Below are 214034 nucleotides of genomic sequence, written 5' to 3'. Positions count from 1 at the left end.
AATCATCGACGTAAGTCAAGAACCTTCTGTGTTCATTTCATTCACTTATTGGACGCTATCCAATTCTTGCGAAGTCCCGTTCGCTGCATACTTCTTCCCCATCTGGATAGGTAGTCTTCCAACTCTCTGTGCTGCATCTTTCATCGCTGCTTTGGATTGGCTACAGTTTAATTCCAATCAATGTGAAGTTCAAGAGATTCCTTAAAGCATATTCGTCTTAGTCATCCCCCTTGTAGGAAAAAAATGTTTTGACTTCGGGAGGAACTTGTTTTTCCGTTATGATATCGTTATCATTTTCACGAATACAACTTCATATTTCTTCATTCCTTCGATAACACTGGGAAAACTTCCTTGCAACATGTTCGAGGAAAATCGCAGCAAGGCTCTTCTTTTACCGTAGAGTACGGGAGTTGGTCCTAAAAATACCTAAATGATATCCGAACTTTATTAAGTGGAGGCCCCGCAGTTTTTAAGAGCTCTAAAAAAGCGGACCTCGTCGCTCGCTAACTCGAAAGGGTTCTCAAAAACTCGTGTGACAAAGCTGGTCTAGATACACATTCCGTAACGTCTTGAAGTGCATTGATATATTCAACAACACAAATTTTCCTCAAGCTCTGCGCAACGCAAACTGCTACACGAATTACTCTTTTCTGATATCATTCCATATCATTGTTCCCTAAAAAAATACTATGAATCTAACTTCCTTATCGTGCCTTCTCACAGTTTTCTATCGCACAAATTTTTAAAAATCAGAAGGTGTAAAGTTTGTTCGACCTGTTTGCAAGAAAGGTGCTGAAACTTGGAAACTCCAAACCAATACGTGCAACTTTTTCAGTAATTAAGGTAGTGGAACTACAAGTTCTTTCCTTTTGCAAATAAATTTGTTTTCGACTTCTACTTTCGATTTGTCTAATCCTCTGGATAGCTGTTTCATGTTAACGAAACAGTGCAGGCCTTGTAGAAATTTGTTTACAACTGGCAGAAAAAAAACGACCAAAGAAATATTTGAGTAAATCACGTTGATTTTTATAAAACTATCCATCAGTTTTCGTGCTTTATTGGACGCTAAAAGAATTAGAAGCTGGAACTAGTGAGCTGATTGCTTCTTTCTCTAGTTGGTAGCCTAAAGAATACAATTTTCCATTGCTAAAAAGTTCAAATCTCTCGTATATCACTCCACCACTGGACATCAAAACTATCCCTGCTGTTCATCCTGTAAACAGGAATGATCTTTCCGAATCATTTACACTCGGAGCGTTTTTCTCTATCACACCGGCAGTGCAGAGTTTTACACCAAACCATTAAAAGGCAGAGTATCACGATTTTGACGTAGTGCGGAGTCCACAGCGAAAGAGTTCTGATAGTAGATTGCTGTGGCTCCGCTCATCTCTCCCTAATCGTCGCAGAAAACGGTGTGGGAACCATTTTAGTTCCTACGACGTATGTTAGAACGCTCCTCCATGTACACGTTCCGGTCCTCTCAGCAGCCTATTCACTGCTTTTACTTGAATGGGGTGCTGAGGGGATCTCATTGATTTTCGACCGCTCGAGGTTGGATGCGGCGCGTGCACAAGGGTGAAGCGTTGCAACTGAAATCGCCTCAAAAGGGCATCTTCGATTCCGTTTTTTACGACGGTTAGAGAGAGATGAGTGAAACCACCTCGGATCCACAATCTACTCCCCGAACTGTTTCGCTGTAGGCTACGCACCACGTCAAACTCGTGACACGCTGTCTTCAAACCTCACTTATCCAGAAGTAATTTGAACTTTTTCCCCTATTTTCTTTTGACATCCTTGCTGAGTGGTCGTCAGAGTAGGGCCTCGTGTTTTTGATGAAATCATCTCTGGTGACTCTGAGGAATAATTATTCTAACATAAAAATTCTGGCAAAATTTCCGCCGCGCTCCTACATTTCACGAGTTTGATTGATCTCCATCAATAAAATTCAATTTTGCAGCTGCATTGGTGATCCACAAGAACCCAGTATGGGCGCGTCCTACTCTCTTGAATATCTTAGAACATTGAATCACTAAATGTTTTTCGTACGGAGCAACGCTATCGTATTGCGGGCCTGTATGGGTGAAGTAGAAATGAAATCATCTTACGAACTTCGGTCGTTTTAAAAGCTTACAGCTGAACAACATAAGCGAGGATCATATATCAAAACTCGCTTAGAAAATGCAAGCATAAGTACTTTTGAACATTCCTTCCTTTACAGAACTTGAATATCTTGGAGGGGCGGGTGTAGCGCAATCGGTAAGAGGTCCGCTGTGGCTCCACGATCGATAGTTCGGAACTCTTCAGGGCCAACTAAGGATTTATCTATCCGGGGCCGACAAATTGGTGTCAGACATGTCTGGAAGAAAAAAAGCACTGACTTGATCATTGTCGGGCAACCACAAGTCATTGTATAAGCCAACACACTTTCCAAAATCTCAACGATTACGATTTGCAGTAAAAAAAAAAACGTTGCGCGTCCCGAGTGGATTGATACGCCAGTGATGTTGTCCGCTATCCTTTATTCTTTAAGATCTTGGAAAAGGATGATAATGACGTACTTAGGTGCAGTAGGGCATGAATTTCAAGCCTAGGGTGATTCAATACCTTAAGGGCATCATCCCACGAATCTGGGGTGGTACGGGATTCAGGCGGGTTGTGCCTACACGATGTCGTAGATTGTGGCGAAGAGGGTGATTCCGTCCATCTCTGCCTATATCAGTGGAAACGGACGACCCAGGAACGCTATTTCTTACGACGGCTTCTGTTGCAATGCGCAACCGTTGCACCCCGTTATCGCCTGCGATTAGTCGAAAACCCATTTGGACGAATCGCAGTGGGGAGGGGTGCGCAAGGGTTGCAACAGAAACAGTCGTAAGAAACAGCGTTGCGGGGTCGTCCATACAGGGGTGATACAGGGAGAGATGGACGGAATCAGCCCTTCCCCACAATCTACAACCTCGTATAGGCATTACCAGCCTGAAACCCGTACCACTCCAGATTTATGATGTGATACCTTTGAATCCGATTTTGTTCCACAGATCTCTGTAAACTTTACAGTCTTTTCTAGAACATGGTGGTCTCATAACATTCCGCGGATTGGGCCAACTTGTGATATATCCTATTTTTGAGCTTAAACGAGTTGCAGCTCGTCCTATAGGAGTGCGCCGATACGTTGAAATGCTAGAACAGGCAGGTCTTCTTCTTTTTACCCCCTGTATAACTTCTTTTCTCTCAAACATCATTCATGGTCTAACTTACTATTGAGAATCTTGTTCAGGTTATAATAGATTGCGCAACTGATGATTTTGATGATGAAGCCATAAATTCCTATTTATTTCTCAATTTAGAATATTCTTATATCTTAATCTTATTATATTTTGTTTTATTAAGACTTTATGAGTGGTTCATGGTAGTTTCAGCATTTTCTTTTCTATTTTTTCTCTTTGTTTCGCACAAATCGTCACACATTACTGAAGCAATTAATTTCTATCACTGTTATGCTATTTACCAAATAAAACGCACAAGTAAGTCCCGTTGGATTTGTTCATTTTCTTCAAACGTGGAACTTTCCTGCCTGATGCAGTTCATGGAGGGCAAACATGATATTTTTCTCGTCATTATTATTTTCTTTTAAGTGATTCTGTTGCAACTCTGCACTTCATCGAAACAATTCATTTTAAAATTGACAAAACAAATGCGTAAATTAGACATTGGCAATGTTCTCAATACTGTTCCTGAACATTTTGTGCTGAGTGACGTTCACCACGGATATTGAATAAATGGGGGGAACACGGTTTTTCGAATTGGTTCTCAAGAATACTTAGGATTCTCTTTAGGAGAATGGAGGGACATACGAAAACACAGAGTGTAGGATCGGGTACCACCGTCTCATTGAGTTCAGCAACACGAAGAAGGGAGCTACGTGATCTGTTATGTTCCGATTTTCCAACAACCTACCACGATTTCAAGTAATCAAAGAGTCTGGAAAGTGCTCCTTGGACAGACATGGGGCTGCGAGTCAAAAGCATGAGAAATCTCAACATGATCCGGCTTGTGTTCGGAAAACGTAAGCATTTGGCTGGGATTGATCACATTGATCATAAAGGTCGGTCGACTATCATTAGAGGCACGAAACGTCCTGTATCTTACACGTTAAGATCTTCATGATACTCCTTCCGTACGGTATATATCTTTTTCCGTAGAAGAAATACTGAAAATTTGCACCAATAAGGCACTTCCCACCAACGATTCATCTTGTGTTTACACACAAGATGAATCGTTGGTGGGAAGGGAATGTTACATGTGGCGGGTGATCACGGGCTATCAATAACAAAATCGACAGCAATCATGCTGTTACTATTATTTTCTCTTATGGACATTAACCACTTTGGAAACTCAACAACTTGCCGAAATTTGGGGGATATCCGTCAAGCAACAGTCAACGCTTCTTATCGTAAAATCGAATAATGTCGCATTTCTAAAGAAAAGTGATGTTTTTTCTCTCTAACGCAGCTACTTTTGCCAAGAGGAGCGAAGCAGGCCGAAGCGAAAAAGGGTTCAACTTTCAGGGCAGATCAAATAAGAATTTTTCTAGGCCAGCGGTTGAAAAGACGTTCTTATAAGATATAGTGGTAATTTAGAAAATCAGTTGACCGTTGGGAACGTTGGTGAGCGAGGAAAGCGAACGGTGGTCCGACTGCAATATTGGCGGGAACGAATACACGAATACGAACGCGAGTGAATAAAAAATTCTGGTCAAAACGTCGTGCAATTGCACAGGCGGTTGCGCTCGAGGTGGGACGCTCGCCAGTTCCAATCGCATGGCAAAAATGAGTAAAGGTCCCACCTTGTCTTCTAGAGCGCAATAACTTATGCAACTGTATTAAGCTTTATATCGACTGTGGCTGATAATGGCTCTAATCATTTGATGTTTTTCGGATCTTCTTTGAGTGCCCATTCAGGACCACATAAATGAGTCACGAAATTTCCAAAAAAAAGGCCTTTTTGCCATGGAAATCCCCTGAATATTGTCTTCAAAACGGCTTTTTCTAAAACCATTTCTTTTCGGCCTTATTTTTTCTTTGGTTATTTTCACGGACCACCATGTTCATACGGTTCTACACATCTATCGAACCGGTACAACAGCATTTTTGGGGTGAGATCTTCCAGATAACAGAACGATTTTCTAGCACTTTTCACTATTGATTGAACTTTTTTTTTCGTCCAAGAACAGAGATAAAGGAAAGTTAAGTCAATCAAAACCAATTAATTAAAATTAGAAAATAAATTTCGCGGAGATAATCCCCCGTGCATATCCTCAGCGGTTGAGATATCCGAAGGAAGGGAAATCACCCATTAATCCAATCGCAACACCTTCGTCACCATGGCAAAAGAAAATACCTTGAATACTCTTACATCCGCACAAATAACCCCACATTATTGCAAGCAGACTAACGTTCCAACGTATTTTCGTAACGTGAAATCCGTCATGAATTCAATGGCAGTAAGTCCTCGCTGAGTCCTCGCCTTACATTGACTAGAGGAAGCATACCACAACATTGACGATGTTCGAATCTCTGCAGATCAGGGTAGGGTATGAGTACAGATTACGGATACGAACACGAACACGGTCAATTCCTAATAAATATCTTGAAAACCAGCGTAGGAAACCGCCTTGCTACCTTGATTTTTCCTACGAGACACCTTGACGGGCCACCACTGTGCACACGTCATATCCACGAGCAAGCAGTAGAAGATCAATGAGATCATCTCAGCACCCCATTCTAAGTAGAACCAGTGAATAGACTGCTGGGGGACCGGGACGTGTACAAGGGTGGCGCATTCTAACGTACCTTGTAGGAACTAAAGCGGTTCCCACACCGTTTTCTTAAACGACGATTAGGAAGAGAAGAGCTAAACCACGCTGGGTTCCGCAATCTACTGACCGAACTGTTTCGCTGTGGGCTCCGCACCACCTCAAAATTGTGATACGTTGTCTGTTCGGTGTAAACTTCTCGATTCGTAGCATTTATAGAGAAAAGCGTTTCCCATATAAATGATTCAGAAAGATTATTTATATTTGCAAGAGAAACGGCATTTAATGTTCCTCGTAGGAAAAATTGTAGCCCGAAGGCCATTTCCCATGCCGTATTCAGGGTAGGGAAACGTCTAAACCTACCGTACCGTCCAACCCCATCCTTTCTTGTAGAGATCCCGACATCGTCAATTTGTGGTCCTTAAGTCACAAGCGTGTATAGGAAAAGAAGATGAGGGGGATAAATTTCTTCTTGAATTTTTGGAAAAAAAAACTCTTTTTGGAGAAAAAAAAGGAGAAAAATTAATAGATAGGATCGGAAATTAGTATACGCACAAAATTAATCGAAATCTGCATTATCAGCCAATTTTATGGTAGTGCGAAGTTTTCCTCTGAAAAAAAAAGATCTCCGATTCTGTCAACCTTAAGGTACTTGAGGAATACCAAAGAATCTATCATTTCAATAGAGAAAAGCGGATACTACATCCGAAAACCTTCGCGAGCGAAGTATTTTAATACATAGTATTTCAATACAAGGTCGGGCATTTTAGGAAAAATTAAGAAGAGAAAGAACAGTACCATTCTTCAAGCAAATGAGAACAAAGAACCAAGAGCGTCGACAGTTGTGGAACACTTTTAGAAAATGTTTTTTTTTTTCTCTGAGAAGCGAGCAGCAGCTTTGGGAAGATCAAACGTAGCGTCGGGAAGTTTCTTTACTCGACAAGATCATTAGTTTTGCGCGTCGGAATCGATTTGTTGCTGGAACTATGCCTGACATAAGCCATGAGAATAATCTGATTAATGTTTTCTGGCACTTCCTACTAACCGATGCAGCAAATTTCGTTGGTTTTCAATCAATTCTCTATTCGTGACGTTATTAAGCCCAGTTCACCGTCGCTGCGATGTATTTGCCATCGTTGGAGTAGTGGTTGACATGAGAGTGGCGGAGGATGGATCCAAGTTGCGTGAGACCAAAGAGAACTGACCATTTCGTGTCCGGAAGCAGCCTTGAGAAAGAACATTTTCCTCCTATCACTTTGCTTACGATGAATTTTACTTTATGGCTATTTTACTAGTAAGAGTCTAAGGTAGACACTCCTAAATCAAGTTTGGATCACTTCCTCTGAGGATTTCGAATTTCATGAGACAAACTTAAAGATAACTAACTTAAAGATAACTTAAAGATATAAATAAAAAAGAAAAAGGCAAAATGAAATATAAGTAACTTCGGTTAGCCGAGAAAATTCAGAAAAATCCCGCATTTGTTAGTGTTAGCATAGTGGATGTTAAATCATCATCTTATCCTAGAGTTCAACACTGTCACATGTACTGTGAGAGTAGGAAAGGAAGTAAAGGATAAGGTGTTAGGGGTTCATCAGTTAGCATCGGATGAGTCAAAGGATTCGACTTCAATTCAGAATAGGTTGAGGTTTTATGAACGCGTGTCTGGCCTAAATGATGATTTGCGGACGCCAGCTGATATATCAGGGTAGCGTTTTCATCCTTCCAGACAACTCTGGTACTAATTTGATAAATCGCTTGCTTAGCCTCGGGCGGTTTTGAACCATCGACCGTGCAACCGCAGCAGAACCTCTTAACCACTACGCTGCACCCTTTTCCATATCTGTAACAGAATACTAGCGATTCTCTACTCTTCTATTACTGACAATAGGAGGGTAGGGCAACTTAACCGAACTGTAGAGTAGTTAGACAGATATGAGTCCTGTAGCGTTTCTAGTGATTCATTTCTATGTAGCATTTGCAGTTCATCAGTGATCTTGTCTCCTGCTTCCATTTCGGCAACTCACAAAATCTGTTCCTTCTTCTTCACCACAAGGTCCAAAATAAACAATTACAAGTGTAATTCACTGGAAAATTGAAGTGGGCGATAGGAAACATGTAGATAGTGAAATTTACTCGCCAAAGGGACGTATTTGGTTTGGAAATATCTTCTGTGCTCCTTTTGAGCTGGTGCAAGAAATCGTTCCAGTCATTTTCTGTCCATAATCCTTCACTTCACTATCCTGAATTGATCTGAGCTGAAAAACGGCCTCGTTTTTCCATGACTCGAAGTTCATCCTCATGGAAATACTTGTATATCTCTAGGTCCTTTCAGAAGTGAATAATGCTATCTCAGCGTCGAGCTCTCCTCAAATAACTGAGTAAACAAAACTAATTGGGACCCAATGTTTGGCATTTGCTGATCTGCTCGACACAGGAATCATATAAAATTAATATGGGAAAAGGATCTCGCGTGAGGATTTCTCACCCTCTGTAGCAGGAGAATGACCTGCCAACCCACCACTCCTCATGCTTTAAAGGGCCAGCCTTGTTGTGTAAAATTCAAGCGAAATTCTAGTGAACTCTGTTCCATCTTGTTCTTTTTTTCTCTGTTTTGTGGCACACTTGCAGGTGTTTGAATAAATAAATAAATATAATATTGCGCTACAGCATAACGTAAAGTGTAGAAAAAATTGGAGCGCCCAAAAAGCTCACAACCTCCTACGATAAAAAAAAAACTTTTTTTTTCTATTTTCCAACTGAAATAGTTTATTTCTCAGAAGGTATTGCATTGATGTCTCATTGTTTAGAACTTTACCGGAATATTGATCTGTGATCCGTGAAGAATCAGTCGATGGACTGAAAATGACATGGTTATTGAACTCTTTTTGTACGTTTATTTGCATTCGCTCTCTGTTTACATTCTCCTGTGAGGCTTTCGTCAACGATCATGTACTTCTGTACTTCGTCTGTGGAGTTATGACCTGCCTGTCTTCCAGTGCTCATGGAATCAAGGGCTTTGCAGAGCATACAGTATACTAAAAGTCTGGGAAAAGTTTCTTCTCTAGGGTGACCCTTTCCAAAATTTCTATCTGATCTTATCTGTGATCTCATCCGATCTGATCTTATCTTTTTATCTGTGCACTGATTCCTACTGCTGAAGTCATGTGTTGTTCGGCAGCATTCCATTTTGGGTTTGAATAGGGCTAGAAAAAAGAGTGTGGGATGTAAATTGGAACCAGATTTCGAGGGTGGTAAGAGAAAACGAAAGTTGGAATGTTTGAAGGCAAAAATTAGGTTGTGGTTGTGGTCCAGTAGACTTCACTTCCGCGATGATTTCCTCCAGAGAAAAAAGTGAAGAGGAATGCCATATGCGGACCGGGGCACTGGTTTCGTGCCACCTGCCCGCCGTGTTCAATGACCTCGTCTCCGACATTGAGGCCACGCCCATCCAACAATTTCACTTCAAGCGATGTTCCGTCCTGCTACTGCCGTCCTTCTATTGTTGGCCGCGTCCAGCACATTTGCTGGATTTTTCGATGATGTTGGAGGTGAGTAGGTCATGTTTTTTCCCGATCCTCGGCAAATAGGGTCACCCACCTATGGACTATGGAAAATGTGGAAAGTATGCTTTTTTATCAGGAACTCTATTCTGTTGAATTTAGCGTTGGTGGGGAAGACTTTTTAAAGCTTTTTTCCTCGACTGTTCTCATAATGGGGCTGCATACGGACTGAAGGGAATCAGTGGAACTCATTCCAGTGATTGCGTGACCTGCTGTAGTCAGCCCGGCAATCGCTGGAATGGGTTCCATTGATTTTTCGAACCATTAGCGAGAAAATTGGCAATGTTCACGTAACTGTTGCACTTTCCCCATCCTCTAGTGGTTACCTATGCTGGAACTTTAGATCGACACGTTCCATACACACTGATTTCTCCTGGAGATAATTTTGGGTCCCCCTCATCAAAGAGAGACTTAACATTGTACGTCATCGAAACTATCGGTTGGAAAAGAACCGATCTGATTATCCGCTGTCCTCATTTGTTTATTGCTGCCAAAGACTTTGTAGATTTTGATGCTTCAGTTACGTATATTTTTAAGGTAGTTCATAAACCGATTTCTTTGCTCTTCGGCTGCTGGAATGGTATTGAAATAAAAACAAAGTGACTGGCGCCTCATGTCCCAATATTTCCATACGAGTCAATTTAAATATAAGCTATACAAGGACGAAATGAATGTGTCACCAGTATAAACATTAAGAATTAATGTCGTCTACCTTATAAATATTCTCTTCACCGTGATGCTCCTATTTTAAAGGAAAGAAAAAATTGTCCAAGAAAAAAATGCGTTCCTATGAAGAGTTCAGATAATACTTTTGACGCTTAAGGGTATTTATAGGTGCTTTTAATGAAAATGTTATGAGTTCATTTTGCATCTATTCTGTATATTGTATATTCTGTATTATATCTATTATTATGCATTATTTTCCATCTATTCTATTGAATTAGGACAGAAAGGAAAGTAGAACGATTTATGTCTGCTAGACTTGTTACAGACCGAAGAGCATGAAGAGCGTCTCGCAATGTCAACGAAACATTTGGGGATTGAAACTGCTAACGAACATTGGAAATAAGAGGAAAAAATATGTGTTTTACAGTATTTAGATTCTAATTCCTGTACGAAATATGAGATACTGTGCCATACACTGACTTGGACTCAGGTATATTTCATAAGAACGTAAACTCCAGTAATGGTTGAAGAAGTTTTGAAAACCCGTGGAGGACGTTTAGAAAATGGGAGAATATAGAGGCACATGCACTTCGTTTTTACGACTGTTTTCGGTTTCGCAAAATTTCTTGAACCTCTACTACTCTTCGCCAATACTTTTTTTGCTAAATGATTCGTTAGCATAAGCGACCTCTCTCTATTTCTACCTCTATCTCCATCTGTACTTCCATTTCTCCTTTTCTATCTCTCTCTATCTTCGCCCCTGCCTCTCTATCTTTATTTCCTCCGCTATGTCCCTCTTTGACTCCGTAAGGGTCCCTCTGATGTTTTCCGATCCTCTCTAAAGAAAATCGCTCGCATTTCCTTTCTAACCCATCATCACCTCAATACCCTTAATTGACAGGAACGTAAACACCTCATTTTTAGTCGCTCACAGCAAAGTATAAAGCGAAAATACTATCTGAAGTGAATTTTTCTCATAAGAATACGTGTTAGAATCAAAAAACAGAAAGCATCAAAAGAAACATTATTTTCCCAACAATCTAATAATTATCATCAGTTGACACTCTTATCCTTTTCTTCTCTTACTCTTCTCAGTAATTCGGAAGAAATCTATCGATTAAAAGTTCCCTGACAGATCAGTTACCAGTCAGTAGGATTGCGCGACCTCATGGGAGACGATCCTTGGCTCGCTACGTGGATGCGTCTCCTACAGTAAAAAAAAACTCGGATAAATTGTCGTAATTTGGATGAAACCACTCATCCATACATGCGATAGTCGGACGCGGTGCTCCGACCCCCTTCACTTTTGTACGGTTGGCAAAGGGACCCTCTTCACTTTTGTATGGCTGCCGAAGGGACCCTCTTCACTTTTGGTCGATTAGCGAAGGGATCCTCACCAATTAAGCTGCACCCCATGAGCAGGACCCCCCTCACCTGAGGTGGGTTCGGCTCCTACCTATCGCACCTACGCACTCACCCTCGTTGCACATAAGTCTGTTAATTCTATAATTTGGCGTTCGGCTCAAACAGACGGTGTTCGCCCCATCCTGTTACGTATATGCTCAAAAGAAACTTGCATTTCTGATGTTTGCCGCCACAGAACCGACTTCCATATATAAGAAATGATTTTATAGCAAACATAAACACATTCCACCAAGTTGACCGAAACCACTCCATAAAATGAGAAAATGGTGAGGAAGAAAATGTATTATCCATAGCGATGACATACACTGCACTCGTATTTGCAGTAGCTCTAATTAGAGCGAAATTTGAATTGCAGTAGTGTGAAAAAAACCAACAGTCCTTAGCGATAGGATCTATAGAAGTGTACGGTAAAAGTAGCATGAAAGGAAATCACGGCCAGTTTATTTAGCTTAGCCACTGTTACTCAACTTTTGTGCGGTTGAGAAGCTCGTAGCCGGATCTGGGTGAAACGTGGTGCTTCGCCATTGGCGCCGATCGCGACATTTGCTGGTTCACTCCACCACTTGTGTATGGTATGCATGTATGTTTGTATGGATGTGCGAATAATTGAATTTAAAACTATTGACCCCTAAAATTCCCTTTCTTCGGCAAATGATAACGCTCCATCAACATTTTCTGTTTCGAATAACCTTAGTCGAACGAAATTGCTGTTGGAATCGAAATTGCGTATCAAGTTGACAGCTGAACAGAATTGCATGGAGAAGAACTTCACGGATGTTTCTGCGACTGTATGTCCACTATAAAACACCTATCCCCTTGAGTGGGCCAAGCCAGGGTTTCGATAAGTAGTTTGCTTCCAGCTCGGAGGCGTGCGTGGAGTTTCGAATCTGTTCGTTGACATTTTTGTGTTCAGTAGTGAGAACAGCTGCATGGGTGAGTCCTGATGCAGCGGGGATGGGATCGAGATCGCTCGATGGCTCGATCGTTTCGTGTGCCGACACCAAAAAGTGTACCTTCCATGAATATGTTATGCGTCCCCATCGATAGCACTCCCCAAAAATTTAATATAATGTCAAAATCTGAAGAAAGTCGAGCTTGTCCACCTATGCTTCAGGATCCTAAAACTAAAAGGAAGTAGAACTCAGAACAGAGCGAACGGTCAAAAATCAGTACCAAAAGAGAAATACGTAATACTATGAAAATATTCTCGAGTCCACTCCGACTGCACTATTTTTAACCTTATTTATTTGTCCACCTAAAACAACCGTAAGTGTGTCATAGAACCCAAATTATCTCCTAATTTCTCTTACTACCTGAAGTGTGTGCGTATCTTTTTCGATTAATAAAAGAAACAAAAACCTAATTTGCAAAAAAAAACCTAATTCACTATGTTACCAAGGATCAGAGATCTACGTGTGTGTGTTCTTTAAAATCCAACCTCTTATGAATGGAGATCATTACACTAGAAAACACCAAGACCTAGGTAACATAATCTTCGTCTGTGTTGACTGACAGCGGAGGGGAAGCCCTCAGAAATTTTGGAGTGGTCCACTAGTATCATTCATTGGTTCTTTTTTTCAGGCTTAGCCAGTGGTGTGGGAGATTTTTTCACAAAGCAATTCAACAATGTGAAGGATCTTTTTGCTAAAGATCAAGATGTAGGTTTTTACCAGGCTGTCATCAATATGTGGCCGATCTAACAGTCAAAAGACGCATTCACAAATAATATCTCCAATAAGATAGTTTAAAGCAAATTTTAAAGAAATGGAAATAAAGAGAAATGAAATGAAAAGCAAAATTTAAGTTTCGAGTGTGTGTACTTTCGGTGCGCAGTTCTTAATCGCAGATCAATCGTTTCGGATCAAATTTTGAGCAAACTTTGAACCTCGATCACATAGGCTACTTCATCTGTCCCGAATTATCGATCCGTTTCCCGGCATCGCTGACTTTTCTCTCTTTTTTTTGCTACTAAACGCAGCACGGATTTACCTGCAGCGGTATCCTCGTAGCGCCGAACGATGATCGCTTTGCAAAGAATTATCGATTGTATTGATCTACTGTCTTCAATGTCTTTTTTCTAACACCAATAGGTACTAAGCGAGGAGTTTCTAAAAAATTGAACAAGTTTAGTTAATAATCAAATTAATTAGTGTTCAACTCCAATTTCATTTATTTGCCAATTAAATTAATATTAATCACTATTTATTATGAACATATTATAAAAATAATTATTGTATTATTATGTAGAACAACATAACCCATGTGTTTGTGAATGTGATAGTCACCTATATTCAACTGTCCTGCTGTGGAGGAGGATATTGGACTGGTGAAATGAAATCATACATCAATCAATTATTTATTAATTATTTCAAGGTTTTAAAGCTTTAAAGCGCTATAAACTTCTGTAAAAGAACCCACCATTTCAGACTCTTGAGAAGAATATCAATCTGGTAAAGGATCTATTGATTGCCATTAAGGAGAAGGCTAAGGTATGACGTGTTGCATCTACGTGTTCTGCATTCTGTGCTTATTGATTGATTTATTGGTATGTATTTGGAGTCGTGATCCTAGGATTTGCTCTTTAGTGTTTGAATTGCTAAAATTTGTAATCTTTAATGGTCCTCTTAATTCTTTTTGAGCAATTGGATTTCGAAACTTAATAGTCTAAATATGGATCTCAGATGCTGGAACCGATGGCCAACGAGGCTCAGAAGAAGACATTAGGGCAGGTGGACAACTATCTCAATGAAGTTCAACAGTTCGGCGATCAGGTACAAATCACTGGGCTTTTTTCGAAGTTGTTTTTTAAACTTGTTTTAGAGGCTCTGTCCTCAGATAAGGAAAACTATGAAAACGATTTATTTTAACAAGGCTCCAATGTTACGTCCGAATTTCGAACTTTTGTATGTTTCCGCCGCAAAAGTTAAAAAAGCTCCTCTTGTGACTTTTCGCTGCTCAATAGTTGCAAATAAACTCACTGCGACATAGATTTACTGGTAGAAATCCCTACACGCCGTATTCAGATTGATGAAAAGTGGATTTCTTGGTGCCTCAAACATCCCGAGTGTTCTTATGTACCTCTTCCTGGCGAGAACGAAAACATGTTTTTACTCTTCGGGAAAGTTCTACAGCGACGTAGATAAAATCTCCGAAACGCGATAGCAGTGAAATTTTACCTGGCTAACTTGAAGGTCTTGACAAGGAGAAAACATTTGAAACTACGTATGCGCATAGATTGCAATAGTGAGAATATTAGCGAGTAAGAGGTAACAAAAAGTTTTAATGCGATGCGTCTAGGCTTCATAGCCTAAACATAACTTTAGACAATCATAATGACTAAGTTCCAACGGCTAATTTGAAATATAATGAAACAAAAACTATACAAGAAACAAAAACTGCAACTATAAAGACTGTATAATGAGACAAAAGCGACACACAACAACCAGCATAAGCAATGAAGTCCACCTGGAAAATTACGGAGCGCTGAGCAGTGAAAATCGTCCATTATTCTGCACCAACCTAGTATTTCCACCTCATAGCATCGCTTGGAGTACTTCCACAAACTGGCTGGTTTTAGCGACGACTGTACGACCGCTAATAATAGCCTCAACTGTAGCATCTCACCTTAGTCATCCTTGCTTGCATGTTTTCGATTTTCCATTTCCTGGGCAAGGTCATCTCGTTTTCGCCGCACATTTTCGAAACACTGTCCTCCCAGTTGTCTCACGTGCAGCCAAGGTCGTCGAGGCAAAGTGACGCTGCTGTCGTAAAACCTCTCAAATTTCAACTCACAGCGGGGCACATTTTTTCCTGAACAAGTACCTCCATAGAAGGGTTAGACGACGTCAGGTGGTAACAGAGTGCAGATTCCGGATTTCTTTAGATCATTTGCTTTTGTTTAGAGAAATGACTTTGTCTTAAGCCTGGAATAAGTAGTTCACTTTGCAGCCTACCGTTCTAAATTTCTTTACAACTGCTGTACCACGATGACAAGTCTGGATTTGCTGTTCTATGGTAAATTTAACTTCGAAAACAAGTAGTGATTTCTCAGTGTAATGATTGAGGTGTTATGTGGTGGTAGCATCGCAGTCTAATCACATGCGCGAGTGACCCAGAAGCCTCTTTCAGACTAGAGAGAATTTATGCGCATTAGTATTTGCTTGGCTATAAATTCTTCTCTGGGCATTTTTTTACAATACGTTCAAGCACGGTATTTTTGATGTAGAACAGTCTCATGTGACTATTTATTCATACTGTTGCTTAAGTAAAAGATCGAAATTATTGACGTGATTAATTAAGCAATGATCTAGCGCATATGTTCACCCTGACGACCGCAACGTGTCCCCAGGAACTGGAAGCTCTTCCGCTGCTTCTTTTCTGAAACACTTAGTGCATGTAATAGAATCGCCGGGAGAATGTTCCATGTCTCATTTGTTCGGATAAGAACAGCGTAGTCATAGACAGCCTGCATGCTAGTAGTAAGAAAATTACCGGAAACATTTATCGCTATTGAACTACGGGGCAACAAAACAACTTGCTCCGTCGTGGCAAATACCCAGATGACACAGAAACTGGTTACCTGTGACAGCGGCGGCGAAGTCACGAAGTCACCTGCACCACAAATCGATGCGCGGCAGGGCAAGAAGATGTTCGCCAAACAAACAAAGGAAGTTGGAAGAAATTTGCGGCCGTTCCCTTATGTGGATCGACTCCTCGGTAGAGGGGAAGAAGAAGAAATGGAAACAGGAATTCGTCACATTCTCCTATTAGAAATGATAGTGCGTGCGAATTAAATTGGATATGGAGTTATAATGTGTGCTAAGTGATGCGTGAGCTGATGTGCTGAAGAAGTAGTTGCATCCGTTCAAATCTTACTGGAAATATAAAGTTTTCGTATGTCATTGCAGCACGCTATATCGCAGCATATCCACGTGATCAGTTCACTTGCACGTGGTTCTGGATGTGCAAAAACGAAGGCAAATGCTGTGAACTCGTCCACACAGCTGGAAATTGAGAGATTTGATCCGATTTCGCTAGTTTCGTCCTTGCTTGGTATTTTTTAACGGATTTGTCATGGGCCCATCAACCTAGTGGGGTATTTGAAGGTTCCAGAATTTTTGTTCCTTATGGGTGCTACAAATGGGTCAAAACGATCTGAATTTCGCTACGGTTGCGTGAACGGCTGCGCTTGAAGCGGTGCTGTGGAGCGTAGCGGTTGGGATCGCAGGAAGACCCCAGGTAACACCATTCTTCGCTGCAGTTCGCGATGGTCCCACCTCGACCCGTTCTGTTCATCCGCTCCCACACAAAAACGCTCCTTCATTCGCTGATAGTGTGAACCTAAAAAACTAAAAAGAACCAAACCAACTTAAACCTTTCTTTCAAACCAGCTTATAAAGTAAAATATTGATTGCAACCATTTGTCAGCATCTATTTTCACCATAGTACTCTAGTTGTTTCCAGCTAACACTTTAAATTCTAGGTGGTGGTTTTGCTGTGGTTCTTGTTATTTTATACACATTCATTATTTTCGAAATGTGATTTAACATTTGGAAATTGAACATGGAGAGTTTTCTTACGGTTACAATATGTTTACCGTTGAGAACTGTTTAGCGCTTACTAGCTGCGTCTTCGCCGATACTTTTGTTGTCGCGGGCGACCGCGACGCGTTCGCCGCAACTCGCTTTCTCGACAGACGCTCGCCCTCCTCAAGACCTTTATTCAACAGTCGCTTGAACAGAGCAAATATAAGCGGGCATTTGCTCCCAATAACCAGAATATGTTAATTTTATAGAGACTGTCATTGAACATTTATTTGTTGTCTAACAGCACATTGCTCAACGTCATGATCTTCAGGTAGCCAAGGAGGGTTCTACGAAATTTGAGGAGAACAAAGGGAAATGGCAGCAAATGTTGAACGATATCTTCGAGAAAGGTGGACTGGACAGCGTGATGAAGTTGCTCAATCTGAAGTCCGGCGGTCGCTGCACGTTAGCCGCTGCACTCGTCGCTCCCGTTGTGCTCGCGTTCATCCGCTAATTCACTTCTACCGCCGCCGACTACTGTAGTTTGCCCTGTGCCTGTGTGTGATATGTGGATTTGTGCATGATGTGTATCTATGATTTGTGATTTATTTTTCTCTTGTACTTCCATGAATTCAGCTCTGGTATTCTGAGACGGACCAACATCTCCGCAGTACTTTTTTGTATTGTTATCATCACCGTAATCCTGTGACTGGCGTAAAATGTTTAGTTTTCCGATAAAATACATTTCGAAAGCTTTGTTCATAAACACTCTTTCTTGATGGATGATTTTGACTTCCAAGACGGATCACACATAGTTCGACTAGTTGCTTCTGGTTCGGAAGTCCTTTCTTCACAGCTCCGCCTATATTTTTTCTGAGACGTAATTGGAAGGCTAAAAAGAGCGAATTTGCCTCCGAACACTTGCTGCGGCCGCGTGGCGGTCGTCAGTGTGCAGATAAGCACCGATGCTTGTGGGTAGAAGCTGTTTAGCAAATTGCAGAGGTATTTCTCGAATAGATTATAGGTAATGCCACGGGTATACATGAGCCGAGCATCCTGCTTAGAGCGGATCAGTATGAGAGATTAACGGAGATTATTTCGCGTGTATGAGGAATGTTCGAGTGAGTTTCTAATGGCAGCAAGAAAGGAGGAAGCAGTTTTTTGATGAAGAAAAACGGGGGCTGTATTACCTAGCACTATGTAGTTTTTTTATTGAAGTTTCAGTACCATTCTTTTATTGTAAGAAATTATCTGCATTTTTATTCAAAAACTATTTGTTTTTATTAGCTGGGACTCAATTTTTGACAACATGCTCTCTGTGCTTCCTACCTCCCTCCTCCATTTTCCTCTCTTAATCGTATAGATTAAACCTCTGTCAACACTTGTATTAAAGGCATCACTCCACGAATCTGAGGTGGTACGGATTTCAGGTGGAGTATTCGTATACGGGATGGGAGACTATGGAGAGGGGGGTGATTCCGTTCATTTCTTCTCCAATTTCCGTAAAAAACGGCCCGGAAGGTACGGCTTCAGGCGTTTTGGCGCATTATTTTCTACAAGGAGTTCGACTGGACCGCGCCAGCCTTGTGCGGCGCCGCATCTTCTGGGGCGTTTTTTACGGCAATTAGGAAGAAAAGGACGGAGTCATCCCCTTCTCCATAGTCTCCCATCCCGTATACGAATACTCCACCTGAAATCTGCACCACCTCAGATTCGTAGGGTGATGCCTTTAAAATTACAAATTTTAAGATTGGTTTCATTTATTTTTCCATCCATTGATATAAAAGTACAAAAAAGGAAAAGAAAAAGAGAACAGGACCACAAAACTATCCTATAGAGCATATTGCTGGTATTATGTATGTTTTCGATTACAGATATGTACTTTCCTGCGTTTCTTTCTTTGCAATTTAGTTTTCGGTTAATAGGCAAAGGCATAAAAATATTACACCTATCCTAGATCGATGTGATGTGATTTTCATAAAAAAAGACCAACCTCCATAAGAGAATCGCTGCCGAATTTCATTACCGTTCGGTTCCCATCAAAACATCATAGGCGGAATTTTTGGCTTTTGATTAAAGTAATGAAAAATTAGGGTTATAATGTTAATTGGATGCACAAAGTATGACTTTTTCACTTTTCTTCAAATTCCGAGCCATTTGAGACTAATGCTGGGGTTATTTCATACGCTGAGAATCAACACGACTTCTACTCAACATATAAAGCACAACGGTGAGCGGTTCACGCTACGAAAAAAAAGTGGAAATCAGCCAAAACTGTCACCTTAGCACAAGGATTTGAATGTGGGAGATAATAACCATTGCGGAAGAAACATTACGGAATCACAAACTTCCTCCTAAACCGAACACAACTCTTCTTTTGTGTTTTTCGAATGAACTTAACTTTGAGTGGATGACACAAACAATGTAAATTGGATCCCACGAACATCTTCTGGATATGTCATGTTCTCAAAATGCAACTCATAAGGGTAACACGAAGTGAACGACACAAAACACATCAGGGCAACGTAAAAAAAAAAACGTAGAAAAAAATCCCCGCTATGTCGAGTATGTTCAATCGCCTTTGTTTACCTTCTATATTGCTAATATCGAAAATCTTATGAACGTACAGGAGACGATTTCTGGTGCAAGGGACAAAAATCCTGGCCCATGGTGCAATAACACGCGAACTACTGTATGCAAAGTGGCGCGGTTTTTGATGGCACGAAGGCACGCGGACCTCGGGGAGAACATAGTGGGGAGAGCTGGGAGACACTCAGTGTCGCCCTTACTTCTGGACGGTCTATCTTACTCTTTCTTTAGCTTACGTGTCCTAGATCCTCTAAGGCTGCCCGCAGAGTTCAGAGCAGCGGGGGCCTGCGGTTTGGCGGCTCTGCGGTTTTGGTGCTTATTGAGCGTTTTGTTGTGAATAGCCACCAAAACCGCAAATCCGCCAAATCGCGCCCGTGCAGCTCTTAACTCTGGGAGCAGTCAAACATTAATATTATGGGAGCTTGGGTCTTAGGACCCCCAACTACATTTTACTTCGGACGTCTACCGTAGAAACATAGAAAAACCACATAAGGAGTGTAAAATTACGTAAGACTGTAAAATGTAAAGGATTGTAAAATTACGTAAGACCGTTTGCAGAGTCCCATCAGCGCTGGTAACTACGGTAGAACTGATGACTTCTGATTGGGTGTGCAGTGGAGCTCTGGGCACAGTTTCCAACACTTCGAGTTCTGGACGTAAAGTTAATGCATGTTGTTCGGGAGTGTGTCCCGTGAGTGGGGGCTCTATGGTCGTAACATCGCTACAAGAGGAAAGGGAACAACGAGTGTTCGTCTCGTGAAACCTGTTTGTGTATGATGTTTGGGTAGGTAGAAATAATTGCTGTAAGTTGTACAGAAATAGAATCGATATGTCTGTGAATGTGAAATCTTTGGGACTTGGTTTTGCAGACCCTTCACCACATTGTCGAATCTTTCGTGGATTCAAGTGTTGGAGTCACACGCCAGAATTCTAGAATCACCAACCTGTGGAAAGCAAAGGAGAACATTCAGTTGTAGTTACCAGTCTTGTGAATTGTAGTTTCTTTCTTCAGCTCCAATTCTTAGAAGTTTGTTAATGGAGGAAATGTAGTTGGGAAGGCGGAGGACTCAACCGCGCTCTTACTGCTGAAACACTATCTCTTTTCTCTTAGTAACTTTAGCTTACAGGTCATAAATCCTCTAAGACTAATGCTTAGGTCTTAGAGCCCACTCTGATTTGATGATTCGATCATTCACTTCCAAAAATAAGAGCGGTTGAGTACACCTTTTCCCGATTATAATTTACCGATATCAATTACCTGGGAAAAACTATAATTATTCTCATACATTGTATTTTCGTCTGCACTTATGTCCGCTCAGATGTTCGCATTCGATCGTAGAGAGCATATTATAGAGAAATATTTTCTTGTAGAGGTATTTTACGGAGAATGAGCAGTGAAACTGCGTGAGTTGCTTTTGAAACGTCGTGGTAGCCCAGTGGAATAAAAGTGCCGATGACTACACACTGCAGCAGTTAGAACATGCGTCCAATAGAAAAAATACTTGTGTGAACTATCAATAGCATTTATTTTTTTATTCTTTAGGATTTTAGCTTTTAAAATCACTTTACACAAAAATAACCTATCCTGAATTCTCAAAGCCTTCTAGTTAGTTGAGATCAAATTCAAAGCATCATATAAAAATAATAACGAGAGGAAAGAATGCCCGTGTAAGTGATCAAGGGATCGAATTAATCATGTACTGATATGTTGTATGTTGTACTGATTCTGATCTGTGCAACCTACTTCACAACACTCGCGTTCACTATTTCTCCATCTTGACAATCATGCGCGTGTACATATCATATGGATCTGTCGGAGTCATTCAGCATTTGCAAAGTTGTACAGTTAATCCGGCGTGTTTTTGCAACGATATCCACCAAAATGGAGCTGTTTTCGTGTGTCACCGTTTTATGATCGCGTACTGTGCGCCACATCGCACCATAGTGAATCTATTGAATGACAACAAACATGCACGCTATTTCTGGCCTGGTAAAACATCTAGAACTAATTAGATCCTCCCAGTAACCAGTTCTAAAGAGCACTAACCTGAATATTCGTCGTTTGGAAGAGAACTAAACAAGCTCTTCCCACAAGATGAGAGGAAAAGTTGCAGAAATCACTACTGTTTCATGACATTCGCACTCTTGTCATTACGCATGAGTCATTTTCCTGCTCCACACACAGTCGTTATCGTCGCGTAAAATAGCAGTAGAAAAAAAAACAAGTAGAAGGGTTCCTATGGACCAGCAGTTGCACAGTGATCCAGAAAATTACAAAAATGACTAGGGGAAAGAAGCTTCATTGAGAACTGAGGGATTCATTTGCTAAATCCGCATCTGTTATTCGTGCGCTATTGTTTGTACAACCAAAGGAGTGTACTGCCGTAAACTAGACCACGAAATAAAACCTTGTAAAATTCATCCTGTTTTCACAATCATTCTTTGCCCCATGACTACTCAAGGATTTACAGTTTGTGTATTTATTAAGCTGTAAAGCTTCATTAAATCTCATAATGCGTCACTTCAGATGACGTTGCCTTTGAAGGTTCTTTCTACTATGGAGTGTGAGGTTCTTTTTACCATCAAGTATGATAGGCAAATATTTCACTTTCGGAAGTGAAGAGCAAAGACTAGAAGGGGAACAAAAGACCGAGTCAGCTTGAGTGATATAACCTTCCGCTTCAGCCTCAGAGGAAAAGTTAGTGACAGCTGGTGGTAAACAGCTACACTTCCCTTCTACGGCTGTGCACCCTAACTCCACTCCAATAAAAAAGCAGCATTCATAACTGCTAGGATATAAAGCGTACGAAATAAAGTTCTTTGTTTTTTAACTGCGCTTCAAAAGCAGTTTATCGTCCCAGTCTCTATCTATATGCTTTATTTCAAAGCATATAAATAGAGACTGGGACGACAAACTGCTTATTACTTGCTTACTATTTATTTTATTTTTTTTATTTCATTTTTTTTTGCATTTCTGTTATTGTCACCTCCTTCAGCTGGAAGAACATACATGTGACTTCTGATAAATCTTCAATAACTTTCACAACAACAGTCTACGAACAATGACAACATAACAATAGCGCCTTCTAGAAAAATAAAAACGAGTTCGAATATTAACTAGCAATTGTGGGTCTATGAACAGCATCACATGAGAATGAAAAGCTAACAATACAAGTAGATCGTAGCTTAGATCATATCTTGTGAACACAAAGTAAATCGTACAAATATCCTGGCAATTATTCTAACTCACTAGGATCTTAGCATAAGTACCAAAGGTTAATCGAACTGCCAAAAACGACCTTGCTTTAGCTGGCTAGCAAATCAGATACGCCGTTACAATATAACTTCGCATCCGAACGTTCTCGAAAACTGAGCAACGATTTTTGGTAGTGTTTCGTGGATGGATACGTCTCGTTGGCATTCTCGGCTCAAAGAAGTCGCTTCAACTCCTTCAATACCGCAGCCAACAACCTAAAAAAACTTCTTCAAGAGGAAGAAAACGATACATTAGATAAGGGTAGTTCTTAGGGAGAAACACACCACAATTTTAATTTAATTCATGGGAATTGAGCGGAACATCTTCAGAAAATTAGCTTTTATCTCTGTCGACTGAACTCACTAGTAGTGAGTTGTTCTAAAGTATTATTTTATAACTGAGTATATATATATATATATATATATATATAAGTATATATATTGAGTTGACTTATCAGTGAGTATAAGGTCATTTGTGGTCAAATATCGTGGAAAAATATATATAAACCAGGCTTTTCTCCAGGCTCTGACGAAGGCGAAAACGCCGAAAGGCTAGCTGTTAATAAATACCAATAGCAATCTTGGCCATAACTCAAGCAAAGCGCAACGCGAGCAGAAAATTCAGAGGGTCAAATTTAATATTCCAACAAATGATTTGTTAACTCACATGCTCGAACCATGTCAGATCGGTGTTACAATTCAGCGCTAAGCCATGATAGGAAACTCCATGGGATACAGCAATGCCGAGAGCGGCTAGTTTTCGATCAGGTCTGACCCAAACACCTAGGAAAATACACAAGTATAAGTAATAACACAATTACTATCTGTAATTGTATTGTATAAACATTACACAACACGATACAGCCGTAGAGAGAGATGGAGAGAAAAAAATTATAAAGGGACTCATCATCATAAGCTAAAGAAAAAATACCGGTATGTTTGGTTCGTCCGACGTTTGGGATGTTAAAGTCATCTGTTGCGCAATCTATGATAACCTGAACAAGATCCTCAATAGCAAGTTAGACCATGAATGATGTTTGAGAGAAAAGAAGTTATACAGGGGGTAAAAAGAAAAAGACCTGCCTGTTCTAGCATTTCAACGTATCGGCGCACTCCTATAGGACGAGCTGCAACTCGTTTAAGCTCAAAAATAGGATATATCACAAGTTGGCCCAATCCGTGGAATGTGATGAGACCACCACGTGACGTTCTAGAAAAGACTGTAAAGTTTACAGAGATCTGGTGAACAAAATCGGATTCAAAGGTATCACATCATAAATCTGGAGTGGTACAGGTTTCAGGCAGGAAATGCCTATACGAGGTCGTAAATTGTAGGGAAGGGGTGATTCCGTCCATCTCTCCCTATATCAGTGGAAACGGACACCCCAGGAACGCTATTTCTTACGACGGCTTCTGTTGCAATGCGCAACCCTTGCACCCCGTTATCGCCTGCGATTAGTCAAAAACCCATTTGGGCGAATCGCAGTGGGAAGGGGTACGCAAGGGTTGCAACATAAACAGTCGAGATAAACGGAATCACCCTCTTCCCCACAATCTACGACCCCGTATAGGCATTAGCCGCCTGAATCCCGTAACACCCCAGATTCGTGGGGTGATGCATTTAACCTAAATGCTTTGACAGTTAGAATCCTAAACAGGTAGAAAACACAAATCTTATCCACAGGTATGAGCTTACTTAGATACTTATATGGCCCGCCTTCACCGGACGTGCAGCCCCAGCATCTTTTCCACTCGTTTCGATCCCTCGCCATTGTCATACAAGGTGTTCTCAAGTTTCGTGAGTGACGTTGACGAGGTCCTTGAGCCGTATCCAGCTGAGCTCTCAGCTGGTCCATCCGTGTAGCGAACGCGTCACCCCATCTCGTTGGCGGTCTCCCTCGAGGGCGTTTAGCATCTCTTGGGATCCACTCTAGCGTTCTTTTAGTCCATCTATCGTCGATTCTTCTCATAATGTGACCGGCCCACCTATGCTTTGCTTTCGATATATATTCCACTGGGTAGCGAAGACGGGACATTCCTCTTAGCTCGGAGCTGCGAAGACCGGTTAGGTGTTGTGTGCACCGGTTAAACTTCAGGAGACATCTCTCAAGGGCTCTGTGGGTGGTAAGTAGCTTCCTAGACGTGGCCGCGGTGTCTGCCCACGTCTCCGCTGCGTAACAGAGCGCTGGAAGGACTGTCGAGTCGAACAGATGGGCACGAACATCTTGGTCCGTCAGTTGGTCCGTAGCTTCCCTGACGGCTGCGAATGCTGCCCATGCTGCTCTCATTCTTCTATTCAGTTCTTCCTTCAAGTTGTTTTCCATGTTCACGGAACGTCCGAGGTATACGTATGACGGAGTTTCCACGATTTGGGAGCCTTCAAGTTGTACTCCTCCGTCCTCGCAGTGGGCGTTCTTCATGAACTGTCTTCTTTCTGTTTATTCGTAGTCCTATTCTCTTCCCTGCTTCGTTCAATTCGTTGAGCATCGTTTCTGCTTCATTAGTACTGCTCGAGAAGAGAACGATGTCGTCCGCAAAAAGAAGGTTCGAGAGAAATCTTCCATCAACACGTATGACCCTTTCTTCCCAAGAAAGTGATTTCATTATCCATTAAAATGCAGCCGTGCACAGCTTCGGTAATATAGTATCGCCTTGTCGCACCCCTTTCCAATGGGTATAGTGAGGGGACGGTGAAAAAGCTGTATCTTAGTGGTGCATCGATCGTAGTAATTGGCTAATGTCCTCACATACAACGCGTCCACACCTTGATCGACCAACTCTGAAATATTCGTTTCTACGCTGTCGAAGGCTTTCTCATAGTCGACGGTTAGAGGTTAGAACAAGAGGAAGGTGGTATTCCCGGCAAACCTCTATGACCCTCGACACGGTCTGTGTGTGGTCCAAGCAGCAAGCAGCTGAACCCCTGACGGAATCCAGCTTCTTCTTGAGGCTGGGCTTCATCCAGCGTCTCAGATATGCGCGTGGAGATGATCTTGGTGAATACTTTGTATAATATGCTCAGCAAGCATATCGGACGGTAGTTTCGAAAAGCGAGGTTTTCCACTGGTCTGGGATCCTTTCTTTCTGAAGGTAGGATGTCATATGTGCTGCTAAGATTACATGAAGTGGATGGCCACCTGCCCAAAGAAAGTCTGCTGATATGAAATCAGGTCCGGGGGCTGTGCCAGGTTTCATGCTCTTGATAGCGACTCGTACTTCCGAAGGGAGAATCCGTGGTGGAGCTTCACCAGTGGGGATGATCGGGGTTGACACAGGAGTTGATGAACAGAAAAGGTTTGAGTAGAACCTCTCCGTAATGATTTCCATCTCACGACGAGAAGACGTGCGAGTCCCGTCTTCGCTCAGCAAGGCTGCAGGCGGAATATTATATTCGCGGAGATCTCTGCGGCACTTCTTTAGACTCGTTCTTCTTTGTGCTACTTCCTGTATTTCGAAGAATCCTCCTGCAACGCTTTTCTGCAGCTAGTGTTTGCTACTAACCGCTCAACGTGCGATGCATTCGGATCAAGCCTCAAAGTCCTTCTTCTTTCGAACAATTCCTTGGTGGTCTTCGATATTCGACCCAAGTTTGCCGCACGCGGCTTCGAGGAATACGCTCAGCGCAGGCTCGTAATCCTCTGAGCAGCATCCCATAGTCCACGTTTGGGTCCTCACCAATTTGCCAGTCACCCTGGGACAAGGAGTCCTCGAGTACGCAATCGTCGTAGACGACTTCTCTCCTTCGTTGCCGACAGCAGATGTTCTTTTCCATCGTGTGGCTAAGTCGTATTTTCGCACGAAGGAGACGGTGATCAGAACCACTACAAAAGGATGGTAGTACTGAGACGTCGAGTAGACACCACCTCCGGTTTGTGAGTATGTGGTCGATCTCAGCACGAGTCGCGCCATTGGGCGATTCCCATGTCCACCAACGATGATCTTTCTTCATGAAAAGAGAATTTTTATGAGAGGCTAGCGGCGGACAACAGCCCGGCGAGACGATTGCCATTTTCATTCCGGTCCCCTAGTCCAAATCTTCCTATCCTGTATTCCTCTTCTGCAGCCTTCCCTAGTTTTGCGTCAAAGTCTCCGACAACGAATCTGTAGAAGGACTTCTCGTTACGGATCACTTCCTCCAGCTCCTCGTAAAACGCGTCCATTTCGGATTCATCAGCTGCTGATGTTGGTGAGTAGCAGTTGATGATACTGATGGGTTTTTGGCGCAGAGGGCGGAGGCGAAGAATGGAAAGACGAGGCGAAAGAATCTCGTGAGAACAATATGGACGACAGATGGGTGCACAACAAAGCCATCACCGCCTACATTTCGCGACGGAACCTTCTCTCCACGAATGACGAGTGTACCGTCATTCATCTGTCTTACATCGCCCCTTCTGCACTTGGTCTCCTGCAGAGCAATCACATGAAATTTGATACGCTCTGCAGCTCCGAGAAGGGCAGGTCAGCGTCTGTGGAAACTGTTCTCGCGTTGTAAATACACAATCTGACACAGTCTCCATGGCGAATCGTGCGTGTGTCGCTTTGGTCGAAAATCAAAGACGTCTTGAGCAACTTGAGATTTCATCGCCTCCCACCGGTCGCCATACCATCCGACGTTTGAGACGACACGCCCAGTGTGCAAGGTACTGAGGCAGTGAATATGCTGGAGTGGCAAAAAGACTTTTCCCCAAACTCAGCAGCCCTGCCACGGCGAAGTTAGCTTTCATCACAGGTCGTCGCCCAACCTATATGGATCAGGGAGCCACCTTGCGACATTTTGCCAAGACGGCGGTGAAACATAGCAGTGGTTTACTCTTATCTAGGCTTCCGATTCCGAGAAGTCGGAATGTCGGAAGTGTCAAACTTCTTCTCAGCTTGGGAGACCCTGCCGGAGGACGAGCCTCCGCTGTGCATTGCAGTTCGACGCCTAGAGTCACCTCCACGCCACTATGGTAAACCGTTGTGGAGGGGTATGAGCTTGGGATGTCTGATTAAAAATAATTAAAACCTAGAAACCTCAATAGTTGCTAATGAAAGTGATTGATCAGTTATTGAAAATAGTCAGTCGTAATAAGGAATTCCTTCATACCTGTGGAAATCTGCGCCTAACGCTCTTAACCTTAATTCTTCTTTTTTAGAATATAGTTTCGATCGAATGCCTACGGTATAAACGGGAGTATGTTCCACAGCCAGAAGAAAATTCCTGAAAAAGACCAAACCCTACCACCATGTTACATCGTTCATTGTATTGAAATTTTAAAAACGTTCTGTCATCTCTCTCTGCACCATCAAAAAAGGAACAGCTTTTCTTCATCTCTTTCGGTTTCCAAATACAACTTCCTGCTCACCACTTAAATGTATTCTTTTTTTCGCATCTTTAACATGCTTGCAGATAATCTACACTGCTGTGGCACACCGGATCCAACATGGATACATGTCCTTTCTCAGAACCACGCATATTATCTCTCGAAAATTAAAAACTGCGCAACGACAACAACAGTAACAACCACAAGAAACCCACAAATTCGTTTCTTGATCCCTTCCTTTCTTTACGATGTCAACAAATTTCTTTTGCTGCTGCAATCCTTCGACATATGACAATTTACCAAGATTTACTACTTTGAACGATCGATAGAATAATGAAGACAATCGCATAATTGGAATTCAGGTGTGATATGGATGAGTTATTTCCGGCGTGGAACCGGAGCTGCTACGCTTCGTAGGCGCTCTTCTCGCGTCCTGAAATATGCATAGCTCAGTAAGAAATGTCGCGAGGATCTACTAGCAAATTTTTCTGTCTGATCGCTCCGACACTTTAGAAGGTAGGAGGTCCACAAATGCTTTAAAAAGGGAATAGAAGAAGTTTGTTTCCTAACTAAAAACAACAATTCATTTTAGCTTTCCGACAACTCTACTCTGATCGAAACTTTTCTAAGGTGTGTAAAACAACAAGATCAACGGCTAAGCTCAAGTAAATAAATATAAGTTTGTTTCAACTTTTCATAACACCAGCAGAAGAGTGGGAAGCAGCAGGAGAGTTAGCAAATTTTCAAAATCCAATTAAGTGAACAAGACAGAACAGAATTCTGAAATTTTGTAGCAAAGCAAATAAAAACATTCACCTGGTATACCACTCGTGTTTCGTTGTATAAAATATGTCCTTTAGCTGCGGGATATTGGGACCGTCCTTCCACCGATTGTGCTGTTTCGCTGCAGATGATAGAAGTGTCTGAAACAGTAACAACTACTTTCTTCCGTACTGTTACTATCTTGTTTTGTAAGTAAGTGAATAAATAGATAAAATTGCACAAGTTTCTGTGGTCTGGTCGTCACTACGACACACGGGAGGATCGCAGCACAAGAAAGTGTACAGATGAAGACAAGATGGTGAGAGACTGCGAGCTGGCAAAAGCACGTACTCCACTAAAGCAAATCCATTTTTCCAAAGATATGCGCTGCATAATCGCTTTCTCGTGTTTTAAAACTAGCTTAGATCAGATCTAATCAAAATTACTAAAGCCAACATCGAATGGAGCGAGTTGGAAAGTACACTATGACGCAGTAAATATGCAAATTGTGTGTAACTATGGTTGGTTTTATGCTGATGTTATGCTCGCCTCAGGGCAAATGTAGTTGGGGGGAGGGCCACTCAGTAGCGCCCTTAATTCTCGACGTTCTAACTTACGTTCTTCTCTTAGTAACTTTTGTTTACATGTCATAGATTCTCGAAGACTAATTCTTAGGGATTAGCACCCCGATCGATTTAATTATTTACTTCGGGAAATAAAGGCGCCACTGAGCGCAGTCCTCCCCCTCCCAACTACATTTACCCCCTCATCTGGCAACTCAAATAACTTTTAACAACAAAGTCTGAATAAATTCTGAGGAGCAGTATAGAAGACATGGCAAATACAGTACAAGTACCGCACTGTAACTGAACTTTTATGGTTTCTATCGCGTTTTCATGACTACTTACACAGAATTGCTCTATTTAAAGGTAACGACACTTTTACGTTAGGAACTAAGCAACCTTTACGAATATCTCTTTACTTCTAACAAGGAAGAATTCGCGAAGCACCTCGAAAGTATTCAAGCTTCTCAAGAAACCGGTCGATGAAAGCCAGAACAACAAGCGTAGCGGTACCAAAATTTGCATTTTGGAGTTAGACGTCGGTTGTAAATATTTAAAAATGAAGACAGAAATCTAGAGAACGGAATCTATAGCCTAGTTCATCACGCCATACCTTCTCCACACTCTCCTTGTCAGGCAGGGGTCTCGAGAACTCGTAGGGGAATTTCGTCTCTGGATGCCAGGCTGCTACAGCACCGTTTGCGAGCACTACAATTTTCCTAAATGAGTAGAGCTTCATAGTAGATTGGTGCGAGGAAGTCGAATTCCATTGTCACACTAACGCAGTCGGAACCTACAAAGCAAAAAAATTCAGGAACTCAGGAACCCACTTAGCCGAATCACTGGAAGATGCTCTTCGTCTGATTAGCACCGACAAAGGTGCTGCAAGCATCCTCGAGAGGAGTCGAGCGAGGAGGAGGAAGAACGTGGAGGGCTGGTAACGTGACGACGCAACGCAACGATATCTAGCGAGCGAACGCATTCGTAGGGCGTACATACGTACGGGAACACGTGTCTCGGGGGAGAAGAACCGGGTCGCAGGTCGATTTATGTGGATAGTTTGAACCTTTGGTTCTTGTACTGTTGTATTGTATGTGCCTTTGTAAAGCATAATAACTCATCTTCTATCAATACTACTAATCCAGGATGCCTTCTGAGAAGAGCGCCAGAGGAGGTTTGTTGTTGGTGTTGCGGTAATTGCACGAGGGAGTTCTAAGTGAATACTTTCCTTGAGCTTAGTTGAATTTTGTATTTGCATGCCGGGGCTTTTCGCTTACTCGTTGGTCATCTGTTTTAATTCTGTCTTCCTTTCCCAAGTACCTTTTTTCTGTGGTTTCTTCGGTTCCTTGGGGTTCGCGCCATGGATGCGATAGTCGGAGCTGGTGCTCTGACCCCCTTCACTTTTGAACGGTTGGGGAAGGGATCTCCTTCACTTTTAAACGGTTGGCTAAATTACCCCCTTCACTTTTGGACGGTTGGCGAAAGGACTCCCTTCACTTGAGCTGCACCCCATCAGCTACACCCCTTCACCTGAGGAGGGTCCGGCTTCTCCCTATCGCACCTATGGTTCGCGCCTTGTGATTGTGTATCGTGGTTCGACCGATTCTTTATGTCAAATGATTGCTTTGATTAGTGCTTGAAGCTGCGTCATCACTGCTTCCAACACGAGCCATGAAGAGGGATAAGAAAGACGAGGAAACCGGCGGAAATCCGTTCGCACATCTCGACAAAACATCAGTGCTTCAGGAAGTTCGTGATTTGCTGCTCCTTTTTCTTTTACTTCTTATTTCTTATGTATTCAATATTCTAATCTTCTTTAAGGAATTATTCATTCTCTAAGGATTAAAAAACCTGTATGCGGAAGCCAATTCTAACCTTAATGTTGGCAAATTTTCCAAAAAAAAATTGTTAGAATTGAGCACTCGGCATGAATATGTGCAGAATATGTTGCAAAAAATAAGTCGAGAAGAGATTTGCAGCGACTGCTCTTAAGAGCACAGCGGTCTCTTAAGAGCATGACAGATAGCAGCCATCATGCTATATAATAACGCGCTTAGACCGTGTGTGTATGTGTGTTTGTCTGTGTGTCACGAAAATACTCCACAATGATGCAAAACTCTACATACAGCGGTGAGGTGCCGAACCATCGTCATGCACCTGACAGGCGAGCACTCTACCTTTTCACCATTGTCTAAAGCTATATAGCTATGTATGTTGCCCTTGATAAGGCAAGTTGGTTTCTCTCATATGTTAGTGAGAGTAAATAAACTTTCATGTGAATGTATATTTCCAGATTTGCAAACTGTCATGCTATATAATAACGGGCTTAGTCACTTGTGTACGTCTGTGTATGTGTGTGTCTCAGTCAAGAAGTTCCAAAAAGACAGGGAATATTATGGCGTCGGTTTGGTACGCTGGACCCCCAAGGCTGTAAAATTGGGTGAGATGGGTATTGTGGCGTCGAATTCGTGCCCCGGAGCCAGATAGCTGTGCCCCAACGCAGTGTGGAGATTTGAGAGGAACATAGATGTTGAATCAAGTTCTATTCTTCTCCAAATATAAAACCGACGCGTTTAGGAAAAAACCATAAAATCTTTCATCCATGCTTATACTTTCGGGTAAAAAAATTGAAAAAAGCGTTGATAGAAAAAAGCAATTCTAATTTCCAAAGAATTTCGCTACTGTTATTTCTTACTGATCGGTGAAGGCGAGCGAAGCGAACACCAAAATAAGCGTGAAGTCCGGTCCGGCTCGATTGAAGCGCGCCAGTTTTGTGCACGCACCGCATCTTTGGGATCTTTCATCTTTGGGTTTTTTTACGGCAATTAGGAAGAAATGGACGGAATCACCTCCTCTCCATAATCTACTATGCCGTATACGAATACTCCACCTGAAAACCGTACTGCTTCAGATTCGTCGGGTGATGCCTTTAATTCTACTAAAAATTGACTTTAGGCACGAGCCTTCAACGAAACTCCAATAAATGCGAGGAAATGTAGCATCATCCTTACCAAGCTTCTCTACATGATTCAACAAGGTGAGGCATACCGTGGCGTTTTTTCTTCTTCCTCATTTTTCACCATTTATTTCGTATTGTAGGCGAAACTATCGGCCGCACAGAAGCTACCGAAGCGTTTTTCGCAGTGACAAAACTTTGGCAGAGCAAGGATGCAAATCTGAGACGTCTCGTTTACGTGGCTGTAAAAGATCTCTCAAGCCTCGCTGACGACGTCATTATTGTGACTAGCAGTCTTACAAAGGTAGATTACATCAGTATTTAAAGGCATCACCCCGCGAATCTGAGGTGGTGCAGATTTCAGGTGGAGTATTCGTATACAGGATGGGAGACTACGGAGAGGAAGGTTACTCCGTTCATTTCTTCCTAATTGCCGTAAAAAACGGCCCGAAAGATACGGCTTCATTCGTTTTGGCGCACCATTTTGTACAAGAGGTTCAATTTGAGCGCGCCAGTCTTGTGCGGCGCCGCATCTTCCGGGCCGTTTTTTACGGCAATTAGTAAGAAATGGACGGAATCACCTCCCTCTCCATAGTCTCCCATCCCGTATACGAATACTCCACCTGAAATCTGCACCACCTCAGATTCGTGGGGTGATGCCTTTAAACTGTTTCGTTATTTTAGTATATGTTGTTGCTTTGAAAGTTGCACCATAAAACTCAGCCCTTTGCTTTTCTTTTTTTCTATCACCAAATTAATAGAAGGTTCACCAGTTCAGTTCGGAATATCCTTCCACTTCTTTCAACTGCTCCATTTTCTTCCATTCATCTCCCAGGGTCTGTCGCGATGTCTTTTTTATTTATAACCATAGGTGCGATAGGGAGGAACCGGACTCTTCTCAGTTGAAGGGGGTCTAACTCATGGGGCGCAGCTCAAGTGATGAAGATCCCTTCGCCAACCGTCCAAAAGTGAATGGGTCCTTTTTCAGCAACCCTTAAAAACAGTGGCCTTACTCATACTGATGCCCCTCCTTGCGCTTTTAGTAGGTAATTCCTTTGGGATATGAAGAGGTACTTGTCAGTTGAACATAGATTTTGAGAATTACGTAAGTATTTCAAAGGACATGACTGGCCGAGAAGATGTCTATCGAGCTGCTGCCATCCGAGCCTTGTGCAGAATTACAGACACAGGAATGCTCCAGACCATTGAGCGATACATGAAACAGGTTTGTTCACATGTGATTTCCATTGAACAAGTTCGCAAAGAAAATAGTCTGTCGGAAATAAGCGTTCATTGTTATATTGTTTCTATTTATAGGCAATAGTGGATAAAAACGGTGCAGTTTCATCGGCTGCTTTGGTTTCGGCAAAACATTTGATGAAGAAGAACGCCGAGGCGAGACTTTTCTGTTTGCTCATTTTTTTCTTTGTTTTAAAGAGAAATTTAAAGCACTTCTGCTTTTTATTTTACTTTTCTAGTTTTCCTTTTCTTCTTTAAATCTTCAACTGATTTGTTTAGGTGGTCAGACGGTGGGCGAACGAAGTCCAAGAAGCGGTGTCGTCAGACAATAATATGGTACAGTACCATGCTCTTGGAGTACTGTATCACATACGAAGTAATGACAGACTAGCAGTGAACAAGCTGGTGCAGAAATTCAGCAAGAGCGGTTTGAGGTAAACACTGTTTGTGTGAGAAACGCTGGTGTTAGAAGTTTTTGGAAATTCTATTTGTTTTCAGATCTCCTCATGCTGTTTGTTACCTAATTCGTATTGCTGCAAAACTCATTGAGGAAGATGAACAGTAATTGTTTTCTCGATCTCTATACCTCTACTTAGTTGATGGGTCTTCCAATAAAATGTTTTTTTTTTCAGAGCGGACTCCTCAATTTTCTCGTTTATTGAGGCATGTCTCCGTCATAAAAGTGAGATGGTAGTATATGAAGCCGCGAGCGCAATTGTTGCGTTGCCGAATACTACCCCGTGATTTTTACTTTAAATATATACGTCATATACATATATATTACATATATTCACTCGTTTATTTGTACAATTTACAAAGTAAAATTGCTAAAATGTTAAGGTAACTGCACGCATTTGCAAGTATTTTTCAGAGGTGAACTGGCTCCGGCTATTTCGGTACTTCAGTTGTTCTGCTCATCACCGAAGGCAGCTCTCCGATTCGCTGCTGTGCGAACACTCAACAAGGTGATTCTACAGCTTATACGGATCTGAATATGTCTGAAAACATGAGATGGGGGCGGCCGTGCCAACTATTTCACCTTAATTTCAAAGAAAATGAATGAAAACTGTTAAGAAGTAGAAGTGGTAACTTGCATGATGTAGAAAATACCTCGAATAGGTTTAAGTAGTCTATGGTGAAAGGATTGTGCTGAATTTCTGGAAAAGTTGAATTCTTCGGTGTTCTACTGTTAGAAAAATATAGTTTCATTGTTGTTTTTTTTAGCAGTTTAATTATTATTGCTTACTTAGCATTCTAAATTCAGGTTTCCATGAAGCATCCTAATGCAGTGATGAGCTGCAACGTGGATCTAGAGAAGCTGATAACGGATTCGAATAGGTGGGATTGAAAGATCTAAATGTTTATCGACAGCAAATGATTGTTCGTCGTCGTTTAATAAGCAGCAGTTCCTAATTTTCAAGGATATTTTTCCCTCCTGTTACAATGTTTCTGCTCCTTTTTCACCATAGTGGTCGGATTTTTATAAAACATATATATTAGCAAAGTGGTTTTACCTGTTTATTCTACGTAAAAACTAATTTTTCGACGTTTCTAGATCGATTGCTACTCTTGCGATTACCACTCTTTTGAAAACAGGCGCCGAGAGCAGCGTCGAAAGATTGATGAAACAGATTAGCTCATTCGTGTCTGAAATCAGTGATGAGTTCAAGGTGAGGGATTCCTTTTTTTGATTAGAACAGAGCCTGAAATTGAAGTACTAGAGTCAGTACTAGAGTGAACTATTCAGATTGTTGTCGTCGATGCTATTCGCTCCTTATGTGCACGTTACCCGAGAAAACATGCTGTAATGATGCCTTTCCTCGCCAGTATGCTGAGGTTTGGAATCTATTAATTCTTAGCTAAACGTTGAAAAAGATTATTTGCATAATCTTTCAGAAATGATGGAGGATTTGAGTATAAAAAGGCGATCGTTGAGACAATAATCGCTATTGTGGAAGAAAATCCGGATGCGAAGACAGCAGGTATGATTCGTTCAGAATCAACGCATTGCTGAAGTTCTGAATTTGTCAGAGCTTGAGATACAAAAGTGGTAGAATCCTTGTTTAAGTATTTTCTCTCATTTCTGCTTGCAGGTCTCGCTCATTTATGCGAATTCATCGAAGATTGTGAACATGACAGTTTGGCTACACGAGTACTGCACCTTCTAGGCAGAGAAGCTCCGAAAACTGCGAATCCATCAAGCTACATTAGATTCATTTACAATCGTGTCATCTTGGAAAGCACGAAGGTTTCTGATTTTGTGCTAAGATCTAATAATTGACTATTAAAAGTCCACACTCATTCAGGTTCGTGCTGCTGCCGTCACTGCACTTGCGAAGTTTGGTGCCCAGTGTGCTGAGCTTCGTCCTTCGATTCAAGTACTATTAAAAAGATGTCTGTTGGACAACGATGATGAGGTGAAAAAGAGTTACTTCCCTGCTAGTATCAATCTCACTTGAAATAGTCTAGGTTCGTGATCGTGCTACTTTCTACCTCACATTGCTGGGTGATGCTACAGCATCTGTGATCAACAGTTTTGTTTTGGATGGCTTGCAGGTGTGTTATTGTAAAACTTATTTGCTATTATGAGAACTCCTTCCTACCAAGAAGAAAATCCATTAAAGGTGCTTCCGTCGAGTCTTGAACATTGTCTGTTTGACTATGTGAAAGGTGATTCATTCAACACGCCATTTGATCTTCGTGTGGTGCCAGTAACCAGCCAACCACTTTCGCAGCCTGAGAAGCGCGCTCCAGTGCTTGCTGATGTTCCTGTGGAGAAGCCCGCCGTGGTAAAGAAGGATCCGTATGCAGGTGAGGTATTTTGGTTCTTCATACGATTCTTTTTACGCATAGTTCTATTCGAATGCACAGAAAGGTGATCAGTATACTCCTGTATCTACATATTGTTAATGAGGAAATGGTGTAAGGAGACCGATGGTGTATGACGGAGTTTTTAAGAATTTGTTGAGGATCTGTACTTGTCTCTTTCTTAATCTTCTACACCCTAACAGGTTTTTTAGAACCTCTATTTCACAGTTTTAAAGCCATTTTCCCTTGTCGTGAACAGCGTGCAGGTTGTTTCTTATTGAATTTTCTGAAATAATCGGAAACGTCCCAAAGGTTGGATTTAAATATCGTGTCTCCGATGCTACTATCAGTACTGTACTACTTCTATACGATGCTAAGCTACCGTTCAATATCGACATTCACCAAATCGATGCAGTGGGACATGACCTTGCATGAGAATGTTAAATGTTCATTTTAAACGTAAAACTGCACTATTGATTGTGATCGTTCCCTTCCAGATCAACTCGCCCAAGTTCCGGAGTTCACTCAGTTGGGGCCGCTCTTTCATTCATCTGCTCGTGCTGCTCTTACCGATGATGTCACGGAGTACACTGTTCACGCTGTCAAACATATATTTACCAATCACGTCGTTATCCAGGTAAATTCCTCTGGGGAAGTTTTTTGCCCAGGATTTGCGAGTATCGGTTTACCGTCCCCAATGTTTGCAGTTCGACTGCAAGAACACGCTGAGTGATCAGCTCCTTGAAGATGTATTCGTGGAACTTGAAGATGCAGAGGGAGAATGGTCTGTTGCAAATGCGATCCCGATTAAAAGCTTGCCGTACAATGAGACAAAGTCCACTTATGTGCTAATGGAGTTCCCAGAAAGTGGTGAGTTTCAGATTACTTTCACTAGGTTCATTTTGTGAAAAGAAAAATTCTAAAGGCTCTGTAACTGGGACATTTGGGGCAACTCTGAAGTTCAATGTCAAAGATGTTGATCCAGCAACGGGAGAGCCGGAATCAGACGATACTTACGAGGATAGTTATGTAGTAAGTTTATTTCGCTGTGGTTTGTGATTTTCTTAATGAATTATCTTTCCGAGTTTGGTAGTGAAAGATCCACAACTGTTGTGGACTCCCGAATGCTGAAGTATGTCTTAATATTGGCAGTACTACCGTATCCCAGCTTCGAGTAGAAAGTATTAAAGAGTTGAACTTTTAGCATTGTATCAATTCTGTAACGGTTCGTTTTTGCTGTTCAGAATAGTTGTGGCTTTTACAGTTGGAAATTGTCTAGTGATTTTAAAGATCTAGAATGGTACTTCTTTCGAAGATCCTGAAGTCGAAGTAACTGTGTTCCTACCAAGCTGTGGTTCAATTCTACTCAGTTTAGTTGGAAGAACTGGAGCTATCCATTGGAGACCTGGTAGCCCCTGTAGCCAAACAAAACTTTGCTGCTTCATGGGAAGCTATGGGAGGAGTTACCACGGTGGACGAGACTTTCACTCTGACTACAGTTGGCACTTTGGCAGAAGCTATAAAAAAGGTGCCTATTGTTCTTCCGATTATTGTTAATTTAGTTTATGAATCCTACGGAAATACTCGTGTTAAGATCTTAATGTATTCATTGTAAGTCGATTTCCCTTATATTGCGCTTTGACTGTGACTAAACAGAACAAGAAGTATTGCATTCGGCAGCCATTCTTGGTTACATCGAACCAGAACTAGTGTAACTAAACTACGAACGCTCGCATACGGCTTCGCACTTGTGCGTTCGCATATTGTGCGCAAGATTTTCATAGTTGATCGTCAACTTGCACAACCGCATGTATATTTTTTAAAGAAAAGAAAAAAATCCAGGTGGCTGAACTTCTTGGAATGGCACCCTGTGAGCGTAGCGATCGTGTACCAGAAGGAAAGACTCAACATACCACAATGCTGGCGGGAGTATTCCGCGGAGGATTTGAGGTTATTTCTGTTCCTCATTAAATAGATCCTCTGTTTCTGAAACACAGTAAAAACAACGTTTGCTATTCGCAAGTTCTCTTCGGACTCTAAAGTTCTCTTTTTTGTGTTGATTGAGTTGTCACTCCTGTCCTTGGACCGATAGTATTGACATTCTCTTTAATGCTAGGGTTGTTTCCTCTTTTCGAATTTTTGACTCCTAAAAGAACTTTGAGGATCACTGCTGTATTACCGAGGACTTCAAATTGTAAGAAGAAAGTCATATTATCAAGGACAAAGATGATACTTTTTGTTGAGGGACTCATAAGTGCTCTCTGATGAGTAATTTGAAACAACTTTTGAGGTCGACGCATGACATTTGAAAAATTTAAAAAAAATCTTAAAATTTTAAAAGAAATTCAAAAAGAAAATTAAAAAAATCACCTTTCGAAAAACTGTTGCTGTGACGTTTTCTGCTGTCTGTGATGTAAAGAAGAAATGCAAATATAGATAAGTACAGGTATCATTAGTGGAAACTTTTTAGACGATGCTGACGGGTGCTTGATGGGGGTGTTAACAAAGTCTAATTAACCTGACAACTAATTAGCGTCTTAGTACATTTGAAGTAATTGCGAGCATTACTCTTTAGACACCTCTAAAATCAGTCTTCTTTGCAACATCCTTTAACATCCTTTGAGCAGTATAGCAGGATTTCCCCATCTTCCTCATTCGCTTTTCTTCCAGTTTCCATCTGTGTGTTTGTTTTTAAAGCTTGTATAGCTTTTTCAAACTTACATAACCTACTCTTCTCTCTCGGCTTGCTCGGTCTTTTGGACTGCAGATTTTAAGCTGCTTGTAATCGCAGATAGTGTTGGTTTTCTATCTATTACTTTGCAATTTTTAAGGTTCTTGCTCGACTAAATGTGGCGATTGATCCTGCTGACAAATCTGTGAACATGAACATTCTAGTGCGGTTAGTGAAGTTTCAGTTTTTTATTTGTTGTTCATGGAAGTTTTTCACATTGTTTTATTTTTCGCCTCTCATTTCTTCCTTCATCGATTTTTTCGTTTCGTAGCCATTGTTTTTCAAGTTCTTGCGCACCATCATTATAAGACAATCCCTTTAACACGAAGTCAAACAGTTGCGCGTTCTCGCGCCCGCAGTTCGTCGTAGTTTATTTCAGTTCATTCTGCTCCCCCTCCATACTTTTGCAGTCTTAGATTACTTCCACTAGCTTCTTAAACGTAAATTTGCAGGCAAGTTAGGTAACAGTATCACTTCCATCATGTGCTCAACAGAAAATTAGTATTGTTACGGTTTTCAACAAATTGCTATTGAATAATAATGGCACGTGTCAGCAAAGTTTCGGATTCTCGCATTTTTCCTCACTAATAAATCTTTTTTGCAAATCAAATCAGTAGGAAAATTGGTAATTCTTTCTCTCATCCAACTATAGGTCTACCTGTCTGAAAATCTGCGTTTTTGCTTATGTTAACATTATAGTTCTGCTCAAACAGTTTCTTAATCTGAAATCCTCCTTAGTACGCAAGATTAATTTCATAAGAAATTCTGTGTTTCTATTGTTTGTTTCAATTGTACGGCGATTGCTTTCGAACGCTACACCTATTGATTGAAGTATGATAAACTTCCGAAGAGTGGAGTCAAAATTGTATACAATTTTCTCCACGTGTATTGTATGTGGCATTGTTGTCTCTGTCTTGTTGTAGCTTTATGTACATTTTTCTTTGGGATTGCTCATCTTAACATTTTAACTATAGTCTTTTCAGCTGCGAACAACCGGATGTGGCTGAATTGTTGGCTAGTGCCATTGCCTGAACTGTTACGGAACCAGTTATATCTGTCTTATATTTATTTTCACGACTGTAAGAGTAGCGATCCTACCTAATTGGGGTTCAAGTAAAGCAGTGCTCGATATAACAGAAGTTGTCCATTTTTAAGAGTATGATTCTGTGATGAACTTTGTTTTGTAATAATAGCGGTTATATCTTTTTTTCAATTCCTACGAAGTTTGTTTATTGATCCGATTCTTTTCATTTGTTTTAATTTTATGTGCACTTTCCTGAATAAATATTCTATTTTTTGTTTGTGGCTTTGATAAGATCCGTGATAACGACTCTGTTTCCTGTTGAAATTTGCGTTAAAATTTTGTCCAGTTGTTTATTGATTACTTGAATAGATGTTGACCATATCAATGATCTGTATAGTCGGTGTTGTGGCAGCGAATTCGGAATGTATTTGGGCGGTTGGTCGACTGATCTGTAATAAGGATCAGAAACGAGTTCTGAACGCTGTGGTTGAGGTATGGGACAAGGATGGACCCCAAAATGTGAGTTTGAATGGCCTCTTCGCGTGTTTCATTATGATCACGCAAAAATTCACTTTTTAGTACAGGAAGCTGGTTTATGCAAAATAACACTATTCATAATCTTTTATATGGAGTGTTGCATCGCTGACGCAATGGAGGTGCATTGAGATCAATATTATCTACAATAGGACAGTTTACATAACTAATAATAGTATAAGTTGGCATAAGGAATTTGTAATCAAGTCACTCTGTAAACACCCTGTGTACAGCTGGCTTGTAGTTAACTAGCAATTCGAACTGCAGAGCAGAAATTAGGCAATAGCAATACTTTTGACGGAGCATCTTTCGATTTTATGTTTATTCTTCTTTGTCCTTTGCGGCCCAACAACAAGAATTCTGTATTCCACAGATTCACGTTATCGATGTCATTGACCCGGATGATAAAGCCGGCCTAACGGTGGTTGATGCAGAGGATGGAATGTTCAAAGTGGAAGGTATGAACATGATTTCGCTGATATGAATTAGGGGGTACTACAGTTTTTGGTGCAATTGTTCGTTAAAATTTAATAGTACGAAGCAACTTAAATAACAAAAATATTAAATTTGATTTGTGGAACTTCTCTGTCAGGACTTCTTCTGTTGACGGTAATTGTAGTGCTAAACACGGACACGCCTTAGTTTCGCATCATAATGATTTTTCTGTAGTAATAGTATCCGTGCTAAGAAGAGTGTTTGTCCGAGAATCCGTTTTCTATTATTATTTTCGGTTCATTGCAGGTTGTGCAGCGGATATTGATTGGCTTGGGCCAATCCACTTGAATAGACCGGAGTTCTACTTCAAAATCCGACACAAATGTAACTCGGACGAGTAAGTTCTTTTTTGATCATAAAAAACAGAAATTGCTACGGTTTCGAAACCAAGGGCAGAGAGAAGGATCTTATTTGTGAACAGCGAGTCAATTGAACATCGCAATTTATTTCCGCATCTCAAAATGTCATGCTGGTTATGTTTCATTTACAAATCATCCTGCTCATAGTCTCCTGCTCTCATGTTCACTCAGATAACTGCGTTGCTTCCGCCGCCACTTGCACACCTTCCCTTCTTGAGTCCCTCGTATTCTCTCTAATTTCTACTCTGCTCCAATCCAAGATCGTCCGAGAGTACTGGTGTCTTTATGTCAATGGGTGTGTGTCGCAACTATTCTGAGTCCGGTAACGAACCGTGCCATAACAGTTACAAAAGAGACAGTGCGCTCTCTGTTTAAGTACATTTTTCCATTACCTTTCTCGAGTCTAGAGGCTGTGAAGTAGCGTGCCGCTAACACAGAAATAAAGCATTTTTCACTTTGAATAGGTGAAACACTCAATTGCTCCTTGTACAGATACTCATTTACTCGATGTATTGTATTCGACTGTGATTTTGGTTTTTCTTCAGGATAGAGGAAGTGACCGTATACCCTCCGCAGATGAAGGTGTTCGCACCAAATACAATGGACTATTTCGTCGAAAATCCGATTGTTCTGGATAGGTCTTGATTGGATTTTGATTTGTCCTTCGACTTTGATCTTGGTTTAGAATTGTGCTTTCAACGCTTCAATCAATGCCGTTCTTTTATGTATATAGATACTCACAGCCGCACTCTCCATCACATTGCTTGCATGAATGAAAATAAATCACGTTTTTATGTATAGATATCAATGAATCCGGTGCCTTCGAGAATCACTTTGAAAGCAAAGAAATGGTATTACACCGAGCAGTAGTATTTGGAATTTATCAGTTGATTTAATATCGATTTCGATGATGATTTGCACCAGTCCTGCGTGATAGAATAACAGAAGCAGTGAAAACCTAACTGGTTCCTTTTTCTTGCCTATTAATGGCTTGCTTTCGTTTGGGAACTGTGTTCTATTTCCATAGTTATTGAGTCATTGGTCACAAGGGTGAATTGCTAAAAAGCCTGTGTTTACCATTTGACCGCTGTTAGTTTGACTTTTTGTGAATTTCGGGGTGATAATATATATATATATATATATATATATTCTTTTGAGTCAAAGCTAAATGATATTGGTAGACGTTATTTCGGGACGGGCTAACCTTTTTTGAGTTAGCCTTCTAGAAAGATAAGATAACGAGTGTGCTCTACACAAATAAAGTTTTCAATTTTCGGTTATTTCGAGGAGCTGTTCACTTTCTGAACATTAACGGGTGATTTTCTGCTTGTTATTTTTGTTGTTTGTTGATCTCTCCTATTTTGCTCTTTCGCTAGCTGGCATTTACATCAATAAGTCATAGGAAGAAGAAAAAACTATAGTATTGAATGTATATATATATATATATATATATTATATAATATAATATTGATGCAGTTAATCTGTAGTTTGTTTGCTAGCTACTGTGTAAACAGACCTGAAATGAGACGATCTCTACATAATTAGACACGTCTAAAAGGAATTAAGGTGGAGATCGAACGATTTTATTTCATACTCCAAGGTGGTTATGTTACTTCAGTATACCTAGTACCTATCGCGAACTGCAGCGATGAGTGGTGGTGACAAGGGCCCTCTCGATCCTAATGGCACCACTCCTCCGAACCCGACTATAAAAATTATTCTGTTTATTTATTTACTTCTTAACCGCGTGTTCTGCATTTGAATTATGCATAATACTTTTTGCTGTAGGGCAGGGTCATGGGAAGGGTTGTCTGCTTGTGTATAGTATTAGAAATTGCCACTCAATAGAAAAGAAAACTTGCATTGCAGACATTGGTCCTTTATTGTTATAAATGAACAAATCTCGCCTATATTTTTGTTAAATATGGCGGACAACAAAGGCGATCAGCGAACATTGTAATCGCATAAAAAATAAGCCACCTATGGTCTCCCAACAAAAGACTGCACTTATATAGTCAGATCAAAACGACATGAAGCACGATGCAGTTGCGTAAGCGGTTGTGCTCGAAGCGACGCGGAGGAGATAGCGGTTGGAATCGAGATGGGACAATGCGAACTGCGAAATCCTAGTCGCTGCGCTCCATCGCACCGCTTCGACTGCAACCACTTACGCAACTGTACCGTGTTTCATGCTGTTTTGACTCTACTATAAATGTAAATATAGTCAGGTCAAAACGACATGAAACACGCACGCAGTTACGTACGCAGCTTCCCTTGAGGCGCTTGGGTGGAGCGTAGTGGAAATCTTTGCTGGCACCACCCTTCGCTGCAGTTTGCGACTGTCCCACCTCGGTTCCAAGTGCTACCTCCGTCGCGCCATTTGGAGCGCTTACGCAAATGCACCGCAACTACTCTCGTGATTGACGTCGTTTTGACCTGACTATAGTTACGTGAACGGTCGCGAGAGGGTAGGCAAAAAAAAACAAAAACGTTCAATAACATAGAAATGAATAGAATTTTGAACCAAATTTCAGAAACAGATACAGCATAGATCTATATAGCAAAAGCAAATACAGCAGGTATAACAAAAATACGAAAAAAAAAGCATAAAATGGGAAGAAATCAGAAAGAAAAGCAAAAAGATTAAAGGCAGCATACCACCAATCTGTGGTGGTACGGATTTAACGTGGAGTATTCGTATACTGCATAATGGATTATGGAGAGGGGGTGATTCTGTCCATTTCTTCCTAATTGCCGTTAAAAAAACAGCTCGGACGATGCGACGTGTGCACAAGGCTGGCGCGCTCCAATCGAACTCCTTGTAGAAAATAGCGCGCCAGAACACCCGAAGCCGTATCGTCCGGGCCGTTTTTTACGGCAATTAGGAAGAAATGGACGGGACCACTTTTCTCTCCGTAATCTACGATCCCGTTTACGAATAATCCACCTGAAATCCGTACCACCTCGGATTCGTGGGGCGATGCCTTTAAAAACCAACAAGAATTACGGCCAATATCGATCCGGATGACGTCACTTGGCGAAATTCAGCAAATTGCCAAGTGAATCGGAGTAAAATGTAGTTGGAGTCCACCTAGTGGCGCCCTTATTTCTCGAAGTAAACAATTAAATCAGTCGGTGCCCTAAGGCCTAAGGATTAGTCTTATCTATGACATGTAAGCTAAAGTTACTAGGAGGAAAAAAGTAAGTTAGAGCGTCGAGAAATAAAGGCGCCAGTGAGTACCCACCCTCACCAACTACATTTTCCCCACAATCCACTCACAGGCCTCCTGAGAGGTGTCAAAAACTGCGTTGCTGCACCGCAACGGCTCGTGTAACTACACCGTGTTCATGTCGTTTTGAAACGGCTATAGATCACCACACAAGACTTCTTTCTCGCCAAAAAGATCGCGGAATTTTCTCTTCTTTACGGGAATTTTCAGGAATTCAGTTGATTCACGCATAGAGTGAGTAACAGGTTCCACCACACAGCTGACTGTTCTAGCCAAACATCTTCCCGGTTCACGCTGTCTGTTTGAGGCTAGAGAATCTCAGTTATTTGGTTCTAGTAGCGTTCATCATTTATCCAGTTACGGAGTAAACATTTTCACAATAACAGTGCATCGTTCTTTCAAAAAGCGTTACATGGCTCCCATTAAGAGCATGGCGATAATGTGAGACTCCTAATGCTTCCAATCTACTGGAACGACAGTGATATGAAATCCAAATTCGACGCTCTGATTGAATAGTTGTTCATACGACTTGTATCTTGTCAACAATTCTTTTTACTGGTAGTCCCAAATGCTTTGAAAAGGTTGTACCAAACGATCTCATGGTACTCAAGAAAACGCTGACGAGCAAGGGCGGTGCTGTCGTATTGTCACACTGAAGGCAAATACAGCCGAACGTTTTTTTAAAAAGAGTTTCCATACGTATGAGTTAGGTGAGTTGTGTCATTTCTGTACTCTGAGTATGATTCAAAGTTGGCGACTGCGGCGTAATCACACGCAATCACAATCCTTTAGTCACTATTTGATTCCGTCACAAGTGGCAAGCGCTTTTTAATGCATTTCCCATTTCTTCCTATAATTTCTAGAGAACGGTCCTGAATGTTTTCGAATTGAGGTGGCTATTTGGACAGTCTATTTACTCTTTCGCTTCGACTGCAAACTATGATGAAGAATGGAGTGGTCTAAGAAGTTTAGAAATTTATGAGTTGGAATGCTTTCAATTTTTCAAATCTTAAATTTAATTCCTTCTAAAAATTTGATTCTAATCAGTCTTACAGTCCAGAAGCAGATTTTCTGGTGAAAATGAGTGAGAATGGCAGATCACATTTGGTATCTTTTATATCCACAGAATTCACCTGTTGAGCAAAAAAAGGTTAACTTGTAGGAAAGTGGCCTTCGTAGAACCATGATAAGAAAGATAGCTATTTTCGGAGAGAGATCTTAGCAAACGACTGTCGTGAAATAGGAGCGCACAAATCAGATCGGGGGCATCAGTCCAATCGATCTGTATTTGGACGTGATTCACATTTTATTTGTATTTGATCACTTGGTACGGTATACATGTACGTTAGAAAACCTCCAAATTTCTTGGGATTGCCACAAGATAAGAACTAGTAGATTTGCTCTAAGCTAAACCCAGAAATGTAGAAGAATTCAACCTGCGTAAATCACACGTCAATTCCACTCCCGTATCGTCCACTTTGCAAATCTTGTCTGTTTCGATCCATCAAATCTAAAGGTAGAAGGTGTAGGCATTGTCATATTGGAAGAATCTCTACTGTTGTCCACATTATTGATCGGCAGATCAGTGGCCGACACTTGGCCACATTTAAGCCATTCCTGTTCATTCCTTCAATTTTTTCTTGTGTTGTTAACCTTGTTTGCTCTTTATTTTTACTTTCATTGGTCTTCCCACTGTAGCAAGGAAGTGGCACTGGTACTCGAACGAGATGATTCGGAATTTTGGCAGCTCGAGTGTTCGAGTCATTCAAAGAGCGAAGAGAGCTCGCGTTTTGCTTTGCTGTTCAGTTACAGACGTCCACCGCTACTTACAGTGCCACTTCCTTGAATTACTACTGATTCTGAGACTGGAACACGACACAACGTGTTGCTTAAGAACTTCATTTTTCGCACGGAAACAATTATAAGGAAGATGACAAGTTAGTAATACTCGAGTATTATTACTTTGTCTGTATTAACTCCGACTTTGACGGCGTTGGAATGCGTGCGTGTATCGCATTAAAACTGGAATACTTGCATGATTCATTCCGCCGCGTCATGGGGGTTCATGTTGACTTCGCCGATATCGTTGGGATCATCTGTAACGCACAGCTGTCGTTGTCCAGTCCTTTTTCCTTCTTTTTGTGTGCTCTGGTTATCTTTTTACAGGGAGCTTATTCATAAGTGTTTTCGCATAACATACGAGGAAAGAGTAGGTACAAACCTGTCAATGTGAATCGGAAAATTTTATTTGTTTATAGTGTGGTGGCATTTCTCCTGGAGCTTTTGCATATTGCGAGTAATTCCATTAAAGAATCAAAAATAGCTGGTAATCAGTCAGAAGGGGCGAATGGACAGCAACATTCACCTGCTGAGCCAATAACATGAATTGAGTGTCAGGTGTGAGATTATTCCACAGCGAAAGCGTTTAGTTCAGAAATAAGAAGAAAATTACCCGTAGACGAACTATACGAAGAACGCAAGCGAAGTAGGTGTGCACTAGAGAATTAAGAAAAAGAAGACCGATTCGACTTCTGGGCGGACCGCGAGTCACTTGGCAAAAGAGCGGGCGTACTCCATTCTGTCAGCCTGGCGGTGAATCTTGATTTTCCACATATTTCAATTGTAATTTTATTTCTACGATTCTACCCTAGTCACCATCTTTTCCATTTCTGTTGTCGATTTCTTCCAATATGAATCCTACAGTTCCAGCTAAGTAACACGAACCATCTGACAATTTAATTGCAACTTGTTTTAAGAAAAATCGGTGTTTTGAGAATTCTTCTAAGCAAGATCGTTGACACAGCAAACTCATTAATGAGTTTTTATATATCAGTTCAATCAATCAGCATTTGAGTATTTCAGGAAGTTTTAGCCCACGAATATCTGGGAAATAAGCAACGATCAACAAAACGGATAGTTCTGTTGGAGAAGTATAGTAGAATCAAAACAAAATGAATCCCGCTTCAGTTGCGCACGCGTCTGCATTCGGAGCTGTGCGGTGGGGCGTAGCGGTTAGGATCGCAGGAGGACCCTTGTTAGCACCATCCATCGCTGCAGTTCGTCCCACGTCGATTCTTACTGCCACCTCCACCGCGTCTCTTCGAGCGCAGCTGCTTGCGCTGCACCATTCTTCATGTTTTGCCCCGACTGTACACACATAGATTGGTATATATTATTATTATTATATTTCGAAGGGAAAAGTTATGTGGTAGCAAATCGCATGACTTGAGCGCCCTTTCTTTTCGACATTGAGTGTGACACTAAACTCGCAAAAATGACTTAGCCAAGATTTTTTTTTGCAGTAAATTTAGGTGTTTCCGATACAGTGTAACAGATTGCGCCGCGCTGTTGGAACTAATTCGTTTACACCAAAGGAACAATAATATCGAGTGATTCAAATGGTATTGCACTTGTTTGTTTGCTTATTTGGTCGTTGCAAAGCTTTTTCTTTACGTTTCTAGAATCTTCTGCTGTAAAATTTTTGATATTTGATAGAAGATTCCAAAAATGTTAATTTGTTGATTTCTATAATACGTGATTAAGCAATTTTAAAAGTGCTTGAGTAATAACAGTCATTAATGGCACACGCTATGAGCTTCTTCATGCCGATCTTGCAGTCTTAAAATTTATTTATTTTTTCCTGAGAAAAACTCTAAGACTACAATTTTTGGATTCTTATTGTGTGTATATTGTTGCTGTTCACTCCATATTGTTTTGCTTTCACAGTCTTGACCACATGTCTCACATAAGTGACGATAATACTCCATGTTTTCATGCTTACATGTGATTGTGAAGAATATAGTGCTTAAGTGCATCATTTGTTGTCTCTAATTCTTCAGCCATCCCGAGGAACAAAAGAGAAATTTGTCAGGACATCTCGACAGCGCCTAACCCTTCGTAAACCATAAAAAACCTGTTAAACATTTCGTTATTTCAGTATAACTTTTTTCTTCTAGTAATTGTATACTCATGCATCGGCACGATATTACTTACAGTAGTCGAAAAATCGTAAAGTCTGCCCTTTTTCAAGCTGACGTCTGAAGACGTCTCTCTCAGTGGGCAACTAACTGCCACACGCATTTCCGGGTGAAAGTGACCTATGATAGGTTTACATGCTATGTTTGCCAAACGACTTTGTTAAACAATGAGGACCGGTTCTTGTGTGTTTCGAGTGTGGTGACAGCGAGGTGACAGCTTTCACTTCTTTGGAAGCTCAAGGGTCAACTATCCGCGGAAACTGCTTTGCCTAAGTGTTAGTGCGTTAAAAGACAACTGAGATGACACCATGCGAGGTGGGAAAGTGCTGTGGGTGTTTTCGTTCGAAGGAACAAGTCAAGGTAAGTGGAGGCGTGGTCTAAAACATAGGGTGCAGAAACGGTTAGTGACACTCGCAAATCTTCCAATGGCCTATCTGGAAATACTAATGGTTTCCTGCTTCAAAGATGTTTCCTTATAAAAATGTTGTGCAGGCTGTCCATGTAGAAGTTTCACGACAACCAAGTATAGATAGCGCATTGAGATCAAATCTCCACGTTGTAGTACGAATCCTTCCTGAGATAAAACATAAAAATTAAATGTAGTGGTCGTGAAGTTTGCTGCTCGTTTCGACCTCATTACTAGTGCATTTGCGGACCAATTGTGTAAAGTTAATGAAGTATATGTTCCATGGGGTCATTTAAACGTATATCACTTAGATTTCATTTATGGTGTAACGTGTGACTATTATAGCCTTCTCTCTTTTCATAAACCTTTGGGGACCCTTAAGTAGCTTAAAATCGCCTGCAAATTCTTCGAGAAAGAGTGCAGTGGGATGGTACGGTTTTTGGGTGAAGTCTTCTGTCTTCTACAGCTTCTGAACTTGTGTATTTATTTGAATTTAAACGAGTGAGTACAGCAACTACAACTGTAGTTCTAAGTGTGTTTTTCTCACTTTGATTAGACCTGCACACGCCATCATTTACAATGTATTGGCTTTTTCCTTGCTTTTTTTTATGTGATCTGATTACCTCAAATAATTTTCTCGCTTTCCTCATTTTGTCTTTTTTTGTCGCAGCAAAAGTAGAATAAGTCTACAAGCATTTTTCTTTTCAGATATGATCTCAATTTTTCTTGTTGCGTTGTTCATCCCTCTTTGTCTAGCTGGAAAAGATTGTGTTTGGATCTTAGGACGTGTGCAGTGCGAAAAAGATCCCACTAAAAATCTTAATGTTGAGGTTCGTTCCACATCTAAACATTTAATAGAGTTTCAACCTTTTATGCGCAGAACTTTGTTGCACATCCAAGGTTGAAACTCTATTAAATGAAGTGCAATGCAACACAATTTTTCCGAGTATTCGCTCGGTGGTAAACTCTGGTACTAATTTGATAAATGGCTTGCTTAGCCTCGGGCGGTTTTGAACCATCGACCGTGCAACCGCAGCAGAACCTCTTAACCACTACGCTGCACCCTTTCCCATATCTATAGCAGAATACTAGCAATTCTCTACTCTTCTATTACTGACAATAGGACGGTAGGGCAACTTAACCGAACTGTAGAGTAGTTAGACAGATGTGAGTCCTGTAGCATTTCTAGTGACGATTTGCAGTTCATCAATGATCTTGTCTCCTGCTTCCATTTCGGCAACTCACAAAATCTGTTCCTTCTTCTTCACCACAAGGTCCAAAATAAACAATTACAAGTGTAATTCACTGGAAAATTGAAGTGGGCGATAGGAAACATGTAGATAGTGAAATTTACTCGCCACAGGGACGTATTTGGTTTGGAAATATCTTCTGTGCTCCTTTTGAGCTGGTGTAAGAAATCGTTCCAGTCATTTTTTGTCCATAATCCTTCACTTCACTATCCTGAATTGATCTGAGCTGAAAAACGGCCTCGTTTTTTCATGACTCGAAGTTCATCCTCATGGAAATACTTGTATATCTCTAGGTCCTTTCAGAAGTGAATAATGCTATCTCAGCGTCGAGCTCTCCTCAAATAACTGAGTAAACAAAACTAATTGGGACCCAATGTTTGGCATTTGCTGATCTGCTCGACACAGGAATCATATAAAATTAGCGTAAAATGCTTAAAGAAAATTGAAACGCCCAAAAAGCTCAGAATTATACCTACGATGAAGAAACCTTTTTTCCACTTTAAACCTGAAATAGTTAATTTTTCAGAACCTAGATGTCTCATTATTTAGAACTCTTCCGAAATATTGATCCGTGATCGGTGAAGAATCAGTCGATAGACTGAAATAAACATGGTTATTCAACCCTATTTGTACGTTTATTTGCATCGCAGGGGCGGGTGTAGTGTAGCGGTTAGAGGTTCCGCTGTCAACACGATTGTTCGAATGTTCGAATCCACTGTAGTGCTCACCAAGCCTTTCATCCCTCCGGGGTCGATAAATTGGTACCAGACTTGTCTGGGAGGATAAAAGGACTGACTTGACACATCGGCTAGCCATCGCGGGTCATTATATAGGCCAGTTACACGTTCGAGAACCTCAAACGATTCTGAATTGAAGTGAACGTAGGGGCGCATCCCAAAGCGGATTGATTAACGTCAGACACTTTATCCTTTATTCATTCGCAATTTGGATAAACTTGTTTCTTCAAAATGATGATGTGAATAAAGAACTCAGACTTTCGAATCGGTGCTAGTTGAGGTCCTTCTTCCCAGTGATAAACACATGTCGAAATTTGAAGATGTTTGAAATCATTGAAGTAAACGTCAAATTTTCGTTAAAGTGAAAGCAACCGAAATGAAGAAAATTTGAAAACGCGTTGGTGAGCCGAGATTTTTTTTAGAAAGTCAAACGTAGCCATTATTTTGCTTTTCTCTGTGCTTACCAAGTTATGAAAGGGAGGAGTTTATGGCTTACGGCATTTCTTCGAAGAAAACTGGTCCAAATTTTCTCTTAGCGGAGCATATGACCTTCTATGGGATTTCCAGCCGTGTTGTTGGTCCTTGTTCTTAGCTAAATTGCAAATTAGCGAAACAGAAATATCGCTGCAGCACAGCGTCTATTTTAGCGACGGAACTGGGTTAGCAATCAACTATTTTTGAAGTTGTGGGGTCAAATTCCAGATTATATTGGTTTTGTCCCTGGTTCGTGTTGCTGTCGTGTAGCTGAGCAACTTCTCCTTTTTACGTCCACACTAACTGAGGGGATGGGTTCTAGCTACAATTGACATCACTAGTCAGTTGCATTAGTTCCTATCACCAGTATTTGATTTTCCTCGATTCGTTATTGAAAAAAATACTTCATTGATCTATTGAGATTTAGGTGCGCGTATGGGACCGTGATTCATTTGGGCCCTTTAAACTCATTGATCCAGACGACCTTATGGGGTGAGTGCAATCTTTTTGTAAGGATTTGCTAGCAGAATTTTTTGTGATTTTGTGATCCGCTGTTTCTATTTTTTGATAACATGAAAGTTAATTATATAATTAATAGAAGATATAAAGTAATAGATAGACGCCAAAAACCTATACAAATGGGAATGATGCTGCAACAATTAACAAAATCGAGTTTGAAAACAAAAGGAACACGATGGAAGTACCACCCACATAAAATGATACTATAGAAGTAAAGTTAGATGGGACATGCTGAAAATGTCGCGCTCTGTGATAGAGAACTGCGACGCGAACGTGCGCAAGGCGGTCGATACCTAACATCGCAGTTTCCGTTAGATGAAGGTTAGTTTTTTTTTCGACTATTTTCAGACAATAGTTATTTTATCGGAAATGAACTTTGAAGTCCGCTATATTGGCTGAGCTGGAGCAAGTGAGGAGATCATTTAATGTTTTAGCGCTTTAGTTGCTCGCATTTTCGTTTTCTTTAGATTAGCATCATTGTGTTTCATGCAGCTCCTCTCAGAAGTTTTGTTTTAGAGTGACTTTCACGAATGAAGACGGTCGATTCCAGCTGGATGGCTGCGGTGACGATTTTGACTGGATTCCCGGTCTGAACAACAAGCCTGAACCTTACGTCGAGGTAGGACTCCACTTGCACAATACTTTTTATCATGTTGTTTTGCGACGCCAAGTAAATGTAACCCCTATGCTCACTGTAGTATATCGGACCCATGACAGTCAGCAATCTACCTGTCTTGTAGAATATTCATTCTTCACTTCTGGGGAAAGTCTTCAATTCAACTTTCAGCTTACTCGGATTTTATTTGTAAGATTCCGTTGGGTATCAGTTTTATATGTAATTAGTTACTGAATTGAACAAGTATGGTGAAGCTTTCGCTCAGACGATCTAAAACTGAGGTTGCAACAAATTTTGAGGAATAATGGTTTGTCAGGGGTTTTTTTTACTGTGACGCTTAATCTACTCAGGAGTGGTCCTGTTTTTTTTTTCAGACACTTTGAGCGTGATGTAGTTCACGATTTATGAATTTCTTGTTTGATTTCTTTTATGTAATACAGATCCGTCACTATTGTAACAACGATGAAGGTGAAATAATCACATTGCCGGAATTCAAGGTGTTCGTCCCGGAAACACACGATTTAGGGACAATTGTTCTTGATAAACCAAAGCAGTGACGTGCTTCTGCATGAGATAATTGCAGTAACATTTCTATAATTTCTCTTAAGCCAATTTTTTTTTTTCGGCTGTTCTATTCTTTCTTTCTTAGTATAGTGTAGTATCTCAATGGATGTACTTATAGCTATGATGGTGCTGATTTTATCACTTCAATCTGTATCTTGTCACGAAGAAAAGTCTTTTTTTCTGAAATTGTAATCATAATTTTCTATTGATTCATCTTTGCATTGTATTTTAGAGTACTTCTATTTTCTAAAGCCATAAAAATATAATCCGTTTCTGTCATATAGCACAAGCAAATATATATATATATATATATATATATATATTCAATTTATAGACATTTTTGCTGCGCTAGCGACCGACCGACTCTAATTTTCTGTGAAGAATGTATAGCCTACTTTTCTTTTGAACAAAATAAACTATGATTATTGACCAGCGTTTCTATCTTTCACTGGTATTCTCCTGATTCGGCAATATCTTCCTGATATAGATTGTCTTGTAAATCTGGATAATATGCTAGTGAAAGCAATTGAAGTGAAGTTTCTAATCTGTATGTGTGCTCCGTCCACGATAAAAGATGACGATTCGTCAGACATCGCCGTGGTCTATTTATTAGTCGCTGGAATGCTTATTAATTCTCAAAACATAGACTCTTTTTTTTGTAGAAGGACTGCTGAGTGATTTTTGATATCTATAGGGTCTATTATTATTGAATGTAACTAGTTCTTTCCGATATCTTTGTATGCTGTTTACGGTGTTTACGTTTAGCGAAAAAAAAATCGCATTATGTTTTTCATGAGAGCACTGCAACGTCCCTTTCCAGTGCACTGAGTAATGATATATAATGATAATCGCAGAGCGCACTTATTACGAAAGCTCAACAAAGTAGTTTCTAGAGTACCAAGAATATTGTAATCTTCAAAAGTAACGGAATTATGCTAATAATAGTTTGTAATTAAGTGTCTACCAGAACTCTTGTTGAATGCATTGTTTTTGGAGATTTGTCGGAAGTGACAGTTCGAAAGTTATCACAAACTTGCATTTTCTTTGTCAGTCACGATGACTCATCGCACAAATAGATGTACCTCTGGTTAGTTCGATATCCTAAGATTTTGTGCATTACTAATTCACGCCACATTCGTCTCGCCAGGAGTATAATCGGTCAAAATGACCAGAAACCGAGCAGTCACATATATAGCTCCGATCGAAGTAGGGTTAGCTATTTCGATCGAGGCGGAATCATCGCTTGCTGCAATCGGACTGCAAATATGAGTAGAATCTTACAGTCGGGTCAAAACGACATGAAGCACTTGCATAAGCGGTTGTGCTCGAAGCGACGCGAAGGAGATAGCGATTGGAAACATGAGACCATTGCGAACAGCAGTTATGAACGGTGATAGCAGGGATCCTCACTCGATTCCAACCACTGCGCTCCACCGCGGCACTTCGAGGGCAGCCGCTTACGAAACTGCGTCGAGCTCCATGTCGTTTTGACCCAACTATATGTTCCTTCCTGTCTCAGAAGACATCGAATGCCATATTACTCTATAGTTTGAACTTATTTTAGTCCGACTAGGAGGTCCCATAGAATATTAGTCCCAAGTTATTTATTACTGTTAACTTCAGTTTTTAGTGGTCGAAACCATGTAATATTGCGTTAGCTCCTTTTTAGGTGCACTACTATGTTTTTTCTCCGCAAAAGTTTCGATCTTGTAAGGGACCGAACCTTCAAAGCCTTATTATCGTCTTAGTGAAACATGTGCTCCGTTCTCCGTTTTCTGCTTTAAAATAATGTATCAATATCGACGTTCATTCTTTTTCTTCTCACTTCCTTTCCCGATATCTCATCTCCCATTCCCAGTTGGGAAAATCCTAATATGCGCTTGACACGGGACCAATCACGTAAATTAAGAGCGTGAAAACTAGCTTTATTTGTGAGAAATAAAACAAGAATGAGGAAAGTGGACTGAAAAGAAATAGAGCAAAAAGAACGTATTTTGGAGAATAGCTCCTCAATGAAGAACTATGAACAAAAAACACGATCGATCGCTCAGCGCGATCGTATATTGTTAATGTCATCTTTCCGCCACTGCCACTGTCATTACCTCCCTGTGTCGTGAATTGAGTGTCAAATTATTACCTAAATGGTCGTACCGTGCCTACGTTTACTAAGACCACGAATTAGAAGGAATAATTGGCTCTGTCTATCATCTGTAATTTCATCTATAGTAACTAGGTATGGATTTTGATGCACTTTTATCACACAGGTGCTCCTTAACAACCGATAGAAATATTCGCATGATCCTCTCTGTTGTGTACTAGAATGGTTTCAGGCCTTGTCGGAAGTAATTCAATGTTTTCGTGAATTGTAGGAGAAAATGTCTACCTTCTTATGTAAGCACAAGCCTTTTTTGGTGATGATGCTTCAAGACATAAGGAGAACATAGGAGGGCCTAATCGAGAAAGTTGGCTATTTTGACGAGAAGCTACTGAAGAGGTGGCTTTCTTTCTTTTCCCTCTCGTCGCTTCGCGCCCCTCACTTCTGGTTGGTTGCCGAAATGACCCACGGCACCTTAACAGTTAAACGATTAAAATAAAAGTCTTGATACGCCTGCGCTCGATCAGTGATCCTCTTCTTTTCGCGCTGTCTAAGATGGAGTAGACCCCCTCACCTAGGAAAGGTCCGGCTCAGACCTGTCGCACCTGTAGTCGAATCTTTTGTATTTTCGCTTACTCCGCCTGGCCATTAAGAACATTAGAAGGGAGAAAAAAAGGTAAATAATCAGCTTGGAAGAATATATCACCATGGCCAGTACGCATTGTCTGCCCTTCGATTTGATTGCTTCTCTTGGTTCTTGATCTTCGCGCAATTCCCGTACATATCTTACACAATGGTGAACGCTGTGTTGAAGGTGTGCTTGCCGTTTCGCTGTAACGGATCGGCGAATTGTAAATCTTTGGGCTTTCTGAAAAACATCAAAACAGTCAGATTTGTACGGTTACTTTTATTGGTGCGTTTGGTTGTCTTTATATCCTTTCTTCTGAACAGTGCACGATTTATTGTGCGCATAATGATAGGTCTTCAATTAAAGGCATCACCCCACGAATTTGAGGTGGTACGGATTTCAGGTGGAGTATTCGTATACGAGATCGTAGGTTATGGAGAGAAGGGTGATTCCCTCCATTTCTCCCTAATTGCCGTAATGAACGGCCCGGAAGATACGGCTTCGAGCGTTCCGGCGCGCTACTCTCTACAACGAGTTCGATTGGAGCGCGCCAACCTTGTGCACGCGCCGCATCTTCGGAGCCGTTTTTTACGGCAATTAGGAAGAAATGGACGGAATCATCCCCCTCTCCATAATCTACTATGCCGTATACAAATACTCCCCCTGAAATCGGTCAGATTTGTAGGGTGATGCCTTTAAGTCAGTTTCTGTTATTAGGAATTCCCGCTGTATTGTAAACGAAATTATCTAGATTTCCAAAAACCAGCTTCACTTCTGAAATTTGTTGCCTGTGTCGATTATTATGTTGGATTCATGTTTTTTAAAAGATATTCAGAAGGGAGTGTTTTTGCTTGTATGTAATTTAACTTAAAACAAGGTATTGTGAATAAATGAGATTTCTTGACAACATATTGCGGCTCGAGATAATTCTATTCAGTTTCAAAATTAAAAATTTGTTTTGAAAGATCTTAAAGGCAGCATATCGCGAATCTGAGGTGGTGCGGATTTCAGGTGGAGTATCCGTATACGGCCGCCTCCGCCCTACGATTCGTCGAAAATTAATTCGGACTACCCTGATAGGCAGTGAAGGACGCTACGTGTGCAAGGGTGGCGCGCTGCAATGGAAGGCATCGCAAAAAACAGCATCCAGGGGCCGGCTGCTTGCAGTGATTCAGGGAGAGATGAGCGGAATCACCCCAGTCTCCATAATCTACGACCCCCATACGGATACCCCACCTGAAATCCGTACCATCCCAGATTCGTGGAAGGCTGCCCTTAAGTACTTGAGAATTGTCAAAAATTATGTTCTTAAGACTAAAAAAAAAAACAAATATCTAAGTATGTTTCAAAGAAGAACTTTAAGAATGGTGTTCGAAAATTGGTGGGATGAGATGATATGATTTTGCTTGAGTTATCAACTACTTAATATAATAATATCAATCAAATAGGGTCTTTGTATCACCTGTGCTTCTGTTGTTAATCGATTTGCTCGAGCAGGCACCACTAATACTTCCATTTGTCCCGATCGCGCGCAAGTGTTGCCCAGTGGCAATTCTTCTCGCAAGGAACTCGAAGTGTGTCGTACTTTTTTTTGAAGGACTTCGTGAAGAGGTCTGACCATCGGGTCGGCGGTTTTACTGCGGTGCGTTTGATGTCGCGTGGTATCCAGTCGCTTACGGCTTTGGTCCAACGATTGTCGTTGAAACGCATCACGTGTCCGGCCCACCTAATTTTGCTTTCCTTGGCATATGCGGCAGCGTCTCTGATCTTCGGTCGGTGACGTAGGAGTGAACTTCGAATCTTTTCTTTCTTTTCCGTAAAGCGGGTTACTCGTAGCATCACCCTTTCAATTCCGCGTTATATGACGCTCACTGCGTTTTCTTCCTGCTTGCGAAACGTCCACGTTTCTGAAGCGTAGGTCAAAGCAGGAAGAACGGTGGCGTTGAACAGGTGAGCACGGAGCCGAATGTTCTTGGTCCTCTTCACTAAATCGATGCTCTTGAATGCTCCCCAATCCGCTCTGTCCTTCTGCCCAGCTCTTAGGTCAAGTCATTCATCATGATGATTTCCCGACATAGATATACATAGCTGGAGCATGTTCATACCGCTGAGCGTGAATGGGGCTTTAGAAACCCATCCGTTCCTCATAAACACCGTCTTGTCTAGATTCAGCTGAAGACCGATCCTTTTACACGTTTCATCAAATTCGGCCAGCATCCGTTCCTCCTGATTGATGTTTGATGTTATATGAACGATGTCATCAGCGAAACGAAGATGGTGTAAATGCCGGCCGTCAAAATTCAACACTTAACTTCACTCCCATGTTATCCCATTCCAATCTTCGCATCGTCTTCTCGAGAGTGGCACTGAATATTTTGGGTGAAATTGTGTCGCCCTGACGAACCCCTCTCTTCACGTCGACTATGACATCATTGTAGAGCGGAGAAATTTTGGTCGTGAAGTTGCTATATAACTCACGAAGTATCTTTATATATGGAGTAAGGACGCCTTGGTTGTCCAAGGCCTCCATGACCGCTTCGGTCTCAACTGTATCAAAGGCTTTCTTCAAATCGATGAAAGTGAGACGCAGCGGCATCTTGTACTCTAGCGATACTTCTATGAGTTGCGAAATCGTAGTCGTACTTAACCTTTTTTCGAAACTCTGCTTGCTCCCATGGTTGTCCTTCATCTAATGTTTTTTTTTCTATCCTGTTTAGCATTACTCTTGTGAAGAGCTTGTAGATGACAGACGGTAAGCAGATTGGACGATAGTTGCCGATGTCTTGTGGGTCTCCCTTCCTGTACAACAGCACGGTCTTGCTAGTTTTTCATTGCTTAGGAGCTTTAAATTCCGACAGATAACGAGTGAAGAGCCTCTCCAGCGTCTTCATGGGGACTGGCGGTAGGTACTTTAGATGTTCAGGCTTGATTCTGTGGAGACCGGGTCCTTCTTCCTTCTTCCTTCTTCTTCCTTCTTCCTTCTTCTTCCTTCTTCTTCCTTCTTCCTTCTTCTTCCTTCTTCCTTCTTCTTCCTTCTTCTTCCTTCTTCTTCCTTCTTCCTTCTTCCTTCTTCTTCCTTCTTCCTTCTTCTTCCTTCTTCCTTCTTCCTTCTTCCTTCTTCTTCTTCTTCCTTCTTCCTTCTTCCTTCTTCTTCCTTCTTCCTTCTTCCTTCTTCTTCCTTCTTCCTTCTTCCTTCTTCCTTCCTTCTTCCTTCTTCCTTCTTCTTCCTTCTTCTTCCTTCTTCCTTCTTCTTCCTTCTTCTTCCTTCTTCTTCCTTCTTCCTTCTTCTTCCTTCTTCCTTCTTCTTCCTTCTTCCTTCTTCCTTCTTCCTTCCTTCTTCCTTCTTCCTTCTTCTTCCTTCTTCCTTCTTCTTCCTTCTTCTTCCTTCTTCTTCCTTCTTCCTTCTTCTTCTTCCTTCTTCCTTCTTCCTTCTTCTTCCTTCTTCTTCCTTCTTCCTCCTTCTTCTTCTTCTTCTTCTTCTTCTTCTTCTTCCTTCTTCCTTCTTCCTTCTTCTTCCTTCTTCCTTCTTCTTCCTTCTTCCTTCTTCTTCCTTCTTCCTTCTTCCTTCCTTCTTCCTTCTTCCTTCTTCCTTCTTCCTTCTTCTTCTTCTTCCTTCTTCCTTCTTCTTCCTTCTTCCTTCTTCTTCCTCTTCTTCCTTCTTCTTCCTTCTTCCTTCTTCTTCCTTCTTCCTTCTTCTTCCTTCTTCTTCTTCTTCCTTCTTCTTCCTTCTTCCTTCTTCCTTCTTCCTTCTTCTTCCTTCTTCCTTCTTCTTCCTTCTTCCTTCTTCTTCCTTCTTCTTCCTTCCTTCTTCTTCCTTCTTCCTTCTTCCTTCTTCCTTCTTCTTCCTTCTTCCTTCTTCCCTCTTCCTTCTTAGCGTTTGTGCCGCCTTGTTACAGGGTCCGCCTTTCTCCTTCTTGTCTTCCATTTGGTTCTATCCATTGCATCAGCCGTACACAAATACGCATCCATCATATCCAGCTTCACACGGTCCAACCAGCGAATCTTTGGCCTCCCGACCTCACGCCTGAAACGTCGAGCTTCAGAGCGGTTTTGGCAACAGAATCTTCCTCTCGCCGCAAGACGTGACCAAATCATCTCAGTCGCGCCTTCTTCATCTTCTCAGTTATCGGGACGACGCCGAAAATGGAGCGTACAGGTTCGCTGGATCCTTTGTCTTTTAGCGTTACACCTATCGTCCACCTCAACACCTGCATCCCCATATTTCGTAGATACTGTCTGTCAGTTCACGACGTCTTCCAATAAACGTCCCAACGTCAATTGTTGCCAAGCACACTGGATGTTGTTGGCGATGGCGGACTAACTTCTTTGGCCGGTTTGGTCCTGTAGTCGGTAGCCCTCGCATATTTGTCACATTGTCCAGGCGAGGACAATGCGTGTCGCTCTTTGGGACTTCCTAGCTTCTGAAGAACACATAGTAGACATTAACAGTATGACGCCACGGAGGTGTTGTCCTCGGTCGGCTTGTCGCACTAGCAAGCTAGCAGCCTTGCACCGGAATCGTCGTACTATCTCCTCACGTAGCTAGCCTGTAGCCTTTGCACAAGGACCGAGCTACTAGGCGGACACCTTTGTGGTATGGTTGAACCTGCCGAGACGAAGTCTCGCCACCATAGCTGCCCGACGGTCGGGGCCACCGCTGCGCCGCTTTGAGGCGTGAGGTAGGATTTGAAGCAGATGTTTACAATGCTCCAACTGGAAATAATTTAGAAATAAAAGAAAAGCGGAAAACTATTTCCACTTTGCAGTTTTGACATTTAAAGAACGATTCGATGCGGAATAATTGCACATTTTTCTAAAAAAAAAACTCCAGTAATGAATTTTCATGTGGAGCTATACGAGCTTTGTGTCAGTGTGAATGTTTCGCAGGGAAAAAAAGATGTTTTTGGTGAAAAACCGTAGCTTTCTCAAAGGACGATCGATTTTGTCGCTCTTCTTATATTTTGGGTTATAGAGGCTCTTGTTGTCATAACCTCGTATCTTCTTCCTACGTTATGCAGTGCCGCAACATTTGTACTGTCCATAGTTCTCGATGTTGTCGTTTCCTTAGCTGTTCTAAGAAATCATGGAGTTTTGAATTGTTCTACCACTTTTTTTTTCAAAATGTTCTGTAGCTTCTTCTGAATCACATATCGTAATCACGTTGCAATATTCCAAGCATGTCATACTTCTATTTTTAATTGGAATTAGTTTAAGTCGACGAATCCTACAGAAACTTTCTAATTACTTGCGGGAAGTTGCAATTTAGTGGAAACGGTGGAACAGTGTTACTACATGAGTTCTACCGGTAAAGGGCATATAATGGATGCGCAGCGATATTACAACGTTTTGATGCAGTTGCTGTAAAAACGTTTGTCACTAACGCAGTGAACAACCTCATTCATATACGTATTATAATTTCGATAAAGAAATGGTTATAATGGTTTTGTTATTCTCTTAGCTCTTCTCTATTCTCTCATTGAAATTGGGATTCTTACCAATTTCTTCGTTGCTTCCCTCTATAAATTAACGAGAGGGATTTCAAAGCCTTTGGTGTACTAAATTAATTTCTTTGTTAGAACGTAACAACCACATTCTTTATAGACCGGCTCATAGCCCTCTATCGAGACAGTCAATGTCTTAGATTCTGCGGGGGATTTTGGCAACATTTTGGAGAATAACATATACCACACAGAAGGATGTATTCTTAGATGAACTGCTGTAGAAATCTTGTATCAAATGAGCAGAGGCGAGAACGTTATGAATATTACTGGAGTACACAGTCATCCATTTCAGAAGGACGGTAGGCGAACCTGCAGACGTGTAGTGCTGTATTACTTCGAGTGAAGCACAGAACTGATGTGGGATTACTATGATGTGCACATATGCAACGAATGCAAATTAGGAAGTGGAAGTGAGTGATTATGTGAGTAAAGTTCGGATCAGAAATCTGCTTGTTACCTTATCTCTAATCAATCTTCCAATTATTATTGTATTCCTGTTAATCTGCAAGGCGCTGTTTTGGCTTGTTCTACTAACAATACCTGTCAGTCTGTTTGTTTGTACTTTCGTTAATTTGCTCGTTAGATGTTTGCGCTTCGTTGTACTTGAACAGCATTTCTTTGTCAAATTTGAAAAACTATAATTTTTGCAAGGTATTTTTTTTTAGTAAAGAAATATATCCACGCCGCTCTTGGATGTTTATGCTTTCGGTGAAGGAACCCAGTTTTTTTTGCCACTTATCTATATACCATCTCTGAACTTCTTTCTCGCTTTGACGCCTTTTCACTCTTCTATCCTCCTTAATTTATAATACTTTTCCTTCAAGACAAAGCGGTGGGCAGTGCAATGTATTGTAGTCGTCGCATTTTGGTGTTTTTTTTTCGGAAGTAGTATATTTTGTCTACAACGAAAATTTATCCTGCATTCATTCTTATCCTACACCTAGTCAATATACTGTGGTTACAGTAAAAGCAGTGATAGGTGCATATCTCTAAGTACCCGAAGTTTTTTGGGGATATAGATCTCAGAAGCGTAATATTTAAGAAAATTCACGTCCTCTTCTCAAACCTGTAATCTGAGCTTATTATTATTCGCTTTTCTACTCGGAGCTGTCATTTAGACATTGCAAAATCCATCTTTAGTTCTCCTAGTGAAAACAATATAGGAACGAAATTGTAGCCTGTAACATGCGTTCTTGCACATGTAATTCCTTTGAAAAATATTTTCTTTGGAAATGACAATGATGTCTTAGTAGGAAGTGTTTTCTTTTAGTTCAGAAATATCTTTTCGGAGCGATGTGTTTGTGGACGGTTTCGTGTTTCAAATTCAAATTCTTCCGATGCATTCTCGATTATTCTATACTGCATAGCGAGCAAAATTCCAACTTGTCCTTAACATGCTGCCTTCAATATGTTCACATTTCAGCTATTTACTGATTATATTATTGATTTATGTTGGAGAAGAGAAAAAGTAGACAAAAACTGTGATTCTCATATCATCTTCAAAAATTGTGCCTTTTTCGGATGTTTCAAAAAGGCATGTATATTTAGCCGAATTGAGTAGTGCGTCGTTGTCATACGCTGTCTCACGCGGATGTGCGCGGATGCGATAAGCAGCGGCTGCTGGTCAATTCTCGTCTTTTGAAAGCATCCACGCTGATCGCTGTCAGATCCAGTATTCCAGGTGTGCGCTACGTTTGTGCTTTTGCATTTGTGTCTGTGTCACGCCCGTCGTCGTTCGCCTGAGTGCTGTCTCAACCCAGTGTCTGTTCGTTCAACAACCGATCGGCGATTGCTGCTGATCCACACCGTAACTAACGTGTCACTCTGCCAAATCGTCGCCGCCCCTCCCTTCCCGCGATAATCGTCGAAGTTAACGAAGTGCACTAGTGCAGTGCTGGAAATGGCCGAGACAATGGAACCGCTGCATGAACACGAGAATGTTGAAGATTATCCGCGAAAAAGGATTAAGGCAGCGGTGAGTACATCTACTTTTCCCTTTATCTGTTACGTCTTCTGCGAGTATCTAGTATTTTTATCACCAATTTCTGAAACCCCAGTACTGAAAAAAGCTGAAACTAGCGATCCTCAAAATAGTGCTAAGTGTCCCACGTTCAATCTTTTTTCATCTGTAACACAACCATAACGAGTTGTTTCGGAATAATACAGGATACTCACCAATAACTCTCCTAATACTCTGTGGATAAGCTCTTTGGAATTTCATGCGATGTTTCAAGGGCGCTGATTACGAACATGATACTTCTTAACGTAAAACAATTTTGTGCAGCTTCGTTGCTCTTGCTACTGTACACTTCAGAGTGAGAGTTTTGTTCGAACTCTAAATCCGAATAAGTAAATGTTAATCGGATTTTCAGATCATTAGAAATTCGATAGGTGCTCCACAGATGAGCTCTTCCTTTCATTATCACCGATCTTATCGAATTTTATTCATTTTGTGCTTCAAGTTGTGGTTATAGTCAGGCCGAAACGACATAAAGCAAGGTGCAGCTAGGCGGCTGTACTCGAGGTGACGCGTTGGAGACAGCGGCTAGAATGGACGTGGTTCATCGCGAGCTACAGCAGGGAAAGATGTCAGGAAGGGTCCATCCTACATTCTAACCTCTACGCTCTCTAACCTCTACGCTCCACCGCATCGTTTCGAGTGCAACCGCTCAGGCAACTGCACCGTGCTTCATGTCGTTTTGAAACCACAATAAATTATATTGAGAAGTTCGGCACACCGTATCACCGGAGTAATGTTTAACAATGAAAATCTACTTCATACTGCTAATAGATATATAAAGTAATTTTCCTACGTAGTGTTTAAGGGAATTTCGAAAAGGAAACAGTTACCTCAGTGCACATTCCCATAATTATCCGCTTTCATGAAAAATCGATGTCACAATAGATGTTGAGAAAAAAAAAACTCATTTAGTTTTCTGTGGCAGGAAACGATATATCAGACAAAGTCGTTAACCTTCCACCATTCACGGCTTTGGACCTAAGCAAGAGTTTTGAATTTATTCGTTACATAAGAAGCAAAACGGTCTTTTCTCAGTTGAAATAAACCAAGCATACTTCATTACTCTTAAGCAGGCGATGTGATCCGCTCTTAGAGTACGGAACCAAAACTTTCTACTCACAATTGGGGTTGAACTACCATTGACCTATGCAAGCATTCAAAATAAGCAGCAAGAAACCCGTAAATCTTGCTCATCCATGGAATCCCCCTCTCGACGTGCCATTAAACGTCAAGAAAGGGGCCGTATTTTAAAAACGTATTTGAGATGGTTGTCATGTACATAGATTTTTTACATTATAGTGATGCGAAATGTAATTTAATACAATAATCTCCGTGCAGTTTCATACAGTCGTAAGTCCGTATGGTGTGTTTTAAGAATTCCTCAAATTTGCTCCATCTGAGATTGCTGATCAGGAACGTTGTTTGCGGCTATTGTTACAAGGATACAAATTCGATGTTATATTTGCGATAAGAAACCGAAGTAACCCTCAGACGAAGTCTAATGGAATTCTAAGCACTTGGGTCCTAACTAAGACGTGGGTACGGTAACATTTTAGCTTGGCACTTGAAAATTCCTAGAAATTTTGCATTTTTAGTCACGTAACTCTGAAGAAATATTTTATGTTTCGGTCCTCCGCATTATCATAATTTTCTGTTGTGTGCTAAGAAAATGGTACATTTTCATCAACATCATACTTGTTATCGTATAAGTGCAAATTCAGAATCCTTCTAATAAGCACCCGGATTGTCTATATTGATTGCAGATTATAATGATGTAGAGGCTAAACCTGTGATTAATGACGAATGATGAGTTGGCTGTAACTTTATAAAAATAAAATTTACAGAACTCGAGATTATTCAAGTTTGAAAACAATAAATAATTTGAAATTTAAATAGTGTAGCGTAGTGACCCCGTCGTGCATGTTCCCATTTTCCTGTAATAGGATTCTTGGATGTTGGATTTCTTGCACTACTAAAGGTTGGAACATAGTTTAAAAGTATCACAACAGAAATGCAAAGCAGTCTCTAATACTCTAGGAAGCAGATGAATCATGGGAGCAGGTCTCAAATCACCTGACAAAGCTACTTTTTGCACACGTAGAAGTGAAACGAAATCACTTGCGGAAGTGTAAAGAGTGCTTCGTCGTGTAACAATATTTTATTCCCATGCAAGTACTTGCGTCTATCTTAAGGGATTCAAAATAGATTTAGTCACTACGGGAGCAAAGTGTTGTTTCGTAGGCTAAACCAATCAGTCAGATTGCTGGTGATCGGTTTTTTTTCAAATCTGTAGTGGACATTTTGTGTGTTTGCTGTGATATGCGCAAGTTATAAACGGAACCTACTTCTTTTAAGGAAAGAAAGCGACATCTTCAAATTTCACTGTGAATATTGACATTAAGTTTTTTTTCTGCAGCGGCCTTTTTGCTTACCCGTCAACTGAGTCTTTATTTCATTTTTTTTAGACATTGAAGAAGAAGACACAATTTGATTGCATGATAGCAGCGCGATGATTACACAGCTCTAGATTGTGAAAGTAGCAGTTCGGTGAAATTACAATCATTATCGCCCACGTCCCTTCATATGATTATGGAGTCGGTGAAGGCGAGGCGCAATACTCAGCTGATTTTACATACAGTAGTTTTGAGTAGCTCCGACGTGATGACGCCCATGCGCCCGAAACTCTGCCTCACCGCTTGTATTAGTTGTGGGTCGTATGTAGGTTTTTTTTGTCTTATGTGCAAGCTTTTAGTCAGGTCAAGGTTTTCTCGGGAAAGATACTTTCATTTTTCCACAGATCAGGTACAGGACAGACCCGCCTAATGGTTCTTTTTTGTAATGATCCCAGGGTTTTCTATCGTTTTTGAGGTTTAACCTCGACATTTACTTAGAAATTTCTAGCAGTGTCTAGGAGTGTTCAACAGTATCGGTTTAAGAGTAACGATGGACATGTTGGTACAAACCTCATGATATCCTCTTGTCTATTTATTTGATTTTTTATTTGCTCGTCGACTTCACTGTTAATTAACATTCAAATACGATTTCGCGGCAACACGACGCGTGGAAATTCCGATTCAATCTTCAGCTTACTTTTTATTTTTCCCTTTGAAACTCATAGACCATCCGACCCACCCACATTTTATCTTCTCCCGTTCAACTTCTTCTATTGTGAGTACAGTCTCGAAAGCCTTTTTTCTCCTGGCTGAATTGCAAAACTTCGGCCTTCCTCAGATTCCTGCTCTCTCTTTTAAAAGAGGGTGTGTTATGATTATTCGGAACGAATATTGGTCCTGATCACCCTTTCTCCTGTTTTCATTTTCCCGTTTCTCATTTCGGTCGAATACGACGAGTTAAACCATGAACTGTTATCCGTGCTTGTGTCATTTGGTAACGAAATGTTAAACTAATTAACAGAGGAGAAAAAGCAGCACAAAGATTTGAACCGAGACGTCGCGTTATTACTAGAGGTGTTGGGAAGTAATTTCAGTTTTTTATATCTTATTATTTTTTATTTCTTGAATAAAACAAAACGTTTTTATTGTGTTCTCATTCTTAGTCAGCGATCTAATCGCTCTCATCGTTAATGAACCTCTGTCATCCTATAGTCCGATTTCGATCTCAATTACGAATCCGGGTGATCAATTTTCGGTGGAGTGCAGATGGTTTTCGATCAGAAAGTTTTGATATTGGCGCGCATAAAAACAACATTATTTTGTGTCATCCCTTATGAAATGGCTGCCCAATCCTACTTCTAGGCCAGTTAAGAGAACTTCAGAAAAAGAGTTGCTGTGAAGAGTCTCAATGGATCAATGAATGGACTTTTCAGATTTTCTAATTGCTAATTGCTGCTTTCCAGCACTTCTCCACTGGTGCCACCAACGTCACCTACCAGCAACATAAAACAGGACGTGAGGAACGTGCTTCAGTCTTGGGGAAATATGATGGTTTTCGTGGATGTACAATTTGGTTCACTGGCTTGTCTGGCGCAGGAAAAACCACAATCGCTTTCGCTGTTGAGAAACTTTTGACTCAGGTAAAGATATCCTCAAAAATTGCTGAAAAACAGTGCTTGGAGCCCTCGATATATTTCCGATGGTACGGACTTCACATGTTTATTTGTTCAGCCTCTTTAGTCGTTTAAGTATGAGGATCAATGCGCATAATGATTATTGACACTGTCCATATTTCAAGCGGAAATTTAGAACACATTTGGAGGAAGAAGCATAACAGTAAAATAATAATACGGTCAACACTGCATTGGAAAATTGTGTCAACAAAAAATAAAAAGTGAAAATGAACTTCAAAATCTTTTAGATGCATCATTTGACTAACATTTATTTCAAATATCACAGAAGAGAATTTTAAGTGCTACTTCAAATTGTTAATAGTACTAGTACTTAAAAGTGCTCTGCTTTGAGGCTTGATTTTTATTTTTCATTTTTGTCAGCTCTGAATGTTCAATTACCAATCCGCTAAATCCATCTGTCAATATTCAGATAGGAATTCCATGCTGTGGTTTGGATGGTGACAATGTACGCCATGGATTGTGCAAAAATCTTGGATTTTCTAAAGAGGAACGTAGTGAGAACATTAGAAGGTGGGTATAATTCGGATGCTCATGAAATCATGTTATCTACTGATACACCAGATATTTAGAATTGTTTCGTGCGTATTTGAAATAAAGAAGCGCAGTAGCACTTTCTTTTACAGAAAATATAAGTAGTATACCAAAATTTTGATCTTTCGATGCAAATACTATCATAAAAATTTATAATTGTGACTGATCTGATCCAGAAAATTGGTTTCTGCCAGAAAGAATCATTTTATCCAGAAGTTCACTTAATTACGTTTGTACGGGCAATACCAGTGAAAGATCGATCATTCCAGTCATCATCGGTCTACGATAGAGGCGGAGTGTGTGCGAGGTAGAGGTGCATGAGTGAAGTTGTCGCGGTCATTTATGCAAACATATGTTCCTGCTATCGTGGATATTGCAAGTGTCTTTTTAATGAATGCATATGTCCGTCTTACTGAAAGCAATTACAAAACAGGAAGAAGGAGCGGAAACTAGTTTTCAAGGCATTTTGTAACTGCAAAATAATCACTGTACTGCAGTTTGCCTGATTTTTTTAAGGGTAGCCGAAGTTTCCAAACTGTTTGCTGATCAAGGTTTAGTCAGCCTTGCGTCCTTTATCTCTCCATTCCGTGTGGATCGCGAAGAAGCCAGACGAATTCATGAGAAGGTAGTGACGCTGTCAAAATCTTAGCTGCAGTGTCGATTGACTTATCAATTTTTTTTTCAGGATAATCTTGATTTCTTCGAGGTTTACGTGAGTACTTCTTTGCAGGAGTGTGAAAAACGTGATCCGAAAAGTTAGTACTGTAGATAATTTTGCTTCATAGAGACTGGCGTATCTCGGAAAACAAATACTCGTCACGACATATCTAAGAGCCATGTAATTGTAACTTCTTCATACTGTAATTATTGAGTATGCTTACAGAGCTGTATGAAAAAGCTCGTGCTGGTGAAATATCTGGGTTCACTGGAATTGACAGCGCCTATGAGCCGCCTGAGGATGCTGAATTGGTAGGAAGATGATACTGATTAGTGGAACTGTTAAGAGTGATAAGAACGCTGACAATTGAAAAGAAAAGAAAACTTAATTGATTATCAATTGATTTTCTTGAGCTGTAGCCAGGATTGGTATTAATCGTCTTTATTAAACAACAGCTATCGTTTCGGCGAAAAGAAAACTGTTTGTCTTGTGCCCTGTGAAGATTTTCGTCTCATTTTTCCTTAGCTCGATGAGACGGTAAAATAGACATGAAGCACTGTGTACGTGTAAGCCTCTTTTTCTGCTTCTCTTTCACGGTTAAGAAATCTTTACTAAGTTTTTTTTAAAGCTATTTCTTTCCAAATGTTGTTCCCTAACAATTTGATCGATTTTATTCAAGGTAATCGATACGGAATCCGAAGGTCATGGTGTTGAGCGTTGTGTCGAGACAGTCATAGAGTTTCTACATGACAAAGGTATCATTCCTGACAAGGTGAGGTATGCATTATGCAAAAAAACACCACGTAATGAACGGAATTTGGCAGTTGTGTTGATAACATACACTCTCCTATACCGTTTTTGTGCGCGTACACGTCATCGAAACATTATTTGAGACCTCAGTGGAACTCTCGCAGAACTTTGGTGCCGTTATTTTATGGATATTGCCAATATCCGCCCTGGAAATGACTTTTTCTTTGGTTGTCTACAAGAGTAGACTATTTTTCCATCCGAAATTCTTAATTTCTAGGCTATGCGTAAAATGGCTGGATTTTCCATAAGAGAACTTTTCGTTGAAACTGAAGATGAGAAAAAGGCATTGCTGGAAGAGGCGAAGAACATGCCAAAAATCGAATTAGGAGCAGTTGAAGTGCAGTGGTTACAGGTCGATTTGATTTTTTTTACCTTTTTTTCGAATTATCACCCGTTCTGCTCGATTCAGGTACTCTCTGAGGGTTGGGCTACACCTCTACCAGGTTTCATGAGAGAACGGCAGTACCTACAAGCACTCCATTTTGGACAACTACTAGATCTAAAGAAAGCTACAGTATTTCCTGGAGAGAAGGTCTAAGCACTCATCAAAAATTAAGGACTGAAAGTGAAGTATTCAAACTCATCCAACACTAATATGTCTCAGGATGACGGAGCTGAAGATCCCTGGCCTATGGATGAACCAGTCAATCAAAGTATACCGATTGTTTTGCCTATTACAGATGAACAAAAGGCAAGCATAATTAAAGGTAGGACCAGCTTTTTGGAAAGTAATGTCTTCGATACAAAAGAAATGAAGCGATTCTTTAATGAAGAGTGTGTTATAGTTAATATCATGTTATCCATTTATGAAGGCACAGACCCTAGCTTCTTTTCTTTTTTCTTCGAAATTGACGATTGGAGAATTTGCTGCTTTTAGAAAGTGTACTTCTTTAGTACTGAATTTGCTATTCTTCTCTGGTCACCTTCCAAAGTTTGTACGAAGACTCTTAGTGCATTTTTGAATGAATAGAAAATTGTTTCAAATGCCATTCTTGAATTGAATGATAATTTTCCGGATTTTTAGGAGATAAAGTACAATCGCGAGTAGCACTTACTCAAAATGATGTTATACTTGCTATTCTCTGCGACGGCGAGATCTACGATCATAGAAGGGAGGAGCGAGTTGCTAGGCAGTTTGCTTTCTCGGATCCACGACATCCAGCCGTACAGCAGGTCCTATCCAGTGGACCATGGTGCTTAGGAGGCGATTTGAAGGTGCTGCTTTTTTCCGACTCCTTTGAATGCGCAGTTTTGAAACAACCTCGTACTGTGGTTTTCCAATTGTTATAGAGCTATAAAGAAACGTGATTAGTTGCGAATGAATTCCCTCATGTATCTGTTTTTTTTGGAACTTTGTTGCAATACGCTCTCACAAAGAAAATTTGTGTTTATATTTGCTCGGTGGTGATCATTTTTAACCGAGCGACCGCAGCGCGTTTGCAGCAACTCGCGCTCTCTTTATGGTACGCTCTTTCTCAGTTACTGTTTTGCTATCAGTGGAAGGCTCAATGCACTCGATTGTGGAAAATCAATTATTATTATTTTTATTCATGCTTAGTTATGCTTTTTTAGGTGCTACAACGGATTACCTTTGATGACGGCCTTAATGATTTTCGAAAAACGCCAAGCGAATTAAGACAGATATTCAAGGAGAAAGGTAAGCGCTTCTTCTCGGAATCTTAATCAAATTTATCAGAATAAGGTTAAGGATAAAACATAGTTGACATATAAACGCAGGAAGTAATGTTTGTCGGAACAACCGCGTAAATTTAAATGCAGCTGTTTTTATACTTTATCAGGAGCGGACGTTGTGTTTGTTTTCCAACTACGTAATCCTATTCACAATGGCCACGCGCTGTTAATGAGAGACACGAGAGAAAAACTGCTTGAGAAGTACCGTAATCCGATGCTTCTGTTACATCCGCTCGGTGAGTTCAAGATTTCGACCATCGTTTGCAAAATCTTGTATAACAACCAGCATAAAAGTTGGTTTCAGGATTTTATACATAAATGTTTCTCCCTGATTGCTCACTAAAGTTGTGCTTTCACACCTTTTTTTTATAATTTTTCATCTTCTCATTGGTATTAATTTTTCCGTCTTCGAAGGTGGCTGGACCAAAGACGACGACGTCCCACTATCCGTGAGAATTCGTCAGCATGAGGCAGTCATTGCTGAAGGTGTCCTGGATCCTTCATGGACTGTCCTGTCCATATTCCCTTCGCCAATGCTCTATGCAGGACCAACAGAAGTCCAGTGGCATGCTCGGTACCACTTTTTCAGAATTGCGATGAGAATTTGTTAATGAGTTGACGCGCTGTTAAATGTTTTCTTTGTTGGATCAGTCAATCATCAGCGAATTACAGTTTCGATTTTAGAGCTAGAATCGCTGCTGGAGTGCATACATATATCGTTGGAAGAGACCCAGCAGGCATTCAGCATCCAGATACTGGCGATTTTCTCTATGAACCTACACATGGTGCAAAGGTGGTGCTACTTTTGTTGGAAAAATCACGCATTGTTGCTTCTTTACATAAGCAACGTTTCGTTTAGGTGCTTTCAATGGCTCCAGGATTGAGTCAGCTACACGTTTTGCCATTTCGCGTGGCTGCGTATGATAAGAAGGTGACGAAATGATGCTATTTAAAGTCGATGTGTCGAATTTCATGTGGAAGCCTATTTTAGGCTGGCAAAATGGCATTTTTCGACGCTACTCGAAAAGAAGACTTCGATTTTATTAGTGGTACTCGAATGAGAGGATTGGCAAGGCTAGTTATTGTAATTCATATAGATATACCATTTTAAGTAATCTTCGTTTGTTTCAGATCTGGTGGCACACCACCTGATGGTTTCATGGCGCCAACGGCATGGAAAATCCTGGCCGATTACTATAAATCGAAAGCAAGCAAGTAAATCGTATAGAATACTGATTTTCTGCCCTTCTATCTGTAGCTCTCACTTTTCAAGATGCTTTCTTTTCTCACCTCTCCTCTAAATGGTCTCTCGGTGATTCTTCTCTTTCTTTGGGCGTTACTTCTCCTTTTCTTCAGCACAAACCTTACCTTGTTTAATTTCTTATCTTCGTACTGTGATTCCTTATTTATGAGGCTCAAAAGCACTATACTACGAAGTTGGCGACATCGGGATTTCTCTACGAAAAGATAATGTTAGTGGTGTAGATTCTGAGCATTGGCGTACCTACGTTCACTTCCCCCTGATCGTCCTGATAAACGGCGTCGGGAACGACCTTCCTGTGCGAATTTTCCTACGAGGCACCTTATAACGCCACTTTTGCACATGCACATGTGCACATCCCTCAGAAGTTCCTCACTGGTTTCTTTTTGGATAAGCCGCTGGGAAAATGTCAGTGGTTATCGTGGCTCGCTGGCAAACGCAGCGCGTTGCAGGAATTTAGCGTCAGCACGTTTATACTCGTAATCTACACTCCTAACTTGATCACTTCGTGGAAGGATCCCAACATCGTCAGTTTCGTACTACGCCGACTTTAACAACCCAGTAAATAATCTCTTCCTGCATATAGGATTGTGTTGTGAGTCATCAGAAGTGTTTCTTTACTGAAATTATTTAGGGCTAAGCACGTGATCATGATCATTGTAGAGTTTCTTGAAAGTGTTTGTGTAGTTATAAGTAGAACTGATTGCGTTAACTGCGAGCGCCGAGCAATAGGATTTGTGAGTCCTTCTGAGCGCAGTCATTTTTATGTGTCTCTTTCGAGATTTGCAATCCATATCCACTGTGATTTGTTTTCATTGTTTTTGTCTACTGATAAACGTTGCTCATATAGTTGCTATTAGTACTATTATGTTTATTAGTGGCGGTTGCAAATAAAAATGAAAAGATCCAACGAATAGGACAACGGATAGGAGAATGTTATACAACTTTCATACCATATCTTGCCCAGTAAGCTATCTGAAACGGAAAGCTCAAAAACGATGAGATCGATAGGCGAGATTGAGTCAGTCACAACAGGAGAGCTCACATTGAATATACTAAAAGCTGCCGGAAATACCAACTGGGCGATATTATCGATTCGTTGTATCGTTGGCCGATTTCCCTTAATCCTCATTAATAGTTAATCATTAATTAAAAAGAAATACTCCTGAGCAATCATCCATTAACCTGTGTACGTTCTTTAAATCCAACAATAGCTAACTCCACCAACGACAAAAAGACAAACATCATCGAGGATAACATCCAAACGTCTGGAATGCGAGTTCTCTCGATATCCGCCGTTATAATCAAAAACTGAGTAAACAACTACCGATAGCTTTTATGTACGAAACTCTCGGCAGGTTTCTCATTATCGATCCGAAATGAAAGATCATCGATAGGAGAGCGTTGACACCGATCATCGTTCGTGGAGTTATCGCCTGCGGTCCCAAAGAGAATGCCAGCCAGCTAAAATCAAATTTTAACTTAAACGCACCACTCGACGAATCTGAGGTGGTGCGGATTTCAGGTGGAGTATTCGTATGCAGGATCGTAGATTAAGGAGAGGGGGGTGATTCCGTCCATTTTTTGCTAATTGGCGTAAAATACGACTTCGGGCGTTCTGGCCCACTATTTTCCACAAAGTTTTCGATTGGAGCGCTCCAGCCTTGCTCACGCGCAGCACCTTCCGGCCCGTTTTTTACGGGAATTAAGAAGAAATGGACGGAATCACCTCCTCTCCTTAATCTACGATCCCGTATACAAATACTCCACCTGAAATCCGTACCACCTCAGGTTCGTGGGGTGATGCCTTTAAAGGACTCACACTTTCGGCGACGTTTAACAAATATTACAGGGACCGTGCACTCTTCAAGATATCAGTAAGATTCAGTGTACATTGTGTACCACTTTTTGAGCAGAACCAAGATCGTTATTGAACCTTATTCTGGCTAACGTTTCGGCGTCGTCGCCTTCTTCAGAGTCTGGAAAATCAAAGGCACGTGTAATCTATTTTCTCAAACGCCTCGTCATTCTACGAGATGTGACTTAGCAAACAGATTATTCAAAGACAACGTCAGAAAAGCAGACCACCATAGCGCTCACCTTGATAGCCACAAAATCGTGATGTTAGCGGACCACCAATTGTTAGAGTTCCGCCGCTAGTAGTAACTATGCCCCCGCCTCTGACTCCGTAGGTAAAAACCCGCAAAGGTCTTGATATGACGTCAGCTCGTTGGTCACAGCGATGCATTCTTCTTTACTATTCATGATTAGACTTTTGGCCGCGATATAAAACGCTTTCAATGTTTTTTTTTACGCCAGAACGTCCGATTTGCGTGCCAAAATCGTGACAGCTATCTCGGAAGGGGTGTTGTCATGACGCTGCTTGCAGTGAACACCTAAAGGAGTTGATGTTTTTGATTTTACGAGACCGTCTATGTGCTCCTTGACGCGGTTACATAGTGATCTCCCTGTTTCGCCAATGTACTCAGCCCCACATAACTGACAGGTGATTAGATAGATGACCCCTGATTCCACGCAATCACCCTGCCTCCCACACGGACAAACAGTGCAGTTAGATGTCTCAGAAAGTCTGTCATAGGCACGATTGTGGACCAGCTGTTGCTTCAGGTTTACAGGTGGTATGTCCACTACTCTGACTGAGTCTTGCAGACCCGCCTGTCGTAAGCTTGTTCGCACTGCATTGCTCATGTCATCCGACATAAAAGGAGGGCAGAAAGGGATCTTTGTTGTTTGTTCCACCCTGTGGCACCGCCGCTCAGTTGTATGGCTATGATTTGAATGAGAAAATTTTGCTGAGTGCCAATTGGACTGAGCAATGTGGTGAGCCATGTTTACGGAGGCAATGCGCCCTTGAGCCTCAGATGAAACCGTTGCAGCTGTCTTGAACATATTTTCAAGGACTGACTTTTTGGTTCGCCAGGGGTGCGCCGATTGGTAGTGAATCAGATTGTTCTTACAACTGGGTTTTCGCTACCATTTTGTTTTCCAATTTCCCGTTCACAAATGAATCTGGACATTGTGAAACGGCAGCCAATTGTCTTTAGGTTTTTCGCCCGTGACTTTTATGTACTGGGATTGCTTATTTAAGAGATCGAAGCAAGTGTCCATTCCAGCTTGCGTTGGACATGTAATGTAACAATCATCTATGTATCGGTATATGTAGAAAAGAAGTTTGCGTTCCATTGGGGGTTTCTACCTTAGACATGAAAGCAACGGCTAATGTAGGAGCAAGTCTTTGTCCCATCGCCAAGCCTCTAAAATGGCTATAGTATTGGCCAAAACCAGTGAAATACCGAACATCTCAGACATTTGCTTAACAGCATCATTATTCGCACTATCGCAAATCCATACAAGTTAAGAGTCTCCTGGTGTTCGAAAAGCAGCTCTGATGTTGCTTGCAGAGCAGAGGTGATGAGCAGTGTAGAGCGAAGTGACATCGAAGGATTCGATGACACATTCTCCATCAGGGCGCGTTTTGCGGAGGTGCTCTATGAACATTTTTGTGTTTGACAGATGAGCGGGGACGTATTGGAGTAGCTGGCTGAGAATAGTGTTAAGGAACCAGAATATTCTGTCGGTGGGACCCCCAATATTGCTAATGGTGGGCCTAACCTTGAAATCCCCTAGGTTTTTTGAACTAAATTCGGCAGCTGAGAGCTTGTGGGTCTCAATTCTGTGGTTATCAAGGTGAGCGCTATGCTGGTCTGCTTTCCTGACGTTGTCTTTGAATAGTCTGTTTGCTAAGTCATATCTTGTGGGATGACAAGGAGTTTGAGACGTGCCTTTAATTTTCCAGGCCCTGAAGAAGGCGACGACGCCGAAACGTTAGCCAGAATAAAGATCAATAACAATCTTGGTTCTGCTCAAAAAGTAGTACACAATTAAATTCGACGAAGCCAAGATTCAAAGAAGATCGAACTTGGGACTTAATCTACACATTGTTGCGGATTGATACATCAGATACCGCTCCTTTTGAGTTAATACAGTAACTTGCTAGAGGCATTTCAAACAACTGTGGCACTAATTTATCGAACCCTGAGGCATAAACGGCTTGCCTGGCTCGAGGGTGGTTTCTTACTATCGACCGCGCAGTCGCAGGCGGACCTCGTATCCGCTGCGCTAAATCCTGCACAGCAAGCTTTTCCTAGATATTTACTCACTGTTTTATATTTACTACCTGATAATGTGGTTTAATACTACTGCAATATTGTAAATTCTGACTGAACCGACAGTGCCGAGTAGAAACACGTTATAACTTGCGCCAAGATACGCGACTACGGTAAGATGAGGTCACTGGAACACATCCTGTGTCAAGGTTCGTCGAGCCGGGTGTTCTTCCGTAGTCCACACAGTACACCCTACTCTTTTCGGTCTGTTTATTATCTTATATTAAGCTAGTGCTGTGTCCAAACCATTGTTGCAATAAGTGTTAATTTCATCTGTTTTCTTTCAATTTCATGTGTTAATTTCTGGACTTTATATCAGTGAGCACTAGGATCTCTTACCTGATAAAAATTGTGAAGTATGTAGGCAAGTAAGCTTGCAAGAAGTACCACATATAACGTCTTTCGAAGACGAAAGTCACTATCAATTCGTCCCACATTCCAGCTGGATAATTCTGAAAAGAAAGACATAAACTGAAGCAAATGAGTTCTCACGCACATTTCGCTGAAGATAATAGATTGATTACCCTTCGAATTACTGCTGGCGTAATATCTTTCAAGGTAAAATCAGTAATATGTAGTTGTTTTAGTGCAAACACCGGTTTTCGTCGGCTATTCCACCGCATTCGAACTTCTTCATTATTATATGAAAAACTGAAGAGAAAGATTTACTTATATATTGATCACCGAGCGCGAGAGAGAGGAAGAAAGAAAGAAAAAAAGAGAACATTCGTTCTACTCGGAACAGTGAACAGTAAGCAATTTCTTGCGCACAGATAACATTTCAAAACTTCTAGAACACCTTTAGAATTAGGATCAAATCTTAAGGATCATCGCTTGGAAAGTTTATCGAAAAATATTCCAGTGCAATATTTCCTCCCAGGCGATACATCTGTACATATACATATTTGCATCCAGGAGGAAAGTGATCGGTCATACCTCTGATATTTCAAGCGACAAGATTGTGTATCCATAGGAAAATCCACTAGATCCATAGAACACGGTCCTCTCACTCGAACACGCTAAAATGATATTCACCCTACTATTTCCACATATTCCACGTTCATGGTTATATGGGTATTGATTTTTAGAATAATTTCTAAATTTTTCTCTAAGATTCCGCCTGTCTGTGAATATCGGACCTTACATGTCTTTCTTAGATATAAAATCGATTAACTAGAGTTCCCGACATGAATGTGTAGGTGACATAATGTTGATAAGAGTTAAATTTTATAAAAATGCTTGACAGAAAATAGGTACAGGAGAATATGGGAAGTCCTTGCTATTGGCAGTGAAAGAGTCTGACATCTCCCCAGCCACAATTTTTCTCTCTCACCAGCTGGAAAAGAACCACAGAAGCCATGCGAGACTCACATAGTTCACCCAAACTGTTCCATTTTCATACAGTGTCAGGAACACGTTCGAAAATGGTGACTCGTGAATTTCGGCTGTTTTTGAGTTCACAAAGCAACTGTTCGGCGTCCATACCCTAGAAATTTTGTTTAAGATTATATTTTGACTTCAACTACATGAATAATCTAATGACCTACCGAACCAATGTTGCCTGATCCAGAGATAAATTCGCTTTACATGCGTTCAGATGGTCGAACTTCAGTTTTGGATCGCTCCATAGCTCATTAATGTACATCTCCATCTCAAAATCATTAGTCATTTCGGAGATTGCTGTTATTTCCTGGATCCAGAACTCCACCTTTACTGAGACTCCCGTTTTGTCTACAAAATTGGACACATGATAATTACTTACTGAAGCTCATTGTGTTAAAACTTTGATGTCCACCAATGTGAAGTCTAATTTTCTAGGGGCAATTTTCTAAGGGGTTAGTTCGATTATTGATATTGATATGTTTAAAACATCCGAGAAATTTCTAGCGGTTCGTTATGAACTTGAAAAGAAACATATTACGTTACAGGTTCTAGCAAGTTTTTTTTTTAATTTGTTAGGAAAACATAAAAAATAGAGGATGAAGATATGTACTTGAGAACAACTAAAAAGAAACAAATAAGTAATAACAAAAGAAGGGCATTAAGGTGGGTCTAATATAGTTTTTTTAAGACACAATCTTTTTTCCTTTGATTTCGGTATAGTTTCAAGAGAGTCAAGAAGAATAAGAATCACAATTTGGTCTCAAATTGTCTTGGTTAATTTCCCTATCATTGAAGGTTGTGACAGAAGAGTATACAGATAGATTCCTGCTGCATTTCCCAGGGTCATAGGTCGAGGGTTTACCCAAAAAAAATTCCGAATCCTATTTCAAGAGCAGTTTTCCGTTGGTTAACTGAACCTGGTCACATTTTAAAGAGGAAATTTTTTCAATATTCGTATAAAAAAACGTACAAGGCAACTTATGCTTGCTGTAAGCGGCGGGCCGTAACAAATAGTTGACAATTTTTGCATCTGGAACGCAAGCAACAGGACCATAAGATACATCCCGTACATCTTTGAGGCGACTATCGATAGCGTAAATATTCTCCGCCCGAGGCATCTCTGCATTATCACATTCGCAAATATTTCCACTGAGGGATACCGCAGTTAAGCACAATGAAGGTAAGAATAGTCGATAGCAAGTCATAAGGTATGGAGAACGTTGGCCATCGGTAGAACAATTATGGCAGGCTAAGCCTGGCGTCGAAGCACTCGCCCCATCCGGAAACAAATCGCTTTGAGTCATTGAAAAACGTCAGCTATTGGATGCCTAGCAGCATACAGCAACCACGCGGAACCTCGCCACATTGCTGTTCTTTTCCTTCCATCAAATCATCAATCTCCTCTAGATTCTTCGGAGTATCAAAACTTATCTCGAATTTCGTCAGTCACATCCAATTAACAACCTCTACAAGTGATACATGTGCTTGAGTTTGCTGGGGATGACGGTAAGAAACAGCCCGAGAAGTAGTGTGCAGCACTTACAGTATGTCAGGCATTTTGCGGATCCGGTCCTACCTCTTTTTGCAAACACATACCATTTCCACTGACCAATCTGCAGAGACGGACACGAGTCAATTGGAAGAATAACTGGACAGGAACTGTAAGCGATGACTCAAAAAAACCTCGGAAACTAGAAAACTTCTCTTAAGCATCGATGTCGCTGTATTGCTGCACCTTCGAAGAATAACAAGGTTATGGGCTCTCTGAGTGCAGAAATGACGAAAAGGTGCTAACCGGGCCTCAATGACGCCGATGGCCGAAAAATAGTCTGATTGTTAGTGTAAATGGCCTTTATTGTGCATAAATAAACCTGACACAAGTGGCAAAAACTAGAACGGTTTAGGTCAGCACGGATGCACGTAGGAAGACGCGACACTGTTTTTGCGATGAGTAAGCCCTGCATTGCGAGATGGGAATCAGGGTCACTCGTATATTTGGGAAAAAGAACTCTCCTGAACCTCACCCCACCCCTTCCCAATAGAAGACACTCCATAAAACGATCTCCCTATCCCATTCTTTTCTAGCATAGTCGCTCATATGGCGATGAGAAATTAGTTTTAATAAACAGAATCAAAGAAGCAAATTGGACGCTTAATAAACATAATAAACATAATAAACTTAATAAACAAATCGAAATAATTTAATAAATATTAATAAATAGTACTATAGTGAACATTACTATAAAGTGCTGCAATTAAAATAAAAATTATAAACAAATGAAAATAAAGCTAAATAAATATAAAATATAATATGACATATATGACATAATATAAACGCCAATGATAGCTCACTGCAGGGATTAGAAATTTGTCAGGTTATATGTGGAAATATGAGTTGAAAAGATGAGGAAGCTATCTGCGTGTATTTGATGACACAATTCTTCTTTTGACAGTGCAAAAAAAAGGTCGTGAGTTCGATCATCACCGAAACCATTATTTTTGCAAAACGGAAAAAACAGCTAGAAACGAAAGAGAATTATTTTAAGACCATTTTCACACTATTTCCCAGTATCACTTGTATCACTTGTGCTCCCGTTGTCCATCGATTTGCTCCAGCGGACACCAACAATACTTCCATTTGTCCCGATCGCACGCAAGTATTGCCCAGTGGCATCTCTTCTAGCAAGGAACTCGAAAAGTGTCGTACTTTTCTTTGAAGGACTTCGTGAAGAGGTCCGACCATCGGGTCGGCGGTTTTACTGCGGTGCGTTTGATGTCGCGTGGTATCCAGTCGCTTACGGCTTTGGTCCAACGATTGTCGTTGAAACGCATCACGTGTCCGGCCCAAATAATTTTGCTTTCCTTAGCATATGCGGCAGCGTCTCTGATCTTCGGTCGGTGACGTAGAAGTGAACTTCGAATCCCTTCTTTCACTTGTGTAAAGCGGGTTATTCCTAGCATCATCCTTTCAATTCCGGTTCTATGACGTTGATCGCATTTTCCTCCTGCTTGCGAAACCCCCGTTTCTGAAGCGTAATTCAAAGCAGGAAGAACGGTGGTGTTGAATAGGTGAGCATGGAACCGGATGTTCTTGGTCCTCTTCACTACATCCTCGATGCTTTTGAATGCTCCCCAAGCCTCTCGTGTCCTTCTGCCCAGGTCAGGTCTGTTCATCACGTTGACTTCCCGAGTTAGATGTACATAGTTGGAGTATCGGATATGTTCGTTCAGTTGAGCGTGAATGGAGCATCAGAGACCCATCTGCACCTCATAAACGTATTGTCTAGGTTCAGCTGAAGACTGATCTTTCTACACGTTTCAATATTCGGCCAGCATCCGTTCCTCCTGATTGATATTTGACGTTATAAGAACAATGTCATCAGCGAAATGAAGATGGTGTAAATGCCGGCCGTCAACTTTTACCTCCATGTTATACCATTGCAATCCTCGCATCGTGTTCTCGGGAGTGCCACTGAATATTTTAGGTGAAATTGTGTCACCTTGACAAACGCCTCTCTTCACCTCGATGATGACATCACTGTAGAATGGGGAAATGTGAGTTGTGAAATGTGAAATGTCTATGAGTTAAATTGTGTGCAAACAGTTCCCCCGTCTCCTACTATTTGCACACAATTTAGCTCATAGACAATAAAAACGGTTAAGAATTCTATCTCCGCTGGAATTTTTCCATTTTCGCAAAGGGGGAAAAACTGCTAATATCGAAGCAGAACGCATTCTAAATATATTTTCTCACTACTTTCTTCTTCGTACACAGTTTTGCTGATTGACAGTGATCACAAACGATAAATGGTCCGATCCTCGCCGAAATTTTCATTTAATTACAGAACAGAAGAAAATTACTGAAAAGAATTTTTGGCTGTCGTAGATTTTTTAAAGTTGTATTAAGAGTAATGTTTACCGCATAAAGCACCATTTTGGCGATTAGTCCAAGCCCTAATTGAAAATTACTGCTGAACTGGTCGGATTTCAGTAGCTTGAAATAAATATGAATAACAAACTGAAGAAGAAACGGAAGAGAGCAAGTGTGTCGGCTTGACACACTTGCTCTTTTCCGTTGCCGTTTCAGTTTGTTATTCTTCAGCAATGGAAATATTTGCGTTTTGAAATAGTTAAAATCTTTCGTAGGAACCCTCTAGCTTTTTTTGAAAGATAAATGAGGAAATTCGAAACTCATCGAGGTATCACGAGAGTACAAGATGCCGCTCTGTCTCACCTTCATCGACTTAAAGAAGGCCTTCGACTCAGTTGAGACGGAAGCGGTCGTGGAAGCCTTGGACAACCAAGGCGTCCCTACTCAGTACATAATGGTACTTCGAGAGTTGTACAATAACTTCACGACAAAAATTTCGCCATTCTACAAGAATGTCATCATTGGCGTGAAGAGGGGAGTCCGACAGTGTGATACAATCTCACCCAAAATATTCACAGCCACCTTCGAGAACGCAATGCGAAAGTTGCAATGCGAAAACAATGTGAATGTGGTCAATCGTGCTGGATCCTTTCCGAAATCCTGCTTACTGGCATTGCTGTCCTTCATCCAAGACGTTTTCAATCCTATTAAGGATCACTCTTGTAAAGAGCTTGTAAACGACGGACAGTAAGCAGATTGGGCGATAGTTGCCGATTTCATTCCCTTCTCCCTTTTTACATCGAATTTTTGTATATCCCTTTTTATACAACAACACGGTCTTGCTGATCTCCCACTGTTTAGAAACCTTACATTCCGACAGTGTAAAGAGCCTCGCCAAGGTGTTGATGCATACTGGCGGGAGGTTCTTCAGGTGTTCTGGTCTTATTCTGTCGGGACCGGGTGCCCTACGATTTCCTACCGACATGATAACATGTCGTATTTCGGACGGGAGAACCTCTGGAATGACATGTCCGTCTTCAATCAGATGGTAAGAAGGCAAGTGGACATGGCTGTCGAAGAGATCAGGGTAGAAGTCGTAGATGGTTTTCTCTATTCCCCTTCTCGATGCAATGGTTATTCCCTTCGAGTTCCGGAGAGCAGTCATCCTCGTCTTGCGACTGGCGAAGTCTCGACGGGTATAGCGGATGCTTCTCCCCGTCTCTGCTGCTTCAGCCAGCTTCACCATTCTCCTCTTCTCTTTTTAAGGTCTTCCTTTATCGCCTCTCTGCAAAGCCTTGCGAGCTTGGACGTGAGTTCTTGGTTTCCTGCAGATCGTGCTGCTCCACGTTGGCGTATCAGCTCAAGAGTTTCAAGAGGCAGGCGTCTCTTGGTGGTTTTAAAACTCAAAAACTCACTTCTTCGCGCAGTTGTGAAGGTGTTCAACGAGCCGGTCATATTCCTCGTCGATGTTGCCCATTGAGGAATCTTCCCAAAAGCCTGAGGCTAGCGTAGCGAAGAAATCCCAGTTGATGATAGTTCTCGGATTTCTCTCTCTGCACTTGGCGGCTTTCTCTTCTCTCCTTGTGAACGAAAATCTTCCCCGGGGAGGCGATGGTCCGACCCCGTATAGAACTTTGGTACAACAGCGACATCCGTCAGGCAGAACCTTTTACTGATGATGATGTAATCAATTTCATTATGATACCCTCCATCGGGTGACTCCCACATCCAGCGTAGAGGGGAGGGCTTCTGGAATTGCGAGTTCTCATGGATGGCCTTAGTCGTCATGAACTCTTAAAGCCTCTCTCCCTGCTCATTCCATTGAAGGCCGTGGGTTCCAATGTGAAATTCTCTAGGTATTCTTTTGGGGCCAATTTGTTCGCCTAAATCACCAATTGTGGCCTTGTAGAAGGCATTATCTTCTTGGTAGAACTTCTCCAGGTTCATATGGAAAGATTCGACTTCTTCTTCTAAGCTTGATGTTGGAGAAGATAGTTAAAGATGGTGTTGGACCGCATCTTCTCATCCGCAGACGTCCGATTCGGGTTGTAAGTTGTTCGAAAAAGTTGATGTTTACTGCCATACTCGTGTTGATGAGCACGCCAACTCCACCACATCTCTACTGTCGCATGTTCCTAAGAACAGTTCTTCTCAAATTTCATATACGGCGTTGAGAGGGTGATGTCGTCTCGTCTCGGTCAGTCCTTTGACGTCGTGCTTATCTTCTTGGCTTGCATCATCAGATATTCGATGGCCGCTTCCGATGCAAGCGTACGTGCGTTATAAGCACAGATCATCATCCTAGTCCTTTTGCGTTTCGATAGCGTAGATGACTCCTGCAACCCCGTCCTTCCTGGCGCTACCGCACCAGGGTTTCCTCCGGAATCAGGAGACTCTTTCTTATTACTGTAACATGCGTAAAATTTTAAAACCCATCGGCAGGTTGCAAACCTCTAGTCCCATGAGTTCTGGGAGAACGTTGCGCCCTCCCGGAGTGGACAGGCGGAGCTTGTTTGTTGGAGTAGACTCACCTCCCAGTCACTTGATTGCAGGCTTTTGGCCACACCGACGTGTGAGGTTCATGAATGTCATGAGTCAGTCCTGGCTCAGCAGAAACAGGGAGTCCATCCTCTGAATCCACTCGCGTCTCTGGGAAAGCATAAGGTCAATAATCACCCGCCAATAATGATCGATCCATAGTAGGACATCAATCTGTATCAGACCTTCCTCAATGGTTCGTTGTAATCTCTCAAGTGTGAGTAAGCGTCGCGCAGTGGAAGCAGCTCTCAACCCGTACAAGGAGAAGCCTTACCTCTAACAGATGATCTGGGCTTCGCCCCCATCGGGAGCATCCTCGAGAGGCTCAGGCTAGCGAAGCGGTCCTTGGTGTCATCGTCCCATGCGTCCCTGATCGGTCCTCGGTCTCCAGGTATCCAGTGGCTAGGGTGCTCCTCGTGTGCTCCGGGCGTGGGCTCTTATGAGCCCAGCCGCGAGACTGCTCCGCCTCTGTCAGGAACATTGTCAGGAGTTCCGAGAGATACTAGATCACTTTTGGAACCTGTGGCATAGAGAATATCTTGCACTGCTTGCAGAACGAAATGCTGTACGATCACAAAGCAGGCAGTGCGCAGGAAAAAGCCCGGAAATCGGGGATGTAGTGATAGCTCGCCAAGAAAATGTTTCGAGATCTAACTGTCCGTTACTTCTCATACTTCAATTGACGGAATGTCGAGATCAGCACGAATACGACAAGGAAAAAAGACGTTTGTGGAACGCTCGATCAAATATCTCATCCCCTTGGAAATGATCGCGGAGTGCGTCGATTCGACTAATCAACCTAAAAAACCATTGACACCTACGCGTGTTCAGCCGCCAAGGGCAGTTAAACGGTCATTATCAACTTAGCTATTGCGCATTAAATGCCACATTAGTGCAGTTATCCTCCTTAAGTAGTAACGGTGAGTTTCTCCTTTCATATTCCTTTTCACTTTGTTTGTCTTTCTCTATAGTTGTTGCGTTATGTTTGTGTCTTTTTTGTGCTCCACGGTTAAACTTTAAAGGTAACATCCTTGCGGATCCTACCCCGATATACCGTAGTATAGCCTGTTACCAGACTCGCCATTAGCAGTCAACGTCTAAAATTTCTATGGCGTCTCTAGACATTTCGTAATGCTATATTTTTTCTATGATTCATTCTTTATCTATGGAGCTGGGGAGCTGAAGAGCTACGTAGAAACTAGTAATCAACCTTCTACCTCTTTTGCACATACTGTGGTTCGCAGCCCAAAACAAACGTAAACGAAACGTTTCGTCCAAAGTTCCCAGTCTACATCTACCGCCTGCAAAATCTCGCTCTCCATCACAACATATTTATACTGTAACCAGGGTCAAGCGTATAGTTGAGAGAAATCCCTCCTAAAAACGACCCCCCCTCGCCGACCCTCCCAAAAACGACCCCCCTCATCTCGTTCCTACCAGTAACTGCCTACACAGCAATCAAAAGTTGGGTGAAATAAATAAGTAATAAATAATAAAATAAATGAATAATAAGAAATAAGTAATAATGAAAATAAATAATATAAAAGGAATTAAAAGACAAATAAACGCCTAATAAATAAATTAAATAATGCATAAATTACAATAATTTAATTAATTGATGAATTTAAATTTTTATTAATAAATTAATAGTATAATAGATTATTTTAAAAATAGTAATGCTAAAAGTAAAACAAAATATATATTGTAATGCAGCGATATTAATAGAACAAATAACTAGAAAGTATATGTTAATGTTAATTGTATGTTTCAGATGCCGCGTGACGTGTGCCAGGTGGAAGAAGATCAACAATAATAATCGAGGTAGAAAAGCATTTAACAACTCGATGGACTGATCTAGACACGGTTAGAATATTGTGTTTGATTTTCTGTAGAATTTCTAAAATAATGTGTGTTCCAGGTAGCACGCATGAAAATGTGGAACAGTGCACTGAGAAGACAACAGAAGAAGATGTTTATTGATTTTTACACATGCAAAAAAATTTAATAAACGATTTTAATCTTCTATTTCGAGCAGCAAAGTCCTCGAGCGGAGATCTTGCTCGAGTAGCTCTTGGTGTTCCAGAAGTTCGCGTTCCCGGTTCCTTTGCCGTTTCACAGCGCTTCGTTTTACGACCCAAGTCTGAGCAGAAATAATGATAATAGCAGAAAACATTTTGAAACGAATTCCAAAAAAAAATCACAGATAGACTGGAAGAAAATGTTTGCAAAAAAAAAACTCTTACCAGTAGCGCGATGATCGTGGCCAAAGCAAAAATTCCGAGTACAGCGAAGATAAATATGGAGGAGTGGTCAGGCGGTGTAGCTGTTGTCGTCGTAGTCTCAGGCTGAGAAGTGAGCCACGCTTTTCTCAACGCTTTCTTCTTTGCCAGCCACTCGGCTGAAGGCTTCGGTCCGGAATTACCTTCTCTAAGACGCTTAAAAGCCTCTTCAGGAGAAAGGCTGACAATATCTTGGTACATCTGTAAATACTGGAATTAGTGTATAAATAGATCCAATAAATGATTATAATTAGGCGAGGAGATTTAAAGAAGTGCTAATATAATAAAGGAGGACTCAAGATAATAAAGGAAGACTAACTAGAAGGCAGTCAGATTGCTATTATTATTTTATTTTATTATTATTTTGCTTTTATTATCCAAATGATGCTACCGGTAGGCCGCGACCCATTCCACATTGGCTATCCACCAAAATATCCTCCAGATATATTTGCTCGGATTAGCACGAAGTAGACGTTACTGCAAGAATTAGAAGTGAGTCAGTATGTGTGTAGACATACAATTTAAAAAGATAAGTGAGCTCTAAATGTGTATTCGGTAACATTATTGTAGTGTTTGGCACTGATGAAGAGATGGTCGAAAGTTCGATCCCCGCCGGGGCCACTTTTTTTGCAAAACGAAAAAAACAGCTGGAAAAGAAGGAGAACACCTTTCAAAACAATTTTTACACTTTTTCCAATTATTAACAAAAGATTTTACTCATCGACAATGGAACTGAACGGATGAGAGTTCGATCCCCGCCGGAATCTAGACTTTTGCAAAACCTGAAAAAAATCACTGAGAAGAGCATTTCATAAGCAGATTCTTCTGGAATTGTATTCAGAGCACTGTTTTCCATATAAAAGTGTTATAAAGAGGTTATTTTAGCGATTAGAACGAGGCCTTAATTGGAAATTACCGCTGGACTGGTCGGATTTTGTTACCTTGAAATAAACATGAATAACTCACTAACAAAAAGGCGCAGGAGGATAAGGCTGGCATCTTTCTGTAGAGGAAGATTTGCGCTACAAAATGGTTAAAAAATCTTTTTTAGGGACCCTCTGGTCTTTTTGAAACCTAGTTGAGAAAAAGTTGAGAAATTTACCGTTTTTCTCAACTTTTTCTCAACTAGCTTTTTTAGAGATAAGAACCATTTGCAAAAAACCAAAAACGGATTATAGTGGCAAAAATCTTCCTCTACAACATACTTTAAACCGATTTTGTTTTTATAAACTATGAGCTGAGTTATGGAAGTTTTTTTGAAATCACACAGATTTTGACGCGTTGCCGAAAATCTGAGATTTCGCTCTTTTCCTCGTTGCGAGGATGCTGTAGCGCCGTTCAAAAACTCGATTCCATATTTGGATACAGCATCAGGGAAAACCCCTAAATGCAAGTTTTGGCCTTTGTAGGTCTTCTGGTTCTCTCAAAAGCTAGTTGAGAAAAACTCAAAAATTCGAGGCAAAAATTGGGATTTTTCTCAACTAGGTTTCAAAAAGACTAGGAAGGCTAGAGGCGCCAAACTTTGTAGAAATATAGAAGAAATCTCCCTCTACACAAAGTTGCCAGCTTTATTGCACGAGAGTCACTTTGAGCCTAGATATTGAGAATCTAGTGGAGCCTACTTTGTACTAATTTTAACCCTAATTGCGTCTGTAGATGTCTTTTTTCCGTTTAGTAGGAGCATCAGAATTGCTTTTTCGACTGAAAGTAAGAAAGCCGTTGCTGTCAGAAGAGAAATCTGCTCTTTAAATTCTTTTACGTTAAGTGCAAAAATAGGACCTCTGGCAGGGATTGATCCCTGACCGTCACAATAAAAACAGCGCGACATCGCGTTGATCCTTCAAGCCAGCCTGTCACCGTACTTGCCTTTCATGGTAGCTATGCTTCTACATTTACTTAGTGCTCTTACACTTCTGTTAGCTTCTGATATTGAATTGGCTGTGACGAAGAGTGCCAAAGCACTGTGCAAGCTATGAAGATTGCCTTTTATGGTACTCAATACGAAGTCACCTCTGGTTAGTTTCATTTCTTTCATATAAATTAGTAATAGACAATTTAGTTGTGTGGACTGTAATTTTGTAATTTTGTTTTGTAGAACTGTAATTTTGTAGTGCTTAAACTTGATGGGTTTGACAAGAAGTCGATGTTTTGAAAGAACAAAAACTTTCAGGTAGTTAATTGCATTTAAAATAAAGGGTTTCCTACTTTATCACATCAAAACATTATCACTTTATTTATTATGCATCACATTTATTCAAGATTTCAATTGTTTTGGTTTGTGCCACCGAAGCGACTCCGACGTCATCAAGCATCAGTTAGAGCAGCAAAAAATGCTAAGTCGTCCATTTTCAAGACTGGCTCAAAAAGCGCAGTAGTTTCATTACCAGAATTAGAAGAATAAATTTTTAAAAATCATTTTTTGGTTTGTGTACCCTCTTTTTATCCTAACTTTTTTGCTACAGTAGTCTTCCTCAACTGCAACCGCGAGTCTTCTTCAATCGTTTATTCGAATATAAAAAAAATTATTTATTCTATATCATTTATTTTTATATTAAACAGAACTCAAGGACTGAATATGCATCATTGACGTTTTTTCTTCTTTGAGACAACTCTTCCATTTTTTAGTCGCAGATATCGGGACCCGAAAAAAAGCCTTAGAATACGTTTCAGTTGCGAATATCTTCTCATATGCGATAAAAACATACCATTCACTGCTCATCATCCTTCAAGTTTCAGCACTACGTCTGAAAAGAAGCAGTTTTCACTCCTGTTTTTCTGCTGAATGTCGCATACCTAAATTACACTTCATTTTGTACACCTTAATATGTGTTTGTTTGAAAACGACAACCCCGTCTTCCTTTTCTCTTTGCTCCTTCCATTTTTTCTGATTTTCCAACCCCTACTTAAATTTTTTCTTAATTTTCCGACTCCCTCTTACGACCCCTCCCCTGATCCGACACCCCTCTTACGACCCCCTGTTGAGAAATTCTCAACACACGCTTGACCCTGACTGTAACACCGCCACCGCCATATTCGGTCACGGGAGTTGAAGGACACGGCAGACATGGAGGATCATATCAATGATCCCAATGTTCTTTCTACATCGCATTATGACTATCTCGATGATCCTATCGCTACTGACACGCCGGCGTCTGTTTCACCTATTGTTGTTATCTCTTCTACCTCTAACTCTCCTCTTTCACAGCTCGCGCATGTACTTATCCATCATCAGCACAGTCGAGTTCCATCTTAGATAGCACGCAGCGTACAGTGTCTGGAAGTGCGAACAGTGTCTGGATCGTCATCCCAAGTTACGCATAAGCAAATGACAGCGAAAACAACATCGTCAAGGTCCGCTTTTAAAGAACAATTTGCCATGTTATCGTCCGCGACAGATGCTGTGAAACAGATGATAACGTCGCTTTCGCCAATAGAAGGGCGTCGCAATGCAACTTTAGCCACTATCGAACTTGAGCTAAGAGAAATCATTGCGAAGATAGAACGCCAGCGAGGGTTGACACTCGAAAGGTCTACTGCCGAAGGGGAGAACACCCCCCTTAAGGCAAAACCTTATGCGCATCAATTTTTCCAACCTTGTCGGTCACAGAACACACTGTTTCGTACATTCTTCCGCATACTGTGCAAGAGTTAAGTGCGCATCAATTACACGAAGTTCATGAGTACATTCTGCGTAGCAATTCCATCCGCGCCAAATACCATTAATAGATAACCCTCGGGAAGCGGAAACGATTCCGGTAGCGGAACGAGAACAAGCTGGACGGATAGCACACTATGTGCGTCAGTTACATGACATCAGCGACACAGCTATTGTAACGTTTCAACAGGTAACTAGTAAGCCCGCGCATCGTCTTCGCTATACAATTCTCATGGCTTGGATTCATGAATTGCAAAGCGTCATCATTGCGATTGCAGTCCAGCGCGAACTGTTACAAGAACTACTACGGCAAGCTTTTCTAAGGCCGCGAGCGATGAAGATTATAGGCACGTTACGTTGGAAGTCTTTAGCATTACAGAAGACGTACCTCGAAAGGCACTGATGAATTCGACAGCCATTTTGGCATGCCACTCGATTGATACGGACACTGGAATTGTTCCAGTTGATGCACGAGCTATACCATCAGCACAGTAAAACCGCATCACTGAGCGAGGACTACTAACGCTCGCTCATACCACCACAAGTCCCTTATCCACAACACCTGAAGCGTACACACAAGCGTTGCATTCGTGGTGAACCAACTATGGCGAAGTCCTCCATACAAACGTGACCTCGGAATATCAATATTAATAAGGATTGTCACTTCCGGAAACTACTGCAGTATTTACTAGGTCATCCACTGTTCCATCACCAACATCTGTTGCTTCGAGATCTGCGCAGGCAGAAACATCGCACATAGTAGTTAGCGCAGCTTCTCAAAGAAGCAAGCGTTGCAAGCTTTGCAAGCGTTAAGCGTAGCATCTAAGGCACAAATGTCTACGGTTCCTTTATTAACATATGCTCAGAGTCCTAGTATTTCTCATCAGTTTCAGAAAGACCTCAGAGTAACGCCAAGAACAGGCAAGAAAGAACACGCCAAAATTACCATCGGCAAAGTCTACGAAGCCCTCTTTAAACCCATTTTCTAAACGAAGTTCATCTGTATCTCGAACCTCGCGCGCAAAACCATCTATGCCACCGTCCCCGTTGTGGCGGGAGGCTGGACTAGCGTCCAATCTTTCGCATTCAGGCGAAGGTGCTAGAAAGAGTGAATGAAGTGAGCGCAGGTTAAACAGAGGGGAACTTCAGACAGCATTAGGGTAAGTTCACGAGGTCCGCCTTCAGCTAAGTCTAGTAATGCGCATTCCGAACTCCATGCCTCTTCGCACCGAGTACCAGTAAGCAAACAATTGTGAGTATTTTGTTCCGGTCGTACGCATAGGAGAGCTTAGTGCCAAAATTATAGAAGTTTGCCTGGACGAGCGCAGGCGGCAGGGTTCAACCAATTTTGTTCTAACTGTCTTTGCGATCACTTTGGTGATTGCGTTTGGACCGATGGTTGTACCTACTGTCGCTTACCTGGTCATCACCCAGCTTTTGGGTTAGGAATCCGTATGTCGATTCGGATATTGGTATGCTTGCACCGCAGTTCTACCAAGAACATGTCAGAAGGACTTACCAAGCCCCGCCACAAGGACGGATCTGTAAAACATCATCGGATGTGGTAAAACGTCGAGGTTCTGAACGCTGTTCTCGTTCAACATCACCTTCCACCTTAACGGGAAGGCCCCTTATTAAGTCGAAGGTCGAGTAGAACGGAGACATTAATTAACTCTCGATTTAGACGAATCCGTACTTGAACGTTTAGCAAGTTCGACGAGCAATACGATCAGAATATGCATCAGTTGATTGACGAATGTGTTAACTCAGTAACCTTGTTCTGATTATTTGCCTAATCCGTACTTCGCTTATCTTTGTGTTGTAGCTCTAGAGATTGAAAGATTGGCGACGGTGTGAAAACAGTGGTGACCCGTCGGAATGGGTTGTCCGAGGGAATGGAGTTCCTACGTGTGTGTGAGAGGGTAACTTGAGGAGGATGCAAGTCCTTCTCGTCTTCTTGCACTTGCACATATTGTGTGTTATTAACTGCTTTATGTATATGCTTAATTACCTACTATCCTTTGAAGTTTTGCATGTTTACATAGTTTTATTCGCCATTTTGTTTGTAGTTATCTCTCTTTAGTTTATGCTTTACTACATTTATGTCAATCTATGTGTGTCTCTAAGTAGTTAGTTATTGCTCTTCGTGCGCCCATGCATAATCAGGAGTTACTCATTTAACCTCAGTAGTTGTAGAATTTGGTCAATAGTTATATCGCCTAATCCTGGTTACTTTATGGGAAAGCATATGGAACGTAGGCTAAAAGGATGCATGCCCTAGCCCTTCAATGCTACGCCGTTATCATCGGTGTTTGCCCATGCCATTCTTTCCCCTCGTGAGGAGTGTCGCGACTCGCATCGCTCCTCTCGATCAAAGGCCGACCGGGAGCATTACTTAACCGCGCCCGGTAGCCAAAAGCGCGCGCTATTACCAGCAAGCTGGCGCAATTGCTGCCTTCTACCGCAAAGCTCCGCCCACTCGAGCCCAGGCTCTATAAAGGACCCGTTTTACCAGCTTCTGTTCATTCTTTCGTATGATTTCGCAATTGGCTGGCTCGGTATCTCGGTATTAATATCGCCTTTGTATTCGTCTTCTGTGTATGCAGCGGTGTTACGTTGTGTATCGCGAATCGATGAATGTAATGCGCACGTGTGTAACACGTGCTGGGAAAGTACAGTATCTTGACAATGAAGAAGGTGGATCACAACGTAGCAGGGGGAACCACGCCGTCGCGTAACGCCTTGGTGGCATCCGGTTGACGCTAGTTGGCATGAACCACATTATACTGTCCCTCTGAGTAGTGTCTGTATGAATTCTCACCTCTTACAAGATAATGTAGTATGTCATAATAGGGAAGCCTCCACAACGGTTCACCGCCTCATAGTGGCGTGGAGGTGACACTGGGCGTCGAACTGCGATGCACAGCGGAGGTCCGTCCCCCGGCAAGGTCTCCCAAGCTGAGAAGGAGTTCGACACATCCGACATTCCGACTTCTCGGAATCGGAAGCCTAGCTAAGAGTAAACCACTGCCAAGATTCACCACCGTCTTGGCAGAATGTCGCAAGGTGGTTCTCTGATCCATATAGGTTGGGCGATGACCTGTGGTGAAACCTAAGCTCGCCGTGGTATGGCTGCTTAGTTTAGGGAAAAGTCTCTTTGCCACTCCAGCATATTCATTGCCTCAGTACCCTGCACACTGGGCCCTGCCGTCTCAGACGTCGGACGGTATGGCGACCAGTAAGAGGCGATCAAATCTCAGGTTGCTCAGGACGTCATTGATTCTGGACCAAGGCGACACACGCACGACTCGCCATGGAGACCGTCTCAGACTGTGTACTTACAACGCGAGAACAGTTTCCACAGACGCTGACCTGCCCTTCTCGGAGCTGCAGAGCGTATCAAATTGCTCTGCAGGAGACCAAGTGCAGAAGGGGCGACGTACTGTCGTACGTCGATGAATGACGGTACACTCGTCATTCGTGGAGGGAAGGTTCCGTCGCGAAATGTAGGCGGTGTTGGTTTTGTTGTGCACCCATCTGTCGTTCATCTCGTCGATTCTCACGAGATCCTGTCACCTCGTCTGGCCATTCTTCGCCTCCGCCCTCTGCACCAAAAATCCATCAGTATCATCAACTGCTACTCACCAACATCAGCAGCTGATGAATCCGAATTGGACGCGTTTTACGAGGAGCCGGAGGAAGTAGTCCGCAACAAGAAGTCCTTCTACAAATTCGTTGTCGGAGACTTCAACGCAAAACTAGGAAAGACCACAGAAGAGGAATACAGGATTGGAAGATTTGGACTAGGGGACCGGAATGAAAATGGCAATCGTCTCGCCGGGCTGTTGTCCGCCGCTCGCCTCTTTCATGGGAACTCTCTTTTCATGAAAAAAGATCGTCGTCGGTGGACATGGGAATCGCCCAATGGCGCGACTCGTGCGGAGATCGACCACATACTCACCAACCGGAGGTGGTGTCTACTTGACGTTTCAGTAGTACCATCCTTTTGTAGTGGTTCTGATCACCGTCTCCTTCGTGCGAAAATACGACTTAGCCACACGAAGGAAAAGAACATCTGCTGTCGGCAACGAAGGAGAGAAGTCGTCTACGACGATTGCGTACTCGAGGACTCCTTGTCCTAAGGTGACTGGCACATCGAGGAGGACCCAAACGTGGACTACGAGATGCTGCTCAGAGGATTACGACCCTGTGCTGAACGTGCATCGAAGCCGCGCACGACAAACTTGGATCGAATTTCGAAGACCACCAAGGAATTGTTGGAAAGAAGAAGGGCTTTGAGGCTTGATCCGAATGCATCGCACATTGAGCGGTTAGTAGCAAACTGCAGAAAGGCGTTGCAGGAGGATCTTTTGAAGTACAGGCAGAAGAAGATTCTGGAAGCGGCACAAAAAAGAACGAGTCTAAAGAAGTGCCGCAGGGATCTCCGCGAATGTAATATACCGCTAGCAACCTTGCTGAGCGAAGACGGGACTCGCACGTCTTCTCGTCGTGAGATGGAAATCATTACGGAGAGGTTCTACTTGAACCTTTTCCGTTCATCAACTCCTGTGTCAAGCCCAATCATCCCCACTGGCGAAGCTCCACCACGGATTCTCCCTTCAGAAGTACGAGTCGCTATCAAGAGCATGAAACCTGGCACAGTAGCTCCTGGACCTGATTTTATATCAGCAGACTTTCTTCGGGCTGGTGGCCTTCCTCTTCATGTAATCAGACCAGTGGAAGACCTCGCGAACCGTTCTTAACCATAAGAAAGGTGACCGAGAGGACCTTCGGAACTACTGTCCGATATGCTTGCTGAGCGTGTTATACAAAGTATTCACTAAGATCATCCTCACGCGCATATCTGGGACGCTGGATGAAGCCCAGCCTCAAGAAGAAGCTGGATTCCGTCAGGGGTTCAGCTGCTTGCTGCTTGGACCACACACAGACCGTGTCGAGGGTCATAGAGGTTTGCCGGGAATACCGCCTGCCCCTTGTTCTAACCTTCGTCGACTATGAGAAAGCTTTTGACAGCGTAGAAACGAATGCAATACTGTCAGCGCTGGTCGATCAAGGTGTGGACGCGTCGTATGTGAGGACATTAGCCCATTGCTACGATCGATGCACGACTAGGATACAGTTTTTCCACCGCCCTCTCACCATACCCATTTTAAAGGGTGGTACGTCAAGGCGATACTATATCGCCGAAGCTGTTCACGGCTGCATTGCAATGGATAATGAAATCACTATCCTGGGAAGAAAGAGGCATACGTGTTGATGGAAGATTTCTTTCGAACCTTCGTTTCGCGGACGACATCGTTCTCTTTTCGAGCAGTACCAATGAAGCAGAAACGATGCTCAACGAATTGAACGAAGCAGGGTTGAGAATAGGACTACAAATAAACAGAAAGAAGACAGTTCATGAAGAACGCCCACTGCGAGGACGGAGGAGTACAACTTGAAGGCTCCCAAATCGTGGAAACTCTGTCATACGTATACCTCGGACGTTCTATGAACATGAAAAACGACTTGAAGGAAGAACTGAATAGAAGAATGAAAGCAGCATGGGCAGCATTCGCACCCGTCAGGGAAACTACGGACCAACTGACGGACCAAGATCTTCGTGCCCATTTGTTCGACTCGACAGTCCTTCCAGCGTTCTGTTACGCAGCGGAGACGTGGGCAGACACCACGGCCACGTCTAGGAAGCTACTTACTACCCACAGAGCCCTTGAGAGATGTCTCCTGAAGTTTAACCGGCGCACACAACACCTAACCGGTCTTCGCAGCTCCGAGCTAAGAGTAATGTCCTGTCTTCGCTACCCATTGGAATATATATCGAAAGCAAAGCATAGGTGGGCCGGTCACATTATGAGAACAATCGACGATAGATGGACTAAAAGAACGCTAGAGTGGATCCCAAGAAATGCTAAACGCCCTCGAGGGAGACCGCCAACGAGATGGGGTGACGCGTTCGCTACACGGATGGACCAGCTGAGAGCTCAGCTGGATACGGCTCAAGGACCTCGTCAACGTCACTCACGAAGCTTGAGAACATCTTGGATGACAATGGCGAGGGAACGAAACGAGTGGAAGAGATGCTGGGGCCCGCACGTCCAGTGAAGACGGGCCATCTAAGTATCTAAGTAAGTATAATAGGGAAGATAATAAACATGCAGTGTTGCAATACTGGGCCAGGAAACACCTAGGTAGCATAGAGGGAGAGAGGGAGAGTGGGCGCGGGTACATTGACCAACGGAGAGAACCCCTTTAACTAGAGACAGAACTGCTTTAACTCTGGTACGCGATCGGGAAAAATGGAAGGACTACTGGCGCCTGCTCGACCAGTTCGAAGGACAACGGGAGCCAAAGTGATCAATGTGAACTTGACCATCAACGAAAATCGTTCATCCAGCAAATTTTGATCTCTGTAGGTGTTCTGGCTCTCTTAAAAGCTAACTGAGAAAAATCGCAGAATTTGAAGTTTAGAGATTTTCTTTAAAGGTTTCAAAAGAAAAATAAGGTAGAAGCACCAAACTTTGTACGAATATTGGAAAATCTCTCTCTACAATTCTGTTGAGTTTTTGTTGCATGAATTTTATTCTGAGCCGTTATTCAAAAACACGTGGAGCCTATTTTGTACAATTTTCATCGCTAATAGACGTCTTTTTTTCACTCAGCAACAGCATCGAAATTGCCTAATAAGAAAATTCATTTTCAATTCGTTATTTTTCTAGTCAAAACGTCTTTTTTCGTTAAAGAAAAAACGCGATACATCTCCTTCCGCCATCGACTAGCATTGGCTTAGTTCACTAACAGGCATTCAATAGAGTACGCTATATATTTAATTTGTTGTAATGAAGGAGTGCGAAGCAATTTCCAAGCTATGAAAGAAGTGAAGCGCTTCTCCAACGACCTCTCAGCACTCAACACGAAGTTACCTCTGGTTAGTTCCATTTCTTTTATATAAAATAATAATACCAAAATTTGTAATGCTTGTATTTGATGGTTATGCCAGCAAGTTAAATTCTTAGGAGGACAAAAATCTTTAATTAGCCACGTTATTTGATGGTTTATCCTCAAATTGTCAGGTGACTGTGGATATCGGATTCTCACTCGCTTTGATTCCTCCTCTCATAGTGAATATTTTCCAATTTCTTGGTGAGATTTTTCAAACAGCTCAGTTTAAAGGCATCACCCCACGAATCTGAGTTGGTACGGATTTCAGGTGGAGTATTCGTATACTGGATAGTAGATTGTGGAGAGGGGTGGGATTCGTCCATTCCTTCATAATCGCCGTAAAAACGGCCCGAAAATGCAGCGCCGTTCAGGGCTGGCGCGCTCCAATCGAATTTCCTGTGGGAAATAGTGCGCAGGAACGGTCGAAGCTGTATCTTCCGGGCCGTTTTCCACGGCAATTAGGAAGAAATGAACGGAATCACTACGACTCAATGTACGAATATTACACCGGAAATCCGTACCACTCCAGGTTCATGGGGTGATGCCTTTAAAGGAAGGCCACAACGCTTAGTTCAAGACGCATTGTATAATTTACACTCCTTTTCTTGCTTCCGTACTCATTACCACTCGAATTTATACTTTATTTACTTATTATTTATTTATTCTTTATTTTACTTTAACCTTCATTTGTTTAGTACTTTCCCAAACTAGCCCAGGAGTGTGAAATCATACCGAGAAAATCTTTAAAAACTACTCCACATGTGTGTTCATTTACATCGACTACCCTTCTTGTCTAGTTCTCCTTGCTCTCTTTGTTTTTTCTCCTCTTCTGACAAGCCATACGACCGCCTCCTGCTCTGACACCTCTTTTACGACTCCCTGTCGAAAAATTCTCAATGCACGTTAGACCTTGGATGTGAATCTGAGGTCCACATGGCGAAATTCTCTTCTAAATTTCTTCGCGACTCAAGGCAATCAGCATCCTAAGAGAAGATCAACGCTCTATTGGGAAGTAGACTAAAAACAAGTTTAGCGAGGTCAACCATAGAGTTACTACAAAAACTCGAGCACCTGTAAACCACTGATCTCTTATTTAAGAAAAAATAAAACCTCATGCAACCTGGTTGGTGTTTCTTCCATTAGATCTATTAACTCCATTAAATTACTGTTCGTGTAGCAACACTCGTTTGTTCTATGCCACCAGAAATTTATAACAATAGAAATCGCTATTATATTTCAACGATCATTGGTATTGGTACATACATTAATGGTATATATCTCTCAAACGTGAGCAAACGCTTAACGCGGGTAAAACGACTGTACAAGGCTGCTTAGTGATGATGATGATACCAACGGTAATGACGGTGAAATCAATTACACATAAGATAGATGTCGTGAAATAAAGGAAATAGCACAATCGAAACAAAATCTATAATCATAAAAACATTTAAAGAACGCTCAAAATTGCGCAAACAAACATATAATAAATATAAAACTACGATAGACTTTTTTCTTCTGTGAAAGAATTCGTAGCGGCATGGAGCTTGTATTAAAGGCAGCGTATCATAAAATGGACGATTTTGGGGTCTGAGAAGTTTGAGGTCTTGGAAAACATACAGTTCGGGTTCTAGATTACGAGTACTAGTGTGGCCACGCTCAATGCCCTCTAATCATCCTAAGGAATGACGTTTGCTCCTACGACGTACGTGAAAACGCACCTGCATGCTGTGAGCGCCACATCCAGGACCGACCGATCGAAAACCAATGACTCCCCAGCAAACTATTCAAGTAAAACTGATGAATACGCGATGAGGGGACCGGAGCGTGTACGACGGCAACGCGTTCTAGCGTTCACCATAGGAGTAAAGATCATTTCCACGCTGCTTTTCTGGATGACTAGAGGGGACTGAGTGAAGCACCCCCAAACTCGTGATCTGGAACCCGAACTCCATTTAGCGCCGCATAGATCCCAAAATCTTCAATTTCGTGATATTCTGCCTTTAAAGATGACGAGCAAGAAAAAACGACGTACATCAGATAACATGAACATGAACGAACGTTGTGGGTGATCATGGCAGTGAGCCCATACAATTCAAACAACCAAATGTAATTCATTACATAGCAAACAATAATAAATACATAGATATTGGTCACTACTAATGTTGTGCATATATAAGCGACAGTACCGGTCACATTTTGAGCAAATCAATTTCGATCAACCCGCATGTGGGGGCGTATGACCTGAGTCTGAGTGTGTGACGGGCGCGGAGCAACGACTTCATGGAAATTAAACAAAAAACTACACTTTGAGCTCAGTGGTCATGTTTGGCTTGACAGTAGTAGCCATATTAGGATTGACGATTTCAGTTTTTTTTAATAACAACAAGACAACATTTTCCGAGATGAATACAAGAAATCCTCTCTGAAAATGTTGCAAGTGATCAAACATTCAATGCAATACAGCTACACACTTTTTATCATTGTTTACAATTAAGCTTCCTACACAATCCCCCATTTGGAAACTTTTTTTTCCGATAAGCAACGTTTAATAACTTGTTACTGTTTACTTGTTACCCTCACCCATCACAACTCAGCAACTTCATTAACTAACCACAAAACGTAAACTTAATCTGCCATCTCATATGTCCGTTACTGCATTTGCACCTTTTTGCTGCAAATAAATATACATTTGCTATCATTGTTCGAATAACTGCCATAGTTCAGAAGCCCATGCAATCGTTTTTCATGGGTAGACACTCTTTTCTGCACCTCTACCCTTTTGAAAAGCGATAGAATGCTCCGTGCATATATCATAGGACGCTCTTGCTATTTACATTGGATAAACGAAAATGGAACGTAGACCGTAAATCTAAATTCAATATCAGCTACTTCAATGGTCATGGTAACAGTAGATGGTGAGAATGCGAGCGAGTAAGAAACTCCTCACTTACGATAGAATTCCTAATGCCAAAAGTATGAGGAAAAATTGTACAAAAAGAAACAAAATTGCATACAAATATACTTGTGTGTATACACATGAACATCACCGTGAAAAAAATGAGAAACCAATATTAAACCAATCCAAAAGCTTTCAAAAATAACAGTTTCTTATAAGCGGTTATGTGAATTGCAAGGCAGAGTAAAGTTGCACATCACGATCGAAGGAGCACGTCGCCGCTGAGAGCATCGTAACGAAAATCCGGGATGATATCTTGGATCTCAAAGAACCTACCGTCATCATGTTACTGATGCCAGCACCGGTGGCCAATACACGGAAGCCACGTTTAGGATCAATCGCAAGTCGGAGTGATCGCAATCTACGATGGAGCGGACGCGCTCCGGTGACAGTGGACTTTGAGATGATGGTGATCCCCGAGACACCGGAAATAAGGATGTTTTAGAAGAGATGGGTAAAAATGTAATAATGTAAAGGAAGACAAGTATTAATTAATACATGGGTCAACAAGTGTTTTTTTCTGAGACTGATAACTACCCAACAAAAGCAACCGCATTAACCAAACTAAGGTATATGGACCAAGTGATTTACATTCTAGATTAGAGATGTATACAAGCAACAAGATTACCTTCATATTAGCAGGAGAATGACCTGCCAACCCACCACTCCTCATGCTTTAAAGGGCCAGCCTTGTTGTGTAAAATTCAGGCTAAATTCTAGTGAACTCTGTTCCATCTTGTTCTTTTTTCTGTTTTATGGCACACCTTCAGGTGTTTGAATAAATAAATAAATAAATAAATATTAACGAGCATATTTTTCTTGGCCCGCTTATTTTCACAACCATGATAGCAGTGTTTCTAGACTACTTCTAAGTACAAGGCAAATTCATACTTGCTACTCACGCGATGTTGCGCGTGAAGTACTTATCGTTCACGTGAAAAAGAGAAGAAAAAGGTCTCCTTTAAACTAATATCTGAGATTTACACAAATTTGAAACTGAATACAACACTCACAATCTCGACAAGGCTAAGGCTTTTGCTAAGCACATCCGACAGCGAATCTTCCAGGTAGCTTATCAGCAATTTTGGTGCATAACCAACACGATAAAGATCGCAAAATTGTTCCAACATCGATACGACAGCTTCAGAAGGCGAGAAAACCTCACCCCACCCTTCATTTGATGCCACCTAAATAACACGATCTTTACAGCGAAAGGAATCCAATGAGGCAGAATACTATGTATATAAGATTTGCCTGTACACTCCACGTATGCGTGTCTGCTAAAATTATCACGTTATCTGGAAGTTGAACAGTATCATATACTGAAGATGACATAGAAGACGACAGGGATATCGCTGCAGCCCTATGACAAGCTGTATTTTCACAACGAACATCGTCGATCATCCTGAAAAGTTGAAAATGTCTTCAAATTGGGAAATTTCGTGGCTATGAACGCTTACTTTGCGAATGCTTCGTTTATATGATTAGGCGTGCCTATCAAACCGGACAGCACAAAGTGTGGCGAGTACTCGGAAGATGGACCGGCTAATAACGAACGACCCAGCCCATCTGCTTGTGTCATGGAAACTGACACGTCGTTACCAGCAGCTAAGGCGCGATGGTCACGGTTTCGACACCCTAATACTGAAGGCAACGACTCCAACGAGCAGGACGACACTGCATCATCTTCGACACCTAAAATAGCTAGATAAGAAGGTTGATTATGGGTGTGTCCTTCTCCACTTCCCTAGATAGAATATATTTGATAAATGAGGTTAATGCATTGGTAACTTCAACTAACTAACTCAGTCTGAATCAAAGAGATAAACTATTGTTAACAGTGCTAGAATGCGAACTAATAAAACTGAAGGTGAAAGCATATGTATCAGAAATAAATGATTTAGCTGAAGCACCCGGCTAACCAAGAAACCTAGGTGAAATTGTTGTTTTGAGATATTTGCTATGTAATCAAATTGCACAGTTCATAAGTTGTAACCTGGCTGTTACTCGTACTCGGTGTAATGGAAGAACAACTAAGTGTTAAGTAATATTACTCAATCTTGCGAATGGACCCATAATTACCCCTTACCCATAATTACAATGTCATCCCATGCTTTTATAGTCTAAGCTCTTTTTCGCAGTTCTACTACACCCCGTCATATGAGAAAGGATGAGAAGGCAACAACGAAAAAAAGATAGTTAAGTTCAAATACAAATGCGACACTTCCTTGCACACTATATGCTGCATGTTTTCGCGTTCTCTTTTGAATGTTTGTTGAATTTTTTTCAAGGTCTTTTAGTTCTTCTTTTCTTGTTGTCATACAATTTTCAGACAAATACTGTAGCTCAGAGAACGTACCTTTACTAGGACTAAATGTGCCATCAAGAGGACATTCCGAAGGAGGACTCGCTATTGATTCTGGCGTCGTTGCAGCACACGGCGAGAACGACTGCGCTATTGGTAGTTGCGAGCAGCGTTCGTCATCTGGAATGGAGTTTAAGCTTGCCTTTTTAAGATAAACTTTAAGATTATGATAAAACTATGTTCATCAATTTTCCTAAATGAACGGTCATGAAATGGACTAAAGAAAGCTAGACAGTCCGAAACCAGAACAGTGATCTGCGCTTTACATGAAACTGACTTATTTTGTATACTCATGAATTAATCAACAACCTTTAGAAACTTGTCACTTCATCAACAAGAAACTGGTCTTCATTTTATTGGGCATACTTTATTTGATAAAATATGTTCTTGCATCTTTCAGCATTTCACACTGCGTGTTTTTTTTTTCGTTTCAGAACGCCGCCTGTACTTGGTTCAACCTGTTTACTGTTGACTCAGAAAACTAGCGATTTAATAAAAAAGGATGACGAAGGAATGAAGAAAAGATGAGAAAAGATGCATGGAAATGAGAAAAGTGTACTATACTTTGCAAAGATCCCATCTATTTCCTAGCTAGTGCTTACCCGCGTTTTACTGTGGCAGAATGTTCAAGTTCCTGTCAGGGGAATTGGAAACTGATGTTCCGAATTCAGATCCTTGAAGAGAGCTTTTTGGAGTAGCAAAGAAAACGAAAGTTAATTGTAGAGTGTTGAATTTCAAACTTACTTGGAACATTCGAATATCCGATTATTGGAGGCCAACGAATAATCGGATAATATAGTATTCCTAACACTCAGAAGATTCAAAAATGGCCCGCATAGAAGTGTGCGGTTAGGATGACTACAGATTCTTTAAGATCACATAGAACATAGTAAAGAAAAACCATTTAACGCACAGTTGCTGCCAGAACACGTGAGCAAATCATGCGCATTTCTTCTACAGAGTGCAATTGTTCGTGGAATTTGTTAAAACTTCTAGCTGTATATAATGAGTACATCTTGATTTCACATCCAAAAAAGCACAATTTGCGAAAGAATTACCGTAAAAAAGTGAAACAAGAAGAAAAACGGTTTTTTAAATATTACGAAATAAACCTTTCTGGTGTATAGCCGAGCAACGTATGAAATATGACAGAACTTGTAGTATGGATGTGACCAGATCGCTATCGGCACCGCTCACAACAGTCTGAAATTGTTAGAAGATCGAATTCTGCTAGCTATGCTCGAATACATATAGGATAACAATAAGGCTGGCTAGTCTTTTATAAATAGTTCTTCAAAGGCATCACCCCATATTCGTGGGATGATGTCTTTAAATCATGATGTTTGAAAGTATTGCACGTTCACGTTCAGCACAACTAACTATCACTAAAGAACTGCAAATTAGTGAAATGCAGCAAAGAGGACCATATTGATTCGCGACTGTAGAAGTGTAGAGTTCACGGAAATATTACAGAGTAAGTCATCAGGTAGGTAGTTTGGTAGTTTACACAATCAGCGTGTAGTGTAGAAAAGAAACTACTAAGATTTTTTCAAACGTACTTTTGCCATTCGATGAGCACTTCCTACACTACCACTGATCTCCAAATACTGCGCAATCTGGACATTATATGGCATGCATGGAGCTTCATCGTTATAGATCTGGAAATAAATCACATGGGAAACTCCTTATCCGTAAAAAGAAAAGGATGGACATACCGATCCAACAAGAGGATTTTTGTCGTGATGTGTCGGTGCATGAAGCGGAGGTGCTACACTGGCTACCCACGACATATGATGCATCAGAACTGTCGATATTACATTCGACAAGAAACTAGAAACACTTGCGAATATATGGCTTCTTAAAGAATATAAAAATAAGGGACGAAAAACACACAATTTCGTATGTTTTGTGTCGAGCTTCTCTACCAATAGTGTCAACTGGCGACAGAAGTCTGCTATCACCACGCTTTCATTATGGTCACGCTCCAGCAAGCTTAACCAGACTGGATGACGAAGTCGTGGTGCGTTGTGAAGTTTGCATACCGATTCGCAAAAATCTTGCCACGCCTACAAACATGAATTAATTTTATACTTGTCATGCTAAATTTGATATCATATCCGTGAACTTCCCTTCACCATTGTTTCTCAATGCGGACAGCCCAGGAATCTTAACTTTTCCATTGGCAACATGAGAGCCCTTTATTTTTCTTATGAAGTGTAGGCTCTCTTGTGTAAAGATTAGAATCGAAAAAGTGACCACCGAGCAAATCAGTTAGTTTTGAAAAGAAAAGACTGCGTGAAGAAAAATTTCTTAGCACAATCACACAAATCCCAAAAACCAATGTTTTGTACAATTGTTAGTTCGAATGGAGAATTAGTCTAGTATTACATTTCACTAGATAATTAGACCAAGCCAGAAAATGTGGCAGGAGTGAAAGGTGGTTCTATCATTTGCTTCGTTTATAGCATAGCTGCATTCCCATCTCAAAAATGTGCTATGTTAAACGTCTCTCGAATACATGTTATATCAATATATCGCAAAGACAGAGGGTTTTCATTTTTGTTGAAGCAACTACCATTGAAATTACTCTTTTTTTTCGCAATAGTGAAACCTGAAACTGGCTTCATGTTAGACCATTTAATCCTCCAGGAGCACCCTTACGCCTGAACGAAAGACGCATAGAATGCGAAAGTCATCCATAACGAGAAAGTCACTAAATCTCGTTTTCTTGTATTTCTTCTCTAGCCAAAAAAGTAAATATTTGGGTGGAAAAATTCAAACAATGTCAAGGCAATATCATATCACCTTATTAACATTAATGAAGAAGGTTATCGAATTCATCGCCGCATTTATGATTCGTGCCTCAAGACGTGACATTTCGGCCTCAACGAGCGGAATGTGCTGAAAAAGTTGAATCCACCTACATCTAGACGCGAAACTTTGAATTCATTGAATGAAAAATCAGAGAAACATTGCAACTAAACATTTGAAGTATAGTACCTGGAACAAAAATCCCTTCTCTGCTTCGTTTAGCATGATGCCCAATCCAACTTGGCGAACATGCTCCTCATCTGTTTGTGAGCCACAGGAACTTAGCCTCGAGCGTGATTTCCAACGCATGGATGGTGCTACAAAGGTAAAACCTCAAATTTCAATCACAAAAACAAACGCTAGATATAGGTACCTAGAACGGTATCTGATACGGAGACAAGTATAAAAGAAATGGTGGAAAATGCCAGAGAAGAAGTGGAGATGAATTAAGCAACATAAAAATGCAAATTCGTAAAATCCACGAATTATATCAAGAGTGATTTCACTGTCTGACAGACAACTGGCCAAAAATTGTATCAATACTATCTTCAGTCTTATGTTTCTTTTTCAGAAGAAAATATTTTTTGTTAAAAGATACCAAGTAATCGCTAGTAATATATAACATCCAACACCTTTTTTAGAGAGCGCTTTATGCTTGATCAGACTTTCTAGTCAGCCTATGCTTGCTTGCTTTTGCTCAATAAAAAATCAAAGTCTGTCGTTTTGAATGAAGGTATTATTTCTAAGGAATAACTTACATTGTTCGCACAAACTTGTTTTATGCGACATCTGTATGCGACGATCGCGCGACAAACGTGAAGCAGTTGGTGGCGAAAATGGACGAATTTCTTCAGAATCGTCATCTAATTGTAGACTAGTGTTCCGGACCTGAGAAATATCATATTAGCATATCTTGCCATAGCAATTACGCCTTCATCGCCACCTTCTTAGCACTTCCACTTACTCGTTTGAATGCTTCTGGCGGCACTGTAGATGATATGCAACCAGGCCTACCGTGACCTCCGTTAATACTATCAGTAGATCGTACTGTAATGTAGTGGGCCTGTGACTCGGAGTCGGATGATTCTAGTGAATCACTTGCGATATGCATTTCCCTGAATCACCATCACAATTTCTACTCCCAACTATTCTAATAAAAAAAAACTCGAAATTATGAAAGTGTGCCGCTGCAAGAAGATTAGATATATCTCATAAAATTTTATTCTGATAGAGCTAGAAAATGAAGTTCGATGAGAAGACGTAAGAAAATATAAAAACCTCTTAACTGAAGACAAACCTTGAACTTATTCGGGGAATTCCGAAAACTCGACTGATTAGTAGACTTTGATCTTCACTGAAAACAAAACTCTTCCGAGCACAATAGTTGCTTTAGCATGATAGTCAAATTGAAGCTATAGAGAATTATTCCTCACGATATGGTGTGGATTTTGAATGAGTCGCTACCCACTGCCGTTGGCATGGCGCCAAACAGCATTTGTGATATTGTTGGTATATCGCGACGTCGTTTAAGGAACTGAAAAGAGTTCGCTTAGAAGGTTTGACAGTGTTTCGCAGCAACGAAGATGAGATATAGTAAGGTCAAAACGACATGAAGCACGTACGCAATTGCGTACGCGGCTTCTTTCGAGGCTCTTCGGTCGAGTGTAGTGGTTAGGAGTGTGGTTGAACCTTGTTGGCACCACCCGTCGCTGCAGTTAGGGACGACCTAACTCAGTCCCAACTGCTGTCTCCATTGCGCCGTTTCGAGTGCGTACGCAAATGCCCCGCAATTACACTCGTGGTTCATGTTTTGACCCTACTATATATCCCATAAAATATTATTTCGAGAAGTAGCCACATACAAAAAGAAATGAAATCTGCAGTTCATACTGTTACAAGAGGGATAGTCAGAAAAATTTAAATGGGAGATCGCGTATAATCACCTTCGGTAAACACGATCATTCTTCCAAATGTTAGAACTTCGTTGAACATCCTTAACACGTTGACGACAATGCCGCTCAATGGTGAGCGACAGCCATTCTGTCTTGTGGAACGGTCGTCACTCAATGCTGCACGACTGCATATTATTTTAATCAAAATGTGCGCGACTGTTTTGTTCTCTGTTCAAACAATCAGTTTAGACTTAGAAGCATTTCATTTTGTCATCGACCAATATCCATTGAATTTTAAGATTTCTTCATATTTATATTTATTTCATTTTTTAAGCAACAACTACAATTACCAGGAACCTTTACTACCAACAATCATGATTTGTTTGGAAACAATCTAAACAACTAAATTTGTTGCACTCACTGCATCCTGCCTTAGTTCTCTTAGTTCTCTCTCATGCTCCTAAACGTCGATCTGCCTGAAGTTGAGAGATAGATCTGTAGCAGTCAGAGCAAAACCTTTTGTTTTAACCTTTGCATCTAGATCAGACACTAACCTCCGCTTGCGAGATCTCGTGCTGCTGATCGAGATGTTGTTGAAGTTCTTGTAAAGCAAGTTGCCGACAATCAACTCTTTGAGGTAATTGATCCTGATTTTCTTGACCTTCTCGCAACACAAAAACCAACCGGTGACCAAGACAATCTGGTTTACGAGATGAAAAAACAGCCGAAATACCATTTGGTTGTTTTCTTCACAAAGGGAACATAAGCAGCCATCTGGACGCTGAGGTCAACGAATCCTTTCATCATGTTATATTCAGGAACAATCAAAGGCATGCTGTTTGGATGACAGCTGGCAGATATCACATATGAATGTCCTCCATCCTAGAACTAGCCCTCTTTTCAGGAATTTTCCCAAATGAACTCTCCTCCCTGCAGTTTTTTACTCTAACGACTTGAGGATGCCTTTACGATTTCTTCGGAGGATTGCCACCATGTCCATCTTCTTCTTGAGAAGACTGTGGGCAAGTGGGAAAATGGTGCGCCAGTTATCGGTACGTAGGCTACATCCTTGCACCGAAAAACCGTCCATCAACTCCAGCACACTACTACAGCCTCTGGCACACTGGTAGTCCGTTTTGAATTTTTTCCGGCACAAACCTTGACCTTTTGAAAGTAGCCAGACCGAGAGCAGACCTTAAAGAGCTTGATTCCAAATCGCTGACGCTCTCTTCCATTGTTTTGCAGAAACGAAACTCGACCTCTCAATGGCAAATTCGACCCGCCGATGCACAGCTCTCTCACGTCTACACATGGATTGAAATCGCTTATTTAGACAGGAATAGGGAATAGGCTGCTGCTTGCAATGCTTTTTCGCTTTTTTGGCAGCACCGTTGTACCACAGCACCAAAGTAAAGATACTTTTGGTTCTCTTCACATCGATCTCTGGTCATGAAATCCGGTAATCGAATATCCATTTCTGGTCAAGTTCCGTGGTTTTAACGACCAGTAATTCCGCTGATTAGCGAATAGACAACGGGACATCTGCAAAAACAGAGGCAAAAAGACCTCCTCAGTTCATCTGCGTCGGTGTGAGTCCAATTATGCTTATCTTGTCCGTAGACGTTGGTCTGATCAGCTACTATGACAAGAGAAAACCAAATTGAAGTTGCGTCTCACAGTTGGATTGGACCTCTGGATTAGCTCCAACAGGCTAGCTAAAGTAACATCGTTTTTCCAAGTGTTCTCTGCTTCTTCGTCGATGTCATCTTCTGAGATATCAGAATAAGATTCATCAGTGTCAGAAACAACAGAAGGAGCCAAGTCATCACCATCGACACCATCGGTAGCTTCAGCATCGCTGTCAAGCAATGATTTCGCTGGAGGGGAGGGGGGTCGATATCGGCATCAATAACGCTCATGGTAACAAGATTACTCACGAATAAAATGATACTCTCGGAGATCCTACTTTTACACCACGGACTCGAATTTATCCCGAGTGGTCAAAACTATTCGAGAAAATTCGAGCGTTGCTAGAGGGTTCAAGATCTGTTCTCTCGTATCTTGCATTTTTCTACATTTTAATCACAATCACTCATTTATTAAAAAAAAATAATTTTCAACGGAAGAAAATGTGTCGTTCCACGTGCGTGACATAAAAAAGTGGCTAGTCGTCAACTTGTTGAGGTGGCTTCTACTAGTGCAGATAAGTTACGAGAAAATACACGAGATGCTCACCTGAAACTTTTTGCAGGCCGACAATTGAGCGTTGGATGGCAGCACCCTGTTTGCAACAGGTACAATTGATGCTGTGTCGAACAGAACACGTTGTTCAGCTTCAATCAGTACCATCCGCAACATGTCAGCACGGAGTTCTCGTTCACTTGAAGTACTGGAACAAAACAAGTAGAAAAATCTAGTTTATAGCAAAATATGCCTGCAAAAATGAACTGAAAATGGATATAACCTCAGATAAACCTACCAAAACGAGTCGAATATCGGACTTTCCATCACCACTGGCGCAGTTTGCTCCCCCAATGAGCTAGGTAGTGTTGTGGATGTCACCCTATCTTGCTGCCCATTTCGTGATAATGGCGGTTGCGGCTGCACAAAAGTATTAGCACCCGTCTTGCGGCGTTTCGTTGCAGGGAAGATCGTCTTGATGAATGACATCTTCCTCAAACCATCCTTGATAATGCTTCGTGAGAATCAGAAAACCTTCTAAAGTTGACTAAAGGATAATCAGTTATCTTAATTTGGCCCAACCTCAAGTAGTACTAGCACAACCGCTCGTGAAATAGTTGCACATCACGTGCGACATTTCGCACGCGGCTCGACAGGAAACAAAACAGCGGCTGTGCAAACCAGCACTGCTATCACTTAACTGCTACAAAGCTGTCCGTGCAATGTTGTTTGTTCCTTTGCTCCGGACGCGTCCCTCCCTATGCGCGTAAAACATTAGATAAGCAGTTATGTTACTTTTGGTGACTGTGATACATTTGTCGCACATTAGAGATTTCAGAAGATAAACAGGTCTTTGAAAAAAAAATTAAAGAAGTCTACAGATGGAAATTATTACGATCTCTTTCCAACTTATATTTTGGTTGCCAGCAAATTTCTGAGAATGATCTCGCGCAAAAAAATATATGGCCGTAGTGGAATTCGACTTCCATTTTCATTCAAGTTTTCTGAAAAGACCCATAACTTGTTTTGTACCAGCAGTTACTCAGATGCTAAAAATCACATCAATACAGAGAACCTTGTGATGAGTGTATCATCAAAAAAAAAAAGTTAAAAGATCACAAATAATCAGAGGCTCCATTATACACCTCTTTACGCTGGTACAAGACTCACATACCGGAGGATCACAGAAAAGCTGCGACCATTTGATCAAATCGGCATTTTTAAAACTGAAGAACTAGCAACATACATATAATTACAGTACAAGTCATCAGGTTTTCGGTGAATGTGCGCTCTGGCCTCTCTGCAGAGAACAGGGAGTTCCTAAGCGCACATTTCTTCTTGGTTTCATTACTTTTTCGTATAAAAGTGCATGAATAAGATTACGTGGTGTTGGCAGTGTCTCACCACAACAATTTTATCGTTTAGAAGCGAAACGATTAATTCCCGCAAAAAAGACCTAGAGGCGTCGTAACAGTTTTGCTGTTAGAGCACCTCCTTCTCGTTACTATGTATGATTGGCTCTTTTGTGATCTTAAGCTTACTAAAATACCAAAACCCTGCTTAAAAAACGGCTAACGATGGATAATTACATGAAAAAGAACAGGAATTCCTATAATCGTGTCAGAGATCTGATGACTGCTGCAACTACATAAGCGGTTGCACTTGAAGCAGTGTGTTCATAGATGCGATAAGAGAGGAGCCGGAACCTTCTCCCCTTGAGGTGAAGGGGCTCACGGGTGCACCTCAAGTTATGAGGATTCCTTAGCCACCCATCAAAAAGTGAAGGCCGTCGGAACACCGGTTCCGATTATTGCATCTATGGGCGCAGTGGAATCATGTTGTGATCGAAGTTGGATCACTGCTGAGTCCATTCGGACCGCAGAGATGAGTTGACTCAGGGAGGCCCCCACCTTAAACAGAACCGCTAACTCCACCGCGCCGCTACAAAAGCAACCGCTTACAGAAGGGGGCGCTCAGGAGGTACCCAAGTGAATTGGGTGAGGCTTCAATTCGTTTTAACCCGACTATTAAAAATCATAAAGTTATTGGCGTATAAATCCACTTGGGATGCGCCAACGTTTTTCACTGGAATTCGTAATCGTTGAGGTTTTGGAACGCATATCGGCCTTTACAATGACTTGCGGGGGCCAGCCGAAGGTCAAGTCAGTGTTTTTATCCTCCCAGACAAGTTGGGTACCAATTTATCGACTCCGGAGAGATGAATGGCTTGGTTTGCACTAGGGCGGGTTCGAACCCTCGACCGTGTGGCTACAACGGACCTCTAGCCGACTACGCCACACCCGCCCTGCTGACCCGACTATTATGTGAGGACTGTGAGGGACCCACATCATCGACAATTACACAGAAGAACACAAGAACATTAAATCACTACAAATTAATACCATAGAAGCTCTCTATAAACGAAATAAACTCCAAAAAAGATTTTAAAGAATGACACAGAAGAAATCCCACATTATGTTCCTGTTACTTACCAACAAAGAAACCACCTTCACTAGCGATAGCAACGTCGCCGACGCATAAGAGCAGGAAGATCAAAATCTGAAAGCAAGATGGCTTAAAAAGAAACACTCAAATGATGCAAATGAAATGCTACTTGGGGAATACTGATATGCAAAACACAGACAAAAACGACAACAACAACTTCATAAATAATAAACAAACTGAATTCTATCTTATAGATGCGCTGTCGAAGATTGACATTGAAGATCACTTTGAATTCGACAACGAAAAATTCAGCTCAATTCAATAAGTGAGAAACAACAGTTTAAAAGATAAAGCACAGTGTAAACAATACAACTGTTGCTGCATGAATGATGTACAGTTGCTGAATGGAGACTTATCATTCTCCTGACTAAATCTGCAGGAAAACTACATTTGATCGGATTTCACAGGAAATATTGGTGGAATGAACAATGAACCGCCGTAGATTTCTTCCAGAATGCTCTAAATACTGCGAGTTTCGCATGCAATTTGCTGAAGTTTTTATGACCACAATCACTATAGTATGCAGTATATAGTACTAGCAACACACCTCAAAGAATAAATTTCAGCTTAAGAAAAGTGAACCTATAGCATAAACAATTCAATAACAGTGCTCATCCGATCAAACGAACAGAAATCTGATTAACAGCAGCGAAGTTGAACCGTATGAGAGCGAAATTACGCTCAAAGTATAAGAAACACTGAGCGAGACATTAAATGCATACAGATTTCTTATTTGAGGCAAAGGAAAGTACTGTTGGAATGTCCTTCCCGCAGCACATTCCTTCGCCAAAAAAGGTAAATAATTAGATGTCTTTTTATCCCTTCTATTCCATCTATATCATAGAGAAGGAAGAAAATTGAAATGGGAAAAAACGGATACTATACTTTTGCAACTATAGGCATTTTTTAATTGCTAGATTAGGAATCCGTAAGTGACCAAAGTAAGTACCACAAAGATGCCCTAGTTGTCACATACACGTCAAAAACATGGCAGATGAACGAAGATTGATGTAGAACAAAATGTATTTCTCAAACAATTGGAACAACAATGACCATCAAAGAACTGAATGAATGAACTGATTAAAGGCATCACCCCACGAAATTGACGTGATATGGAGTTCCGATGGTCGAAGACTATACGGGATCGTAGACTGCAAAAACGAGTGGGATCCCGCTCATTTCTTTCTAATCGCCACAAAAACGGCCCGGAAGAGGCAGCTTCGAGCGTTCCAGGCCGTTTTGCGGCGACTAGGGGCGGGAAGCTATTTTCTACAGCGAGTTCTATTGGAGCGCGCCAGAATTGTGCCCGCACCGCATGTTCAGGGCTATTTTTACGGCAATTAGGAAGAAATGAACGGAATCACCTTCTTCACCACAATCTACGACCCTGTATAGGCATAACCCACGTAGAACCTGTACTGCCCCAGATCCGTGGGGTGATGCCTTTAATCAGTTAACAATTGATAAAACGAAAGCAGACCAATGGCACAGTTTCAGCATAAAAGAGCACATGATAATAAATGCTGTAAGCGAAACGAAAGCCTTTTTTCTCTCGAAGACGTAATGCAAGGACCACAAAATGTCTTATTTTTTCTTATTTATTCCCACCACTAAGCTACAATTAAATGAGCTCCTTTTTTCTCCCAGATGTTCTCCTGAACGAAAAAAAAGGAGAAAAACAATAACATACGTGAAGAAGAATTCTCGATCGGACCGGGTATTCAGAGATGTCTGTTGTGCTGAAATTTCTGGATACTACAGATTCGATATTGCACATCATAACGTGAACTATAGGATTAAAAAAGTGACTTGAAATATCGTCGTGGTAGTGCATCCCAACGCTCTCAAATATATAGGACATTCCACAGATACTGTTCCATCATTTTTCGCATTTCAGTGTTTGCGCACGGATCCGTTGGTCAACCGCTACTTAGATAAGTAACTATCTTACGTATGTTACCGCATGAAGTAATGTGCAGTCTGTCGTTACTGTTCAAACCAACCCAGCATGCATCCGTCAGGCTCTCAACAAACATTTAAAATCATGCCAATATATCACCTTTAGTCGCACAATAAACAAAATGCTTATCGGATTCTTATCGGATATAGGATGCTTACCTTATGGTTCTGGGTGAGATGGCGACACACCTTTGCACAGTAACGCGCGGCTAGCGATCAACGATAAAGCACCCAGTACTTAGAGAAACTTGCAGGTTTTATTCAGGGAATATCATCGTAGCGATGCTTGAATGAAAGAAAAACCCCTTTATATTAGAAGGACTAGTGCTACAGGCAACTTGAAATTCCCCAAGCAGTGTAGAAAGCAGCTTTCATCTGGTCGAACAAACCGTAAGTTGAAGAACTCACCAACCAATTTCTTTGTTTGTACAGAAAGGAATTCTTTTGCTCTTCCAAAGTCCTTTATTTGTTGCATCAAATTACTGCATTTAAACAGTTTCTAAAGTTATCTCCTCTAACTCCGTTAGTATTCAGACGAACAGTTAGTAAGATTTCTCTGCACTGTTTAGATTCAGGTTAAAATAGTTAATCATTATTAAAAGATGCACTTTTCAATTAGTACCTTTCTATTTTAAGTATCAAGCAAGCAGATTCGGGTGAAATATAATTGGAGTGGTCACCCAATGGCACCCCTTAAGTAAATAACTAAACCAGTCGGAGCCCTACGAGCTAAGTATTAGTCTTAGGGGACCTATGCTACGCTGTGACTTACTAAGAGAAAAGGTAAGAAAGAACGTCCAGAAATAAGGGCACCACTGAGTGTCCCCCCCCCCCCCCCCCCCAAAAAAAAAAAAAAAAACCCAACTAATTTTCCCCCAAGATTCTCCATGCATCACGCCTCATACTTCCAATTCCGAAAAACAAGTATTATAAATACTGATGAATGTTGAGAGAGGAACTACCACAACTTATAACAAAGTGATAACTGAATCCTCATATTTTCCTGATTGGCAACGTACACAGTGAAGCCTATTTCCTTACAAAGTTTCTGTGCACAAAAAAGGAACAAATTTGGAAAGAATTTCAATATGAATCATAGTACAAATACTAGCTCAAGACATAGAAGAAAGAAACAGATCTAGAGACTGCCCACATCCAACATGTTTCAGCGGAAAAATTTTTAACAAAAAGAAGTGGTTGCTCCCTAAATAAAAGGTGGGCCAATATGCCACCACATGTGAAAAAAACCCTATGGGACATCTGAACATATCGAGACAAAGATATGGCTTATGTCTAATTTTTGCCCGACTTCAACAATTCCTATGACTTGGTAGAGGAGTGGCGCGCTCTAAAATGGCAAAGTTGAAACGCAGCCGCCGGAACAACAATTGCAATCATGCGACGATCAGCAACCTCGAAAATATTTCGAGTCCGCTGGAATTACGATGGGACGACGTCGCGGCGATGTCAAGGCATTGCGGCAAGCAGCGGTGCACGAGTTGACGCAGTTAATGCACACGACCTCCTCAGCAGTCTGACTTCTGTGAGCTATCATTTCGAAATCGCAGTTGAAATAACGGCCGCTCAAGCGTAATTGAAGCCTCGACATCCCGAAAATGAAGATTTGCAGAAGTAAGGTGTACGAGTTTGTAAGATTATGGAAAAGTCCCCCATAATTGAAAGTGCAAACTCGAAAAAAAAACTATGTTGCAAACAAGACGATTGATCCAGTAATATATAGGGTGGAGAACCACCAGTAGTTTAAAGGAGGGGAACGGTGGACGACTGCAAAGAGAACACCATCTCCGTCGCCTAAAATGGCAACGGGAAAGCACATACGAAAGAACGGCTTTGACATGGCAACGTGTCCAGAGCACCGACTCAACACAATTCCCTGCGTAAATCACGGAAACGAGACCAAAACGACAAGGATCAACACACCTTTCAAGGATGTAACAGCTAGACCCAAATTACGAGCGTAAACGAGTGCACCGTAACACGATCGATGAAATGCACTGAGGAGAAACGGGTTGGCTGCAAAGTCTTGGCGCTTTGCCAGAACCCCGCACGCTCAACGACGCCCAGCCAATAGCGCGAGCCGTCGGGGGTTGAGCGAGAAACCAGCGGCCAATTAGCCAGTTGGCAGTCCGCCAGCGTCACGCCCCGCCACGTGATGTAAATGGTGCGCGAAAATGTTCGGATGGCGCGTTGGTGCTCGTGTGGTTTTGCATGACGTGCGATTTCGTGGATACGCATTTGCAGGCGAGGTGAATTCGCATTCTACGTGTTTGTGTTGCCACAGTTCATTGAAGGAGGTTTTCCTTGCTGTCTAGACGTATGTTTGGTTCATGAAATGCAGTTATGTTGGTCGAGATATGTCTTTTTTGCTTATTTAAACCTACTGCTTGTACTTCGTAGGCGAAGGCTTCGCACCATAGACGAAAGGGAACTGCAGGATAGATAGACGATGGCAAGGGTTATACATGTATTATAAGTGGATTCAAGCTTTCTGCGCTTCACAAAACGGAACGAAGTGAGATAAGGGAGATGAGATTGGGATTTCTGGGTCTTGTCAGCTACGATATCTATGGAATAGAGCGAGATGAAGCTTGCTCAGTCGTAGAAGTCCGTTATATTGCTCCGGATTTTCTAGGTTCCCTTTCCTCAGCAACTCACGGTTCTCCATCATTGTCAGAAGGCAGTGACTGACCGTTCGAACACATTCGGAAATAAATACCTTGGAATGTTAGTTTTTGTTCGGCTCAGAGTCGATCAGCTCGTGGGGTTGATCGAGGATAACCATCTGATTCGATCCAAACACTTCGTATGCTCGTACTTCGAAGCATTGAACCACTAGGGGCTAAACCTGAAGATCTCCATCTTTCGATGGTTCTTCTTGATTGTAGTAGAGATAAGAATGACTTTTCTTTTTTTTTTGATTCTAATACTGGACTTCGTCTATTATTCTATGCTCTAGTAACCTGTTGGAATCGTTCACAGGTCTTGGTCAATCGAAATTTCCACGAGGCTACAAAATGGAATGGGAGCGAACAGAATTTGTGCGTTTTCTTTTTGAAGGAAATCACGGATGATACGAAGATTCTTAAGACTCAGCATAATTCAATCGAATAGTTTAACTGGTGGTGCGAATATCTGACTGTCCTTGAGTCTTGGTATTTTCAATACAGAGTTTTTTTTTATTGATTTCTAACTATAAGTCTTGAGTGTAACTGAATTCGATAAGATTTTCACCTATCAGTATCTTATCAACTAGATTCCCTTCCACATTTGATTTCTCTGCGAAGTTTGGACAGAGCAACCGAAGTCATTTTATTAAAAAGAGAGCATGCACGAATTCGTTGCATTCATAGATAAATACTACGGAACAGGTACTTAAGAAGAGAGACAGAATGGTGATGATGATCGATTAACATACTCATGTGAACCACAACTCTACTCTTAAGCAACACATATGCTGCCACACAACACTTCTCAGCGAACGGAGTATCAATGTATGCATATAGGTACAAAAAATAATGAATACGCTTCACAGAGTTCCGAATGGAGACCGCTAGGGCAAATGTAATTGTAAAAGTACACGTTATAAAATAGATTGTCGAGAAGTCTAAAAAAAAAGCACATGGGACCGGTGACATAGGTGAGCACGGATGTCGGATCGCACGAGCTCCTAGTCCCAAAATCTTCTCCGTTCAGTAGCCAGAGCGGTGCCGACTAGAAATTTTACGTTTAATGACTTGATATAGGTACTGAAAGAACGTTGACAGTTATTTTTGCTGCATATATCCATACAACCACACTACACAAAACCAGTCGATTAAATCAGTCCACAGAAAAGAAATGCAACACTTGCTGTCATCGTTGATGTTAAATAAAAGTAGAGGAAATCTCTATATTTGTTACATTGTAAAACTTTGAGCTTACTTTGTAAATGCTTACCTGTACGGATCATAACTGCTCGTTCCATAGTACGAGTGATCGTAGGTTCTTGGTCCGCCTGAACGAGAATATTTTATTTATTTATTATCATTTGTTATTATTATCCTTGTTATTTGTGTATATTTTGAACGTTTCAAATCTTTTTAAATTTCAGCCATGAACGAGAATTATTTTTTTTTGCTGTCAAAATCTAGACAATCACCGTATGGCGACCTCCCATAACCGTATCCACCTCTTCCACGTTGTTCATGTAGAGCCATTTCACTGCAAATAATATCTTTTTAATTGGACAAAGTTTTACTTCAGTAAGTGTCAACAAACTCTAGCATCTCCTGTCGTTTGAACATTCTTTCACGCATCTCCACCTCATAGCGAGAGCCATAAGGTGTTCTTACTCCATAACTGCGTTCATATTGATCAAAACGAGCACCTCGACCTGATCACATAACTTTATCTCGCATGAAAAAATGACATCGCAGAAGAACTCCACCAGAACCTCTGTAAGCACCTCTTCCACCACGCACGGGATATCCAACACGATAAGAGCCACGTGGGCCTCCACGGATCAATGCCCCACGTGGCTTCTTAGATGGAATACCATCCTTGGAATTTTCATGAGCAGCACGCTTAGCTATAAAATGTGGTTGTTGTAAGAGCAGCAAAGCAAAGTGAGTCACTCATTACACCACACTTACATCCCTTTCTGGGTCCGTCCATCGCCATTATTTTCTTCCTATCCCAGCGAGTAGTGAGGGATCCAAAATGAGCTTCTACTAGAAAGCAGAAAAATTATGATTCAAAAGATTAGAAGAAGGAGTTGCAGCTTGTAATCGAGTAAACATCTCAAAAATTTTTTGGTTCACCTAAGTTTGGTCGAAAGGAGGAAATGAAACAATAAAGTAGCGAACCTCCTCGTAGGAAAACATGACTTTTGTGTTCTTTTCCACTTTCATCCTTCACTGTCACAAAAGAAAACGAAGAATGCGCCTTTATGGTATCTTCAACAGTGCTCATGGTGACGATTGCGGAAGGCTGCCTAGATACAATGAAGTTTAGAATGAATACATAGGAGCCGTACATTAAAATAGTAAATAAGTGTTATTGATAAATAGATCTCGATAGTTATACTGTAATGCGCTGCGCGTGTGGTTGTTTAAGAAACTGGGAAAAAGGGAGTTTCTATTGTGGCTAGTTTGCCCCCATAGATTATATGAGATACATGGGTAGCACTGGGTAACTACCGTAATCAGACTATAGAACTGTGTTAACTGCAGCTGACACAGTTTAACCCTAGCAAACATAAACACGGGTTGAAAACAGTCCTGAAAAAATTTTCCTTTATTTGAAACACATGGTTTTGTCGCAATGAAATCTCAATCGATAATACAAATTTGATCATGGTCTATAACAAAAGCCCAACTACCCGGCATCCTTTTGACTCCCGTAGTCCAGAACTGTGGTGGCTGCGAGACGAAAGATATCGAGGTCAAGTAGATGTTCAGGACACGAAACAGGCGGTGGTCAGAAAGAGGCAAGTCAAAGAATAAGCAACATGAGGTCCCTCTTCCGAATTCGGCAATCTTCTGGGTCCACTTCGCAACATTAGATGTTGTTTGTCGTGAAGCAAACAGACTTCGCCGCAATTTGCGCGTTCCGAGCAAAGACCGTCATCTAACTTCTAGAGCTGACTAGCCTACACCTTAGCATCAACTGTGGATCTGACAGAAAGAAATTCGACGTAGAGCATTTCCTGGCAATCCCTCAACAACAAATCTGAATACTTTTTGCCGTGGGTCACCTTTGGGCTTTTCAGTCCTTCACAGCAGGGCAGCCGCTGGCGACGTATAGATGACATACAGAACCAAACTCTCGTCCTTATCTTTGAGGAAATCATTACTGCATGATCGAACAGACCACAAACGTTGGTAGAAGACAGTGATCTGCTGAAGAAATTCCTTGATCTTACTGAGGCTGACACAGTGCGAAAACTCAGATGCAACAAACCAACTTGATATGTTAGATTTGCCACTTCACAATGAATGGTAGCGAGCATCTACTGCCGTGGGAGGCCGCCAAATTACGCTAGAAGCAAAAGCACAACAAAAGGTACGCAGGTATCCCTGTGGTTTGGCGCAGGAAGTTCGCACTTGCCGTTTCTCTATCTTTCATAGTGTGGCGCAACACCAGCTGTGAAAACGGTTCAATCTGGTGAAAAGCGAACTATAAAGTACATTCTTTATTACACATCTTCTGTAAACTCTTTCTTGGCTTTGATTATGTCTTTGCTACTACCATTTTCTCCTCGTTTTTAAACTCACCCTAAATCGTCTTTGACATTTTCGACCTCAGTTGGGATATAAGGCGCAAACAACTCACGTGCCGTTTCCAACGTAAGCTTAACATATGTATAAAATTCATCATGACAAGACAATGCTTTCAACAATGATAGTAGAAAAAGCATCTTAATCGTAATGTGCCGATCAAAAATACCTCATAATTCTCAGGAAGAACTTTGATAACCAATTGATGCATTCTTCTAGTTGGCTGAATCACGCGTCCGAGTTTGCCCTCGAACTCTTCCTTTAGTTTCATGGCCGAAGGGGCTGAAACAGTTGTAATGGCTTCAGTAACAAAAAGAAGTAAACGAAATAATTTAGTACCTAACAAGGAAAATGTGATGAAATTAGTTGGAGCAATGCCGCTGAGAAGAAAGTCATTCAGGGCTTATTTTCCCGTCTATGTCTAGTACGAATCTATCGACCTTGAAGGTATTGAAGGTTTAGTTGATCTAGGGTGGTCTTGAACCCGCTAAAGTGCAGTCGCAGCGAAACTTCTCACTACTGACCTCAACAGGTCAAAATATAGAAATATCAACACGGATTAAGTAGTTTGAACATTCACAAAAATAGTAGGACTGGTAGTTCAACTATGCTATAATAATGGACCTTTTTTTTATTCAATTCAGTTTTTTTACACTACCTTTCCTTTACTTGGCGCCAACTATACCTTATCAATACAGTAAAGGACAAAGCATCTAGCGCTACTCAGTCCGCTTGGGATGCGCCACCACGTTCACTTCAATTCAGAATCGTGTGAGGTTCAAGAACGTGTAATTGGCCTATACAATAACTTGCGGTGGCTAGCCGATGTGTTAAGTCAGTGTTTTTATCCTCCCAGACAAGTCTGGCACCAATTTATCGACCCCGGAGGGATGAAGGGCTTGGTAGCACTAGGGCGGATTCGAATCTCCGATCGATTTAACCGCTACACTACACCCGCCCGAACCTAATCAGTAATTTAGAATAAACCTCACATTCCATGCTCTTCCACTAGCTAATTCTTCTTCAGTGCATCTGGTTCAAATCAGCTCTCAAATGGAGAAGAATCTATTAAAAATTTGTTAGAGGTTTCTCCAGCTAGCACATTTTTAGAGAGAGAGAGCTTTTAAAATCAAGGAGAACCGTTATTTGAAATTTGCCTGAGCGTTTTCATCTACTTGTATCTGAATCTTTAGGAAGAACTCACTCTGAGGGAGGAATATCTTGATTCGACGACCCTGGGGACAACGAACGTAGATAAGGTGACGCATAGCTTCATTCATAATTTGCATGCTCCATTGGAATGTCATTGTTATCTTGCTAAAATGCGTAATTATGCACGAATGTTTTAATAATCGACTCAAACACTAAGATAAAATGTTGGCTACGCACCCGTACATTTGTTTCGATCCTTCTATGTTAAAGCGCATGGGGAAGCTAATGTCCACTGTTTCAGCTCTCAGCATCACACGGTAGATGAACACGTTGTGAAGATCTGCCCAAAAGATGTTCTCAATTATCAAACGTCGGGTATCCGTCGCAGTAGGGCACACTGAAAATGAATTCTAAGATGAACACCAATAACTTATGCTAGACTTTGACTAGAGAACACTTACGCTTCCACTGAAACTCTGGCGCACCATCCCAAGAGATTTCGAAAGGAGCTTCTAGGTCTTCATCAACATACTCTTTTCGCTTGTACTTGGATTTTGATGACACGACTCCGTTCTCAGCTAAATACTATTCTAAGAACGAAAACTTCACCAACGATCTCCGAAAAATGCAGATTTAAAATTCACAATCATAATTATTCGTCGCAAATGCTATGACGAATCGCAAGTGTAAGGCATTTCCACGTATCCCAAAGGGAAATTCTTTCTTAGCTTCGACTCGTTAGAAGACGGGAATCGTCCTTTCATGTCTCTTTTAAGCATAGAAATAAACGAAAACTTCATTTAAATACCTCTGTGATATTCATCCGTTTCATCTTCATCGTGCTCGTCTGCATGATCTGTCTGATTAAGGGTCGAGGTAACCCTTCGTTTCTTAGGGTTAGCCTCTTCGCCATCATCTTGCTGTTCTGCGCATTCGTCATCTTCACCGACATCATCGGCAATTTCGAGATCTTCATCCACGTCAACGAATTCACGCGGTATACTGTCCAGTACATCCAATTTTATGGATGATTCTGCAGCCATATTCTTCTGCGCAAACACACGATGCTTATGCACGCGTGATTTGAACGAAATTATTGCACGAGCAGCCAAATCCTAAACTGATTCATTCGTCTACTGCCTCTTATCAACAATTATGCTAGTTTTTTCCAACTGCATCATACAAATAACACATGTGCCCGATGCTGAGGCTCAATGGACTCGTAAGTTTGTTCTTTGCTAGCAGTCCGAAGCGAACTGCTTCGAGATACAGTCGTTCTTTCTGAAATACGGTGAACTTTCAAGAAGGAAATCAAGCTCCTTTTTGTTCGCAATGCCTTTAAGGCACCAAGTATTCCACGAATAACGACTACCAGTCTAGCAGTATACCAGTAATGTGGTAATGCAAATATAGTGAGGTGTGCATTTCTTTCAAGTTCGGTTTTCGACCGGTAACGCAGAATCATTTTATTACAAAAGCGTTTCTTTTTTTCGAATTTCGTTTGTAATGGTGGTGTTGACTTCGCACTTCTTTTTCTAAAAGATATTTCATCAAGCTCTATGATGCGACACACATTACGCATCATTTTTTGTCCAAAAACTCTAACGTTGCACTTTCTTCAAATCTATGAAAAGGATCACCTCCCTTCTCTTATATAGCGTTGCTATTGTATAGCACAACAATCGCCTAATCGAGACAGAGAAGGTGTTCAAGGTTCTTGCAGTAAGTTGTTTATTTATACCGTCTTAATGATGGTGCACAGGATAAACATATCGAAACAAAAACTGTCGCTGAGCTGTTCTTACTGAGTGCATTTATTCACACCGATTTCATACCAGCACAAATGCATCTGCAACAGTCACAGCGCACGTGACAAACATTGCTGCTTGCGCTCATTAATAATAGTTTTAACTTTTAATTAATTTTACTTCAGTCTCTCTTGGATATCTCTTTTGAGGAAACGGATAATCTCAAGAATACGGTGGGTAACTCGATGCTCAGTGGACATATTACATTCTCTTTTGTTAAGAAATTGCTGGTATTGCCATGAAAACATTTCCATGATCACGATAACCTTACTCATAGCCAAGTAAACAACAACGACATGTGCCACCTCCGCGCTTTTTCGTGATCGAATACGACTGTATTAATGGAGCGGAAACTGAAATAGGTGTGAACATATCTCGCTAACGTTCACGTATTCTTAACCTCGACAACGGAAATTGTGCTTGTACGCCATGAAAAGAGTGCCCCCACCCTAGAGAGGTAGCTCTTTTCTTGCACCATCTCTTTTCGTAACATGCTTTGTTAATTACTGTGTGGGGACAGGAATTACTAGTGGTGCTTCCTTGTTTTAAAAGCAGTATTTTATCTAGAGACCTTGCTGACTCTTTTTTTTTTACTACTTGTGTTGTGTTTGATCTAATAACGCAGTTTCATATTTTCTTTAAAGCGATTGATCTTTATTTGAAACTAGTTTCTACGGTGATCGTTATCGGTTACGTGAAATACATTGACAAAATCCTATGTCTGTTTCGCTGAAGTGTCCAAAGCGTGACAAGAAAGACATAGTTTGCAAGAACATCTTTAGCATTTGGTTCTATCGTTAAAGAAAATGAACATCGACTCAGAAACTAGGAAAGAGTGTGCAAGAGTGATTATTCACTAAAAGGTCAAACTGAGCTGCTATAAGCTATGCGGGATCTATAGGATGTCAACATGGACACAGCCCTCCGAAGATAGAAACAAGTTAGTCAAAAGTGCCGCCGTTAGCTTTTTGACTCGTCGCCGGTACGAGTCACCTTCCTTGCATTCACGTGCTTTTTATCTTGAAAATTCTCTTCAACCATTGAAACAAGATCCTGTTTTTGTGACGAAGGCAAGACCAAGGAGTAATGCTCTCACTGCATAGAAGATTTTAGAGGCTACACTCCCCCTCAGTTGCACCGTTTTTCAGATTGCTTTTATTTACAAAGAGGAATCGAATACATCGAATTCAGTCATTTCTAAAGTATTTCAGAAGTAACTGTGCACAGGAAATCAAACAACTGAGAAAGCAAAACCGTATGCGAACTCTGTGCACCTGGAGTGCTGCACATTACAACTGGTGCGCTTTCGAAGCTTTGACGCGATGGCCAAAGCATCTTCTTCAACGCCTTTCCGTTTCTCATGCTGATCCGGCGTACATCTTTCAAATGCGTATATCAATCGACTTACAGATTATTTCAGCAGACAAACAAAAACAAGGAAACACGCTTCATAAATTCTGAAGTGCTTCATTTACGTTCTGCTACAAATTAAGGTTTGATAATTCCGGGAAATCCATAAACTTTTGCAGCTAAACATCATCAAGTTTTTCATGAAAATCAGATTAAACCCTTTAACGCGGGTCTCACATATAATTCATCAAAACTAGAAGGTTCCTGTCAACGTCTATTGGATTTTTTTTGACAAAAAAAAGTAGGATTCCCTGTGTTTTATCAACTAAAGCTATGACGAGATCCATTTCGTCACTTCTTTGGCGTGATGTATTTGGATTTGTCAATTTTCTGCAGATCATTCTATTAATGTGATTTCACTGGTTCGTTTGTGAGTGGAATACTTTTCGGGAAAGGGTATCCACTCCAGCAAATTCGGTTTTTGCCTGATATCCTCATAAAGACTTCGCTTTTATAACGGAGATTGTTGTGCATGGCTTTTGCTACCCTTTAAACCCTTCTATCGCCTCACGTTTTCTCATCAACCAACTAACATTCACTCTGAAGTTTCAAAATACTAACTGGAATGCTCATTTAGAAAGATTACGTCCCATTCCATTCCACAAAGAGTCAATTTTGGGTTTTACTTGATCATATCACTGGTTGGAAAAAAGTACCTTACTTATTCGGTTGGACATAGCCTATAACCCTTAGGTATCAATCACATTCAGTGATCTCGTTGAGAAGGTTACTTTCTAAGCAAAATGATTTCTAAAAAAGAGTAATCATACTCTCACAAAAAAAAACTAACCGGATTCTCCGCATCAGACTGGAGTTTCGGTATCCGAACAACCTTGAATACGGAATTGTATTGATATGAATCGATATTTGAGGCAAAAGCAAAATGTGAGGGAATTTGCTGTTGACGAAAATAACAACCTTCTCAATAGCATCACGAGCAATCTTAAAATCTTGAGAAATCCAATTCAAAATGCAGTCGTTGAATACATCATATGAGTCGCCCAAGAACGGAGATGGAATGCATGAAAGCAGAAGACATCTGAAAAATGAAGTCCTACACAAAGCTGAACTGAAGTAGAATTAATTACCCGAACTTTCATAATCAACTTTTCCTATAAACTTGGAAACAGGTACAACCTTGTCAGTTACACTGTAATTACTCTGAGATTGTTTCCAAAGACATGGAGCTCCAAAGTTGCAAACATGCGTTCCTCAGCTGATTATAGTTATATTTGCAGTGCCCTACGATCTATTTGTGCATCAACAAAATGCTTTTTGATACTGAATCAATACTAATTTAAAAAATATAGATGTTGATCGGGTGCAAAAACACTTAAAGTTTAGGGCAAGAAGAAAATATAGTTATGTTGGATCCAGATCTATAGCTTGGCACAGCTTTTATGTGCATGTTTGAGTGGTGCTACGTGCCCAAATAGAAAGGAAATCAATAAAATTTGAGCGAGCATATGCATCAGTACAATAGGTTCATATTGTCTCTGGGTTAATAGAGCAGTGAATGAACACAACTGCGAAGTTCACCAAAGATGCGAAGTGCACATTTGCAGAGGTGGAATCCAATCCACCTTTACATGGTCTCAATTTCGATCGGGTGTAATTTGCTGCCGCAAATCAAATTAGAAACGCATCTCACAGCAACTTTGTAAGAAAAGTGAAGCTTGAGAGTTCGAGTAAATAAGCTACTTACGAAGTCAGAGAAAGGCCTAAGCTTACGACTTTAAACCATCACAGATTGATATTTCGGAAGCCATTTTCGAAAAAAAGTGTACCGTACCTATTGAGATCTAGTTGACGTGGATCTCCTCCGTGACTAGTAAAGACATCCTCGGACTCTTGAGCAGGCTCTCCCTCTTGTTGATGGTCGTTATTTTCTACAGTCTCATCGTAGTCATCCATAGTTTCATCTTGCTGAAAGCATGAGGCAATAGAATATGTGGAAGACATCCCCTTCTAGATAACCGATCAATATATGTTTATGAGACACGCAATATCTTTCTTCACACTTCCTGAAAAAACAGTGGCAATGCAACAAACTGTCGCCAATATTAGCGACTCGTCGTCTATACCTAGCAACGACGGCTTTGGAGATATTAATTTCATTTAACGTTTCCTCACTGCTAACTCAATTAACGATACAACTATTTCCGTAAATAACGTTTTTTAAAAACATTTCGACTTGTTTGATTTGCTCATTTTACGAAGTTTGAGTCAAGATGTGGAATGGAATTGCTTTGTGTTAGAAGTCCGTTGAAGGAACATAGCATTCTTGTTTCCTTCTACGCTTTAGATTTCCCCTTCAAAAGTCGTTTCGTTCGAGATGGCAATGATTTCTTTAAAAAAGATTCGTTTCATTGATATTTTCGTCAAGTTCGACTAAACCAACTTTTATAAAAGAAATGATGCCATAAGATGTCAAGTCTAGAAAAACTGTTAAATATATATATATATATATATATATATATATACAAATAAGTCGAATCCGCGACGTATGAGCACTGTACTGCAGTTTTTGAGATGTAGCTGCAGTAAGTTCCAACAAAAAAGAATCCCTGTAAGTGAAAAAGCAGTGACTTGGAGCTGTTCAAGTCACTGCTTTTCTATCTATAACAAGCCAGCAGAGCCCATGGGGAGCTCAACTTTTTTTTAAGCAGAACGTTTAACTCTAAACAAATAATGTGACTATACTTACAAAATGGTCAACAATAGCTAGTTTTGGATTTAGCTGGATTGGGCTTTCCTTTGTAGCAAACTTCAACCACAATTTAATCAAAATTTCAGTTATTTCCATCCAATTTGATTTGCGCAGTATCAGTAACTCCGCAGGTAATTACCATATTGACTACTATACTAACCTAAACATTGCTAACAATTTTTTGTCACTTGATGACAAACAAAATGTCATGAATTCATCTCGTTGAGAGCACAATGCACCGTTGTGCAATTTTTCTTTCCTTTGGAAACAACGAACATGTCGAAAAACACGTCACTTACCTGTTCAGACTCCTTCTCCTCCTCGTCAATAACAAAATCATCCTCATCCGTCATTTTTGAAAAAGTCCTATCAAGTAGTCCTTTAGAGCAAAAAAAATATAAGAGAAATTCAAAATGTGCACGCGATACACAAAACAATGAACGACATCCAAGAATGCACCTTCACTCGGCGAAAAATCGATAATCTAATGAGCCCTCATGCACGAAAGCTGCCCTACTTCTCTGGGCAACGCACGACACAAGGACCCAACGGCGTTACAGTAACCTAGGCACAAATGGCATTCTTAATGTAGGGTGTGCATCCGCACAGCTCACATAATCACAAGACGGGACTTTTTGCTTTGTCTTTTATTTATTGTTTTCATTACTTTGCTTCCTATCATTATTTCACATGTTACTGCAGTTGCTATTGTATCCGGCGCCTGGGCTGCGGTGCTAAGGTAATTAGTTGGAGCCGCTCTGCCACGTTAGGGTCGACCTGTGCTCGCGTTGATGCGCTGTGCTTCTACGGCGCGCAAAATGACCATACAACAGAAAATCTTTGTTAAGTGACAAATGGCTCTCCCGTTTGAAAGCGATAGTTCATCAATCGACAGATCATTAATGGAAATGAATAGCTGAGTGAGTCGAGTGCTAGGACCTAAGCGTCATTCTTAGAGGATCCACGACATGTAGGCTAAAGCTAAACTGAGCAAAAAGGAAGAGAGCTGGAACTAATACTGTTTTAACTTTACTAATTGCTGCGTCGTAATGGTACAGTACGTTTCACTCCGGCTGTATATTCAGCGGCACACACATTGCATGTGTTAAAGGCATACAGTCGGGGGCTAACGGGTTCAACCTCCGATGCGCCTTCGATAGTTTCAAGATTTAGCTAAAGGAAGAGTGAGTGTGTTTATAGTAGAGAGAAAGAAAGAGAGCCAGAAGAGAACTCAGAGAGGGAGAGATGTCGAGGTGTTAGATTTTGTTTATAGTGGTAGGCGCAGTGAAATCCTGAAATCTACCTCAAAAAAAAAGCTAGCCATACACAAGCACAGCACAAGGGAGAGGAAATCTAACTTCTATGACTGAAATCATCTTTAAAAGGATGTTCTATCATCAGAAAAACTACTAAAGTAGTAATAAAAGTACTGTTTAGTATTGCAAGTATGAGGGATGCGGTGCTAAGGTAATTGGGTGGTACTTCTGCGACGCACAAAATGACCATAAAGCACAAACTGTTCTTGTGGTTGAATCGTTTCATTCGCATGTTGGCTTCTGCTGCCGATTTTTGTTTTTGCTTATGCGATCATCGACCCCGATGATCGTAAAAGGGCGTGGCATACGATCTGCTTCGCTGTTACGGTTATTTTGGTGGTGTAACAACTTGCATCGCCCTAGAGTGCGGCAGACAACGCTCTGCCCACTCATTCAGTCGTCCACTTGCACTGCACGTTCTGTCTGTACAATAAATAATTCCACTGGACCACCGTCTCGGTCTCCTCAAACAAGGTATTACAAACTCTAAGTCTCTAGCACCCACTATTTAGTTTGGTGCATCGGCGGGAACAAGCCAGAACTCCCACGTCAAAGAGTAACATCTTTGAAGCCAGGGGAAGAGACTCTCATTAATAAAGAGCACAAAGGTCAAACCAAAGACCTAGAATTAACTGATTCATCCCGCATTTGGGAAATCTCGCTCTCGTCAAAGTACCTGGAACCAAATCTCGGAAATAAATCAAAGTAATTTTCTTCAATTGTGAGTAATCTCCACGGATCCCCCTCACTAGAGGGATTACAGCCGGTTAGTCGCGAGGCTACGTGGCGTCGTCCCCGGGTGGCGGATAGGGAGCTAATCGCGGACCAAAAGCGACCTTGTGTTTGCCCAGAGATGCAGGTAGATTCAGGGGATGGACTCCCTGTTTCTGCTGAGCCAGGACTGACTCATGACATCCTTGTATCCCGCACGTCGGTCCGGCCAAAAGCCTGCAATCAAGTGACTGGGAGGTGCAAGGGAGGAGGTTTGGAGTCGCCTCCAACAAATAAGCTCCACATGTCCACACCGGGGGAACGAAAGTTCTTCCAGAAACTCATGGGACTAGAGGCTTGCAACCTGCCCATGGATTTTAAAATTTTTAAGCAAAACACAGTAATAGAAAAGAGTCTCCTGATTCCGGAGGAAAGCCTGGTACGGTAGCGCCAGGTAGGACGGGATTGCAGGAGTCATGTAGGCTACCAAAACGGAAAAGGACTAGGATGGCGATCTATACTTATAACGCACGTACGCTTGCATCGGAAGCGGCCATCGAAGATCTGATGATGCAAGCCAAGAAGATCAAGTACGACGTCATCGGACTGACCGAGACGAGACGACGTCACCCTCTCAACGCCGTATATGAAACTGGAGAACTGTTCTTAGGAGCATGCGACAGTAGAGGTGTTGGTGGAGTTGGCGTCCTCGTCAACACGAGTATGGCAAAGAAGATCGACTCTTTCGGACAACTTACGGCACGAATCGGACGTCTGCGGATGAAAAGATGTGGTCCAACACCAGCTTTGACTATCTTCGTCGCTTACGCTCCAACATCAAGCAACATCAAGCGAAGAAGAGATCGAAGCTTTCTATATGGACCTGGAGAAGTTCTACCGAGAATACCATGCCTTCTACAAGGTCATAATTGGCGATTTCAACGCCAAAGTTGGCCCAAGAAGAACACCGGAGGAACTTCACATCGGGACCCACGGCCTACAACGGAATGACCAGGGGGAGAGGCTCTCCGAGTTCATCCTGACGACTAAGACCATCCATGGGAACTCGCAATTCCAGAAGCCCTCCTCTCTACGCTGGACGTGGGAGTCACCCGGTGGAGGGCATAATGAAATAGACCACATCATCGTCAATGAAAGGTTTTGCCTGACAGACGTCGCTGTTGTACCAAAGTTCTATACGGGATCGGACCATCGCCTCCTCCGAGGAAGATTTTCCTTCACAAGGAGAGCAGAGAAAGCCGCCAAGTTCAGAGAGAGAAATCCCAGGACTATCATCAACTGGGATCTCTTCGCTACGCTAGCCGGCTTTTGGTAAGATTCCGCAATGGACAACATCGACGAGGGATATGACCGGCTTGTTGAACACCTTCACAACTGCGCGAAGAAGTGAGTTTTTGAGTTTTAAAACCACCAAGAGACGCCTGCCTCTTGAAACTCTTGAGCTGATACGCCAACGTGGAGCAGCACGAGCCGCAGGGAACCAAGAACTCACGTCCGAGTTCGCAAGGCTTTGCAGAGAGGCGATAAAGGAAGACCTTAAAGAGAGAAGAGCAGAAGTGCTGGCTGAAGCTGCAGAGGCGGGAAAGGCATCTGCTATGCCCGTCGAGACTTCGCCAGTCGCAAGACAAGGATGCTCTCCGGAACCCAAAAGGAACAGCCATTGCATCGAGAAGGGGGATGGAGAAAATCATCTACGGCTTCTACTCTGATCTCTTCGACAGCCATGTCCACTTGCCTCCTCACCATCTGAGGGAAGACGGACAAGTCATTCCAGAGGTTCTCCCGTCCGAAATACAACATGCTATCACGTCGGTAAGAAATCGTACGGACCCGGTTCCGACAGAATAAGACCAGAACACCTGAAGAGCCCTCCGCCAGTACTCATCATCAACGCTCTTTACACGTTATCTGTTGGAATGCAAGGTTCCTAAACAGTGGAAGACCAGCAAGACCGTGTTGTTGTATAAAAAGGGAGATCCACATGACATCGGCAACTATCGCCCAATCTGTTTACTGTCCGTCATCTACAAGCTCTTTACAAGAGTGGTCCTTGATAGGATTGAAAAAGTCTTGGATGAAGGACAGCCATGCGAGCAAGCAGGGTTTCGAAAAGGATTCAGCACGTTTGACCACATTCACACTGTTTCGAAACTCATCGAGGCATCACGAGAGTACAAGATGCCGCTCTGTCTCACCTTCATCGACTTGAAAAAGGCCTTCGACTCAGTTGAGATGGAAGAGGTCGTGGAAGCCTTGGACAACCAAGGCGTCCCTACTCAGTACATAAAGGTATTTCGAGAGTTGTACAGTAACTTCACGACCGGAATTTCGCCATTTTACAAGAACATCATCATTGACGTGAAGAGGAGGGTCCAGACAGGGTGATACAATTTCACCCAAAATATTCAAAGCCACCCTCGAGAACGCAATGCGAAAGTTGGAATGGGACGACATGGGAGTGAAGGTTGATGGTCGGCAGCTACACCATTTGCGCTTTGCTGATGACATCGTACTGATAACACCTAGCATCAGCCAAGCGGAACGAATGCTGACCGAATTCGACGAAACATGTGGATGCATCGGTCTTCAGCTGAATCTACAAAAGACGATGTTCATGCGGAACGGATGGGTCTCGGATGCTCCATTCACGCTCAACGGAACGAATATATCCGAATGCACCAGCTACGTTTATCTGGATCGGGAACTGAAATGATGAACGACCTGACCCCCGAGCTGGGCAGGAGGAGACGAGTGGCTTGGGGAGCGTACAAGAGCATCGAGGATGTAGTGAAGAAGACCAGGAACACCCGGCTCCGTGCTCACCTCTTCAACACCACCGTACTTCCTGCTTTGACCTGTGCTTCAGAAACGTGGGCATTTCGCAAGCGGGAAGAAAACGCGGTGAGCGTCATTGAAGGCGCAATTGAGAGAGTGATGCTAGGAGTATCCCGTTTCACGCAAGTGAGTGACGGGATTCGAAGTCCTCTCCTACGTCAACGACCGAAGATTAGAGACGCCGCCGCGTTTGCCAAGGAAAGTAAAATAAGGTGGGCCGGACACGTGATGCGCTTTAATGACAACGTTGGACCAGAGCCGTGAGCGACTGGGTTCCCTGCGATATTAAGCGCACTACAGGAAGACCGCCGACCCGATGATCAGATTTCTTCACGAAGTCCTTCAAAGAAAAGTATGATGATCTTCGTGTCCCATGCGAAAGGAGGAACCACTGGGCGATTGGGACAAATGGAAGAATTACTGGCGCCCGCTCGACCAGTTCGAAGATCAACGGGAGTCAAGGTGATCAAGGTGATCAAGGTGAGTAATCTCGCTCCCGTACATGGTACCTGCAACCAAATTTCTGTCTAATCATAGAAGAGTAAATTTCGGAGTCTTGCCAAAAAAGACTTCATTTCCGCAAAACACCAATTGTGTTGAGCACATCAACGCTCAAAAATCTAGTCTCCAGATATAAGGACTACACAGCAAAAACGTACTACACTGCAATAGACGAAGAGAGCTACGAAAAGTGTAGGTAAGCAATCACCCTCTCAAAGGCAGCATACCACGAATCTGGGGTGGTACGGATTTCAGGTGGAGTATCCGTATACGGGTCGTAGATTATGGAGACCGGGGTGATTCCGCTCATCCCTACCTGAATCACGGCAAGCAGCCGGCTTCTGAATACTGTTTTGTACGATGCCTTCTGTTGTAGCGCCACCCTTGCACGCGTAGCGTCCCTTACTGCCTATTGGGGCAGTCCGAATTGGTTTTCGACGAATCGCAGGGCGGAGGCGGTGCAAGGGGTGGAGTGTTGCAATAGATGGCGTTGTACAAAACAGCATTCTAGAGGCGGCTGTTTGCAATGATGCAGGGAGAGATGATCGAAACCATCCCCATCTCCATAATCTACGACCCCGTATACGGATACTCCTCCTGAAACAAAGAGCGGTATCAGGCAGATCAGAGAAGGCAGAGAAATTTTGCAGAAACTGTACAATGAAATAAGGGACGAGTACAAAAATAGTAAAAATAAATCTGACAAGAAAGATTTAATGCTTGAAATAGAGCGAACTGAAGATGAATCTCAGTTAAAAGTAGCGATTGCAGAGGCAAATGATCTCATATTTGTGCAAACTGCTTTATTAGACGAAAGCAGTTGCATTTTGGACAAAATGAGTGAGAAATTCGGATACACCACCCGTTGTCCAAGGGGCGAAAACCGAAATAAAGATGAAGTAGAGACCCAAATCACACAAAAATGATGACTGCGAACAAAAAAGGAACCTTACTGAGAGTGAACCGGGTACTTAACAGTCAAGTTTGCCAAACTCAGTCGATTTAGAACGGAATCAAGCAGAACAATTCCGCTGCTGATCGATAAAAGCTCCCAAGCATCTGTACCCGAAATTCCACGTAGATGCTAAAGTGTTCGCCGAATACTGGGAGATTTTTCGAGACGCTGGTTTACAAAAGCAAGGAGCTAGATGTTATAGAGAAAATCTTGTCACTCAAGGAAAGATTTGAGAGGCAGAGCTCAGACTACCAATAAAAGGCATAAAACTGATTTCAGAGATTTACAACTAGATCAGAGAAACATTGTAGGGAACATACTGCAATAAAAGTACAATTAGGTCTCAAATAGTGCAAAAACTGATAAATACAAGACCAGCAACTCAGCAAATAGTTGTTCAGCTGTTTTCGATCAAATCCAAGTCTTCGTCAACCAAATGATATCAGCAGGATATGATGTGCGAAACACCTGTGACCCCATATGTTGCGAAACCATCATAACAAAGTTCCCACAGGGCATCATAAAACCTGTTGTGGCTATATCTGGTTAAGCCCTCGAACAACAAACATTCGAGGACTCTCTGGCGCAGATAAAGAAAGAAGTTCCGCAGATGGATATGTCGAAAACAAGCTAGGTCACTCAATGAACAATAAAGTGTGTACTTGAAAAGAAAGGTATATCAGCCAGCGACCTCAATCTAGTGAGTGGTGCATATGTTGCTACAAAAATCATCATCCACCAATGGTGTGCAGAACAGTGACTGACCAGAACAACCGATGCAAAATAATTGAAGACAACAACAGATGTTGAAAATGCTACTCATTTAACCATAGCAGCTTTGATTGTCTGAAATCAGACTGTCTCCAATGCGGATAAAAGGACCATCTTTTTTCTTTGGAAGCAATGCATGACATGACTTAGCTATTCACTTTTGGTAAACTTGTTTGGAAGGTTTGGTAAAGTTAAAACAGTAGTAGTTCCAGCTCTGTCTTCCTTTTTTTTCTTAGTAGCTTTAGCCTACATGTCGTGGATCCTCTAAGACTGACGTTTAAGTTTTAGGAGCCGACTCAATCAGCTGTTCATTGTCATCAATGATCTGTCAATTGATGAACTATCGCTTTCAAAAATGTTTTTCAAACGGGAATGACATTTGTCACTCAAGAACGATTTTGTGTTGTATGGTCATTTTGCGCGCCGTAGAAGCACAGCGCGTCATCGCGAGCACAGGTCGATCCTACCGCGCAGAGCGGCTCCAACCTTAGCACCAGGGATGCTAAGTGTGTACAATAACACAACAGAAGAAAAACAGGACGGAAACCAAATTAGATCTCAGAGACGATATAAGAGCAAACCAATAAACTAACAAAGACTGGGGCTAGAGGATTTTGTTAGGACTTCGAAATCCTGTTCACATATTACTACTCGGAAAGGAAGAATGAAAAGCTACGAAAAGGACGAAGAAAAGAGCTCTCACGAGTTTTCGGTAGAGAAGGCACGCCTCTACAGAGGACGCGATGCGTCACCCAGATACAGCTCGTTCAACGTCGACTGCACCTCCAATGTAACTCATTGTCGAATTCCAGGCCGACTCACTTCCCAAACTCCCCGGTAGGGGAAGAAGGAGGCCCTAATTGTTTGATTCTGGAATAAATCAGCTTGGAAACCGAAATTTGGGAACGAGATATGTGCTTTGGTCGCTATCCAACCAGGTAGCGATAGGAGCACAAAAAAATTCGTCCAGAAAAAAGTTCTTAACTGTCAAACGGCTTCCTCATTTGAGGAGACAGGAAGCTCATCTAAAGTCTAGTTAAGGCTGCCCGCAGATTTCACAGCCGCGCGGGCAGCCTAAAATGACATGAATCACGAGTGTGTCACGTACGCTGCTTCTCTCGAGACGCTTCGGTGGAGCACAGCGGCCAGGAGTGTGGTGGAACCCCTGCACCAACCGTCGCTGCAGTTAGCGACGGTCCCAACTCAGTCCTAACTGCTGCCTCCACCGCGCCATTTCGAGCGCGTACGCAAATGCACCGCAACTACACTCATGTTTCATGTCGTATTGACCCGACTATATCTATGGTGTATCATCTAGTGGGTCAAGACATTAGACGCTCCTACGCTCCTATGCTCCTTGACGAATTGCGCTTTCAAATCAAAATATTAGCAATTAATTTGAAATAGATTATTGCTACTTTTCTTGCCGTATGCTTTCTCCTGTATTGCTGCTGTCTCTGTATTAATGAACATAAACAATAATAACGTCATCTTTATGACTGACGTCGGATCATTCACAAACTGATCTTTTTTCCCCAGATTTTCGATAGTTAGACCCTTTCCTCGTGAAACACATCAACCCTCTGACACCAGCAAGAAATATTTCTTAATACGTTCCCACACGAATACTGCAATGTTCTCGCTCAGACGTTTTTGTTCGCCTTTTCCATTATTAAGAAAAAAGGAAGATAGAGCTAGAATCACTAGTGCTTAAACTTTACTAAACTCTCCAAATAGACTTTCTGGAAGTGGACATCTAAGCCATGTCATGTGGTACTCCCAACGAAAAAAAAAAGACCGAAAATGGCCTCAGAGACGGCTCCTCTGCATTTGATAGATGAGAACGAATTTTGCATTCTAAGAACAGTTTTTGTGTGCTCTAATCGCTTAGCGATTACAGCAGTTTTTGAATGACCTCTTTAGCTCCACAGCTCCCTTTTCGCCACGATTATTAGCGGTAGTTAATCTCCTCATTCTAATTCTGTATCATTTTATTTACAGGTAAACGTTGAACATACAAAATACAAACAACAGTACATGTATTGGAAGTGAAATTAGCAAAATCTAGCACGATCATTCTATATCAATTCCTCGATTAATGCAAAACTTTCGCCGTACCCGCCATTTATAACGACCGCTATTTTTTCCGCTGTTATAACACAGAAGTATTTGTGACGTTATACAAAAGTATTTGTGACGGTATAATAATTTACACAGTATGTACGTAAGTGTTTTATTGCTTATAGGATGTTTGAGCAGCATTACGTCTCTTGAAGTCATCGTTCGAATCTGATCACTTTGCGATCTTCTACCGCGGAGAAATGGATAGTTCATACTGTTGCAACGTTGCTAGAAATGTTCGAGTGAATTACGAAATTCTAGAAAATCCAGGTTCTCGCTAAAGGTGCTTACCACGTTGATTCGGTGTTGGTGGCAGCGGTTTTGTCATATCTAAGCTGGATCCTCGATATTCACAAGAGGAAACGAAGGAGCTCGAACCTTAATTGAAACATAATCTTACTCGCAGAACACAAACAAAATATAGTCGTCGGGATGTATGACGGTCGAATTAAAATCATTTGATTTCCATTCTGTGTTCCGTTGTCTGTGACGTTTTCCATGTGGGACACACATTTGCAACGCTGCTGTAGCGATACAGAAGTCAGGTGATTCGGGCCCGACTGCATTTTCAAACCATGTCAGTGTGCACTTGATTGGGGCAGAAGAGAGAAGGAGAAAAAGAGAAGGACAGTGTTTGTGTAGTGGGGCCAAAGCATGAAGCACGGCGCAGCTGGGTAAGCGGCAGTGACGAAAGCTGTTGGAATGAGGTGGAACCATCACGAAACTGCATTGAGGAGTTGTGGTAGCAAAGGTCCTACTCGACCCTAAGCACTACGTCTCAGCGCACTTCGAGCGCAGTCGCTTTCGCAACTGCACCAAGCTTCATGTCGTTTTGACCCGACTATATGTGTATACAATCGGGCTGAGGTCTGGTGCGATTGGATAGGCGCTTGCTCTCCAAGTGGCGGTGGCCTCCTACTCATCTCTAGTGTCCCAAAGCGTGTCCGCTAGCGACCGTCGCATCAACTCGATCGCAATCGCCCGCGCGATTGCACTAGGCTTCTGGTTTTGACCCGATTATATGTATAGGTATGTGTATATATGAATGTATAGTCGGGTCAAAACGACATGAAGCACGGTGCATTTGCGTACGCGCTCGCAACGGCGTGCTGTAGGCAGGAGTTGGGACCGAGGTGGGGCCGCCGCAAAATCCAGCGATAGGTGGTGCCAACAAGGATTTCACCGCGCTCCTAGCCGCTACGCTTCACCGAAGCGCCTCGAGAGAAATTGCACTGTGCTTCATGTCGTTTTGACCCTATTTTAGGTATACATATATGCGTGAGGTGTATGTTGTGAGCTTAGGCTGCTGATGATGCGATGCTGTCGTCCATATACATGAGTGTTGCGGATACGCATGACTGGATTTCTTCAGGAGTATGTAATTCTTACTTGATGGATAGGAGCTGTTGCCCTGGAAGGACGTGTATCGATTGTGGAGACAGTTCAACAGCACGAACAATTGAGTAATGGATAACACACAAAATGCTACCAGTGCTGCTACAAGGTGTGGGCGCAAGATACAGTATCGATCGTCCGGCATTGAGGAGAATTCTGAAGGATGAAAATCTTTTTTTATACGTTTTCACGATAATCCCCAATTTCACATAACTGTTAGCGGTAATAAACTACAAGTGACACGTCCATCAAGAATAAAGAACACATTTTTTGCTTGTATCGTATTACAATGATCTATTCTACGGAGGTAATTTTATAGAATGAGGTTGTCCTACGTATTTGTAAACAAGCAACTTTTTAAAGGCATCACCCCACGAATCTGAGGTGGTGCAGATTTCAGGTGGAGTATTCGTATACAGGATAGGAGACTACGGAGAGGGGGGTGATTCCGTCCATTTCTTCCTAAATACCATAAAAAAACGGCCCGGAAGATACGGCTTCATTCGTTTTGGCGCACCATTTGTACAAGAGGTTCGATTGGAGCGCGCCAGTCTTGTGCGGCGCCGCATCTTCCGGGCCGTTTTTAGGCATTTAGCAAGAAATGGGCGGAATCACCTCCCTCTCCGTAGTCTCCCATCCCGTATACGAATACTCCACCTGAAATCTGCACCACCACAGATTCGTGAGGTGATGCCTTTAAGTCATGATCTACCACTACGTGCCATCGTCAACTAGCTGCATCGCAAACATCGCAGACAGAAGAAACCTCGAAATCCACCGTAGGAGGACTACATCTGTTCTCATTTTTTTTCTTACGCAACGCAGAATGCTCTCACGTGTCAGTCCACATCACGGCTTCGCTGTCCTTTGCAGGGCGTGGAACGACGAGGCAAAGCTACGAAAACACCTTGGGAGACCGAAGGCAAAGCAGTGGAGAGAACAGAAGAAGTTTATATGTACTTCTCATTTTACATTTTTTTAGTGTGGAGGACAGGTATGACCTTTTTTCTTGCTAAATAGCAGAAAAAGTAGGGGAAAATTCAGCCTACTATTGCAGGATGAGCAAAAATTGTAGCGAACAGGTGTTCAATTAAGCTAGAGCGAAAATCAAGAAATTTTGAGAAACCAACCATATATCAACACTCTCCTGTAGATCAAAAAGAAGACTAAATACAATTTTCGTGTTTATAGAAGCAGGCAGACACTGGAACATTTCGAGAAGAAATCGACTGTGGCACACAAGTAGTGTCGTGCTTTCTCGAGGATTTTCTTCAATGAATCCAGATTTCAAGCAGGCTTTTTGCTTTCTAGATCGACGATCGACGCGCAGTAGTCCATCGCATCCAAATCCGGAGAGTCAGTTCAACACTTGTCGAAGCTAATGAAGTCCGGGAAGTCGGCCTTGGACCATTCCGGCTTCTTACGCATTCTTACCGTAGCTGTGGCTTTGTCTTGCTGGTAGGTCCGAGGCTCGTAAGGGTCTTCTTGGTGGCTTCCAAAGTGAGTTCAATTAAAGGCATCACCCCACAAATCTGGGTGGTGCGAGTTTCAGGTGGGTAATGTCTATACGGGGTCGCAGATTATGGGGGAGGGTGATTCCGTCCATTTCTTCCTAATTGCCGTAAAAACAGCCCGGAAGATGCGGCGCTATTTTCTACAACGAGCTCGACTGGAGCGCACCAGCCTAGTGCACGTGCGGCATCCTCCGGGCTGTTTTTACGGCAATTAGGAAGAAATGGACGGAATCACCCTCCTCCATAATCTACGACCCCGTATAGACATAAACCTGAAACCCCCACCATCCCAGCTGGGGGGGGGGGGTGTGTGATACCTTCAGCCTAATGTCTGGTAATTTGTTCTCCAGAAGTTCCTCATAGTTCTGGCTGTTTATTTTCACTCCTTGAGGCACGAACCATAGCGGAGTTTCACCATCGAGCGTTATCTCAGCAAAGGCATTACAAGAGCGACTCACAGTAATATGAGGGATCGAAAAGAAGCAGACACGATCTTGTTTGCTTTTGCTTATTGGTCGCTTCTTCAACAGTGATGTGAAGAAGATGAAGTGAAGGTGAGAGAAAGTAGTTGGCATCTGAATCTTCTGAGGAGTTGCCCCGTTCGTCCTTCTAGATTCTCTGAGGATCAGTGGTTATTTGGTTTATATTCATCTTATACGCCTTTATTCAGACCCTGAAATTCTGGTTGATATTTATTTCTCGCGCAATTCAACAGAATGTGAGCACCTGGGTCTCTGAGAGTTCTTCCGAAAACTTTCCTGAGGCTGCTCGTGTTGGTCATAAATACATGTCCTCATCGTCCAGATCGAACATCTTCTGTTTCTCAGTTGACGATAGTGTTCAATTAATCTATGGATGACACTCTGATGTACTCCAATGCGCTGGTGATTTAAGTGCCCATGACATCCACAGTTTCGATGGCAACCGGATTTTTTAGGCGACCCCATTTCCGCAACCTTTATCTCTGCCGCTGGGCTTTATTTACTATTTGCATTCGAACTTATTCATGACCATTATCTTCGTGAGCATTGAGGACTTTCTTTAGAGATCCTCTTTTCTTTCCTTCTTTAGATGTTTTGTACTAAAGGAAACGTCAGCCATTAGTGTGAAAATCGATTGAAAAGGGCACAATAGACGCCACTACGTTATATCAGATCCCGCCGCTTAGCGATGAAAGTTTCGGATTCAGATGACATGTTTCTAATTCGCATTTGCCACGACCAATGAACCTTCTGCAAAATGGTATAGTAGCAGAAGTACCTTATAAGCGTGCAACATAACGAAAATCGCTTTTTTGCCCGTCAACGCGGCATATCTCGGATGACTGTCTGATTTGAATTCGATATCCGGATCGTTCGCCCTCGTGATCGATTTTCTTTTTGGGCTATTAGCGGTCATTACTAAGCTTTTGCGATCTTCAGGGAGCATTCGGCCCAATTGCTTCGTTTATAGTCGAGGAGTAGGTCTAAAGTTCCGTCCATCTAGTTGTGAAGATGAATGGCCTAAAATATGGATCGAACTGCCTACTTGAGGATCTGAAGCACGCGATTTGCCGAAAGTCAACCGAAAAATCATTCAACACTCTCATGCACATCCTATCGAAAATCAATGCGAAAAGTACACTTTTTCGATCTTTACACTATGGAGCATGTGATGACGATTAAACTGGACAAAACACACATGTTACCCTGTGATTCAACAGTGCGTTGCTCATTCCAATACTAAATGGGTTACACACATCGCATGAAAGTGAGCAAACACCCTAACAAGCGCATGGATTCAACTTTTAAATTCGATATGGTTTTTAAAATTGAATCCAGACTTTCGAGGCGGAAAAATTAAGTGATGACAAGGCGCTTTCGACTGTTCTGGATTGTTTAATAAGCGGAAATCCAGATTATTTTTTCTGAACGGTGTGGAAAGCTCAAGTAGTTGTCGTAGAGAACTTGTTCTATCAGTATCAAATCAGTTCAATTGATTGTGCCGAAAAACAAAATAACTGTTCGCTCTTAACACTATCTTTCAAGCATTGGGCGATTCAAATATCCAAAAGATCTGAAGAACTTTGCCATCATTTCTCATGAGTTAGTACATTTAAAGGCTCTGAGTGGAACTGGGAACGAGATTCTCTGGGAGATGACTCTTCAACACTTCAAAGTGCACCTGGAATTAGCCGTTCATTTCTCCTACGTCAGCAAAGCTTTCTTCGACGAAGTGGTATACTTAAGTCAGCGCTTACCTCACAAGTTTTCCTATTTTTTCGATCCCTCCAAGCTTTAACTCGAAAGTGTGGTTAGTTTGGGAGATGATAAATTGCACAAACAAATTCCAACGGGGTTTCAGGCGGGCAACGCGCTGACAGCTCGATCGTCACCAATCAACATGCGGCCGCAGCCGAAAACTCGTCCATAAAATCCCCACTTTTATCCTAGCATTTGGATCAGGTGCGTTTGATACGACTATGGAAATTCAATTATCGGACTAACCTGGTTTTGGCCGTTTCTGTTTCTTTTCCACTTCTGTGATGGTAATGGTCCCTGTGACGATTCGTTTGATCATTGGGATTCTCGGCTGGAAATGAAAACCACTGAGAATAGATATTCTAAGACTCCTATGATGGATTAGCGAGCTCGCCGTTTCCTGGAGTGGATTGAATTTCTTTCTTAGTACATAGGATGAAGCGAACAAATAGCGACGAATGAATTGGCGCATGCACTCTTCAAAGAGTCACATTTATCATAAGTTTTTCCATTACATTACACTAACATTTCATTCCCAATTTTTTCGGTTTGGAAGGAATATTTTCTCGATCAAGCTTCGTGAACATGAAACATTTCGGATGCAATCCAGCTACTTCATTTCAGAAAATTCGAAACTTTCAAGTGAAACAAATGACGATATACGCAGCACGTTAGTGTTGTAAAAACTGGAGGCTGGAGGAAATATTGCGTACTTGACGAAAAACCGGTTTTTTATCGCCTACTTCGCAGTAATGTGGATACGTTTATAGTGAACTCCAATTTGTAGTAAACATCTGAGAATCATGCACATCAAATTTTTACATTTTGCAACTTTTTTTGGTGTCTAGTGGGCAGCTTATATTGCGAATCGTTAGATGTAATGAAAAAAAGTATCAAGCTATGTAGTTAGTGTTGTAAATTAAGCATAATTAAGGATTGCCAGGCGTTCCAGGCGATATGAGCTCGACTATAATCCGAATACGGCAAAATGGTGGTGTATCATGGCCGACCATTCTTCCCCTTGCTACCCATCATGCATGAATTTTAATTTTATTCAAAGTTGATTTTTCTAGCTGTAGGAAATATTTGAAGTGAAAATTAGGAGAAGATTTGGGCAATTTTTTGTTCCTCGTAAAAAGGAACGGAATTCTGCCTTAGAGAAGAACCCACTCCAGTTTTAATGTTTTTTTTTTAAGAGGAACAATCACCAGAGAACAAAAACCTCCCAACATCATTTCCTCAAGCCAAATAGACGTGTATTAGTAATGCTGCTGTGTGCAAGTTTTTCGTCTCTGAGGCAATTTCCATCGTCCAACGGCTTTTCGCTTTGCACTGCTCTGTTTCCGTCGTACCACGCCGTAGCCCGTGGATCCACCACTTTGTGGAGCTTCTATATCGAACGGCTTTTTTTTGTGTTCCTGCTATTGAATAGAAACTCTTTCGGACCTTGAGAAGGACTGTTACATACACAAAATCCTTGTTTATTGAAGTTATTAGATTACTGTACAAGAAAAATCATCAAATATTTCTTTTCCAACATGTTAACGTCTCTCAGACGTTTCCACTTCTACTTACATCAATTAGCATGTCCCGTCCCAACAAACAAAATGTTTAATTAATTCGTAACATTTATTAACAGTCAATGGTCAATTATTAATTTAGTGATTAATAGCAATTAGGTTTATTATTCACCATTTAATTCTGAAGGTATCCGTTCACTCTATTTCTCTTCTCCTTCATGTCAAATTTCCGATTAGCATTTACTTAATTTTCCTTCGAAAAGTAAAAATTATTATAGAGAGTCTCGATATATATTATAAAATAATATATATCCAGACACTTTTCTGACAAAAAGGAGAAAATTTGGAGAAGTTGGATTTCTTTCTAGAAAAGTGGAATTCGTGCAGTATAAGAAATCCCTACAAAATCTGGACAATTGATTATTTAGATGTGATTTAGTGCTTTTAGGGAACCTTCATCATGTTAAGTACCAAAATTCAGTAAGAACGTGGTTGGGTTGACAGCAACCGATTTTAATTTTAACACCTTTCCTTTATTTGCTTCCATATTCTACCACTAACATTGAAAAATAATGGAAAAATGGTAAAGAGGAGGGTAAAAAGTCTCCTAGAGTGAACGGAGTCTCGCAAAGGATCACCTCATTTCCATTGCTCTCCTTGGAGACAGGTTTTGTTTTTTTAAATAGAATAAGTCAGTTTTTCTGTGAAAGGAAAATCGGAGGGAAGTAGAGCAATTAGGCACCTGATGGTAATTAACTCAAAGTGCCCATTTACTATGGGAACGCCTGAGTTCAAGAAGTTCAAGAAGTTTGAACTTATAAAATCTTTTTGATTTTTTTCCTGCTTATCAAGAATTTTTAGGTCGTTAATAAGAATAAGGAAAAATTGAAGCAACATCATTAGAAAATAAAAAGAAATACTTCAGCTGACTTTTAATACGTCAAGGGTGAAAAATGAATAAGTTTATGAGTAAATAAGAAAAAAACAACATAAACAAATTCCCGCATCAACATACGATAAAGTTTTTTTTTCCGAAGATAGAGAATTAGTGCGAAATTTCATCTATAATATTGACATGTGCCACAAGTGCCAATCCTCATGATATTTTGACATTTTGGCTTCTGGATCAAGTGACAGGATGTCAGTAGAAAGTGAAAACTCGAATGTGAATAGCATCACTCACACATATAGCGATGCTAGCAGTTCGACCATGTCAGCAACTCCGCATTAATCAAATTCTAAAGCTAGGGAGTTAAAGGTCTTCGAATGGTGACTTATAGTGGATCTTTAATGGGTCGCCATCACTCTACATAATGACCTTCTTTTCCTGCGTGGAAGTTCTCCGAAGGCTGCAGGCCCTAAAAGGAGCTCGCACAGAAGTTTCCAGCTTCGTCAACTCGCTGGTTATAAGTTCCCTTAGGATTTCCTGAATTTTCACGTAAATAAAAGCTCCTCGGCAAGCACACTAAATCGTATGAAATTATCTGCAGTCACCCCGAGTTGAGATGTTATTCTTTTTTTTCTTTACAAATTTCGAGTTTAAATAAACGAATTGCGTCTTGGATAAAAAGTGAAATTTTCAATTATCACATATTTTTTCATCTTTCTGGCCTGATTATCCTTGGCGCAATTTTTGGTTCTGATCTCAGTGTGACAGGGCCTAAAAAACTGATGCGCCTAGTGGAGGAAAAGGCTCAAAAATAAGATTTTCTCTGAGCCATATTCTTTGATTCTGATTTCTTATATTTTGTCTGAGGACACGCACTTCATGGAAGAGGCATTTAACTACATGAAAAACCTAAATATAATAAAGGACAACTCAAAGTCGGAATCTTGTGGACGCCTGTTGGCATTAATAAACCCTATCCAGGTCTTTGCTAGCTTGATAGCTAACATTTTGAAAAGTCGTAAACTTCGGAAAGAAATCATAAACTCCCACCTGTTTTGGCTGGTTAGTAGTGAAATTCGGCTTCGATCTCTTCAACAATGTCGTCAAATCCTTCATTGATTCACGTTTCCGTCGTCCAAAACTCTCCGTTCCAACCACATTGAGACCATCACAATTCACCTATGAATAGCAATTTCCAATACAACTCCCACAAGTTTTTTTTCCTCGGGAATTTACTGCCCCAAACGGCAGCAGTTAACCTTCAATAGCACGGCAATATTTCTTGCCAGGCGTGTATCTACGCCGAGAATCTTCCACAAACACTGCAGTCCCATTTCACGGTGTTTTATGTGCGTTCGCTCGGTTATCTCAGTGGTTATCGATCGATCTTGTGCAGATATTGATCTGTTTATGATCGTTGTACATGAATATACCCTATTTACATTCTAACAGCCTGTGATTTTTCTCGTAGAAACTTTTGGAGACAACTTTTTTAAAGTGATATTTCTTAACGGATCTTTTCCTATATTTTGTTTCTTATATTAAAGGACTGAAGAGATTATTTGCCACGACATATTGCACAGATAAAAAATAAAGGTCGTTGATACTTATGTTGGTTCCCTGTTCTGTAGATCCTGCTTGCTGGTACTGTGAAACAAAATCCTAAACAAGTATAGTACTGGCATTTATCACTTAAAAGCATGCTCTTCGCCCTGTCAAATGTTCCTCATAACTTTTTCTAATAATTAATTTCACTTCTCTTCAGACCATGCGTTACCTGTCCACCTTTTTCAGATCATCCTCTGATCTCTGATCCTCTTCAGAAATGATGTCATTCTTGGGAAAAACGATTCTACCCAGATACATCTGGCTTGACGGAAAAGTCGAAGAAAACGTTCCGATAACGATTGATAACGATGGTGTAATTGTTGAAATTGGCGGCATCATACCGTATGACGTCATTCGACTTGAAAATGAGGTAAATGCGAATGAGGTAATCGTCATTGCATTTATCCGCAATTGAGCACCGGTCAGAAATAAAACGAAAATCGCAATGTGATCAGACGATTACCGCAGCTTAGCTTTCACATATCAGTCGAATATTCGAGAAGAATAGTCGGCGAAATTCACAGCGATCTCATTTGTTATTAATCTAATCTAAAACCTTCAAAAAAACCTCTTCCAAGGTTTTCGTGGTTATTCTTTTCTAACTTGATTTTTCCTGTAATCTAGTCAGTCTGTTGTGAAAATAATATTCAACCTTTCGAATATTCAACCGATCCGCCCACGAATGTTCGCAGCCGATTCGAATTTTATGGTTCTGTTATGGTTCTATACTGTAATGGTTCTTTTTTGGTGATTAGTGCATCACAACGGCCCTTTAGATCGTACTACCCGGTTTCGTGAACGCACACTCGCACGCTTTCCATCGTCATCTACGCGGACGAAGCGAAATTGGCGGTAAAGCCGCGGATACGTTCTGGAAGTGGAGAGACAACATGTACGCGCTAGTGGACGGGATTACCGAGGACAAGCTCTACGAGGTGAGTATGACGCTCGGCTACTGAGTTATGGCTGGAAGCTAAGTAGAAGTTATTTCGTAGTACTGTCTGTCGACATTTCGAGAGATGCTCGCCGCTGGAATCACCAGCGTTGGCGAATTCCACTACGTACATCATGGAACCAGAAGATTTGACCTGGATAAGGCAGTACTGCGGGCAGCACAGGACGCCGGCATTAGGATCACTCTTATACAGGTGACAGACATACTTTGCTGAGTGAAGAGAAGCACACGAGCCAACAACGGGGGCGTTTTTCAGACTTTCTATGAAAATGCCGGTTTCGATAAGCCACCACTACATCCGGTACAGGAGCGATTTGTGTCCACTTATCAGGAGTTTGTGGAAAATTTCAACGACCTGTTGAAACGAAACGATAAAACAGTAACTATAGCAGTGGCCGGTGGGTTCTAACCAGAACAGGCGGAACGTTTCCACTGAAAACTAAAAGGAAAAAGAAGTCATGGAAGTTTTCAGAACCGCATAGAAAGAAATCAGCCAAAAAATAAATAGTTAATATTGAAATAATTAAAATAAATATTTGGTGGTGAAATAGCTATTAAACCTCATTTCCTACACTGTTTGAAACCTGTCCGATCAAACCCAACCACAATCTACATACATAATTTTTTTAGCAGTAATCAAATCTCAACTATAGACGATTATCGCGAAGCAGAAAAGACTGAAACCCGAATCCTTCTTTTTGCAGAAAAGCCGACGAAAAGTTTTGATGCAGATATAAATCTATGTCCAAGGAAAAGATTAACCGTTGCAGTAACTCATTCGTGGAAGTGGGAAAAAAGTTCTCTCAATTTTCTTCCCTCTCTTTTCCAATATTTCTGTCTTTCAGCCCACTCGGCAAGAGCTGTCAGCTTTGACAACATAAAAAAACTCTACGAAATGGCGCTAGAGAGAGGCATAGCATTTCATATCCATGTAGAGGAGCAGCCGAAAGAAATCGAAGACTGCATACGATTTCTTGGAGAGAAAAAGGTAAGTGGCGTTAAGCGGATTTTCTCCTTCAAAGGCAGGGTGCCACGAATCTGACGTGGTGAAGGAATTCACGGCAAAAGCTAGAGATGGAGTCGTAGATTGCTGGATCAGAGGTGGTTCTGCTTCCCTCTCCCTAATCTTCCTAAACAACGGCGTGGGAACCGCTTTATTCCCTACGAGGGACGTTAGAACGCTTATCTATGAATACGTACTGGTCCGCTCATTGGCTTCACCTGAATGGGCAGTCGAGGAGAACTCACTGGCTCTCAACTACTGCGTAGTTCAATGTGGCGCGCCTACGAAAATGGAGCGTTCCAACGGAAATCGTAATGAAAAAGGGTCTTTCACGCCGTTTTTTTAAAACTACGATTAGGGGGAGATGAGCGGAACCACGCCTGATCCCGCAATCTACGACCCCATATGGAGTTTGCCCATCCAAATTCCATATCACGTCAGATGCGTGGGGTGATGCCTTTAAAAAGGCTGCAGATTTTTTTCCAAAGAAAAGGCACACGATTTTTTTAGAGGAGTGTGTAAAAAGTGGAAAGGACTTCGCTTTTGAAAACTGTAGTGTCAAATTCTAAACAGAATAAGGTAACCCAAAGACCTCAATTAAATATAATTTTAGGAAGGCCTTTTCGATGGAAAAGATAAAAGAAAAGATTAGTGAAAGAAAAATAGTGTCAATAGAAATAAACGTGATTAAACAGAAATAAATATTTAGTGACAAGGAATCCAAAGCAAAAAAATACTAAATAACAAAGGTTAGGAATAAGTCCCGCAGTAGCTGAATGAAAAAAAATAACTGTCATCTGCTTAGCCATTTTTCAAATATTTCTAGAAAAAAGAAACTTTTTTTTCAGAGTCCTTCCGATTTTTTGCTCGAAAATCTTAACATAACAAAACTGTTCTCCGCCGTCCATGCTACCTACACGCAAGTGGAAAATATTAAAAAATTTACTCAAAATGGTGCAAATATCGTTGTTTGTCCTTGTACAGAAGGTGAGCAACTTAAACCAAGAATTTTCCCAAAATTTTTTTCAAAATCCAATCCAAGTCCAGTCATTATCAATCTATTATTTTAGAGTTACTACGTATGTTGTAGGTTACCTTGGTGACGGAATTCCGCATGTGATTGAAGGTGAACACATCAGCTATGGAACCGATTGTAATAATCGGATCGGTTTTCTGGAAGAGATGCGGTGGGCGTGTTATTCCCAACAGGTATTACGTTGTTCTCTGAGATGTGATTTTCAGGCACATCTCGAATCAGAATTTTCTAGAACAATCACATAAAATAACTGTCTTCCGATCCAATCATAACTTCTAAGAAAAGGTGGAAGTAGGTCAAATTATCCGACGACTGTTTGTTCGCTTATTATTTAACATTTTACTTTTGCCACCCATTTAAAAATCAATTCAATCACTTTTATTTTTTTAAATTTCGAATCTCCAATCAGGGTCAAGCGTGCGTTGAGAATTTCTCAACAAGGGGTCGTAAGAGGGGTGTCGGAGAAGGAGGAGGTCGTCAGGCTTGTCAGCAGAGGAGAAGAAAAAAGAAGAGAGCAAGGAGAAAAAGACGAGGGGAAAGTCGATTTCAGATAAGCTCATATTAAGGGATGCAAAAGGTTAGAGAAATAGATGACGTCAAGCATTCTTTTAAAGATTTTATTGGTATAATTTCATACCTTTTGATCCGGGACTAGTTCAGGAAATTACTCAATAAATGAAAGACATCCGGATTAGGATAAACGCGAGAGGTCAAAAGTAAAAAAAGTAAAAAAAAAGGCAAGAAAAAGAGTGTAAATTATGGATGCGTTCTGAACGAAGCCTTGCTGCCTTGCTTTTGAGTGAGTTGTTTGAAATTTTTTACCAAGAAAATGGAAAATCTTGAGTATGAGAGAAGGAATCAAAGAGTGAGTATCCGGTACCCACAGTTGGCTGAAGCTGACTGAGGCCACCGTCTTACAACAGCTGAAGGCGCAACGTGATGCGTCGCCGTATTCATTGCGAATGTCAGACATGGATTCCTGACAAAAGGGGAAATTTTGCATTCAGTGTGCGAGAATTAAAGGAGCTCACTTCTTATAACAATACATTCGTCACTTCGACAGTGACGAATGTATTTTAATCACTCGAAAAAGCAATTTCGATGCTGTTACTAAGCGAAAAAAAAAACATAAAAAGACATCTACAGGCGCAATTAGGGCCAAAATTAATATAAAGTAGGCTCCACGAGTTTCTGAATATCAACGCTCAAAGTGAATCTAATGGAGTAAAGCTGCCTGCGATTTGTAGAGAGGGATTTCCTCGGTATTTCCACCATGTTCGGTGCCGCTAGCCTCCCTAGTTTTTTTTTTTTGAAACCTAGTTGAGAAAAATTCCAAATTTTGCCTCAAATTTTCGACTTTTTCTCAACTAGCTCTGAGAGAACCATAACACATAAAGATACTAAAATTTGCAATTGAGGGTTTTCTTTGATGTTCTATCAAAAAATGGCATCGAATTTTCCATCCGCACCACCGCAATCTCGCAACGGAGAAAAGTTCGAGATCTCGGATTTTTGGCAAAGCGTCAAAATCTGTATGACTTCAAGCAAAGTCCAATAACTCAGCTCGTCTTTTGTAAAGAAGAATTCGGTTTAAAACATGTTGTAGAGGAAAATTTTTGCTATCACAATTTATTTTCAATTTCTTCCAGATAGTTTTCGTTCCCTCAGAAACTATTTTCTCAACTAGGTTTCAAAATACCAGAAACAAAATCCCTAAAAAAGATATTTTAACAATTTTATAGCGCAAACCTACCTTTACAAAAAGCAGCCACCTTTGCTTTTTTCCGTCTCTTCGGTAGTCCGTTATTCATATATATTTCAAACTACTGAAATACGATCCGTCCAGCAGTAATTTCCAATCAAGGCCTTGTTATAATCGCTAAAATGGTCTCTAAATAACCCCTATATGCGGATAACCGTGCTCTAAATACAATTTCAGAAAGACTGCTGAAATTGAAATTTTCGTCTCAGTTATTTTTTTTTCGGTTTTGCAAAAATCAAGATTCCGGCAGGGATCGAACTATTCACTGCCTGTAATCACTGTTAATGAGTAAAATTGTGTGCAGGAAGTAGAAAACAGTGAAAAAACTTTTTAGAATGTGTTCTGCCTTGATATTGTTTTTTTCCATTTTACAAAATGGGAAAATTCCGGTGTGGATCGATCTCTTAACCTTTCGTTTCCACTGTCGATGAGTAAAATTGTTTGTAACTAGTAGAAAATAGTGTGAAAGTGGTTTTTAAACGTGTTCTTCGTCGTTTTCAGGTGTTTTTTTCCATCCTGCAAAAATAATGGTTCTTCCGGGGATCGAACTTCAGACAGTTTGTAATCACTGTCAAAAGAAAAATTGTGTCGTTGGATATAAGCTGGGAGCTTCTTCATCTTTTCAACTCATATGTGGACATATGTACTGACTTACTTCTAATCGTTGCAGTGAGCTATCAGTGACGTCTATAATATTCATTATAGCACTATTTATTGATAACTTCTATATTATATAATTTTATTTATTTATTGAGCGTCCAATTTGTTTCTTCAATTCTCTTTATTATAGCTAATTTTTCATTGCTATATGAGCTGCTATACTAAAAAGAATGAGATGAGGGGGTCGTTTTCTGAAGGGTTTTTCCCAACTACACGCTTGACCTTGTCTCCAACTTCTCAGAGAAAATTCATAACTATGAAACTTCTTATTTTTGACTTTTGAAATTACAAAAGTTTTTTTATTAGATTTCCAACGATTTCTAGAGATTCAAATGTATAAACGAAAATAAAAGTTAACCGTGAAGTATTTAATAGAGTTATTGATCTGTCGCTCACATTTTTCATTTTCTTGAACCGTTTGTAAGGAGAAAATGACGATAGTTGCACTTTTTTTTCCAATTTCCACCATCTCACAACCCTAATACGAATGAGCTTTGCATAACTGTGATTATAATGTGTGATATGAACTGTTTCTATAATTACCAAAGGAAACTTAATTTTCGAACTGCAAAACAAAATCGTTTTAAGGTTTTTTTTTCCAAAAGAAACATCTTTTTCTTTTTAGATGCTACACAATTCACGTAGTGTGGCAGGTTTCTCTGCTGCTCGACTTCTTCACAATGCTACCCTGGGTGGAGCAAGAGCATTAGCCCTCGATGGTGTCATCGGCAGCTTTGAGGTGGGTCCTATGTGAAATTTTCGTGAAAAACCTTGTAGTTTGAGAAAAGAGTAAATTCTCGGCAGCAAGTCAGTTGAGGGTGAGCGGTTCTTTTCTATCGCGGTAGCTTTGACAGATATTACCATTTACTGTTTATGATTCACCTATCCCCACTATGTGGGGCGGGTGTGCTGTAGCGGTTAGAGGTTCCGCTTCTTGCACGATCGATCGGAGGTTCAAATCCGCACTGGTGCTCACCAAGCCTTTCATTCCTCCGGAGTCGATAAATTGGTACCAGACTTGTTTCGGAGGGTGAAAACACTGATTCGACACATCACCTAGCCACCGCAAGTCACTGTATAGGCCAGTTACGCGTTCGTAAACCTTAAATGATTCTGAATTGAAATGAACGCAGGGGCGCATCCCAAGCGGATTGATAACTGCCAGACATTTTATCCTTTATCCTTTATCACCACTATCCTTATACATTTTCTTCAGTTTACCATTTTTACCGATCAACGCTCTGTAGGGCAGGTGCGGTTCTGAATATCGAGTGTAAAAGATTACAAAAAATGACAGAATGAAAAAAATTTCATACCATTACGGTTTATCCTACGAATTGAGGCAAAAAACTGCTGGAAAAACCAGTATTTTTAAGGCAGACGACTGACAGATGGGTTAGAAGCTCCTACTGTCCAAAAATGTATGACCCACCGATTGACACATAGTCAATACGTAGAACAAATCAGAAAATTCGAAGAAGAAGAGACCAGGATTGAAGAAATATGACAATTGATTTTTCCAGATTGACAAACAACTGGATTTCGTCTCGTTTGATTTGCAATCAGCACTTCTGAATGGACTTACGCCGGATACCATCATCGACGGCATTGTCTTTAGTTGCGATAACCGAGAGATCAAAAGAACAGTGGTGGCCGGAATTACTCGCTATTCTCAATGAAAGTGGACAGACATTTTGATGGACCTGGCCATGAGTGGCTCCTCTCTCTGAACCGCTACGAGAACTCGCTTTGCCAAGCTGCTGTCGCTATTTTTGTTTGTTTTTTGTTCTAAATTTTCTATTTTCCATGCCATCACTTATCAAGCACAACTAAGTTTTGAACGGGTATCGTTCTTAGACACCGAATTCTATAGAAATACCTGAACAGATCTAAATGTATTAGGTTGACCGTGAGTTTATTTCCACTATCCTCAACAGTTTGATTCATAGCGATCTGAGTCGTTGGGCAAAAAAATCAACAATTTATCATATACATAGGTAGGCGGAGACGATAGCGTATCTTGCTGACTTTTTTTTTGTTGATTCGAATATTTCTGCTGTTGAATAAAAATAAAAATACTAGAAAAGTACGAAAGAAACATATGGGACAAACTACTATAATTTCTCTTATTCACTACTGATATTTTCCATAGAATTTTTGCAAATAAAATAAAGGTCATCAAATGCGATACCGTAGGACAATGATCCACACAAACATCGATGGTACAGCGAATTCGAACTCTACGTGATCCATCGAACCGAAATACCTGAATATACACTCAAAAATAGATTTCAATTGGATTGGCACAAATAACGGAAATAAAGAGTTCGAGTTTCTGAGTCTTAAAGTCTTCTTTAGAGGAAAATTGCTTGGAATGACAAAAAGAACTCCGCAGTAAATTAGATGGAAACACTACTCTTGGAAACGGCAATGCCGTTGAAAATTTTAAACTGCAATTTATTTAATTTATAAAAACGCATTCGTTAAGAACACCTAGACAAACACGTATCGCTGCTAATTTACAAGCAAAGAAACAGTTCTCAAAGAAAAAGGTCTATGAAATCAGAGATCGTAGGAAAAGAAAGTCCGATAGCAGCGAGAATTAGTGAATTTTAAACGTTCTTGCTACACCTTGAATATCAAACTTGTTGAATATCAGCTAATTAGCGGCAGGTGTGGTGCAGTCGGTTAGAGTTCCGATGTAGCCACCCGGACGAGGGTTCCAAACCGCCCTAGTGCAAACCAAGCATTTCACTCATCCATTCATACGCCAGTGACTTTATCCTTTTAATTAATTAACTGCAAACGTTTAAAACCACCCAGAAAAAAAATAAATTCCGGATTTTTTCCAAACCAAAAAGTCATAACCTTTCATTTCGATGAGAAATAAAATCCTAGTTCTTCTCTATGGTTTTTTTTTTTGAGACTTTTCTTAGTCTATTTCCAACTCTACCTTTCTGATATTTCCTAGGTTTTTTTTTTGTTTATTTTCATTCCTTAAGAATAGAAAACGATTAGAAACAAGAAACAGCCACAGTTTGCTCTTTCGCCTACCTTCATTTTTGTGGAAAATCCGTCGACTTCTCGAACAATCGGTGAGTTGATGAGACGATTGAGCACTTTTTCGTCCGGGCAGCTGAAAGACAGGTCCCGCGGTAATCTTATTGCTAACTTGACAGACAAACAATGATTACAAGTTCTGAAGAGTTCCTGGTAGTTGAACATTAACTGGATATCGACCTGATCTACTCAACCTTTTGCAAAACTCGAAACAGGTATCGGAATCTAATAAGAATGTATCTTTCTGGATTATGTAGTCATGTGTGAAGGTAATGGTAATGGTTAGCAAAAATTTTCGTTCTGTCTTCTCGTCCTAAAGGGACGAGGAGCTCATGTTAAAGAAACTCACAAAATTGTTCTCTTGGACGAACACCGTGGTAAATCTCACAGTAAACTGTGGGAGACAAAACAAAACCATGGCTCTGATGAAACTTAATCTATGGAACCGTCACATTTTTCAGCGTAAACCACACGTTTCTCTGGATAACTCCAGCTTTCGGGTAATGATCTTTATAAATTTTCCAGTTTCAAAGAAACCGTTAAAGAATAGAATAACAAAATCCACGCAGGGTCGTAGATTATGGAGAGCGGGGTAGTTCCGCTCATCTCTCCCTGCATCACTGCAAACAGCCGCCTCCAGATTGCTGTTTTGTACGAGGCCATCTATTGCGACGCTCCATCACTTGCGCCGCCCCCGCCCTGCCATTCGTCGAAAATCAATTCGGACTGCCCCGATAGGCAGAAAGGGACGCCACGCGTGCAAGGGTGGCGCGCTGCAATGGAAGGCATCGCACAAAACAGCATTCAGGGCCCGGCAGCTTGCAGTAATTCAACGAGAGATGAGCGGAATCACCCCGGTCTCCATAATCTACGACCTAGTATACGGATACTTCACCTGAAATCCGTACCACCCCAGATTCGTGGTATGCTGCCTCTAATAGTTAACTCGTTTTCTTCGAAATTATTGTGGGAATCCACCAGTGAAGTTAGAATCCACTAGGGCATGAAAGAAAATAACAAGTTGTGTTATAACAAGTGCTGTGAAGAACCATTTTTAAATTTCAAATAATATTTCATATTCACTTCAGTAATGTGAGTGTTACTGGTAGTAATTAGCTTAGGAAGTCAATTTTACCCGTGTTGTATAATCTTCAATGGTTCTGGATGCGGTGGAACACCACCGACCCTCTCAGCTACGCAATCGTCCACGAAATATCCAAGACCGCTTGTTGTGTCAATAACTAGAGAAAATGTAGGTACGCAAGATAGAAAGAAAACACAGGAACAGAATCTCCACCTCACTCAAACTCACTTGTCCATCTCAACTCGACTTCATCTCCCAGTGGTACTGTAGTTACAACTCGACCTTGTCTGAGTATCCGCATTTCGATCCGAGTCGACTTCACCTCGTCGTTGTCTTCTTCGACCTCCCCCGACGGAGTTCCGCTGTAATTTCATACAATAACACTTCTTGCTCCACTTTTATTTGTTTCATTCTTTTTTGTCTTTTTGTTGATTTTTATGTAAGCGGTGTAAGTTAGAATGTAAGCGGTTTTATTACATCGGATTTTAATCGTTTCATCCATCTGAGCCTGATACTGACAACGTCGCCACTCCTTAAAAATAGTTTGGATTGCAGATAGCTTCAGCGTTATCACAAAAAATCGTCCATTTTAAAAGAAAGTTCTATACAAACTAACCAGATAACATCGCTTTAATTTCCCTTTGCATTTTCTTTCAAATACAAGATTTTATGTGGTATTATTTTGAATTTTACTTCACTTTTAGAGGACAACAATCCGCATTATCCACTAGATGTGATATCTATCACATCCTTATATCCTTTCACCAAACGTCTTTGCTTAAGTTCGATTTTTTCCAAAACGTTTCCAAAAATTACTATTCAAGTACTTACTTCACACAACGTCTCCAGGCAGTGACGGGACCTCCAAAGTTCTCAAATATCAAATCAATCAAATATCAATCCACTGATATCTTCGAAATATGTGGCGTGCAATTGTATTGCCACAATATTTTTGAAAGTTAGCGACATCTTCAATGAAAGACCAAGTTATTCAGATTTCTTACCTCTTCTTTAGAGGAAACTCAGAAAAAAACTAGGCCAAATGGTTTAAAGGATAAAGGATAAAGTTTCTGGCGTTAATCAATCCGCTTGGGATGCGTCCCCACGTTCACTTCAATTCAGAATCATTTGAGGTTTACGAACGTGTATCTGGCCCATACACTGACTTGCGAGGGCTAGCCGATGAGTCAAGTCAGTGTTTTTATCCTCCCAGACAAGTAAGGTACCAATTTATCGACCGCGGAGACATGAAAGGCTTGGTGAGCACTAGGGCGGATTCGTACCTCCGATCGATCGTGCAGGAAGCGGAACCTCTAACCCGCTACACCACACACGCCAAATGGTTTATTTTAAAAGAATCCAGTGAGAAACCTTTTCTCTTTCTCGAGAAGTTCCGCGTAATCGCAGGAGACGTTGAATAATCTGTCCGTTGATGTGACCAATGAAGGAGAATTCATGTCATTCTTCTGCACAACAACAGAGAATGACCACATTGATGGAGTCTGAATGAACCATATGAATAAGTGAATGAATGAATGAATGAATGAATGAATGAATGAATGAATGAATGAATGAATGAATGAATGAATGAATGAATGAATGGAGGCGATAGTTGAAAGGAAAATGCAGGGAAAAATTTGAAGATGAAGGAGTTCAACTAACAATCTGCACTCCAGGACATCTAGGATTCGAGTCTTCGTTTTCTGGATACGGTATGTGCAAAGTGGAATGCGTCGAATTTGTGAACTCAGTACGACACGTCCCAAAATGGTCCTTAAAAAAAACCTCACCTTGAACAAAGAAACTTCCTTTATCACGATTACTTTTAATTGTTAGTTTATTCGTTCTATTTTTATTCCCTTCCATTTATAATCGTTTTTTACTTATTGTTTTTGTTCGTCTTATTTATATATTTTTTCATTTTATTTTCGTTTAATAATAATTGTGTTTTTTTATAACTTTTTTACACGGTTAAAAGCAGTCGTGAAATGTTAAGTTATTAATATATGTAGTTGGCGTTGAAAGTGCCAAGATTTGGTCAGATCTCGAGTTTTTTCTCTTCCTCTAGATAATTTTAATTCGAAAGAAGCCACCAAAAATAAATTCATTTGCGAAGAATGTCAGAAGCCGGGAAGCACTAATGAAGAAGTGTTAAAGAGATGAAAATTGTTGTTGTTTCATGTAAAGTAAAGTTTTTATTCCTGTAAACTGCTATGGGAGACAGCTTTTAAAATATCACAACTACCTTGATGTAGATGGATCCGGAAGTAGGAGTAGCGAATTCCACGTTTACTGTAATTCCAGACATGCGACATTCTGTTTCAAGACCTGAAATCTGCGTGACATAAAAAAAGGTTATCATAATGTTTAGGTGGAGATTAAATAGATGTATTACCGCTAGTCAATATAAAACTTTTCCAGAGTTTTTAGGAAATTTCTGTGGATGAAAGGAAAGCAACATTTTGCCAACAACTTCTAATCTAATTTAATCTATCTTAAAATTGATGTAGTACTATTTTTAGAAAAGAATTCGCTAACTTTTGTCAGTAAATTAGGCGATCAAACAACTTATTGATTTATTTTATGTCAATTCAAGTAGATTAAAAGTGATGAGACAGCATATCCAAGTAAATGGGTAAATTCTACTGCAAATAACCGGTTAAATAAAAGCGCACTAATCAGTGCAAAAGGAAAAACTTTCGAAGTCTTGCTTGCTGATTTTCAATGACAAAACCATTAAAAACCCTATAGTTTTTTGTCCGATGCAGCACAAAAAGAGGCAGACAGTATCCCAGGACATGGCCCAGAAATTTTATTGATCTGAAATTTTTGTTGAATTTTATTGAATTTCATTCATTAATTTCATTTAAAACTCAATAAAGAGGTGGAATTTAGAGATCTTCTCTCATCCCAATCGGCCCTCGGCTCCTCTTATTTGATCTTCTCAAGTATATTCCAGAAAAAAGAAAGAACTGACGAGCTTTGACGGCGTTAGTGCGCTGTGCGCTCTCAAAGTCGGCAGTGTCGTCGATGACGGTTCCGACCGCTTCCGTTTCCCGCTGATCCACAACATTCAACGCGTCGATCGATGGCGTAGAACTCAGAATAAAATCAACCGCTTTTGAAACTTCTTCTTCATCCTCTCGACTCAACAATGTCTAGAATATTCTGCACATATCCCTCTACTTTTCTCTTCTTTTTTTCCTCTACTCACCACACGATCATCCTCTTCTAGATCTATGGCATTCGTCTGAGGAATAATGGTAACACCTTCCACCGCATTTGCTCCACGTCCCGTCGCCATCTCGGATTTCTGTCTCGTGAACGCTGCAGGATCGCAGATTTTGTCAAAGTAGTCCATATTTTCAGCGAGAACGAACAGCTCTGGATGGGAGAACTGTGACGTCTCCGACAGTGAGCAGAGGTCCTGAATCAGTAATAAGAATCAATAACAGATATGTCCGTATCCACACGTGGTCACAAAAAATACGCAGAGAAACCAGTCCTTACCTCGGAAGTTGTTGATCCAGACCTTGAAAACATGAATACTCAACTTAACCCGGATCCCGTACAATCTCACGAGTCCTAATTCAAATTTAACTAATTACCGAGTGAAATTGAGGAAAAAAAATTGAGAATTCGACCAGAAAGTAAATGTGAAGGATGAATTTTCCAATGAATTGTCAGGTGTAGTCAATCTTACAGTCAAATTTTTACTCTCTTTCCCACGTTCATGTATTTTTCTGAAGGCAGCATACCACGAATCTGATGTGGTATGGTTCCTCAAGGAAAAGCCAGAGATTGAGTTGTTGATTCTGGGATCCGGCTTGGTTGCACTCATCCCTCCATAATCATCGTAAAAAAAGCGTTGGAATCGGTTTAGTTCCTACGAGGTACGTCCTACGTTAGCTCCTCCGTATACGTTCCCTTCTTCATTGCTCCATTTAAATGAAGACTGCTGAGAAGACATCACTGATCTTCGACCGATAGTGCTTGGATGCGACGCGTGCAGGGGGGTCGCGCGTTGCAACTGAAATGGTCTCAAGAAGAACGTTGTCTTCCACGTCGTTTCTTTCGACGATCAGGAAGAGATGAGCGGAACCACCCTGGGTCCCGCAATCTATAACCCATCTCTAGTAATTCCCCCGAATCCCTCATTACGTCAGATCCGTTGCTGCTTTTAAACGGCGAGAAGTGGAGGAAAAAAAAGCTAAAAACTTTCCAAGGAAGTGAAAGTGAGAGATGAATTTTCCGACGAATGTCCAAACTAGCAGTTGATCTTGCAGTGAGAACTTTTCCCATCCAACGCTCTTTTCCGTTTGCTCAATAACAATGTGAAGCTCTAGTTAGTATTACTGCCTTTGGTACAGTAATTTGAGGTCACTTCCTCCAAGAGCGAGCCACTGTTCACCAACAAACTCCAGAGGTACCTGGAATTCCGGCTCGCTGCGCTTAGTTTCGGGAAAATGAGAAGCGAGTTGCTCTTTGATCTTTGAAATGTGAGTGGGACAGAGAAGAGTTGCGAACAAGTACGAGGACAGGTTGCAAGGACACACACGCCACTTTCATCCCGAATGAAGGACTCAGTGAAGTGAGTTAATAGTATACGAAACAAGTCCACATCACAAATAGTTTCAGTTTCCACCTTTTCGAAAGAGACGAGGAAAATTTCCACCGCAAAACTTGATGTGCGTAGTTTCGACAAAACGTCATCAATGGAAAAGTTCGAATGAATGAATGGATAATGGGGAAAAACTAACGAAATTCCCCACAAGGAGGCTGCAACTAAAATTTCCAGGTGATCTTTGAAATGTGAGTGGGACAGAGAAGAGTCACCTTTTCGTAGTTGTATACTGCCGTAGCACACTGTGCACCATCTTCGAGACATCCAGCCAAACAGTTGTGGACGCTTGTCGAGCCGAATTCCTAGGAAATCCTCACATAAAAAGCAGCGTATAACGGAACTTTCGATGTTTGCATCAATCGTGTGCAGTATAGAAGTTTGGATTATAGATTGCGGGTATGAGCATGCCCTCTTTTAGTTTCCTAATGATCCTGAAGAACAAAGTTGGGACTGCTTAAATTCTTACTTTATTCGAGGTACGTTAGAAAGCGAACTCTATAATCCTAACTCTATGCTGCCCACAGAAACCCCAGCTTCGTGTCAATTTCGTGTCATGCTACCTTTAAGAAAAAAATTTCAAACAGAATTTTCAGATGCACTAGTCATTTGTTAAGAAGAAAAGCTCCGAAAACTTTCTCCGTTCATTTCTGGCCAGTAACTAGTGAAACTGTATTGAGTGTATTAACTACATTGTGAGCAGTAGAGGTTCATGGTCGATGGTTCGAAACAGCCCTAGTGCCAACCATTGCTTTCGCGTTTCGAGGTCCATAAATTGCTATTAGACTTATCTGGGAGGATAAAAACACTGAGTTGACCATCGAGTGGCCAGCGCATGTCACTGACTGAGTTATACACCCGTTCTTAAACCTTAAACGCTTCTGAATTGAAGTGAACGCGGTAGCGCGCATCCCAGGCGGATTGATACGCAAGAGACTTCACTCTTTCTTATTTACTACCTACCCACTAGACTACAAAAAAAGAAAAGAGAAAAGAAACCTCGTGAAATTTTCTCTATTATCCTTTTCCCCTTAATGTCAGTACAGTGCAGTGCCGAATAGTTGAGATTAGAGAAAATAACCTTTTTTTCGTCGTTGTGCGAGTTTGAACAGAAAAGTTCCTAATGAATGTCAAACTTGGTCGCTGCTCAGCCGAGCTTACCTTATAAGGTAGTGACGTCATTTTTCTGTCGGGGACAAGTTCAAAGCTGGCATCGATGCAAGCAAACGACACTGAAACGAAATCATTTTTTCTGTTAGAAGAAGAGCGAAAAAATGGAGAAACAAAATGCTGTTTATTCGTATCATTTAGACGGTTTTTTCTCCTGAAAAGAAAAAGAAAAGATGAAGGTCAGCTTGTACCTTGCAAACAGTACTTTTCGAAGTATTCTCCGCTAGAAATTGGATTCAAATTGAACGAGTTCCCACGATGGCCTGTATATCTGTATATAGAAATTAAGAGGAATGTTATTCGTTTTACAAGAATATAGCAACACAGTAAAAGTGCAAAAGTATATTTAGTTCAAAGAAAAAAAAAGCGAAAAAGTAAATAAAAGATAAAGAATACGATATCCATATCTAAAAGAGCTGAAAGAAATGTCATGGTCTGAGGTAGTCATGTTTGATCTAACTCCACTTGCTCTGGTGACTACATGTTGGCTTATTTTTTGCTTCCTTTTTCCTTTGTTTTTCTGATTAACGAATGTATGAGCAAAAACGGGCAAGCTCTTCGAAGTATTTCCACTTTTCTACTAAGTAATCAATCGATAAAGTACTGTAATTTGACGGGTCCGCAAAAGAAAGTGAAAATGCCGACAGAATCCAACGAATAAAAAAGTTCTACAACGTATTTTCTCCCAGAAGTGATATTTTTATAAATTTTTGTGTTGTGGAAGTGTAGTGCAGCTGTTTGCAGCAGCACACTGCGTGAAAAAAACGAAGTTCTGATGAATGACCAAAAGAAGTGTTGAATTTACATTAGGGAATAATCAGAAAAGAAAATAATGAGAAGCAAAAGTATGAAGAATGAAGGGGGGGGGGGGGTATGAGAGAATCGCTCACCCAGACTCAGCCGTCAGATGACATTCCCTCTTTGCTGCATTGTAGACGAAAGCTTTGCATGGAAACCGCTCCGTTCCTATGAGATTGACCTGGAAACAAGCAACACGGATACGATAAGAAGCAATGTGTGAAGAACAGAAGAAGACAGTTTTTTTCTTAAGAATTTCCTGTTGAAAATCACCAGAGAAGAAAAAAAAGGAGAATTCCTAGGAACTTCTTGGTTTCACTCATCCTATTTTCGCTCGGTGTTCACTGCACAATCTCAGAAAAATGCCTATTTCATCTATATTTGGAATGAAATACAGGAGAATCTTGTGTCAATGGTTGAAATCCCTTCCGGAGAAAAATTTAAATAGAACGCAAATAAACTAGGGAAACTAACATGACAAACGGTTCGGCATTCTTCCATGCTCATACTTTCAATGATCACATCCTTATCATGGCTGATAGAGTACTCCTCAGTTCGAATCCAGTGTAGTTGACCGGCGAAGCAGTGCACTAAATAGAGAAAGTTCCTGAAGTGAATTTTGCGTTAAATTTATTCTCAAACATAGTCCGGTCAAAACATGGAACACGGTGCAGCGCTCCAAGCAGCTGCGTCCGTTAGAGGGTAGCGGTTAAGACCGTGGGACCCTCGTTTGCGCCACTCGTCGCTGCAGTTCGCAGTCCCACTCATCTCCAATGCAGTCTCCACTGCGCAGCCGCTTTACGTAACTGCACTGTGTTTCATTTCGTTTTGACCCAACTATATGTAAGTAGAGGAGGACACGGAAGGAGAAACTGTAATTAGGAATACTCAGTTGTCCTCACACCTCTGTTTTTTTTCTCTTGGATATTAACTCCCTACGCTCTATCAGTCACGTAGCACATCTACTTCAGGGTATACTGCCCTCTCATGTGAGTAATAACTATGGTAATTTTCCATAAATGTCTCCGATGAAAAAAAAAATCGGTGATTCCTGGCTCGTGGCGCAGTGATAGCAACTATACCCTAAAGTAGATGTGGATACCATCCCACATCTACACTAGGGTATACTTAAGGGTCCCACAAGAATTCACTATGACTGATGAAGAACAAGAAAACTCAGCAGATACAATTGTTTCGGGCACGCACGCTATATTTATGTGTAGCCGCGTGCGCGTATGTTTGCCGGTGCGTCGCGGTCAACCGATCAAACATAAGTGCCGTCGACTACGCCTTTAAAATCCAAAGAACAATGGAGTAGTTTGATTTTCAACGTCACTACAGAAATACGTTAACACTCGGGAACAATTACCAATGGTTAGCTTACCGTCTAAACAATTGTTTTCGAAGTAATCCACGAGCTGATCCTGCACGCCATCCACAAACAGATCAGGTCTGTCAGTTCGACGTTCTCGATTTATGATACATTCGCCTGTCTCGTAGAAATACATCAACGATCGGCATTGAGTGTTCAGCGACGCAGCGGCAGTTAAACATCGCGAAAGACATTCAGATAGTCCGGATGTTGTCATCACCTGGAAACAATGGTTAAGAAATATTTTAGATTTAGTTTTGAAAATATAACACACGGATTTCACAAATTTGGCCACCGACAGTTGTATTTGCTTATGCGATCGCAGGGCATCCACAGCAAATCGCGCACCTCCGCGTTTCTTAACACATCCCCTGCTTTTAGCCATTAAATGGACTTTATGGTATTCTGTTCAAACAACCGTACTACCACATGTGCGCATCATTTCTAGCAAGGAAGAATCCTGGAAAATGACTGAGTTTACTGAAGAGATGTCCCGTAGAAATAAAGCAGGAGAATTTCTATGAGGGACCGCAGCCCGAACTTCCTTTGGTTCGGTGCCCATCAGAGAAACGCGGATTGCGGTTGGCCGGGCCCAACGTAACCTTCGGCAGCTAGGTGCACAGTGTCTTGTCTAACTGCCAAACCACCCACCTTCATAGCATGTCCAATAAGCAAGCTTTGTGGGTACCGCTCGAAAGCATACGGCGACGAACACAAAGAGTCAGCTGAAGTCAGAAAATCATCAGAAAATTTCAATTAAACGTCAGTTCACGTGAGTAAAACAGTTTCGCGAAGCTGCAAGTACGGTCTACAGACGTGATGCCTCTACAAATTGGTGATATTCGGTCGCGGAAGTGTTTGGTCGATTATCGGTTATTGCTAGAGACGCAATGGCGGCACGCTATGAAATCTGAAACTTTTGTTTTCAATGAGGATTCTCCTCAACGCGTGTGCGATGCTGCGTATGAAAGGTGGCAGGAAGGTGGAGTCAGGTTTTTAGGTTGACATCCATATAAAATTTAAATTTTTATTAATTTAATTTAATTCCGTATTGAATTAGATTTCAGAGTATTCTCAAATTTGGCGTCGCTGTCTTCTCTTCTCTCCTCTTCCTGAACAAAATTGCATGCGATGAAGTATAAACACTGTTTCTATCACAGAAAAATCTCCTTAGTGGAATTTCATTGCGAATAGTGCGGATAGTGCTGATAAAGAGCAATTAAACGAACATGGAAATGTAGGCCATGTTTGCCACCTTAATTCTTCTAAATAGTTCCAGTAAGGAGAGAAAACCAGCCAAAGCTGATTAACTATCATATATATTAGTGGGAGACTGCTTTCCTTACGACTTGGATTTTTAGAGCATTTTTCTCACGATTCCGACTTGTGACACAAAGAGTAGATATGTTTTCGCAACATTTCAAGAATCTTTCAAAAAAAAAGAACTCGGTTTCAAAGGGTGGAACTGGGAGCTCAGTTGGTTGCGGTTTCATTCATCACATGCGCAACGATTTGTGGACTGGACCACCACTATCGATAGCTACTGTCGTGCGCGCTCAAACACAGCGGTTCGACACCTTTTGTTTGAATTTTTACTTTCTTCACCACTTTCGTGTGTTGAAAACTTCCCGGAAATCAACAACTCTCGCTTTCATTCGCTCCCGTGCTTTTAACCTGTACCTTCACCTGATACTTTAACTGCTTTAATTTTTCCAGGTGGATCTTGTCATTTTCGTTGACGTTCATTTCTCCAACCATATATTCTCTCAATATCTAAAGAGACCTTGAAGTAAGTTGGTGAATTAGAAATAAACATTTCTCTTATCTTGAGACACCCCAGTTGCACTCATCAAATGAGAATTAGTTGAGAAGTTGGGTCCGTCCGGAAATTGTGAGTGATCAACATCTCCCAATTCATATGAAAGTAGCGGGCTTTGAGTAGTTCCCATTGCCTGTATATCTTCTCCATGAACTTAGCATATTCTGGAAAAAAATATATTCGAAATTAAGGGGAATCATTGTATCATCCTAATCGTGCAGAGATATAGGCACCAGTACTTCTGTTCACCTTGACAACCGCTGCCTGTTTTTCAGAGGGGCGGCACATAGAACAGAACTCAGAGGTCAGAAAAAGTGCGTGTGTGCACGTTAGGTGGAGAAAAAGCGAGAGTTACTGCGGATGCGTCGCGGTCGCCATGGCGAACATCTTGAACAGTTCCTGGTTTTCTCAAAGCGTAGTGCAACTCTTCCGTGCTCACTTGCTCTGTGCCCTACATTTTGCCGTTGACTCCTTCCGCGAGAGGGCAGTCATGAGGTCAGTCGCCTAATGAAAGTCGCTCTCCTTGCAACTAAAGCCTTGGCCAATCGCTTCAGATCAACAATGACCGATCCACTTACTCCCAGTTGTAATTGCAGGAATGTGCCATTGTATATATGAATGGAAGGTTATGCTCGGCCATTTTCATCGCGATTTTCATTCAGCAGCTGACCTCCTGGTTGCCTTCTCGTAATACGTATCGAAATGTAGGAGACAAGCAACTATGGCAGTGACCAACACTTGCCCTACACCACGAGAAAGGCATCCCTGTTCAGGATGTCCGTCCGTCGGCGAACGCGACGCACCCGAAGCTGCTCCCGCTTTTTATCTACCCACTTGCACGCAAATTCTCTCTCCTTCGCCCTCGTTCTCTCTGACCTCTGACCTCTGTCCTATGTACTGCCCCTATTAGCAGAAAACACACAATGGTAGTCAGGCCGAACATACGTACCTGCGTCTATATTTTCACACGTAAAAGATAATATAACGATTTCCGTTATTGATTTCTTAATTTGACTTGATTTATTTATTTTCAAAGTTTACTGAATCTATGACGAAGATATGCAGGCAACAATATAAACCTATACAACGCCCACCGGTTCCACATGAATTAGGAGAGACTGATTAGGTGCAGCTTCCCGGCGGGGCCCAAGACCAAAAATTGGCCTACGCCTTGAGGAAAGTAGGGCATGCCTCAGGTCCCCTAGTTTAAGGTGTGTCGCGCCCGTGATCGCTAGGTTGCCGGATATTATTTCAATCAATAATCAATTTCAATATTAATCCAGTATTTTAATCGAATCATTGTAGTACTCTTTTTCAGCTTTTGAAGCTAATCGGACTATTCTGGCGATGAAAAAGCAGAAAGGAAAAGAAGCGAACCAGCCGTATACTAATCAACCTACGAACGCAGTGAAGCAGGAACCAGTAGAAACACCGAGGCTAAATTACTGTTTTTTTATTTATGACTACTTATTGAGAACTCAAAAAAGAGAAACAGAAAGAATCCCAAACCTCGACAAAAAGACGAGTGCAATAAATAATAATCGATAATATCATAGAGTAGAGGAGGGTGTAGTGTAGCGGTTACCGGTCCCGCTGTCTACACGATCGATCGGGAGTTCGATTCCGCCCTAGTGCCAACCAAGCCTTCCATCTCCCAGGAGTCGACAAATCGGTACCAGACTTGTCTGGGAAAATGAAAGCACCGACTCGACACATCGGGTAGCCACCGCAAGTCATTGTATAGGTCAGTTGCACGTTCGTAAACCTCAAACGAAATTGAAGTGAATTGTGAGTGAATCTGAATTGAAGTGAACGCGGTGGCGCATCCCAAGCGGAATGATTAATGCCAGACACTTCATCCTTTATCAATAAAGCACTGTTCTCTTCGGATGATTGCAGGAAATGGGGAAAAAAAAACGAAGAAAAATTCACAAATGTACTTACCCATTAAACCTTATGGATAAACATGATTTTTCAGAGAAACTGTCGGACCTTGTACTTGCCAGCCACAGTTTACTCAAGTGAAAACAGAAGAGACTTTATAACGATGATGAGGTTATATGTAATAGTGTGCCTGTGAGGTTTTTAGAAGGAACCTTTCATTTCCCTGACTATTCGGCTTCTTCGCCGTCTTCAGAGGCCTAAATAGAGGATGACTGGAGCAATACTATGTTTATCCCGTCAAGTGCCACACCACTCTGGGTCAGTTTTTCGATAATCGTTCAAAGTAGTGAAAACAAAAACCCATCTACATTGAAAATAGTCTTACGTGTTGTTCCATCGGATGTGGTGCGGCTGGTAGCACACACTTGTCACTCAGTGTAACAGCGAATGAGTATTGCTGCGTGTAGATCACCAGCGACGATATAGATGATTCGATCCACGCACAGAATATCAGGCAGTCATAGGTCACAGAGCGGTACAAGTGGCAAGAACTCATTCGTTATCGACAAGCATTCATTCCTATTATTCACTGAAGGGTTTCTTTTAAGAATAAAAAACGCCTCCAACGTCTTCCTTGCCGATATTTCTGCTTCCTGAGCCAGTATAACGTTCACATCATAATCGCTTCCGTTGTAGGCCTCATGTCTGTGCTTTCCTAGTGCTGTTATCAAACTTTTTCGTCGTTTTCCTGCCATATGTTCATTAATCCTCACTCCAACATTCCTACCGTTCTCCCCAATGTAAGTTGCATTGCACATCATTGCGGCAAAGTAGTGTGGCACTTGACGGGGTAAACGTAGATCCCCTATTTACGCCACTGAAAAGGCGGAAAAGCCAAAACATCAGGCCAATAAACAGTTCTACCCAAAAAACCTCGCAAACACGCAAATAGAGAAAGAATATGTCGAGGTTTCAAGACAAGAGAACGTTTGAACTGTTATAGTTCTTGTTTTTTTTCCTCTGCATGGTCGCCGGATGTTTTATAATGATTCATAATAGTTTCTTTTTTCCACTGACGTATACGTTAGAAGTCGGCAACATCTATTTCATTCAAATCACTCTATCCAAGTTAGTTTCACATTTTTGCGAACAGAAAATAATAGATCACGGTTAAATATTAAATCTTGCTTTCATACTTATTTCGAAGATATATAAAGTGCTTTCTCTTGATATAATGAGAGCAATAAGACTACATGATTCCTGTCAGGACCCTGAATTACAGAAACCATGTAAACACAACATTGGGCTAATGATACAAGTTAGTGAAATAAAATGAACGCTTACATTACTTAAACATTACTATTTAGATGTCGAAAATGATGAAATAAAGGCTAAAGTTGGGAGAATCCGTAATTACGGCGACAACAACAAAAACTAGTAGTGCTCGATATAGTTGGGTCAAAACGACATGAAACACGGACATTTGTGCAAGCGGCTGCGCTCAAAGCGGAGCGGTGGAGCGTAGCAGTTGGGATCGTGTAAGGATCCACGCTACCGCCTCACACCTCTGCAGTTCGCCATGGTCTCACCTCGATTCCAACCGCTGTCTCCACCGCACCGCTTCCGAGCGCAGCCACTTGCGCAACGGTCCATGCTTCATGTCGTTTTGACCCAACTATGTAGTCGGGTCAATACGACATGAAACACGAGTGTAATTGATGTGCATTTGCGTACGCGTTCGAAACGGCGCTGTGAAGGCAGCAGTTGGAACCGAGGTGGGACCGTCGCCAACTGCAGCGATGGGTGGTGCCAGCAAGGATTTCACCACGCTCCTAGCCACTACATCCCACCCAAGCGCCTCGAAAGAAGCCGCGCACGCAATTGCGTACGTGTTTCATGTCGTTTTGACCCTACTATATATAGTCGGGCTGTGGATTTGCGTACACACTCGAAACGGCGCGGTGGGACAGCAGTTGGAACCGAGTTGGGACCGTCGCAAACTGCAGCGATGGGTGATGCCAGCAAGGATTTCACCATGCTCCTAGCCACTACGTCCCACCCAAGCGCCTCGAAAGAAGCCGCGTACGCAATTGCGTACGCGTTTCATGTCGTTTTGATCCTACTATATCTCATCTTCGTTGCTGCGGAACAGCCCTTGCATCAACCAACTCTTTCAGATATACAACCGGAAACATCAAAAGCTTATTTTAAAGGTCAATTATGCGATTTTTTGAGTATTACAGTAGTATTTGCTCGAGTATTACAGTAAATCACATATCGTAGGCGGTATTTATGTTGACTCAAACGACTGCGGCGCAAGCAAGACATACACACTCGATCCAACCTCTGCTCTATCCTAGTCAGATGCGTTTCGAGGTCTTTAAGTCCGGTCAAAACTTGAGGTGTCACGTTACGCTGTTACGTCCGCTTTCTTGTGGCGAAATATGCTGTGAGGGCGGTTACGTACAAACCGCACCGCTTTATACATGGCTTCTCACGCAATGTTGCACAATATAACAGACTTCCCACTTTGTTATTGAAAAATCGCATACTCCAGAACGTATATTTGTTGATAATGTTTCACATTTATTCAGACAATTGCAATTACATTTACTTAGACTATCGTTTCGATTTCTACGCATATGGAGAGCTTAGTCGGGGATTCACATCGCCACCGAACAAAGAAGAATAGCTTCATTCATGCGCACGTGTATGAGGTATGAGACTCAGCGGATTTACATTTTCGGCTACTACCCCTCTTACTCATGTTTTTGCGGGCAGCAGGAAGCACGTCCAGTTAGCGCAGAACTAAAAGTACAAGGATTGTGTGTCAGGTAGGGGGAGATGGTGAGCCCTCACGAGAGGGTTGCGGCCGCTCGGCCCTACTTAAGTCCCTACAACTTTTAAATTGTCAAAGATTCCCTAAGTGTTTCCTTATTGATGTGCAGAACATATCTGACGGGCGACGGATTGAATTGCCTTCCATTCAGCTTCAAACTAATCATGAGAGGATTTACTTTAAGCGTACATAGCATGCGATTTTAAACTTTGTCCTGGCTATTGCTAAAGAAGACGTTGTAAATGCATATGCTGATATTGTTTATATTGTTGTCTGCATATCTTCGTCATAGATTCAGTAAACTTTGAAAATAACTCTTAGAAATATAATATGGGGAAATAACACACTTTTAGTAATGAAGTCTCTTCCAGAAACCGAGAAAAAACGAGAAATATCGCATTTTCGGCGAGAATTTGAGAAAACGCGGTACAAAACGCTGTGGCACGAAAATGACTGCCAAGATCAAAGCGAGAACAAATCTCTAATTCTGGAAGACAAGGTGGAAAGCAAGGCACATGGAACTAAGCAACCGCGAAAAAATTCCAGGTACCACTTGAAGGGAGTCGAATGATGTGATCTTTTAACTGCTTCCATTTATGCGGTATCTGAAAGTTGATAATTGCGCCAGCGAAATCCAGGTGTGGGGTTCTACAGCCAATCTAGTTGTGAAATGTTACTTTTGTTTCTTACTCGCCTGCTGGATATAGGTTGTGGTCACTTTTGTTCGCTCGAGAGACCGCAACACGGGCGAAAGACAGCGGAAGTTTGCCATGTAACAGGGCATCTCCCAGGCTGGCTCGTACCGACATTCAACTCAGCGTTTGTGCCCCTGTCAAAACCGAATCTCTTACCGACTGCGCTAAGCTCCTCTGGCTGATAACAGCCCTTATATAAGTCGCCGCGAACGTATTTCGTCGGCATGTTCGTTGCGTTCTCGGCGGAGTTGGGCGCTGGGACTTCGCTTCTGTGCACCTTCTGATCAATGAGACGACAATCGACATGATGATGGCGATGTGCTCGATAGACAAACTCCCCAAATCCCTCTTCCTTTTCTTTTTTCGTGGTTTTTCAATCTTTTTTTTTCTCGTAGTTCCCCGTTCTTTTTTCGTATTGTTGCACATGTTTAGGGCTACTTCGTAATGGTAGCGAGTCAGTTCCTTGCTAACATCGGCGCTGTCGTTCTATTGATCGATCCTCCTGTTGATAGTCATAGATGCGTGCGGATAGTCATGGAGATAGTGCCTGGCTCCGCCGAGCGCACTGAGGCGACAAAACCGCCATGAAGAATCCTGCACAGCTGAAGAAGCCAAATGCGAACTGTTCTCATCAAAGGGAAATTCGGAAAGTAATTTCCCTCGGGCAGGAAGAAAAAAGCACACATTTCGTTCTTCGTAGGACGTTTTGGTGCATCTTCACTGTCCATGTTCTTGTTCACTTTGTTTTAAAGTTGTTCGAGCTTGTATATTGATATATATATATATATATATATATACTACAAACATTGCTATTTTGCGAAGCAAGTGAGCGTTTTGAAAGCTAAATAATGTAAAGATAAAGGATAAAATGTCTGGCACTAATCAATCCGCTTGGGATACGCTAACGCGTTCTACTTTAAAGGCATCACCCCGCGAATCCAGGGTGGTACAGGTTTCTGGCGGGTAATTCCTATATGGGGTCGTATATTGCGGGGAAGAGGATGATTCCGTTCATCTTTCCCTGTATCAGTGTAAACGGACGACCCGGAACGCTGTTTCTTACGACGTCCTCTACTGCAGCGCGCCATCCTTGCGCACTCCCGCCAGCAACTCGTCGAAAACCCATTCGGACGGGGCGCGGGGTGCAATGGTTGCGCACTGCAATAGAAGCCGTAGTAAAGAACGGCGGTCCGGGGTCGTCCGTTTACACTGATACAGGGAGAGAGGAATTACCCGCCTATAACCCGTACCATCCCAGATTCGTGGGGTGATGCCTTCAGTTCAAGGTCGCTAGCAAGCATTTAATGATTCGGCATAAAAAGGATTGCGAGGAACGCTTGTGAGACTCTTTGCTTTCCTTATACCTTCGGATAGTTCCAGTTTTTCAAAAGTGTTCTTCCAAAGTTCCCATTATCTCTATATGTAGGATTTTAGATGTTTGGGAAAAAAAAACTAGAAAAGCTATGTTTGAAGGTGGCATATCACAAAATTGAAGGTGTCTCTCTACGTATAGTAGGGACGTAATTCAGAAGTTTACAAGTATGAGAGGGATCAGGGTCAATTTTCCCGCAAGGCCACAAAAAAGTGTGCATAGTAAAAAATTGTGTTTTTTCTGACCTGACGATAATGATTTCTCCTTTCTCCTCACGCGATAAGAGGCGGACAACTCCCCGACGTCGCACAACATCCGCAATCTAACTTATATACGCGTTGCGGATTGCTCAGGCTCCATCAGCCGTGATAAAGTGCATCGTTGGGAGAAATGGTCGCGCAAGCTTGTTTCAGTACCTTATCTATTTGCGGGGGGATCGCAACATCGTCAGTTTCGTGGTACGTTGTCTTTGATGGCCAAACGACAAGTTCTCCACGGACTTTCTACCACTCTCACCGAAATAAAAAAAAAACAGAAGACCCTCTGGATGACCACGTACCTTTAACGCATATTTGTTGGAAGAAAGCAGTTGGTCCTTCTGATTTCGACAACACACTGGGTCCAAACGGTTGTCCATCTTCGGCATGTATTGAACATTCTTGTGATCGGGCATCGTATTCGAATGAAGAGCAAACGTGTCCCTGAACGAACAACATCACTTCCGCTTACTTCTCGATGAAATAATTTGAAAGTGACGAAAATAACGGCAAACGTTAGGCCTACATTTGTTTCCGTAGTACAAGCGTCGGCGCAGATATTCAAAGTGACATCTTTAATCGTATGTGTGGCGAATTCCATGAGGCGTGTGCCTTCTGATCGCAAATAGGTGGTTGCATTTTCACCGCTACAAATGGCTCCTGAACAGCTCTTTTATTTTTCAAATTAGTTGGAGAAAGTCTGAAAAACTGCTCAAATGAATTGGCTCTTAGAAGATTGGAAGCACGAGTGCAGGGACAGATGCAAAATTGAAACGATGGCTCGTTTCGGCTCTATCTGTACGATGCATTTGTGACCAGTCTCCTCTCCGGTTAAGCGAGTTAAGGTTAGTGTCAACATTTCTCACAAAATCATCCTTAGAAAGTCCTCAAGTGCTCCTTTTAATACATCAACATCAATTTTTATTTCAATTACCTAGATCTAAGTGTTAATCTGCTCAACAACATTTTGCTGGCGGCTTGGAGAAGTTCCAGCACCATCGTAGTGTTCCATAGAACGCCAATGGAGAAGAGCCGTACGCCTTCACCGTTTGAGGATGTTGCAATCGTTCCCCGACCTAACGTTACCACAGGGCATTTACTGGTTTGTCAAAGCCAAACGAAGAGCATTCGGAGGGCGACGTTGAGAAGATTACGGCAGTTACGCAGAATTCATCAAAGCACAAAGGCTCAGAATTGGTTTCTACGGTGATATGCCGACAACTAGGTGCAGTCTGCGAACCGCCACTGGATGTGTTGGATTTTCCTCAGAAAGCTGACCTAGCTAGCTCACAATAGTCGATTGTAAATAGTAGCGGCTGCACGAAATGTGATTATAAAAGGAAATTATAGGGTCAGGTTAGGACCTAAGAGGAAGAGAGGAAGGAAATCAAAAACAAAATAATGAAATGAGGATGAGATGAACAAGAAAGAAGTGGTTTAAGAATGGAAAAAAATAGAACAGATCAAGATTTGGAGAGGCAGCAGCAGCAGATATCGACCCTTTGCTCAATCAAATTTTTTTATTCAATGTACTCGAAATGCCCCAATGACAATTAATCTGAACTAGTAACTGCTAGTCATCTTCGTGTTTCTCTTCTCTTTTTGGTATCAATAATGAAATCTATTTATCTATTTGTCACAGTCAATGGCGTTCCAAAAAGAGCAAAAAAAAAGAAAACAAAATGCACGAGGGACAGACGAGAAGGCAAGGGATTAGTTCCTGGCATGAAATTGAAAGAGCTTTCCGTGACCAAAACTGCGTAGGTATGGGACCTCCTCCTTTTCTTTTGTAATTTCAAAACTTCACATGTCGTTTTGACCCGACGGGGGTGAAGTGTGGAGGGAGGGCGCATTAAACCGCGCTCTTATTTCTGGAAGTGGATAGCTGAGTCAGTCGGGGCCCTGCAACCTAAACGTTAGTCTTCGAGGATCTATGAGGATCTATGAGGATCTATGACCATGTAGGCCAAAGCTAGTAAGAGAAAAAAGGATGATGCAGCTGGAGCTACCACTGCCTTAACCTCACTAAGCTCTCCGAACAGGCTTACTGGTAGTGAGTAGCCAAGTTATTTTCTGTAGTGCTTTCAACGTAGAAAAAGAAGCGAAGATGACATGAGAGATGGTTCCTCCCTCAATCCGCATTTGAGAGTTAGAAAAGACTTTGTTGCTTCTCGAACTACCTTAACACCCTTCACTACGTATTTCCCAAACTAGAAAGGAAACACTGCACTCTCTAAGGAAATCAAGAAAACGGGATGAAAGCGATAGTTCCTCCCTCGATACTCTCACCTTCTGGATTTCACCGCGTGTGGCGCGCGCAGCCGCAATTTTCCGATTTGTAATTGGAGCATGAAGTGTGCTACACTCACGAAAGAAAGTTGAACTGAAGAAGTAGGCAGTTTTTTCATGACTTTTTTTTCACAAAAGAAAGGGATTTTAATAGATAACAGTTTGTAGATAGACCAAAGATAATAGATATCTGGCCACACGCTTGTAAAAATACATTGTTCTGCTTATCCACACTCGTCTCATCTATAAAATGCTGCCATGGCAATCCAGAATCGTAGCTCTCCTTCTACAACAGTGTGCGAAAAAGGAGCAAAAAGCGATCTGAGCGGAAGATTTCAGCGGAAATGCAACGTCCGATGCCTTCTTCCATTAGGAATCCGTTGATACACTCATGCCATCTTGACCTGATATTCCATTTCATTTTCAGAACGTTAGAAAAAATACATAGATAAAACAAGGAAGTTCTGGTCTACATGATACTACCCTTTTTTGTCAGAAAATAGAAGGTTTCAAACCGAATTCAAACGTAAAATTAGATTATCAAACCAGTCCGCAACTCTTGCCTCTGAATCTTGAGGTGATCATGGATGGAATCCTCAAACAATACGAATTTTTACGCGGATGGCAGGAAAACTTGGTCCCCATAGCTTTGTAAGTTCATAGATCACTCGAAGATCAATGATCGCGATTTGTGTAGTGTTAAGATGACCCTGAGGGGCGGGTGTAGCGTAGCGGTCCGAAGTTCCGCTTCCTGCACGATCGATCGGAGGTTCAAATCCGCCCTAGTGCTCACCAAGCCTTTCATCCCTCCGAGGTCGATGAGTTGGTACCAGACTTGTCTGGGAGGATAAAAGCACTGACTTGACACATCGGCTAGCCACCGCAAGTCAGTGTAGAGGCCAGTTACGCGTTCGTAAACCTTAAACGATTCTGAATTGAAGTGAACGTGGGGGCGCATCCCAAGCGGATTGATCATCCTTTTATCTCCTTTTATGATCCTTATCCTTTTATCCTTCAAGATGACCCTGGAGTATTTGCTGCACATCCCATGAGCAAACATCGTCATCATCTTCGGTCAGAATTACGGAACGGAACGTAGAAGGCAAAATTTGGATGAATTGGACACGTTTCATCCTTGGGAGACTGGAGCAGGAGAAGAGTTTAGATGAGGATGTCAATAAATAATAAAAAAAATGGGAGCGTAAAAGGAAAAGGAGAGAGAAGAAACAGATGAGTGCCTCTCTATCCTCACAGCCGCTGCGGCAACACCTGCGCAAAGCTGTTGAATGATCAGATCTCGCCATTGAAGATCACGCGCAATGCACGCAATTTCTAAAATCTACCGTAAGCAAAAAGAAGTGGGGAGTTTCATCGGGGAGAAAACATAGAAATACGACAGCGTATTGCTTTTGTAAGGTTCCTTTAATCCATTAGTAAAAAGAGAAAAAAATGACTTTTTTGATCTCTTTTTTTGGAAAAGATCCAGGAATAGAAGTCATAAAATTATGAAGAGAGAACGTCTGCGTTCCGGCATATCAGATGTTGCGATCAGTTCTTGTCGGTGCCAGTAGTAACAGTGCATGGACGACCACTACTACTCTCTCAGGAGCTTTTTTTGTTGTTCCTTTTTTCTCCTGCTGATCATGTTTCACAGATAGCGACCCACTGAGCCTAGACACATTTACATGTGTTCATATTCTAACGCTAATTTGCTGCATTTCGGTTCCTCACATTTTATGGAATCCCCTATTTTTAGTTAACCAGAAAGCACTAGAATAATGGTTTTTTTCCACGAGAAATCAGGAAAAAAATCTACCACTTACCTTCAATTTTTATCCCACCGTATCATGCGTCGGAGTGTGATGGTAGTCGCTCATTCAGTTTTATTGGCAACTTAGTTTTCACATTTGGTTAGGTTTTCGTTAAAATCCTGCTTTTCATTCCAGTAATGGGAATAGTCGCTATTGAGGTGATGAAAATCCATGATTCTTGTTCTCCATTAGTCTTTATTAGGAAATGTAGAGAAAGAAAATGTCAAAATCAAGAAAATATTAGAAAGGAGTTTACTTTTTTGTTTGAACTTGAATCTACTTTGAGCGTCCTAAATATTACACTAAAATGTGTTTAAAAAACTACTGTAATCAGATTTTCGGACTAGGTATCATCTAATTTAAAAGTAGCAAGAATAAAGTGTTTGGGTTAACAATCCGCTCAGGAGGCGCCACCACGTTCATTTCAATTCAGAATCGGTGGAGATTTACGAACGAGTGTCCAGCCAGATAATATATATTAATAATAATTTACAGTTTACAGAATGGTAATATATACAGTATGACTCTATTGCCGTATCGAGCAACAGCAGAATGGTCCACCGCTGAAGGTTTCAGATTACCAGGTTTCAGATTATTCTTATTTCAGATTAGTTTGAATTCTCTAGATTTCGGAGAACAGTGCAGAATTGAAGTGTATATGACGCAAAAATGATGCTCTACCCGTGAGCAACTACTTCAGTAATCCCAGCATCTAAATTTCACAAAAAACTGTCACGATTTGGATAATTATTAAGATCGCCGCATCCCAATGCCACCGAATAACTTACTCAACAATTTGATGCCTGTGTGACGCTAGTCACTCTTTAAAGGACTTTTCTAAATTTTAAGTTTAAATTAACTAATTAAATTTTTTTTTTGAATTTTAATTTCAAATTCCGCTATCGGAAGTCTTGAAATAAATGCACAAAAAACATATATGTTTCCTATAATACATAGTTCTGTGGACCCAGTTTATTATTTCTGGAAGTTAAAAGGGTGTCGGTACCGTACGGAAGCAAATGTGAAAATATTGTTTATCGTCAGACTGTTACCTGAAAACCCCTCCATTACTCAGAAAACCTGAATGCAAAACAAGCACTGAGAGGAGAGAAAAATAATGTTATTATGGAAATAGAATCATGCGTTTTCCCACTAACAGTTAAAGAAGCAGATTTTTTGAGTGTGTGTACTTTGAACAAAGAAATGTAATGTAACAAGTTTACTACTATCATTATCACCTAACAACTAACAAACTACTAAAATTCCACCGTAGTCAAACACCTGCTGATCCTGCCACGGCTGCTAATAACAGATGCAATTACTGTTATTTTAACGGACTTTTTATTATATACATAACATAATCCATAATTCTGTTGTATAATCACACTAAAACTATTATTTTCCGGACTCACAGTGATGTGGAAAACTCGGACTCGCGCGGTATGACCAGACTAATTATGAACAAATGGAAACAAAAAATCGTTATCACTCGGCAAGAAAGAACATACTTTTCTCAGCGCATAAAAATTAAGTACTTATTCACTGGTTGGTGGGATGAGATCAACTCACACACGGGGTGCATATTATGAACGGTGAAGAAGAAAAAAGGCGAAAATAGGCAGTCAAATAGAAGATGAAGAAGAACGTCTGTGAAGACACCATAGCAAAGAGAGAACGTCGACGACGGATCGGTCACCTACCATATGCTATCGAAACACCATTGGCTACAGTAACGAGAATAAATAGCAGATGTGGAGATAACATTGATTGTTGTGAGAGCGGGTTGGGACGCAGTCGATCCGTCGATAACAAGGGACAGTGCTGATGAGGTGGCGAACCTCGGCGGACCTCCGGCGCCTCCGAGCGTTCAGCGTGACTATGACCTCGTTCGAGACGTTGGCGCGTAATTATCGTGTTGAAGAAGTCTGACCACCACCACCATCATCGTCACTGTCCCTCGTTCTGCGTCCGACTGCGCGCACGGTACGTCTAATTGCTCAACAACGACGAAGATGACGAGGACGAGCTGTAGAAAGAAAGCGCCGCAGCGTTGGAGATCCACCACCGCCGGTGCGGGCGAGCGCGGTTTTTAATTCCCGGATACAATCCGGAAATGTGTGAATAGCGGTGGATTTCCCAACACATGGCGTGGATTTTCCTACGTATCGAGGTAGAACAGAATAGATTAGGGGGAAAGCGGGAGGATATTCAAATGAAAGACCGAACAGACACCGCTCTATAGGATCAACACGTCAATGAAGAAAAAATTTGAATAAAAAACAAAAAAAAAATCGGAAGAAACCATATAGATAGCTACATGATCGCAGACAGGTTCAGGCTCTCTGCAAAAAATTTAATTATGAGAAAAATTAAACGAAGTGGAGTGTTTTGGAAGGGTCAATGGTGATAAGTGAACTTTAAAAATGAAATTTTGCGAAAGAATTCCTCTAAATGATAGCTAATGGTCATAAGGGGAATGTTTTTTTTAGAATTAGAGCGGAAAAAATTTAGAAAAGTTTTCTGAAATTTACAGGTTGAAATACATGTCTTTCAGACTTGAAAGAGCAGCTAAAGAGGAGAAGAATTATAACGACAAAAAGTAAGTGTCCCATAACCTTCTAGAAACTGGAACTGGCATTCCCGGATTCTTTCGGGGTTTTTATTTCAATTCAATTTTAGAAGATTCTAACTTAGAAATCTATAGGAAATAAAGTGCAGACGGAGAGGTATCAAGCTTAAATGGGAATCTAGAATGAATCCCAGCCCTGGTTCAACTTATACCGCAAACCTCCAATAATTCTCCAATCCAAGGATAATGAAAATCGAACGGAACGAGCCTGAACCTGCGCACAATCCACAATAAATTAAGTATACAAAACAACACAGTTCTCGTTGAATGTCACGCGCGTGTAACTGGAAGTTTTCGGGAGATTCCAACCGGTACAACAAACAAAATCACGGAAAATTACACTAACATAGACTCAGACTTCACTTCTACTTTGAATGGAAGAGTAGTTTGTCCAGGAATCGGCAGACCAGGCAGTAAGCTGGCGGGGAAGAAGCTGTCAAGTAACGAAGGCGGAAGAGGAGCAGGCGGCGGCTGCGCCAATGGCGCAGGCGCTGGAGGCGCTGGAGGTGGTTGCAGCGCCGTCACATTCTGACTTAGGAGCGACAGCAGAGCATCGTTGTTCTGCAGCTGCTGGATCAGCAGCTGAGTGTTCAGGAGTTGCTGTGAAAGCAGATTTGGGAGCGGTAGCAGCTGCTGACTGAGTCCGCTGTCAACGAGGCCTGGAATTCGTTTGAATGGAATGCGTGAAATCGTGGAATTTCAACAGCCGCCGAATGGAACACACCTTTGAGAGCTGCTAATCCTGGATCCAACACCTGTTCCACAGGTTTTGCAGCGAACGAGGGCGGATGGAAAGCTGAGAATGCTTCCGGCATCGTCACATCCGGATGCAATGGCGGCTTTGAAGCGGTCATTGGTCCGAAATCTGGTGGTGGCGGCTAAAAATGTCGGATCAAGAGCCGTTTGAGAGAATAAACGAAAGAATGCTTGGGGTAGTACCTCAGGAGCTCTAAATGGTACAGCAGCTGATGGTGTGGTAATTGTGGCAGTTGTCTGGAATCCATACGGAGACGTAGGGAGTTTGCTGAGAATTTCTGGCACATTCCATTGCGAATAGTTTGACAGTGAGGTGACGGATGGGTTGCTGACCGGTGGTGAATTGTCTGAAAAAATATCGGCTCATTCTAGAGTTTTGGGCGAAGTTAGAGTTAGTTAGTTAAATGTCAAGGGACCAAAATTTTTATGCGATAAACCCTTCCGAAAAAGCACGAAGTTTAGAGAAGATTAAAAAAATCAGGAAGAAAATCATCTTGTAGTCGTTGTGGATTAGTAGTAGATGTATCAGATGAAAACAATATTTTATGTGGTTAAATTTTCCAATTGGTAAAAGGCCCGCTCCCTCTGTTGAGTTTTACCATGCATTTTAGATTCGCTAACGAGCACAGTCATCACTAACTCAGAAAGTTCCACTCAAAAATCACAAATATCAATCTTTCCAGAGATTCTGCGCACCGCGCACCGTACCTGGCAAACTGAGGTGCGGTTCTTCCAATTACCTTCAAATGTACCAAGTTCACCTGAAGAAAAAAAAACTTACTGGCATAGATATTCGGTAGTGAGAAGTCGATTTTTCGGCTACTATCCGATGCGTCCGAATCGGTGTCCACATTCACGGGACTTTCGGATGTTCGCCCAGTCCGATATGCTTCGCACTGTTCCAAATGAATTTTCAAGCCAACCTTTTGCGCATAGCATTTCCCGCAGGCGTTGCACGAATATCTGTAGGACACAATATTTCTCCTCCTTCTTCGGCGCCTCTTCAACTACTCATTTCCAAGTTTCGGAAACTTACGGTTTTTCGCCTGTATGAACTCGTTGATGTACTTGCATATTGCCTTGATTTGTGAACGACTTGTCGCAAAATTGGCACCTACAACGGATGGGCATTGATTTCTCCCAATAACCATATCATAAGACCCATACTAGAGCTCAACCCTCTCAACGCTCGGGTGAAGATCATTACTAGCAGTCCGCTCTAATAGCGGCAGGGGGATACGGTACTAGCCTAGAGCTACCTAAACGGTCGTTCTCCCGTATGTAGTCTGGTGTGCACGTACAAGCTGCTGGCGTAGGCGTATCGCTTGCCGCAGGACTTGCACACATAGTCGGCGGACGTCGGCGTCGTCGTCGGGATTTTCTTGTCAAGAGCCGCTGACGGTGCCGCTCCAACTGTCGCATTGGGAGCGGTTTGCTGTGTGGAAGACGACTCGGAGAGCAAGGTTGCATGAGTGGCTTCATGAGCGGTAAGCTGGGATTTCTGAAATATTTCACTTCAGATATTCGAGAAAAGTTGCATCGTACGGGACGGGACCGCCCGTTTTTCAGGGTATAACTCACTTGAATGAAACTCCTCCCACAAGTGCCGCATGTGTACGGTCTCTCCCCAGTGTGCGTTCGCTCATGGGATTGTAGATTTCCCTGACTAGCAAATGCCTTCGGACAGTAACTGCATCGATACGGTCGTTCGCCAGTATGAGTTCTTACATGGACCTGGAATGTTTTTCATGTAATGCGAGCTAGACGCGGTTCCTACGATTATTTCAAAAAATATTATTCAAAATTATTGTTGGTATATTGAAACCATTACTCTTATTTTATTCTGGAAAAACGGCTGGTGAGATTAGTTCTTTACCTGCAAACTTCCAGCGTATGCGAAACTTTTCCCGCAAAAGCGACAAACGTGCTTCCTTTCGTTCTGCTCGTGGACCTGTTTCACGTGTAGCTTCAGATAATTCTTCAGGGTGAAAGTCTTCGGACAGAATTCGCACTAAAAACAGCTTTTGTAGGTCTTCGGTGACGTCGGGAAGAGGGTAGAGAAGCAGAGTACTGCTCTTGTGTTCCCGCACCCTTCCATTTAATTTCTAAACTGGTCATTGGTGACCCCTATGTTCGCATTGTTACTAGAGCAATATTTTCAAATGTTTCCCCACCGAGAAGGAATTTCTCATCTTTTTCTAAAACTGTTCTTGGGGTGTTGCAGGAATAACGCGGACAATGCACAGTTGTAACTGTGCCGCATGAGATCCGCAAGACAGCAGACGTCCGAGAATGATGCTGTCAATGTCCACCGACCTGGAACGTTTTCTCTCCGTGGGTCTTCTTGTGTGTGTAGAGGGCACTCGGTGATGAAAGACATTTGTCGCATTTCGGGCACTTATAGTTTCGAATACCTACGAAATACCGATTTAGTGCAATAGCTGCATGTGTCACTCGAATTCAGAGTTCCCACTCTCTAAACTCACCTAGATGAGCACTTTTTTCATGCACAGTCTTCGTTCCGTACTGTGCAAATGTTTTCTCGCAATAACGGCATTTATACCTGAAGAGAAACGGTTGTTCTACGCAGGAAATGATCTTTTTTAAATTGAAATATCTCCAGAAACAGCAGAAACAATCAACTCACGGTCTCTCGCCAGTATGCGTCCGTTCGTGAACCTGTAGTGTGGCTTTTTGAGCGAATTTCTTGTCACAAAAATGACAGTTGAACGGTTTTTCACCGGTATGGCAACGTTTGTGCGATTCAAGAATTGAATGATAGGGGAATCCCTTAACATTATCCATTTTGATTTGAAGTATAGCAGGAAAAGAGAGTAACAGCTTACTTTTCCGCATATATCACATATATGTCGTTTCTCCACATGATTCACCGAACTTGGCACTCCGAGTACGCTGCCGAGCACCATAACCTAAAATTGGAAGTTATTCAGTGGAGCAATATAGCAAAAATAAAAACAAAACAGCTTCAAAGTAGAAAAAATGCGGTGAGAACCGCAATTTTGCACCAACTTCCAATTCCAGGCAAAAGGTTCTGACATAATCTTCTTGTGAAACAATAATTTTCCAAAATTCAAAAGAAAAAAAACCAACCTCGGATGACGTTGATGTTTGTGGTGTATCAGCAGACATCACTATGGTTGCAAGATTTTCCGGTGAAACACTGGCCGCAGCTTGCGGCGACGATTCGACAGCTGATGACGATGTTTCACTGGCATCCTGAAATGCGAGACCTTAACTGCAAATTTTGCATTTTTACCTATGTTCCGGTACTTATGTTTGCTCAGAGAACTGCGGCGTTTGGAGCACTGCAAAGACCGCGAGACAAAATAGTGTGTGGCAGGTGAAGTGAGCACTGTACTTCTTCGACATAAGCGCCGCGGGAGGGCAGAGTCGGAGGGGGTGACTAACAGGGAAAATACAGCAGTTGCTGCGGCCGCGTCTCGGTCGTCCGGGTGTACATAAGTCAGATGAACTTCGCTCACCATTTCATCGATGTCCGGCGACTCAACGTCAAGCAGTTCCTCATCTTCTTCCGCTTCAAGTGCCATGCGAAGCGCTTCCTCCTCTTCTGGACATTCCTCGTGTTCTTCGTCGAAGTTGCTTTTTTCCCCGAGATCTTTTTCCTCTGTGTTCTCGCCCAGTTTTATGATCATATCATAAGGTGGTGCGTTTTCGACATCCACCATTATTGGCGATGAAGCAGGTTTATTTTATTGGTGTTCTGGTAGATTTTTCTGGAAGAAAAATTACTCCACTCAAGATGTCCATGTTTTTTTTTAATCGAAAAAAGGCCAAAACGAAGCGGAAACCGTGAAAAGTTCATGTGATAATAGTGCAAGCACGACTCTAAAGGCAAAATCTCCTTATGGTAGGAGGGAACGAGTAAAGAGAGAGGGAGGCTTGGTATCAATTAAAATCGCTGAAAATTCACTATTACATAATTGAATCAGTGCGGAAACGAGCGGAAGTAACAGGATGTTTTCGAGTTGGCACACGGCCAAAGAACACCCAGTGGTCAGTGAAGCGGCGAGAGAGTGACGCGCCCGGAGACGTAGACGGCACCAGCCGCAGAATACGGTAGAGTGCTTGGAAAACGCATGCAGTTCCTGGTAGACGTAAGCATGCGCTACTCGTGCACATGACGTCATAGGAAGATGCTTATTGACTATATAGTGAGTATAAGAATGCTTTTTGCCAGAAGAATATTATTTAGAGAAATGTAAGAAATCCAGGAAAAAAATCAGACTTCGGATAGCAGCAAATGAGAGGAGGTGAGAATGAGATGGAGGAGTCGTCTCGAAACCGCACCGTTGCCACATCAAAATGTAAACACCGCGTGAAAATGCGTAGTTTTTGTTGACTCGTCGTCCTGGGCGGCACTGTTGCGGCGGAAAAAACCCGACTCCGTCAACAAAACCACAGTACTTGGATGGTATAAAGAAGTGTGCAGTATTGCGTAGAACTATGCTTTATTTCCTCACAACAGCAGATGTAACTGATAATGAGTTATTCTCAAATAGTTTCGTTGTGGACAACTGCAGCGATTTTTGAACAAAATGCAAGTCTGTAAAACTTCGTCAATTGAGATAATCTGAAATCACTAAGCATCTTCTAAAATCACAAAATAATCTAAAATCCAAGATTATTGTAGCAAAATTGTAACTTCTGATCTTCTCAAAAATGTCTGTATTATTGCGTTTCCATGTAATGACTTTTGGGAATTTTTCTAGAACCCTCGCCGTGATTTAAACTTGCTTATTCAGTCTAATAATGAAAATATTTTATAGCCGTAAAACTCTGCAAATTAATATTAAGGGTAGACAAAATCAAACACACTTCCCCTGAAGTTCGTGAAGTTAAATAAATCCTGAGTATTTTTTGGTCTGCTTATTCTGAAAAGAAATTCTGCAAGTGCAAGTTCTGCATTTAATAACCGCCATTTGAGCTATTTAGATTTAAAAAAAGGAACTTTCAGGAAATATCTATATAATCATCTAATAATACAATGCAATTTATATGCACACACTTCTAAGTAGTTCCTATATTTAGAAAAAGACTTTCAACTGCGCAATTTTGATTCAAATGAGAGGTTCGTTCGCTGATTTCATCGCATTTACCAGTACACATACGTATTAGTTTCTGTTCCATACTATGACGACTACTGCATAGCCAAGGCTAGTGTACAGTATCCCATGAGCATGATTCACGTTGCCTCTGTCTTACGCAATTCTACGGACTTTCCTTTTTTACTCCTTGTAGAAACATTATGAGTTTATTCAAGCAACTGGATAGCAGATTATGCTGGTGACTCATGTTGCTTTCGTCCGATGCAATTTTACGGAAATGCTGTTTTTCGCTTATTTCTGGGGCATAATGAGTCATGCATACTTGACTCACGGGATTTCGTTGCATTCGGCATAGGAGCACTGCGCTTACAGACAGAATGGTTCCCTACTTCTTTTTCCTTGCAGAAAATACTATAGTAGGACGAGCTATGCATGGCCTCGGAGATTCTTGGTCATCGAGAGCACGATGTTTTCGCCCTAAGCGCGTGCACACGATTTGCAGGCATCGAAAAACATTAATTAGTATGTGGGGATAGTGTTGATTGTTGGTGGTGGTCAGCGAGAACTCGTCCTCAGAGTAGCAACGAAGAAAACAAATAAATAGTGAAAGAGGTCGCCTTAGACGAGTTATGCGTAGTATCAGTCTAGAACAAGACATTAAACTGTTTCCGCCAATACTTAATGGGAAATACCTTCGTAATTGTTATTTTCTAGCTTTTACTAGTTTTGTTTACTTCAGAAATCACATGCAGCTTGCTTTTTTAAAAAATTAAAAAAAACTAAAAAAAGTAGAAAGCGGAGTGGGTCTGATACTCTCTTTTCACTTTTCTTTATCTTTATTACTTCAACAAACCATTCACTCATTTTTCCAAAATCCTCTTATTTTAATAACGCTTCTTTTTAGTTATGTAATTGTTTAATTATTTGCACGGGCGTTCCGATATTTGGTCAATTTCTTTACCTGTTTATTTCGAGAGATAATGTAACAAAAAAGTAATAGACTCAAAAAGCTTCGTGTTTCAAATCGCATGAATGGATGCGACTTCGCTAATTATCTGCCTATTTATTTTATTATTTATTTTATTTGTTGCCTTTGCCTAGGTAATGACCTCTAGCTCTAGCGTAGCTCACTTATACACCATATCACTTTTTTTGCCTGCTTATTTCCGTCTTATGTATATTGCATCACAAAAATAGTCATTTCTGAAATTTCTGGATCTCAAAGAAGAAATTATGGGAAAAAGTAGCAAATTTACTCATCAACTAATATTTGCAGTAACATTATTAATATTGAAACTCCGTAAAGTTTGTTGAAATTTTGCATGAATCGGCTGAAAGTCTCTTCCTGAGCGCTTCTGGGAGCTTACAGCCAGCCGAATTGGTGGGACTGCGACAACGCGGATGGAAAAGAAGTGCGGGGAAGAAGTGTGCACAAAAAGTGCACCGTATGTCGCATGGTGGCTGCGCTGAGCAGAGGAGAGCTGAAGACTGGTGAGCGGCAATGATCAAACTTCCCCTTCTTTGTAGGACCCAAAAATTTCTTGGTCATTTGCATGAGTTAACATTTAGAGTGACGAGACACGTGCACCGCGAATGATGTGAACGCGACAGTCGCATGAATAGTGCATGGTTTTTGCAGGAGAGCAGCTGCTGACCAGTGGTCGGTCGGGATGACATGCGCCTGCGGGTGTTTGTTCGTGTGCGCTGCCCTCACGGCTCGCATACGCTCCTCGCCGCGCGTTTTTTGGTGTTCGGGCGCCGAGTGGCACGCGTTGCCCTGCCGTCGCACCGCCAGAAAACAACAACAACCAGGATCGGTGGCCGGCTGCTGCTGCGCCGCCTCATGAGTAGTATATGACGAACACGTGTGAGTGAGATGGAACGCATGTACCCAGGATAGAGAGCTGACACCTATAAAAGGCTTATCTGGACAGGAAGGGCTGCGAAAATTAGTTCTTTTTTCGTCGGAAAATTCTGCACGCATATCACCTGTTTTCCTGATTATCTGCCCAAAAAATGTCTTCATTTCTCTTCACAAACTCCGCTCGCACCTAAGGTCTTTATTTCTTTTGTGTAACAGCAGATTTTTCCCCCATACTCGTATGTCTGAAAAATGAACTCATCAGCTCTCTTCAAGAATTACGTCTAGAAAATAGCTTCTTGGGCTTGTTAACCTCATACTATAAAAAGCTCATCCGGAGAGGGAAATCTGCGAAAGTTGGTTCTTTTTTCGAAGCCTTATCAGCGAAATTATTTTTTTAAACTATAGAACAATACCTGAGTTGACCCTTAGTAACAAACACAACGCCTTTTACTGGAAAAAAATCCACATTTTTAAGTCCGCATTTTCTGCTAAGTCCTCAAGTGAGAATCCCCTTAAATAAATGCAAATATGCCAGCTCGGGCACTATAACTGTGTAATCTTCTCAGAGAAGCGGAAATTTACTTGGTACTAACGGTATGTCAACCACTAGAAGTCGACTTTTTTTATTTATTCATGAAAAAAAAAGAAAAAAAAGGAAAAAAAGACGGTCACGAAAATTGCCTTTTCCAATAGGAAAACGATAATACATAAAACCTACATCCTAGCAATCCTACAATCACTAAAGAAAGAGCTAGAAATTTAATCACTCCGGCAAATGAATCCGCATTTGAATTTTAAAATTAAATTTAAATTTTGTACATCTTTCACAAAAGTTAAGGTTCGAACTTCCTGGAATCTTGGCATAATGACTGCAGATGTTCGATTGACGATGTCAATTGTCGTCTTGGATACTGGTTGGCATTGTCAATCAAAAATTAAAAATTATCCATGACCGGCAGTTTTGTGTAGTTGCTGATTATCAACGTCTCGCTAGTAATAGTCCAGCACTAACTCCTATAATAATCACAAAACTTCGTTTTCTCCCATCACATTTGTTCGTTTTTTTTCCGGAGTATTCTACTTCACCAGCAATGGATGGTGTTTATTTCGGTGTTAAAGGCATCACCCCAATGAATCTGAGGTGGTACGGATTTCAGGTGGAGTATTCGTATACAGGATAGTAGATTATGGAGAGGGGGTAATTCAGTCCATTTCTTCCTAATTGCCGTAAAAAACGGCCTGGAAGATGCGGCGCGTGCTCAAGGCTGGCGCGCTCCAGTCGAACTCGTTGTGGAAAATAGCGCGCCGGCACGCCCGAAGCCGTATCTTCCGGGCCGTTTTTTACGGCAAGTAAGAAGAAATGGACGGGATCACCCCTTTCTCCATAATCTACGGTCCCGTATACGAATACTCCACCTGAAATCCGCACCACCTCGGATTCGTGGAGTGATGCCTTTAATTGGGACACTAGCGATAACTCGTCCTAAGATGTAGATCCCTGGATCTTTGCAGTAACACCCTGGTCCGTAACGCAAACGCACCGACATTTTCGTCGTCTGACGGATGACTGGTGTGGGAGTTTCCGGCGTGTGCGCTGCTCGACGACCACTGGCGTGCAGTTTTTATGGAAACTTCTCGACTACCGTATTCTTGTGTCTGGTGAACAGGGAACGAACGTTCTTCACGAACGGCTTCTAAACAAGGACGATTTGTTGCATAGGTTGAGCTCGCAGACCAGCGGGAAACCGCAGCAAACCCGTGCGAGTTCTTTATTTTGCCTTCGACTCGCTGTTGATCGCCGCAGATTCTGCTCTTTGTGCGTTGGCCAGTGGTCAGCGAGTGAAATGCTGCATGACTGACTATGTCTCACGCGAAAAACAACCACGTAATCACTAGTCGAACACTCCGCCATGCTCCTGCTCTCCAGCTCTCGCACTCTCCCAATTCATCCGCTATTTCCACGTACTCGGTGCTGGCCAGTGCCCAGGCCAGCGAAAAAATCGCCAGCGGCTGCCTCTGCAACCGAAAAGCAAACAAACACCGACTGGCACCAAAAAGCATCCACATAGAGAACAGAGATCACATGGAGCACGGAGGCGCAGACTCTCACAGAAATTCCGAAAATTTGAACGATGCCAGTCAGGACTGAAGAGAGAGAGTAGAACGCATATACGAGAAAGAAGAAAAGGAGAAGATTATGTAGCTCATCACGGCCGGCAGGGTGGAGGAAGATGGTGGCTTTTCTTTGACTGTAGCATGAGTGATATTGAAAAGAAAAAAATACAACTGATATTATGCCCTAGGAAGCTGTTAAGCAATAGCATTGCTGCACATACTGTAGGAAACGCTCTGGAATAAAAATAGATACACTTATTCTGCTTTTTTAAAGAAAAGAATGAAATGAAATAAAATGATTTGAAGAAAAAAAATAAAACAAGGAAATATGGACTTAAACTTCGAAAAATACGGTCGTTTCCGGACAATTTTTGCAAATTTTTGCAAATTAACCCTTTTACTACTAAATTTTCGCAAGCAAAAATGGCTTGGAAACATCTTGGACATAATAAAACTGTCCTTAGATCCTAAATTTCCAAAAAGTGAAGTTTTCATTCAAAAAAGTTAGAAATTAGATTTTTAAGAATATAGAAGTGGAAGAGTCAGCTTTTTTTCTACCGAAGAAAAAAAACTAACTGGAAGTTCGAGATGTTGTTAGAGCCACACATTCTTCCCTCTCTAGAAAGCTCAACTCATACCAAAGTCATTCCTAGCTCAATATATCAAACAACATACAACGTTAAATAAATAAGCAAACAGCAACGTCTCCATTCATTGCTATGAGTAAATATTGACGCTATGAGAGTCCACCAAACACACACAATCTAAAACATCCGATCCTGGCAACGTTAAAAAGTGTTCCGCACTAAAATTAGCGCTGGACGTGTTTTCCGGAAGCTTAGCAGCAAACGTTGCAGAACTTGCTCTTGCATAAAATAATTCAGCGGAAAACGAAGAGTCTGTCGAATACGATCACATTACTGGTTTTTGTGCACAATTTTTCCTAAGCTTTAGTTCGCTGGTTGATTTTAATCTTTCCGGAATTGTATCTTTTTTTTTTGAATTTGAGCTCCAACCATTTAATTTCCAGAACGTAGCGAGAAACAGGGAAACTTCTCTCAACATCATCTAATTTCTAGAAAACGAAAACAAAAAGTCGACTCATGATGCGGGACGAATTGTCGGTGTTGGAGGAGACAACGTTGTTGTCGGAGAGAAAGCATGGAAAAGAAGAACAAGAGAGTTGAACCGAATGGCATAGGGTCATGGAATATGGGAAACGTGAAGGAAAAAACCGCATACTTGGGCTCAGTGCACGCAATACGTCAGCTCATAAGGCAAGAGAAAGCACAATTCGTGCAAAAATGACCCAGTGCGGAAATGATGCGCTTACGGAAGTCTTCGTGGGATTCCAGCAAACGGACTTCACCCAGCACATTCCTAATTCGAAGACAAGAGAGGGTGAAATGACGCATAACCTCTGGGGAGATATGAGATCTATGACAGTGTAGCGATTTTTTTCCTCGCATGAAATAAACACAGACACAACAGAAACATTTTCTATACGAAGCGATTGCTCACGCACGCAGACGACGTCAGCGGCCACGCATTCATTCTCGTAAGGGCTCTGATTTTGTATGGCGCGGTGCCAGGCGGCGTCGGCCAGCACCCCCTCTCTCTGTCCGTTTGAGCGAACGATGACCGTTCGTCGTTGTCAGCTTCGAGAGCGTTCAGACGACGACGTTCAGACGAGCAACACTCATCAGAAAACCGACACGAGAAATGTCATAGTCGGAATGGGAATCGCGCTCGGAACGACGCAATACTACAGACTTGCGGGGTTACGGTAGGCGATATAGCTGATCGCAATGTGTGCACTTTCGTGAGCGGAGCCAGTAGCCAATATGGGCACTGTGAATGTGTATCACCATCATCATCAACACGCTCGCTAAGGTCAGTATAACCCACATTCAGTTGCGCGCGCACTAGTGACGACCTATTTTGAGGTGATCAGTCACGTGATAGTGATATTTGGGGATGAACAATGCTCATTTTACTGTTTTGCAGACACTTGAGGGTTTCTAAAAGAGGTTTCTTTTGAAAAGGAATTGCCGAAGACTCTAAAGAGAACCACGCCACATATCGAACCTTCGTGCTTTGACCTCTCAGTGGTTTTGACAGTTCCTTAACGATCATATGTTTTAGAGCAAGGCTTCTGCAAAAAAATTAAGACTCCAGAAACGATGATTCGATCCAGAGCTTTCTTAGTCAGAGGAACCCAAAACTATCAAATGAATAAAAAGTTATCAATTATTTGGTAAATTTCTTTATTTGAAAAACATTTTGATTCCCACAATTTTTCTTTTTTAAGAGGAATATTCTGCTAAGTTCATCCTCACGGCAAATTCTTCGAAATGAGACTCTTTTGGGGTTTATCAAATATGGGACGAAAAATAAAAAAGGTATTATTAGAAGATGGTGCACGACAATTTGAGGGGGTCAAAAAAGCAATTGAGATTGTGAGGTACTAACTTGTTGCTTTGTATAAACCATACAGACAGTACATTGGATTTTCCTGACTTCCTAAACGCCTTTCACGCTTAACATTGGAATAAAAAAATCTGTTCTCTCATAAATCAGAGAGGATGAGACTATCACAATCATTATCGGTGAATGAGGCTGATTCTCTTCTTTTTGGACAACAACTGCATCTGACACACGAAGCTGAAGATATACAGGACCTATGAGAGCCAGAAGTGTGAACTGCCGCCAGAAGAAAATGCTGGCCAGTGCTAGGCCAAGCTCGCACGAACGGTGCTGCAGGCTATCCAGCCAGCCAGGAGGCGGACAAGTGCCACGGCGAGCCGAGCGCGCATGTGCGCACTGCTCACTGGACCGGCTACTAGTATCGGATGTGTTGTTTACTCGTTGTTTACTGCTGGTGCTTGTGTGTGTTCGTCGTCGTCGTCGGCGGCGGCCGACCTCTGCTCGTTCATTCGTCCGGGGCGGACTGGCTGTGTCTGGCCTGCTGGCTGGCCGGTCGGCCGGGCAGCCATCCAGCCCTCGCTGTACTCCCTCCGCGATTCGCCTCGTTCCCTCTCGCGCCTCCAGTTTCGTTGTTGTGGTCCGTGGCCCGCCCGCTAGCGGTTTGCGGTGGTGCTATGAGGTGACAGTCAACACACGCACACACAGGCAACTAGTAAACCAGTCAACAAACGAGAGGAATTCTCCTCACTTGTGTCTCGTTCGCGACACACTGGACTGGACACTATGAATTTGATCCGGTTTCTTGGTTCGTTAATGTGGCCGGCGCCCATTGGCGCCAGCGAAAGTAGTTCCCGGCGAAAGTAAGCGGTCGTTAACAACGAGCGTCGGCGACAATGGTGGGTGCAACTGGTTAGTAGGCAACAATGGAGTGGTTATGTAGATTGGTTGGAGGATCAGATTAGCACAAGAGCAGGAAGAGAAATTTCTTGGGTTTTCTACCTTAGACTTGAGAGAGAGATTGGAATGTTCGGGGTTTCCGCAACTTATTTTCTCAAACCTGCAACAGTTAGAGACATTTTAGAGAAATTCTCGAGGAAATTTCTATAAGTCAAAAATCCTCTTGCTGAGCAGAAATGATTCCAGTTATTTTTTCAACTCAGTTTAAAAAATTTTCCAGATTATTTTCACAGAAGTTATGAAATTCACTTGAAATTCATTCCAAGATAGTGCTCATCGATAAATTGGACAGAAGAAGAATTGGACTGAGATTTTTTTTAGCAACTCTGTTAATTTTGTATAACTTTTGCTGTACAAAACATGGTTTAAAAACGTTTGAAATTCCAAAAAAGGACATCTAAAGGAATGAGAAAACAGAAAGAAAATCCCTCGAGCACCAAACGTACATATTTCAATCCAATTCAGAACGTCTCATGAGTTTTCATTTAACTAATAATTGCTGCTATTTCCTGCTTTTCTTCAACGTAGTGGCTAGCTAATGAAATTGAATCTGCAATATCCCACAGCCGTGCTACGAATCCAGGAAAGCTCCAGCAAGCTCTCTGTTTCGCGGCACGGCGACAATTATGGCGCCAGCTCGTGCCATGCGGTTCGAGTTCGCTTTTTCTTCCATTCGCCGAGCTTCGTGTGAATTTTCCGCCAATTGCTCTCAGGACATTCGGACCAAGGGCAGTGGTCAGCGAGCGCAGTCAGTCAGGGCTTGCCCATTACGGGGATGCGTACCGCTCGCTGAACCTGGCACCATGCCAGCGAAAAAAGCTCGTCATACCCATACGTGTCCATAAGCATAGCGAACTCTGGACGAATATGCGATGAGATTTCTCCGAGCAGAATTTTTTCGAACGCGATCCACAACGAAATTCACTACTTGAGTTTCTGTCTAACTTTTGCATGAGCAAATATCACTTCAAATATTCAAAAGGATCTTTGGGAAAAAAATCTGTCGCAGAATTAGAATTCTTCAGTGATTAATTTGAACACAGAACATTGCTTGATGTAATTCCGAAGAAAAATCACAGAATGTAGTTTTGAGGAAAAAAAACTTGTGGGAACAAAATTTGGATGCGTCTATTCATTTGAATTCTGCCATAAATATTTTGTATTTTATTATTTTTCAGATGTTGTTCGTTTTCTTGAGAGCAAAAATCCTCATTAAATATAGAATCAAGATTTGTAGTAAGACCACGCCCATAAGTATGCTTCGGAATTAATTATGAAAGCGGAAACTTTCTGCGAACAAAACACATCGCAAACGTTTGTGCTAATTGTATCCTAAGAACACAACTCGTCCATAACAAATTAACTCGTACGAAACAGCAGAGTTAACAGTGCAGAACTTGTAAAAATTCAAAAACAGTACGATAGTGGTTCAGAAGTTCAGGAAATGGCTCCATGCTTTAAATTACAAAAGCAACAGCACTGACACATCCCGCCACAGTTTCCTTTCTATTGTTTTCATTTAGTTTATGTAATGTCACAGAAAGACAACCATCTCCCTCTTCCAAATCCTCCTCTTTTTTCGCGAGTTACAGATGTGTTGGACAGTATACATTTTCTATTCCTTCTGTAATCTACTCGCCTTCCCCTGCATCTAAGACGTAGTGAGATTGCTACTTTAAAAAAGTCATCCAAAAAGTGAGGAACACGTCCGGAAAAATTCCGCGATGACGTTTACGCGAAGAGTACGACGACTATTGTCGGCTACACGTGATTTTGTCGCCGTATTCGTCTCGCTTTTGATACGTTGACTCATAAATGCCCTTTTCTACATGCCGTTGAAACATTCATAGCCATCTTCAAAGGATTACTGTAGTGTCAGTACGATTCAGCGCCAGCATAACAGTTGGGTTCGTCGGTTGTTTGTTTACGATGCATGTATATGTGTAGGTCAAATTGGCCTTTGGCTTTATCTGCGGCTCGGGGATAAACGAAAGCTGTTGTGGTGTTTTTTAGTGCTGGCCTGAGCAGCAGGTATCCGTGCAGTTCAAAGCACGTGAGTTTCGCTGAATGGCGAGGATGAATAAACGAGATGAGTTGCGATTACACGCAGGGAAATGAATAAACAATCAAAAACATATTTAAACCTCGGCAACGGCCGTATCTCTAGCAGGCACCTCTTTAGAGGATCTACGTAAAAGTGCTGAAATCCTATACGAAAGCAGAAAAAACACATTTCAAAGCCCGACACGCCGGTGGATCACCAGGTAACTCGTAGACGAAATTGTGTGACACATCGGTAAGTCACACACAAACCTTAAAGGTTTGGATAGGAATATTCCTCATCTACTCCGCAGGGGAAGTCAGAGGTAGTCTTAATGCTGATCTTGGGGATGTTTTTACGTGATTACAGCATTTATATTTTAAAAAAATGTGAAGAAGTTTTAGTGGATTCCTAACAAACGGCAAGTTTCTACGAGTTTTGATATACATTTAAAAAAAAAATCAACCCAAGGATTCTGGTCATAAAAGCGCCGATAGCATTCATGACTTCAGAAATTCAGAAAAATCCAAATACTCCCAAATGTGTTACGAACTGCTAACTGAGATGTCCTGTGTTTCCCCCAAGGAAAGACAATTCTCCTGGCTTCAGAGGTTCCGAACATTCTGGATTTACTTCTTCGGAGAACTTCACCGAAAGCTTTCAGCTGTCTCCATTCGTTTTTTTTTCCTTAACATCTCCGCAAGAGTTGTACCAGCTACAATATAATTCAGATGGTCCATCGCGTATAGTACGATTTCGTTGGCGGCGCCGATAGAGAGATTCCATGCAACGCGGCGGTACCCGCTAGTACCAGGTGTCGTTCTGCCACCACCGGGTCAATGTGGAACACGCAGAACAAGCGACGATACGAACAGCTCGGAAACGGGAAGCATGGAAAAGGCGAAAGGTGGACGACAAAGTATGGACGAAAATAGTAGAGGTTCCTAAACTGGATGCACCTAACCAGAAGTATGACCAAGCGAATATATTTGCCGTTGAATGGAAATCACCTGACTGTTCATACTTATAGAGCAACCGGCGAGAAAGTGTGAACCCTTCGGGCTGAAAATACTCCAGAAAGAATTCCCAGCAGATCTAAAACAACCATTGCAAACAAAAGAAACCCATGTTTGAGCACAAGACAATGCGGAAAAGTAAGGAAGTAGATTTCCATGGATACTGGGGAAAGATGCAGAATATTTCACATTTTCATCCGGTCATACTGGCATAATCACCATTGCCTTTCAACGAAAGCAAATCTACAGATGAAGTCGTATTCCCAGCAAGTAAATAACTGTATCCTTTTCTGGGATTTCCCGAAGTTTAACCTCATATGCATTTGTTTATCTGTTCGATGATCGCCTGTCCCGGGAGCACCTCCATGGGTAGGCTGATCGAAATCATGGACTGCTAATGAAGCCCAATAGAGGACGTATACCCCCCTGACGTACATCTTCTAGAAAATTCTAGAACTGTTGTGAGCTTCAACGTCAATAAAACTACTTGAGTGTACAGGAAACATGTGCTGTCGTCAGTGAAACAGCCGCTGTTAGCCGAACAAAAACCTCACGTATAGCATCACTATCTTACTACAAAAATAATTTTTTAAAATAGTGCTAATATTTTGCTTTTTTGCTACTGAGCTATCACTAAAGCTATCAGACACTCCAGAAATAACATTTTGAAAGCTTTTTTTTTTATTCGAACCCATCACCGGAAGAAAAAGAATACAAACGTTCTTCAGTATACAATTTACATGTAAATCATGCAACAATTTATTTCCCGCATAAATTATTGAGTCCTAATTATTTCCATTAATTTTTTAAAACTTTCTTCGGATGTTTCCGACATTCAACAAACAAGCTCAATGTAAGGAAGTTCTCTATATAGGACCTATTTTTACGGCGGAATACCAGCTTTGTGCTACAACTAACGGTTCGGCTGGAAGAGATTTTTTGCACGCTGTATAAGAAGCAGAAATTTCAAAATTTGTGTGTCAAGCCGCCTTTTGTAATTTTTACAAAAAAAATAAGATGGAAGAGTTTTCTTTCAATCCAACTTCAAAACCTTCAAAATTTCCGCAATCAGCAGTGGATTAAGCAATCTTCAATTAGTTAGGCCCGATTTAACGTCGTGTTCTCCTTCACAGTCACCTGACCAACCTCCAACTGCTTAGACTCTTTCGAAATGAGGAGAAATTACGAAGAACTACTAGCTCAGCGCAACGAGTGGAAGGTCAGCAGCGCTCCCCGGGACCTCAAAAAATGCAGATCCCGAGGCGTATTTTTCTCTCATCAGTCTAGGTTATTGTGGGATGCCTGTTAATAAATTGGAGAAGCGATCGCTTTTTGATGGTTAACCTATGGCCCTCATTAGGTAGGTGAAAATTATCGGATTTTATTTCCCTCTCAACCTCTGCCATCACTCTCATCTGCCAGAACAACTTGCTTGTGGGAACCACTAGCTACCGGAAAGAGCGAAAACACATTTCATTTGCAGACTTTAACATGAAAAATGGATAGTAATCGGATGGTCAAAAAGCACGAGAAAAACTCGAAATGTGCCTAGTCCTCATCTGTCCAGCTTTTCATGGTAGCGTACAGTAAGGCTTTCAAAATTATGGTATGCGCAGAAAAAAGGCTCAGGCTAAATCAGAGTAGCGTTAGAGCGGCTTAGTGATCTCCGCAATTCGGCGCAGCTGCGAAAACCACGTGGATCATTGCATCGGTGCGATCGGGTGGTTTTTCTTTTCAAAGGAAAGATTGAAGTTGTTCCTGTCTCTAAGCTGGAGATCCTATGAAAGGGAGATTAAACCCAGCAAGTTAACGAATTAAATGGTAGCACTGGTGTTGTACGTTGTTTAGTCGCACAACTGATAGAATTTTTTTTGAGAATTTGGCTTGAAGCCTAAAGTGCAGATAAGATTTGCATTGTAATTTCGTGTTATAAGTGTTAATTTTCCTTCATTTCAATGCGCTTTACCTTGTTTTACTTTTGCTTGCTTCTTTTATAAAAGCCACGCTTCGCTTTTGATGGACCAAATAAATTCTTTCACAGGCATATATATATATATATATATATATATATATATATATATATATATATATATATATCGTACTATACATAATTGCGAAAATTCTTCTATTCGTGCATGCATGAAACGGGAGAACACGAGCACGAAGGAGGGTGAAGGCGACAGGCAGAAAGGCGAGCGAGTATGAATGCGCGAGAGTAGTACGAGAACAGCGATACCACTTGTATTTGTTTCTATCATATTCGTTGAATATCTAGAAAATTTCCATCCTGAAATTTCCATGGACAAGGGAAGTGTGATGTTTGAAATACGGAACACGCGAAGAAAAAGCGTCTCTGTCCTTGTTAAGTATAAAACAACTGTTACAAGTAGATCGATACTCAAAAAAATCTATTCCTTGCGCTCACCACAAACAAAAGCGTTTTTTGAAATGAACAGACAACAAAGTAAAAGTTTTTGTCCTATAGTAGGCCCAGATCCTTCGACGGTGTTTATTGACGGGAAAAACTGCTACAGTGAAAATAGTCTTAGCGCTGAACGCTAGCATAAGTCTTCAAAATTTTGCTTTTTCCGGATCACGTTTGAAAACCAGGGAGGAGAATCTTTTACCTTAGAACTGAATTTCCTCAACAGTGAATTTAAAGGTCCTCATGTTATAGCTCAGGAATACTTGTTAAGTACTTCAACGCTCTGTGAAGGTGCAGTACGTTGCCAGATTAAAGACCGCTGGGACTTCTAGTCTTTAATTGAAAAATTCTAAAGATTATGAAATTAGAAAATAGCACGGATGGAAGTGTTTTTTTTTCAAGGAGAGAAAGCGTTCTTTCCTGTTCTATTTGCTTCCCTCTTTTCCCCTTCCTTTTTCTGCTTTTCCCTCTTTCTTTATTCCTTTCTTCCCTTCTTTTTTGCACCATTCGTTCATTCTTTCTTTCCCTCTCTTCCTTTCTCCATGGATATTCTCTCGTGCCAAAAGCTGCATTTCATAGGCTTAATGTATTGCAGGAACTGCGAAAAGGCAGGAGGAGAAGCAAGTTCAGAGTTCTAGAAGGTATGGCTTTTGAAAGAGCAGAAAAAGAGTCGAGGATGTCCTGAGGAAAATTGTACAGAATTGCGTAAATCTAGTCCAAAAGAAAAAAGGAGTCGAGGGATGGTTGTGGACGGATGAAACTGCCTGGATTGTTGTGATTTCAATTTGAGCTGTTCGCTATTGCATCGGGCGTTGCTGACGGCTTGGCCGCTGGTCTGCTCTGGACGGGGAGGCAGCCGTGCCAGGCAGTGAGTACTCACATCCGCATTCGCACCCGCACACACATACACACACAGAGGCAGAAGTATGGCGAGCCCCTTTATCACATGCACGAAGTACATCTGCAACAAAGCATTGAACAATTCGCCCGGCCGACTGAGCGACTTACTGACTGACTTTCCTTGGCGTTCAGATCCCTCGGCGATGCGAGCAAAAACGGCGCCGACCATCTTTTTTGCGAATAGATAGACTGCAAAGACGAGCATGCTGCGTAGAATCCAGGAGGAAAAAATGAGTGCCGTGCCGAAAAAGGCAACGGCATTCGCGCGTATGTAACCGCAGTAAAAACGTCGCGTTCGTCACACACACAACACACAAACGATAAGAGAAAGAGAAAGGAGCAGGAAACGTTGAAAAATGGCTTTTCTCAGATCAAATGATAATCATGTGCGATTGCATGTATGTCATTTTTCCATGAACACATTCAAAGAGGGAGAAGAACGGTTTTCTTGTATCTTTTTTTTTCACCTGAAGAGAGAAGGAGTGCTATTAATGCTGCAGTTCGGCAAAGCTGATGTTTTCCTTTATATATATATATATATATATATATATCGGTATATATATCACACGTATGGTGTGGGACATGTAATATGTTTCTTCAAAGCGTTTTTCTCAAAATAAAGCGCATGAGTGAAAAGCAAGTTGTTAGCGTAATATTCAAATCAAATTATAAAATTCAAGTCATAAAAAACTCTCAAATTTCTACAGGTTTTTTTTTGCAATTTTACAATTTCTTTCTTTTTTAACCAGAAGATGCTTGTGCACGCTATACAATAAATCTTATGAACCCAGACATGGCCAATTTTAATGAAGAAAGTCCATAAAATTTTAAGAAAGGAAAATTTCTACTCTTAAGTATTCTCCGCGCTCACGTCCCTTCTCAATTTTTATGAAGGTTTTTCCATTTGAAGATTTTTCTCTACAGATTCAGTGGCCATATAGTGTTGCTCCGAAGGTATTAATGCCAGGCCCCGTTTAGGAAAAACTTCTAGGAGAAAAGAAGGTTGCTGCTAACTTCCATGCAATTTTTCAAAGTAATTCTACGTAATGATCTAACTTCTTACGCGAAAAATCATTAAAAAAAGAAACTTTTTGTTGGCGGTGAGCTATCCCTCCTCACCCTAAAAATCTGCATGCTCGAAGAATGTAAAGAATTTCTCACGCTCTCTGCTTTTCTCTGAAATTTTCACAATTCTGCTGCTTTTTTAGTTTTTTATTCCGAAAAATTTCATTTGATATAAAGTGAACAGTAAAATTTCTTGATAGTAAGAAATCCTGCAAAGGTTTTTTTCCTCTACTCTGCAAATTTACTTCTGCTGCATGTAAAATGTTACAATTCCGAATTTCACAAAAAGAAAGAGTTTTCATGTGTGGTTTCCCCCTGAAAAGAGACTGAAACGGAACTTACGACAAATTGCTGAGTTTTGCTGAAATGTGAGATGAAAACCAAACTGACAGTCTTATAACTGAAACTGATGGGTCGCATAGACGGTATAGATGAGGTGATGATGGTATCCGCTGGGTGTGCGATGTCGGGGGTGGGGGCTTTCCCCTGTCGCGGAATAATAACGACGACTAAAAAAGATGTACGTATGCAAACGGGACCGTATCCTGCGCGCACACGATAAGTACAACCATGTACAGTGATGCGGAGTGTGGCTGAGATTGCTGTGAGCCGAGGGGCGCTGAGCGGACGTGGTTCCAGCGGCGCCTGACCGGCTCGTCGAGTTCGCTGGCCAGCAACGCCGGCAATGCGCTCCCGGCACAGTCCGGCTCGGTGCCGTGCGGTACGCTTGCCCTGAGTCAGTCCCCTTTTGTTCCCGCATCTCCTATTGCGACTTCTGTTGTCTGCTCTGGAGTGAAAAGTTCACGGTGAAGAGCCATAAAAAACGTGTTGGAAAAGGAAATGTTCTAGAAACTGGGGATAATGAAGCTAGTAGAAGGTATTAGTGTATTTTCTTCGCCAAAGTGCCACCACATCACAATAACCTATTTCTAGCGACTAGTAAGAAATGCCGATATTCCGTAGATGCGTGGAAAAGATTAATTTATAAGGTGAGTCAGTACCTATGGTTGAAAATGAGTGCGCTACCGGTGAATCAATCCTCAGATCGTTCAACTTATTGGAACTTTATTTTTTGCTCTCTCGATTTTTAGTGGAGCATTGAGATAGGAGACCTAAACACGGAATCATTCTTTTAACATTCTCTGAAAGTGCAAGGCCTAGCAAGCTCAAATGAGTTCTTTTCGAGAATCTCAAGATCTAGATTCCAGTATTATTCAAAGCAACTCTTCAGGACTACTTTGATGTCTTTCAGCCAGCGACAGAATTGACTCTGCTTTGGGGCCCGGCGGAAAGATCTTTGTCCGTCAACTGGACTTAGGTTGACTTTTCCACATGCTACGGACACGTCGCGGTCAGCTACATGAAAATACATAGATGTCGAAAGTATGATTAGCTGGTAACTCATTAGTAACACAAAGATCTAGAATGAGTGGGGAAACCCAGTCTGATACGTGATTATAATCCTCGCAGACTCCTTTTCAACTTTATTTCGTGCAAATGATCCTCTCATTCGTAGGCCCGGAGTAAGAACCTTTCGTTAGACGTGGAATACGTTTATTTACAATCCTCAAGATCATTTCACCTGAAATTATCCTACAGCACGTGAAGATAATGTGCACTTCCTGCCCACGTGATGTTACGGTAATGGCTTAGCATCCTCTAAAGATTATTTAAAGCTAATAGCTATGAAAGAGAACAGATCAAAAATAGATGAAAGGGTACGTCATTGTCGAAAGGGCACAGCGATTGTACTTTATCAACAGCAGTTCTGCTGAAAATATATATTCCGAAGAAAAAACCTCCATTAAACTCAATACGTGTGTATAGAAAAACTTCTAGTGGATGAGACATGGTCCCACATCTTGTTTCACGTTCCGGACCATCAGGACCATACTCGATCTCATCAATCGAGAGTGATTCACGTTCTCCCCTCGGTGCAGTTTGTACATACAAAGAGGCACACACAGGAACTATCGTAACGCGATTTGTATATGTATGTTTTCGCCAGGACGTCGTCTCTTCCAGGCCGTCCGCGTCCATCGCCGGTGGCTGGCACGGAGGATGGAACGCGACTAGAAACCGCAACACACAGACACATACACACGCATATGTGCAGCTCGGTTTGTGCTTGTGATTGATAGAAGACGCGACGACGGCTACGCGGCAAAAGTTCGAACAAACATCCGTAGTCGCCGGTTGCATTTGTATGGTGGTGGTAAGCGATGCCGATACATCCGATAACGGGCCGGAATGCACAGGCGGTGAGAAAGGGCGAGCAGGGCTGAGAAGCAGGAAAAGGCCATGAAGAATTGCAACATCAGTAGCGATCCCTGTACGGTTTTTGCACGAAAAATGCAACGCCTTCACACGGATTTCTTCTCTTCAAACACTATTCTATTTCTGCATCGACACCTCTTGTCCGCAATATCACTTACAGATCACTGGAACGATTCACAGCGCACAAAAATCACAGAAACGGAAGGCAGTGGGCCAACATGATCGGCAAGAACACACCAACACAAGAGAGCACAAAGATTGAGTGAAAACGACATGATGAGATACGAAAAGCGACATATAATCGACCATAGATCAGGCCGCGGAAGTGCTCTTCCTCGTCGGCGTTGAGAGTTCACCCGAATATGTGTTTGTTTGTTTGTGAGTGCAATTTCGTCGCAACAATCACGTAACATACTGCCAATGAGGCACGTAGGGTGGAGTTTTTGAAATTTTCAACGAATAGGTCCACACCTGAGCATCACACAGAAGGAGTGGTCTTTTCTCCTGGGATTTCCATGACTGCGGGCATATTAAAAAGTAAGCGAAGAGATAGATGGTTTTTCTATGGAATTTTTCCAGGATTACGTGCATATTGGGGTGCGAGCGCATCCCTAATAAAAAGGAGGTAAAGAAATGCACTGATGTTTACACCGAGCGTGAGGAGAAGAACTGCTACTGTACGAAAAAAGAGGAATAGAATAAATTTTAATGAAGATAAATGAGCTCCAAGAAATCTCCGAGAAATAAATTGCTGCTCAGAAAGAGTTATCTACAGAAGAGCCACCAAATCTGGACTAAATTTATTTAATAAATTTTGAATACAAATATATTAGAAATTCATTTCGTATAAGCGTTTTTCTGGAAGAAGAGAGAAGAAGTTAGTGCAAGGAATTTCAAATACGAATCACATACATTTCAGAGACTTTTCGAGTTCTTCCCTTTGAGGAGAAAATTTCCCGATTTTCTGACAAAAAAAAAACAACATCCGAATAGGCTTTTTGCTCGATAAAAACAAACATTGCCAGCAGTTCTTGAAAAAAAACTACTGCACTCAAAAAAATCCAATATTAGATATGACGTAGAATATCAAAAATTCCTACTCAAAAGAAAATTCGCAACTGCAAGAATTTCCTTGAGTTAAATGATCGTCAAGTGATACACTAAGTCATGAGCACTAAGTTGACATAGTATTGGAATAGATAGTAAGAAGCTTCATGCAAATGCAATAGAATTCATTAGTCCAAAAAGGAGCGAAAATCTTCTTATATATGAAGAGTCAAATCCAGATATCTGGTTTGTGTGGAGAACGTTGGAACTTGGACTTTTCAAGTAAGCAAACATTCATTAACTCCTTTACCCATTGTTTTTGCTTTAAATCTCTCAAATGGGAGCTTCGAAGACATCCGCTGATCCGATGGTCATCCGAAAGTCATCTACAGACCTGTGGTATCTACGAGCTGTAGATTGCGGTGCTGGAAGTCAAACTAAAGGGCTAGGTTTGCAAAGAAAGATAACAACAACCATGAAAAGTTACTTTCGCAGTGCTGAGCTCAGCTTTCGCCCCCGATAACCGTACGAAAAAAAAGCGGGAGTTGTTTTTGTCGAAACGAGCGCGCATACACCTTACGACCTTAACTGTACGAAAAAATTCTATCATGAAGAATACCTGCGAACTAGCTCGGATGAAGGCACGAACGTAGCTGAGCACGGGTGAAGCCGTGGTTGTTGAGAGCAGTAGAAGGGCAGAAAGGGCGAAAAAAAACCAGATGGTACAGCCTGTTACTGGATTGATTCTCCGAGGGGCTCCAGCCGCTGTGTGGGTACAATAGACGCAGGCGACGTGGAAGATCAGCGCAGAACACGCTACAGCGGAGACGCAGACTACGAGACGTCACGGACGAGACATATTACGTACTTTTCGAATAGAATATGTGTGCAGAGTTTCTGCTGCAACGAGCACAAACGGCTGATCAACACAGCAGAGGTCAATTCTCGTCGAACACAACGTCATCGCGAGATCATCACAGCCGATGCCACCTGAACTAACCGATAAGCGCTTCGTGGCGTCTACAGAATACCACCCACTTCGGACAACGCCAGGAATTTGGAAAGAATGCGGAAAGAGAAACCCAGGGTTCACTGCAGTGAGCAGTACGTGGAAGTACGGGGTCATAGAACAAACGATTAATCCATCCATTTGTTTACAACTGACTGTTTTACAACTTCTATGAATTTTCTCACCTACATATCGTGAATAGATGAAGCCATTGCTTCAAAAACGGCCTAAACTTATCATGAATTCAGAAATCCAAAGCCGTAAAAAGGAAGATTGTCGTAGACTCTGCCAAACCACATGGAATTTTTTTGTTGAAAATACGTGATGGGAATATTTTTTAAAAGCCGGAAGTTTTGTTTCCGCTAACCAATCTTTCGGTGATTTGTTTGGGGGAAAAATTAACCAGAATAGCAAAATAGCTCGATCCGTAGAAAAAAGTTCAAACCAACGTGATAATCGATGAAGATCTAGTATCACTAAGAACTAGAACTATAAAGCCACTTCAGATATAAAAAGCAGATAACAATAGGAGTATAAATAATATCAGAATTAGCTTCTAAACAACACTACAGAAGGACCTCGCTCGGGTGTGTACTACGGTAGTTTATACTAATCTTATTGCAAAAAAAAATATACAAGATGGTAATCGCTCACATTTCTGAATAAGAGTGGATCACATGAGTCTAGCGATTCCCATCAAATCTAGGTTTTGATCTGAGATGATTTCACAGGTCTTCTAAATGGTAATGATATTGGAGTGGTTGTACATAAATGGTACGGACGTTCCTACTCTATCAAAACTGAATTTCACTAAATAATAACGTAATTTTAGAGAAATAAAAAATAAAAAAATAAAATAAATATAAAAAGGACAATACATGTGAATGAAACAAGATAAACGTTTCAAAAACTTAAAAATATCAACTTTAAAGCCCTTATTACTGTCGAAGAAAGAAATTACGCAAGTTGACCTATGAGTTGACGGCGCTAAAACATTAATTCGGAGAGAATCCAGGAACTAAAAACTAAAAAAACTTCCCAAAACTTAAAGCATTTCGCAATTGCATGATTTTCGTTATGTGAAGAGCTTCTCTTGATCGTTAGAAAAATAAGATTTTTATTTTTTAAAAAAGAAGAAAAGAAGAAAGAAGAAAAAACTATCAGGAATACACTACACGCTGAAATCCTGCGCCTGGTTATTTGAATATCGGAAAGGCGATTTTGCTCTTCATCAAGATAATTCAGCTGAGCTGACGTGGGGCTGACTATTCGGGCAGCTTTAGGGTAGCGACATTCATTTTTAAAAAATGCTTCGCATTACTATCATTAATTGACATTATTACACATTTACACAAAAAAATCAATTAAGTTAATGTGGATTTCTGTTATGGACCGAAAAGTGCAATAAAATCAGTTTACAATCAGATTTCTCCATAGATACCCACACAATAAAGTTTTCCTTTGAGAAAAAGAATAAAAAATTAATATCTGCCTTGTTGAGGCGAGCACAGTAACCACCTCGTCGAAATAAGCATTTACAATCGTGAGTACTTATGTTAACACTAGGGACCGCGACGTTTCGCCAGGAACTCCTCTCCTTCTAGGTTGCACTGTCTCTACTCTCTTCTCTTGGTTGCTTGGTCCAACGAGTTCATTTCTAGGATGATCAATGCATCCAGGACCATTGTTAGTGCGCAGACAAGAAGTCGCTAGTTCATTTAAGATTTCTTGCGCCTGGCAAATAGTACGTTGAAAGCTGAAGATACGTTGGAATCTATAGATAATGCCATAAAAGTAAAATGCAGAGATTTAAAAAAAATTGAAATTAAAACTTAACACGGGAGAGGCACCTGATTTCAAAACAAAAAGGATTTTAATGGACATCCGTTAGCGCTAGCAGCGAAGCACGATGACGTTTCCTTTTGGCCACGAAGTGCTAGTGAATGAGAATTGCGATTTTCGTGGGGGTTGACTTGGTCCCTCTTTCATGTCAGGACCTATGCTCCTAAAGAACCCTATTGTCAATTTAGTTGAATAAGTTCGTGCCATTTCACGTCACTTTCCTTTTTTCCATATTAAAGACCACCGCTCTGCAATCCAGTCTTTTCAAAACCAACGTTCATCTTCGCTAATAGCGCTGCACAATGGGCTTTCTGGCGTTCAGCACAAATGTACGAGTTTCACTTCACATTCAAAAGCTCTACGCATACCGTTTCTTCAGCTTTTTTTTTGCATGTAGCGGAATGTGCTGGCACCCATTCAGGAACGTGATGGCTTTGAAGCAAGAATTATCTGCGAGCTAAAGAATCTTAGAATAGCAGAAAAGAGTTTTCCAGGCAAGATTTTTTTTTTCAGAAAAAAGGTAAAGTCTTTTTTTCAAAAAAAAAGTTCTTAGCGGCTTTCAAAACTCATTTTCTCATAATTTTTAGATGGTCATTTAGAATTCTCCAAGAAAAACATCATGAGATTTCCGGTATCTCAATTCGAAAAAAAAATGTTGGAATTGTAGAGTAGGATTCCGTTCACATAACACCAAAAATCTCAGATAAACCCATATCCACGCAGCAACCCCCATGAACCCTTTAACTTTCAATCATTCCCCATCACCTCAAATTCTGTCCTAAAACTCATTTCTAGTAGTAACATCCAATCCTATTATTATTTTGTGTCTGATTACCTTACTGTATCTTTTTTTCTTGTGTCTTTCATTGATTTCTTTCATGTCCTCTTCGACTGCACTTTCTTTTCCAAAGATGATAGTTGCTCAGGAATGTGAGATGTGACTGCATATAAACTTATCTGGATAAAAATTTACCACCAGACTATCTTTCTTTTTGTTTTTCCACAACATCTTGCACTCTTCCCATGGTCTTAGATACACATACTCTGAACTAACACAGATTTTAATCCGGGCATAGATTATTATCATCTAAACTACTTCTGCAGATATTAAATTGTCATAAATCCCTCGGCTAAATCGAAATTTACCGAAACGCTTTTTTGGTATTTCTTGGGATTGTCATGTGCAACACACATGACCTAGTACGCATTGCACACTCTTCGAGCTACCGTAACCTATAGTCGTTTATTCGGACATGCAAATGGGAATCGTAGGTGTGGGGTTCGGATTTGCATCTGAATGATAGTGTTCTATTGGGTGTCTGCCATATTTTTGTTGCTACTGAAGAGGGGGCGAGAATATATCAGACTCACAAGAGACACACACGCGGACATGCACAGCGCGACTTCGTACCGCATGGTACAGGGCGGGCGGGCGGCGGCGCCAGCTTCTGCTCTGCATCCATGCACCTACAGCAGTATTAAGTGCCGGCGGACTCGCCCTCCTCTGCCCTCCTCTCGCAACGCCGCGTTCGCACCCTCGTTCCCCCGCCTCTGCGCACAATTATAACAGCGTAAATCTCGATATAGAAGACGGAACGGCGTTCTTTGACTTCGATGCCCCGAGCACATGGGCGGCTCTCGCGCTGCAACGCGCGCACACAGCGAACATCCGCGTGTGTGCGCGCGAGTTCGATGTGAACCGCTTCCGGGATCGGGAAGCGAAAAAAACACACACACACATGCTAGCGGTAGCGAGCTGCTGCAGGTGCCTGCTTAACTAGCAGATTGGTCTTAAAGTCTTCAAAAAAAAATCGAAAATCTTAAACAGAAATAGGTTAATGAGGAATTATGAACCTGTTTCACAAATGCTTCGCAATTCCACAGCAGCTTGAATTGATCACTTCCGGTCGATTTCAGTAGAAATTATGAATGAACGAACAAAGATCGATTATCCCTACCGCACAGTAATACGTGAACAGTTTAGACTATCATAACACCATAGGTTAGAGTGCTTCCCCCACTAAAAGTGCCGCGAGTTTGTTCCTTGGCCGCGAGAATACAATCCTCGATTCCTCAGGAACCCAAGACACGGCCAATATTTTTTTTAAACAGTGTTTTTTTTTTGAAAGTACAACAGTTATTTTCCTCCGCATTGAATTTTATTTATTTCGGGATTTCTGACGGATTTTTTGGAATTGGTGATTTCACCAAATAGTGTTTGAACCGCGATATATCTCACTATAATGATTTTAGTAATGAAGAAAAGCTTAAATCGTTACTCAGGTACATTGCGTTGCATGAAATTGTTGTGGTACGGTAACATGAACGAGTAGACTTAAAACGGGTTCACTAAGCTCTGGTCCCCGCATCGGTTCTTTTTTCATGCGACTAGCTATTGCGCGATCCACTGAAATCTTGCTGCGATTTACACAATGAATAAAAAATTGGAAAATAGGAATCGAAAGGTCACTCTAGCAGGATTTAATTCTAAAAGCATATTTCGAACTGATTTCTCAATTCCAATTTTTGTTCATTCGATAAAATGAAAATAATGTGAGTCCTATAGAGTCTATAGGACTCTACGGAAAGTCCTATAGAGCATCATAGATGCTTTCAGATATCAAAGAAAAAAAATTGAAAGGTTAAAAATTGACCATTGTTTGCGCTAAAATATCAACAGACTCACCATATCATTATGGCAGGATATTTCTATGAAGTCCTATTAAATAAAAAATAAACAATCCAATGGAAAGGGCAAGAACGGAGAAAAACAGCTAAAAAAAAATTCACAAGTGTGATTTCAATGAATGAAATCTTTTTATGATATAACAGTCAAAAAAACGGAGAAAAAACCTTCCTTAACAAAAACTAGATCTCATAGCAACCGCTAGCACTTAGAATCAAAGCTACGTTGAAGAGAAAATCTATCTAGCAGTTAAGATTCTGAAGTCAGAGCGCCCCTTCGGAGGTGTGAACCGTGTCTGTGAAAATCCGAAGAATTCTAACAATTCAGTGAAATCGCTGCAAAACTAAGATTTAAGCGGTGATTCAGCACATATTTCGGATATTTCTGAGCGCACGAGAACCCCACTGTCACGAACTTTGGCTTCTAAAAGCTCACTTCGTTGAAGGTTCAATCCACAACTACGCAATTTTTCTGAATTTTCCTCAACAATCGTTCATATTTGTCGCAACATCCCGTTCGTTCGCCTCTGCCCACCATTCTTCATATCCAAGAAGGAAAATCTCTGCCAAACTACGCCTGTACTATTCACAATCGCCTAACTAATTCCAGCATTTGTGAATGGCATTGAATTGCTGGATATTAAAGGACAATATTTTTTCCATTACGTGAATACAAAATATTATGGATACTAGGATTTTCTCAGAGGAAATAATAACAAGTACATTACTATGTACTAATCGAGTAATTTTGAACTAGTAATACTAACTACTCAAAGGTTTACTCGTGATTGCACATTTATATTCACTTATTCCGCAATTGTACGTGTACTCTATTTGTAAATGCACTTAAAGTGCTACGTATAGTGATCACTGAAGATTCTAAAGTGGGAGCGAAAAAAATGCTTAACATGCACTTTTGTTTTGAATCAGAGCGAAATATAGGGGTATAGAGATGGGTAGGGGGGAATTCGGTGCTGACCCCTTGATAAACCACTGCAGCCACACGTTTTTAAGGGCTTCCTGCATACGGTTCCGCATGAACTCGTCCACGCCAAAATTCTTTCTTCATCCACAATCACATCTTTACTTAAAATTGTGCATTTAAGTCAAACAATAAGTAGTTATCCTAGGGAAAAGTCTATGTATTGAAACAATAATTAATTTCACTGCTTCAGATTTGATACCACCACATGACGCTGTGAAGGGAGAGTTCGCTCGCAGTTTTTTGCACATGATGTTAGCGCTGGTCCTCGGACGAGTAGCCAACGCAAGTCCTTTAAAAGCAACTGAACGCAGAAAATCGCAACGAAAACCAGCAATGTGGTGTAGCTGTGTGTCCGAAAAAGCCGGACGTAGATGTCTACGCCGACTGCCGCAATGTCTCGTTTCTTTTCGTTCGACGCTTTTTGGAAAAGCGTCAAGATGACGAGAATCTGTGAGTGCAGCGGCCGAGAGGCGCTTAAGTGCGTTCCCGGTACGCAATTGCGTACGACGCCCCGGCTAATCTAGTGGCATCGTTCGTCTTGTCAGCGATTGTAACGAGAAATAAAAAAACTGATAAGAGAATAGGTTCACTCTTGAAGGAAAGAACTCGCACACCATTTACTACTTTGCCTATTCTTTCTCTTTCTATCGCATTTTGAATTAAGCTTTTTACTCTTTCTATTCTATCGACATCTTTTCCCAGTGACACTCTAGTTATTTGGACATCAAATGGCAAAAACATTACGGAACGGTTCAACCATAAGAAGACTGAAAATCAGCGGACCAGTCGATCGTTGACACCTTCAAAATTGATTAATGTAAGTGGTAAATGAAAAAAAAATTATCGTAATATAAAACATAAAAAATATTTTAAAAAAAGTCAAATAGAAAGTTAGATTCTGGAATTTTTCGCGCCCTTTCTATGACACGAACAGATAAAAAGAAACATGATGGTAGGTAATACTAGATCGAAATTGAGGTTCTCTCGAGTCACTGACGTCTACACCAAGGATCAACCAAATTGGGCGACCGAATTGTGCTGCGGTTGAACCGAGGCAGTAGTACGTTACGAGTAGCTTCGATCTGATTCTCGACGGTGAATCGAAAACTGTATGAATCGAAAACAGTACGTTCTCATACATCCAGAAATTCTTAGGTTATTCTAGAGGTTTCATCAGATAAGTTTCATACACTTTCACTTCTACAGAATTTTCCTTGTGTCCCACGGCGAGAGCGTGTCAAAACTTTTTGTTTATTTGTTCGCTGCACTTTAAACTGTGCACAAAAAAACAGCTTTTTGATAAAGAACAGGAACTAATTTCAGGCAGTCATTTTTCTAGCTTTAGTCTAATTCCTGAAAAGGAAACGACGAGTGAGCTTTGATCCGAGCGCTTTTGACGACGAATCCTGGTGAAACATGCTTTCACCACTTTTTGCTTCCCCTATGTCCATGTGGCTTAATTCGGGTAGAGCTGATTTGAGGACTACCGACTAGTGCATTTCCGGCATGTAACGTGGGGTAGTTGGAACGTTCGCAAAAAAAGTATCCGCCCACGCTTTCATTGAAATCTTCCTAACTTTTCGTTATAACCTGTATATAAGAATATTTTTCTGTTTGTTAGAACAATTTTTAAAATAGTTCTTTGATTTATCACTGAATTACAAATTTTCTTGTATTTTATAAGCACATTGGTTGGAACTGTTCAATACCCATGTACTTTCACGGATTAGATCTCTTAGCAGAGATATATTCACAAAGGATGACTCTAAAAGGAGCCGAATTTGTAAAAAAAAAACCGTTTGAACAAGGTTAAGGACACTTATTTATTCATTTTTGTTTCACTTTATGGTTTTATTTACAAAAATGACAATGATCAAATCAATAAACCATAATTTAGAGAAACCCCAAAGGCTTTTGTCTATTACTGCCTACATTTTCTTAAGAAAACAAACAGGTAGTGCTCAGTATGAGTAATTCCCTCCTTCAAAAAAATGTTTTTGCGCCTTTTTTCACCTAAAATTAATGTATAGGTAATGTCTGGACAATGCGTCACTCTTGTTATTGCTGAATTCACAAACTTTTCTGAATCGATATATGCAGCCAAAAAAGGGATGACGTCAAAATCCACCAAAGTGAAAAGAGCGATCAGAATACCTTCGTAAGTGTTTTTTATTTTGCAAATTATGGGTTAGAGGGTAATATCACAGTTCAGTTCTTACTGCACCAAATTCATTACGAACTATGGCTATTCAGAATTCAAAAACACTTCACTTGCATCGCTCGTAGCCTCGTAGCCGGTTGGTTTTGTATCTCTTGACGCTTAGGCGGCAAAAAAGTCGCACGCCAACGCTCGCTACCAACGTCGTCGACAGCGAAACACGTCGACGAATTCCGCTTACGAGAGCGACGCAAAAAGTGAAAGAATGCTGGTCGACGCTAACCAGAGATGAAACTTTGCCGGTTAGAAAAAAACGAACCAGCAGTTAGCCGCCCGTCGGCGTACGACCGCCGATTTTCGTGCACCTTACTCGGCCTGCAGTCCATTCTCGGAGTTCGAAGATAGTTTCTAATTGGTCGTTACGAGAACCCATGGAAAGTGGAGTGAACGAACATTTTCGTCCAATTTGGGAATCTCAAGAGAAAGCGTCAGAAGAGCGAGGACGAGAAAAAAAATCTGAATGAGCTTCACAGTGAAAAGTGGGGGATGTGAGAACCACTAATTAATCATTCGAGAAAGGAAATAGATGAGTGACTGCACATTCACTTCCCAATAACTCAGATAAATTTACGATGGCGAATGGAGAATATCGCAGAAAATCTCACTGTTCACTTCTTTCATTACTCTCACTCTACAATGCATATATGTTCAGTGTGCAATAGTAAATTGAAACAAATTCAAAAACTTGGCAGGATTTCAAATGTCGGATTTGGTTACCTGTTTCAAAAATTTTGGAATGTAAATCTTGGCGCGTTCCCACTTTTCAACAAAGACCAAGCTGTTTTTTCCTAATTCGTGCAAATCCGGATGAAACTAAGCGTAGCAATATCTGATCAAATTTGGAAGAAAAAAAAAATTGTTCCGATTCTCATAGACTGCTGACTTAAATTTCAACTGAAAATGAGGGAAATACATCCAAAAATGTTTGCTTATTTTCCTTTTCATTCAGTTCTGGGAAGAGTACTGCAAAGAACTGCGAACGACATGCTAGGGGAAGTGTCAAAAATTACGAACAATAACAATAGAACTGCTCATTTTAGTGGTATATTGCTGTTTACAAAACCACATAACTTTGTAGCAGGGTAGGTGAATTGAGTAGAAAACTGCAGAAAGAATTCTTTCTTCCGCGTTTTTTTTCTGAAAACAAAAGGAAAATTAACACCAAGTAGACTTTTAAATAGACATGCAGGACAATAAATCGTCTAGAGCGACCATGTATTCTCCCACATAAAGTAGTTTAGAAATTTCAAAAACTTAAAATATGCATTTTTATGACAAACACATAGTAAAAAAAACAGGGAACTAAAATGTTAACAAGGCTGTCGCTCGGTTCAATTCATATCGTTATCATCATCCTGTGTCAATACGCCGTCGGTGATAGGTGATCAACTGAGGTTTTTCGCATCATTTTCTACAAATTTGTAAGTGTTGAAAAAATATGTGATGAAGGCATCTTCTACTCCATTTACTTTATTTCATCCAAAGATTCTCACTTTTAGAATGAATTCCTCGGAGTAAGTAAGATTTCATCCCATTAAATCGCACAGCGGAATTCCGAATTTGAAAATGACATACGTGAGCCGTGCTGGACAAACTTAAATCCTAATAGTTTCCTATGTCAAATCTTCCACAGACGATTCTTCTTGAGAATGAGAATTTTCATCGAACTTTGTAACTTCTTCACAATCTTGTCGCTATGAGACCAACTAGACACAAAAACTTCGTTGACCAAATGTTCTCTTAAACAGGACAGCGATGTTTTTGTAATGATGCTTTTTGTAGGATTTTCTTAAAAGTTAGAGCACCCTGCTGTTACCTATCAGAACCTATCCAAATACATACCGGATCACAGAATATCCCAGAGAGGAAACCGGAACGGATCCATCAAAAAGCTCAAAAGTGTCACTTTCTACTGACGGAATTGTTTTCTAACAGAATATTTTTATCTCTTAGAAAAATGTGCATACAGTAACGATGATTGAATGAAATGACTAGCTCGACACAATTTGCACATATTTTAAAACATGAAAGTGATAAATTACTTGTAATATAGACCTGCATCAATAAGAGATAAACATATTTTCAAACAAAAATCTAGAAGACAAAAAATTGTTATAAAGTGAACAGTAAAAGAAAAAAAAACGTTAGAAGGAATACGGCAAATTCTCGTTTTCCACAATGAAGGATGCTAGCTTCCGAAATTTCTGTGATTTTACCACAAGTTTTTTTAGTCTTTG

The 214034-nt window shown here is 41.4% G+C and overlaps 37 protein-coding genes across 48 annotated transcripts; 17 read left to right on the top strand and 20 right to left on the bottom strand.

The window, feature by feature from the left end:
- Nucleotides 1-9287: 9287 nt before the first annotated feature.
- RB195_001399 (uncharacterized protein) lies at nt 9288-17508 on the top strand (the record flags this gene model as incomplete). Its single annotated transcript, XM_013438368.2, has 5 exons — nt 9288-9366; nt 13051-13127; nt 13896-13958; nt 14151-14240; nt 17326-17508. 5 exons carry the CDS (start codon nt 9288-9290, stop codon nt 17506-17508), a joined length of 492 nt encoding a protein of 163 aa, XP_013293822.1.
- A 5408-nt stretch (nt 17509-22916) lies between these two features.
- RB195_001398 (uncharacterized protein) lies at nt 22917-25258 on the bottom strand (the record flags this gene model as incomplete). 2 transcript variants are annotated; one of them, XM_064198157.1, is made up of 5 exons in its annotated part: nt 22917-23054; nt 23506-23621; nt 23770-23833; nt 23922-24048; nt 24465-25258. In XM_064198157.1, 5 exons carry the CDS (start codon nt 25256-25258, stop codon nt 22917-22919), a joined length of 1239 nt encoding a protein of 412 aa, XP_064054038.1. The 2 variants fall into 2 exon arrangements, with proteins under 2 accessions (XP_064054038.1, XP_064054039.1); XM_064198158.1 differs by having other exon boundaries at nt 23922-24058; nt 24535-25258.
- Nucleotides 25259-25856: 598 nt separating this feature from the next.
- Nucleotides 25857-26165, bottom strand: RB195_001397 (uncharacterized protein; the record flags this gene model as incomplete). Its single annotated transcript, XM_064198156.1, has 1 exon — nt 25857-26165. The coding sequence occupies one exon, from the start codon at nt 26163-26165 to the stop codon at nt 25857-25859; it is 309 nt and encodes a 102-aa protein (XP_064054037.1).
- Nucleotides 26166-26363: 198 nt separating this feature from the next.
- On the bottom strand, nt 26364-26747 carry RB195_001396 (uncharacterized protein; the record flags this gene model as incomplete). Its single annotated transcript, XM_064198155.1, has 1 exon — nt 26364-26747. One exon carries the CDS (start codon nt 26745-26747, stop codon nt 26364-26366), a length of 384 nt encoding a protein of 127 aa, XP_064054036.1.
- A 53-nt stretch (nt 26748-26800) lies between these two features.
- RB195_001395 (uncharacterized protein) lies at nt 26801-28490 on the bottom strand (the record flags this gene model as incomplete). 2 transcript variants are annotated; one of them, XM_064198154.1, is made up of 3 exons in its annotated part: nt 26801-27044; nt 27925-28038; nt 28357-28490. In XM_064198154.1, the coding sequence occupies 3 exons, from the start codon at nt 28488-28490 to the stop codon at nt 26801-26803; spliced, it is 492 nt and encodes a 163-aa protein (XP_064054034.1). The 2 variants fall into 2 exon arrangements, with proteins under 2 accessions (XP_064054034.1, XP_064054035.1); XM_064198153.1 differs by having other exon boundaries at nt 26801-26939.
- A 29-nt stretch (nt 28491-28519) lies between these two features.
- On the bottom strand, nt 28520-30358 carry RB195_001394 (uncharacterized protein; the record flags this gene model as incomplete). Its single annotated transcript, XM_064198152.1, has 4 exons — nt 28520-28574; nt 28958-29064; nt 30080-30185; nt 30297-30358. 4 exons carry the CDS (start codon nt 30356-30358, stop codon nt 28520-28522), a joined length of 330 nt encoding a protein of 109 aa, XP_064054033.1.
- Nucleotides 30359-30612: 254 nt separating this feature from the next.
- RB195_001393 (uncharacterized protein) lies at nt 30613-40232 on the top strand (the record flags this gene model as incomplete). The annotated part of the gene is made up of 25 exons (XM_064198151.1): nt 30613-30640; nt 31100-31215; nt 32422-32503; nt 32566-32726; nt 33543-33647; nt 33740-33817; nt 33941-34095; nt 34160-34222; nt 34294-34401; nt 34533-34626; nt 34926-34999; nt 35217-35331; nt 35409-35497; nt 35558-35643; nt 35755-35909; nt 35968-36078; nt 36131-36217; nt 36286-36472; nt 36967-37106; nt 37177-37339; nt 37395-37501; nt 37845-37997; nt 38312-38419; nt 39301-39368; nt 40184-40232. 25 exons carry the CDS (start codon nt 30613-30615, stop codon nt 40230-40232), a joined length of 2682 nt encoding a protein of 893 aa, XP_064054032.1.
- A 361-nt stretch (nt 40233-40593) lies between these two features.
- Nucleotides 40594-42257, top strand: RB195_001392 (uncharacterized protein; the record flags this gene model as incomplete). Of its 2 annotated transcripts, XM_064198149.1 has the most annotated exons (5): nt 40594-40743; nt 40809-40880; nt 41132-41216; nt 41500-41590; nt 42158-42257. In XM_064198149.1, the coding sequence occupies 5 exons, from the start codon at nt 40594-40596 to the stop codon at nt 42255-42257; spliced, it is 498 nt and encodes a 165-aa protein (XP_064054030.1). The 2 variants fall into 2 exon arrangements, with proteins under 2 accessions (XP_064054030.1, XP_064054031.1); XM_064198150.1 differs by lacking the exon at nt 40809-40880 and having other exon boundaries at nt 40609-40743.
- A 7678-nt stretch (nt 42258-49935) lies between these two features.
- Nucleotides 49936-53378, top strand: RB195_001391 (uncharacterized protein; the record flags this gene model as incomplete). Its single annotated transcript, XM_013438365.1, has 4 exons — nt 49936-50055; nt 52114-52178; nt 52722-52824; nt 53262-53378. 4 exons carry the CDS (start codon nt 49936-49938, stop codon nt 53376-53378), a joined length of 405 nt encoding a protein of 134 aa, XP_013293819.1.
- Nucleotides 53379-57611: 4233 nt separating this feature from the next.
- RB195_001390 (uncharacterized protein) lies at nt 57612-57947 on the bottom strand (the record flags this gene model as incomplete). The annotated part of the gene is made up of 1 exon (XM_064198148.1): nt 57612-57947. The coding sequence occupies one exon, from the start codon at nt 57945-57947 to the stop codon at nt 57612-57614; it is 336 nt and encodes a 111-aa protein (XP_064054029.1).
- Nucleotides 57948-57965: 18 nt separating this feature from the next.
- RB195_001389 (uncharacterized protein) lies at nt 57966-58325 on the bottom strand (the record flags this gene model as incomplete). Its single annotated transcript, XM_064198147.1, has 2 exons — nt 57966-58144; nt 58214-58325. The coding sequence occupies 2 exons, from the start codon at nt 58323-58325 to the stop codon at nt 57966-57968; spliced, it is 291 nt and encodes a 96-aa protein (XP_064054028.1).
- Nucleotides 58326-58401: 76 nt separating this feature from the next.
- On the bottom strand, nt 58402-58704 carry RB195_001388 (uncharacterized protein; the record flags this gene model as incomplete). Its single annotated transcript, XM_064198146.1, has 1 exon — nt 58402-58704. The coding sequence occupies one exon, from the start codon at nt 58702-58704 to the stop codon at nt 58402-58404; it is 303 nt and encodes a 100-aa protein (XP_064054027.1).
- Nucleotides 58705-58936: 232 nt separating this feature from the next.
- Nucleotides 58937-60471, bottom strand: RB195_001386 (uncharacterized protein; the record flags this gene model as incomplete). Its single annotated transcript, XM_064198144.1, has 3 exons — nt 58937-59994; nt 60062-60132; nt 60317-60471. 3 exons carry the CDS (start codon nt 60469-60471, stop codon nt 58937-58939), a joined length of 1284 nt encoding a protein of 427 aa, XP_064054025.1.
- Nucleotides 59020-60033, bottom strand: RB195_001387 (uncharacterized protein; the record flags this gene model as incomplete). The annotated part of the gene is made up of 1 exon (XM_064198145.1): nt 59020-60033. The coding sequence occupies one exon, from the start codon at nt 60031-60033 to the stop codon at nt 59020-59022; it is 1014 nt and encodes a 337-aa protein (XP_064054026.1).
- Nucleotides 60472-63509: 3038 nt separating the features above from the next.
- Nucleotides 63510-72626, top strand: RB195_001385 (uncharacterized protein; the record flags this gene model as incomplete). The annotated part of the gene is made up of 18 exons (XM_064198143.1): nt 63510-63584; nt 67486-67662; nt 68126-68226; nt 68764-68872; nt 68933-69002; nt 69131-69216; nt 69585-69677; nt 69933-70067; nt 70125-70247; nt 70320-70422; nt 70740-70930; nt 71288-71372; nt 71515-71643; nt 71822-71981; nt 72092-72200; nt 72267-72338; nt 72399-72481; nt 72539-72626. The coding sequence occupies 18 exons, from the start codon at nt 63510-63512 to the stop codon at nt 72624-72626; spliced, it is 1989 nt and encodes a 662-aa protein (XP_064054024.1).
- Nucleotides 72627-73604: 978 nt separating this feature from the next.
- Nucleotides 73605-79356, bottom strand: RB195_001384 (uncharacterized protein; the record flags this gene model as incomplete). 2 transcript variants are annotated; one of them, XM_064198141.1, is made up of 10 exons in its annotated part: nt 73605-73643; nt 73714-73788; nt 73854-73936; nt 73996-74132; nt 77195-77307; nt 77380-77506; nt 77792-77874; nt 78227-78341; nt 78403-78586; nt 79209-79356. In XM_064198141.1, the coding sequence occupies 10 exons, from the start codon at nt 79354-79356 to the stop codon at nt 73605-73607; spliced, it is 1104 nt and encodes a 367-aa protein (XP_064054022.1). The 2 variants fall into 2 exon arrangements, with proteins under 2 accessions (XP_064054022.1, XP_064054023.1); XM_064198142.1 differs by lacking the exons at nt 73605-73643; nt 73714-73788 and having other exon boundaries at nt 73842-73936.
- Nucleotides 79357-80917: 1561 nt separating this feature from the next.
- RB195_001383 (uncharacterized protein) lies at nt 80918-81412 on the bottom strand (the record flags this gene model as incomplete). The annotated part of the gene is made up of 1 exon (XM_064198140.1): nt 80918-81412. One exon carries the CDS (start codon nt 81410-81412, stop codon nt 80918-80920), a length of 495 nt encoding a protein of 164 aa, XP_064054021.1.
- A 1043-nt stretch (nt 81413-82455) lies between these two features.
- On the top strand, nt 82456-82860 carry RB195_001382 (uncharacterized protein; the record flags this gene model as incomplete). Its single annotated transcript, XM_064198139.1, has 1 exon — nt 82456-82860. One exon carries the CDS (start codon nt 82456-82458, stop codon nt 82858-82860), a length of 405 nt encoding a protein of 134 aa, XP_064054020.1.
- Nucleotides 82861-83154: 294 nt separating this feature from the next.
- RB195_001381 (uncharacterized protein) lies at nt 83155-83589 on the top strand (the record flags this gene model as incomplete). Its single annotated transcript, XM_064198138.1, has 1 exon — nt 83155-83589. One exon carries the CDS (start codon nt 83155-83157, stop codon nt 83587-83589), a length of 435 nt encoding a protein of 144 aa, XP_064054019.1.
- A 718-nt stretch (nt 83590-84307) lies between these two features.
- Nucleotides 84308-87127, bottom strand: RB195_001380 (uncharacterized protein; the record flags this gene model as incomplete). 3 transcript variants are annotated; one of them, XM_064198137.1, is made up of 4 exons in its annotated part: nt 84308-84515; nt 84641-84758; nt 84922-85081; nt 86891-87127. In XM_064198137.1, the coding sequence occupies 4 exons, from the start codon at nt 87125-87127 to the stop codon at nt 84308-84310; spliced, it is 723 nt and encodes a 240-aa protein (XP_064054016.1). The 3 variants fall into 3 exon arrangements, with proteins under 3 accessions (XP_064054016.1, XP_064054018.1, XP_064054017.1); XM_064198136.1 differs by lacking the exon at nt 86891-87127 and having other exon boundaries at nt 84641-84740; nt 84922-84961; XM_064198135.1 differs by lacking the exons at nt 84308-84515; nt 84641-84758; nt 84922-85081 and adding an exon at nt 86662-86787.
- Nucleotides 87128-88914: 1787 nt separating this feature from the next.
- On the top strand, nt 88915-89327 carry RB195_001379 (uncharacterized protein; the record flags this gene model as incomplete). The annotated part of the gene is made up of 3 exons (XM_064198134.1): nt 88915-88941; nt 89038-89096; nt 89186-89327. The coding sequence occupies 3 exons, from the start codon at nt 88915-88917 to the stop codon at nt 89325-89327; spliced, it is 228 nt and encodes a 75-aa protein (XP_064054015.1).
- An 848-nt stretch (nt 89328-90175) lies between these two features.
- RB195_001378 (uncharacterized protein) lies at nt 90176-90415 on the bottom strand (the record flags this gene model as incomplete). The annotated part of the gene is made up of 1 exon (XM_064198133.1): nt 90176-90415. The coding sequence occupies one exon, from the start codon at nt 90413-90415 to the stop codon at nt 90176-90178; it is 240 nt and encodes a 79-aa protein (XP_064054014.1).
- Nucleotides 90416-94036: 3621 nt separating this feature from the next.
- On the top strand, nt 94037-94723 carry RB195_001377 (uncharacterized protein; the record flags this gene model as incomplete). Its single annotated transcript, XM_064198132.1, has 1 exon — nt 94037-94723. The coding sequence occupies one exon, from the start codon at nt 94037-94039 to the stop codon at nt 94721-94723; it is 687 nt and encodes a 228-aa protein (XP_064054013.1).
- Nucleotides 94724-94765: 42 nt separating this feature from the next.
- Nucleotides 94766-95344, top strand: RB195_001376 (uncharacterized protein; the record flags this gene model as incomplete). Its single annotated transcript, XM_064198131.1, has 1 exon — nt 94766-95344. One exon carries the CDS (start codon nt 94766-94768, stop codon nt 95342-95344), a length of 579 nt encoding a protein of 192 aa, XP_064054012.1.
- A 658-nt stretch (nt 95345-96002) lies between these two features.
- On the top strand, nt 96003-96704 carry RB195_001375 (uncharacterized protein; the record flags this gene model as incomplete). Its single annotated transcript, XM_064198130.1, has 1 exon — nt 96003-96704. The coding sequence occupies one exon, from the start codon at nt 96003-96005 to the stop codon at nt 96702-96704; it is 702 nt and encodes a 233-aa protein (XP_064054011.1).
- Nucleotides 96705-99840: 3136 nt separating this feature from the next.
- On the bottom strand, nt 99841-114031 carry RB195_001374 (uncharacterized protein; the record flags this gene model as incomplete). Of its 2 annotated transcripts, XM_064198129.1 has the most annotated exons (21): nt 100650-100718; nt 100774-100893; nt 101511-101684; nt 101752-101902; nt 101958-102192; nt 102857-102982; nt 103975-104065; nt 104422-104520; nt 104578-104692; nt 104756-104928; nt 105668-105763; nt 105863-105990; nt 106432-106561; nt 106638-106788; nt 106971-107027; nt 107107-107207; nt 109801-109954; nt 110045-110136; nt 110187-110239; nt 112239-112305; nt 113942-114031. In XM_064198129.1, 21 exons carry the CDS (start codon nt 114029-114031, stop codon nt 100650-100652), a joined length of 2472 nt encoding a protein of 823 aa, XP_064054010.1. The 2 variants fall into 2 exon arrangements, with proteins under 2 accessions (XP_013293812.2, XP_064054010.1); XM_013438358.2 differs by lacking the exons at nt 100650-100718; nt 100774-100893; nt 112239-112305; nt 113942-114031 and adding an exon at nt 99841-99963 and having other exon boundaries at nt 110045-110235.
- A 2371-nt stretch (nt 114032-116402) lies between these two features.
- Nucleotides 116403-117342, top strand: RB195_001373 (uncharacterized protein; the record flags this gene model as incomplete). Its single annotated transcript, XM_064198128.1, has 2 exons — nt 116403-116477; nt 117211-117342. The coding sequence occupies 2 exons, from the start codon at nt 116403-116405 to the stop codon at nt 117340-117342; spliced, it is 207 nt and encodes a 68-aa protein (XP_064054009.1).
- Nucleotides 117343-117920: 578 nt separating this feature from the next.
- On the bottom strand, nt 117921-127921 carry RB195_001372 (uncharacterized protein; the record flags this gene model as incomplete). The annotated part of the gene is made up of 17 exons (XM_064198127.1): nt 117921-117942; nt 118168-118225; nt 118370-118431; nt 118489-118603; nt 118664-118798; nt 118863-118940; nt 119076-119203; nt 120486-120562; nt 120658-120770; nt 121693-121805; nt 121878-122037; nt 122102-122218; nt 122449-122755; nt 125649-125690; nt 125777-125897; nt 126651-126784; nt 127868-127921. The coding sequence occupies 17 exons, from the start codon at nt 127919-127921 to the stop codon at nt 117921-117923; spliced, it is 1836 nt and encodes a 611-aa protein (XP_064054008.1).
- Nucleotides 127922-130102: 2181 nt separating this feature from the next.
- On the top strand, nt 130103-130606 carry RB195_001371 (uncharacterized protein; the record flags this gene model as incomplete). The annotated part of the gene is made up of 1 exon (XM_013438355.2): nt 130103-130606. One exon carries the CDS (start codon nt 130103-130105, stop codon nt 130604-130606), a length of 504 nt encoding a protein of 167 aa, XP_013293809.2.
- Nucleotides 130607-130962: 356 nt separating this feature from the next.
- Nucleotides 130963-131325, top strand: RB195_001370 (uncharacterized protein; the record flags this gene model as incomplete). The annotated part of the gene is made up of 1 exon (XM_064198126.1): nt 130963-131325. One exon carries the CDS (start codon nt 130963-130965, stop codon nt 131323-131325), a length of 363 nt encoding a protein of 120 aa, XP_064054007.1.
- Nucleotides 131326-131414: 89 nt separating this feature from the next.
- On the top strand, nt 131415-132001 carry RB195_001369 (uncharacterized protein; the record flags this gene model as incomplete). Its single annotated transcript, XM_064198125.1, has 2 exons — nt 131415-131428; nt 131482-132001. The coding sequence occupies 2 exons, from the start codon at nt 131415-131417 to the stop codon at nt 131999-132001; spliced, it is 534 nt and encodes a 177-aa protein (XP_064054006.1).
- Nucleotides 131795-136809, top strand: RB195_001368 (uncharacterized protein; the record flags this gene model as incomplete). 2 transcript variants are annotated; one of them, XM_064198123.1, is made up of 4 exons in its annotated part: nt 131795-131905; nt 132143-132663; nt 132742-132931; nt 136747-136809. In XM_064198123.1, the coding sequence occupies 4 exons, from the start codon at nt 131795-131797 to the stop codon at nt 136807-136809; spliced, it is 885 nt and encodes a 294-aa protein (XP_064054004.1). The 2 variants fall into 2 exon arrangements, with proteins under 2 accessions (XP_064054004.1, XP_064054005.1); XM_064198124.1 differs by lacking the exons at nt 131795-131905; nt 132742-132931; nt 136747-136809 and having other exon boundaries at nt 132191-132715.
- A 177-nt stretch (nt 136810-136986) lies between these two features.
- On the bottom strand, nt 136987-145691 carry RB195_001367 (uncharacterized protein; the record flags this gene model as incomplete). 2 transcript variants are annotated; one of them, XM_064198121.1, is made up of 6 exons in its annotated part: nt 136987-137027; nt 137091-137177; nt 138189-138350; nt 142195-142279; nt 145408-145536; nt 145617-145691. In XM_064198121.1, the coding sequence occupies 6 exons, from the start codon at nt 145689-145691 to the stop codon at nt 136987-136989; spliced, it is 579 nt and encodes a 192-aa protein (XP_064054002.1). The 2 variants fall into 2 exon arrangements, with proteins under 2 accessions (XP_064054002.1, XP_064054003.1); XM_064198122.1 differs by lacking the exon at nt 138189-138350.
- Nucleotides 145692-146182: 491 nt separating this feature from the next.
- On the top strand, nt 146183-153060 carry RB195_001366 (uncharacterized protein; the record flags this gene model as incomplete). Its single annotated transcript, XM_013438353.2, has 9 exons — nt 146183-146335; nt 146742-146900; nt 146961-147113; nt 147177-147318; nt 147766-147908; nt 148772-148910; nt 149014-149132; nt 152007-152120; nt 152905-153060. 9 exons carry the CDS (start codon nt 146183-146185, stop codon nt 153058-153060), a joined length of 1278 nt encoding a protein of 425 aa, XP_013293807.2.
- A 140-nt stretch (nt 153061-153200) lies between these two features.
- RB195_001365 (uncharacterized protein) lies at nt 153201-174760 on the bottom strand (the record flags this gene model as incomplete). 3 transcript variants are annotated; one of them, XM_064198120.1, is made up of 22 exons in its annotated part: nt 153201-153248; nt 153573-153647; nt 154436-154517; nt 155577-155682; nt 155754-155887; nt 156897-157027; nt 157188-157298; nt 157771-157853; nt 158503-158683; nt 158740-158952; nt 160362-160451; nt 161308-161378; nt 161508-161587; nt 162207-162295; nt 162589-162704; nt 163499-163706; nt 163761-163844; nt 163905-163946; nt 164138-164211; nt 172655-172796; nt 172879-172999; nt 174642-174703. In XM_064198120.1, 22 exons carry the CDS (start codon nt 174701-174703, stop codon nt 153201-153203), a joined length of 2343 nt encoding a protein of 780 aa, XP_064054000.1. The 3 variants fall into 3 exon arrangements, with proteins under 3 accessions (XP_064054000.1, XP_064054001.1, XP_064053999.1); XM_064198119.1 differs by lacking the exons at nt 163761-163844; nt 163905-163946; XM_064198118.1 differs by lacking the exons at nt 153201-153248; nt 163761-163844; nt 163905-163946 and adding an exon at nt 153367-153459 and having other exon boundaries at nt 174642-174760.
- Nucleotides 174761-179417: 4657 nt separating this feature from the next.
- On the bottom strand, nt 179418-183544 carry RB195_001364 (uncharacterized protein; the record flags this gene model as incomplete). The annotated part of the gene is made up of 14 exons (XM_064198117.1): nt 179418-179740; nt 179806-179959; nt 180021-180184; nt 180619-180800; nt 180874-180951; nt 181097-181338; nt 181419-181571; nt 181714-181848; nt 182154-182251; nt 182324-182400; nt 182485-182627; nt 182684-182767; nt 182949-183074; nt 183341-183544. The coding sequence occupies 14 exons, from the start codon at nt 183542-183544 to the stop codon at nt 179418-179420; spliced, it is 2163 nt and encodes a 720-aa protein (XP_064053998.1).
- A 7084-nt stretch (nt 183545-190628) lies between these two features.
- On the bottom strand, nt 190629-191899 carry RB195_001363 (uncharacterized protein; the record flags this gene model as incomplete). The annotated part of the gene is made up of 2 exons (XM_064198116.1): nt 190629-190791; nt 191769-191899. The coding sequence occupies 2 exons, from the start codon at nt 191897-191899 to the stop codon at nt 190629-190631; spliced, it is 294 nt and encodes a 97-aa protein (XP_064053997.1).
- Nucleotides 191900-214034: the final 22135 nt, after the last annotated feature.

The sequence above is a fragment of the Necator americanus genome, chromosome IV (genome assembly GCF_031761385.1).
Source record: "Necator americanus strain Aroian chromosome IV, whole genome shotgun sequence".
NCBI classification, from domain to species: Eukaryota; Metazoa; Nematoda; class Chromadorea; order Rhabditida; family Ancylostomatidae; genus Necator; species Necator americanus.
The sequence above is the reverse complement of the archived record's forward strand: the minus strand, read 5'-3'. Positions and strand labels throughout refer to the sequence as shown.